This window comes from Equus quagga, chromosome 16, assembly GCF_021613505.1.
Source record: "Equus quagga isolate Etosha38 chromosome 16, UCLA_HA_Equagga_1.0, whole genome shotgun sequence".
NCBI lineage: Eukaryota > Metazoa > Chordata > Mammalia > Perissodactyla > Equidae > Equus > Equus quagga.
In genome coordinates this window covers 29,716,858-29,973,040 of record NC_060282.1, presented here as the reverse complement: position 1 = coordinate 29,973,040, position 256,183 = coordinate 29,716,858, and the positions used below count along the sequence as shown (strand labels likewise).

At 37.0% G+C, this 256,183-nt stretch overlaps 4 protein-coding genes across 9 annotated transcripts in view; 3 read left to right on the top strand and 1 right to left on the bottom strand.

Moving 5' to 3' along the window:
- NUDCD1 (NudC domain containing 1) overlaps positions 1-36,089 on the bottom strand; it is a 76,598-nt gene extending 40,509 nt beyond the window's left edge. The window contains exons 1-6 of the mRNA XM_046642156.1: positions 35,882-36,089; positions 23,986-24,140; positions 13,020-13,205; positions 9,268-9,448; positions 5,602-5,784; positions 1,689-1,893 (exon numbers count right to left, since the gene is read on the bottom strand). Coding sequence (XP_046498112.1) covers positions 1,689-1,893; positions 5,602-5,784; positions 9,268-9,448; positions 13,020-13,205; positions 23,986-24,140; positions 35,882-35,999 — 1,028 coding nt within the window. The 5' untranslated portion in view covers positions 36,000-36,089. The remainder of the gene's footprint in view (positions 1-1,688; positions 1,894-5,601; positions 5,785-9,267; positions 9,449-13,019; positions 13,206-23,985; positions 24,141-35,881) is intronic.
- Positions 36,090-36,312: 223 nt separating this feature from the next.
- On the top strand, positions 36,313-45,779 carry ENY2 (ENY2 transcription and export complex 2 subunit). Of its 2 annotated transcripts, none has more exons than XM_046642529.1 (5): positions 36,313-36,392; positions 37,884-37,960; positions 41,485-41,555; positions 42,921-42,995; positions 45,519-45,779. In XM_046642529.1, exons 2-5 carry the CDS (start codon positions 37,893-37,895, stop codon positions 45,593-45,595), a joined length of 291 nt encoding a protein of 96 aa, XP_046498485.1. In that variant the 5' UTR covers positions 36,313-36,392; positions 37,884-37,892; the 3' UTR covers positions 45,596-45,779. The 2 variants fall into 2 exon arrangements, with proteins under 2 accessions (XP_046498485.1, XP_046498484.1); XM_046642528.1 differs by having other exon boundaries at positions 36,319-36,464.
- Positions 45,780-63,230: 17,451 nt separating this feature from the next.
- PKHD1L1 (PKHD1 like 1) lies at positions 63,231-213,899 on the top strand. Its single transcript, XM_046642192.1, has 79 exons — positions 63,231-63,331; positions 65,278-65,367; positions 74,410-74,554; positions 75,533-75,641; positions 77,999-78,056; positions 79,662-79,755; positions 82,836-82,889; positions 83,422-83,495; positions 84,425-84,467; positions 88,558-88,628; positions 89,635-89,745; positions 91,658-91,747; positions 93,884-94,152; positions 95,463-95,554; positions 98,716-98,875; positions 99,184-99,319; positions 100,105-100,248; positions 101,750-101,907; positions 103,098-103,211; positions 104,710-104,859; positions 105,871-105,995; positions 110,016-110,179; positions 111,394-111,566; positions 115,625-115,772; positions 116,297-116,451; positions 118,339-118,461; positions 119,192-119,297; positions 122,057-122,167; positions 123,247-123,411; positions 124,407-124,528; positions 126,131-126,263; positions 126,653-126,848; positions 128,481-128,623; positions 129,038-129,142; positions 129,824-130,012; positions 131,068-131,238; positions 131,797-132,023; positions 133,003-133,987; positions 136,187-136,435; positions 137,157-137,306; positions 138,984-139,158; positions 140,139-140,295; positions 140,709-140,865; positions 142,062-142,141; positions 142,606-142,735; positions 143,776-143,905; positions 147,640-147,881; positions 149,565-149,701; positions 151,791-152,820; positions 154,776-154,967; positions 161,131-161,282; positions 162,467-162,626; positions 163,182-163,353; positions 166,364-166,452; positions 166,782-166,930; positions 168,455-168,584; positions 170,002-170,120; positions 170,853-170,982; positions 172,431-172,604; positions 176,560-176,663; positions 177,652-177,781; positions 178,787-178,908; positions 180,916-181,006; positions 185,260-185,408; positions 185,490-185,612; positions 186,152-186,263; positions 186,344-186,460; positions 190,144-190,309; positions 193,142-193,374; positions 193,625-193,792; positions 196,285-196,442; positions 198,605-198,740; positions 201,630-201,974; positions 206,373-206,524; positions 206,924-207,070; positions 207,414-207,567; positions 211,110-211,364; positions 212,957-213,117; positions 213,689-213,899. Exons 1-78 carry the CDS (start codon positions 63,259-63,261, stop codon positions 213,028-213,030), a joined length of 12,816 nt encoding a protein of 4,271 aa, XP_046498148.1. The 5' UTR covers positions 63,231-63,258; the 3' UTR covers positions 213,031-213,117; positions 213,689-213,899.
- A 10,037-nt stretch (positions 213,900-223,936) lies between these two features.
- EBAG9 (estrogen receptor binding site associated antigen 9) lies at positions 223,937-248,830 on the top strand. 5 transcript variants are annotated; one of them, XM_046642187.1, is made up of 7 exons: positions 223,937-224,139; positions 234,214-234,311; positions 237,175-237,253; positions 237,612-237,770; positions 239,757-239,864; positions 243,246-243,337; positions 246,791-248,830. In XM_046642187.1, exons 2-7 carry the CDS (start codon positions 234,229-234,231, stop codon positions 246,909-246,911), a joined length of 642 nt encoding a protein of 213 aa, XP_046498143.1. In that variant the 5' UTR covers positions 223,937-224,139; positions 234,214-234,228; the 3' UTR covers positions 246,912-248,830. The 5 variants fall into 5 exon arrangements, with proteins under 5 accessions (XP_046498143.1, XP_046498142.1, XP_046498147.1 ...); XM_046642186.1 differs by lacking the exon at positions 223,937-224,139 and adding an exon at positions 224,193-224,720; XM_046642191.1 differs by lacking the exon at positions 223,937-224,139 and adding an exon at positions 224,767-224,952.
- The last annotated feature ends 7,353 nt before the right edge of the window (positions 248,831-256,183 follow it).

Here is a 256,183-nt window from a genome sequence, read left to right as displayed (position 1 = left end):
GTAGTTCATTGTTTTTTATTGTAGAGCAGTAACCCATTCTATGAACACACACGTGTTTATCCATTCACCTTTCCATGAACATTTGAATTGTTTCTAGTTTTTAGCTTTTATGAATAAAGTTGCTATGAATACACTTTTACAAATTTGGGGAGGGGGCTTTGTTTTATTTATTAACACGTGTTTTCATTTCTCTTGGGTAAATATCTAGAACAGAATTTCTGGGTTACAAAGTAGGTATATGTTTAACGTGATAAACTGCTGAACAGTTTGCCAAAGTGACCGTATCATTTTTCACTCCTACCAGCAATGAACAAGTTGCTGGTGCTCCACATCCCCACCAACATTTGATACTGCCAATCTTTCTAGTTTTAGCCATGTATGGGTGTCGCAACTGTCTTTAATTTACATTTCCCTAATGACTAACGATGATTATTTTTTCATATGCTTACCAGCCATTCATAGATCTTCTATTGTAACGTGTCTACTCAAACCATTTGACGACTTTTAAAATTAGGTTGCCTTTTAATTATGAATTTGTAGTAGGGTTTCCTTATACATTGAGAACGCAAGTCCTTTGTTTGATATAAGTACTGGGAATATTTTTTGCCAGTCTGTGGCTTGCCTCTTTGTTTTCTTAATGATGTCTTTAAAAGAGGACAAATTTTCAATTTTGATGTACAGAATTTTGTTTTGATGAAGTCAAATTTATCAAGTATTTCTTTTATGTTTTTTTGTGTCCTGAACACACAATTCACAAAGGAAATGTAAATAATTTATATAAGAAAAATATTTATTCTCTACAATTTTCAAAGAAATAGTAACGATTCCACTTGTAGGTATTTATCCTCCATATATATTCTTGCACATGTGAAATAATATACATACATATATATATATATATATACACACACACACAAAGTTATCACTATAGCAAAAGATTGGAAACAATCTAAACATCCAACAATAGAGGACCAATTTTTTAAGGGATTGTGTAGTTGATAGAGTAAAATACTGTGAAGTCATAAAGAAGGATAAAAAAAAACATGATGTATTCTTTATGGTAAACTCTCTAAGATTTATTGTTGAAAGTCAACAAAAGCAAGCTGTATAAGTGTGTATAGTATGTGTTGAAAACTTTTTTGTTAAAAAAAAATACGCTGCTTGAATATGCACAAAATACCTCTGAAAGGAAACCAGTAACAGGTTGTGGGGAGTGAAGGGATGGGTGACTGGAGGGTCTGGGTTGGAGGGGGACTTCTCACTGTATACCCTTTTATATATCTTAACATTTAAATAATGGGAATGAATTACCTAGTCGACAAGTTAAAGTTAATAGAAAGTAAATTATTTCTATTAAAAAACTTAAAAAGTACAAATTAAATAACTATTTCATCTATTAATTATTATTATCGGTATTGTTATTATTAATGTATCTGGAGTTGGTAATGAAAACACTACCATATAATGCAAGCAATAACTATACTAGTATCTTTAATCTTAACTACAATTATGCTCTTTGACACAGTAATTCCATTTTTAATCTATCTTAAGAAAAATAATCAGCAATACAGACAGACCTATTATAGTATTCACCTTTGATGTAACCCCTATGGAAAGGATAAAAAGAAAAGAAAAAAGTAAAATAATAAAAAATAAAATTTTAAATATAAATAAAACTATAAAAATACCTATTATTCTCTTTAATTATCCATGTACTGCTTTCTTGATCAACAGATGAATAAAGATTTCCTTCCAGAAACCTCTGACCCTTCAGCACAATGCTGATGTGATGAGGCAAAAACTGTACTTGAATGTCCTCCTTAGTACTGTCTTCTGGAAGCTGTATTGTTACCGTCAAATCCTCTTCAGTCTGCTGCCAGTAATAGAGAGGTTCTATTAGGAAAAGAATGCAACATATAATAAAAAGTTAGAGAAGAGAACACACAAAATTAGAGACTAGAACATACAAAAGGACACATATCTAAAAGAATCTTAGCATATTTTCTAGTGATCTCACAAAAAAGTAATTATAAACAAACACAGAGAGATCTCTTTGGGGATTTTCACTCAAAGAGCTACAGCAATCGCACTCGACCTTTTCCTCTTCCAGGCTTACCTAATACTCCAGGAGAAAAGCACTCATAAAATACTAATGATAGCAATCCTTTATCCCCATTCCTTTTCTCCTTGCCTCCAGGTCCCCTCTCTTCCTCCTCCTCCTTGTTCCCCTTATACACACACACACACACACACACACACACACACACACAGTGGATTCCTAGTTCAAAAGAATACCAAACCACTGTCTGAAACTTTCACCATTGCCTTGACTTGCCCTAACAACATAACTCTCATGATACAGGAGACCACTATCATTTGGTGGGATATACATCCACACAAAAATAAAAGAGATATTTTCCTTACAAGGTATTGATTATTCTACCCACATCTTTATTGCATGAAAGTAATATCACAGGAAATTCAAGAGATCAGCATATTTTATCTAAATTACTAATAAAAGAATCCTCCCTTCACCTCCTCCTGTATCTCCTCGGCCTGTCTCCTAAAAAGCCAGCTATTAAAGAAATACCTTTAGACCCATCATACTATAATCGTGAAAATAAGAAAATAGGGTTTATAATGCAAAAAGAATAAATATTTGCTTAACGACATCCATAACCCTTAATCTATCCACTCACTAAGGAATGTAACAGTGGTTAGGAACTAGTGTGCCAGAGTTAACTAGTCCTGGGGTCTGAATCCTGGCTCAACCATTTACTAATTTTAGTATGTAACTTTATCTCCGAACCTCATTTTCCCAATCTATAAAGTAAGATAACACAGTATTACATACCTCACAGGACTGTTGACATTTAAATAAGTTAATACATATAAAGCATTTATTATCAATCCTGCTCTTAAATATATTATAAACTCTCACTAAATGTGGGTTGTTTTCTTTTATTTTTGTGCCGTTTTCTGTAAGAACTTTGGGGATACTTTGTTTTTAGTGCCATCGAGTCAATTTCGACTCCTAGTCACCCTGTGTACAGCGGAGCGGAACCCTGTCTGGTCTTTTTGCACCATCCTCTCACCTTCTAGCACTATATCAGACAATGCTCCACTGCTATTCATAGGGTTTTCATGGCCAACTTTTTTTTCAGAAGTAGGTGTCTAGGTCCTACTTCCCAGTCTGTCTTAGCCTGGAGGCTCTGCTGAAACCTCCTCACCATGGGTGACCCTGCTGGTATTTGAAATGCTGGTGACATAGATTTCAGCATCACAGCTGCCATGGTATGACAACAGATAGACAGGTGGTGTGGTTCTCTGACTGGGAAACAAACCTGGGCCACGGTGATGAGAGCATGGAATCTTAACCACTAGACTACCAGGGCTGGGGGAAGGGTACTAGATATGCCCAAAGATACAGCATAAATATAGTGCATCTTCTTGAAGGGCTCACTTTTACTTGATGTTAAAAAAATTTACTTTAACAAACATGATATTATAGAAATAAATATAAAATATGGATGAATTTTCAGGATAGAATTGTTACTTTGGGGTAATTTCTAACTTGTATCATATTCCTCTAAGTAGCCTCTCAGATCCTTTTTTTTGCCTTTAGAAGTACTTTTAATACAAACTCACTGAAAAAGTTTGAATTACAGCTTAAAAGATGGATAACTATAAGCTCCTTAAGGCAAGTAATTTATTTTATTCATCTTTCTGTCTACCACAAAAGTGATCAAGGAGGTTTATACATAATAATCACTCAATGGATAACTTCTGCCAGATATGAGAATGGGAGGAGTGTGCAAAAATCACACGTGCTTTTCATATAAATTAAAGGCAATGGGAGTAGACTAAAGGGAAAGCCAGAATTTTTTAATCCTCTCTCCACTAAAAGCTAACAAACACCTAAATAATTTTTTCAATTGTCAGTTTCTCTGAGTGCCTTTCTATGTCTTTAGAGATCATGTTTTAGGTCTTTCAAAGAAAGTACTTCTATTTATCTAATTATGATAATACCAAATGTGCAACAGAAAATATCAGTCTTCTTGAGGTTTACCAAAAAAGAAACCAGTATATATACTCAGAAGAATGTTTAAAAGAAAGCAAGCTATAATTAACTATCCATAATTTTTAAAAATTACATTTTTCCTTTATCATTATGAAAATCCTATGACAAAATAAATATAGAATAAATTTCCCAATAGAAAGTGGGTACAAGAAATTAAGGAAGGGCTGTTTATTAGAAGGAAAACAGAAAAATGAAGAGGATTTAAGGTTTACATTAAAAGGGAAGAACAGACATAATAATGAATTCAGGAGGAATTCAAAATCTTATGATGTCAACAAGAAAAACAATACCTGGTCTTGGTAGTTAGTGATTTAAATGCATGCTGTGTCCCACCTAGGCTGCAATCTGTCTTGGAACTACATGATTCTAGCTACTAGGAGGAACAGTTCCAAAGATTAAGGCGTTCTTTCATTCCTTCACAACTGCTCACCAAAAGAGTTCTAAAAGACAGGTGGTCTAGAGATATGAATAGCTGTTCTGGCTAAGCTCTAGGATAGTTTGACATTATAATTAAGACAGAATAGTAGAATTTATTTGGAAAAGAATCTTAGAGATAATCTAACAAAAAATACATCACGTATGAGGGAACCAAGTTGTTAAAAGGCTAAACAAAAGGTCGCCAAGCACAACTCTTATATATACATATATACATAGAGAGAGATATATATTGATAAACCTGGGAAAATATTTTTCAAGTATTTATTACATCAGTATTTTCAAATACTTTTCAAATAATTCATTGTTTAGGAAGCTATTAATACATAAAAATAGTGAAACATTTTTATTTTATATAATTATGTCATTTAAGTAACGAAAAGATATATTCAAACAGTAGTATGTATAATTGTTAAATATTGTGAAAATCTCTCTTAAGTAAAATACACTATTCTTTGGCTATAAACATCAGAAATATGAGCAGTAATGATTACAGAGGGATGGTCTCTTGAACAACTTTAAAAGAGTATGTATTCTTTGTATATAAATATAAATTTCTTCTGCAAGACCTCGTTACTCTTTTCATTCTAAAACATTATCTTCCTTCACTCATTCGACACTGGGAAAACTAGTCAGTGATTCTGCCTTCAAGGAACTTTCTTTTAGTTTAGTATGAAAGATAAGAACACGTACATTAGTATATACCTATAATGAACAGAATTTAGTTTATTTTAAAAGATTAATATCTTAATAGTAATATGCTAGCTTCTCAAATGCCAACAACAAATAGATATTACTTATTCATTCAATAAGTATTTATTAAACATCTAATCAGGTAAGCTAATATACAGATTTTTTAAAAACATTTCTGATAATTACAAAATTATTTAATTAAACAAGTTCACACTATTTAGGTAATACATTTTACAAAAGACTATTCTAGGAAATATAAAGGAGAATAAAGAAAAATTAAGCCCCTATCTTGCTCTGGTAGAACCCATAACCTAACCGGGAAGAGAAACCAGACATAAAAATGTATGTACATAAACACACACGAGCTATATGAGGATTAAAAATAAAATTACCTTTGATTTTCTCTGACATGTTTTCATCCTTATTTTCTTCAAGATCTTGCCCAGCCTGAACAAATGCAAAGGACTTGTAGGAGACAATCATTAGACCATTCCCATCGGGCTCAATAGCGGCATAATGTGGAGCTGACTTTCCACGGAGAATATCACGCTTAATAATTTCATATTTTTTACTATCTGTAAGAAAATAGAGTATTTTAGAACAAATATCATCAAAACACCACTATATTATAAAAATACTCTGAAAATACTTGTATATTGATTTTAATTAAAGTTAAATATTTTAAATGTACTATTAAAAGGCACAATATCAAGAGTTTTTGTAAGGATAAAAAAATTTACAATCTAATTTTCTGCAAATAAATCCCTAGTATTTTAAAACACTAGGTCTCATGAAATTTGCTCTAGATGGTGCTTTCCGCTGTGGTAGCTACAGGTCACAGTGGCTATTCAATTAAAAGTAAATAAAATTTCAAATTCAATTCCTCAGTCGCACTAGCCACATTTCAAATGCTGAATAGCCATGATGGCTAGCTGCTATTGTACTGAATAGCACACATATAAAACATGTCCACCTTGCAGAAATCTCCACTGGACAGCAGTGTTCCAGACTTTGAAAGTGACTGAGTTACCTGAAATACCAACTTCTGAGGGATCTACCTTTTCCTTGACTATAGCCTGTCTATTTTCCCAGCAGATATATGATAGGCATCTTCTGAAAAGAGCCACAAATCAAGGACAAGGGAAAAGTGTGGTATGGACTATTTTTCTGCCCATTCTAGCTACTCATAAGGGGGTTTTCTTAAAATTAAATATGTTTATGGTAGAAATGATTTTTACACATTCAGAGATCGATCTACAAACTTACTGTAAGCAAACAAATAATGATACTTATATTTAAGATATAAAATTGCTGTCAAGAAACAACCGTATCCTGAAAGTTTCTGGTAAATTAACTGAATTATTCCATCAAAATAGGTTATTTTTTGCTTTAAATAGTACTCAAACATTTCAGTTGAGTACATACCTTTACTCATGCTGTTACTCTATTAAAGTGGATTGTACTTGTAAGCTTCACACTGAGTAGTCAAAATCATAACTCAGTGTCATATAAGTTATAGATAATACAGTTTCTTCTAAAACATGTCATTGTTTTTTCTCTAAATCTTCACCTACATTGACACAATTCATACATATTTAAGAATAGACTTATAATTTCATGAATGAACTAAAAACTCCCATACTTCCTCCACAGGTACATGCAAGGCAAAGAGTCTGACCTGCCTCTAGAGACCGAAACTTAGACACTATACATTTTATAGGGTGGCTTTTCCCAGCATATATGTGACAGAACATAACAGGTGGGTTTTAAGTGAATTTCATGGGTAAATAAATTAGGAAATGCTGGATTAAATTTTCTTTTTTACTCAAAAATTTCAGAAGTTTTAACATGCTTAATATGTAATGGAAATGATATATGCCCACCTTTTCAAACTTACTTGACCACAAAACATAATTTATCAAATGTTCCACTCAACATAGTTTAGAAAAACAGTGCTTTGCTATGTTCATTAAAAAAGAGAAGGAAAAGGGGTTGGCCCAGTGGCACAGTGGTTAAGTTTGTGCACTCTGCTTTGGTGGCCCAGGGTTCACTGGTTCGGATACCAGGCACAGACCTAGCACTGCTCGTCAAGCCATGCTATGGTGGCATCCCACATGAAAAATAGAGGAAGACTGGCACAGATATTAGCTCAGCGACAATCTTCCTCAAGCAAAAAAAGGGAGATTGGCAACAGATGTTAGCTCACAGCCAATCTTCCTCACAAAAAAAACAGAGAGAGAAAAAAGGTAACGATTATATTAGTAATAGAGAGAAAAAAAGAAATGAGACGTTAAGAAGAAAAAATGAAAGATACAATGAACCATAGAGGGAATTAACGTTCCTATCATTACAACTTTAGGAGAGAAAAGGAAAGGTGAGCCTAAATATATCTGTCCAGCAGAGGTAAGGAAACAAAGATGAAGGGAATGGAGGTGATGGAGCTAGAGCAGAGCGTCCCTGTGTTCTGAGGCAATCTGATGAGAGTTACTGTGGACCGAGCTAAATCTGTCACAGAACCAAGTGTCTTGGAGAAGAGAAGAAGGAACGTGCATGATGATTTCTCCTGTAAGTTGTTGCATTATGTACCTTAATAAAAAAATTGAAGTTTCTAGTATTTAAAGCAGGGATTGACAAACTACAGCCTGTGAGGCGAGGCTGTATTTACGAATATTTTTGCATGGCCTGTAAGGTAAGAACAAATTTTATATTTTTAAATGGTTAAAAAAATCAACATAATAATATTTAAATACATGTAAATATCAAATAAAATTCAAATGTCAATGTCCATAACTAATTACTGGAATAAAGCTATACTTATTAATTTGTGTATTGTCTATGGCTGTTTTGCAACACAATGGTATAGATGGGCAGCTGTGACATAGATCATAGGATTACCATCTAGACCTTTACAGAAAATGTTTTCCAACACTTAATCTAAAGTTTTAAGTTGCTGTATTCCTCCAGAAATGAAACCACAACACTGGGAAGAAGAACAAACAAATTACATTAAATACGTCAAAGAACAACTCTAGGAAATATATTCACCTTATTTATAAACTACCTTGATATATATACATATATATACACACACACATACACACAATATATATACACACATGCATATATATACAGGTACATAAACACACACATATACATATATATATGTTCATTTTAAAATAAAGGGGAAGCCCTCTTAGGAAACAAATGCTAATAGGTCTTATCAGATTGTAAACTAGCAGCTGTGGTAAAGAAATCTTTTTGTAGCAGTGTAATTTCAGACTGATAAGTTAAATGAGTACTTCAATAAAAAATGAGAAAAAGAACAGAGGCATCATGGGAACAAGTTCCCTTAGTTCTCAACTACAGAAAAAAACCACTTGCTGAGTCAGTAAGAATTAAGCACTGGGAAAGAGCAAGTCCACACCATTAAGGAATCCTAATTAATAAATGAAAAAGTAATTTTTAATGTCCAAGTTAGAAGTCTGACAGACAGTTTCAAACAAACCAAGTGTCAGGACTTTCCTACACATGGAAGCACTCTGGGTGAGAAAAACTAAGTTTTCCTGAGAGTAGAAACAAATGATAAAGTTCAAGTAGATTTAAAAGAAATCACAGTTATAACTCAAGGAAATAAGGGTATTCACTTCCATCTAGGTATCTATACTTCAATTACACTGTAATTTATAATTAATTTACATTTAGTATTATATATATAAGTTCTCATATGTGTGTGTATATACACACACACACACACACACACGAATATATGGATATATTCTTGTATATATTGAAAACATACAAATTCTTCAAAAATTATGCAATAAAGTCTCCCTTTATACAAAAACCCATAATTGATTATGGAAACATATTATTATTTTTTCTGTAACCCATACCTGAAGAGAAACTATCTATAGATATTCATTTCACTGGGTGGCAGGCAGTAGAATCATAACACAATCCCAAGACAAAGCAAACAGCATTTACGGGAACAGCTTTGCAATTCAAAATCTACTAAACGATGGCAATCACCACAGATTCATAATTTTGTTATATTTTACCTTTATTTTTCTTAATGAGAGTGACCCACTCCAAAGAAACATAGAAACCACTTCCTTTCATATCCAATTCCTCTTTCTCTATTCGAAGAAGCAGGGTAGCTATTGAATGTTCTTCAGCTTTCAGCAATGAGATACTGTGAATTATGATAAAAGGATTCCCAACTTCTTCATTAAACATAATCTACAAAAAAAAAATTACACATACACAAAAATGTATATATTACACGAACACAGATAGCACAAAGGGAATACACAGAATTCTGATAACTCAACAATTAATTTGGATACTATTTATTACAAGGTATACAAAAATGAAAAAAGCCTTTAAATAAAGGTTGCAAGTTCAAATAACATTCCTTGAAGAAAGAACTGGGTTTTTTTTGAGGAAGATTAGTCCTGAGCTAACATCCTCCACCAATCTCCCTCTTTTTGCTGAGGAAGACTGGCCCTGAGCTAACATCTGTGCCCATCTTCCTCTACTTTATATGTAGGACGCCTGCCTCAGCATGGCATGACAAGTGGTGTGTAGGTCCACACCTGGGATCTGAACCGGCGAACCCCAGGCTGCTGAAGCGGAACAGGTGAACTTAACCGCTGAGCCACCAGGCGGGACCCAGAGAGAACTTTTTAAAAAGTATCTATTTAACAGAGAAAAGTGGTCAATATTCGGCTTAAAAACAAAGAAAACAAAAAGGTATCCAAATAGTATCTAAAGGAGAAAGAGAACTAAAATTAATCTCCTAGAAAAGAATCAAGTGAAAACAGTGCTCTACACAGAGGACATGAGCAGGCCAATGTTCATTCCTTCATCTCTTCCTCTGTCTCATATATGATTGATTTCTGCTTTCTTCCTCTCAGTTGCTGGATACCTTGGGTGTGTGCATGTGTGCGTATGTGTGTATGTTTTTCCTATTGTTTTTGTTTGGTTTTTCTGGGAGTTTACAAAGGTGAGAGTCAAAGGAATTGGAGAACACATCACTAAAACTTTCTTATTTCTCAAAAACACAAGAGGCCATTTACATTCAAAAGATATAACTCAACAAACTCTATTTGAAATATAACACTGAAGTTGGGGCTGGCCTGTTGGTGTATTGGTTAAGTTCGCGTACTCCGTTTTGGCGGCCTGCGGTTCGTGGGTTCAGATCTTGGGCATGGACCTGGCACTGCTCATCAAGCCACACTGTGGCAGCATCTCACAGACAAAATAGAGGAAGACTGGCACAGATGCTAGCTCAGTGACAATCTTCCTCAAGCAAAAAGAGGAAGATCGGCAACAGACGTTAGCTCAGGGCCAATCTTCCTCTCACACACACACACAAAACATACACACACACACACACATAACACTGAAGCTGCTTTTTAAAAGCAAATCTAAGCAGCATCCAAAGACACAAAATCTTATCAAATTCTTTTTTATACCACAAACACATAATCTAAAATACTATTATATAACAGTAAATACTGTAGCGACATTTTAAGACTGATTTCTAAACAAGAGTTTTGAACAAAAGGAAAAATAAATGGTTGAAAAACCCCCAACTGAAAAATAAAAGTAAGGTCCTTTGTTTTTTTAAACCTGTATCTGGAATCCCATCACAATCTGCTCCTGCTGGAAAGAACAGTGTGCTTTAACATCATCAACGTCCCTACGTGTTTGAGCACCTCCACCAAAATTATTCAAACAGCAGACCCTTGGAAACCCGTGTGAAGTTTTCCATAAGCAGATTAAAAAAACTTTCAAATATTCAAAACAGGGATGATAAAAAGTCAGATTTTTAGTTGGTTGGTTGAGTTTTGCTTTTGTCTGGGGGATGGGGGAGACAAAAGGGAGGAAGGAAAAATGGTAAGTTTTGCCAGGTTGCAAGTAGCTAGTTTATTGTTTCCTCCTCTTCTCTCTCTCTCATGTGACTCAAAGGGACTGGAATGAGACCAGAGGAGTGGATGTCTGGACTTTTATAAATGGTTAGCCTGAATTTTCCATCTTCTGAACAAGCCCAACAACTCAACTGTGATATTATTGATATATAGCATCCCCATCAAATTAGAAGCAAAACATCTGGAAAGTAGTCAGTTTTCCTGTCTCCTTTTATTTCTCTTCTACATGTCACTCATCACCATTCTTGCTTGGCCCCCTTATGCCCTACCACGCCACCACTACTCCCACCTTTAGATTCCTCTCTATTACATCAATTCCTCTAAAGTCCTAAAATTCTCCTAAGTTGTTTCTCTTAAAGTGACCAGTATTCCACAGTATCCCTCCCGGCTCAGTTAATGCTCAAGTCCCATCTCTTTCCCACTCCCCACCTCCCCAATCCCCAGTCAAAACTATTATTAACTGAAAACATCTCAGGGGGTGCTTATTTCAGTACGGCAGTGTACACTGAAGAGGACATGAAATAGATCTACATTTCTGATTTAAAAAATCTTATTGAAGTCCTAATATGTGCTAAGGGGATATACACAGCAGAAACAAAATAAATTATAAATCCATATGAATTTCCTCCTCGCAGAATATGTGGTAATATTTTTAAGCTGAAGTGAGCTGGATCAGTGTGTCTCTTCCTGCTTAAAACCAACAGAATTCCCACAGCTTGATAATAGATAAATTCTCATTCGTCTCTCTCCTGCCCATCATTCTCTAAACTCCTTCCAGCTGGTTCAGGTAGCTGTGCTATACACCACCTTGCCTCAGTAAAAAAAAAGAATAAAAAGTTATTACTGGAGGCCACAGCAGAAAATGTCACAATGTCCAATGAGTATTTGAAACTGTGACTGCAAAGGCCCCCTGTAGACAGGCTACTGGTCATTTGTTGAGGTTTTTTTTAGTTCTTTGAACACACTACAATTTGGTAGTATTCCATTTAATATAAGTCAGTAAGAAAGGTAAAACCATTTGGTTCTAAGGCCTTCTTGATTTTTCTCAAATAACTAAAGCCTGGTCTGTGTAGGTATCTATTAGTCCAATAAAAATATTTTATAAGATATAAATATATTAAGTTCATAACTCTTTATCTATCCAGAATTAAAGGCCACCTACTTGCTGAGATTTAGACAGTAGCAATATCACAATATACTTATTAGTGTAACTCAGTGTCATCTTTTTCTACTTTCAAAAACTGTAACTCTAGAGAAATTAATTTCCTATTTATTACTACTTAAAATCCTAACCTGCCCCTCAGATTTAAGGGATTACATGGTTTTAAGAAAACTGAAGTAAAAATGGCATCTTAAGAGATTGGCACATTACTATATTTATGTTCGAGGCTATTTTTCTAAGTAGGGAATACTCTGATAAACTCGCTATTTGACCAAGCTAAACACAGCAGACAGCTAGCAGAGCAGTGCAGGAGAAGTGTGCTAGGCCCATAAACATACCAACAAATACAACATGAGTAGAGGAGAAAAGACATCCCAATGTGATTTTCCGGCCAACTCTTCTTCAAGAAGAAGGCAATGTCAATGCTTGGTGTACTGCTTTTCACATATAAAGCACTCAATAAACATTTGCTGAAAAATGAATTCAATTCTTGACAACTACCCTGACCTTAAATCAAAACAGGAATGGTTAACATACCTGTTTTGTAAAACGTATAGATTTTATAGTTTAATTAAAAAGATATCCAAAACATTATATATTCTAAAAACCAAGAGGTCACAAGTAAACTATACCTAAAAAGTGCTATTTCAAAATCATTCAGGTCTAATTTATATATATTTTCCAGACTTTGCATAAGTCTAAAAAAAAAGCTCACCTCCCATTTTTCAGAAGCACTATTTCCACGTTCACCTGTACCAATGAGGTATAATCTTCCAGTTCCATCTGACAAGGTAACCCAGGTAGAAGATGTGAAATGGATAGATGCACAAAGGCGATTGTCGTATGCTGTCAAATCTGTAGGAAGTCGAAACACCTCTCGTGGTTTTCCTAAGGCAGTGTCCTAAAAAGAAGCCAAACATAAATGAAACCCTCCCTCTCACTGATCCATACACACATGTATAAGTATCTGCAGCGTAGTGGTTACTCTCTTCTTCAAAACAAAGTACCTAAATTCCTTCCCTTTGAGTAAGAGCTGTACCACTGACTCACTTCTAACTAATAATATAGGCAGAAGTGACGATATGTGACTTCTCAAACTAGATCATAAAAGAGTTTACATCTTCCATCTTGCTCTCCCTCAGACTGAACATGGCAGCCCCATTGAGGGAGGAACTGAGGGCTCCTGACAATAACCAGCACCCTGCGAGTGAATCATTTCGGGAGTGTATCCTTTGGCCCTAGCCAAGCCTTCAGATCACGGTAGTCCTGGTGACATCTTGACTACAACCTCACAAGAAATCCTGAGACAGAACTCCCAGCTAAGCCGCTCTGATTTCTAATCCACAGAAACTGTGTGAGATAACAAATGTTTATTGTTTCAAGACACTAAATTGTTAGGGTTTTTTTCAGTATGCTTTTTGGTAAGGAAGATTGGCCCTGAGCTAACATTCATTGCCAATCTTTCTCTTTTTTTCTTTTTGTTTTTTCTCCCCAAAGTCTCAGTACACAGTTGTATATCCTAGTTGTATGTCCTTCTAGTTCTTCTATCTGGGACATCAATCTTCTATCTCAGCGTGGCTTGATGAGCAGTGCTAGGTCTGTGCCCAGGATCTGAAGTGGTGAACCCTGGGCCACTGAAGTGGAGCCTGTGAACTTAATCACTACACACTGGCCTGGTCCCTCAAGACACAAAGTTTTGAAGTAAACTGCTAGACAGCAATAGATAACTAATCCAATGAAGTAATTTAGTCTTCATTCGTCTCTTAAGCTCAGACTTAATGATCAGTGTTTCTAACTAATTGGAAATACCACATCATGTTCTAAACACTTACACAGACATCACCCTGTGGTATGAAAAAACTACATTTAGACTATTAAAAACTTAGGTTTTTGTGAGCATATTTTTATTGTATCTATATCCTTATAAAAGCTGTAAGATGGACTGCATCATTAAAATGCTTTACAAGAAAATATACTGAAAGGCCTACAATTCAGGGAATAAACTTCTCATACACCAAAATGTATTCAATCCAGTAATTTGTTGTTGTTGTTGTTGTTGTTAAAGTTAAAAGATTTTCCGACAGGCCAAAAATAATCCTTCATTCAGGTATTTCATTCTCCATTCCTAGAATTGTTTAGATCTATGCATACATTGATAAAATTTAAGTAAACTATATATAATGTCCTTAATAGCCACAGATTTTAGTGACTCAATGTCTCTTTCTAAAGCATCCAATTCACTTTTGTTTGAAAGGGCACTTTTTCTTCTTTTTGTACTCATATTTTACTGATTTACATAATATTGAATTAAATAATGAAAATACAATGACAAGCACAGCTGGCATAAAGTTTTTAGAATGACCAAATCTGAGTTTTAGTGATGCAAAACTCAATTAGCAGAAACAGAATTGTATCAGCATAGTATCATGCAGCCTACTGGCAATAAACATTAAGCTTACTGCATCTTCAGTCAGCATGTTATCAGAGGGAAAAGAGAACGTCAGTTAATCCCGTCAGTCAGTTAAATGGAGGTCAATTAAGAGAAATTTTACTGCAAGCTGACATCTATGTAGGCATTTAGAACATGATGTGGTATTTCCAATCAGTGAGAAACAAATGAAGTAGTTAATAAATAGCACTGGGACACTAGAGATCTTTTGGATTTTCCTCACACTACAAACAAAAATATTCCATATTCTAGATAGATTAATAATCTAAATGTTTTAAAGAAAAAGCAAAATGACTTTGTTAAAAGATTAATAATGTTTTAACAATTTCAGAGTGGAGAAAGCCTTCCTATGCAAAATAAGAACATGTATGAGACAGGGAGAAAAATACTTGCCAAAAATGTAACACAGAACTACTATCTATAACACATAAAGAGCCCTTAAAAACTCAACAAGAAATACATGATTATCCAAAATATTTAAATGGAAAAGAATATGAACAAGAAAACTGTGTTTAAAAAAATAAGCCAGAGGGGTGGCCCTTGGTGTAGTGGTTAAGTACTCCACTTTGCTGGTCTGGGTTCGTGAGTTCGGATCCTAGGCATGGACCTACACCACTCATCAGCCATGCTGCAGTGGCGTCCCACATGAAAAATAGAGGAAGACTAGCACAGATGTTGGCCCAGGGCTAATCTTCCTCAAGCAAAAAAGGAGGAAGACTGAAAACAGATGTTAGCTCAGAGCAAATCTTTCTCAGCAAAAAATAAAATAAGCCAGAAAAAAAAATCTTAGTTTAGAAACGCCTATTCTTGACAAAAGTGCCTTGTTGGTGGGAGTAAAAATAAGTATAGGCTATTTGGAAAGGATTATAAATCAAATTTTATGATGTTTTATATACCCTTTGATACAACTCCAGCTCTAGGAATTTAAAAGAATACTTGCACATATAAAGATCCATGAAATACAAATGCTCATTTTAATAATGAAAATGAAAAATTGTGCCAATAAAAAACTAGGCAACAATCTAGTTGTTTATCAATAGTAAGAAAAAAGCAGCCCCTGACATCCTGGAGCTGGCCTGGTAGCATTAGTGAGGCCTTGGTTTTGCTAGGAGCAGGGCTGGCACTAACAGCTACGTTCTCCTGATGAACAATTTCACAGAATATAAATATCAATAAGGCCACTGTGTGACCTGTATGACCATGATGAAACATGACAAAAAGAGCATCATTCCATAATGATATCTGAACACAGATGAAACATGAACACTGTCAAAGCCACAAGCAGGACCTTAACTCAGGCCAATATGAGTGACTGTAGCTTCTTTACTAATTACAGCTTGAGCCGCGGTCTAATCTTCCCTCCTTGTGGATAAGACTTATTAAGACACCCATCAGAGAATTATCCAGTTTCCAATCCAGAGCAAAGCCCCACTTTCTTAAATACTCCCCCAAATCACCTTATACAAGCTCAATCCTATAAGTCCTTTCTAATATCCTCTTACTGAAACACTCTGTGGTTCCCCATGGTATGCATTCTCCTCTGCTGCAAAATGTAATAAATCCAACTTGTTCAATTATAGATGTGTACCTGGCACCACCGGAGAGAATGGTTAACTGTGGAATTTCCATCCTTTGGAATAACCTAATAACTGTTAAAAATACTGAAGTGGATTTATAATACTGACATAAAAAGATCTCCAAGAAAAATAACCGAAAAAAAGAAAGATGCAGAATATGTACAATATGAATCCATATATATTGAAACAACCAAACGCTGTGATATGAAAGCACAGCGTAAGCTGTAGACATACACATGCTGGTCTGTTCATGGTGTTTACCGACAGAAAAGCAAATAAGACTGGAGTGCGACAGGTGGTAGGGGAGATCGAGGGTAAGGGGAAACTTTCCATTTCTGCTTCAAATACGTTGCTTGACTTTTTTTTTTTTTACATTGAGCAATTTATGTGTGATATACATAACTTAAAAAATATTAATAGGATAAAATAAAATAGAACCTGTTCCTCAAAACTGTTGTTTCATAGCAAAGGTTTCCAGGGGTCTCATCCACTACGAGCCCTTTGCTGAATCTCATCTAGTAAACCATTATTAGGAAGAATGCAGGACTAAACTTGTTAAACCACTATCCTCCACTTCATACATAATTATTAAGGTTGTTTTAAGCCATTTTCTTTTAAATACAAGGTTACACATGACTGAGATTGCTAGAAGTCTAATCAGATGAGTACAATATCCAATAGAATGATTAAGATATTCAAGTATATAAATGTAAAGCCAAAATTAATTAAATAAAATATAAAAGAAACCAGTTAAATGATAGCTTAATAATGCTTTATGATATTGGCATCTATAATGTCCTTGTCCTACCCAATCATTTTCTTCTTCCAGACAAAACACGGTTAACATAACTACAGTTGGCCCTCCCTATCCTAGGATTCAACTCACTGCAGACTAAAAGGCCTACAATGGTTGCATCTGTACTGAACATGTACGTACAAACTTTTTTTCCTTGCCATTATTCCCTAAACAATACAGTATAACAAGTACTTATATAGCATTTACATTGTCTTAAGTATTATAAGTAATCTAGAGATGATCTAAAGTATACAGGAGGATACAAATAGATTATAGCAAACACAACACCATTTTATATAAAGGATTTGAGCATCCACAGATTTTGGTATTCAAGGGGCGTCCTGGAACCAAGCCCCCACGGATATCAAGAAACCACTGTATATTCAAAGCTGTTGAAAATTATTCTGAGGGGGGCTGGCCCCGTGGCCGAGTGGTTAAGTTCACGTGCTCCGCTGCCGGCAGCCCAGTGTTTTGTTGGTTAGAATCCTGGGCGCGGACATGGCACTGCTCATCAAACCATGCTGAGGCAGCGTCCCACATGCCACAACCAGAAGGACCCACAATGAAGAATATACAACTATGTACTGGGGGGCTTTGGGGAGAAAAAGGAAAAAAAATAAAAATCTTTAATAAAAAAAATTATTCTGAGGTAACATTTCAACAGCTAAATTGCAGAAGAATTAAAATTTCATTGACGAATGGAACAGTTACTGAATGACTACAATGTACAAGCATCGTATTAAATAAGTGCTTGGATTTTTGCCATCTCATTTAATTATTACCAAACCCAATCAAGTTGAAATTATTATTCCCACTTTGAGAAGATAAAGGGCCCTGTTAGAAAACACTGAATAATTTGCCTGGAACTCCACTGCTAGAAAATGGCAGGGCTAGGATTCAAATCCTGGTTGACCCCACTCCAAAAGTTGATGGTCTTTCTTGTATTCCACACTTCCCGAAGAAGAAACCATTTCCTTCTAAACAACTGATACCTTATATCTCGTTCCAATTTCTAGAATACCCTCCCTCCCTACAAAAAAAAAAAACCCACTATGAATGCAACTACCATGTTCAGCTTTTCTTCAGGCTAATACATTATATAGTATTTTTCATTAAATTCCTGAGTCAATAAAATGTAATACAAAAATTATAATGTCCACATATTGTATATAATGGTACTGTAAATAAATAATAAATATTAATATATACTGTGTATATTAATGAAAAGCATCTCTAAATAAGAGTTTGGGGGCCTCAGTTATAGTTACAAGGAGACAAGTTTTGAACTAACAAAGCATTGTTCTAACACATATACATTTAGAGAAAGCACTAGTCAAATTTAAAAAAAAATGGCCAAGTAAAATTAAATAAGGATGCCATTTACCAGCATTATTAGACACTGACATTTAAAATTTTGCCCTTTTAAAAGGAAGCAGTCTTTTTCTGGAGAAAACCTTTCATCACTACTAACTGTTAACTTTATTTGAAAGAAAAAAATTCTTTTTTCTAAAGCTTTAAGAAAAGGTGTTTTAAATTAATTGCAATTTGACTGAGTAATGTCTCTATGTAACACAAAGCATTCGACAATGCATTAAGCACACACAGTTCAAAGAACTTAATCCTTCCTATTATTTATTTCTTTAACCAGGTAAATAACTGGTTCCCTCCTAATAAACTCAAGTGTAGAAAATAAGCTGAGATTCAGGTCTAGAGACGAACATACTGGCATACACCTGAGCCGTCACTCCAAGACACAGCCTCACAAATACTTGCTTCAGTTGGAACCTAGTAACTCTCCTCCAGATCTTTAAGTGCAATTTAAAGAGGCATCACGAAATGAAACTCTTCTTTAGTAGCAGAAACAAGCTAGGTTTTCAGGTAAATGGAAAAATAAATTATTTTTTATTTTACAGACAGAATTCCCTAAATATTAAGAAACAGAACATATTACTTTAAAATAAGCCCTAATATCGAATAAAGACAATATAATAAAAAACAAATTTTAGACACTTTTTTCTTTTACTTTCCTAAGGCATGTTCTACTTCCTAAGTATACTTCCTCCTGATTGACAGTTCTCTAAAATTAAGGATCATAAACCCACAAGTTAAACTGACATGGAAGTAGCAGGCCTCTATAAACCTGTGTGTTGAACTACTGCCACCTGCTGGCTCCTGACAAAATCAAAATGTCAAGCAACGTGTGGATTTCCTTTCTTACGCCCACTTTGACCACAATAGTATTTAGCCCAGATTTAACAAGGGTGGTCATTTGTGAACCAGCCACAGGAAAAGAATCTCTCTTGGATTTGTGTATGTGTGCTTTGACTCAAAAACAAAAAAAAGATTCAGACAATAAAATCATATTAAAGCAACTATTTACTGCAAAAAAAAAAAAAAAAAAAGCCAATGTGTAGCCAGTGGCCAACATTCTCCACTTGCTTCCAACACAAAAGTTCAAAGAGCAAGTCGATTTCCTTTATGGCTGATCAGAAAAATAACAATAGGTAAGCATAGTTTTCTTCTGTACCACAGATGCAGAGTTTCTCAAAACTTGGTCACTGCACCACAAGCAAAATGTCATCTGAGGGGCTGCATAAAATGCAGATTCGCAGCCCACGACTAATCCTGACATAATGAATATAGAATCTTTGTGAACCGAAATCTGAAATTAGCTTTGTTTTGATCAATTACTCCAAGTGATTCTGTTGTGCAATACAATTTGAAAACCAAAGACAAAAGTTGAATTAATTAAGCAGAAACAAGCTAAAATCACCCCAAACATGGTTCTTTAAAAATAAAATAATAATAATACCTTTCTAAAGTTTGATTAAGGAAAACAGGGAAAAATAGAGAAGAGAAAAAGAGAGAAACGACAACAATCTTAGCATAAAACATGCAACTTTACAGCAACAAACTTGAAAAATTACGAGGAAATGGATGATTTTTTCCCCTAGTATAATAATATAAAAAAGTATAATACTACAAAGTTACCCAAGAAGAAGAGTTTGGATAAACCAATTACCATAAAATAAACTGGAGAGGTGACTAGAGAACTACCACTGAAAAGGACAACAGGATATGCAATAGGTCCAAAGACGATCTTTATTTAACATATAAAGAATAGATCATTCCAATCTTAAACAATTCTAGTTCAAGAAAACTCTCTGATTCATTTAAGGAAGCCAGCAAAATTTAATCAAAATCTGATAATCACCAAAAACAAAATAAAACCACTATAACTTGTGAAAAAAATACAAATATTCTAAATAAAATGTCAGCAAAAAGAATCCAACAATGTATCAATAAGAATAATATACTCTTACCAAAAAGGGTTTATTCTAGGAACTTAGAGAATTAGGAAATTAAGAATTTAATAACTATATTAATTTAACTTACTACATTGATAAATTAATGAAAAGCACACAATCATTAACAACAGGTGGATGCTAAAAAGGCATGTAATAAAATTCAGTAGGCGTAACAAAAAACATTAAATAGAAACAGCAACTGAAGGAAGCACCTTTAAAATAATAAAAGCTATTTATCAAAAACCAAGAGTAAGGAGCCAGCCCCGAGGCCTGGTGGTTAAGTTCAGTGCACTCCACTTCAGTGGCCTGGGTTCACAGGTTCGGATCCAGGGCATGGACCTACACCACTCATCAGCCATGCTGTGGAGGCATCCCACATATAAAATAGAGGAAGACTGGCACAATGTTAGCTCAGGGCTAATCTTCCTCAAGCAAAAAAAGAGGAAGATTGACAACAGATGCTAGCTCAGGACTAATCTTCCTCAGGCAAAAATCTCCCCAAGAGTAAGTATTTTCTTAAGTAAATTTAAAAGCCATTACAAATAAAATCAAGAGCTAAACTGGGATACCTGCAATTCCCATTATTATCCAACATTGTCTCAGGAGGTTCTATCTAGGAAGAGCAATAAGATAAAAATGAAATGACACAGGAATGTTATTTCCATTTTCATAAGCACTGGAAAAGGAGAAAGAAAATCATTTCCTTTTGCTGATTGTATACTTTGAAAACCTAAGTCAGAGTAGGTAAAAATCACTGAATTATCAATAAGGCTGCTGTTTATACAACAGTCTTTATCAATAAACACCTAGAAAAGAAAATAGAAAAAATTATATTCTGTTGACAACAGAGGCAGAAACTATAAAATACTTAAGAATAAATTTAACAAAATTAGCATAAAATCAAGGGGAAACTATAAAATTACTAAAGAACATAAAAGAAGATCTAAATAAATAGAAGGACATACCATGTTCTGAGGTGAAAAAAGATCATAAAAATGCCAATTCTCCCAAAATCAATATAAATCCCCCACCCTCGCAAGACCTAGAGATTTCTCCATTGAAAGTTTAAACTAGACTGCCTCTGGCCATCAGGCCCAGCTAATCACAGGGGTAAAAGACACTACTGAAAAAAAAACAGGGGAATCAGTGAATGTCCACATATTAAAAGATGAGACCACAAACTCTTTTCTTTTGCTTGGATCCCAGACAGCCAGGATCAGGCCTTATAGCTCTCAGACAAGAAACCAGAGGACTCCTCTCTGGGGATACCTGCCAGCCCATAAGAGGTACGACCTACAAAAACTAACATTTGGGGCAAGCAATCCTCACTCAAACAGTGTCACTTACCACTTAGCAAAAAAAGGTACATGGTAGGTCTTTTCCACAGAGGATCTAATAAACTGTTTTTAGAGTGCATATTATGTCTTTTCAACTAAATAATTCAAGGACTTTATAATCTAATTGCTAAATAGAGAATACTTATGAAGTGCTAAAAGAGTTTAGGGATGAAAATGATAACTAAGAACTAGGAAAGAAGGCAACTTGTAGAAACTTTCCCAGAAGTCATGCATTCTAAATTATGGTTTCCATATTGCTTATCAATGAAATTTTTCTTTAAAAAAAACCCTTCTAATTTTATCAGGAAGCTAAACAAATTTAAACGCACTATATATATATGGAAAGGCATACATTGTTTTGAACATATACAAACATGTACCAAAAGAGGTTATTTCAACATCAAGTTCAAACTGGGGAAAAGAGGGAAAGAAGCGGTTCATATTCTACTGTAAATTAATACACTGAAAGACTTCATTTTGTATGCTGCAGCATTCCTAGTGCATACAACAATCCGTAACATATAGTAGGTACTCAATAAATGTTTTAAATATTGGGTGAATACTACAAATTAGACTATGTGACCGAGTTAGGCTAAGTCAATATTCTTAGAGAACTTACCAGAATTTAGATTTGTCTTCCTAAAAAAAACAAAACATAACAGGATCTAAAAAACATAAAAGCACTTAAATTCAAAAGACATAATAAAATGCAAACTCTGTATATGCAGAGCATGGACATGTATGATCGTGTATGGGCAGTACAGCGCACATGTATGGCATAGGCCATTTGGCTTGTGTGTACACACTATCTAAATATACGTGCATATGGAGTGTATGTGTATATATGTCTTTAATGAGTCCACAGATAGGCAAAGAGAAACTAAACTAAAGAACTGTAACAAGTTATTCTATGGTATCCATAGAAGCTAGAATAAGTCAGAAAAAGAAATCAAAGCCAAATTAGTCTCTGCTCTGATTCCATGTCAAATAAGCTATCTCCATAAAATTATAGCATTTGATTGCCTATGGAAACTTTCCCATTGGAGAAGAAAAATATACTAACCCAGTCCCTATTGCTTATCTATAATATTTCAAACACAACCATTAAGTTTTCATTCCAGATTTCCAATCAATCTTGTGATTTAAGTTGGAATAAGTATTTCAAATTGTGATTACTAATGAGTAAAATGATAAAACCAGGCTTTTGGCCCTCAACTGTGACTCTTATCTGCACCCCGCTCCCAGCCAAGCATAGTACTAAACTATTTCCTAATCCATACTCCTTCTGCATCTTATCCCTCCTTCCACGGTTACATGTTACCAATTTATTTGTGTATGTGGCTACTAAGCATGCAGCAACATTCAATTAATGTTTGTGGAAGAAAAATAAATATTTCTTATTCAGCAAAATAATTTATCTCAACAAACCTGTACCTGAAGAAGAAATAATAAAAGGAAGATCCTATCAAGAATGCAAAGCCAACTCCAAAGAGTAAGAACAAGTTTTAAAGAGCTGTTATCCATTCAACAAACATATTGACCAAGCCAAGCCTTCTGCTAGGTGCTAGGATTATAGACATATAAGAATGTTTTCACACTATTATAGCAAAATTGAGCAGTTTTGACATTAAGACTGTCTGGCCCTCAAACCCTAAAATAGTCATTCTCTGGCCCCATGTAGAAAAAGTTTGCCAACTCCTGGCCTAGAGGGAGGTCACCGTCCATGCAGATCTGAGAACCAGTGGTTTGAATATTGCTGGGGGAGTAAAGGGAGGATGTCAGGGCAAGTTTCCTAGATGAAATGGTGAGCTGGGACTTAAGTGAAGATTGGGAAGCTGCCTGACAATGAAGAGAGAATGTTCTAGATAGAGTTAATCACATGGGAAAGGGCTGGAGACAACAGGATACAGGGCATGTCTCAGGAACTGCAAGAGTCTAGTATAGCTCGGGTGTAGTATACAAAGTGGCGAAAGGCAGGGTTGGAGAGAAGGGCATTATAAACTGCATAGGCCAAGATGAATTTGTATTTTAAGAATATATATCACTCTGTGCTTACACTTGCCAAAAAAATTCAAAAACAAACACACAAAAAAACCACTTCTGGAAGCACATATTAAAGGTATGTGTACCTCAATTCTCTGGACATCAGATTAAAAATGAAAATTAAGGATCAAATTTATTGGAAAATCCTAGTACTATAGATTTATGTCTTACCAGCATCACTGTTAAATTCATAATCCTTCCAAGGTTATCAATGTAGTAGACACTGTCTTGATACCATGAATCACAGTGTAGGTAATTATACATTCCAAAGGCATGCATGTGTTCCAGTGTATACTGATCATCTCGAAGTTTTACTTCTGCCACAGCTGAAATATAAGAAAAATAAACATAAACATCAAGAGTTCTGCCTCCCAGTGTTCCTTTCTGCAGACTGCTTACAAGGCAAAGAAATCACAGAATGCTAATCACAAGGACAGTTCACTATACTATTCATTCAAAAACAATTTCTGGGTACCTACCAGGCACTGTGTGCACAGTATACACAGTGAATAAAACTAACATGCTCCCTGCCCTGAGAGAACTTAGAATATACCAGCCATAGGAGATTGGGCTTTTCATGCCACAATCCTCTTTTCTTTTAGGCACTGCTTCCTTGTAATTATGAATAAAAAGACAGAGAAATTCCAAAATTGAAGGATTTCCTGTCTTCTGGGCAAATATTAAGACTACTTTATCAAGTGGTTTTGTACTTTTTAAAATGCTTTATTTCTATTATCTCATTCCTTTTCACCACATATTAAGAAATAAAGAAAATGTTTTTATTATCTCATTATATAATTAGGGAAATAAACATAAGCACAAATGGTGACTTCTCCAATGTTATACCACATGGTTCCCAAGGGTACAGAACAAAACAATATTCTACCTGGAACAGAAACAAGGTGTCCTACTTAAGGAACAGAGCTTCTCCTATCAGGGCATTTGCAGCTTCTATAATTTTATTTTACTTTTTTCCAGCTTTACTGAGATATAATCAGCAAGTGACACTGTATAAGTTCAAGATGTACAACATGATGATTTGACATATGTACATATTGTGAAATGATTACCACAACAAATTTACTTATCACCTCACATAGTTATAATTTTTTCCCTTGTGATGAGAACTTTTAAGATCTACTCTCTTAACTGCTTCCATAACTTTAAATCTGCCAAATGTGACCTCTGCCTCCCATTCCTCCTCTCCTTCCATGCAGACAGGAACCCTGACAGCTCAGGACTGCCCGTGACCTAGAATTAATTTCTGCTCCAACAGGAAATATATAAGTGGACTATGCCTGGCCGCTACTTTACCTTAATATGAAACTCACCCTACTGTATTCTGATTGCAAGTAATTTCTTCTTTTTCCAGAATGATCACCTGTCCTATTTCTACTACCTGCCTTGAGTCCTGGCTGACTTATATTCATTCATTTAATTATTCAGCAAATATTTTAATAGCCACAAATTATACAAAGATGAGCAAAGAGCACAAAATCTACCTTCTTAGCATTTATGAGCCAGTAGGGAAACAAATATTAGTCAAATAATCACACAAATAAATATATAATTAAAATGTAATAAATGTTACAAAGAAAAATTACTGGTACCATGAGAACAAATAACATGAGGACCCAATCTACTTGGGGAAATTAACGAAAGCTTTCAAAAATTGGAGTCAAGCTACAAAGGATAAGGTAGAATTAACTTAAGAAGAAATATACCTACACACACACACAGAGACAGACACACACACACCCTCTGCCTATTTATTAAAGGCAGAAAGAAAAGTAGACAAAAGTAGGAGGAAAAACTTGTGTTCAAAGAATCAAAAGAAGGCCAGACCGGCTGAAATACAGAGCAATAAGCAGAACTGTTGAAGGGAAGGCTACAGATGAAGGAAGCTAGAGAACTGGGCAGAATTTGGTACATGAAAGGCTTTTCAGACGTAAAATCATTACAACTTTATGATGGCTTTGATAGAGGCTGAGGAAATTGTTATTCTATAACTCGAGGAAGTATTTATTTTATAAGGAACAGTTAGAAATACATATTCCACTGATTAGAGGGAAACAAACATCAATTCTTGGTTTTGTAGCACCACTGTGTGGATGAAACTCGATATTGCAGGAAATGTGCACGGTAACATAATGGCCCAAAGCAGTAACACTAGGCAATGATACAATAAATACATTTTCTTCGTATTTGCGCCAAAGATCTCAGGGCAATCCTGAACAAGCCAGAGGGTTCTTAGCCCTTTGCCTTTACAACACCTCATCTGTGAACATATGAATCTGGGAAACCACTATTAGAAGACCATGATATAGTCTAATTGTTGCAGACGAAATAATTTATGTAAATTATTAGGACACAGAAATGAGCCAAGGATATATTACATACTTACTATTTGTAAAAGTTGTTAGTGCATGGAAAAGACTGCCTATCTGGCCTCAAATGAGAAAGGAAAACTTACCATTGCATTTACCATGTCAATCATCTTGAAAATAAACAGGCAGGCAGAGCACCTGAGAGAAGATGACAGAGCTTAACCACTGACACAGCTCTTTGTAGAGCCTCCTAATAGAGAGGGTGGAGAGCAGGGAGTCTCCAATCTCTCAGATCTTTAAAAGGGTTGAAGAGGAGGAATCTCTTTAACAGAGGGCTAAGAAGCCAGTGTAATAAATATTTTATTATTTAATATTACTTGCACTGGAAATAAAAGAGCTTTGTTGAAAAATCCTTGTTAGTCTTTTAAAAAGAATGTAGGACCTGACAAGAAGAGAATCTCCTCTAATCTTGACCTAAATTCCTTACAAAATATGCATAGAACCTCAAAAATCTACAGTGTTTCATTCACAAACAGTTTATTGAATGTCTACTATGTGCCTGAAACTGAGCTACGCATTTGAGCATAAACTGGTCAATAAAACAGACATCATGCTTACACTAACAGAGCTAGCAATAGTGACAATTACTGCATCTTTTCCTTTCAAAATATACTATTATGCTGAACTACAGGAAACTGCCAATATTCAACTCTTTTGGCACCAAATAAATATGATTCTATCTAATATTTATATAAGCAAAGTACAATAGTTTAAAATAAAGGAGAGAGTAGTAGAGGCAAAGAATATTAACTTACAAAGGTCACCTCTTAGACCACTTATCTTTTAATCATACCCAATGAGTTGTCTTCTTTTCACCTAGTTATTGAGTTTTCTCTCTACATATAAAGATGTAAAAAGTAAGAGTACAGTTTATATAACAAGTTCTGAAGCAAGCTTTATGGAACAGGGCAGGGACAGAATCAGGTGCATTGCTCCCACTAAGCTATTTTATACCATGCTTCTGCACACATTAACACATTCATCTCCTCTCTTCTCCTATTTTCCTCTGTAAGAGGAGGTGTAAATTCATAGTAAACTCTACGCAAACACAATGGTAATATGGCTCTTCTCTTCCTTTATTCCAGTTACAGCCTAAATCTTCACCAGCTTGTGTTCTCCCCGTCCTGAAGAAAGCGCTCAGAGAGACTACATAAAGCAGTAGAGGGGCCGGCCCTGTGGCCGAGTGGTTAAGTTCGCGTGCTCAGCTTTGGCGGCCCAGGGTTTCGCTGGTTCGGATCCTGGGTGCAGACACGGCACTACTCATGAGGCCACGGTGAGGTGGCGTGCCACAACTAGAAGGACCCACATCTAAAATATACAACTATGTACTAGGGGGATTTGGGGAGAAAAAGCAAAAAAAAAAAGATTGGTAACAGTTGTTAGCTCAGGTGCCAATCTTTAAAAAAAAAAAAAAGCAGTAGAAAAAGCATATCTTTAGGGTCAGCTTTGCCACTGACAAGTACTTTGGTTAAGTTCCCTAACCTTTCTACTGCATCTCCTCATCCTTAATAAAGGTTACTACTACTCATCCTATAAAAGTACTGACAAGTTTAAATTAAAAACATATAAAGTATTTGCTGTAAGGCACATAAGAAGAATTTTAAGTGTTGATCTCCCTGTTCCTCTTCTCCCTTCCAGGTGTTTATGATTCCATTCTCTCCTGCCTCTTCTATGCCCTTCCTCCAGGGGTTATCGCCTCTCTACTGGTCCCTTCTCCTCCACTTAAAATATGCTGAAAATTTCCCCACTCACAAAACAAACAAGTGAAAAAGGTTTCTTCTTCTCTGCCCTGCACTCAAAGCAGAGCTCTCTCCTACCCTGTACTTCTCAAACTTCTTTCAAAAGCAGTCTACGCTCCCATTTTCTCATTATCTTCATTAAGCCATCCCAGTTTTGTTTCTAGCTCTACTATTTTATAGAAAGTATTTTTTCATTTAAAAATACATGTTGAATAACTTTGCTTATAGCCAAGATGGAATAGTCACCAGATTTATCTTTCCTTCAGAAATAACCAATATGATAAAATAAAATAAGCCAGACAAAACTACATGAAAGAGTACTCCTCTAGACACTAGAGATCAGGCAACAAAGAAAAGCAACCCTTAAGAAATGAGAGATAAGTGAGGTGAGCCCTACCACTGCCCCAGCGTACTGCCTTGAGTGAGTTTCCAGACCATGGCACAAAGAGGGGAAAGTGAGGTCAAATCTGGCAGGCTCTGTGAGTTGAGGAAACTGAGTTGAAAGTCTTGGGAGACCAAGGGAGCTATAGTTCATTAGCCAGAGTACCAGAAAAGAGAGAGTCACACAGAGAGAGAACTCAGAGGGTCTCTCTCAAATATTCAGCAGAGTACTTACGGCATATGTTTAAGGGAACAAGCCCAGGCCAGGGAAAAAAACATCTGAAAGGATTAGCGGGGCAGTGGCGGGTTCTCACACAAGGCTGGGAGCTGTAACTGTTCCTGCCAGGCAGCACGGTGAAAACTCCTAATTCATGGGATGATGGGTAGAGTATACAGAAAAGTCTTGTCTCAGTAGTGGGGAATAATTAGCCCTTGACTGAGCATTGCTCCAGACCAGCCTAACAAAACATAAAAGCAAGACTCAATGGAATTAACCTGTTCCCAAGTAACTCAACTGCATCCCAGAACAAAGTTCAAGAAGATTTATAAGAATACAGAAGTATCCTGCACCCAACAAGGTAAAAGTCACAATTTCTGGCATCCAATCATAGATTATCAGGCATCCAAAAAGGAAAGAAAACAAAACTCAAAATGAGGAGAACAATATATCAATACATAACTGACACAGAAGTTATAATTAGCAGAACAGAACATTAAAAGTGATTAAAGTACATTATGTTCGAAACGATAGAGACATGAAAGATGTAAAAATGATGTAAATCAAACTTCTAGAGATGAAAACTACAATATCTACAATGAAAAATACACTGTATGGGATTATCGAAAGACAGATGTTGCAAAAGAAAAGATTAGTGAAATTTAAGGCATGAAAAGAGAAACCAGCCAAAACAAAACAGGAAAAAATAGAATGAAAAAATATATGAAAAGAGCACTGATGAGCTGGGATCAACTTCCAGCAATCTAAAATTCAGTAACTAGAGTCCTCGAAGGAGATAAGTGAGAGGAAAAATAACTGGAAGAAATAATGACTGAAAACCTTCTGAACTTGATGAAAACTATAAACTCACAGATTTAGGAAGCTCAACAAACCCCAAGTACAAGAATCACAAGAAAAACCACACCAAGGCACAACATAATCAAACTACTCAAAACCAATGTAAAAGAGAAAAATTTTAAAAGCAGCCAGAGGAAAAAAGACATGTTATATATAAAAGAACAAAGATAGGATAACATCAGATTGGTCATCAGAAGCGATACAAGCAAGACAGTGGGGCAACACCTTTAAAGTACGGCAAGAAAAAAACTGTCAACCTAGAATTCTATACATGGTAAAAATATCTTTTGAAAACCAAGGCAAAATAAAAATGTTTTCAGATACAGTTATGCACCGCTTAATGACAGGAACATATTCTGAGAAATGTGTCAGGCGATTTTGCCATTTGTTGAACATCACGAAGTGTACTTACACAAACCTAGATGGCTATAAACCTACCTAGGTGCTAATCTTATGGGACCAGTGTTGTATGTGTGATGTGTCACTCACCGAAACGTTGTTCTGCGGCACATGACTGTACACAAAAGATGAAAGATTTCATCACCAGAAGACCCACACTCCAAGAAATACTAAAAGTCCTTCAGGTAGAAGGAAAACCATACAGATAAAAATATGGATCTGCACAAAAGAAGGAAGAGTACCAGAAGTGGCAACTGTATATAAGTAAATACTTAAGATTTTTTTCTCATTTAAATCTCTTCAGGAGAGAATTATTTAAATAAAATAATAAAATAAAAATAATAACAATGGGGGGCCAGCCCCATGGCCAAGTGGTTAAGTTCGCGCACTCCACTTCAGCAGCCCAGGGTTTTGCCATTTCAGATTCTGAGCACGGAAGTGGCACCGCTCATCAGGCCATGCCGAGGCTGTGTCCCACATGCCACAACTAGAAGGACCCACAACTAAAAATATACAACTATGGACCAGGGGGCTTTGAGGAGAAAAAGGAAAAATAAAATCTTTAAAAATAATAATAATAACAACGTATTGTGAGACTATACTAATATGTAAAAGTAAAACGCATGACAACAATAGCATAAAGGCCAGGAGTGGAGAAATGGAAGTATACCATTGTAAGGTTCTTAAACTACAGATGAAGGAGTATAACATCATTTGACTGTATCATGTAATAAGTTAAAATTGTATACTATAAACCCTAAAGCAACCACTAAAATAACAAAGAGCTATATAGCTAATAAGCCAACGAATGTGATAAAAATGGACTCATAAAAAATAATCCAAAAGAAGGCAGAAAAGCAAGAAAATGCCATTTTTCCAAAGACTAGATGGGACAAATGGAATACCAATAGCGAGAAGAAAGACCCAAACTAGCAAAATCAACAACCACATTAAATGTAAACAGTCTAATTAACAGATGGAGATTGTCAGACTGAATAGAAAAGCAAGACCCAATTATTTCTGCCAATAAAAAATGCATGTTAGGGGCCAGCCCCACAGCCTAGTGGTTAAGTTTGGCATGCTCCTCTTCGGCAGCCTGGGTTCGGTTCCCGGATGCAGACCTACACCATTTGTCCGCAGCCATGCTGTGGCGGTGACCCATGTATAAAATAGAGGAAGACTGGCACAGATGTTAGCTCAGGGTGAATCTTCCCCAAGCAAAAAGAGGAAGATTGGCAACAGATGTTAGCTCAGGGAAAATCTTCCTCAGGAAAAAAAAAATGCACGTTAAATACTAAGACACAAACAGGTTAAAAGTAAAAGGATAAAAAAATAGATATATACTATGATAACAATCAAAAGAAAGCTAGAGTGACTATTTTAATATCAGTAGATTTCAGAGCAAAGACTATAACCAAGAATAAAGAAGGTTATTCCATAATGATAAAGGGGTCAATTTATCAAAAGGACATAATAATCAATAAATGTTTATGCAATATATCAGAGCTTCAAAATATATAATGCAAAAACTGATAGAACTGAAAGGAGAAATAGAAAATCCACAAGTATAGTCAGAGGTTTCAACATTCCTCTGTCACACAACAAAGAGGAACTCAAAGGAACAATGCTGAGTAAAGGAAGTCGGACCAAAAGAGTACATACTATACAATCCATGTATATAAAACTCCAGAAAATGCAAACTAATCTATAGTGACAAAGAGCAGATCTGCAACTGCCTAGGGATGGAGGAAGCGGGAAGGGGAGGGAACAGAGGACTGCTTACAGAAGGGCACAGGGAATTTTGGGGGATGATAGCTAAGTTTAAAATCTTGATTGTGGTGATGACTTCATGAGTGCATACATAAATCAAAACCTTTCAAACTGTACAATTAAATATGTGCAGTTTACTATCAATTATATTTCAATAAAGCTGTTTAATGTGTGTGATATAAAATCATCTATTATTCACCAGGCCTGCTCTAGGCCTAGAAATAAAGCATTGAAAAAGATGGACACAGGACCCATCAATACAGACTAGTCTTAGCAAACACAGAACTTCTGTCTTAAGACAAAACTGTCTTAGCAAAGAAAACAGACACCAAATGCTACAAGGTGTGACAAAGTCTATGAAGTGATGGTACTATGGGAAAGTACAGTGCAGATTCTAATTTGCACAGATTCTATCATATACATCCTAAGTAGTACAGAAAGGAATCTCTGAGTAACTAACATGTAAACCAAGATGACAGAATGGAGTATAAATTAGCTAGGTGAAATATAGGGGGAAAACATATACAAAGACATTTACTGAATGAAGATTCTAAGGAAAATATATCTATAAGATAAATGCCCAGAAATGGAATTGCTGGGTCAAAAGACCATTACAATTTTATTAAAAAAGGGCTTTTTTGCTTAGTTCTTTGGACTAGAAAAAGACAAAGTGACATTTACTGTTTATGTAGCAGATGGAATTTTAGAACAATTTAATAACATTATCTAAGACAAGAGAATAAAAGTCAGTGCTCCAAGCTCACTGAGATGAGAGACCACATCTTCATCCTCACATCCCAAATGCAGAGCTTCACACACCAGAGGTGCCCACAACGGTTTGTTGAATTAATGTGAATCCCTGGGTTAGTATGAAAGAAATCAAATTGTCAGGAAGAGCCCCTCAATCATACCTCATTATCTCTAGAAATCACTGTTTTTAAAAGAACTAACTTCTTCTTCATCGTCATTCCCAAGTGATTTTCTTTTTTTTTGCTGGGCAAGATTCACCCTGAGCTAACATCTGTTGCCAATCTTCCTCTCTCTCTTTTTTTTTCCTCCTTCTAGTTCTTCTATGTGAGCCACTGCCACAGCATAGCTACTGACAGATGAGTGCTGTGGTTCCGTGCCCAGGAACCAAATCCAGGCCACCAAAGCAGACTGCGCCAAACTTTAACCACTAGGCCATCAGGGCTGGTTCTCCAAATAATGTTTAATGAAAGTCCCTCACATGAACTATTGCAAAAGTCTCCAAACTGGTCTCCACGTCTCCATTCCTCTCATCTTCTAAACTCAATCTCCACAGAGTCTAAGAGTCCCCAAATCTCTAATTTCCCTTCTATACTTAAAACCTTAAATGGCACCTCATCACCTCCAGCTGTGCATCCCAAACACAGACTCTAAGATCAACACTGCTGGAATGAGGGGAGAAAAAGGACAACTTAGTGAGTTTTTCATAAAGTTAATGTATTCAATTTAGAGGACAATTTATTGTGAGATTTTTGCTTCCTGCTTTTTTGGTGTTAATATATCCTTGTGTTTACGAACAAATGCCTGAGTACACGATAGTTTTTAAGAAACATCTCCACTTAGCAAATTAAAAAGTTGGCAAATCTATAACAGCTGAGCTTTATTTTTTTATTGGACTGGCCCACGAAAAAGTCTGGGAAACACTAACTTATAGGATAAAGTCCAAAAGACAAACAGTGCCCTCACCTATCTAAGTCCTCGTTCACTTTCCCAGATTCTTTGCTCTGGCAATGCAGGACTGCAATAGTGTTCTACACACAACCTAATTTTTTCCCTTTGGTCATGCTTTCCCATAAATGGAATGACCTCAACCATTCCTTCTCTTCTTCATTCACTCAATTTATTGAGTACCCACTATGCCAAGCATTAGAGATAGAGCAGCAAGCAAGAAACATCACTGTCTTAATGGAGCTCACAGCCTAGTGGAGGAAACAGATATCAAATAAATAGAGAATTAAAACCTCTGATAAGTACTGCCTAATGGAGAACAGAATGCAGGAGCCCCAAAGTGAAGACAGGAACGCTAGTCAGGAACCTACTATAATTCAGTTAAGAGATAACCATGGTTTGGACAAGGGCAGAGGCATGGAAAAGTCAAAATCTTTGAGTTGACTGGTTTTGCTGACAAATTAAATAGGGGCTAAAAGAGAAGAAATATAAGAAAGATGACTCCAGCAGGAGTAACTATACTGACTTGCACTAACAGGTCCAATTTTTTATGCCTCCCTGGATCTATGCCCTTTGGTTTGAGCTTCCCATACTGACTCTAGGCTTAATTAGGACATGGTTTGGCCAATGGGACAGCAGCAAACTTATTGCAAGCAGTAGATTGAAAAAGCACTTGTGTACTACTTCTTGTCTCTTGGAATAAGCTTGAGCTAGCCTGCTGAAGGATGAGAGACCGAATGCAGGAAAGCCAAGTGGAGACCATCTGAAATAATCTTAAAGCAGCCGATAGCCAGAGAACCTCCAAACACAGAAAGAAGTCCAGTCATGACTAGAATCATCTGGCCAACCTGGAGACTTGTGAGCAATAATAACTGCTTATTGCTTTGAGCCACTGAGTTTTGGGGTGGCTTTTTATTTTTCATTCAAGTTTTTTTTGCAGGGAAAAATTCCCCCTGAGCTAATATGTGTAGCCAATCTTCCTCTTTTCTGTCCCCTCCCCAGAGCTCCAGTATATGATTGTATATCCTAGTTGCAAGGTGTTCCAGTTCTTCTATGTGAGCTGCTGCCACAGCATAGCAAGTGACAGACAGGTGTGGTTTCACCACCGTGAAGCAAACCCAGGCTACAGAAGCAGTGAGCACCCAAGTTTAACCACTAGGCCATCAGGGCTTGCTTTGGGGTGGTTTTTGGTTTTTTTTTTTTGAGGATTATTAGCCCTGAGCTAACTACTGCCAATCCTCCTCTTTTTGCTGAGGAAGACTGGCCCTGAGCTAACATCCACGCCCATCTTCCACTACTTTATATGTGGGACGCCTACCACAGCATGGCTTTTGCCAAGCAGTGCCATGTCCACACCCGGGATCTGAACCCGTGAACCCCAGGCCACTGAGAAGCTGAAGGTGCGAGCTTAACTGCTGTGCCACAGGGCCGGCCCCTGGGGTGGTTTTTTAATGCATTAGCTAACCCGGTGGTACCATTTACTCATACAGGGTGGGAGAGGGTAAGAGAGGGAATGAAAAGAAACATCAAGCTCATTTTCTCTTACCCTGGTCAACTCCTACCTATCCTTTAAAGCTCAAATTAGGTAGCAACTCCTCCAGGAAGCTTTCCCAGTTCCCCCAAGCTGGTTTGGAAAAGATATCGAAGTACTATCATTACGTTTTGTACATATCCCTATCACTGCCTTACTACATTGTTTTACAACTATCTGTTCACACTTTTCTTCCTAAATAGATAATGGCATTTTTATGCCACCGACTGTGTCATATTCATCTTGATATTATCAACATGTAACATAAAATAAGCTCTCAATAGACGTTTCTGAATTTAATAAATGAATTAATAAATATTTGTTTGATACTATAAAACCTATTAACGCTAGATCAGTATTTTTCAAAGTGTGATCCACTGACAACGTGCATCAGAATCAGCAGGAGTGTGTATTAAAAATGTAAATCTCTGGGCTCTTTATCACTAACGAAAGTGTCATTCTTTACGTTGTAAAAGCAAGGATGAATATTCTGGGCAGTTACAGATAAAACAAATAGTAGAAGCGTGGGTACTAAGTCGACCTTTCTTCAAAATTTTCTAGAGCTGTAATCCACAACAAAGTCCTTAGTCTGATAGCACTTAGGTAATCGAAAATGCTCTAAACTACACCGGAGGTTCTAAGACAAGGGTCTCGGCCAGAGGAAACAGGAGCTAGGGGCCCTTCAAAGAGGCGTGGCTTCTCAACGCACAAGTTTACAGAGGATGCTCCAGAAGGAAAGCACGTCCTGAGCTTTCTCCGCAGCAGGGGCCAGGCCGGGGACGCACAGGCGGCTGGAGCCCAAGCAGGACCCGCGTGCCGGACGGACCTCGGAGCCGGGCGGCCGGGCCGAAAGCCACCCAGGGTCCCGCCACGGAAGAGCCGCGCGAAGGCGGCCCCCACGGGGTTCCGGAATGGACATCCTTTCACAGAGACGGCCACCCTAGGTCCACCCCAGCCCGACGGGCTGTGAGGAGGGCCCCGGTCGCCTTGCTTGCCCGAGTCAGAACTGAAGAAAATGAGGGAAGGGTCGGGCCGAGGGCAGCCGAAAGGGGAAAGGAACCGAGTGCGAAGGGGCGCCGCCGCTTCCCACCTGCGTCAAGCTCCAGCTGGTAACAGGGCAGAGGCTCGAGGGAGAGCTTGTAACCCTCGAAACGAGGATCCAACAGAGGTCTCTTGACTCGCAGGGAGCAATTAGCGGCCACGTCCATCGTCTTCCAGGGTCCTAGCGTGAGAATTAATAAAGCTCTTGTTGAAAGGTCCGCGCTTCACTCGTAGTATTGAAGCAAGGAGGCGGCGTGGTTCCCATCCCAGAAAACACTGCGGTGCAGAATGCCGTCTGGGAAATGTAGTGCCCATAAGAAAGTTGATTCTGTTGCACGCTGGGCTATGTAGTTTTCCGGGGACCTTAACGCCCCAGCGACAGCAGGGTCTGGACTCTCTTACCCAGAGGGCTAAGCGGCCAGGAGGCGGCCCGCGCTGGTTAAATTCTCACATTATAGGCAGGGTGGCAAGACCCCGCCCCGGAAATGCGTGTTCTAGCTTTCTGTGTGCTTAGGTGCCCGAGCTACTGAGGGTCTAGGTCCGGGCAGCCGAAGAGTGTGGTAGGTAACGGTCGTCAGCGCAAGGGTCATTTCGTCGCTGGGAAGGGACGGCCCTCGCCCGCGGTGATGGTGGTGAGCTATGCCCGTGGTCCTCAGGGCCGGGACCCGGGCCCAGCCCAGGCTCCTTTCGATGTGCTGTCTTTCGTTAGCTTCCCCGACCCGCGCTCGCGGGCCTGTAGGGCTCTCCGACAGGGCGTGCTACCGGAGTTGGCCTGAAGCCAGTCCTCGCTTTGTTTTCTGGCTCCTCCCCTCCCGCCTCTCCCGCTGTCTCCGCCCTATTCTATTTGCCAAAAGAATGTCTGAACTGGGAGGGATCCCCTAACGCCCTTGTTTTACCAGTGAGAAAACTGAGGCCTTTAAGAATTGACTGGTCCAAGGTCACTATCCCTATTTTAGGGGCCAAGGCGAGATCAAGTTCAATGTTCTAGGAATTGTACTGGCTAGACCTTAGAATTATTTTGAAAATGTTAGCCTCCAACTACAAAACCAAACATTTCCTAGTGTTGTCTCAACCCTTCCTTCTTCTTGTTCCACTCACAAAAAGAAAAAAAAATGTTTTTCAACTCTGAAAACTCGTTGCCAGTCTTGAGTTTTCCTGTAGGGGAGATAGGAGAGGACAAAAGTAGTCTCAAGTTAGTGACAGCTTAGGTGGAGTAACGTTAGGTTATTCCGAGTTTTGCAACCTAACCTTCTTCTCCTTTCTACACTATTTTGGTTTGGGCTATCTGTTTTTACTGAAAATTGAGAATTTTCTAAGTTCGGAATTGTTTTTGAGTTGTTTTCCCCTTATCGCACCAGCAAGCTTTGGTAAAGAGCCTGCACACACACTCTTACAGCTAGTTTGGCAGTTGTAATTCTGGCTACGTGCCAGTGAAAAGTAGTCAAGTAAAGCCTTCAGGCCTTACCTGGAAATTTCATTTTTCACCAACAGCGCTTAATCTTTTATTGATGTTTAGGTTATATGGCTCCCTCAAAATTTTGAAGGCCCTCAAGGTGCAGAAATGATTAACAGACAGTTATAATGTGCTGTTAAAGTGTTTTGGGGCTTCTGGGTTCAAAGTACCTGAGTTCAAATTCTGCCTTCACTGCTTTTTATCTCGGTGCCTCAGTTTCCTCATCTGTAAAATACAAAGTATGTTAGTAATACTTACATAAAAGAATAAGATCTGGGAATTAAATGAGGTGAAAAACCAATGTGTTAGCCCAGTACCAGGCACATATGTGTTTAAGAAATGTTACAATAATTATTGTTACCCAAAGACTCATTAGTAAAGGGTATATGGGGGAAGAAATTGTAAAGTGAGTTCATCAGTATAACTTCTTGGGTACAGTAAATAATATTAAGAGTAGTGACATTGTTAACACAGCGTTGAAATTTATCCCCTTCAGTTGATAGAATGTATGTTAAGTGTGTTGAGAGGCTTGCCTAGAGAATTTAGAAGAAGATGCTTTGTAAGTGTTCTGTATCTGAAAATACATGTTGATGTTCAGGTTAGCAAGATGAACAAAGATGCGCAGATGAGAGCAGCGATTAACCAAAAGTTGATAGAAACTGGAGAAAGAGAACGGTAAGTAATAGATTGTGTTAATTTAACATCTTTAAATTATAGTTACATTATATGTAAGTATCTAAATAGCAAGGAACAAAACTGACGTCAAGGGAAAGAATTCCAGAAGATTGAAGTTATCAAAAGCTTCAATTCCTAATATCTATAAAAGATAGTTAGGTCTGTTCAATATTGTAAGACTTGAAGGACAGTGGGTAATGCAGAAGGATGAACAGGAAATGACTCTCTCAAAGGATATATAGTAGAGAAGAAAAACACCCAAATAACTACAATTAAAGACATGTTACCCAGGTTTTAACGGGGAGACGATGTGATAGAACTAGTTTCGGTTACCGAGCTCTCTTAACCTCAGAGCAGCATGTACTGTTCCTACTCTCTGAAAATTCCTCTTCCTTCCTCTCATCTTTCGCTAATTCTAGCTCATTTTTCAGGTGTTAATGTAAATATCATCTCTTCTAGGTATCATGTTCTCTCATAGCATTTAATCACATTGCATTGTAACCACCTGCTTTGCTAGTTTATATCCTCCAATATAATTGAAGTTCCCTGACAGCGGAAACACCCTTGTATACTGAGCATCCTGGCTAGCATGTAATTGACCAAGTAAATACTTGAAGAATGAACAGGTTTGGACTTACGGAGGAGAAGCTAAGGAATCAAGAAAGGCTTCCAGAACCAGGGTGATAAATTATATGAGAAAATATGTATATATATAAGGAAGAGGAGGGATCTTTCAACTCTACCTGGGCATTAAGGTAATCCATTTACTCAGTACCTCTAGTAAAAGAGGTACTTCAGCTAGGGGAGAAGGATTAGCAGTTCTCCAAGTCAATAAAGGAAGGAGAGAGAAGACAGTCTAGGCAGATGGAACAGAATGTGCAAAATCACAGAGATTTGTTACAACATGATAATGTTCTCAGGAACTGCTGAAATTAAAACTAGGGGGGAAATTGTGAAAGCTGTGTGGCTGCAACAGCAGACTGGAGTGTGGAGCAGGTTTTTCTCACACGGCGGCAGAGCAGAGATTAGCAGTTCCAAATTTACACCCGTCCAGCCCAGACTACCGTCCTCCTAGTAGTTTCACCACAGGGCCTAGCTTGATTACCTTCTTCCTTAGGTAATAGGCCATTTATGATCAGCCTTGCCTATGTCACATTTCCATTGCTCGACCCCTTTCCAAATTTCTTACACTGAGAGTGGTGGAGTGAGTTTTTTTTTCTGTTAGAAAAAGGGCAGGAAAACGGATGGTGGGTTTGCAGAAACATCTGTTGTTGATTTTATCCTTGGGTGGTGGGAGCATTAAAAGATTTTAAGAAAGGGAATAAATAGATGGCATTTGCACTTTAGGAATGTTATGCTGGCAGTGTGGAGGATCGACTTGAAGGGCTAGAGATAAAGGGAAGGAGAATGTGTTAGAAGATTATATTGGGTTAAAAATGAAAAACAGCAAAAATGGAAAGGAGAACTTAATTTTTTTTTAAAAGTGAAAGCAGCAGCCCTCAATATGAGGAATGAGGAAGAAGGCAGCATCTATAGTGGTGCCTTGAGAAACTGAGAGGATAATATTGCCAGTAATGAGTATAGGGGATTATGTGTTGTTTGTGTTTTCATTCACACAGCTTAAAGTTCCTGAATTTCTACCACATGCCATGTCCTGTTAAGGTGCTGAAGATACAGTAAACAAAGTGAAGTCTGTTCTTTCATGGAGCTTACATTCTAATGGGAGGAGACAGACACTAAATCTGTAATATGTCAGATGGTGATGAGTTCTAGAGGAAAAATAAAGCAGAGAATAGTGGGGTGTGTTATTTTGTATAGAGAAAAACAAAAAATGCTTCCATGATAGAAGGATGTGAGGGAAGTGGGGAGACTCCAAGAGCCAAGGTCCTGAGACAAGAGCTTGCCTGGCATTTTGGGAGCACATGGAAGCTAATGAGACTGTGTACATTGAGAGAGGGAGAGAAGAGATGAAGTCAGAGGCAGAGCGGGGTAGTGGGCAGATCTTGAAGGGTCATTCAGGCTGTAGTAAAGACTTGGCATTTTATTCTGAGTAAATTGGGAAGCCACTGGAGGATTCTGAGCAGTAGGGGGAGAGTGAAGCATACGAAAGAAGCAGGAGGACGAGGTAGGAGGCTTTCCTAACAATCCAGTCAAGACACGATGGGGCTTGAACCAGGGTAGTAATGGCAGCGGTGATGAAAAACATTTGGATTGTAGGTATATATTTTAAAACTGGAACCAATAGGATTTGTTCATGGATTGGATGTGTGGTGTTAACAAAGTTGCTGAGTGAAGGATGCTGCCAAGGTTTCTCCCCTGAGGAACCAAAAGAATGGAGTCGCTGTTCTGACAAGGAGAACAGGTTGAGGTGGAAGAGAAGCGAGAGTTGGATTTTGGCCCTGGTAAGATGAAAAGACCTAATTAAATATCAAGATGGAAGTGTCACAGAGTGGATATATAGGAATATGGAAAGAGAAGCAGTGTGCTTTGGGACATGACTGTTTATGCTGAGAAATTAAATGATTTAGGTTGAAGATTGAAAATTTGTAAAGAGTCAGTGTGGCAAAAGGATAAGAAAGTACTGATAAGAAAATACTCTAGGGGCCAGCCCAGTGGCGTAGAGGGTTAAGTTTGCACATTCTGCTTCAGTGGCCCTGGGTTTGCCGGTTCGGATCCCAGGTGCCGACCTACGCACGGCTTGTCAAGCCGTGGTTGTGGCAGGTATCCCATATATAAAGTAGAGGAAGATGAGCACAGATGTTAGCTCAGGGCCAGTCTTCCCCAGCAAAAAGAGGAAGGTTGGTGGCAGATGTTAGCTGAGGGCTGATCTACCTCAAAAAAAAAAAAAAAAACTTGATTGCATCTCTGATGTCATCAGTTGCGATATACAGCTTTTTATTTTTTACCAGTAAGAAACAAGAAAATACTGCCAATTAATTTATAATAGGCATGCCAATTACTGAATTGTTAAAGTGTGGGAAAAAATGGTGCCAGATTCAATGAAATAACATAGTTAATGTATAATTTAGAAGGTTAGTAGGAAAAAGGGAGAAGGAAGTCTATGAGGTTAGAGAGTTAGAGTGGGGGAGTAAGAGAACTAAAGGATAAGAATTTGTAGTCAAAGAATGGAGTTTGGAGATTTCAGAGGTGCAGCTGACCCAAGCTCAACTAATACCCTCGAGAAGTTGTACAAGACCCAGAATATTCCTGTTGGTGGAGGGAAGCAGAACGTGGGTAAGAAGGCCAGAGAGTAGGGAATACTTTCTTGAGAAGTATTGTGCCCCGTCCACTTCATTTAATTTTCCTGATAACGAAAATGAGGCCCAGAGTTTAAATGACTTGCATAAGATCAAAGAACTATTTAGTGATAGACCCAAGATTAGGTCACGGTTAGATTAAAGCTTTGTAACTAGGAGGTGGGGGATATTTAATTGAACAGCTGAACCTTTGCTTCAAACATTCCTGTCTAAGTAAGATATTGTACGTTGTTGTAGTTTAATTTGAAAACACTTCTTTTTCAACAGCCTCAAAGAGTTGCTGCGAGCTAAATTAATTGAATGTGGCTGGAAGGATCAGTTGAAGGCCCACTGTAAAGGTAATCAGTTTCATTTGGAAGATAAGCTAATTCCATTTTTCCCAACTGTGTTGGCTTGGGGTTCATTAGAAAAATTATGGTTAGTATTTTAAGGTATATTGAGTGCTCAGGCGTAACTTAAAAACAAATAGAAAATTGAATCTTTTAGTAACGATTTCCTCCTCTTGGTAATAATATGTAGACCTAATTCCTAAATTTTTAGAAATTTTCTTTGTATTTCTCTTAAAACAAGTGAGGTGAGATTTTCTCTGCCTTCAAAGTATGGAATCCCACCTTTTTCAGTGATCTTCCTCAAAGTGAAACATGAGTTATTCCTAATATGTTTTCATTTAAAACAAATTGAGCACTTTATGATTGGCAGACTTAAAGGAATTGTATCTCCTAACAGTGTTATTTTGAAAAATTCATCTATAAAAGCTCTTAGAGAATTGCAGTTATTTTTAAAAATGTAGAATGGAAGCTTGTTAAATGCTGGGTACTGATTCCACAGATAGATTATACATGTCACTAAGACAAGCCTCCTCACTTTCTGGCTCACCTTTTAGTATGATGGCATTGTGATTATTTTTAATGAATTCCCATTGTGTTTTAATGGTTTCTATAAATAATAATGATAATAGAGACTATTTATAACATTACCCCTAAGAAGGCAAAGTGGCAAATTAGTAAAAGCATAGACTTTGAGGTAATACAGACCTTCACTGATAAAAGACTAGAGCTGGATTTTAACTCATGTTTGGATGGATTAGTTAATCTTTAAGCTTCAGTTGCCTCACCTGTGAAGTGGGAGAAATGCCCACCCATTAGATTATTGTGACTATTAAATGATGTCAATCGTTCAGCACATGATGGGGCTCCAGTGCATGTTAACTGCTTTCCCCTCTTCTCTGTCTTTTGGCCTGGCCTAGAGAAGAGAAAGGAGCAAAAGAGTTGTTCTATATTTTAATTTTGGGCTATGAGATTACAAGTTAGACTCAAATAATAGCTTTTTCCCCCCTCCATACATTTAAGAGCTGGTATGATGATAGTCAAATAAGATCTGTGTGGTTACAAGTTTCAAGCTTTTACAAATGTTAGATTTGAAATCACAGTTCAAATTTATTCTTAGTGTTATAATTATTTGTTAAGTTACAGGTTATTTAGCTGAGAGATGAACAGGATTTTATGTTTTTGATCTGGTGAATACTTAATGTGTAAGGATGAACTAAATCTTCATAGAAAAGAAAAAAAGAAGTGTCCTCTTTTTTTTTTGTTTTAAAGACCAGTCTGCACTCTAAAAACATGATCTTAACCCTTCCTCTATGAAAATCTTTCTTACAGATAATGATTTTAAATGATATGATTTGTTTTTTGCTTTTGCATAAGAGGTAATTAAAGAAAAAGGACTAGAACACGTTACTGTTGATGACTTGGTGGCTGAAATCACACCAAAAGGCAGAGGTAAGGGATACAAATTGTGTGAAAGGAAACGTGGGCTAAAGACATGATTTTTTTTTTCTTGCTAGTTCAGCTTTTCTTTCTTTTTACAAGGAAGAGCACTTTTCCAGAATTGAGTATTTGCATTTCCTCCTGTGGAAAAAGTGATAATTGCCTACCTGCATTTCTAGAATGGTCTTGAGTAACAAATGAGATAAAAAGTATAAAATGTTTTTGCACTCTAAAACAGTAGACAAATGTAAGTTGATATGGTTAAGACAGGTAATTTTTAAGATACGGTATTTTGTGGAGGCAAATATCATCTGAAGCTAGGATTTATAAACTTTATCAGGTACGACATGACTCCACTTAAATTTTTAATAATTCAGAGTGTACTCCAGCCCCTGAGCCATTGCTCTGCTGTCTCTTCTCTTATTAAAAATAAACACAGCTCTGTCTTCTTGAATGTCTAATTAAGAATTTGATAGCTCCATATCTTCATGTTCAAGGTAGTCCCTATTTAAGACCCACACTACAACCACCTTCTTAATTTCTCTCTTTAATGCGTTGTTTACAGAAGGCAAAGGAAGGAGAGGAAATATTATGTTAACACTGGTGATGTGTCATAAATATTAAATCAGGAACTACATCATATTGTTAGATGTAGCTACGTTATTTTCATTTGTTTTGAGAAAGTTTTTTTTGGTAGTTGAAGTGGAAGCAGGTAAATTAGGTGACCTATTAGGTGTTTTCTCACAGAGAAATAGTAAAACGAATTAAGCATGAAAAGTAAGTAAGTTTGAAAATTATTACTAGAGAATACTAATTCCCCAGACTACTACTGCTGGGCAGGAGCTGCAGAATCCCATAGTTCTTTCCATCCATCTCTTTAGGCCTGGCTGCAGCTAAAAAACACGACTTTTTCATCAAGCATGTCTCAGGGAAAGAAAAAAACCAAGAGTATTGATTGTTCCCCCATCAATTTATATTTTAAAATAATTTTCTCTAATTTCTTTTTCTATTTTTCTTCTGCAATTTGCGCTTAATCTGCTAACATTCAGGAACTGGTTATGTTGGGTGGAAGTTGTCTTTGCTTGTCCTCGGACATTTCACTCCCTTATAGCCCCCCTGCTAGAGAATGAGCAAGTAAAGAGAAGTAAAAATAAATATTTTCTTTTATGTTTTCAGTCTTCTTTTTATTGTCAAGGGAAGTATTTTATTTTTTTTAAATAACATACAGTAAAATTGACCTTTTTTAGTGTGTAGTTCTGTGAATTTTATGAGCATGGTATAGATTCATGTAATCACCACCCCCAAAAAACTCCCACACGCTGCCTCTTGACAGTCACACCCTATCCCTCACACCCAGGCAGCTGATCTGTTCTTGATCACCATAATTTTGATTGAAAGTATGTTTATTACACATATGGATCACATTTCCAGTTGACTTGAATTAATAATGTCTTTATTTCTAGGCGGGCTTAAACGAAACAATTTATAAATAGAAGTATCTATCTTATTTGATTTGTGTGCTTATATGTGGAATTCTTTATAGAAATATTGAATGTATCTGAAGTTTTTCATTTCCTCTGGATACAAGCAAATAACATTAGAAGTTTTAGTGAATTCTCCATTATCCTTATTTATTAGTAGCCAGAAGAGGAAAAACAATAGTGTAGATTTGTTTATTGGCATTTAATGTTAATTAAAATTTCAGGAAGTCGGTTTCCTTTTTTTTTCGTTTTTAGTTTAATACTCTAGATAACACAGTCGTATGGTTAAGAATTCAAAAAGTAAAAATATAGCATAACTACTGTTGCAGTGTTTGCATCTTTGCTGAGTCAGTTTATTTATTGAGTGCATTTGTTTCGATAAAATACTGCCAAATTACCTTCTCAAAAATGTGCCAATTTATACTCCCACCAGCTAATGGGAGAGTGCCAGTTCTCCCTCAGTCTTGCCAACATTGTGTTATTGACCTTCTGATGTTAGCCAGTCTGATTGATTAAACATGCTGTCTGAGTGTGGTTTTAATTTTTGTTTCTCCTGGGTTAAGCCCCTCTTATGTTAAAAAACTATGTGGTTCTCCTTTTCTTCACCTCCTTTGCACATTTTTCTGTTAGCCTGCTGATCTTTTTCTTTTCAATTTGAAAAAATTGTGTAGGAGAGAGATTAGCCTGTTTCTCCCCAATTTTATCTTCTGACTTTGTTTATGGTGATTTTGGCCAAGCTTAAGTGGTTGTTTTTAAATCCAATTTATCAATCTCTTACAGCCTGTTTTTAAAAAGGCCTTTTCTACTCCTAGTTTAAAGGGTTTCCCATGTTTTCTCATCAATGTGCAATGTATTTAGGTATTGGGTAGTTCGTTAAAATAATAAACTACAAATATACTTTATTATTTCAGATATCTTTACCTATTTTTTATTGAAGCATGAGGATTATTTATAAAATTTTGTTACTAGTAACCCTGAATAAGATATCAAATCTCACATTGACATATATTAATTGGAATCTTCTTACTCTTATATTTTTGTTTTTATATTTCAGCCCTGGTCCCTGACAGTGTAAAGAAGGAGCTCCTACAAAGAATAAGAACATTCCTTGCTCAGCATGCCAGCCTTTAAGATTGAATTAGATTGTGTTGTTTTGTGGTTTTATTTCTGAAAGTAACACTTGCCATAAATTAGGAATCAATTTCCCAAAATAAAATCCTTTTTTGTATGATGGTATACAGTTTTCAGTAATGATGTATACATTGTATTGATTTTTTCCCTAAATGTGTTATTTTAATAAATATCTCATGAATGAGTTTGAAGTTTCCTTGGATTTTGGAATAAATGGGACTTTTTAAATAATTCACGTTTGTTGAGAGAGAAAGTCAGAATTAATGTAGTTTTACGTGTGCAAATGTCTGTGCTATAACTGAGGAGAAGTAAGCATCCTCTTCTGATTGTCTGGATGTGGTGTTTTCCTCTTTTGAATCAGTATAATATTTTATAATACATGTCGCTCCTTGTACTACAGTTGTCTTATTTCTTATTTGTTATAAACTGAGGGTTAGGACTGGGTCTTACTCATCTTTATGTGCCTTCCTTATTCCTCAAAGAATTTACCATCCTATTGGAAGAGAGAACATTTGCAAACTGGCTCCATACCAAGCTCCTCTCACATATTCTACTCATCTGAACTTTGAAAGCAGAAACTAAATTGCATCCTCACATACTAAGGTCAAGAAAGAACTTAATGGGAAATAATCTCAACCCATAGCTTTACTCTGACATCAAGATTGCCAAATCCAATGGACTCTAGTCTGTTCTTATGTGACCTCCGCTGGAAAATGAGATTGTTGACCATCCTGCCACTTGGAACTTTCTTGCCATTCCTCACACTGTGTCTTCCTACCACTGGAAGTTCCTTCTGTTTCTTGTGAAGTACCTTTTGCTGTATGGGACTTTAAATAACGGTGTTTGTAGGGCTCCCTCCTGGACCCTCTGTCTGACAAATGATAACACTTTCCTGGGCAAATCCCAGGAAACTTGGGCCAGACCATGACTTCAAATACTAACAGGTTTATAAATGGTAAATTAGACCTCCAAACCAGACTTCAACCCAGCCTCCAGACCATGTGCCCAACTGCTATGGATCAGCTTCCTTGGATGTTACATAAACACTTCAAACTGACCATACCTAAAATAGTGATTTTCTTTCTTCTAGTAACTACCCCTACTGTGTTCCTTATCTCTGTGAGTGGTACCTCCCAGCCATACAGATTGCCCAGGGAGCTTGTTAAAATACTGATTCTGAGCGTAAGGGATATGGCACAAGATTTCTGACAAGCTGCCAGTCAATGCTCACACTGCTAATGCAGGACGCCTATTAATCGTAGCAAGGCTGTGAATTGTCCACTCCTTGCCCTCTTAACTGCCTTAGTTCAAGCCAGATTAGTTCAGTAGGCTCCTAATATTTCCTTGCTCTGTTGTTCCAGGCCACCTCCAATATCTCTTCCACACTATTGCCTAAGTGACCTTACTAAAATTCAAGCCTGGTCATTTTATTCCCCTACTCAGAATTTCTCAATGGCTCTTCATAGTTTTCAGAGTAAAATTCAAGCTCAACCATAGCATCTAGGCCCTGCGTGATCTGACATTATTTCTCTAGTTAAAAAGTCCCTAAAAGTATCAAGTTTTTTCATCTCTTAATACCTTTGAAAATCCATCAAGCTAGGAAGCCCTTCTGCTTAATCTCATTCTTTCTTGTCCTAAAATTCAGCTTGCATTTTTAAAACATTCTGACATTCCTCTGTTCGATTTAGATTCCCCACCAGTTTTTCTATAAGGAGCACCTGGGCCTAATTTCTCTTCACTGTGGTTTTTAAACTTTTGCACGTGCCTCCTGGAGGGGAGGAAACATGACTTTTTTTTGGCTTTTATCATACTTATTTGTGGTTAAATAAATGGACAAGGGAATGAACATACGAACGTACAGATGAAACAGTGAATGAATGTTACAGGAGCACAGAAGAAGGTAAACAATACAATTGAGTGTAGTTGAGGAAAGGCTTTGCGTTAATTTTTGGTCCATGTTCCTGACATACAATTTTATTTTTATGTTGAATTTGTATTTTAAGTGTAGTCTGTGGACCGACTAGATTTAATTATGTAAATTTTGAGCCTCACACACACACACACACACACACACAATTTCAAAACCTACCCAAAAGAGTTTTTCGTTTCACTTCATCTCTTCTAAAGTAATGATAGTTACGTTCATCATTCTGCTACCCATCATGAAAAAGGAAACAATCTTAAATAGTACACAGAAAATATTAAAAACAACGGGTAAGTCAAGTTTCATAGTACTGTATATGCAAGCAAACCAAAAATTGCCCATAGATATACTATTTTAATAGCTCAAAAAGTATGAGAAAATGAAAAATTGTGAAAATGTTTTGAAATAGAACGAAAATAGCTGAATTGATAATTCATAGCAATTCAAAACACTAAAGAGCATAGTTTTAAAATGATATTGCCAAGAACTTCCCCACTCTCTCTACAGTTTTTTGACTTCTTAGAAATGTATTGCATCTACAACCATTGATATCTTTTGGATAAACCAGTTTTGTGAACATTTTGACTCATCATTAATTTATGTAAACTAGGAACACCTTTAAAAACCTTGCACCCTTTCATGCTCGACGTTGGAAATTCAATAGGAGATTACTGTTACATGACTGCACTGGGTGAGTAAAATACTAATTAGAATTACTATAAGCTTCTCTTGTATAGGATTAAAGAAGACAACTAAATTATTTATGTAATCATTTTGCTTTGGCATTACAAGTGTATCATTTGGTTGAGCTGTTTCAAGCCAGGGCCTGGGGGTTGCTGGCAATTGGTAATTGGATATGAGACTTTTCATAACTTGATAAAAGGCTCCATTCCAACTCAAGAGAATTGTAACAGCTGCTCAGTAGCTGATGTTGGAAATAATTCAATGTGTGCATATGTGTTTTAACCCTTCTGGTAAATGGCTATCTCATGTTACTAAGTGACTGCATAAAACCCCTCATATTTACCGTTAGAAATCACACAAAAGTCATTGGATGAATCTACCAAGAGAACTAACAGGTTCAATCAGACTATGTGAGTTCTAGTGTCATCTATGATACTGAATTATCAGGTAAGACTGTTCTGCCTCAATTTCTTCATTTGCTTAATGATCTAATAATGCTGACCTGGCAGAAATTAAAATAATGAAAAAACTGTAAATATTATTAATAGGATAATCAGAAAAAGCAAAATGGATAACCAGAAAAAACAACATAAATTTATGTAACTCCTTGGAAAAACTCTAGAAAGATGTATATACTGTGTGCTTTCTAGATTTATATAGATACATGAATTACACTTGTGTGGAAAATAGCTACTTTTATTTTTCAGTAGTTTCTAGATAAAATTAATTACCATGAGGATACCTACAAAAATAAAGATGACCAACATAACTTGAGTGGAGTAGAATAAACATCATTATAATAGCACTTAGGCAGTATTGAAATTATCTGTAGTCCTGTTTTCCCTCATTATACTATGACCTCCTCTATGACACAGACTGTATCCCACTTGCCTTTTGATTCTTAGTGCCTAACAGTAAATTTTGATAAATTCTTTTAAATGAATGAATGAATAAATCAATCAGAGAAAGAAATTTAGCATGTGCCTGTTTATTCCAGACTTCAGATTATATTTGGTTATTCTGTCTTTAGCCACCAGGGGGTACTTGAAGCCCATATTTTGGTCCTCTCTGGAACGCTCTGACTGAAATGTGTTCAACAGGCCCAAATCAAATTCAAGCCAAACAGCTTTTTCAAGATGAAAGTGTTATTGAATTAAAGCCTAAGGTAAGCGACTCAGAATGTGCTTTTGGTATAAATTAAGATGAAGCTACAGTGAGATGTAGATATTATTGTGCTGGGATCATTTTCCAAAGCCAATTCAGTAATTCAGGCAGCAAGTTGATTTAATCAGCATACACCACTACTGAAATAGTTCTATTTCAGCTATTCAATCAAAAAAAGAAGCACAGTAAATTCTTAATAAAAAAAATGGAAGAAAATAATTTCTAGTGTCTATTTCCCTGTCATTATGCTTCTCTGTCATAGAGAGCCCTTTTTTTTCTCCCCAAAGCCCCAGTACATAGTTGTATATCCTAGTTGTAGGTCATTCTAGTTCTTCTATGTGGGATGCCACCACAGTATGACTTGACGAGTGGTGTGTAGGTCTGCGCCCAGGATCCAAACCCGTGAACCCTGGGCTGCCGAAGCAGAGCATGCAAACTTAATGACTTGGCCACAGGGCTGGCCCCAAGAGCCCTTTTAAAAGAGAATAATATTCATGTTTTCCTTTTTCATTCTATGCCACTTTGTTAAAAAAAAAAGTATAAATAGAGCATTAAATAGTGCCAAAACCCTGTGGACATTCAATGAATGTTGGCTTATGATGACAGTGATGAAGAAAGTCAATGAATGAAGGCAAATGCAATCTGCACTCATGATGCAATGTTGCTCATAAAACAGGTTTGAGCACAGGAGCTGGTGCTAGTACGTACTACATCCATAAATGCTTTGGCTTTGTGCCTAGGATCACCAGAATTAAGTGATAATAAATATCTTTCAGTTACTGCATACCTTCTCATTCTAAAATTATTTGTTGAGGGCACACCTTTGAGAACTTATTTTTCCTAGACAGCTACTTATATCAAAGTTGGGCTTTGACAAGATTAAGAGGCACAAAGTAGAGTAATTAAAATAGAGATGTCGGTTAAACCACAGCCTGTCTGGCATGCAGATGATTTAGGCAGTGATGTACATTATGTGATTTGAGAAGCATTCAGTTTGGTATGAGTGCTCTGGGGTTTTTTTCAGTCTACCATTGATGTGCTTAATGCCTTTGTTAATCATTTAAAAGTTCTCCAGGACAGTTGCCTATCAACGACACATCTTCTCTCTGCTAGAGATGCTGGGAGTATAAGTATGAGAATTATGGGTGCTCCTCTTAGAAGGTGCAACATAAAGTCAAAGTTATGGTAAAGAACTTTACAAGTCCTTACATATATGCTGTACTTTTCTCCTAGAAACAATGTTCATAAAACAGTTGGGTGTATGGGATCAATTTCCCATATTTTACCCGATCCAAAAACATTGGGCTTTCAGCAGACCTATTTAGTTAAAAAGCACAGATGCATTTCCTATGTTCCTGATACAACTGTTTCACTTTGTAAAGACTTTGTAGAAACCTCTAGTCAACTAACAACCCCTTTATCATTATTACCTGTCACTCTCCTCATGTTTTCACTTCCCTCCCTACCTGCCTAGATTTGATGGTTTTCCATTAGAACTCCCTTACAATAACCCTTAACTGCTCTTTTTTTCCAATCACACTCAGTCCTCCTTAAACCTGACTACCCTGAGAGCTTACTCTCTGCATGCACCTGATCCCCCGAACTTTGCTGAAGAAAATTACACAACATTTTGATAAGTCCCATTCTAAAACAACAGCTACGACATTCTGAAAAGCAATTGATATGGACTTTTCAAAAACATTAATGTTATGAAAGAATAAAAGAAAAAGAAAAGAAAGGGATAAAAGGAAGGAAACAAAGGTCGGGAACTGTTAAAAGAGAATAAAGAGACATTAGTATTTAAAACAATGTGTCATCTTGATAATATTAAGAACGTTATTAGGACAATTGGAAAATTTTGAACATAGACTGTAAGATCAATGTTAAGTGTCCTGAGTGTTCCATTTGTATTCAAGAAGAATGACCTTGTTCTATGTTGAAGAATTTAGGGGTGAAGTGTCACATTATAACTTACTCTCAAATGGTTCAACAACAAAAATGTATATATATTAAATATGGAGAGAGAGAAAGATAGAAAATGTGACTATAAGGGAAGAGTCTATAGATACTTATTGAAGATAGGCTTGAAATTTTCCAAAATAAAATTTTGAAAAGAAGTAATGATCACAAACCTCGAATGAACACTTTCCACTGCACAAGAACTGTCCGACACTTTCCTAGTGCAGACATTTTCTTACACTCCTCTCCAGCACTAACAACACCGCCACATGCTTTATCCAGGAACAGCTGCAATCAGGCAAGGACCCAGCATCATCCCGTCACCAAACCTGCCAGCCTTCCTGAATCTGGACCCGTATGTCCAGGCTTTCCTCCGCTTGTGCTCTGGGTCCCCGTGCCTCTCTCTTTGTCAGTGATTTTTAGAATTTTAAAATGTATCAAAACATCTGACATAAGAACTCCTCCTACATTTTTGTTAGTTACCAACCTTAGATGCTCCCTAGATGAAATCTGAAACTGGCCCCCAGTAGACAGAGGGCAAGGGGAGATGGAAGAAAGAGGCAGACCACTCCAGATTGGTAGGTGGCAGGTTTAATAAGCAAGGGAACTTATATACAAGACTTGTCTTGGGTGGCTGTGAGATGAATAGATCTCCACACCCACCCACCAGAATCTTAAGAATTTATATAAAGGCCTTTAGTGGGTTAAGTCCCCAGTCAGTCAAGATGTTCTCAAAAACATTTTACTCTCTCAAGACTGCATTCTTGAACACAATTCTCTCTGTGGGAACAGTGGGCAGACGTACATTCCAAGGACAGCAAAGGGGGTGAAGAGCCTCTGATTGCCCAGGTCTAGCTAGTGGGTCAATTGACAGTCATGTCTTTTCAATAACCAACTCCAATAATTTTTCCTCTCTTCCAGTCCAAAAAACCAACTTGAACAGTTTCAGTGCACGTGGCTGAACTAAAGTCTCTCGCACATTATAGGCTGTTAGAGAAAAGAAATTTGTTAAATGGAAAATCCAAGTTTAAAAGTACCCTAGCTTTTCATCTTCAGACTTTCTTGCAGGAAAAATCCTTGCTATTTGCAAGAACTTTTACAAGTACAAACACTGTAGTGGCATGATTAATGAAAGAACTAATTGATAAACTGGTCTTCATTCAAGTTTTAAGTTTCTGCTCTGCAAAAGACATTGTCAAAAGAATGAAAAGACAAGTCACAAACTGTGAGAAAATATTTGCAAAAGATATATATATTAAAGACTATTATATAAAATATACAAAAACTCCTAAAATTCAGTAATAAGAAAACAAACAACCCAATTAAAAAATGTGCCAAAGACCTTAATAGACACCCCACCAAAGAAGGTATATGTATGGCAAATAAGCATATGAAAAGATGCTCCACATCATATCTCATCAGGGAAATGCACATTAAAACAATAGTGAGATACTATTACACATCTATTAAAAAGGGCAAAATCTAGAACACTAAAAACACCAAATGCTGGGGAAGATGTGGGGCAACTGTCATTCATTCCTGGTAGGATGGCAAAATGGTATGGTCACTTTGGTAGACACTTTGTTTTTTGCAAAATTAAACATACTCTTACCATACAATCCAGCAATCACAATTCTTGGTATTTACCCAAAGGAGCTGAAAACTTCTACCCACATAAAAACCTGCACACAGATGTTTATAACAACTTTATTCATAATTGTCAAAACTTAGAAGCAACCAAGGTGTCCTTCAGTAGGTGGACAGATAAATGAACTGTGGTACATCCATATAATAGAATATTACTCAGCACTCAAAAGAAATGATCTATCAAGCCATGATAAGACATGGGAAACTTACATGTATATTACTAAGTGAAAGAAACCAATCTGAAAAGGCTGCATATTGTATGATTCCAGCTATATGATATTCTGGAAAAGGCAAAATACGGGGACAGTAAACAGACCAGTGGTTGCTGGGGGTCGAGGAGAGGGAGGGATGATAGGAGGAGTAGAAAGGATTTTTAGGGCATTGAAAATACTCTGTATGAAACGTTCATGTGTATACATGACATTATAAATTTGTCCAAAATCATAGAATGTACAACACCAAGAATGAACCCAAAACTATGGACTTTGGGTGACAATGTATCAATGTAGGTTCATCAACTGTAACAAATGTACCACTCTGGTGGGGGATGCTGATAATGGGGGAGGCTATGCATAAATGGAGGCAGGGGGTATGTGGGAAATCTCTATGCCTTCTGCTCTATTTTGCAAAGCTAAAATTGCTCTGAAAAATAGTCTATTGAAAAACAACGCTGTAGCCTTTGTGTCCCAATACATTAATTAATGCACTAGCATCTGAGACAGGAAGAGTATACTCATGTGTGGTCTTGTTGTGGATCTAATAATTCCTTTCAGTAGTGATGAGCATAAATGATGTTTCAGGGTATCTTCAACAGTTGTAACATCGTATGAAAATATCTGTGATTTTCATTGGTGACAAATCACAAATACTGATAACAGTACTGTGGCTTGTTGAATATATTAATAATTGAAAGGAATGAAAATTTTCACTTAGAAGAAAGTGAAAACCAAGCTGTAATTTTATCTCATCCAAGTTCATGAACATCCATCCTCAGAGATCTCAGCAATTCTTTGTGGCTTTAAATTTCATCTACATGCTGATGAATAACTCTTACATGTCATTTGTTCTCTTACTTGACATTCACACTTGGTTTGTAAGAATAGTTAGCATTTGTTGAGGGCTTACCATATGCCAGGCACTATTCTAAGCATTTTACATTTATTGTCATTTACTTCTCAAAACAACACTATCAAGTAAGTTCTATGTTATTCTCATTTTACATAAAAAGAAACCTGAGGCATAAAGATGTTAAGTAGCTTGTCTGAGGTTTCCTGGTTACTGAGTGGCAGAGTGAGGAACAAAGCCCAGGAAGTCTGCGTCCAGAACCTGTGCTCTTAGCCTCTGGGCAACCCTTCTCCTAATCAGCATCTCAAACTCAAGTCAGACAAATCAGGGATCTGGATCCTCTGCCCTCATACTGCATCTCCTCCAGCCTTTCCACACCATCGTAAATGATCCACCATCCACCTAGGCATTAATTCCCAAAACCTTGAACATCCTAGGCTTCCTTTACCCTGCAAATCCATTCCAAAATACAATTCCAAAAGTAAACAGCAGTGCTTCTCCAACCATATCCAGGAATCTGCCCATTTCTTAATAATTCCAATATTGCCATTCTAGTTCCTTCTTCATCATCTCTTGTCTAAACCACCACAATGGCATCCTAACTAGTCTTGTTTCCATTCTTGTCCCCAATTTAATTCCTCACCACAAAACAGCTACAGTGTATTTTCTAAAACATGAATCAATCAAGTCACCCACCTCCATTTAAAGCTGGACAACTCCTTACTTTAGTCCCAAAAGCCTACCTGATCTTGACCCTGCCTCTCTCTCCAAACTCATCTCATGCTCCTTTTCCCCTCATTTGCTAATTCCAGTTACACTAGCTTTTTGTTCCTTTCCAGTTTTTTTCTCACTCAATCTTATTTGTCATTTATTTTGAAAAGGCAGCAAAAGAGCAAAGGGATTTAAAAATGTGGCCACACGCACCTGTTATTGATGTGTCATTGTGTTAGTCCACTTGATAAAAAATTTTTCCAGCTTTATTGAGCTATAATTGACCTATAACATTGTGTAAGATTAAGGTGTACAACATGATGATTTGATATATGTATATATTGTGAAGTGATTATCATAATAAGCTTAGTTACATAATTACTATTTTCCTCTAAAATCAAGAACAAGACAAAGACACCCACTTTCACCACTCCTATACAACATAGTACTGGAAGTCTTAGCCAGAGCAATTAGGGAGTAAAAAGAAATAAAAGGCACCCAAATTGGAAAGGAAGAAATAAAATTGTCAGTTTGCAGATGACATGATTGGATATACAGAAAACCCTAAAGACTCCACTAAAAAAAAATGTAGAATTAAGAAGTGAATTCAGTAAAATTGCAAGGTATAAAATTAACATACAAAATCAGTTCCATTTCTATACACTAACAAAACATCTAAAAGGGTAATGAAGAAAAACACCCATTTACAATATCCCCCAAAACAATAAAATACTTAGGAATAAATTTAACCAAGGAAGTGAAAGATCTGTACATTGAAAACTGTAACATTGATGAAAGAAATTGAAGAAGATGCAAATAAATTGAAAGATATCCCATGTACGTGGATCAGGAGAATGAATATTATTAAAATGTTCATACTACCCAAAGCCATCTACAGATTCAATGTAATCCCTATCAAGTTTCCAATGGCGTATTTCACAGAAATAGAAAAAACAATCCTAAAATTCATATGGCAAAACAGAAGACCTGAAAGCAATCTTGAGAAAGAAGAGCAAAGCTGGAAACGTACTTCCTAATTCCAAACAATGCTACAAAGTTATAGTAATCAAAATAGTATGGTACTGTCATAAAAACAGACACATAGACCAATGAAGTAGAATAGAGAGCCCAGAAATAAATCCACGCATCTACAGTCAAATAATATTCAACAAGAGAGACAAGAATATTCAATGAGAGAAAGATAGTCTTTACAATAAACAGTGTTGAGAAAACTGGATATTCACATGCAAAAGAATGAAATTGGACCCCTGCCTTATACCTTTCCTGTTCTTGATCATCCCAAGTTCATCCCCTATTTAAGACAACTACTCTAGTTGTTTCCTCTGTTGAAACAATGTTACTTGAATACGAACCCATGAACGCAAGGACTGTAAGTCTTGTTCATTGATGTATTTCTGTTACCTAGAATTATTGTGTGTGTGTGTGTGTGTGTGTGAGGAAGATTGACCCTGAGCTGACATCTGTGCCAGTCTTCCTCTATTTTATGTGGGATGCTGCTACAGAGTGGCTTGATGAGCGGTGCTAGGTCCGCACCCAGCATCCAGGACTGTGAACCCGGGGCCACTGAAGCAGAATGCACAAACTTAACTACTAAGCCACCAGGCCGGCCCCAACCTGGAACTACTTTGGATAGTAAAGGGTCCTTGGTAAGCAGTTATTGAATGAATGAATACATGCATACATAAATGCTTCTTAGTGAAAAATACAAATTAAAAGTAACATTCTATTTGAGTTTAAGTTTAGTTTAATACACCTAACAGAATGCCGGGCAGATAGTAGGTGCACAATAAATACCTTGTTGATAAACTGAACATGACCATTATATTGTTCTACCTATTTTCAAAGTAATATGAATTGCTAATTATCAGCACCTACCTCACCAGGAAATACTGTGGAGTGTTTCATAAGATAAAGTCAAGATTAAAAGCTTTTTGTCTGCTTCAAAACAGTTATTACCATTTGCTGCAGGCTCACAGTATGTTGATTTGTTCTCAGTTCTGTGCTAGCAAATGTCTTCTCAACTAGGATTATCCTAGCATGTGGATAGTTATTTGGGGAAGAAAGGTTTTAATGGCTTTGTGTGTAAGAAAAATTGAGGATAACATAGCTTCCATATTTAAATTTCTTATGTGGGTTTTGGAAAAATTAAGAATTACCAGGTGATTCAGCCCTCCAAGAACATTGCCACAATGATCCCTCACCTTAACTCATTTTACCCAGTGCTGCACTTTTCAAAATAGTCTGTCTCATTTTTCCAGGGCTTTCAAACAAGTTATACTGTGATAAGGTGATTTATTTCTTTCATTTCATACATATTACAAAATAAGCACACACACCAAACTTTTGAGCAGCCATTTAGAGCTAATTTCTACTATCAGTCTACATAGCTAGATGCCAGTAAGGCCATTCACTGTTACTAATGCTATTTGTTTTGCAGAATTTATTTAAGAAAAGGGTACTCCTGATGTAGAAGACAACAATGATGACTCTGCTTGCTACAAGCATCTAGAGCTTTTACGCAGTTGAATATGCCTTTTTATAAAATATTGCACGGTGGATATAATGTCAGACCTTTTCCAACCTGCCAAGTAACCAAATGTGACAATAAGAGAAATAAAGAGAGGAGAATACAAAACTGCCCCCCTCTCTTTTTCAAAGCATGATTTACCAATAAAATGTTTTCTTAATTAGAATTTTGGGGAGTTGCAAACAACAGTAATTGATTGACAAACTTAAGCCAAAGAAAATTTATAGGAAGGGTATGTGAAACTCACATTATCACCAGGAAACCTGGCAATTCAAAATGTGGAAAACAGGTGGGAACCCAGGCACTTTCTCAGAGTTCAAGGAAGGAACCTTAGGAGCAGTCCTTGTGTGAACAGTCTGGTCAGGGCACCTCCAGGGCAATGGCTCGCTCTCTCTTTGTTCATCTGTTCAGGATTCAAGAGCCAGGGAGAATCTGACTGTGGCTTGCTCTGGGTCAGTCATATCCACTCCCCCCTATCCCCTTACACACACACCTTGGCTCAACAGACTACACCTACTGGGCAAGAGATTATTCCCCAAAGGAGAAATTGGGATGATGTTAAAAAGGGAGAAATGAGCTTACCCTCCCCCAAAATAACGACTGTCTACTTCAAACAACGGAAACAAAAATTCCCAAGGCATTAAAACACAAAACCAAGCCCACATGCTTGCTGGAGAACAAAGCTTTGTTCTATCAGTAGGTTTTAGAGTCTCTTCACCCCTTTCCATTTTTCTAGTTTTCTGACTTTTTAAATTTTTTTTTTATTTTTGGGGGAAGATTAGCCCTGAGCTAACATCTGCCACCAATCCACCTTTCCTTGCTGAGGAAGACTTGCCCTGAGCTAGCATCCGTGCCCATCTTCCTCTATTTCATATGTGGGATGCCTGCCATAGCATGTCTTGACAAGCAGTACATAGGTCTGCAACTAGGATCCGAACCAGCGAACCCTGGCCAGTGGAAGCGGTGCACACGAACTCAACCACTATTCCACCGGGCTGGCCCCTAGTTTTCTGACTTCTTATTTGAGAATGCTGCTAACAGTGTCATCTTAGTGTAGGCAAGTGATTTTAAAGCCTAGTGAGTAAATCCACTAGCTTTCCCAAAGCTGCCTACTCTCACGCCTGCAAATGCACACCTCAAAATAGCTGGAGAAGAAAATGCCACCTGACGTCACTTTAATTCAAGACCATTGGCCTTTTTGGCTGCCAGCAGGGACTTTATTTTTCCCCTGGCCTGTTCAACTCTCCAACTCTTCTATCTTTTTGTGGCAGATAGACTCTAAGAAGGTCCCAATGATCCCTGGAATCCACTCCAATCAGGATTTCACCCCCATCACTTTACTACTACTGCTCTTATCAGAGTCTCCAATGAGCTCCACATGTTAAATCCAAAGGCAATTCTCGGTGCTCATCTCGCCTGACATAGCAGCAACAGTTGATAGTCACTACTTTTTCCTCACTGAAATACTTCTCTACTTGGATTCCTAGACAAACTCTCATCTGATTTTCTGCTACCATTTTGACCACTCTTTCTCAGTTGCTTTTGCTTGTTTCTCCTCATCTTTCCTACTACTAAATATTGGAGTTTCCCAAGGCTGTTTTTAGATCTTTTAATGTTTCCATCTAAATTTTACTCTTTAGATGATCACATTTGGTCCCATTGTCTTTAAAATATATGCTCACGATTCTCAAGTTCTTATCTCCAACCTAGATTTTTCCCTGAATTTCAGGTTCAAAAATCTAACTGCCTATTTTACGTCTCCCCTGGGATGTCAAATAGGCCTCAAACCTGATATGTATGAAAATGAACTCCTGATACACTCTTCCAAGTCCACTGCTTCCACAGTCTTCACCAGCACACTTAATGGCCCCCATACTTCTAGATGCTGAGGCCCCAACTCTTGTAGTCACGTTGGACTCCTCAGTTTTTCTCTTACCTTATACTCCTTGTCGGCAAATCCTGTCAGCTCAGCTTTCAAATATATCCAGAGTCTGACCACTTTGCACTACCAACACTGCTACCTTCCTGGCCCAAGCTACCACTATTCTTGCCTGGATTATTTGCACTAGCCTTCTAATTGAGCCCCTGTATCCGCCCTTGCCAGTACAACAAAACAACAGCTGGGTGTTTCTTTGAAAACAAGTTGGATCATGCCACATTTCGGCTCAATATTCTACAGGGATTCCCATTTCACTTGGAGTCAAATCCATGGTCCTGCATGGTCTGCTCCTCCTCCCATTACTTCTCTGACCTCCTGTCTTCTACCACCCTGCTTGTTCTCTCCACTCTGGCTTCCCTGTTCCTTAGACGCCAGGCACACTCCCTCCTCATGGCATTGATGTTTGTTCTTCCAGTGCCTGGAATGCTCTTCTTCCAGATGTCCACGTGGTTAAGCGACTCACTTCAGACTTTCAGATCTTTACTCAAAATTCCATGACAATGTCCTGATCATCCTATCTAAAATTTCATCACACTCAACACACACATTATATTCTTCCCTGCTTTATTTTTCTTTCTCTAGCACGTCTTACTTCCTAACATACTATATATTTTACTCATTTATCTTGTTTATTGTCTATTCCACTAAGAATGTAAGTTTCATGAGGACAGGGATTTTTAAAAAATTACTGCTATATTCTTAATGCCTAGGATACTGAATATTTGTTGAAGGCAAATTATTGTTTCGTAGGTACCTCACTTTGTTCACTCGCTCTCACGATTAGGTTTAGATTCAAAATCAGGCTCCAGCACGCGGCTCATTTTCCAAGTTAAGTGAGTTCACAAGTGCTGTCCTTATTCCTTGCAGTTCTGTGAGACTTCCTACTAATTCCTTGTCACCTTTTATTGCTTTTAAATTGAGGGATCAACAAGTTTCAAATCTGTCTCTTTTTTCATTGTAAAGGCAGGCAGGACCACCTACATAATTGTGAGATCCCAGGCAAAGTGAAAATGGGGATTCCTTTATTCAAAAAGTGTTAAGGATTTCAAAATGGTGACAGCAGAGCATTAAACCAAGCAGAGGGGCCCACTGAGACTGTGCAGGTCTTATGCCCATGATGGCAGCCCTATCGGCAGGGTTTTGTTAGAACTAGATTTTTTAAAATCTTACAAAATAAACACGGAGTTTAGTGATCGAGGTTCTCCTTTCACATTTCCACATGTCCATGTTCCATGATAAGTTTGTATTGTAAAGGTTTAAAGATTCTAAAGATGAATACAATTTAAATCATTAGTTATGTAAACCACATAGCCACTTTTTCTGGTTCCAAGTTGACTTTTTGCTTATATAAATTTCCATCTAGCTATAATTATTTATTGTCACATTATCCCATCCATTTATCTTAATAATTTTAGATTAAAAATCTCACTGGTGTGATTTTTTCAGGACATTGATTCATCATATAAATAAGTACTATTTAATGAGAGAAATGTTAAAGATGCTTATTCATTCAACGAGAGTTAAATAAAAATCTATATATGCAAATACAATGCCTGGCTCTTTAAGAAATTTGGGCATTGTACTACTGAAAACCAGGCTATTCGCTGAAATATCCACTTTCCTAAAGCTTATTAGCCAAATGATCAATTTGCTTAATGACCAATTTGCTAAATTTGCCAAATTAAATTAATTCAGTTTAACACAAATATTTAGCAGCTTGAACAAGATTGTTTGATTTTGATTACTGATGGTGAAATATATAGAAAACGTATACACATATTTTTAACATTGAATATCACATATTATTTATGGACATGTGTATATGTATATATATTTGTATATACTTACATATATAGTTAACTTATTATAAGGAGGCTAGACATGAAGGAAGTAAAGATATGTGGAAATGACTACAGTACTGTAATCCAGAAGGGACCATGTGATTAGTGTAAGTTAAGTAGAAAAGTGAAATAGGACACAAAGAGTAACTACATTATATATTAAATATTGTATGCCATTTTCTGGTTGATATACTCTCAGCAGTTGATGAAAGAATTTTTAAAAATATTAATAGCTTGGCAAAACAGAAATCAACATGAGAAGCATCCTAATCACTTTATTGATATATCCAAAACTTAGAACAATTTTCTTCTCCGTTATAAACAGTATGGATTCTTTCCACAGGAAAGTTTGTGTGTTTCAATCGTTCCTGATTAGAAATCACAACTTCAGTATGTGATACAGGACAAGACTTGTCATCTACTTCTGATTTATTTCATAATACTTTTCGATGACATTTTCTACTTTTTTCATACTAAAAGCATTTAAAATATTATTGTTAGTATCATTTAGCTTATTCCTCATACTCCATTTTAATTTATAAATTCAAAAGCATCTGCAAAAATCAGAATTTTGAATAAAACTTCATTTAAATTACTTTTTAGTGAAGTCATCTAAAATTTAACTTAGGTTAACTTAACTTTAATTTGAAAGCATCAGAAAGAAATCAAAATTAGCCAACAATTCCATATAAAAATTCCCACATTAAATCTTATTTTGGTTATTAATATCAAAATATATACTTCTATGAATTTCGCAGCTAATAACCTAAAGTGAATATTTTTGTTAATGCCAATAAATTATTCCTGGTAAAGATGCTAATTATTGATACATAACATTAAATCTTTAAATTTAGCAAATTTGACAAATAATTAATTTGCAAATTGGCATTCAGTTGGCTGATTTTCTGCTAATTGGTCTGCTTCCAGGAAGAAGAGGGGAGAGTAAATAGAACCTGCAGGAATACCAATTTTCAGGAGATGGAAGAGAAAACTATGAGATAGAATTGATTGGAGAGACGGGAAGAAACCCAAGACTGTTTGGAGGAATGGAATTTCAAGAAAGATGTCAATAGTGTCAGGTGCTACAGAAAGTTCCAAGAGAAGGAAGGTCAGTGGTACCCTTGCAGGCACTATTCTCAGTAGAGTGTTGACATGGGAAGTCAGTTTGCAAAAAATTATGAGATGAATGTAATTAACCAAATCTAGTAATTTTTTAATATCCCAGTGAGATAAACTCCTGAAGAGCAAGGACCTAATTTTATTTAATTTACTTATTTTAGAGTTGTCTTTTCTATTTTTTCCTCTGTTTCCTCCCAACTAGAGTCGTCAGATTCAGTAAATAAAAATACAGGGTGTTGAGTTAAATGTGAATTTCCGATAAACAATGGATAATTTTTAGTATAAGTGTGTCCTAAGCATTGCAAGCCCTCGCTAGAAGTCTGCTGAATTGGGGGCAGTGGAGGGGCTAAGAGCACTGGCTGTGGAGTCACCCTTCTTGAGTCCTCTGTGTACATTTGTCTACGGCCTCGGGCAAGTTAACCTTCTGCGTCTCAGGGTACTCTTGTAACAATGGGGGTAATAATAATAATTATAGTAACAGTAACAGTCCTTTGGGATTATTGTGAGTTGAAGTCTCTAAAGCACTAGGCGTCGCATTTGGCACATGCCCAGAGATCAATGAGTAGTATGACTGTCCATTAAAGGGCTAGCACGAACTTACACGAATGTAAAAGGGAAATACGTGTGAGGTTTGTGTATTAGGTGGACTTTTAGGCCCACCCGAGGATGATTAATAACCAAAGCAGACAGGCAAATGACAGTATGCAGGCCCAGGATGTTAAAAAAAGAAAGAAAAGTGGAAAAAAAAAAAGGCGAGGTTGACTGAAAACTTGCCCATTGATGTCTCTTGCCCAAAGGAGTAGGACCATAAGACCTAAGGAGACACCGATGGGAGACAGCACCCAAGTTTGAGTGTGGAGACGGATGCTCACAGCCTGGCCCCGGTCCGGCTCGGTGGTCCGGTGGAGGGGTGTGCTCTTCACGCGCACCCCAGAGGCGCCGGCGAGCCGTGGGCGGGGCGGGGCGGGCGCGCGAGCGAGCCGCGGTCCCGGAGCCGAGCCCCACAGCTGGCGGCGGCTGCGAGCGAGCGGCGGGCGTGCGCTCCGCGGAACTGGCGCCGCGATGGGACACCTGTGGCTTTTGGGGACCTGGGGCTTTTGGGGGCTGCTCCTGTGCGCCGCGGACCCCCGCACAGGTAACCCAGTCGGGGCTCTAGGGAAGTACTGGCGAGGTCAGTGTAGACACAACCCTTGCTCCCGGGGTCGCGGGAGAGGCGGGACAGCCTGGCACCAGCCCTGGACCAAGGCTGCGGGTGTGGCTGCGTGGTGCTCATGGGGACCTGGAGACCTGGAAGGCAGGCCTAACAAAGAGACAGGGACAGAGACAGAGACAGACAGACACACAGACACACACATGGAGAGAGGGAGAAATGGGGAGGAGAGAGAGAGAGAGATTGCTCTTAAATCATCGGTGTTGCTGCTTGAATTACGGAATCTCACCCCCGACCTCCACCCCCAGCTGACTCAGTTGACGAAGAGACTGAAATTTGGCAGGGCATGGGGTATGGGGGACGCAACCTGAGTCCTCCTTCTTCTTACTCTTCTTGGGTCCCTTTCACCACTGAAGTGAGGGAAATATCCCTCAATAGGACAGGAATGGGTCTTTGTAGCGAGTGTCAGTCACTTCCAGGGGCAGCTGCCCTGTGCCTTCAAAGTAATACCCAGGAGAGGGCTGGGAAGGGACTGATAAGATAAGAAATTGGAGTTGCCGCAGAGATAAGGGAGGATGAACCTGAGATAGGTGAGCAGCAGCACAGCCTTGGAGACAGGATCCAGCTCCCTCGCTGGAATTTCCTACTCCTGGCTGCGGGCTGCTCAAGTTATAAATGTGCCTGAAGCAGGAACAGCCTTGGAGACAGACCGGAAGTCCAGAAGCCTTGGGTCTGGGGGGTAGTCTTCATGATGTCGGAGAGCTTTTGCCATTATAGCTGAAGTCCATACCAAACTCTTTTCAGGCAGGAGTCAACGATACAATCTAATTTCCTTAACCTTTTCTCATACATCCATTTCAAACAATAATTTCTGTGGCTTTACTTTGTGTCCCCACTTAAATTTTTCCACCTATTCTGAGAATTTGTTACTGTATCTAATAATTAGCAGATCTGTATCGCTTAACTGGAAAATAAGCCCTGCTAGCCACTGTGTGTGTTTGAATTGCTTTGAAGCATTACTTGCAGTTCTCGGTAGAAGCCACTCACTCGCCTGTATGTTTGCATCGGCACCTCCCTCTGTCGTGAACTCTTTATTTTCCCCACAGTTGGTCCAGTCTAGCTAATTCGTACTTACCCACCAACTTGCATCCGGCATACCCCTTCTTTCAAGAAGACAGTGTGACCCAAGCAGTGTGGATGAAATGCCCCTTCTGAGTCTCCCATGGCCCCTGTGCTGTCTTCTGTGACTCTGTACTGTCTGAGCTAAGCTTTGGGAGAGTGGGGACTGTTACACATTTTTATATCCCCAGGAAGCTAATACCATTTGTTGAATAAATTAGTGACCTTTACTTAAGAGCTCACTGTCATCAGGAGGCTAAAAAGATCCCAGTAATTATCTTTCCTGAAGTCTTACTCTGTCACAGAAAACAATTTCTTCTTAAAACACGACTTCTTTTTTGTACCTGGACTGTTCTTTCAATTTACCTAGCTTTGCTTTTCTTCTGTGCTTTTATAATGACCTATTTCTCTACCATGCTGTTTTTCCAGCATGGTCTGCTGCTTTGTGGGCTGCTAACTGTAGTTATGGACCTGCGGTTAGTAGAGCACTACATGAAATTCAGGGTTTAATGAATGTTTTATAATAAGATAGTTAAGAATGATGGAAATGATCATGTATTATTCCTGCTCTTTGTAGCTCCTAAGATAGTGCATTGTGTAAAGCCGATGAGTATTAACTCAGTTAGTGATTGGACTCCCTGTTGAGTTATTGGTTAGTAGCAGAGCCAAAAGGAAAACATGGGTGTACTTACTTTCAGTCCACTAGTCTTCATGATGTTTTTCTTACAATGTTGTAATACGTATTCTAAAATTTGATGCTTGAAATGAAGTACTTGACACTTTTACTTCTACTGTACTTTAATATCTTTCAGATGGCTCTAAAATAATTCCCAAAGTCACAGAAATAATACCTAAATATGGCAGCATAAATGGAGCAACAAGGCTTACTATCAAAGGAGAAGGTATGGTTGCCTTTTTTTTTTTTTTTTTTTTTTTTTTTCAAAGTTTAGGTATTTTTAAAGGTTTTTTACATTTTGAGATTTTTAATTTTTTTTTTAAAAAAAATCCACTAGAGTTGTTTCTCCCTTTGGCCAGAGTAGTAAAACCATCCCCTTTGACAGCTAACAAAATCTCCAAAAGTCTCTATCAATCCGCTCATATGGGTTTGTATTATGATTACTTAACTCTGTGATCTGGATTATAATGACTGAACTGAAAGGAACTTCTTTAACTCAACTCTGCAATTATTTGCTTAGTTCTTCACGGGTCTAATGACATTTAATTTATTTTTATATCAAATAAAACATTTTGGGGGTTTCAAGACCATTAATAAGAGGATATGCTAGAGAAATAGAATGATGATGAAAGAAGAAAGGCAGTGAAACCAAAACTTTGGATCTTTTCTCCTGCCACCCAGAATTTATCATATGTTGCATCAGAGCATAGCTTATATATGACTCTTTCTCCTTGCCTGGTCTTCAGATGAAAACATGATAAGAAATCAGTGAATATATTTAATGAACAACTGTTCCTAGGATTAAATAGAAATATGTGGTTCTTTTAGCCACAAGGCCTTTGCGATCTAAATTATAGCAGTATTCAGATGCTTATGAATTTTTGAAGGATGGGAAAGAAAAATTTAAAAAGAGTATTAACAAAAACTATATAATTTGGTCTTTAAAATAAGAAGAGAAATGAGAAGTTTTTGGAGTCAGAGAATTGACATAGCAAGATATTTCAATTGTGTCGTATATATTGAAATATCTTTCAATATGTCTAAGTAATGTTTCTTTAGAATTCAATCCCTTAATGATATACTTAAGATAGTTTATGCATTTAAGTGGTGAATAATATATTTTGGATTAAAGTGGCATTTTTTTTAGAGTTGAACACCTGTAGACAATGTATTTGTTAAAGACTATTTTAAGAATGTATTTATTCACAGCTTGCTTATATTGTAAATTGCTGTTAGGATAGTGTCCTTGAAAGTGATTGGGTTTTTTTTGTTGTTGCCTTGTTTTTTGTGAGTAAGATTGGCCCTGAGCTAATATCTGTTGCCAGTCTTCCTCTTTTTACCTGAGGAAGATTGTCACTGAGCTAACATCTGTGCCAGTCTTCCTCTATTTTATGTGAGATGCCTCCCACAGCATGGCTCGATGAGCAGTGCTAGGTCCACGCCTGGGATCCTAACCCGTGAATTCGTGGCCACCTAAGTGGAGTGTGCAAACTTACCCACTAAGCTGGCCTGACTATTGGGTTTTTAGTAGAGATTTAAATACCATGAGAGAAATGCCAAGATTACAACAAAACAGAACAATGAAACCACCCAGCTATTTCCTTCCACTTCAAGACCTGATCTTTTTCTGATCTAGGAACTATGGCTTGAGTTTAAGTATGTAGACACAGATCATCCCTAGTTAAAAATAGGAAAAACAAAACAAAACAAAAAAATTGTATTCTTAAGATATTTTTTAAGAGCATCCTTATTAATCTAGCCATAACCTTTGCTCTTTTGTGGACATTCGGAGGCAATTAGGCTCTTACTTATGAAGCACAAGGTGTCGTGGTGAACTTCTAGTTTTCCCGTCAGCCTTCATTTCTGGATGCTTTGGGGAGAGAATTATAGGATGGTTAAATCCTGTCGGAATTGCAGATACCTGCACCCTCATCCTAATTTGTCTTCCCTCTCCTTGCTCTAACCATAGACTGTAGATGACTAAAAATGTGTTAGCATATGTCCCTCTCAGGGGCTGAGTCTAAATACTGTTCTGTATAGGTTTTGGGGGCCCATGATATATACAGAGTGTATATAAAGCAATGATAAATTTTTCTTATTTACCACACCAGCCCTCCAAAGCTACATGAATATGACAGTTGAACAAAGTTTATTGGGAGGAATTACATTCACATATTCCATCTGTCCTGTCTCTGACCCATACTCGGTGTTTAGAATTGCATCAGAGCTAATTTATTAATCATACAAGAACACTTTCTAAATGGAATTGTAAATGTTAGATGATTACCTAAATGTTGGTCCCATATGACTTTTTAAATATTTTATTTTTGTAAAAGTCACGATGAAAAAGTAAAATGTTATAGAAATGTTTGACTTAGAAAGTGACTTCTCTGAAATTCCACCCTCTAGAAAGATCTGCTCTTAGTATTTTGGTGTATCCAAATGACTTTTGGCTGTTTCCATGCATAATATTGACCTTTGCAGGCATAAGTTTGCTATTGCATTATACTATTGCATTACTACTCAAAAGGCTGTGCTTCAGGAGCCCAAGATATAGAATGTCACAATTGTGATGCCCAAGCAAAAGTATTTTGAGCCATGTAGACAAAGAGAACAGATTAGTGGCCACCAGGGGAAAGGGAGGGTGGGTGGTGAGCACAAAGGGTGAAGTGGTGCACCTACAACACGACTGACAGACAATAATGTACAACTGAAATTTTACAAGGTTGTAAATTATCGTAATCTCAATAAAAAGTTAAAAACAAAAAGTGTTTTGAGCAATGGCATGATCGTAGAAGTAACTGTATCTCCGTCTAAGATGACTGATTTGATGAGGAGCATTATCATTTTGATAAGTTCTGGACTGTTTCTAACTTTATCAGTTTTATTTATTACTTTATATTCATACCTTGTATTTCTCAATTGTCTTCCTTGATATTTTATCATGTTTCTCTTTATTTAAAATAATCAGTAAGGTACAAGGAGTAACATTTTACTTTTGGTTCTTTTTCTATATATTTCCCTATTGTAACATATAGCACATATATTTTTGTTAAACTGAAGTGTTGAATTTCACAATTTTTATAATATCATGGAAAGCACGTGGACCTTGGTCCGGTGTGACTGTCTTTCAGTTCTACCCTTGCCACTTCCCTTTATGTGACTGGGGCAAGTTTTTCTCTAAGCCTCAGCTTCCTCATCAGTCAAATGGGATATTAATTCCTACCTGTTGGGGCTGTTGTGAATGTTGAAAAAGATAGAGTATCTAAGGCACCCACATATAGTATCTGGCTCATAAACTCGAGCTATTTGAGGTTTATTATTCATTTGCATTTATGTTATAGGTTTGGTTTCATCCTTTACGTGTTATCTTCTATCACATTGCACCTTTCTTTTCCCTTGTTTTCAGTGTTACAACTTTTAAGTAGGTTTATACACTCTCAACCCTGCCTTTTTTAACGGGAGAAACCAAAACAGCCTGCGTTGTTCATGACAACCGCTGGCTTTACCGACGCTGACATTTTCCATGATAGCAGCACAGGCTGCTATCAGGAGACCCAGGTTTGCGTGCCTGGCAAGTCTTGTCTCCAGTTTTTTCTGCAAAAGAAAAAAATACATCAAAGTGTAGGAATTTCCATCTAAAGCCTCAGCCTTTTCTATTTGCAGGGTACACCCAACACTTCCTGTAATCTTGGTGCTTTGGAGTACTTCCAGAGGTGTCTTCTTTATACCCAATGATTTATTTAGAATTACAGTTTTAAATTAAAATTCTTTTTAAAGGCGATTCCTTTTTAACTCTCTGGAATTAGCTAATATCTTAGAAATATTTTTATGCTCTTTTTAAGCAAAATTTATAATGAGAATATTTACAAATCTTATTGATTTCGTTCATATTTTCCCATAGATTTTACTCCCAGGATAAATATATGAGATATAGATGTTTATATATATGACATTAAAACAATGCCATAATCTAAAACAGTATCATTTTTTGTTGGTATTATGTTTTATAATTGTGTTTGTCTTAGGAATGCTGAGGAACAGATCTGTGTTACCATCTCATTGATGTGACATGTGCCTAATAGGAAAATGAATACGTATATCACATCCTGAGCCACACCACCAGTAAAACTTTCCATTCTCTGGTTTGTTGCCAGCAGTCCTTTGTGTGTTCCAAACTCAATGTGAACTCCAGAGATAAGCAGAAATTGGCAGAAGGAAAGAGCAGGCTTACAAGTGGCTTGCTCTTCTGTGTTTTCGGGTATCTTCTCACAATTCCATTTTAGCAGTAACTGCCTTCCTACATTCAGAACCGCAAATTCAATGCTGGTATTTTTCCCACGTTAAATTGGTGCTTATTTTTGAACTTTGGCCTATGTTGGATGAGTCCTATTTGGTTGAGGTTTAAGCTTAAAAGAAGAAAGTAGTGTTTATTAAAATCCCAACCCTTTCTTGAGATTCTGCTTACTTTTTCTACATATAAAGAATAGGAGAGGAGCTAAAAACATAGGGTCTAGAGGTGGTTACATGGGGTAATAGGCGACAGCTTTGAAATGTGTGTTTTTAAATACTATTTTTCTCTGAATATCACAGGTGTGGCATCTGCAACCTAGGTTCGAATTCCGGCCACCCACTTAATAGTTCTGTGTTATTTTTTAAAAAGAATGTTAATACTCAACCTAAACCTCAGGGTTTTAATAACTAATAATAAGTGCAAATATCAATTGAGCTCTTAACATATGAGCCAGGCTTCATGTTAAGCACTGTATATAAATCCTCATTTAGTCTTCCTAACAATCCAATAAGTAGATTATTATAGTCATTTTTCTGATGAGGAGACTAAGACTGAGAGAGTTTATATCTAAAACTCTAATGCCCCAAGTCACGCAGCAAGGAAATGCTGGAGCTGGGATTCCAACCCGGGATGTCAGGGTCCAAATGCCCTTTCCTTTATACAGCACTGCCACCTAACGTGCAGCTTACCTGAGCTGGAGTTCAGGGGCCTTGGCATTTGATGACCATCTGGCACATTGAAGTCCCACTTCGGTCCTATGCGAAACTACACAATATTCATGGTTTCTAACGCACCTTTGTCAAACACTGAAAATGGTCAATAATTTAAAAAGCAGTCCCACCACAGATATCTGGAAATTCCAATTCAGTCACTTCAACTATTAAAGGCTATTTAATGTGAGTGCATATTGTAGTGGTGATTGTTTTGTTGAAACAGACTTGAAAACTACTGACAATTTTAGGGAAATACCTAATATTTATTTTTTCTAACATCAGTAATATAAATACATGAGATTTAAAGAGTTAAGTTTACATCTCTGGGTTTACCTTTTTTTTTTTTTTTAACCGATTTTAAGTTTATTATTGTACTGTGGGACAATATGATCTGTAGGTAATTAAGTTCTGAAACTTAAATAGCCTATAAATTTACATTAATAAAAGGGATGAAAATCTTTTAGTGTGAAAGAAAAATTTTAATAATTTCAAAAATATTAGTCATCACTTTGGCTGTTTTTTAATGTTAAAACACTTGTGATATTCAGAAAAAATAATACTTTAAAATGCGTGTATTGTTAGAACCCAGAATTTAGGAATTTTAGATTTTGAAGTAGTCTGAGCAAAAAGTATTTACTTACTAATTTAACTTTGTTCCAAAAAATATTATAACTAGATAACTTTATAGATTTCCTCTGCATTCTGGAAGAGTATTAAGTATCTTTCTAAAATTTTTATTAGGAGAATATTTAATTATTGGATTCAATTAATAGAACATTATCCAATTAATCTTATTCGTAGGTTTTATTTCTTGAGTTTCTTTCAAAATTGAATGCTGTTTTGACAATGTAAAATACTTTTATGGGGCATAAAATTCCTTAATCAATGCTTACTTCTAAATCTAGTTTTGAATTTTCATATATTTATAGTAAGAGTAAAGTCATTTTCTGCTGTTTTACATCATGCACTTCTCTGTTTCTATTGGATCATACCCATCAGCATGCAAACGTATTTCTACCTGAAAAAAAGCAAAAGCAAGATCATGAACCTTCCCCTCGCTCAACACTCCCCTCCACCTACCAGCCCATTTCCCTCCTTCCCTTTACAGTAAAACTCCTCAAAAAAGTTACCAATATTTGTTCTCTTCACTTATCGTCCTACATCTTCTCTTGAACCCGTGCTGAGCAGTCATGTATCCATTGCTCATTGAAACAGCATCTTCACTCCTGCCCCCAGTCTATTCTCACCCCTGGCCCCATGTCTATTCTCAGAACAGCAGCTAGTGAATCTTGGAAATTATAAGTCAAATCATACCACTCCTCAGTTTCAAAGCCTCCAATGGTTCCCCATTCATAAAAATAATCTAAAAGGCTCCATTTCTGGTCTCATCTCTCAATTCTCCTCACTCATACTTCACCAACCACACTTGCTGATTCTCAAATCTACAAACATGCTCCCACCACAGGGCCTTGGAACATCCTGTTCTGTGTATCTAAAATGTGCTTCCTGTGGCTGTTCTCATGTCTACTCCCTCTGAAAAGCTTCCATGACCATCTATGTCACATGCCTCCTGTGTCCCACTTCACGTCTCCTTGGCATTGCCTCTGATTTCATAAATGTTGCAAAGTACTCTCTGGGCTCTTAATTTACTTTCCGAGTTGGCCTCTCTGGTAGGCAGAGCTGTGAGTAGTATACGTGGTCAGTAACTTTGTAAGAAGAAAAATGTGGTCCACGGTAAAGATATACATGGGCTCCTGGGCTGTTGCAGATGACTTGACTAGTCAGTCAGGGGCTGACAGAAACAGAATTGGAAGGTCAGAAACAAGAAAGTCTTGGGAAGGGGCAAGTGAGCACACCCATAATAGTGAGCAAAAAGCATGCAGATGTATATGTCTCAAGTTAATTCCCACAAGAAAGTATCCCCCACAGGAGAGACGGAGCAACTGGGTTAATTGGATGACTCATTCGGGAACTTCTCCTTGGCCATCTCAGTGTTTGTGCAATGGGCTCATGAACAGAGGGGCCATGGGTGAAAGGCTGTGCATGGGCCAACACCGTGGACTCCCTTTCACCAAGGCTAAGCTACTACTGTTGCTGAATACCTGACCTGCCAGTCGCAGAGACCAATACTAAACTCTCAAGAGGGACCATCCCTCAAGAAGTCTACCCTGCCATCTAGTGATAAGTTGACTGCATCACTCTCCTCCTCTCATGGAAAGAGCAGAGATTCATTATTGTTGGGACTGACACCTACTCCAGATATGGGTTTTGCCTTCTCTTTCCACAGTCCTCTGCCAGCCCCATCTTCTGAGAGGTTGCGCAGTCTGATTTACTGCCATGAGATTCCACAAAGTAGTGCTTCAGAACAAAGAACACATTTTATACTGAAAAAGTTGTGATAATGGCACATGACCCTGAAACCTGCATCACCCTGAAACATGTGGCTTAATGGAATGAAGAAACAGCCTATGAAAGGCAAGGCTAAGATCCCAGCTTAGAAACAACATCCTGTGGAATGAGATGCTGTCCTCCATCATATGCTATATGTGTTGGGTCAATGGCAGATACATATTGTTGTTTCCCAGTAGAACACATGGAGCTGGAAATGAAGGGTTACTCCCTGTCATTATCACTCCCAGTGATCCAGACATTGAATCTGTGCTTTCTGTCCTTGAAATTTTAGGTTCTGCTGGATTTAGGGTCTGAGTTTCCAAATAGAGATTGCTCCTGCCAGGGATCCCAATGTGGGTTCCACTGAACTGAAACTAACGCTACTACCTGATCAGTTTGAATTCAGCAAACATAATTAGTAGGCTACTAGAGATAATCAATTTTGATCATCATGAAGAGGTAGGGTTGCTTTCACCTAATGCAGAAAGAGAGGAGTATATCTGGAATTCAGGGTATTCTTGGGGACGTACATCTCTTGGCTTCCATGTCCAGTGATAACTGTGAATAGGCAATTACAGCAACTACAACCTAACATGGGCAGGACAACTAAAGGCTCAGACCCTCAGGATGAAGGTTAGTGTCACTCCATTAGCTGAAGTTCTGGCTAAGGGTAAGGGAAATCAACAATGGGTGATAAAGAGGGGACACAGTGAATATTAATTGTAGCCTCAGGACCAGTCATATGAGTGTGGCTTGTCCCTCTAAGTCTCTTATATTAAATCTTTAACAGAGCTCTCAGCTGGCCATTGCCTTGGAGACTTGATAATGGATTGTACTTAAAATTTAGGACAGGAACGTATCTGTTTGGTGCAAGAACTCAACTGTCTCAGCTGCCTCTTACACTCATCCTCACATCCTCTTGTTCTCACCTCCAATTCTAGCCACAGCTGTGGCAAATGGTTCCCTATGTACTTTGATTCAATCTGTGCTTCCAGCTTCTTGTCTTCAGTTTCCACAGAATGTCTTTGTCTACTGTCCCAGGGCTTCTCTGATGCAGGGACTTGGGACACTGAATCCCGTATGGCATATACCTATGTGCAGCCTGCAAGTGCAGGAAAAGTTATTTCCCCCAGGGGGAACCATCAACTAAGGGGACGGGATTTGGTGAATGAATGCTGCTTGCCATTGATTCTCTGATTCTGAGAGGCAATCTATATTTTCCTTCGAAGTTCCCAGAAAGATTGAGCCCCTGTCATCCTCAGTGGTGCACAGCTTTTCGTTCTTCAGGTTTTACCCTCTTGTCCCTAAGGAATCACCACCCCAATGAACTGTTTGTAAGTCCTCACTTCAGATTTTGCTTTGTAGGAACTCAAGGTAAAGACCTCATCCCTTATAAAATAGTGTTTCCCTTGTCTCATCTACTCTTTCTATCTTCTCTGGTCTGCTTTTTTCATAGTAGTTATCCCAACCAGATTTCATGCCATATATATATGTATATGCCATATATATATCTATCTCATGCCATATGTGTGTATATATATATATATATGTATATGTATGATATTTACTTGTCTATTTTCTCTACCCCTCCCCACCCTACTGGAGTATAAGCTATTTGATTCTATTGCATTTAACAGCACCTGACAAATAATAGGTTCTCAAGCATTACTTTCATGAATAAATTAATTAAAGTCTAATTTCTGTGCTTCTGAAGAGGATTACAATCTTAGGAATAAATATGAAATAAGTTAACTGCTTGCTTCTGTACTATTCCTTATTATTTATTGAATGATTCAATATTGAATGACAATTGTTAGATGTCTGAAAATGGAATTCCATTATTAATAATTGAGTGTTTTTGCCTTTCTAGGTTTTGCTCAAGCAAACCAGTTTAACTATGGAGTTGATAATGCTGAGTTGGGAAACAGTGTGCAATTAGTTTCTTCTTTTCGATCAATTTCATGTGACGTAGAAAAAGATTCAAGTCATTCAACTCACATTACATGCTATACTAGGTATGTTTTAAAGTATCTTTAATGTCATTTTCATCATATCAGAATCACAGTTATGCATATTAGTATTATGATCACTTATCACTGGCTATTATAATAATATTTTTCTGATTATCAGATATTTTGATTTCATGATGTTTAGACTACTTTATATATTCAATACTATATATTTATCATATTTTTTTATATAAGACTTTATTATATTCAATTATAATGCTCTTTCTACATATTGGCATGATAGAATATGTTCTATATCCTTTCCCAGGTTATTAGAGTTATTATCATTATTGATCTCTTTCAGAAGATAAATGGCTACTATTAAATTGTAATGATGCTCCTCAAAATATCAAAATTATGCCTTCCTGTCCGGTTTGATTAATTTTGTTCAAAATCTTGACAGTCATTAAGATTAAAGATGATCATTTTGTATAGTGACATTTCAAGTTCTTTACCATCAGCCCAAATTGATGTTTGTTATTAGCAACTTAGGGAAACAATTAATCATTTTACCTTGCAACTTTCAGTACTGGGACAGGTAGCACATATTCCAGAGGATTTCGTTTACATTGGGCTTGTTGGCCGTTTTTCGGCAGCAAAAGCTTACTTAGGGGGAAACTTGATTAACTAAAACTTTTTAAGAAACAAAACATAAAATAAATGTACCAAGGTGATATGTTACCATTTTAAATGATGATTATTACATTTGTTCTTGCATTTCTTTTCCTTTTTAATAAGCACAAGTGCATGTAGGCAGAATAAGCACTTGCCTGAGGTCCATGATGTCAGAATTTGCGGTACAGAGTTCAGGATGGAGATGATCTTTCCTAATATTGAAGGGAATGTAACTGTACATCAATTAGAATTTTAGACACTTTCTTTTCCAAAAACGACATGTAGTCTAGAGCAGTATTTGTCATTAATATTATACATTAAATAAAAACAGTTATTGCATTCCTTCTGTGTTCTTCATTTGCCTTCCAGAGCAATGCCAGAAGATTCCTACACTGTTAGAGTCAGTGTGGATGGGGTTCCTATTACAGAAAATAATACCTGCAAAGGTCACGTCAACAGCTGGGCATGCAGCTTCAATGTATGTGGGATCTCCTCTTTAGCTTACGTATAATTGACCTGGTGCTTACTTTCTTGCAGACCTGGGTTTTATTTTTAAATTATAGATTGTTTTCTATGTCCACATTTCAAATATACTAGCATGTAGCTAAGGATAATCCCACTGTTTTCTATCATCTTCTGTAGTCATAGAATCTCTTTTGTTGTTTCTGATTTATTTCCCCCTTCTTTAAATTAATTTTATTAATGAATTAAACTTTATACTTCCAAATTATTTTCTTGTTCACATTCTTTTTTCTCTTTCTCCATTTCTGTTCTTACTTTGATTCTCCCTTTTCCTGTTTTCATACGACTCACCTTCATTTTATATAGAAACGTCACTATTTTTCCTTTTTCCATTAAACATTTGTCTTCTTTTACCACTTTAAAATGTAAAAGAATGGGTCCGAAGTCATTCTTAGCCTCACATTTCAAAACTTATCTCTTTTCTTGGCAGTATGAAAAATGTGTCCCTTTCCATTTAAGTAGAAATCTGGGCACCTTCTTTTAGGTTGTCCCTGAGAATGGAGAGACACCTGACATGTATTCAGAATCTGTGTTGTGCCACCTTCTTTTGCATGTATTGTTTTTGTATCCATGCATCCTTCACTCCATCACCAACCTCTCTCCTCCAAAAAAACTTCAATTATTCCTTAAAAATGCTGCCTATGTTTCTGTACTTTTCTAATTTTTGTGGTGCCTTTGTATTTCTAGAGAAGGACTCTTCTTGATCCATTTCTAGCTCATTTGTTTTCTCCTACATTATTTGTTTTTAGGTGTAGATTTGGATCTGCATGTATCTCAATTACTGAGGCATCTTTATATGCCCACCAGCTCTGCTATTTACCTGTCCCATGTTAATTTTGTTTTTCATTTGTAGTATTTTTCCCTTTTTCAGTAATTGTTTCTCATTTTGCCTTTTGAAAAGAAGTTCACATATGTTTACTTGGATAATAATAGTCAATAAATAATGTAGTATTGACTATGTTCCAGGTAGCGTTCTAAATATTTTTACTTATTAACTCTTGACTCTCACAAAATTCTGTAACTGTATACTAATATTATTATCTCTATTTTATGGATGATAAAACTGAGGCGCTTATAAATTGCATTACTAGTCTAAAGTCATGCAGCTTGGGGGTGGTAGATCTCAGATTAGAATCTGGCCAGCCCGACTCCAGAATCTGGGCTCTTAACCATGATTCCCTCTGCTTCATATGTGTACTTGAGTATCTCTGACAGGTCTGTATTAGTTCCCTATTTGCTGCCATAAAAGATTACCACAAATTTAGTGGCTTACAACAGCATGAGTTTATTACCTGACAGCTCTGTAGGTTAAAAGTCTGATGTGGGTTTCAATGGGCTGAAATCAAGGTGTTGGGAGGTCTGCGTTCCTTCAGGAGGCTCTAGGGGAATCTGTTTTCTTGCGTTTTCCAGCTTCTAAAGGTTGTCCTTACTCTGGCTCATGGTCCCTTCCTTTGTTTCCAAAGCCAGCAATGGTGGTTGAACCTTTATTACATTGCATCGTTCTGACTTTACTTCCGTTGTCGTTGTCACATCTTCTCTGCCTATTCTTCTGTCTCCCTCTTGCATTTATAAGGACAGCGATGATCACATCGGGCCCACCCAGATAATCCAGGATAATCTCTCTATTTTAAGGTCAATTCATTAGCAAACTTGATTCCATTGGCAACCATCTGCCACATAACCTAACATATTCACAGGTTCCAGAGATCAGGTGCATGGACGCCTTTGCGGAGGGCCATTAGTCTGCCTACCACAAACTATTAGCATTTCCATCGCACTGGTGGCCTCCCTGGAATTCTACTCTCTTCCAGGTCCCATTTGGTGTCACAATTCTTAAGAATTATACCTGCATTGCTCTAGAAGATTATCATTAGTTTAGTTACTAAAGCTTACTCTGATGGACTTTTTCTAAGTTTTGCTTCTATATTTTTGAAATATGCTTCGTTATTTTTTCTTCATAAGATTAACCCAAAGTGGGCTTTCTTTAATTTTATCCCACCAAATTCCTAAAAGTCTTTACCCGAGAGCCTTATTACTGTGGTTTGACTTACACTGATAACAGAAGAAAGATTGAATTTTAAAATTCTAGGCTAGAAACGTTTTGAAGTCAAAGAGGATATTTAGGGGATAAGGAAAAGATCTTGAATAATCAGAATAATATACTCAACTTTATTTCTTATATGTAAAAAGGAATATTCTGACAATCATATTATGGATGTTGTTTAAATATAAATAATGTAAGAAGCAGAGATATTCCATAAACCTAGGAACAAAATAAAGATAAGACTGCTTATCGACAGTGTTATTTTACAGGCAAAAAGTTTCAGAACCCCTACAATAAGGAGCATCACACCTTTATCTGGAACTCCAGGTCTGTTTCATGACAGTTGAAATATCTTTTTGGTTTGTGGTAATTAATTAGTTTGCTTTCTAGTGTGTAAAATTACTATAATGCCTGAAAATTTGTAAATAACATTTCTCTGATTGTACAATAATTCCCAATATTTTTTTAAAAATAATTTTTAATGGCTGCATCTGAAGCTACTATAATATACTTAACTTTCCACCTATTGGATGTTTAGCTGGCTTCCAGTGTTCATTATAATAACCAAAATTATACGAGTTTATAATCCCAAAAAGAATATGTGAGAATGCCCTTTTCTGTAACCTTGAAAATTGTGGGTACTAATTTTTTTCAAGTATTTACATGAAAAATATAGTACTTTTTTCTAATTTTTCTAGTTCTTTGATTTATATAATTGAATTTATTTTATATTTATTAACTATTACTGACCAGTTGGCTCACTCTGCTTGCCGTGATCTGAGCCAATTAATCGCTATGAAGTAGACATCGAGGAAAAGAGCATTTATTCGATTAGTTGGCATAATCAGAAGATGGCAGACTAATGTCTCAAAAAAACATCTTAGAGAGTTACAGAAACTTGAGGTAGTTATATAGGGAAAATGGGCCGTGGGAGAGGGCCCAGGAATGTTGGTCTCCAGGCGTGACAGGTTCCAGGCTTCACATTGTTCCATTCTTCTGTCAGCTCTGATGGATACCTTGCAAGTGTGTTTCCTGTCTGAGGTCAGCCCATTCCTGCAGAGACACTCATAGAACAAAGTTTTAATTTATCAGGCTATAGGGCAGCACCTACATAAGCAGAGGCCATAGATCAGGAGAGCATGTGAATTATTTTAGAGTACATGCACAGCAGCAAGTAGTCACACAGAGGAGGGGCTGGGGTCATTTATAGTTCCAAAATGGCATTACTTATGTCTCTGAGTACTTATGTTTCTAATGTTAATTACATAACCATTTGTATTTCTTCTTGTATAAATTCCCTAATATAAGAATTCCTTATATTTACAGATATTAACCATTTATATGTTATATATGTGGGAAATATTTTTTTGAATTTATCATTTGCTTTCAAAATTTATTAATGGTTTTTCTGTCATTTAGACACTTTTAATTTTTATTATCAAATCTATGTGTCTTAACCTTTGTTATTTCTTCCTTCATTATTATGCTGTGGAAGACCCCACCATCCTGATGATAAAATATTATATAAATTTTCACTTATTTTTCAAGAGTTTTTATGGTTTTATTTTTTATATTTGATTTTTAATTCACCTAGGATTTATTTTGTTTTTGGTGTAAAGTAGTGATCTTATTTATTTTTTTCAAATTAATCACACATGATCCAAGCAATATTTATTGAATAATTCATCCTGTCTTTCATGAAAAGCCTTTTTAATCTATAAATACTTACAGATATCTCTTTACTATTATAAATATTCATTCATATTTTATTGCATTTGCTACAACTTTCAGAACAATGCTAAACAATAGTAATGAATATGAGATATAAGTGCCCGGATGCTGGTTTTATTGGGAAAACCTCTAATGTTTTGGTATTAAGCCTATGGGTATATGGGTGGATAGTCTTGCACAGAACTTTTTCTTTGTTTTTAGGTACATTAATAACAATCCAAGGCAGAATCTTCACCGATGTCTATGGAAGTAATACTGCACTAAGCTCAAATGGGAAAAATGTTAGGATTTTGAGGTAAATTTTTGATGTAGAAACATATTCTTTTAACTCCTAGATGGGATATGACATTCTGAAAATAATGGCTCCAATGATATTAAAAACCACTACAATGTGATGGGATTAACTAGTGTTTTTCCAGCCACATTTCAGGTAGAAAAGTAGACTGTTGGATGATTCGTTGACATAGAAGCAATGGCCAATATGCCTTTCTTTTTTGCTTTGACGTAATTCCTTCTTTTTCTGTGATGGATTTTATTGATGGAAGGCACATGAGGGCAAGTCCATTAGTAACTGAGTTAAAGTCACAGAATTCTGTTACTGGAGAACTTTGTTACTTAATTTAACTGCCTCATTTTGCACACATTAAAAAAACAAAAAGCTCTGAAACCTGGAGATCCAAAGCTTAGTCAAGGTCAGGAGGAGAACCCACATCTCCTAACAGGCACTTTGGCACCTTTTCTACTACACCGTGGTGTACAGAGACTGCCAAAACTAAAAATGGTCGATAACTTATGAACGGCCTATAGTTTGAATCCTGGTTCCTCCATTTACCGGCTGTGGACCAAATGGTAACACTGGTCAGTTACCTAACATCAAAAAGTAATTGTCCAGGGGCTGGCCCCGTGGCCGAGTGGTTAAGTCCGTGCGCTCCGCTGCAGGCAGCCCAGTGTTTCGTTGGTTCGAATCCTGGGCGTGGACATGGCACTGCTCATCAGACCACACTGAGGCAGCGTCCCACATGCCACAACTAGAAGAACCCACAACGAAGAATACACAACTATGTACCAGGGGGCTTTGGGGAGAGAAAGGAAAAAAATAAAAATCTTTAAAAAAAAAAAAAAGTGTCCACATTTTGGACTGGAAACTGTCATTGTCACTAGAGTTCTCTTCCTATAGCATAGGTGGGGTTCTCTCAGTCCTGCCTTAAAGACAGAAAGCCCTGTTCATTTCCTAGAGAAGGACGTACAGAATCAGTATCATGGCTCTGAAGATGATTCATGCTTACTGAATACATAGATAAAACAGATAAATGGGTAAATTAAAAAACAACTCAGACAGCACACACACTTACATGTGCATATATAATCTTGTAAAACATGCAACTTGAAAGTTTTACTAAATGAAATAAAGTTGATTTATCTGGCATTCTATGAGGTAGAACTCTGAATTAAATCACACTGGCATGAGTCTATAATATTCTGGAAATGTTCATGCTGATTCGTTATATATGAGAAAAGCACTACTAAATAGGGAAACAAATATTTAACATTTTATACAGACAGCTTAACATAAAGATTTGTCTGCTAATGTATAGTTGAGTGTTATGAGTGGTTTATATCCCACTTCTTAGATGGAGTTTTCTAAGTCATTCTTTCCCATAATGATGCCGGGAAATAGAAAGTTTAACTTTCAAAAAGAGATTCCTTTTTTTTCTCCCTGTAGCTGAAATTACTTATGTGTAATACAAGGGAATGGATGGAAATTATTTCATGAAATCACAGAATTGCAGTCAGAAGGGACCTCAGAGGTCAGACTACCGAGCCCTTACACTCTGGAGAGCCTGAGATCCAATAAATAAATACAGAAACAAATTCACTCACCTATTAATGGGAGGAAGGAAGCCCTTAGAGCTGCACTTATTTCTACCACGTTAATTGTGCCACCAGGGCCCCCAAGGCATTTCATTGTACCTGAGTTCCATTAGCAGGGAGCAACGGCCAAGTGCTGGGCAGGAAGTCAGGGGACCCGAGTGCTCCAGCTGCTTCTGCTTCCAACATGTCTTGTTAATTTGGCCAAATCTCCAAATTCAGACCAGGTACAAACTATGGAGGATATGCAAATGATCAAAAGACCTAGTGCCTACTAAAGAGCTCTTGTTCTTTAAGATCAGATGAGAACACTTTTTAAATGTCTGTATTTAAGGCCAATAGGGTAGTATAACCATATACAGGCAAACTCACAGCACTGTGGGAGTTACCGGCTCTGGTTAAGAGCATACGCTGGAGCCCAGCTGTCTGGGTTTGAATTCCTGCTCTACCCCTTACTGACCGCAGGTCTGGGGAAGCTACTTAACCTCTCTGCCTCAATCTGTTCATCTGTAAAGTGGAAGGATAATAGTTACTAACCCACAGGATGCTTGTAAGGATTAAATATAGTAAGTGCCCATACGTGTTAGCTACTAAATTTATTATTTAGGTGCAGTGAGGTGGGAGAATGAGATTAGGAGAGTATGAATCCATAAATCTCTATAATGGGTACACTCATTCCGTTTACTTTCTTTACAAACCTGATGTAATGATCAAATGAGAAGATTCGTGTCTAAAAGTATATTACATTCACAAAGTTTTCTGAAAACAGTAGTCTTTATTTTTTATGGTTCTGGTTGGTATTGGGTCTTATTTGAGTCTGGGATTTGCTATCACAGAAGCTGGGTGGTTTATTCCGGTGTTGAAAAGAATACAAGACCAGTCAGTCACTTGCCAGCCTCCAACAACATCAGGTTCTGTCAGCCTTAAAGCAAAAGGTCGCCCCGATCAGCTGGAGAAATGCACAGGCGGATGTTCTCTCTGCAGCCTAACCCTGCCCCTTCTCAGCTTCTTAGTCCCATTTCGATGGCACTGATGCTGTTAGATGTTCTTTTCATCCTGATTACTCTGTGGGACCTTTGCTGTGGACTGTGTTTAATTCCTATAGCATGAAACTAACTACAAAATTATGTTTTGTATTTTAATTAATTGAATTTCAGATGGAAGACTCCCCATTATCTGTTTCTATGATTTCTATTCCCATAGTTCTTATTACTTTCTAGCACATCAAATATGGTATGATTATCAAGTGTATTATCAGACTCCCCCAGTTAGAATGTCAGACCCACAAGGGCAGGGATCTTTGTTTTGTTTACTGATGTGTTCCAAAACCTAGAGCAAGGACTGCAACATAATAAGCATTCAATTGATGTTTGTTGAATGAATGAGTGATGGATAATAAGTGGTTGAGAGAAAAAATATGCAGTGGCAGTGAGCTTGGTGGGAGGAGAGCATTTAGAAACGATTTGTTGAACATAAGTTGATCTTTCTAATAAATTATTTACACAGAGTTTATGTTGGAGGAATGCCCTGTGAGCTTCTTATACCACAATCTGATAATTTGTAAGTAATTCACGTAATTGTCTTTAGAGAAATAAATAGTACATATAAACATGGTAAGTTTAAATAGTAATTTCTAGTTATACTGCATAGCTTAATGCTTTATAATACAGTATAAATGGTAACATTTTATATAGTAAATTAGCAAGAACTTATTTAGCTAGATATTACCTGATATCCCCCATTGTCTCCAGTAAAGTGTGATATGAACTGTTATTTAGATTATCATGAGAAAGATGTTTTGAGAAATATCTAAAACAATTGTTTCACTTGGTGGTATTTTCAGCTCTTTAAAAGGAATATCAATGGAGATAGCCAAGTTAATTACAAAATATTTAACTGTTAAATGAAGTTTTATTCAAATATCTTCAACCAAGGCTTGGAAATATTTTCATTTCACAAAACTCTTTGGTGTAGCAACAGTTTCTATCCTGATATATATTCTCAAACTCATAAGATGTTTTTAAGGGAAACCCCATATTTTAAAACCTTAGTGTCAATTGCAACTTTGATGTTAACATATATATTTCGTTAGGTATGGTCTAAAACTAGATCATCCGAACAGCGACATGGGTTCCATGGTTTGTAAGACGACTGGAACTTACATCGGTAAATGTCGATCCTCATGCTTCCCAATTCTCGGAAACGCCTGCCTCTGTTTCCTTGTTTTCTGTTCCCCTAGAGCTCACCTGCACCGCCATCCCTTTTTAAAAATCAGCGTTTCTCCTTTACCTTGGCTTCTTTTCAGTTTCATGTAAGCGTGTATGAATTACCTTCTTCCTAAGATTTACATTTAAGGTAAGCTTCAAATGTCTTTTTTTCTTCTTCTGTCATCCAGAAGATTCCATCAGTCGTTTAGCTGTTTTCCCTGGAGCGTTAATTTTACTGTGCTTTTCCCCCTTGCTCTATGTACTCCAGGCACATAAATCTTTGTTCTTGAATGAGCTTTGCTCCCGTCTGTCTCAAAGCCTTTGCAAGCTTCCCATACTGAGAATTTCAGAAAATATGTCATGTCTTCAAAAAAGCCTTCCCTGACTCCCTGCCTTACATTCTCCAGGTTCGCTGTCCTTCTCTTTGGTAGCTTTATCACAAGTCATAGTTCTCTCTTTGTGTCCTTGGTCTTGACTGACTGTAGCCTCCACTACACGATATGCTCTGTTAGGAGAAGAGCACACTGTGCTCACCCTGGTTCTGTCAACTCCAAGCAGAGTGTCTGACCCAACTATCTGTTGAATGTGTGAAAGAAATTTGAGGGCAATATGGTTCATACATGTTCTTTTATTATTTTTCGTTCGTTCTTATATTTTGTCAGATTTTTCTAGTAATAACTTGAGACATCTTACTATGTATATTTTTAAATAGTAGTATGGTACTTCTTTAGGATAGTTCAGTTGTCATTTCTTTGAGGATTAATAGATGGTTGTATAATCACAATTTTAATTTTAAATTTCTTTGCTTTTAAATCAGCTTTATAATGTATAGTTATTGTTCTCCTGTGATTGAGGATTTAATTGGTTGTGTATTTTAATTAATTCTAGGTCATCATAATGTCAGCTTCATCTTGGATAGTGATTACGGAAGGTAGGTCATTTTGTAATTGATTCAACTGTGTAAATAAAAAAAAGGCGTGTATTTACTTTGTCTAATAGATCCAGAGATTAAAAAATTAACCACTTTTGTCCCCCAAATTAACATTAAGGTGTCCGTAACTCCCTTTCACTCATAATTTGTGCCTCAGACCTGGCCTTTAAACTGTTAGGAAATCTAGCATTACCTAAAACAAAAAGTAAAATCTTTGATTGTGCTATTGAAAAGTGTTATTCTATGTCTTGCAGCTCTTCTGATTTAATTGTAATTCTTTTGATAATTTAATTAATTCAGTTTTGATTTGAACTAATGTAAGAATAAATAAAACCCTATGGTTAGTTTTACCTGATAAAAGTATTCTTTTAAAATATCAAGACATGTAGAGTTATGAAAGATGGTAGTTACAGCTTTCAATTGTCCATCTTAACACCAATGTTAATAACTTGTATTTATGATTTTTAATAAAACTAAAAGTCATTTTCAGATATCCTACATCTTCATTTTGGTAAGAAAGACCATCATACTTTTAGAAAAATACAAAATATGCAAATCTCAACACATGTTGCAAACTTCATATTATAGATAATATTTATAGCAAACATTTAGTGGCAGGCGCAGTGCTAAACTCTTTACGTATATTATCTAGTTTATACTCCCAAAGAACCCACGAATTGAGTGTTATCATCCACTCCATGTTGCACACTGGGAAAAATGAGACTTAGGAATGTTAAATGATTTACTCAAGAACATTCAGCCAGTAGGAAGCAGTGCTAGTGTGTGAACCCATGCAGTCTCACTCTAGGGTCTGAGCATTTCATTCCAGTGCTCTGCCATGACTGATGGAGGGTTTCAGACACAGAACCACATCTCATCACTACTCAACATGCTGACCGAGGATTCTCTAATGGTGGGATCACCCTACTCTTGAGTTCATTTGCATACGTATGGGGGCATTTGTTGGCTGTCACAGTAACAGGGGTGTGCTAATGTGTTTTTGTAGACAGGACCATGATGTGCCAAACATAAATGAAGTTCCGCCCAAAATGTCATAGCCTCTCCCATTGAGAAAATGAGCCAGTTGACAGAAATCTAAATAGGTCACATTATTAAGCCATCCAATACTAATACGGCTGTAGTAGAGCAACAGTAGGCTAGGTCTGTTGATTACTACTTTTTGTCTCTGAAGAGAGACTCATTGATCAGAAGTCTGAGAAGAATGGCAATAATACAATCCAAGTAGATGTTATTCCTGGTCAATATTGACAGACTACAAGAGAAGGATGAGATTTGGTCGCTGCATGCGTGGATCTCCTATTGAGTTTGTGAGACCAAATCTGTTATTGTTGTATTTAGAGATCAGCTAGTCTAGACACCTAGAGACAATAGGTTTGTAACAAAGCGATGCCTGGGCTGGACATTTTATTATAGACCAATATAGACTGGACCCAAACCATGAAGAATATTATAATTCAAGGGCAAACCAGAGTGGATGATATGTAAATAGTGCTAAAATTCACATTTGTAGGGGCCGGCCCGGTGGTGCAGCGGTTAAGTGTGCACCTTCCCCTTCAGTGGCCCAGGGGTTCGCTGGTTCGGATCCCGGGTGCGGACATGGCACCACTTGGCACGCCATGCTGTGGCAGGCGTCCCACATATAAAGTAGAAGAAGATGGGCATGGATGTTAGCTCAGGGCCAGTCTTCCTCAGCAAAAAGAGGAGGATTGGCAGCAGTTAGATCAGGGCTAATCTTCCTCAAAAAAAAAAAAAATTCACCTTTGTGATTTACTTGGGGCAAATAACTTAGAGTCCCATGAATTAATGGTTATTCTCTGCAAGGACATGACCTGCGTAAGTATAACTTGATAAGACAGGGAAATATGATTTTATTGAAACTATTAGAAAGTCATGTTAGAGGCAACAATTATTGAGTTTTAAATGATTTCCTGAACTTTACGTGGTTCTTTTATGCTTTCAAAGTCATTCTACCTAAGATGAGAAAAATGAATTCTTAGTTCTCAGTCAATATGAAAGGTATTAATTGCCAAATCTGTCCTATATCTCTCAGAGAAATGATTATCCAAAAATAGACAGTTTGAATGATCAAGCTTGAATGTGATTGATAAGTATTCATAAATCAATATGCTGCATTAACATGCCCCAAAACTTTCAATTTTAAAAAGCTGGCAAATTTGCATATAATGTAGGCAAAAATACTGCATAAAATTGTTGATCCTGTGATCTTGACTTGTAATTCCTTTTTTTAAAGACAATGGCTGTCCTTTTATATTAATGTCTCAGAATTGATGAAATTGTGTTTCTATATAAAACATTTTTAGACATTTAAGATAACTGTTAAAAATATGACATTTACTACTTCAAATCCTAGTTTTAAGTTTACATGGCATTTTTAAAATGTCAAATCATTTTATAAACTATAAAATCCATATTTTACAAATTTCAGGAGCATTCCTGAATATCAAATGAACCAATTAAAGACCATTGTGCTACCCATTCTGTATTTCTTTTAATAGCCAACCTTCTCTCCTCTCTTACCTCAAGTTCAAACAACAGCTGTTCCAAACTGATAAGGTTCAGATGAAGCTGCCTTAATTGAGAAATGCCTAGTCATTATCAGTGAATTAGTGAAAATCACCTCAGTGTCATACCAAACAAATTACATTCAAATTTTATATCAGGAGGCAATTTTTCCACCAACTTAAGAAGCAGAGTTAATTTTTCAGATGCAAGATCTGATCACAGACAGTATTGTTGGAACTGACATTGTTTCAGATCTATGAGATATCAACTGAAAAGCTTATAACATAAAAAATATAAAATCCGATATAAATTTCTTAAATCACTAAAATAAATAAATAAAATATTTTCAGGGACTTTTTATTCTTCAAGTGCACATTCTAATGCCTGGGCTAGATTTAAAGGGAGTTAACTGTTGGTCTCAACCACAAGGTTTGCATTTTCCTTTTAGATTCTAGTTCAGTGCGTTCTAATTGGGATGAATGGGTTTGAGTCTTCACATTTGAAATTCTTAACTTTTCTAATTCTGACTTTCATTGAGCTAATTAAGAGGACAGCATTTAATTTCTAGGATCAGATTCTTTCCCTTCCCCACCCTCCAGGCTATGGAAGTGCAAATGTGTATCTATCAAAAAATATAAGTAGGCTCTGTGTTCATTAGGGATGCCTTGACTTTGGCGGATTGTCAACTTGCTCTCCTCCATGTGCGCACTCACACACATTCGCAGCAGGAGAGGAGAACTGTGTGGTACACAGCTTAGGACTCAGGGCTCTTTTCTCGAACTGCCTGGGTTCAAATTCTATTTCTGCCACTTATTCTGTGATCTTGAGTAAGATAAGTAAATTCTCTGAGTTTTACCTACCTCGTGGGGTTGATGTAAGGATTGCATGGCACAATTACTTAAAAGGTTTAAAAAAATCTTCAAAACTTAAAAGTCTTAGCATGATATGTTCAGTAATGTTAGTTATTATGACACTAAATAGGTTATAAGAGAAGAGGGAGAGGGATGGTCACTGGAAGAGCCTAGCCTTTATGAAAGATAATCCTCTTGGTTTTTTGTGGAAATATAAATTCTTACTTTATTGAGTTATAGTTTGCATATAATAAAATGCACATATTTTGTGTGTGCAGTTCAGTAAGTCCTGACAAATGTATATTTGTATACCTCTATATTTGCGTACCCAATAACTAAATCAAGATCTAGAATTTTTTTTTTAGTGGGGAAGATTGGCCCTGAGCTAACATCTGTGCCAGTCTTCTTCTATTTTGGATATGGGATGCCGCTACAGCATGTCTTGATGAACAGTAGGTCCACAACCAGGATCTGAACCTGTGAACCCCAGGCCACCAAAGTGGAGTGTGCAAACTTCACCACTATGCCACTAGGCTGTCCCCAAGATCTGGAACATTTTTATCTTCCCAATGAGTTCTGTCCAGCTCCTTTGCAAATTATGACATGATTTATATTACTAAAGTAAAAAAATAAATAACATTTTCCTAAAATAAAGTTCATGTTTAAAGGAAAAATTTTACGTTTTTTTAAAACAGGAGTTTCCCACAAAAAACGGCATATTTTGTTTCTTCTCTGAACAAAATTTCAATGTTTCAAACATATGCAGGTATGTGACTTTCTCTCAGTCTGTATGTGTGTGTGAGAGACAGAGAGAGTAAAAGAGAGAGATGTGTATGCTTCATTTCATCATATCAAAGACAATAATGATTTAAGGTACACTGTATTGTTTTATGTACTTCTGGGAAGGAAAACCGCCTAAGATGGGGAGTCTAACAGGAAGCACTGTCCTTAAACTAGGGCCCTGAGGACTACACTCCTAGTGTCAGGTTGACTGGGAAATAATCTCATCACACTTACAGAGGCAGAAGGGAAACTTACACATCTCAACTTTGGCTGTTGGTTGAGGGAGGAAAAAAAAAATCTCTACTGTCAATTTAAACCACAAGCCAGTGCTGTCTCAGATTTACACTGTCACTGTGGCCCAAAAGAATCCTCAAGCAAATTATAATTTATTTTAATTTACGGAGATCTCAGGTTGGTTGTACCTTTAGGAGAATGTCAGAAACAACTGAAATCCTGCTGGAAGAAGTGTGCTTTATTCCAGTTAGGAGTGATGGAATGGCACATTCCCATTTTAGGGATGTTCAATGTGAAAAAAAAATTTGTGTGTTGGAATCAATCAAATATGATAAATCCTGACTTTTTCTTGAAATTTATCCAATGTGAAACTTCTATGTAAAAGCATATAGAGCTTTGATAGAACTAATGAGAATAAAATTTAATAAGATTCTACCATATGTCATACACTGAGCTCTTTTTGCCAATATACCTTTATATATAAAGCCAAAAAAATTCCAGTCACAGTTAATGTATTACATATGAGAAAAATATAAATATAAGACGTGGGCTCATAACTATAAGAAGGATTCATTCTTCAAGAGCATCAGAGGCAAAATAGTGAAACACCTAATTGATTCATTTGGTAATCTAAAACCAACACTGTGCTAGGTGCTATGGCTAAGTAATTTGGAAAATTTTTTAAAAAATCAAGCATTTGGGTTTATGTGTAGTATTCACATTTTATTTCATGTGCTTCCCCTCCCCCTCCGCAGAGGTCACTACAATTTCACCTTCACGAGGAAGCATTCAAGGTGGCACCACACTAACGATAAGTGGACAGTTCTTCGATCAGACAGATTTCCCAGTCAGAGTTCTAGTTGGAGGTATTTTTCATGATTTTTAATATATTAATTTATAAGAACAAATCTTACCTTTTCTCTGATAATTCGTAAGAAGAATAATAGTCTTTTCTCAATTAATGTCATAAATTTAAAGCTTGGTATTTTCACGTAGGCATTTGGTTTGGGGGCTTGATGCTTCTCTCAATTTTCTGATGAGGGCCACTCCTTGCAGCCTTCCATGACTAGGACTTGGGCTCTGGTACCAAAGGCATTGTGTGGTCGCTGTGGCTGCCATCCTTCAATTCCTCACCATACTTAGAGACATGCGTTCCCTCTATTTAACAAACTCTTAAATGCCCTTTGGAACTGTTGCTACTTCTCAAAGGATTGGCTAATTATGGAGTAATTTAAAGTAGTATTTGTTGGAGATACTCTCCTCATCTCTTCTCAGATACTGTGTCTTGTCTGGATATCCGTAATTACTGATGATATTCGCCTTGGAAAGACCATTAATTAACGTTTTGTTTTCAAATGTCCTTGGGGCTTGGTTCTCTGGTTTTCATCACGTTTTTGTGTCTCGTCTAGATCTGTTCAGAGTTAGGGAGGTATGTAGCTCAAAAGGGATATTGGGGTGAATATAATAATGGGGATCTTCCCACTCAGTCATAGTGACCTAACTTACCCCAATGGGCAGGAAACAGGATGTCTGCCCATGCAAATGGCACATGCATTTTCTGATACAGCCCTCTGCTCAGGTCTTTTCTACTTTTAGTGAATCTGCTCATAAATCAGACAAAATGTGATTTAAGAAGAGAAATTAATATAAAGCATCCTCATCTGACTCTTATACAATATGTTTCCTATGCCTATGAATCCTTGCTGGTCACCTGCATAAATATGAAAACCAGACCATAAGATTTTTAAATTTCATATATGTTATCTGATGTTTTAAATATTTAAACCAGGAGCATAAAGTATTTTTACTTTATATACTGTGTTTTATGATCTGATATTATGATACAGTTGATATACAAATATACCATGTTAATATTTTATGATATTCCATTGCCATTAATGTGACAACCAGATTCAAAATTTTGAATCCTCAATTTCTTGAAAATAATGATTTGTTTATGTATCTTTCCTTTGCTCCAAACAAAATGGGCTAAATTGGTTCAATATACCGTTCAGATTACTGTTTTATAGTTCACTTTTCTTGCATCCACAAAGTATTCAAGATAATGAAAGGTAGTGTTGAAGTATAAATTTTCCAGGCCACCAAACACAACTTGGCAAAGATACCTTCCTTCATTTGCTACTCTTTGCCTCACTTTTTGTGGGCTGTGATTCCCAAATAGTAAATGACTTTACCTGAGGCATTGTGAGAGACTCATGGAGGTCTAAAACATAGACGCTTCCTTCAAGTCTAATGTGCTTATGTACAAGTCTGATCATTCTCATTTAGACTCTTGTCTGTTTTGGTTTCAGTCTGCCTGTGAAAATACCATTTACAGATTATTATCCCTTTTTCATTTGAAGAACTAGACTAAACCACCTTTTTTTTTTATTACTAAGAGGACTGGGATCGTCTGCTTTTGCAAATTCTGAACATAATGGATTTATTCAGCAACTTGTCTACAAGGAACATAATATAAGCCTTCACTTTAGACCCAGAAGTGAAATGTTTTAGTTGACATAGTTTTATTCTGTTTCTAGAAGTTGTGAAATTTTCTGATTCAGACTTGTGGTATTTTGCCAGGAAAAGGTTGCCTTGTGGAAGTATGACACTTAATGAGTGGTAAGCTCTAATGGAGAATGTGTAAAGGAAATGAAACCTCCCACTCCAACTCTGCCTCTTGCTTGTGCAATTTTGTTTTCATTGAAAGTATTTCAAGTGATGTGATTTGCATTCTGAAGCTCAGTAGTAATAGTCCTGCATCTTGCTTCTTTATAGGTCAAGCCTGTAATGTTTTGAATGTCACAGAAAATAGCATACATTGCAAGACACCTCCTAAACCTGATATTCTCAGAACTGTATATCCAGGTAAGTAGTCAGGCCATTTCTACATTTATATAAGAAGAATATTATTGACATATATCATTAGCGTTTTAGTCCATTTGGGCCGCTATAACAGAATCCCATAACTGGGTAGCTTATAAACAACAAAGAAGGTGGGAAGTCTAAGATCGTGGTACCAGCAGATTGGTTGTCTGGTGAGGACCTGCTTCCTCATGGATGGCACCTTCTCAGGGCTAGAGAGCTCTGTGGGATCTCTTTTATAAGGGCCACTAATCTCGTGTTTAAAGGCTTCATTCTCGGGGCTGGCCCCGTGGCCGAGTGGTTAAGTTCGCGCGCTCTGCTGTAGGCGGCCCAGTGTTTCGTTGGTTCGAATCCTGGGCGCGGACGTGGCACTGCTCGTCAGACCACACTGAGGCAGCGTCCCACATGCCACAACTAGAAGAACCCACAACGAAGAATACACAACTATGTACCGGGGGGCTTTGGGGAGAAAAAAGGAAAAAATAAAATCTTAAAAAAAAAAAAATAAAAAAAAATAAAGGCTTCATTCTCGTGAGCTAATCACCTTCCAAAAGCCCCACCTCCTAATAACATCACATTGGGCATTAGGTTTCAATCTATGAGTTTTGGGGGACACAAAATTTCAGCCCATAACAGTTATAACAAAAAATATTATTTGAACCTTTTAGAACTTGCAGTGAGAATTATAATAAATGTCTTCCCAGTTTTTTTCTTTCTACTTTCTGGATTAGGAAATACTTGTACTAAAATAGTTGCATCAAGTCTTCACAAGTGGAGGTAAACCCAGCCTAAATTCCTCAGGCACCCGACTGGAAACAGCGCGTCTCTATTGATCGAGTACAATGCTGCCTTCATTTCAAAGTAAAGGATGATCGCTAACTGTTATTACAGGCTACATGGACATTTAAAAGATGTATTTTCCTGGTTAAAAAATAAATGGCAGAAGTTCAATCTTTACTTGCATAGAATGATTTAGGAGTGATAACAGGGGATGAGAGAAATGGAACTCAGAATGCTTTTCAGACTCTCACCTGTGGCCCAGTGCAAGTGTAGCTGATGGCACTGATATTGCTACTGATGCCACTGAAGTGCTGTGCATGTGTTTGAGTGGGGTGTGTATCTCATATCTTGTGCACACAATGAAATCGGTTTATGATTGTATCATTGGTTGATATTTGAAGCCAAATAAATTCTGCTTATCAGCCTCTTAAATTTCCTCATTTTGAATGATATTAGAAAAAAATGACCAGTTTAAGAAGAGAATTTTGATATTTGTAGTTGATAACTTTAAAGAAAATTGTATATATCAGAGAACAGTGCTGCTGCAAAATGTTCAAGTGCTCAAGCTTTTCTCCAACCAAACCCAGCTGAAGAGAAGGAGCCATTATTTTCTAGATCCAGACACTCCAGACAAGCTTAAGGCTGCTGGAGGAAGGTGTGAGCCTGATTGTTGTATTTAAGGAAGAAAAAAAAGCTGAGATGGTTCCCTTATTATAAGGAAAAAACCTACTCACAGGATTTACACTGTTAAGTGTAGGTATACCTGAATGAGAATATTCTCTCTCCAGTTCTGTCCAATAAGGGGATGAAATCCTGGAGCAGAAGTAATGTGAAAAACAAATATTGACAGAAATCTTAAGGCCAATAGTGTCTGTTCGTTGATTAGTTGTAAGCCATTAATTGAATAACTTTTGTTAGAATAATCAGAGCAAAAGTTTTGTAATCAAATGGTGTGAATCTTGAAGTTTTGAGTCTCAACTCTATAAAGCAACATCAGTTATATCATAGGTAATTATTATTATCTAAAGTAAAACACTAAGTTACGGGTGTTTTACATATATGTATGAACTCTAATCCCCATAGCAACCATGCGTATAGTAATACTATTCCCATTTGACACATGTAGAACCTGAAGTTCAGATATGTGACATAATAATAAACAAATTGTAGACTGTCTCAATAGCACTCTATCCTCTGGATACAGGTACATGTAGGAGTATGTATAATAGTTTTATTTACACACATGCTCTAAAAATGTGAACAGAAATAGAATATCTATAACCACCAGCCAAGTAGAAGGCCTTTGAGACACTGCATCAAAATTCTGCTGAAAGGAATCTTTTATTTTGTTTTGTTCAGGTGGGAGAGGCCTGAAGCTTGAGGTATGGAACAATAGCCGGCCAGTACGTCTTGAAGAGATTCTTGAATACAATGAAAAAACTCCAGGGTACATGGGTGCCAGCTGGGTAGATTCAGCATCCTATATTTGGCCCATGGAGCAAGACTCATTCGTTGCGCGCTTCAGTGGATTTTTGGTGGCTCCAGATTCTGATGTTTATAGATTCTACATCAGAGGTGATGACCGTTACGCTATTTATTTCAGCCAGACTGGAATTCCAGAAGATAAGGTAGGGAAGCCACAGAATACTATTTGATATTATAGAAACAATATGATAACCTTCATATGTGTCTCATTTATTCTAAACCAAAACTAATGAATATGTTAAAGAATTTATGAGATACATTTTCATGCGGTTAGGGTCTTGGCTATTTCAACACATGTGATATGAACTATAAAGTTGTCATAGAAAACTTATGGCCTAAAAGAAAATGCTTTCTCATATCTAAATTTTCTCTAGCAGGGAGAAAATACATATGTTTCCTTTCAGATTGAAGACTATTTTTATTATGAGAGAATTATAACCACACGTAGGAAATTTGGAAAAGAGTGAAAATAGTTCACTACCCTACTAGATCTATTTCACTATTACTTAGTCATGAAATTAAAGTCTGTATCTCCTTATGTCTTGATTTTGTTTTCCATGTAAATGGGATCATACATCCAATTTCATAGTCATTTTTTGTCACATATTGGTATTTCCACATCTTATTAAATAATTTATCTAACACCATTTTCTAATGACTAAATAGTATGTTATTGCATGTGTTTGCTAAACTTAGATAACTTTCTCCATACTGATAAGTTTTAATTTACTTCTGATTTTTTATGACTATAATATTCTGTTGAACATTTTTGTTCATTAAATTATTTTGTATTTTGTATTATTTCTTTAGGACAATTTCATAAATGTGAAACTAATAGATCAAATCAAAAGAACTTTTTATGACCTAATATAAATGGCCAGGTTGCCTCCCAGCTGGATGAAAAGGTTTAAACTGCTGCCTATAATAGATGAATTCCTAGCTTTTCAGCACGTTTCCTCCAAAGATGGTTTAGTCATTCCAAAGGGGTGCCCCAAGTCTTCCCATCCTAGTATGCAGACTCATTTAGTTATGTTTGGCATCTTTTTAATGATTTCATTTTGATTAAATCCCTCAAAGTTATCTGCAGAGCAAAAGAATATTTTGTTTAACAATAATACCCTTCCTTTTGGTGTGTATCTGTCTTCCGTCGCAGCTCTAACTGTGGAAAAGCTGTGGTCTGTGGGTATTCATTGTATAGTGGTGCTGACGTTAGTGAAGGGTGGAAGCAATGAAGCGAGCTTTGAGAATTTTTAAAAATTCTAGTTCATCATGGATAACAGATCTTAGAAGAAAAATATGAAGTAATTTTGCATTTTTCTATTCATAAACATTCTAAGACTGACAGAAATAGTAAATGATAAGTAAATAAATGCTGAAAAGGTTTATTAATAAGTTCTCCTCTCTCTTTCTCTCTCTCTTCTCTCTCTCTCTCTGTCTTTCTTTTTGGGATAAGGTGAGGATTGCATATCATTCTTCCAACGCCAATAATTATTTTACCAGTCCAACACAAAGATCAGATGATGTTCATCTTCAGAAAGGAAAAGAGTAAGGTTTTTTCTTTTCTTTAAATTGTTATGTGATGTTTAAAAACTATAAGTTTATATCTAAAATATTTTTAATTTGTTTTATTGGTGGATGTGCTATTAGTTTATTGGCTTAATTTATAATTGGTCATTCTCTATAATTTTATTAAATTTTGTTTCTACAGTTTCAAGAATACTGGCATTCAGCTAACAAGGGCAATTTGAAATCTAAATTAACCCTGTTGAAGAAATTATAATTTTGTGAAATTTACTTAATCCTGTTTTTAGTTTCTACTAGGACCTTTGGTTAATCCAGCCATCTAATTTCTCTGCTTCTACCTGAGCTCTTGAATATTACTAGAGAACAATCACAGAACCACATGGATTGGTGCCACAGTTAATATGTATTTAATATTCACTGATTTATTCCAGTCCCTTGGCCAGGTACTGGAAATTTAAAATAAATGATATTAAAATACACTCTCTGCCCTTAAGGAGTACATCATTTAGTGCTTAAAGGTCAATTCTAGGGAGAAAATGAGGGTGTCATTCAAATAGCAATAATCTCATTTAAAAAGCCATTCAGGATTACTAGAAAACAGGGAGATAAAAGACATGATATATTTAAAATAGCTAAGTTACATGGAGAGCGTCAAAAATTCATTGAGATTAGCTTCCATTTATTGTTTATATCTGCTAGGTTTTGCTGCATAAGGAACTCCCCCCTGGGCCGGCCCCGTTGCTGAGTGGTTAAATTATTGCGTTCCGCTTCGGCAGCCCAGGGTTCGGATCTTGGGCACGGACATGGCACCACTCGTTAGGCCATGTTGAGGCGGCATCCCACATGCCACAACTAGAAGGACCCACACCTAAAATATACAACTAATTACTGGGGGGATTTGGGGAGGAAAAAACAGGGAAAATAAAAAGAAGGTTGGCAACAGTTGTTTGCTCAGGTGCCAATCTTTAAAAAAAAATAAACTCCCCCAAATTTAGTAGCTTAAAGCAACCCAATTTTGTGATTGGCTGGGCAGTTCTTTTGGTCCTGACTACTTTTGTTGGGCCTTGATGGTCTAGGATGGCCTCACTCACATATCTGGAGCCTCAGCTGGCATGGTTGGAACTTAGATATCTGGGGCATCCCACTTCACATGGTCTCTCATCTTCCAGGAGGCTCAGCCAGGCTCGTCACGTTGGTGAATGGGTTCCCAGCAGAAAATAGGGCAATTCCCAATGCACTTCTACTTTTTAAGACTGCTTGTGTCACATTTGCCAATATTCTGTTGGCCAAAGCAAAAGGCCAAACCTAGATTTAGGGGGGAAAGAAATAGACTTCACTTCTTGATGGGAGGAGGTTTTTTTTAATATTCTACCACACCAGCCTTCCAGATATTAATGAGATTATGCTTATAGGCAGCACCATGAAGATTTGGTGGAGGTGGACAGAGAGGGTTGGGATCAACGGTACCTGAGAGCAATCACACGTAGTGTTCTCACTGAGGTCTTAGTAATAACGATATGGGGACGGCATTCCATTCTTTTCCTCCTGCTCCTTCTACTGTTACATCTTTGTATAGTTAAACATTTTCTTTTTTAACCAAGATCACTGGACCAATTCAGGGTAAATGGAGTACCTAATTAATCCCTGCTGCTATTGTGTCAGTACATCTTCAGGTTTTCCCTTGGCCTTGGAAAATGAGTTCGATTTACCTACTTGGCAGAAGCACAGGGCTTGCATGAAAGTGACTGGTAATACATCAGCTGCCTGATATCTGTACTCTTGAAAAACTAGCTTGGAATTCACACACTGCACTTACAATAATGGCTGTGAATTCTGAAACTGAGGCCACTGTAGCTGGTTTATTGCATAGTGGTCCCTGGGGCCTTTCCAAAGGTAGCTGATATTGCCAGTTCATTCTACTCAGGTGATATAGCCCCATGTGCATGCTTCTTGGGTCACCCCCTTCTACTTTGAATCCTACCTCAGTTACTAACTTTTAAATAATCTTTCAATTTTTAAAACTCCCTTAGTTTCTGTTATTCATAGGAACAAAGAGAATAATAATATATATTTTATAGGATTTTGTGAAAATTAAATATAAGCGTCTGTAAAGTGCTCAGCTTAATGTCTAGCACATAGAAAGTGCCTCAGAAATATTTTTAAGCTGCCAGTAAGGATATAGAATTTAATGGTTCTTCTTTGAGTCCTACTCCTTAATTAGCTTTGGCCACTTCCATTTGGCAGAGCTGGCAAACAGGTTCTCGGGGCGACCAAGAGTGTGATGTAATCTTCAAATATCAGTTCTATGAGGGAGATGACTCAAAGCCCCATCTTCCTAGATAGATGAGAGGCAGTAAATGTCTCTCATTCAGTCTTCCACGAGCTGTAGATACTTACTCTCCATATACAAAAGATGTGACGCAATTTAGAGGAACTCCCAGCTGGCCTCTCTGAAGATGGCAGCAATGGTGATATTGATGGATTTAGGTAGGAAAGCAGTAGCTTTGCACTCAACTGTAACAACTGGTCAGTAACACCTTATCCTGGATAGGCTGTTGGATGATAGACAGGGGGCCTCAGGAATCAAGAATTCCAAATATAAGATGTGAATCCCATTCAGCTTGTTGGAGGGCCATAGTCAATCTAATCAGTAAAAATTTCCTGAGGCAATATTTTATTTCCTAAATTAGAAGGGGAGCCAATATTTAAGGAACATGAGAGGAAAAGTTTTCATCCCTGACACATATAACCACTCAGATACAAAATACATAATATGTCTTAAGTTTGCCTGTCAGTTTCTCACACCTTAAAGTATTTAACCTCTGCATGTCCTCTGTTTTATGCCAGGGAGTTTGTATTATAATCTACAATGTAATTTTATTTTAAACTCCTTGAGGATAGGGGTTAGTATCTTTTTCAATAAATATTTATTGACAAAACTGAATGAGTTAGTCATGAATGGGAACAACTCGCTATCTCTAATGTAGATGTCTTACATAATTCATTATTTTAGCAAACCACTGTGAAACTTAATATTTTAATATTTAAAATCAGGAATCCCACAATATAAATCATTTAACAGCCATATATTTTATATAGTGTTGAAATTTGATTCATTGAAAAAATTCAGGACAAGTGTTCTAGAGAAAATAGTTGTATTCATTAATTCCTCTATTTTCCAGATATTACGTTGAAATCTTGCTGCAGGAGTATAGACTAAGTGCTTTTGTTGATGTTGGATTGTACCAGTATAGAAATGTTTATACTGAACAGCAGACAGAGGATGCAATAAATGAAGAACAGCTTCTCCAATCCCGGTCAACAGTGGTCCAGGAAGTACAGGTTTGCTGTGATTATAGATCCACCTGATAGAAAGTGAATGTTCAAAGATAGGAGCCCTGTTTGGCTCTTAATTTTACTGGATGAGATGCTGTTTTGGGGAAAAGCAGTCATGGAAAATTATTGAATTGTGAATTGGAGTATCTGTATTATAAACTAACGAGGCTATTATTTGAGAAGACAAACTTCAAAATATTTTATCATTTGCAGTAAAATTGGTCAATAAAAAGACATTGAATAGCTGAATTATAATACTTTTAAAATGTATTTTCTACATAGTAGAGATATGTTGTTTTTTATTTGGAAAATAGGTTATAACATTGGAAAACTGGGAAACAAGTAATGCAATTAATGAAGTGCAGAAGCTCACGGTAACCAGCCCATGTGTGGAAGCTAATTCATGTTCACTTTACCAATATAGATTAATCTATAACATGGAAAAAACTGGTGAGTGGTAAAAGATAAGGGAGATTTTATTTCTCTTCACGTATAGATGAAATTATAAAAAATTGTTTGCTCTAGTCAAATTCTACTGTCTGGTATAGTTTTAATAGTACGCTAGAAAAGGAAGCAAAAAAATATAAAGAAAACCCTTCAGACTGGGATAGAAAACGGCATCAATAAGAACAACTTTCTGATATATACTATCATTTTCTTCTGTAAGGATCATGATAACTTTATATCTAAATGCACATAAGGATTTTATATATCTGTGATTCACAAGCGTAAGTTAAGCTAATAGGAATTAAATTCATCATTACAGAGAAGTAGATATTTCTTTCAATTTCTCAAATGGAGCCATAAACCTATGAGACATGAATTTATCTGTTAATAACCATTGTATTTCTATACTTTATAATAAATTCTGAAAAAAATAATTTTTGCTATTTCTGTTAACTGTTTCAATAAGCAAATATTGATGAGTGCTTTGTGTTTGCCAAATGCAACGCATATTACTATGGGACTATTAAAGCAATAAAATATGCACCCTTTTCTCAAAAGATCACAGTCCACTTAAGCAGTCAGTATTATTGAACTTGAATCAACTTTGGAACACAGTTTCATTAAGTGATAACTTATGTGGTACAGACTATAGTTGCTTTAAAAAATTCAAGTATAAGACATCAGTGCTGGCTGCGGTAGTGCAGAAAGATTTCAACACTGCTTCTTCTTCTTTTTTTTTATTAAAGCCCCTAATCATATGACTTTAATTTTTTTAATTCATCCAAAAGTCTTGCTACCTGCTGATGCTTCAGACTTCATACTGCAATCAGCCTTAAATGACCTCTGGTCTATAAAACCGGACACAGTTCAAGTAATAAGAACACAAAACCCCCAAAGCTATGTTTACCTGGTAACCTTTGTGTCAACTAGAGGTAAGCACGTATTTCGTTTTGCTCTTCTGTACAGTTTTCCTAGGAAACAAATTTGTATACTGTCCAACCCCCCGAGAAAGGTAAAAGCTCCACAAAATGACAGGAGAAGAATTGCATTCATAGCCTTGATCAAGTTTAGGAGAAATAGAAATTAAGTGGTTAATTTTTTTCTATTGTAATTTAAATTTTGGCTGTATTTCAAGGAATGTACAACTCCAGTGCATGAGAAATATACTATATCTATTACAAATGCACTATGACTGTCACAGCCTACTTTATACTTAGCAAAATTAGTGAAGATATTAATTCTGGAAATGGAATTTAAGTGAATCAGTATTGCTGAAGAGACTCTAGTCTGGCCAGATCTTGCGTGATGAAAGGATTCTGTGGTCAAATCCACCGTGGGAAACGCTACGTACCACATACTCCCTGAAGATTGATGGAGCTCATTAGAATATTAAAATTTCTGAGGAGTCCTGCAGTGAGAAAAGAGCAAAACAAAACAAAAGCTGTTCACCTGTGTTTAATGCGACATTTTCCAGAACTATTTGACTTCTCTGCCCTTTTCAAGTAATAGCTATTAACTCCCTATTAATGTTTTACATTTTCAAGTCTTAAAGTCAAGTTTAGCCACCAGTTTGGGTATTTGAGATATCTAGCTCATGAACTAGAATCATTATTTTCTAGTTCTTTTATAAGTAAAATGTTGCTTCGTTGTTTATGTCTCATTTTATGAGATTGTTAATCTGATTGTTGAGTGGAGGGTGAAGAACTTTGTTTAATATGAATCAAAATTCTAGAAATTTCCAAAAGATTAGATTGTCGAAATGCTATAAAAATGAAGATATGGTTATTCTTGTTCTCCCAGGAATACTTTTACAGATGAGAGAAATTTTAAGGCTTCACCAGAGACCTTAAGAAATATGGTACCAAAATCATAACTGGGCACATTCTCAGACTTTACCCAACAGAGGTCAATGGAATTCTACTGGTAAAGCAACCTCCCAAAGAAAGAGACAATCTGAGGACAAGGGCTATTTCTCTCAAAATGAGATTATATAAACAGACCTAAAATCCTGGGGCTATTTCCTGAAATTCAGCTTTGTACTCTGTTCATATCTAAAGAAAATTGCAATATCCCAGCCTACCCCTTTAGAGTAAGATAATGGTAGTGGAACAAAACGAAAAGAATTTTTGGAATATCCTGCTGCCCATTGATCTTTACCTCACGGTCCCAATACCTTCTGTTTATCTTATTAATAATTCCTTTTAAGCCATGGAAACAGAACCTTAAACAAAGAGCACTTTATCTACTATTTTGTTGTTTCTGCTATGGAGAAATCTGCTCAAATTCAAGGGTCTGCATCTTCTCCATTCATTCTTTTTCTGGGATATTACAACTCCAAATAAAGCCAATTCTCATAAATTTGAATGTCTATTATGGATATATTGACATATTATTAGTTTACTTCTTTAAATTCTGATTAGTACTTTATTGCAGGAGACTTTGATCTGCTCGGTTATGAAGTATTTGAAGGGAACAATGTCACACTGGATATTACAGAACAAACCAAAGGAAAACCCAGTTTGGACACATTCACACTGAAATGGGAAGGGATCAATTCTAAACCTCTTACCCTTTGGTCATCAGAAGCTGAAGTAAGCTCTATGTTAATTTTTTAAACAGAAAGCCATTTAAGTGTCACCTTTCTATTAAGAAAACCACTTAGGGGCTGGCTCCGTGGCTGAGTGGTTAAGTTTGCGCGCTCCACTGCAGCCGTCCAGGGTTCGGATCCTGGGCGCGGACATGGCACTGCTCGTCAGGCCACGTTGAGGCGGCGTCCCACATCCCACAACTAGAAGGACCTGCAACTAAGTTATACAGCTGTGTACAGGGGGGGTTTGGGGAGATAAAGCAGAAAAAAAAAAAAAAGATTGGCAATAGTTGTTAGCCCAGGTGCCAATCTTTAAAAAAAAAATTTAAAAAAAGAAAACCACTTAGGAAGTAGTAATACACTCTTCTACTTGGCATGGTGGGTTGGAACCAACCCATAGTGAGCAGAGAAGGGAGGAAACATCACAAAGACAGGGAAGGAAAGGGGAGTTCTTAGGTCTGTGCCAACAGGATCCAGTTTATCTCTATATGGGGTAGCTATTCACAAAGAAAGAATGTTTGCTTGAATAACTGAATTTTGACAACTCTGTACAGTGAGTTTAAGTTCATATTTGTTTGATGATTAATGATCATACACTGTCTGAAGTCCTTAATTCTAAACACCAGTTATGTCTGTGTTTTGCCAGAGAAGTAGATGTGGAAATTATAGGAGCCCTCGTGAGTGCGCACTGATTCCTGTTTTATCCAGGATTATTCATTATTTTTAAAATAATCATAAATGCATGCTTACAGTGTCTGTATCTCTTCTTCTGAAAAACAGAGTGCATTGGAATGTATAGTTTTTTCTAGTTAATCCTGAGTTAATTGGGAAAACTTCATTTGGAATCTGTTTAATTATGTGTTAGTTCATTTAGGTTTGCCTCATTGCCATCTTTAAAAGACTACTAAACCAATCTGTCTACCTTATGTAATAACTAAGTAAGCTAAGATTAGCCACTTGGATGTAACTACTGTCATTCTAAAATAAAACTCTTGAAAAAGTTATTGGACACTAAACTTATCACATATTAACTTAAAATTATTTAGAAAATGACCTCGTAGTTATGGCTAAAATATGGGAAATTATCTTATGCAAATGTTCTATTATAACTAATTGGTAGAATTAGTAGTAAAATTACTAATGTCCAAACTGTTCATGAAAAAGAAGTTACTAAAGTTCGTATTGTTAATTTAGTTTCAGGCAGCTGTGGAAGAAATGGTTACCGCTAAATGTCCACCACAAATTGCAAATTTTGAAGAAGGGTTTGTTGTGAAATACTTCAGAGATTATGAAACTGATTTTAACCTGGTATGGAATGTTTAATGAACTGTGAAAATGACCAAATAAGAAATCATGTAAATGTTTGGAATTTTGTATCTTTTTTGAACTAGCATTAATGCCTTTATCGTTCAAAGTCAAATTGCAAAAATAATTTTGTTGTGTATTACTGGTAAGGTCTGTTCTAGCATCTCCTTGCATTATAAAATGATTCATTTGTGAAAGCAGTATTTCTACTACATATGAATTTTGCCGATCAGTAGAAAGTGGGCAAGAGGAAGAAATGTAAGATCTATAGGTTTTTTCTTTGTTTATTTTCTTCACTTGGATGCAGAGTACATTCTTTTTCCTCACTGGCTTCAGAGAATACAATTTGTAGTAAGGCGTTATGCAGTAAATTGCTTCCCTTGCTTTTTTAGATCATCATCTGGTAAATTATACAATGCCTAGTCATTGTTTCTTTTTTGGTGAGATATAAAGATTTTTCTTTGATGTACAGTAAAGAAAATTAAAAATACAGTTACCTACCTAAATCTCACTTGAAGATTTGAGAAAGTCAGATATTCACCATTTCCAATTAAATACCGTAAGAGTAAAATATATGTATAGATTAGTTATTCATTTCAGATCAATACCCTAGGAATAAATATGAATCCTTAAAAATATATATCACACGATGCTTTATACGAGCAGATTTATTAGTGAAAAAAAGGGTGAAATCTTTCCATTTAATGGGCTACCTTTTCAACTTAATTTAATAAATATACATGTATTCCACTTCTACTCTCCTGAAGGTGGTACTAGCAGCGGAATTGCACGAGTAATTTACGTCATACTCCTTTCCTACTGCATCTCCCATCGTCATCACGACACACATTCTGTGCACTACCGTACCTTGACTATTTGCATTTCCCAGCACCACTCTGTCATGTCTCTGCTGCTACGCACATATTTTACCCTCTCTGAAGCCTGTTGGCCCCTTTTTCCTTTCAAATAACTCCTGTTCATCTTTACAGACCTCTCACTTGTCACTTCCTCTGAGTCATCTTGATGCTTTTATGTGAGTTAGAGGTCTCTTCAGCCTTGGTATTATAATCTTTGGTTCCTTTGTCCCAAACTGGCGGGCTCCTGTGTATAGGAATAGTGTTCTTCACCATTTGAACCCTAAAGATTAAACAAAAAACAAACAAATGAACAAGCAAATAAAAACCTGGCACACAGTGGGCACAATAAATATTTGTGGAAGGAATGAATAAATATCCTTAAGGAGTTGATAAAATAAGGAGAAAGATAGGACCTGGGAAATAGTCAAATACAATGACTAGGGAGTATATATGATTATGGATCCAAATGAGCGGTACAGGATGAGAGCTTTAGAATTTCCCAGAAGAGAGAGAACATTTCAAGTTAAAGTAGTCTGGGAAGCAGTGGGATCTGAGTAGGAACTTGAATGACCAGGGTGGAGATTTTGGGGAATAAAGCAGGACAATAAATCATGTTTTCACTTGAAATATGATTGTTTCTGTAGAAACATATTAATAGAGGGCAGAAGACAGCTGAAACTGATGCTTACTGTGGTCGTTATTCCCTGAAAAACCCAGCTGTTCTTTTTGACTCAGCAGATGTTAAACCAAACAGACTACCATATGGAGACATTTTATTATTTCCTTATAATCAGGTAAGCTTAACAAAATGATATGCTAATTAAATCTGTGAAATACCTTGGTAATAAAATTTCATGAAATTTTAAGATAGGGAAAAGTGCTTGTCATATGAAATCATGTCACATTGGACAGGCACTGCAGTTCACATTCTGAGTGTTTGCGATTTCCTCTTCTGCTGATTCTCAAAAAAAGAAACTAAAAAAGTATGTAGTACCATGTACCTGTATTCTGCTTTATCTCGTAATTTCAGAAAAAATTATTTGCACACAAGTTTAAATACTAAAACAAATGTGTGTAATCTCCTCAAAATTCCTTCGTTATTTAAGAAGAAACAAAAATGGATAGCTTCATAGAGTGATCCTGAGTATGAATCAGGGAATAGTGAAGGAGAATCCTGAGCGGAGGAGATGGCAGGTTTAGGATAGGTATTTAAGACTAGCACTCATAGATTTACTCTGTCTTTTGTTTTGAAATTTTCAAATTGTGACCTATATTCTAAAGTTCTAAATTCTAAATATATTCGGCATGCTTAAGGTGTTGTGGAACATTAAGCTGATACTTAATTACTATTTTACGGTGACATTCATCATCTCTAAATGCTCAGCTGTGTTCACATCCCAATTAATCCACCTGAATATTTATCTCTCTTCTCCCTCTCTGTGTAATGGACTTTTAAATTCACTCTAAAGTTTAGTTAGAGCCTGACTTAAATCTAACATGGCTCCATGACTATACGGAGTGAATTATTTCCATTTTTTAAGGAAACCATATCTAAGAAAACAATAAACAATTAATCATTAATTATAAGGTCACTTCAAGCCCGCTTCCTCTTCTGGAAAATCTTTCCCAATTCTTCTGCTCCTAATTGACTGAAATTAATCATTCCTTTCTCTGTGTTCCAATACATTTTGTCTGGAAAATGCTGAATAGTTATTTATTGGATTGGACTGAATTAATTTGAATTGCTACAAACAATTTAATGGTAAGATATTGTTACTGATCTTTTTTTCATATTTTCTGTGTAGTTATGTTTAGCATACAAAGGATTCCTGGCAAATTATATTGGTCTAAAATTCCAATACCAAGACAAAAGCAAGATTACTAGAAGCACTGAGAGACAATTTACATATAACTTTGCTTACGGAAACAAGTAAGTCACACTATGAATTTGAAAACTTAACTTGTACTATAGTATATAAGCTATGAACATAAAACAAACCCATTTCTTATTTGTTTTGGGGAAATATGTGCACCAATGGATCTAAGTGCCATTTTCCTGCCCTCTACATAAGTTTCCTAACAGAAATAGTTGTGCCAAAAATAAATCTGTAGGTTATGAAAATAAAAATTGGTCGAGTGTCACCATCACCCATGACCATTTAAAAGACAAAACAATGGTAAAGTTTAGAATTTAAAACATGTGGTATTAAATCTAATAATGTTCCTAGTTACTGAAAGAAGGTAGAAAGACTGCCTTATCACAATATTATCATTAGAAATTAATCACTAAAAAAAAGTGCTTGCTACGTGTGAAGGGAGAAAATAAACTATTTCAGTGAATATGCCAAAATTACAGGAGAAAAGATATTTTTAAGTGCTTGGTTTGCCAAAAGTTAGACACCTAGAAATGAAAGTAGAGAAATATAAGGGGAGAAATTAAATAAGCCTAGAGAAAGCTTTTTAGTAATTGTCAAGCCCTCAAGCACAATTTGGTTTTGCATAACTATATTTTGGTTTTTAGTAATTATTGTATCTTCTGAAATTTGTCAATCCTGACTTTGCACTTCCATATATAATACATGTAAAATTTCACACACAATAGAAGTAATAACGAAGACACATACACGCACAACTTTTGTATATTAAAAACTATTCCCCAGGGGCCAGCCCTGTGGCACAGCAGTTAAGTCTGCATGTTCTGCTTCAGTAGCACTGGGTTCGCAGGTTCAGATCCCGGGTGTGAACATGGCACGGATTGGCAAGCCAGGTTGTGGCAGGTGTCCCACATATAAAGTAGAGGAAGATGGGCACAGATGTTAGCTCAGGGCCAGTCTTCCTCAGCAAAAAAGAGGAGGAGTGGCAGCAGATTTTAGCTCAGGGTTAATCTTCCTCAAAAACAAACAAACATAAAAAAGTATTCCTCATAACATTTAAAGTTATGCTTATTGAAGTGTATTTTATATAAAGTCATAATTCACTCTAAGTGCATAGCTCAGTGAGATTGACAAATGTATACAGTCATGTAAGCATCACCCCAAGAAAGATATTGAACATTTCCTCTCCACAATTTTAGGTTTTTCTTTCACATAAAGTTTATGTCATAAAAACAATCATGGTATAATTTCTATATTTTCAAAAGATTTCTAAGATGTTTCTTTTGTGGGTTTTTTTTCTGTCATAGCTACATAAAAATCTTCTCTGTATTGTATAGATCTGTATAATTTGCATCATACTTTTATAGATATCACTTAAATTGCCATCACTTTGTAATATGTAGAAAGCACTATTCTATTCCCATCATAGGGATGGGATTCTGATAACTCCTCCTTTTAACTACTTAAATGAGAGGGGAGAGAAAATAACCCAAAGTTAGAAATAGAACCAAATGCTAACCGTCAAAAAAACAAAATAAAGACAGGAAATAAAAACACAAGCGATGATAACGGACATTAGAATAATTAGATGGGAAGAAAGAGCAGTCTTGATGGAGGAATTTGTTCCCAGATGAAGATTCTGGATGAAGAAGCTGCTTCCCAGCTCTGCAATTTCATGCTTCCTGTTTTGTACATCATCCCAATACCGTTTTCAAAATGCAGGGACCAGCTTGCATTCCATACCTTTAAAAAGGTATATACTCCAAAATTCATAGAAATATATTGTACTGGAAGGGGAAATTTACTTGTTTAAGGTTTTAACAAAAACTTTTTAGATGGATCACCCATGGGTTGGGGAAAAAGGGTAAAGTGCGTCGACAACCAAGCCAAGGGCCAGGAGGTGCTCCAGGGGTGCTAGGTCCCTGGGATCCATGAGGAGGAAACAAGATGCGCTCATTGGGGCACAGGAACAGTGACAGGTGATCCTTCCCATTATGAAGCAGAAGTTGTTCTTTTTTTTTTTTTTTTTACAGATTTTATTTTTCCTTTTTCTCCCCAAAGCCCCCTGGTACATAGTTATATATTCTTAGTTGTGGGTCCTTCTAGTTTTGGTATGTGGGACACTGCCTCAGCGTGGCTTGATGAGCGGTGCCATGTCCGCCCCCAAGATTCGAACCGGCGAAAGCCTGGGGTGCTGAAGTGGAGCTCGTGAACTTAACCACTGGCCACAGGGCTGGCCCCCAAGAAGTCCTTCTTGAAGGGACATTTTAACGTGTATTTTGCTATAAGTATTCTCTGCATGCCCGAATTGAACAGTGGAATCACAATTTTAGTTTCAGTGACCACCACCTGCATGTGTTTTACTCCTCCACTGCAACAGGATTTTGGAAAACTTTACAGATCCCAGTTTTTCCATGTTAGTCAAACCATCACTTACCATGTCACTGAATAGGTCTTTCCTTTTAGCCTGCAATTTATCTGCTGTGCGATAATTTGAATATGCAATATATTTGATGGTACTGATAGGATTCCTTTCCCCTAAATGCTACAAGACCTTTAAAAAGAAAATCATGATTTAACAAAGAGTAGGGTTCTTGAGGCCAGCCCCATGGCATAGTAGTTAAGTCCAGAGTGCTCTGCTTCAGTGTCCCAGGTTCACAGGTTTGGATCCTGGGCATGGACCTATACCACTTGTCAAGCCACACTGTGGCGGCACCCCACATACAAAATAGAGGAAGATTGGCACAGATGTTAGCTCAGGGCAAATCTCCCTCACCAAAAAATAAGTAAATAAAGAGTAGGGTTCTCTGGTTAAAACTACTACCCATCAAGGCAAAGTAAACTCTCCTGCTCCTAATGGGTTTTTCTAGATTTGCTGATCAAGTAGACGTGTTAACATTAGTTTATTTTCAGTACAGTGTTAGTCAAAAATGCCATTTTTTCCTAAGAATTTTTCTATAACCTTCCCCAAACAGTGATGTTTGTAGTTGTAAATAAAGTTTTCAAAATCCAAAAAGTAAAGTCTGATTTTCTTTTAGAAAGTGGAATTATCTAACTACAAAGGCACAGCGTGCTGTTCACTTAAGTTCTGATATCATCTGTCATGTCCTTTTCTCTCATAAAGGGTCCTGTTCAGTATACCAAATTTTCTAAGTAGTAGTTTTTAAAACTCCAGAATCATATCATTAGTGGTAGGATTCTACTTAGAGCCCGAAGCAAATTTAAATTTAAAGAGCACTTTAACTTAATGTCATGTTGCATATAATTTTCTGAAACTGATAGGTCACTCTAAGCTCTGATGCACCGGGGGTGGATCCCATGATGAGTCTGCAAACCATGAAGGAAATGAGAACAGTAGGTACCCAAACAAGCTAGTCAGATAATAACTACAGTGGTAGCTGATGTAAAGATTATTGGTAAACTGTATTTAGTTATTTGAATGACAGTATTTATCTATTTATTGCAAACTTCTGTAGCTGAATTGCTTAATTGTAATTTATGGGATTGCAATGCAGTTATTCTCTAATGGAAAATCTGAATCTAAGTTATATATTTAGAAGGTACTGTGCTACTATTTGTATCTGTAAATAACTTAGCACCTTTTGTGTCAGAATCATGGACAGCGCCACTCCAGTGAGCTCTTTTGGAAGTAATATTAAGTTCCAGTTTTGCTTCTTAGTAATTGGACTGAATTTATTGTTCTGTACCTGACATTTTTTACTAAAATAGTTCACTTCATTCTTGTATCTTGTTTTGCTTGTGTGCTCTACACCAGCGTGCATGCTCCTTAGTTTCCTTACCTGTTGCTATAGAATGATGTTTTACCTTCCTATGGCTACTGCCAAGGCTACAAATAAAAGAAAACCTGTATTGATACACAACATTAAATCTTTTACTATCCATGTCAGTTTCTGCCTACTGTCCCTTGTTATGGCTGCTTTTCTGTGCTAGCAAGTATGCTTTATGGTCTTCTTGTGGAAAAAAAATTCTTTAAGATTTTAATGCTTTTTATGGTGTATTTGTTTACATTAACATTATGACTGATCTATACACCTAATTAATCAACCATATTTCAGCTGGACCTACACTTGCATCGACCTTCTGGACCTCATACAAACCAAATACACTGGGACAAGTTTTTCTCTTCAGAGGATTAGTTTACAGAAAGCATCAGAATCACAGTCCTTCTATGTGGATATTGTATACATTGGACAGACAGCTACAATCTCAACATGGGATGGTATGTTGTATCATTTCATGTCCACTTAAACCTTCTAAATCTATCTTGTGTTAAAATCTTACCATAGAAATTATTTCTATTCTGTAGTTTAGATAGAAACATTAATCTTTAAATATTTATGTCATTCTTTTATCTCAATAATATTGTTATTTAAATCATGTTATTTTTAATGAATATTAATGAATATTCTAATGAATAGGGCAAGGTGATTATTCTAAGAATAGTGCATCCTCAATGTAAACTTTATCAGTATAGCAAGATTAAGCTTTTATCATCCTGGATTCTGTTCACAGATATATAAACCATGGCAAACATTTTCATTGTCCTTTGTTGGGGTTTTGAGAACTCAACTACCAAGATAGAGATATATTCCTAAAAAGTATCTATTGTCACTGACATCTGTTTAGCAAGATTGAGTTGAATCTTTCAATGGATTTAATAGCAATAACTAACAATGCTATAAATGAAGAGTTTATTTCTGGTAGTCTTAGCATTGTTTTTCTATTCGTGTTAGTAGACATGCATATGAGCTTTGATAATAAAATACTTAAAATTAAACTGTGACCTTTAAAAAATCAACCTAATTCCAAACAGTCACCTTAAAAAGTATTCACATTTTTCAGGGGAGTTTTGGAATCCTTTCCTTGGAACTGTTTTCAAGTGCAAGGTCATGAGTCAGCTGGTAAAAAATTAAATGTTGCTACTTTAGAGTCACTCCTTTTGAATCCACTATCACCAGACCTACGTTGTGATTAATGGGGCACATGTATAAGACAGCTGATTTGTGGTGGGATAAATGTTGTAGTTTGTTAAACAACATTCATTACCACCTACTGTGTGCCAGGCACTGTGTTAGGTACTTAACAAAAAGCAGTGAACAACACAATCCTGGTCCTGCCCTCATGGAGCCCACAACCTAGTGAGCACCACATTCAGGGACCCTAGAGCAGACAGAGCTAATTCACAGAAGGCTACCTGGAACTCAGGGCTTGGGACTTTTAAATATTTTCTTTGATGACGCTCATATGTCAAAAGACTTTAAAGCTTTCTATGTTAGAAATGAAAGTTTACTAAGTGCCACAAACTACTTGCCGTAAGGTCTTCTATCTAAAATTAAACAGCTCATTCCATGACATGTGGATATGATTTGATGAGTTTCTTTGTAGCAGCAGAAACTATACGATTTTATTTCCCATTTACTTTATGTTCTTTAGAAATGCCAAAGAGAAGACTTCCAGCTTTAGCAAATAAAGGAATATTTTTAAAGCACTTTCAGGTGAATCAGACCAAAATGAATGGATCAAGTATGACTAACCAATATTCTGTCACCATGACTTCATATAACTGCAGTTACAACATACCCATGATGGCTGTGAGCTTTGGGGAGGTAAGCCTTGAATTTTACATGTTACTATTTTTAACTTAGGGAGCATTAGCTTCTATCTAGAAAACTTTCTTTTAAATTTTTACAAACAGCTGACATGCAGATTAAATATCTTTTGATGGGACAAGACAGTATTTTAAGGACAAATGAAGATTTAGAGACATTGAACTTGAGCCTGAAAATTCACTTTAAGCATTAAAACAAAATCTTCAAGATAAATATCTGTGAGGAAAAACAGAGAAATCAGATTTAAATAGAATTTTCTATGTTGACTTAAAAAGAACAGTTGTAGGCTCTTCCAATAAAGATCCTTTAACAGAGATTATTGAAAGAAAATTTGAGATTCTTCATTATGTTTTTAAGTTGTTTCTGTCATAAACACCATTTTTTTTGCTTGTATCAGAATTGTTACAGGGAGGAAAGAGATAGTTTTCCATAATTCTAAAAGGATCTGAACAATTTTTTGACTGCTTATTTATAAGATCAGTATTAAATATTACAAATATGCTGAATGTTTTAAAATTTAATATCCAACAAAAATAATAATTTTCTACAACAAACCAAAAACAAGTATATTAATCTAAAGACTAAGGCTTAAATAATAAATAAATATTGTAGCTGCAGTCTCAGAAAGAACATTTTCTAGCTAAATGATTTTATGATTAAAAATACTGAAAAACTATAAGTATTCCACAGAAATTGCCTTTACCCTATTTTGGCCTGATGTTTTAATCTTAATATATTCAAGATGAATGTCTTATAAATACTGTTCAGTCTTTTCCTCTTAGCTCTTTAACAAAATGTAATAACTAAGTCAGGGCTTTGTGTTGTCAAAGCGTCTGTGTGAATAGCCGCCCATTTTTCAAGATTCCTCATTAAAACTGGTAATTGTATCATCGAACGTTAGTTATTTACCCCTGGTTAAATTGGAGAATATGGAACATATACTTTTGTGACCATTTTAGAAAAAATTCAGATGAAAGATACATGCAGTAATGTGCACGTATGTTAAATGTGCAGATCAATGAATTGTTTTAAAAACTGTAACTTTGAGATAATTGTAGATCCATATGCAGTTGTAAGAAATAATACAGAAATATCCCTTTACCCTTCACCCATTTTTCCCCAATAGCTTAACAGAACAAGCTGGAATTGACATTGAATGTACCAGTTCTACATCCTTTTGTTTTATTTGTGTGTATGTGTGAATATGTGCACTTCTATACAGTTTTATCACATGCATAGATTCATCTGAACACTACAGAACAGTTCCATCACAAGGATCCCTCGTGCCACCCTTTTATATTGCAGCTGCCTCCCTCTCGTGGTCCCTTATATCTGGCAATCACTAGTCCATTTCTACATCTTCAACAACATTATGTAAATGGAATCAGACCTTATATGATTGTACCAGTATGTAGCCTTTTGAGATTGGCTTTTTTCACTGAGCATGATTCCCTTGAGTTGTGTATATCAATAGTTTGTTCATTTTGATTGCTGAGTAGTATTAAATGGTATGGATGCACCAGTTTATTTAACCACCTACTCATTGAAGGACGTTTGAGCTGTTTCCAGCTTTTGGCTAGTATGAATAAAGCTGCTATGAACATTTTCCTGTGACAAATTTCCATTTTCTCAGGTTAACTGCCCAACAGTGCAATTATGGGGTCATATGGTAAGCACATGTATAGTTCTGTAAGAAACTACTATATTCTTTTCCAAAGTGGCTGTGCCATTTTACGTTCCCACCAGCAATGTATGAGCAATTCGTTTTCTGCACAAATTTGCCAGCATCGGCATTACCACTATTTTTTATTTTAGCCATTCTGATAGTATATGCACTGATAGCTCATTTTGGTGTTAATTTGTTTTCCCTAGTGGTTAAAGATGTTGAACACTCATATATCCTCTTCTATGAAATGTGTCTTTGTGTCTTTTGCCCATTTTCTAATTGCGTTTTCTTATTGTTGAGTTTTTAAAGTTCTTTATATATTCTAGATATAAGTCCTATGTCAGATATTTTCTCTCAGTCTGTACCTTGCTTTTTCATCTTATTCATAAGGTCTTTCACAGAGCAAAAGTTTTTCATTTTGATGAGATCCAATTTATCAATTTTTTTCCTTTAATGAATGGTGCTTTTGTTTTTAGGTCTAAGAACTCTTCACTTAACTCTAAGTCCTGAATATTTTTCTATGTTTTTTCTGAAGGTTTTATAGCTGTACATTTTACATTTAAGAGCATGATCCATTTTGAGTTGATTTTTTTCTATAAGATGTGAAGTTTTAGGTTGAAGTTCATTTGTTTGCTTATGGCTCTAATTGCTCCAGCATCATTTATTCAGAAGGTATCCTTCCTCCACTAAATTGCTTTTGCACCTTTGTCAAAAATCAGTTGGCATATTTGTGTAGATATATTTCCGGATGCTTTACTCTGTTCCTTTACTCTGCGTGTCAATCCTTCCACCAATATCAATACCAATCTCTTGATTACTGTAACTAGATAGTAAGCCTTAACATTGGGTAGAGTGATTCCTCTTACTTTATTATTCTTGTGAAAAGTTGTTTTAGCCATTCCAGGTCCTGTGTATTTTCATATAAATTTTGGAATAAGCTTGTTTATGTCTACACAAATCTTGCTGATATTTTGATAAGAATTGCATTAAATCTATAGATTGTTTTGGAGAGAATTGAGACACCTTTATCATGTTGAGTCTTCCAATCCATGAATACGGTATGTCTCTCCATTTATTTAGGTCTTCTTTGCTTTCTTTTATCAGCATATTTAGGTCTTCTTTGATTACTTTCATCAGCATTTTGCAATTTTCAGGTGAGATCCAGTACATGTTTTGTTAGATTTATATGTAAGTATTATATGTAAGTATTTTCTTTGAAGCAATTGTAAATAATCTTGAGTAAATTTTGGTTTCCACATGCTTGTTATTTGTATATAGAAATATGATTCGTTTTTGTATGTTGATTTTATGTCTTGTAACTTTACTGAACTCTGGGAAGTTTTACAAAGTAAATGCACTCATGTAATCACTACTCAGATCAAGATAAAGAAAATCATTAGCTCCCTAGAGGCTTCCTTGTGCCTTCTCCTTATCATTAGATTACTTACTCCTCACCCCTAGATAACCACTTTTTTGACTTCTACCAGCATTAATCAGTTTTGCTTGTTTTCAGTCTTCAAATCAATGAATAATACAGTATGTACTCTTTTGCATCTAGCTTTTTTTATTCGATATTGTGAGATTCATGTGTTGCATGTAGCTGTAGTTCATTCTTTTTCTTTGCAGTACAGTGTTCCACGGTGTGAATATACCATAATTTATCTTTTGCATTATTTCCATTTTAGGGCTATTATGAGAAAAGTTGCTATGAACATTCTTGCATATGTCTTTTAACACTTATGTTTACTCATTTCTGTGGGCAATGGGACTTATAATTTTAAATTCCACAAGATTAAGTAACAACCGTGAGGGATCAGAAGCTGGAGAATATTATTTTCACTATTAGAGTTACAATCTATGAATTTTTATAGCACGTGTTGCTTTTGTCAACTGATTGGCACTCAACATTAGACAGATATTTCCTGAGTCTGGATCAATCATTGTACTGATCATTTACTTCCTTATATTGCTAGTTAAATTTTAAAGTCCCCATGTTATTTATCCAAAGAGGTTTTGAGTTTTTTGATAGCCAAGACGACATCTCATGTTTCTTGGCCTCCCCGCAGTGATTAGCACTGTACCTTGAACAGAATGCTTGCTCAATAAATATTTGCTCCTTGAGCGGTGGAGAGTACACTCTGAATTAATGAGGTATTACTGTGGTTCTAGCTGATTGCTGCACAGATGACTGAGTTGACTTTGGCCTCATTATTGCGTCTATATAGGTATGGCCTGTGTTGATTTATGTGACTCTTCTTAGGGTTCTGAAGAATCTTGAATACCTAAGGCTCATTTATGTCATGTCACACGCTTGTACCATGGTGAAATGAAAATCATGTTAGCCATTGTTATGTTTAATCATTTTATCAATATTTGTTTTGGAAATTAGATAATCACAAATGAGACAGAGAATCAGTCTGTTTACAGAGGAAATAATTGGCCAGGGGAGTCAAAGATTCGTATTCAAAGAATTCAAGCAGCATCTCCACCTCTAAGTGGCAGCTTTGACATTCAAGCTTATGGACATATTCTCAAAGGTACATGGAAAAGGTTCAGAACATTGGTATATAATCAATTGGACAGTGCTGATCTAGACAAACAAAATAAACATTTTGGTGTATTTCCTTCAAATATGATTTCTCTACATAATTTATGTAGTTGAGGTTATGGCAGTTATGTTAAGCCAAATTATCCAGAACAAATGACATTTTAACGTTTTCTTCACTTGCCATGCCATGTATACCAGGTTACATTCCCAAAGTTTGTTTCTCTTTTCTATCTGTGCCTTACAGGTAATCTATAAAGTTAATTTACATTTTAAAAAAAAGAATTTGAGCCAATTTATAGTCTGAGCTATATTACTCTTGTAATTTTTGTTTCCAAGAAATATATAAATTCTCAGCATACTTAAGATGCAGATTTCATTCTTGCTATATTTGAGGAGGACAGTTGGTTTACAAGTGATAGTATATAATACATATTTCATGTATTCCAAGGATGAAATTGATTTGTGAATTGTTGACTTCTGCTGTCCCTCTTTGCCATCCTTCTGTGAGTGCAGGTCTCCCCGCTGCTGTGTCAGCTGCAGATTTACAGTTTGCTCTGCAGAGTCTGGAAGAAGTGGGACAAATCTCAGTTACACGAGAGGGAACCTGTGCTGGATACTCATGGAGCATCAAGTGGAGAAGCACATGTGGAAAGCAGAATCTTCTACAGGTTCCCTTATTTGGCTTGGTTTCCATTTTCTTCTATGTGTTGCGTGCACTCTGCCTCATTCCAAAAAGAATTGGAGACTGTGTATATATTTTAAAAATGCAAACTGTAGACTATAAACATCTTAAAAAAGGAAATTGAGGAGAAGAAGATTGTTCTACAGTATGTTGACCAAATGTTCTCTTTCATGGAGAATAGCTGTTGGTACTTTAATCCCTATCCGCTATAGAAAAAGTCCAGGAATGTGTATATTAGAACAGGGGCAGGAGGAGCATAGGCAGAACCAGTCTCAGAACTAAATCTGAGCATATGTTAAGGGGGGGGCCAAGCATAATCAGCCTCACTGTCTAACATTCTGCCACTGTATTCTAGGGCTGTATTCTGGGGCCCTGGATGCTTTTCTGGTTTTAAAGACGATCTTTTCAAGTTCATAAGGGAGTCAAACCAACTTAAGCTCTCATCTAATTACCTTTTCTTAATTAGAGCGTGGAAGGGAGCAGGAGAGAGGAGTCAGGCCCAGAGTATGTGAAGGAGAGGAGTCTAGAAGAGACTGGGGGCTCAGATCGTCAAACATTAAAAAGAAGATGCTTTCTAGTGATGATCAGAGTGTGAGGAAACAGTCTCTCTCATGGGCTGTCAGAAAGTAAATTAATATAACCTTTTTTGAGGGTAATTTAGTGTCTAAATATAGAAACCTATGAGTCAGCAATCTCAACTATATAACTCTATACTACTGAAATAATACAAACATGAAATTATATAGGCACAAAGGTAGTCACTGCAGCATTACTTGTAATAGTAAAAACCTAGAAACCTTAATCCCCATCGGTAGAAGAACGGTTGTTAAAATGACACAACTGTAGCGTGAATATCATGCAGCCACGTGTAGATCCACATATATTCACCTGGAAAGATGTCCATGACATATAGTGGAAAAAATACAGACTCTGCTTATTGGGAACCATTTTGGGAAAAAAAGAGGAGGGGGAGGGGAGAGAGGAGGCCAAAAAAATGGACATAAAGATAGAATAAGATATACTGTATATAGGCTGTATGGATGTGCAAAATAGTTACAGTCATAAAGATGTGGGAGCTATTTTAAGAAAACACGTGGCCTGGAATCAGAATTAGAAAATTCCTCACCAGAGACAGCTCTGGTGACTGGTCTTCCTCTTGACATTTCTGCTGGTGTCTGTGCATCTACTGCCTTCTCTCTTTTCTGACCAGTCTCCTCTGCTTATTCATCATTTCTGCTCCTCATCACTTTGGCTCACACAAGGCCCAGCATGGAGACTCCTATCTCTTTGCCAACCGCTGTATACATTAGAAGGGTACCATATTGGCAGAGGGATTTGGAATGACCAAGTTGTGCATATTGATTTGATTTAGTTTCATTTTTTCCATTGGCAGAAAATATAATTCCACGAGCGGATGAAAAACCAGGGTAGTCAGAGCTGAAAAATGCTAAAGGAGAAAAGTTGGCTTTCAGGTGGAAAGAGGACTCAATTTTTCAATTATTCAACAGTCATTTATCAAAGAGGTCATATTCAGAAAAAGCATAGAACATTTTGAGAAAATCAAACTTAGTAAATTCATTTTCCTTAAGACATATTTTATTCTAAAAATTCAAGTTAACTTTAGGCATTTAATTCAAGTTGTAATTGATGGAATATACGATAATGCAATGATTTTAGCATTTTTTTTCTTGGGTAGATTATGGTCATTTTTGAAGAGGTTCCTTTTGCAAAAAATGTGACTAAAATGGTTTTGAATTTTTCTTTCATCCTTGGGCTTTTATTCACTTTCAACTATGCTTAACCTTAAAAATAAAAACTAGTGTGATCATATTTATCATAGCTTTTCTAGTAAAATAATTTTGCGTGAAAATAGGTTAATGATTCCAACATTATTGGAGAAAAGGCTAACATGACAGTAATGAGGATAAAGGAAGGTGGTTTATTCAGACGACGCATAATTGGAGACCTGCTTCGTACACCCAACCAACAGCCGCAGGTATTTTTGAAACTTTCCTCGTGATGTTTAATATAATTTTAAATGTATAACTAGTTTGTAATACATTAAAGGCCCATAAAACAGGAGGGATGACATCTTTATTTTTATGTAAATATCTGTGTTAACAGTTGATAAACTCAGTAATATTATTTTATGACTTTTGGGAAAGTTATCTCCCTTATGAGAAAAGAATAGACTTTTAAGTTCTGCTACTGCTTGTTAGAATTTGAAAATATATTCTTTCATTTATTTTTTATGGTAACTCTGCGAAGTAATATTAATGTTAATGCTTTAATGATAAGGGAATTAAAGTGTAAGTTTAGGTGACTTTCCCAAGAATAACCTTTATTTTCCATCATAGCACTAATCATCACAATGGCATAATAGGCACTTACTTTTTCTTTAAATTTTATAGTCTTATGCAACTCCATGTCCCATGCCCACAAGAATACAAACTGAGTGCCAGTAGGGGTGTCATCTGTTTGCTTAATGTTGTATTCCTATATTCTACCATTTATAACTGTGCCTGATACATAATGGGTACGTTTGCCAAATGAATGAATGAGTGAATGAATGAATGAAATGTCAAAGCAAAAGAAGTATAAATAGAATAAACTAATTTTTGTAAACCAACAAGCAACCAAACAAAATTCCATCCCCTGTTCTAAATCCTATGCATATTCTCCTCAGCCACGTCCCCCCTGCTCTCTCTCTCTCTCTTTCTTTGCAGGTTCAAGTCTATGTCAATGGAATTCCAGCTAAATGTTCAGGGGACTGTGGCTTCACATGGGATCTCATGACTACTCCCCTAGTCTCGGCCACAAGCCCTTCTCAAGGTAACCTTTTGCTTTTCAACTTGGAGTATGAGGTGGAAGACAACTAGCAAAAATGTAAACTCTGATCATGATTTTTTTAATATATATGCTAGTTTCACCAACAGCGTCATGCAGACAGTTCTACATAGTGGGAAAAAATCAGATCAGAAAGCTATGGAAGGAGCATGAGTTATTATTTTGGAAAAAATAATTGCTGTTGAAGTCGAACTCACTAGTCTTCTACTTCTCCAGTTTCACCAAGTTAGAATGAGTCTCTAAAATTTCACTCCGATAATTGAGGCATTTTTGCTCAACTCCGCTAGCTAGGGTATTAAAAGGAACCTTTAATCACATGAGACCACGTCTTCTAGGGGATTTAGTACCAAAGGCTATTAAGACAGCTGTGGCCTAGTAAAAGGAAATAATTAAGTCCTAGATTTGAGAAAAAGTGATAAAAAAAATTATTGTTAAGGACTCAGTCTACAGGGGACACATTATGCCATATCTTCATAGCATGTTGTTGCTTTAAAACATGTGATTACTCTTCATGTCTGAACTCCCAAGGACTGAAATAAACAGTAAGACTAAGGAGTGTAAGGAGGGGCTTATTTCAGTCAGAAAGATAAGGTCAGATATTATAATCACATATTTAGTCTTGGTGGTTAGTATGAAAATTCACCTGCTATTGATATATCAGCAAAAAGAAAAAAAGAAATTTTGAAAATAGTGCATATTTTTTGAAAGAATATACTCCTCAGACTTTTTTTACGGTAATGATATCAACTTTGGGATAATTCATGTTACATGGGGTCAAAGCTCTTAAGAATTAAGGACTTAACGAACATTAATTTAATTACAGTCCTTTGGTCTCCTTATTTTTGCATCCATCCTTGTGTTTTGTAATGAATTTTCACTTTTATATGACTTTCTGAAAAACTTATTTTTTACTCAAAATAATTAGCAACCTGAATTGCCTTTTGCCACAATTTGATAAATTTACAAATAATGAAAAGCTAAGTATAAATAATGTTGTTAAAAACCCCCATATTCCCTTCACTGAAAATTAACAGCAGTTAACATTTTGTTATATTTATTTCCAATCATCAATTTAATAAAGTAAATATTATAAGAACAGCTCAAGTCCTCTTTAAGCACCATTCCTGATCTTAGTCCCTAAAAACCTCCCCAGAGGCAATCACAATAATTAATTTTTTTTTTTTTTGAGGAAGATTAGCCCTGAGCTAACTGCTGCCAATCCTCCTCTTTTGCTGAGGAAGACTGGCCCTGAGCTAACATCTGTGCCCATCTTCCTCTACTTTGTATGTGGGACGCCTACTACAGCATGGCGTGCTCAGTGGTGCCATGTCCGCACCCGGAATCCGAACCTGCAAACCCCGGGCTGACGAATCGGAACGTGCGCACTTAACCACTGTGCCACTGGGCCGGCCCACAATAATTAATTTTATGTGTATTCTTTCATGCCATTTTTAATACCTTTCGTATATAACACACGCATATGGTAATTTTGCCACTTTTTTTGTAAGTTTACAAGGGAATGAGATATTACAATGTAAATATCATTTGCAACTTTTGTCATTCAGCATTCATTTTGAGAAATATTTATATGGTTTTATGCATATCTAACTCATCACTTTAAAATACTTCATGAATACATCAATTTATTGTTCCTCTATTGATGGACATTTAGATTGTTTACAATTTTTTGTTTTCACACGTGACTGTGTACTGGGCTTTGTTGTACAAATCTCCTGTTGTATACATGCCAGAGCTCCTTTAGGGTGTGTTCCCAGATGTGGGATTGCTGGATAATAATTGAGTATGTGTGTCTTCAGTTTATTAGATGACCAAATTGCTCTCCAAAGTGGCTGTACTTAGAGCAGCATAAGAGCACTGTATTCCCACATCCTTGCCGATACTTGATGTATCAGCTTCCTAATTTTGGTCAACTGATGGGTGAAAGAAGTTATTCTTGTTTTAATTTGTCTGTTCCCTGATTAGTAATGCATGTGAGCATCTTCTAGTATGTTTCTGGGACATTTAACTTATTTCTTCTGCAAATTGCTTAACACCCTTTATCTATTTATGGGATTGTCTTTTTTGTCTTTAGACTTGTAGCTGTGTATTATTTATTATGTTTACCCATCCTTTGCACATGTCTTCTCCCAGTGTATCACTTGTGTTTTGTTTTAGTATCTTGTTAAGGGAAACATTTAAAACATTATTTTATTCTAATAAATATTTTTTATTTATTCTAATTTGTGTGCCTTTTCCTTTGTGGTTAACCATGGCTTTTTGTATCTTATTTAAGAAATCCATCTCTACATTAAAGTTATTAAGATATTTGATTGTTTTCTTCTAAAATTTTAGAGGTTTGTTTTTCATTCTTAGCTATTTAAATCTATGTGGAATCTCTGTTGCGTGTGATGTTATATAAGTAGGGCGACCATATCATTTATGGATCAAATCTAAACATTTTAAGAGTAAATGGAAAAACATTAAGTATTCTGTACTTTCAGTCAGGTAACTCTTTCCTTTAATCTCCTTCAACACAGATTTAAAATATGAAGTAATGTAGAGTAATTCGAAGGAAAAAAATGCCATCACTAAATAAATGTGTCTTTTTTCCCCTACTTGCTTGTAGGCTCATTGTTTATATCCTTCATAAGATAAGCCTATTTTTCTCTGAGAAATATCTGATTTTGTAACAAGAGCTTCTATGTTTTTCTCATTTTAATATTGTTATTTAAACATATTTTCAGGGTCCTATGAAGAGAGCACTGTTCTAACCATATCGGGCTCTGGATTTTCTCCCAGTTCAGCTGTGTCAGTCTCAGTTGGACCAGTAGGTTGCTCTCTTCTTTCTGTGGATGGTAGGTCCTTTAAAAAATTGTTGTTCTCTAAGAGAAAGTGGAATAAAAGAGAAGTATTATAATAATGAGTACCTTTGGGGTCATGAAATTGGCAAACTCCTCTGGATAAATACCTTATCTTTTAAATCTTTGGTTATGACCACAGACTAATTTTTTCACTGTTGTGAAAGTGTTGTGTAGTGTCTTTATCCCATAACAGTTTCCCTTATAAAATGATTACATGAAAGTTTCCTTCTTTGATGTGTCTCTGTGACAGAAATATATAAACTGCCACTCTGGTATTCCATGGTCCCCTCTGCCTATGCTTTAATACAGTGCCACATTAGTCATGCAACAAAAGGACATGGCCATCTTCCCTAACTTTTGGTCCAACAGAACCTCTATCCATTAACATAAAATTTCAAAATCATTCACATTTTCTACTCTTGAAAAAGTGAGACCCGTAATTACTTATTTCCTTAAAAATTATCTTTCATAATCGTAGGTGTTTTCCTTAATTTTAACGGATTGGAATTACATAAGCAAATCCATCTTCCATATCATTTAAGTTGTTTTTAATTTAGATCTTCCATGCATTCTTGAGATTTAAGTCAATATTGAACCTGTATTATAAATGCACATACACTGTTCTAAATGCAGTGAAGAATATGTTTTTGTTTAGGTTTTGATTACCTGTCTTGATGAAATCAAATATTTTACTCAGTTTAGCTCATAAACGATATCTTGGACCAAAATTTTTAGAATTATTCATATAATTGATTTTACAGATAAAAAGTTTTTAATTATTATCACAGTAGCTTTTTTTTTTTTTTTTTTTTTTGCCACAGTAGCTATCAGGAGCAAATTGTTTAGTTTGCTTTCATTATTGGTTTACTTAACTCTTTTTTAGGCATATCTGATACATAACATCAGACAGTTTGTAAAGATTTTTCTCCCATTAATATATGAGTAGTTTTCCTTAGGTAAATTGCTTGGAGTATAAAATGAAGGCCAAGGTTTATATTTGCAAATATAAAATTTCAGTAATTTTATCTCACAAAAACATTTGCTTTATCATTCTCTTCTCTCCTTATCATAAGAAAATGAGATCAAGTGCCAGATTCTGCCTGGAAGTGCTGGACGGTTCCAAGTAGCCGTGTCCATAGCTGATGTTGGACTAGCACAGAATGTAGAGGGCGAAGTATTCCACTTCATTTATCAGAGTCAGATCTCACACATCTGGCCTGCTTCTGGAAGCCTGGCAGGTAATAGTTAATTGTTCTAAACAAAGAAAATGGTAAACATTCCCATCATTTCATTGTACTGTTTCTAGAACAAGATGAAGGGAGAGGAACACAAACTTCCTTCATATCAAACAAAGGAGACTCCCCTTTTAGAAGGCGCAGTGATTAAATGGCTGACTAATTCTTTTGTTTCTTATGAAGCACAAGTCAGGGAGACTGCTTACCCTTACATCTTAGGTTAATGAATTAATATCATCAATTTTTACATGTTTCTATAACAAGCTCATCAATTATGTCAAGAAAAGATTTATTAGTTATTATTCTGCTTACCAGCTGCTCCATTTGTAACCACAGTCTCAATGGAGCTACTTGACCCAGAAAAGTTCTGGGTACAAATCGGGGAAAGGAAGGCTGACGCAGAAGACGGAAAGAAAATAACTTATTTTCCCTGTTCTGCTTCATTTCCTTTGTGGTTTTTGTTTGTTTGTTTTACCATGCTTAGTTTTGGATTTTGTGCTTTGGCCTTGAACTTTTTGGTGTGTTTTGTGTTTTTATTTTAAGTTCTCATTTTGGGGAGAATTTTTCTTAGTTTTGCTTTTAGTTAGAAGTATTAAAATTTAGGCTTTCGTAAGAGTCCTAATTCACTCTCATTTTCCACCCATGGAATGGCTGAGCAAATAGAAACAGCATAAATTCTCTTTATGATGAAGACGGCACTATGGAAGATAGCAGTTTCTGCTAGTAATGCCCCAAAGCAAATGTTGGTTGCAAATCTATGTTATTTCATTAAATCACTTAGCCCAGCTCCTTTATGGCTCCAGACTTCAGAGCTCAGGCTCAGGCATGTGGTAGTGATTGGGTACCTCTCAAGTCTGGTCCTGCATCTGTTTGCCAACCCATCTCTTGGATGACTAGACAATTCTTAAATGATGAGTTACATTATTGCCAAAGTTTTTTTGTTATGTTTGATCTGTTGTTGTTGGGTTTGTTTGTTTGTTTCTTTTTCCTGTATGAAGGAGGTACTCTTCTGACTCTATCTGGATTTGGCTTTAATGAAAATTCTAAAGTATTAGTTGGAGATGAAACCTGCATTGTGATTGAAGGGGATTTGAATAAGATAACCTGCAGAACACCAAAAGTAAGACATCTGATTTCAGTCATTTTTTGAAAAATCTGAAATCGTATGAATTAAAGAACATCTCAGTAGAGGGTTAAACATATCACATATTTACCTAGAAATTGCAACATTTCAGTTACACTCTTTGTTATGTCTTCAACATCTTTCTTCTAAGATCCAAATACAAAAGGTTATCTCTGCATTCTAGATACATAACATCATTAAGGAAGACAGACACATAAATCAGTATTAAACAGTGTGTTCCTTTGAAATAATAAAAGTAGATACAAAGTAAAGATAAAATACAATGAGGAGTCAGAAAATTTCACAGAAAAGTTGATATCCTATTAGAGCTTGAAGGAGAATGGGAGCTGACCAGGTAAATCTAGGGATGAAAAACATTCAGTACTAATAAATAGTCTCAAAAATTCAGGGAAGCAAATCTAGACATTTTTAGCTTTTAAGAAGGAATATATATTTTAAATGTGTTAAAGTTTCAGTTTGTTGACAAAAAAAACAAAAACAATGTGAAGTTCCCCATGGAATATTGCGTCTTAGGACCAATCATTGTTCTTTATTTTTAAAAAATAGTGTTTAAGTTTAAACCAAGACTTTAGTTTGCTTATTATGTACAAGAGGATGATGAATCCAGTCACTAATTTTAAAAAACTGCAACCTAAGTGTGGGTATTGTGTAAGTGCAATCTGTAGGAAAAGTGAATTTGAATGTGTGTTGGACTGAATGATAGAATGAGGTGAGAGTCTCGGGGATACGGTCAATTGAAACTTACTTTGTTTAAATTATGTCATTCAGTGAAACACTGGGTGTGCATTAAGTATATACTAGATACTGGAAAAACTGATTTTCCTAATTGGGAATTGTATAGATGCTATACCAGCGAAGTACTAAATATTTTTCTTAGGAGTCCAGGTGTTAGTCTTGGATTCTGGAACTAGGTCAGCAAAAGATAAATAATGTGATTTGTCAGTGAAGAGGAATAAAAAGTATATTTGAGTCTATTTTTTTTTAATATTTTTTTTTAAGATTTTATTTTTTCCTTTTTCTCCCCAAAGCCCCCCGGTACATAGTTGTATATTCTTTGTTGTGGGTCCTTCTAGTTGTGGCATGTGGGACGCTGCCTCAGCGTGGCTTGATGAGCAGTGCCATGTCCACGCCCAGGATTCGAACCAACGAAACACTGGGCCGCCTGCAGCGGAGCGCGCAAACTTAACTACTTGGCCATGGGGCCAGCCCCATATTTGAGTCTATTTTAAGAGAAAAACGTCAAAATGTTTAGTATCTTATACTTTATCAATTAGAGGTAATTGTCTAGAGCATCTCAACTATATTGCAGAGCCCTCAGGAATCTAATAATATAGATGCATTTAAATTGATCATAAAGACCGACAAAACCACTATATTCTATACCTTTATCTAAAGAATTCAAACATGTAACTGATATTTGACACCACAACTTTCTAAATATCTGAAAAGTGACTCTCATTCCTGATTTTGAAACAAAGAAACTTCAGAAGTTTATTTTGACTAATTGTTTTTAGCCATTGAACTTCTGTATCTCAACATTTAATATTTTCTAATTGTTTTATTTTCCCCCTTTTTCAGAGAATTGAGGGTACAGTTGATATTTCAGTTATTACCAATGGATTCCACGCCACGGCAAAGGATGCTTATAGTTATAATTGTTTACAGACTCCAGTTATCACTGATTTTAGTCCAAAACTACGGACAGTACTAGGTAAGAAATTCTTCATATATAGAAACCACACCTAGAAAGATTTTTGAAGCGTAGTTTCTCCTGCAGTTCTGTTAAAGTGAAACCAGTCACGAGTTAACCATTGATTGGTCTGTTTATTATTTCACTTTGAACATGTGCAGTAGGATAAAAATATTAAGTCTTTAGAAAAGTACTTTGCCACCTTTTTTCCCTGTGAAACAAACATGAATTTTATCTCCACATGGCAGTTACCAGCTCTTTCACTGATTTTTCTATTGCCTCTAAAAGTCTCAGGATTTCCTAAATCCAGTGAAAGATAAGAGATGAGTTAGTTTACTTAATATGAAAATTTCACACTGGATAATAAGTTGAACCTTTTTGTAAAACGTTTTTTTCTTTTAAAATAATAGGAGAAGTTAATTTAACAATTAAGGGTTATAACTTTGGAAATGAACTCACACAAAATGTAGAGGTGTCTGTTGGAGGAAAACCCTGCCAGGTTCTTCACTGGAACTTCACAGATATTAGATGCCTTTTGCCTGAGTTGTCTCCTGGAAAACATAATATCTACGTAGAAGTCAGAAACTGGGGTTTTGCATCAACAAGGTATGGCAATGAACATAAACTTCACGGAGTTGTGGAACACATGAGGCTAATAGTATTGGGATAGGAAAAGAAATAGTCATTAGCCTTATAATATTCCATTGCTTTCTTTGCCTTTCTACATCTTCTTTTGCAAAAGGCTCTGAGGATGTGTCATAAAGTGCAATATGTTGCTCAGTTCTGAGACCAATACCATTCAGATTAGGTTGTAAGATTTTCTGTGGAACTAGGTTTATGTATATGTCACGTGATTATCATTCATGCCTGGAAATACTTATCAAGCAGTTACTAGGAGGCAGGTACTTGCTCGGTGCTGAACTTATAGTGGAGAATGAGAGAAACACGTCCCCCGCTGTTAATGATGCTCACAATTTTGTTGGGGAGGCAGATTTCAAACAGTAGATTACAATAATAACTTAATTATAAATATGAATAAGAGGTACCAGGTGCTGTAAGAGCATATAATAGAGACAGCTGACTTTTCCTGAGGCACAGGGAAGAGTTCCCTGAAAAGTGATACTTTAAGGCAAGAAATGGGTAGGAGCTGGCTGTCAGAAGGAGAGAATGGAGAGAATCCTTCTCCAACTCTAAGTTTCTTTTACGTAAGTGTTTAGTATTTTCTTCTCCGAAGCTATTTGTTAACTGGTAAAATTTTAGTTCTGACATAAGGAAGTTACTGGTTTAGAATACTTAGAGAAAGAGGAAACTGCAATTTAGGGATAAAAAAAGCAAGAAAGCTGATGTCAGAGTGGAAGGAGAGATGAAGCAAAATCTTGTGGGAGGTGAAAGGAAGATGAACACCAGCAAACATAAACCTTAGACTACACCCCCTCTTAGATTCACAGGGGAGAGCTCTCATGGGTTCTAGAAGAGCTGTTGGCTGGTCCTTTAGCATTACAATATAATGGGCAGAATTGACACCATACAAAACTGGGTATTTGGGTGACAGTTTAAGAAATACCAATTCAATTATGCTGAGGAAGTTAAATAAAAATTAACACAAAGACTCAATTTGAGTTCATGGGAGCTGGAATATGGGAGTCGACTCTGTGTGTCAGGTCAGAAAAGCATTGTACATTTCGATGGCTTTCTAGCAGACACATCGTCTGTAACAAAGCAAAATAAATTAAAAACCCTCTCACTGAAATAGTGGGAAGAGAGATCACGACAAGCTTCCAACAAAGATAGAACAATAAATTCAAATAAATTACGCAAAACTTTTGTTACTTATATAAAATATATGGAATTTTATTGCTAATCTTTTTTATAGATAGTGCTGTTTTATGCTTTACTTTAATGATTATATAAAACATTTTAAAGGATTTCACGTATTATTTGTGACCTAAGTTCTCACACCATATTTTTCCCATAATATTTTAAGATATTCCATCTCAAATTCTTCTGCCATAAGATCTTCAGAAATCTAATATTCACAGTTAGGAAAAAACTATTATCAATATACCATCCAACCAAATTGAGGTCATGATAATTATCAGGTTATCTAGTTTGAAAAAGTAATGTCTACTTACATACTCAATTACTTCCTCTTCTTAGATGAATCATATTCTAATAAGAGTTTAGCAACACAACCCCATGGAAAGCTCATTGAAACACCTATTAATTTTTCTTTTGCAGAGACAAGTTAAATGCTTCTATACAGTATATTTTGGAAGTGACCAACATGTTTCCACAGAGAGGCTCCTTATACGGTGGAACTGAAATCACTGTAGTGGGTTTGGGGTTTAGCACGATACCAAATGAGAACACGGTGCTCTTGGGTAAGAGTCTCACCCTCACAAGAGGGCTGTCATCATTTTTCTCACGTTAAAGGATGTGCTATACATGCTGAGTTATTACACAAATACTCTCAGTCATGGAAGCTTTTTCTATTAGCGTATGAAAGGTTAAGTGTATTTGATTAAGGTGGCAAAGAGAAACTGAATAACTGCTTTTGATTTCGATAAATAATTATTATGCATTTAATGTGTGTAGAACACTTTATAAAGGGGAGGTCTCTGTTCGAAAAGTAATCAGTACTCAAGCATGATTAGTATGAGAAAAAGTACCAAAAATCTTACTATGTAATGTGGAGCTTTTGTAGAGCCTTGACTGTTGATTAATTACACTTCATCTTTGTATTTCACAAAACATATTTGAGAACACGTTTTTTTCCCCATCTTTATTCTTTCTAGGGTCCTTCCCTTGCAATGTGACATCATCATCAGAAAATGTCATAAAATGTATTCTTCATTCAACAGGAAATGTATTCAGGATTACCAACAATGGAGAAGATTCAGGTATCTGCCAGCATCTATATATTGTAAATAATGGAAGCACTTTACCTTGGAATTAGTTTGAGTTTTAGTTATGTTGTACTTAAAAGTATTCAGAGAATACATATTGTTATTTCTTTCTATAATTTGTCAATAGTATCCCCTTGACATAGGGGGCTACATACAGAGTGAATCATGGTGGACTTGAGTTTAAAAGGCTAGACTTTAAAATTTTCGAGTTCAGGAATTGCCATTTGGTTTTATTGCAGTACAAAATTTCCTGAATTACTGTAGTTTTGTATAGATTTCTAAATGAGTATTCAAATTGAAATTATATAGATTTTTGGTGTCTCTATGCCTGAGAAAAATTGTTTAAAGAATTGATTATAGCTTTAAAAAAATATTCCATGTGATATTTCTGAACAACTTGTTTATTGGCTTTCTGATTCTTTCCAAATTGTCTCTTGATCATCAGTTTTGGAGTTGTGTGGTTTGTTTTTTTCCCTTAGCTTCTCCTTATCTTACTTTTCATTATCTCTATTTTGTTATGTGTTTAAATTATGCACATAAAAGTTTTACAATGTTATTTAAAAGACTTTTTCACTAGTGGCTATATAAAAATGCAGTATTTTCAAAGATAATTGTTAAGAATTTTTACTCCCTTGCCTTTTTTCTTTTAACGTATGACTCAATTCTTGCTCCCAGTACATGGATTAGGTTATGCCTGGTCACCATCAGTCTTAAATGTTTCTGTGGGAGACACAGTGACATGGCGTTGGCAAGCACAGCCGTTTCTTAGGGGAATAGGATATAGAGTTTTCTCTGTCTCCAGTCCTGGAAGTGTAATTTATGATGGCAAAGGATTTACAAATGGAAGAGAAAAATCTACATCAGGTTTGTTTCTACTTTGTTGAGTTTTGCATCATGCTTCTTTTTCCTGGCTAAAATAAAAGTCATGTTGTTTAGATTTAAAATACTTTTACATAAATAATACATACCAATACACAAAATAATTTAGCTGGCATTTTATTGCTGTTATAAAAATATTGCAAACATAAAATATCATAAATGAATGTAAACAAGGTATTTTATACATCTGAGATGAGTTCTGATATCAGAAACATCTTTATTCATTTTGGAATAATCAACCAATTGAAAAAAATCTATTGAAACAAGAAGATACAAAGAATATTGAAATATGTATTTTAATCATACTACTCTGGCAGCAAGTAATGAACTTGCTTTAAAATCAATATTTCTCTTGGGGCCAGCCCAGTGGCATAGAGGTTAAGTTCACGCACTCTTCGTCGGTGGCCTGGGGTTCATAGGTTTGCATCCGGGATGTGGACCCGGAGGTGGACCTGGACGCAGACCTAGCACTGCCGGTCAAGCCATGCTGTGGCAGCATCCCACGTAAAATAAAGGAAGATTGGCACAGGTGTCAGCTCAGCAACAACCTTCCTCAAGCAAAAAGAGGAAGATTGGCAACAGATGTTAGCTCAGGGCCAATCTTCCTCAAACACACACACAAAAAATCAGTATTTCTCCAGGACAACTCAGTGGAAAGTGTGCCTTTTAGACTGCCTGTTTGGTTCTATTCATGTAGCAGTTTGAGCTTTTTACTCATGACCACAAACCAAGTATTGTTTATTTTTTTACTGCATGTTGAGTTTTTCTTTAAAATGTGGTAAGTTATAGCAGACTTGACATGGTTCTCTAGAAAAATTAATGCTGGATCTTGTCTTCCCAGAATGTAATTTCTTTATACGCGATAGCTCTTTTATAGCCAATGCGTCATTTCCTTATGACTTCCTGTCTCACAATATCACACACACATTAAAAATAAGAAACCTGTCATCTCTGTGTGTACCTGAGTGATCATTTCAAATTTCTTTTCAAAGATGCATTAATTGCTTGTATTTATTATGTACGATCTTATTTTATGGCAGGTTCATTTTCTTACCAATTTACCTCACCTGGAATCCATTATTATAGCAGCGGGTATGTTGATGAAGCTCAATCCATTTTTCTCCAAGGAGTCATTAACGTTTTACCAGCTGAAACCAGGCACATTCCCCTGCACCTGTTTGTGGGTAGCACCGAAGCCACATATGCTCAGGGTAAGAGAGTTAAAGATGGAAACACTGTTTTCAGGTGACCCAGGGTTTATGTGAACTTCCTAAAATAAAAGGCAGATGCCTGGGTCTAACGCTGGTTCTGTCTCCTACTAGCCACATTCCCTTGAGTCTGTCTGAACTGCTCTGAGGCTGCAATTTATTCCGTAAAAAAGGATCTTGTTAATATTGTTAATATTGTCCTGCCAGTCTCCCAGAGTCCTTGTGTGCCTCAAATGATATGTAATCTGAAAAATTTCTGACAATGTGTACATGCCCCGGAATATATTAAAATGTGAGATGATGTTATTATTTTATTTTCCCCATGCAATCTTGCGTTAGACAAATTGACAAATAAATTAATTTTATATTCACTCTTCTCTCTTTACTGTACCATCTTTGTTCAGGTCTTTCTTTTAAATTTGTACTGCTTGAGCCCATTTTGTTGTTAGAATTTTACTGGAATATAAACCACCATCATCAAAATAAAGAGTAATGCCGTCTGAAAACAGTTCCTGTTTTAGAATATTATCCAGGACTTACAGGCAGTTCTTTTGTCTAAAGGAGGACCTGAGAATTTGCACTTGGCAAGCTCTGCGGCGGGGTGCCTAGCAACAGAACCCCTGTGTGGCCTGAACAATACTGGGGTTAAAAATGGAGAAAGATTGCTCTTTGAGCTTTCAAGTTGTTTTTCACCATTTATAACCAACATTAGTCCATCTGCTGGAACAGTAAATGAATTAATAACGATTACTGGACGGGGCTTCAGTAGTCTTGCATGTGCTAATAAGGTAAGAAAAGATCTCCTTTTTATTTCCGTATTCTCAATAAAAGGAGGGTGTTTCATCCATAACCTCATAATTTAATTTCTAACGATTTTATTGATATATAATTCACATACCATGCAATTCACCCATGCACAATTCAGTAGCTTTTAGTACATTCACAGAGTTGTGCATCCATCATCAAGTCAATTTCAGACTATGTTCATTACCCCAAAAAAGAGCCCACAACCCTTAGACATCACCGCCAAGCCCCCCATCCCTCCCAGCCCTGGACAACCACTAATCAGCTTTTTTTTCCTCTGTGGATTTGCATATTCTGGGCATTTGTTATAAGTAGAATTATACAATATGTGGTCATTTGTGACCGGCTTTATTGGCTAAGCATAATATTTTCAAGGTTCATCCATCTTGTACCATATATAAGCACTTCATTTCTTTTATGGCTGAATAATATTCCATTGTATGGTATACACATTTTATCCACTCATAAGTTGATGGATATTTGAGTTGTTTTCACTTTTTTGGCTGTTATGAATATGTAGCTATAAACATTCGTGTACAATCATAATTTAATTTTAAGGTAATCCATGAGATGCCATAATTAGCCCCCAAAATTAATTTTATGAATTAAAAAATTTGCACATGATTAATTTTTTTCTTTTTCGAGGAAGATTAGCCCTGAGCTAACATCTGCCAATCCTCCTCTTTTTGCTGAGGAAGACTGGCCCTGAGCTAACATCATGCCCATCTTCCTCTACTTGATGCGTGGGATGCCTACCACAGCATGACATTTACCAAGCGGTACCATCTCCACACCCGGGATCTGAACCAGCAAACCCCAGGCCGCGGAAGCGGAATGTGCCCACTTAACCACTGCGCCACTGGGCCACCCCCTTAATTTTTTTAATTTAGTTGTGCTAATACAAAATTTAAGTTCATAGTAGAATAAGGTATTGACTTGTTTTCATATTCATTTTGCTTTCAGGTTACAATCGGTAGCTACCCCTGTGTTGTAGAAGAAAGTAGTAACAATTCCATTTTGTGTCATATTGACCCTCAAAACTCAATGGATGTTGGCATCAGGGAAATTGTCACATTAACTGTCTACAACCTGGGCACTGCTATCAACACACTGTCCGATGAACTTGATAGACGATTTGTACTTTTGCCAAACATCAACATGGTGTTGCCAAATGCAGGATCAACCACAGGAATGACCAAAGTGACCATAAAAGGCTCCGGGTTTGCAGTTCCTTCTGCAGGTGTGGAAGTCCTTATGGGTCATTTTCCATGTAAGGTTCTATCAGTAAGTTATACAGCCATTGAATGTGAAACATCACCTGCTCCCCAGCAGCTCATGACGGTAGATCTTCTAATACATGGAGTGCCTGCCAAGTGTCAGGGGAACTGCAGCTTTTCTTATTCAGAAAGCATCACTCCCTTTATAACGAGAATCGTCCCAAACTCTATCAAAGAATCTGTAGAAGTTCTTATTGAAGGAGAAGGTTTTGGCACTATCTTGGAGGACATTGCTGTTTTCATTGGAAGCCAACAGTTCAAAGCAATAGATGTTAATGACAATAACATCACTGTTCTTGTGACTCCTCTCCCAGCTGGACTTCATTCTCTTAGTGTTGTGGTGGCAACTAAAGGCTTGGCTCTGGGAAACCTTACTGTCAGCAGTCCCGCAGTAGCATCTGTCACCCCAACTTCTGGAAGCATTGGTGGTGGAACACCTTTGGTGATCACAGGAAATGGCTTCTATCCAGGCAATACCACAGTCACTGTTGGGGATGACCCTTGTCAAATTATTTCTATCAACTCCGCTGAAGTTTACTGCCGCACCCCAGCAGGGACAGCTGGGAGGGTCAATGTGAAGATCTTTGTTAATGCAGTCGCTTACCCACCTCTGTCATTTACATATGCCTTGGAGGATACTCCGCTTCTCAGAGGGATTGTCCCAAGTACAGGTACTGCAATACCTGCCTTTTCGTTGACTTGATATTACACTATCAGTAATATTTATTAGCACAGAATTGGAGTAATATTTATAAATGATTATTAAGATGTGTTTTTAGACAATCCCACATAACCCAATTATACATGAGTTCGAGTTCTGTGTAGTCTCTCCTTTTTGATATTTTGCACGTTCTTGAGATAAAATATTTAGTGAAATTCCAACTTCTATTTCAGAACAAAATTCATTAACTTGATGTAGTTTCAAAATAAGGAATAAACAGATGAATATCTATGGACTAAAACTGATGATTAATTTATGTCATTCATGTTGATGTGGCACAAGAAACACCTGTTAAAATTCACAAGTAGTTGGTGTTACTAACATTGAGAATTCTTCACAATATGTTATTTCCATGAAACTACAATTGATTATTAACTTATTAACACAACAGAATTCTTTTTAAGGAAGTAATTGGCCCATTCAGATGGAGAAAATATTATAAGATTTACATATTTTGCATGACTTATTTTTCTAAGATAAGAATAGATTGAGATGTCTTCTTGATCCTTTGTCATTATGCTATGCTGCTTCTGGTCATCTTCAAGCTGCTGGAACGCTCATCTGTGTAATGAATTCTGGAGAGGCAGCTGTAGTGTAATGGTTGAGAACATGGCCTTGATGCCTGCCTTCAAATCTTGGTTCTTCTACTTTTCAGTGATGAAACTTTGGAACAAGTTTTTTAAATATCAGTTTCCTTATACATGCAAGTACCTACCTCATAAGGTTAAAGAAGTTCATTCATATAATGGAACTTAGAATGGCACCTTTAATAAAGAACTCATTAAATGCTAGCTTTTAAAAGAAGCCTTTTAAAAAAGTCATTACCAGGAAATGTGTCAGGTTTGGGTAAGATGTACTCTCTGCCTTCAACAAGTTTGTTGCTGAAATTTTCTTTGATGCATCAAGTTTGCTTATTTAGAAATGTTTTAAAAAGCAAACATTAATAATAGCAATGACATACTTTTATCCATATATTTGCAATCATTACAAATGGTGAACTAGATATTGGCATATGTTCCTTATTCCCATGAACCATTTCTGTTCCATCTCTCTCTTTGAATGTCTCTTTCAAAACAACGTGTTTAAAGATATAAGACTTATAAACAACCGAGCACTGAGCTATTTTATTCACTGAAGAAACAGGGCAATAGATCACACTTAGAACAACACTTCCATCTCAAAGGTGAAAATGCCAGACAAAATTAAAAATTTAAGACCAAAGAAACATTTTTTTAGCTTTTTATCTTAAAACCATTCCTGACATGAAAGATCTCGTTAATATCTGTGGTCTTTAAAAAGGCAATGTGTATTTCAGTGATCTTTACTATTATATGGTTATGGTCAATTATATGGTTATTTTTACTATTACTACTTGAATTAAAGTGAACCTACTACTTGCTGACTCTGCATTTGTAACCAGTTATGTTGATTTATTTCTATTCACTTAATATTTAGGTATGTAGTTATTCATTTGGATGACCTATGAAAAATTCCATGTTTAATGCCCTCAATGCATTTTTTCAAAAGGAGGAAGAAAGGGAACAGAAGGATTGAAATACTTTGTTCTATGTACATTTATTCATGGCATTAACATCAACATTCACCTATAAGTCTTTAAATCAGTTCCTTATTTCTGTATTTACTACGTTACACCTAATTATTTATATATCATAATTTGTTTACCAAGTCATATATTTTGAAAATATTTGAATTAAGAAAAATAGTCCATCCTCAAAAGAGTTGCTAATATCAAGAAAGTACCAAAAATAAAAAATAGTGAGCACCATCCCTAAAATATACTTCAGCTCACCACACCCTACTCAGATATTCATACTTAACTCTAGATCTCTCTTCTCTTCTCCTGTCTTCTCTACTAGGCTGAATTAGTAGCCTACAACACAGTAGAATGGACAGAAGGGCTGGAAAATAATGAACGTTAAGATAAACAACTTATAGTTAATATTACTAGAGACTGCAATGTATATTATAGCCAAAATGTATATGACACGACATGTATTGTCAATATTTATATTAGTTTTAAAATACTGGATATTATTTTGTTTATGGAAATAAATAGGTACAGTATATCTTTAAATGCACGTGTAAGTACTGGAATTTAGATATATTTATATTTTTTGCTTTTTTTAAGGTCCACCAGGAACTGAAATTCAGATCACTGGATCTAATTTTGGTGTTGATATTTTGGAAGTTTCAGTGATGATAAATGACATTCAGTGTAACGTGACCATGGTCAATGACAGTGTATTGCAGTGCATCGTGGGAGAGCATGCTGGTGGCACTTTTCCTGTGATGATGCATCATAAGACAAAAGGCTCTGCTGTGTCCACAGCTGTATTTGAGTACCCCCTTACTATTCAGAATATTCATCCAAGCCAAGGTAATCAGGAATGTGCCAGAACCTACAAATATTTTCTATTTTTCAATAAACACCTGTCTGATTTAGAAAAAAACTATGTCCTTCAAACACTGCTAAAATGTGTAGTTCCTATAATACATTAAAAATATTTTTGTTTATGCATCAAATAAATAAGCATGTAAGGGTATCAGTAAATCATTTTTAAATATTACTTTAATGCCTGTATTTCTCTTAGTGCTATATAATTTATTTAAAATTTAGCCTGACTTAAAATGAGCAGGTTAGATGTGGAAATTTTTTAAAACATCATGTTTAGACATCACTGACTTGTTATTATGTCTACATAAATAAGTATTGTTTTCTATTTGAAAATTATTTTAGTGGTTAAAAACCTTAAGTATAACCAAGGTACTCTTCATTAAAATAGTAATTTTACATTTATGTTTTGACTACTCTGAAATTCTTTGTGACATCTCTTTAAATAAAATTTTAGTTCCTAGAAGTAGTTTGAATAAATGACCAGAGGCAACATTTACTCAATGAAGGTTTTAAAACACTACAATTAAATGAGATTCTGTTGCATTTATATAATAGGATGTAATATATATAATTTCAGTTCTAAGAATCTTTTCATTTAATGTGACTTATTTCCATTTCAGATTTTAAAATAAAGTTAAATATATACACAGAGGACGTTTTCTTTTAATTAGCTTTGTTTTTACCTTTTATATTTCTTCCCTAGGGAGCTTCGGTGGTGGTCAAACCATGACTGTGACAGGCACGGGGTTTAATCCACAAAATTCAATTATATTAGTGTGTGGCTCAGAATGTGCAGTCGACAGACTTAAATCTGATAGCACAACATTATTATGTAAAATTCCACCTAATAATGGTAAGTTGTCAGAAAAAAGAATGGCAATCTTTGAGAAATGGTTAGTTTTATAAAGATCAGAGTCTGAATTTCTTCTTTCAAGTTTTCGTGTTCTTTGGGGTAACTGAATCACCTTTATGACTGCCCTGATTTTAAGCTGTTTCTTCAGAACTTTGTTTCCTAGGTTTATCTGTCTTTCAAGATTCACAGCATTTGGGTTAGATTGAACTGTTTATAAGAAATTGCAGTTTTCAGTTTATCATGAAAACTGAAGGCTCTTACTTTATTGAGCATGCAAAATGGAGAACATAATTTTAGTTCCTATTGGAATATTAGATTTCCCTTAAAAATAGAATAGTGTAGGGGCCAGCCCCGTGGTCGAGTGGTTAAGTTCCCATGCTCCACTTCAGTGGCGCAGGGTTTCGCCAGTTTGGATCCTGGGGACAGACATGGCACTGCTCATCAGGCCATGCTGCGGCCGCATCCCACCTAGCACAACCAGAGGGACCTACAACCAAGAATATACAACTGTGTACTCAGGGGGGCTTTGAGGAGAAGAAGAAAAAAACATAGGGTAGTGTAAAGGTTGTAAGTGTGAACTGTAATAGCACATTGCCCAGATTCAAACCCAAGCTGTGTCTTTGGGCAAGTTATTCAATCGCTCTGTGCCTCAGTTTCCCCATTTGTAAAGTGAGAATAATCACATTAGGCTACTTTATGAGATTACTGTGAGATTTAATAAGTTAATGTATGTAAAGTGGATGGAATAATATCTGAAACATGCTTTGTGATTTGCTATTATTACTCTTACTTATTTTTATGTACTGATTAAGAGCTGGGCTCTGAGGAGCCCCAGAATCTCACTTTTGCCACTTACTAACTGTGTCCCCTTGGCTAAGTAACAGTTCCTCTCTGCTTCAGTTTCTGCATCCATTAAATGGAGATATTATTAACTCTAATTCAGTGGGTTATTGTGAAGCTTAAATATCTGGTATTTTAAGGCCACAACAAATTTTAATTATCTAAAAAGTTTAAAAAGAACTGAAGGGAATATTCTAGATGTATAAAGGATATAGTTTATGTGCAAACTTTTTTAAATATTAATGAAATCTGATGAAGAATTTTAAAGAATCTTAAAGACTTCTTAAAGAATACGGAAGGAAATGTAACATTTTTATGACTGGGCTCATTTATCATTTCAACATCAGCGTTTGTATCTTGATTTTTTTTAAAAATGCAACAATGCTGCCGAGATTTGTCATGGTCTTTAGGCTGTCTGGCTTAGCGCTCGCTCCACTTCTTCTTTTACATTCTTGCGTTGGGTTTCTGTTGTTGTTCTGTCTTTTTCCTTGCTTTCAGCTGTCACTCCTGCTGTTGTCAGCGTGCCTGCCATTGGCAGTTCTTCCTTCCTTCCTGGTCTGATTTGCAGTGTCGGATCCTCTAGGACTGGAAAACTAAACAGGGAGGTGTGTAAAATTGTCTGAGGGAGGGTCTACGGATTTTTTCCTGTTGATAATGGGCATGAACTTTGCGATGTTTTTGGCTATTGCTAGAGATTTTTATTACCTCACATATAGTCTGTGTATACTGGAAGGTGATTTCAGGAAAAGGAAGATGTTGTTGAAAATGTTTGGGAATTTTGGACATATTTAATGGCTTGATGGCCGAACTGTACTCAGTTTGATCCTTTTCTCATAGCCAGGGGACCTGAGCAAGTCTGTGAAGTCAGTGTGGTCAATGGGCAGGATTTGTCACAGTCCGTGACTCCTTTTATGTATACCAATGACATGACTCCACTCATCACCGAAATCTCTCCCAAGAGAGGCAGCACAGCAGGGGGCACCAGACTTACAGTCGTGGGATCAAGCTTCAGGTACTGTCTTTACATACGCATCCATCAGTGTGTACTTCCAGACTCAAGCCATTACGCCTGCTCTCTCATATGCCAGCATGGTGCTTAGATACAGTCATGTAATGTGTACCCACCTGCTCAAAAGTCACACTTGAGTCACATAATAGTACTAATAGCTAATATTTATTGAGTACTTACTCTGTGTCAGTCACTTTCCTACCCCATAGAAACTTCCTGCCTTACCTTATTCGATATTTTTATCCCATTTTATGGTTAGGACACTGAGATTAGAGAGGTTAAATAACTTGCCCCAAATCCTAGTAAGTAATCTCACAAGTATAAATACCTTCTTGTTATGCTTCCTCAACATCTCCTCTCCAACTATGATCTGCTTCATTGGGTCAATGAAACGTGTCTTCATGCATCAGGTCCATTTCATTGTAACTGGCCAGATTCCTTTTTCCAAAACATATTCATTATTTGGCTCAAATTTATGGACTACACTCTCATCATTCTTCAGGTGGATAAGCCTGACTTCACAACTGCAGATCATTTAAATCATAGAAGGCAATTTTAATTCCTCAAGTACTTACAACTCCCTTGGACTTGCATTTTTACATGGAGATTAAGTTCTAGCGTCTGTGAATATGGTAAAAATGGCACATAGACAAAATGATCCCTGAAAGTCTCTTCTAAGGTGCCTGTTTGGAAAACAACATCGAATTTCTCAATAAATTGAACCAAAGCAGTTTTTCTCCAATACTGAGACAGCTGCTAGTTTGTACAATTTATTTCCTGGCCTCTTAACCTCTTTGTTTACATTTTTCCCAACAAATATTTTGAAGTCTTACTACTGAAACAAAGTGTCAATCTGTGCTTTGCTGTATTGTAGGGTGAGATCACTGTTTTTGCAATAATGCATATCAGTAACAGGGTTTGACAGGGTGATCTAGAAATTTGAGAGACACATCAATGTTTTGTTCCCCCTTTTTTCTTTACAGTGAAAATATGCAGGATGTTCTCATCACCATAGCTGGAACCAAATGTGATGTCGAATATTCCAACAAGACATGTATCATCTGCATGACAAATGCCCACACTCCTTCAGGGTGGGCTCCAGTGCAGGTCAACATCAGAAGCATTGGCATGGCCAAACCGGTACTAGTGCTGTTGGGTGTAGTAATCTCCACAACAGAAAAACTAGCATTAGGGGAGGTGAAGTAATCAGTAATGGACTTTTTACTTTGTTAATATCTCCAAAAAATAACTGAGATGTGACTATAATAATTTTAAAGTAGCTTATGTTTTTGACTTCATGATTTTTATTTTTATGATTTCAGATCAGTTTTATGATTTCAGATTTTTAATTATTCTTGATTGTAGAGTAGTTGGTAATGGGTTTTTCATTTTATTATTATACTGAAATAAACCAACAGGCAGCTATAACGTATTTAAAGTAGGTTATACTTTATTCTTAATGAAACTGTTTACTGTTTTAGATTTCTTTTTTGAGAAATGAATGAAGAATTCTGATAAAACCTCTAAATTTAGTTTCTCATATTCTATTACAGGATAATGCTGACTTCCTGTATGTCGATGCTTGGTCCTCCAACTTCTCGTGGGGAGGAGACTCTCCCCCAGAGGAAGGGTCACTAGTTGTTATTACGAAAGGACAGACAATTTTGTTGGATCAAAATACTCCTATTCTGAAAATGTTGCTTATTCAGGGTAAATTTCAGAAAATCTGCTAATTAAATCATGCCTATGGAATATTTCTTTGAGGGTAATTTAATTAAACTTCATGGTTATGAACATCCATAGTGGTATCATGTTTCTAATGCAGAGTGTAGTACTGAGTTCTTTAAGTTAAACATTACAATCCATTTGTGGTATGAAATTATTTAGTGTGTTGCAACCAGAATCTTTTAATGAAATAGAATAGAAAATATATCAGAGTGTATTGCTTTTGTATGGGGAAGCATCTTTTAAAGTCAAATGTTCTGCGTGCCTATGCACTTGCAAGGGATCACAACAGTAAAAGGTGTTTCTCACTTAGAAAAACACTGGTATAGGGAGTTCTAGGAGTTATAAAATCAGAGATTTGTTAAATTCTGCACTAAATGACCCCCCTGACTCCCCTTGGATGCCCAGTCGTGATTCTGACCTTTGCCTGTGGACCTGCTTTCAGTTGTTACCTGGAGTGCTCTGTGCTTCTTGACATGCTGTTTTTACTATGGAAAACTAAATAACCAGAGCTGTTACCAGTGCATGTAAAAGCAACAATCATTGGCAAGAGTAAAGTGCTTTGGGCTTCAGTGTATAAATTGACCATAATGGTTCTAGCTGCTCAAGGACCTTTGCATTTTGTTTTCGTTTTAACTTCTGGGATAATGGCAGTGTTTCAGTTATTTGCAGTTAGTATGCATTGAACCTTTGGACAAGTAAAGTTTTACTGTCCATAGATTTACATCAGTCTTGGGAAAGTGTCTCAGCACATTCTTTAATCACGCTAATCAGGCTATAGCTGTTGCTAGTGCAAATTAATGGTTTAAAGTTCAGAGCTAATGTTGGCATTATAATGATTTCTACAAAAAGTACCTTTCTTTAATTTTAATCACTTTGTTCTTAATTTGTATTTTGAGGCCCTGTGTTTGTAGAACTATAATTCATGTAGGTGCACTATTTAATAGCGTTTAAAATAACAAAAGGCTGAGGGAAAATAATCTGCCTAAGGATCTGATTTTTATCAACTCTTGGGTCTTGTCTGAAGTTTTTACACTTTATATGGACAAAGAGCTGAAGTGAGGTGACGTGCATAGTGATAGCAGACAGCAATAAGGAATTAAATTTTAATGTATAATCTAATAAATAGCTTCTAGTAATATCTTTCCTTGTGATACATTTCAAAATTGTATGGTTCATAGGTGGAACTCTAATATTTGATGACACTGACATTGAACTCCAGGCAGAAAATATTCTAATTACCGACGGAGGCATTCTTCAGGTACACAGAGAACCTGATGTATCTTCACTGCTAACCTCTCTCCATGTCATTCTAAAATACTGCGTGTAAAGTGAAAGCTAATTATGCCAAACTCTCACAAGTTAATCTTTGTGTAGGTCTCCGTTATTGGTAGGTCTCCTTTTTCTGGGGAAAAGTTCCCTGGAATATTCTTGCACTTTCAATGGGAAGATAATAGCGTATTATCACGAGTAGAATTTAAAATAGAGCAGATAAAAAATTAGTTCTGAGATGTGACTGAAGTTAATTAGCATACTTTCCAAAGGTCTGGCATAGTATATTTGGCTGAATAGAATATTTGAGGTTTATCTTTTGGAAGAAAGATACTGACAACTGAATAATACATTCCCAAAAGAGAGGGGAGAAAAGGAAAGAACTTTTGAGTGATGAGACTTGTAGATATTGAGTTTTAACTTTCTGAATGATGCTGGTGAAATCCCTTGCAGATTGGGACGGAAGCATCCCCATTTCAACACAAGGCAGTCATCACCTTGCACGGTCACCTGCGATCTCCGGAGCTCCCAGTATACGGCGCTAAAACACTGGCCGTGCGAGAGGGAATCCTGGATCTTCATGGTACGGAAGCCCAAAGGCTCAAATAGGTCGAGGAGAGACTAGCCGGAAAGCCAGAGGTTATCCTCTTCTTAACTGTCTAAACGAAAATTTGCCAAGCTTCTCCAGTCTTTGCATATTCCCTCCTGAATCCTGTGTATCCTTCTCTCCCTTTATCCAGGCCAAGTCAGCTCACACATACTATCAAGACTTACAACCAAGGTCACTCTTGGGATCTTCTCTACGCACTTCCTCTTACCCCTGGTCCATGTGCCCTCATAACACCTTTTACTTGATATAGTACTTACCGCAGTTCATACTGATTGTCTACTTCATTCATTAATCTATATAAAAAGGCATTAAGTCTGAAAGCAGAGGATTGCAACTCATATTTGTATTGTAAAATGGCCTCCTAAAATATGACTATAAGGTTATAGTTGTACTCTTCTATAACTATATTCTGGAAAATTATCAGCAAATAAAAGTGATTTTGATGATGTTTGAGGTATCAGGATAACTTATTTAAAGGAAGTATGATGTGAGTCCTTTTTATATTGAAGTCTTCTATATTGCAATAATTGGTCTTTTTTATAAATTTAGAATGTATACACATGATACCCTGTTATGATCACAACTGTCCTGCCTTGTGCTATGTCTGCTAATGTGATTTTCAAAAATGTACAAATTTCATTTGTCTCTAGATTATCAGTTTAAGGAATTCCTCTCAGCAATGACAAAGATAATAGGCTTCTGCCCATTTTATCAATAGTATCACGCCACATTTATGTTGTGTTCCTGTAAAGAAAAATTGTCAGAAATGGAATATATTGTTGCAGAAGGAAGTTTTCTCAATTTACAGACCCATACATGTTATTACAAACCTGATTGTTACTTTTATAAAGCAAGCATTCTGCATATTTCTTTTTTGAGAAATGTATGTAATGGTAAGGTAAAATGAACCCTCCTCAAATTGATTCAATTCAGGAAAAGATTAAAATACATAAAGCTCTCAATAAGTGAGAAAACGTGTGTGAAGAAATCCTCGCTTTGTACGTTGGCTCCAGGTTTGCCTATTCCTGTGATCTGGACTCGTTTGGCTCAAACGGCAAAGGCAGGAGAAAGGACTTTGATTTTACGAGAAGCGGTAACGTGGAAACCAGGAGATACGATTGTAATTGCGAGCACAGGACACAGGTATGATGTCTTCTGGGCCTGATAATTTTGATTAGAACAGAGATTTTTTAACTCTGTAAAAGAGGGATGATTCGGAAAGTCGACAAATATTTGATTCATATTTGAAACCTCTAATAAAAAAAAAAACATGAATAGCCAAATATGTATTTGCCAAATGTTAACAATGGGTTGATCACCAGTGTTGTTTTCATTGATTGAATTTACAGTACAAAGAAGTATAATTTGAACCTATAAAATAAGTATATACTAATATTTTGTTTTTCGTTGTTATGTTCTTATGTCAATTTCCTTTGGAAAAAGCATTCTGCTATTAAGTTATTTGAAAACCTCTGAAAGAGCTTTGGCTAAATATGTTAATGAATGCAAAAATGGAAATAAGTTTCTTTGTCTGGGGTCACCAGGGAATGTAGCTGAAAGCAGCTAGTGAACTCTCTTTTTATCTTGCAGTCTTGGCAGTGGTTCCCATGGAGCAAAATTGTTAGTAATGATTGAATAAAAAGGAAGAAACCATTATAGAATGAGGGATGATTAACGTGACCTTTTACGCATCTGACATTTTACAGTTGAAACTGCTCATGACCCTTAATTTCTGTTTAGTTATGTGTTTTAGCAAATAAGAAATATAAGGACAAAGCAAATATAGCTACACAAAGAATATCAGTGGGGAGAGGGAAAAAGAGGAACTTTATTTTTGCTTTATTGTTCAAATTATGTGTAATAGCAAAATTGGATATGGTAATGCTTATCAGGGAATAAATAGTAATTTATGACAAGAAATAGATAAATTGTGTTAAAGTTGTGACTCAATTTAAAATTAAAATTCAAGATGGCATTTTGAGTTTGCCATTTTCCAAGTTAAAAATAAACATGCAGATGTTAGGAAGAATTTAAATATATACTTAGCTTTATAAGTGCCCATTTTTTTTCTGCCTTTGGAAGAAATTTTAATTACATAATGGCAAAATTAAAAGGCAGAGAAATGACAGGGCTTACTAATAGAATAGAAAGTCCTCATTTATTACTTTGTGTATGAAATAAAAGAGTAGGTTTAGAATTTAGCTTAGGGATATTTAGTTTTAAGAAACAAGAATTAAGGAGTTCCCTGGGCCTGCCCTGGTGGCCTAGTGGTTAAGTTTGGCACACTCTTCTTCAACTGCCCAGGTTCAGTTCCTGGGCACAGACCTACACCAATTGTCTGTCAGTGGCCATGCTGTGGTGGCAGCTCACATAGAAAGAAAAAGAGGAAGATTGGCAGCGGATTTTAGCTCAGGGTGAATCTTCCTCTGAAAAAAAAAAGAATTAAGGAGTTCCCCACCAAACCTAACTCATTGTTCACTATTTCATTTGTAAATCCTATTTGAGAGTTTGTAAAGCAAGTGGTCAAGAATATTACTTCAAAAGTCATTCAGTCTGGGTCCAACTCCCAGCAATGCCACCTTCTAGGCCTGTGGCCATATTGTTTCACCTCTCTGTGCTTCAGTAAAATTGGATGCTGTTATTATCTATCTCAGAATTACTGCAAGAATTGAATGAGTTAATGTGTATAAAACACAGCTAAACTTGGCTCAAAGTAAGTGCTATATAAGCGTTAGATATATTACAAAGGGAATAAAATACATTTAGGTGTGCCTAACATATAAAACTACTTTTTAGAACCTTCTTTTCTAAAGAAATCTCTGTATCGTCTGAATCCAAGAGAATTCAGGAGAAACCAGCCTAACCCTTTTCCGTACCACTTATAGGATCTTGTACTGTTGACGCACGCTTATCTTGAGCATCCTTAATCTCCCCTTCCTCTCCCCCCTCCCCCCACAATTCCTTCCCTGGGTCTTTTGGAATTATGCGTTTCTTCATCCACCCACCATCTTGAAAAACAACTTTGGTCTCCTATCTTTTCTAGCTGCTTTCTTTTTATCTCCTTTTTTAAAGAGAAAATTATTAAACTGCTTAAACGTTATGCCCATTTCTTCCATCTCATCCTTACTATCCATTTTTTTTCCTTAAACCCTTACAGTCTACTTTTGATAGTCACAAAAACTTCCCCAGTGACCTTCTGGCTATCAGCATCCTTCACTTCCTGCACATCACCAAGTTCTTTGGGTTCTGCCCTTGGAATGCCTCTTCCATCAGCTTTCCCTGCTCTCAGTTTAATTTAGACCCTCAGTCCCTCACACCTGGCATATTACATCATCTTCCTATTTGGGCTTCATTTCCCTACTTTCCTCCCCTCAAGAATTCATTCTGCATTAATTTGTTTAATCAATCAAAAACTGTTATTGAGTAGTGACAGGAACTGTACTAGGTGCTCCACATACAAAATGACTCAACGGGTGCCTTACCTAGAGGAGCAGACAGGTAGGGGAAAGGACAGAGAAGTAGAGAGGATAGTAGGAGTAGATGTGATGGGCCCACAGTGTGGTGACTATGAGCACTAATGAAGGCATTAGGCAGAGTGTATTGGGAATCCAGAAGAAGGGTTGGGAAGGTTGAGAAAAGTGACTTTTTATCTATTTCACATGTGACATTGTCATTTGAACTGGTATTTAAGGAGGAAAAATATTTGCCAAGGGAGAGAAGAGTCAAAATGGAAATGTCAGGAAGACACAGAAGTGACTCCCCTAAGCTTGTCTCTGTTAACAGCACCAGTCACTCTTCAGTAGATAATACACAGTCAGGCATTCTCACACAGCTCCTTAAAGTCAGGGGTACTTTCTACTTGGTATCCTCAGTGCTTAGTTCTGTGCCTAGAAAATAGGCTAGACACTCAATGATTGTTTGTTGAGTGACTCAATACATGAATGTGTATATTATAGAATTGACAAGTCCTCTTGCTGTAGCAGGAATTTGGAGTGTACTGAAGGACTGGTAGAAATGAGACCTCCTAAACGTCACCTCAATCATTTCTTTTCCCTCCTCAGGGACCTCCAACACCTTCCCTTTGTGAAAGTTTCTCAATGTCAGTGCTATTGACATTTTGGACCTGAAAATTCTTTGTTGTGTGGGGCCAGCCTGTGTATTATAGGATGTCTAGAAACATCCTTGGCCACATCCCACTAGATGCCAGTAGCACACCCCTCCCCCAAGTTGTGACAACCAAAAATGTGTCCAGGCGTTGCCAAATGTCCCCTAGGGGGATAAAATCATCCTCAGTTGAGAACTACTGAGTGTGATCCTCCAAGTTATAAACAAATAGTTCGTTTGAATACTTTATAGAAATTAGTACAGGTCTGTGAACAAGTGTAGAACTTGGAAAATATTTATTTGATTGACATGCCTTTGTAACATTTATTCAGTTACTCTAAGAGAGAGTAAAGCACCATCTTCAAATTCATATTCAAAATATTATATGATATTTAAAAATTTTCTAGGGCCAGCATGGTGGCATAGTGGTTAAGTTCTCATGTTTTGCTTCGGCAGCCCAGGGTTCGCAAGTTCAGATCCCGGGTGCAGACCTACACACTGCTTATCAAGCCATGCTGTGGTGGTGTCCCACATACAAAAAAATAGAGGAAGATTGCCATGGGTGTTAGCTCAGTGACAATCTTACTCGAGCAAAAAGAGAAAGATTGGCAACAGATGTTAGCTCAGGGATAATCTTCTTCACCAAAAAAAAAAAAAAAAAAAGATTTTATATATTACAGATGAAGTGTTCAAAATAGCATAAAACAAATGGACCAAAACAATATTCTGTCAATTTATATTAATGTTGAAAGTTTTTGTTAAAATTTTTACAGACACAGTCAACGAGAGAATGAAAAAAGGACCATTGCATCTGTATCTGCTGCTGGCATAAACATAACCCTAACTGAGCCACTGAATTACACACACCTAGGAATCACTGTCACACTCCCTGATGGGACGCTGTTTGAAGCAAGGGCAGAAGTTGGAATTCTTACCAGAAATATTTTAATAAGAGGATCTGCTAATGTGGAGTGGAATGACAAAATTCCGGCCTGTCCTGATGGATTCGACACAGGTAATTTTAGCACCTATGGTCTGTCAACTTAAAATGTTTCCAGACATTGTGAAAATGTTCCCTGGGCACAATTACCCCCAGTTGAGAACTGATGGACTAGGTTTTGCTCCAGTAATAAATAAGCTCCAAATCACAGTGATTTAAAATTAGAAAGACTTATTTCTCATTCATGCTACATGTGTCCAATATAGGTCAACAGGAGGCCTCTGCTCATTGTAATTATTCCAGGATCTAGGCTGAGGAGGAACCATCTCAGTATGGGCCTCCACAATCTCTGAGACAGGAGATGAGATAGCTGGAGGGTCGAGCAACAGCCATTAATTACTTTGGTCCTGAAGTGACACGGGTCTCTTCTACTCAGATGTCATCAGTCAGAACTGATTCCATGGCTGTGTTTAACTTACCACAGTTCATATATATATATATAGTTAATATATCTATGTCTCTATCTTATGTATACAGTTAAGAAGCACAATGTATTTTATGACTCTCTTTTAAATATTTTTGTGTAATCACTCATACCATTACAATCCTATACATGGTTGAATACTAACAAATACAGCTTAGATGTAGCCTTTTCTTCAATGGGAAATATAAGACAAAGCTCATTGTACTCAATGTTAAATGACCTACGTTCTGATCCCAGTTCTTCTGCATCATCTCACAATGTCCGTGAAACCTAATTTCATCCTGTTTAAAATAAGAAGACTTTTTCTGCCCACTTACTATAGCTGTAAGAATTAAGTGACATAATGCATATTCTAGTGTTATACAAGTAGAAGATTTCATTACTTATGTTAATCCCAAATCTTGGGGTAAAGCTTCAGAGATAATAAGACAAAATACCTTTATCAGTATTTTAGGAGAGGAAGACAGTTCCTCTACCCTTTGGGTTCTTTTGGCTGGTCTAAGAATTAAATTGACATGAGAGAGAATAACAGGAGAGAATCAAACAAAGTTTAATAACATGTGTACATAGGAGAAACTCAGGAAAACTGAGTAACTCACCAGAATGGCTGAAGCCACCACCTTAAAACCCGTGTTGAGCTAAAGACAAAAGAAGATGTTGAGAGTAGTGGTTTGGGACTTCAAAGGGGAGGAAAACAATTTACAAGGAGATGGAAAAGCAAATGTTTGCTAAACAAGTATTTGCTGGGCCATCTATAGACAATGTGACCCACAAGACAGAACTTTGGTAAAAATGGACTTGCTGGTGCCTTTCTGACTATCCCCTCTATTTCAGATTATACTGTAGTTATCTTATGGTATTAGCTCCCTCCTGGGACAGGCCTTCTATCTTAAATTCTTTTAATTGTTAGGAGGAAGGTCAAAGTTTCTTTCAGAGTCTTTGTTTTTAAAAATAATCAAGGCAAAGAGACACATTTTAGGAAGGCCAATTCTGATCCCCCACAGTAGTCATTCAACCATTCAAACACTTATTTAGTATCTTTGAAAAATGCTATAGTAAGTACTATGGGGAATGTGAGGATGAACAAGAGAAGGTACTTACTTTTCTTACTATGTATAGGAGATGATGTGAAGGCAATGTTTTCAGTATGTTTCAGTATGAGATTAAAATTATATGTGAGTAAAAAATATAGTTAGGCATGGGGAAAAATCTTTATATAATTAGAGGATTTTGACATGATTTTTCTTTGTGATGTCTTAAAAATATATTTAAAGGTGAATTTGCTACACAGACATGTCTCCAAGGAAAGTTTGGAGAAGAAATAGGAAGTGACCAGTTTGGAGGCTGCATTATGTTTCATGCTCCTATACCTGGTGTTAACATGGTCACTGGCAGAATAGAATATGTGGAGGTAAGAGGCATTATTGTTAAATCACAGTGGTTTGCCGAAGGTTATTCATACAATGAACTAGCATTGGGCTCCTGCTGTTTGCCAGATGCTACTTATAATCTGGTAGAGAAGACAGATGAGTAAATAGACATAATATGTACATAAGACATAAATACACCCAATTATGCACCCATTTAATCATACCAAAATTTTGTTTCCCTTTTTTTCTCACACCCCACATCAAATCCTTCAGCAGGTTATATCCACTCTGCTCACAAAATGCTGTATTCTGAATCCACTCTCTTGGCACCTCCTCTACCCAACCTCTCACCAAGCCACCATCACCTGGACTCTATGAGTTTCTCCTAGCTGACCTCCTGCTTCTACCCTTTCTCCAATGGAATCTCCACAGCACAGCCAACGTAAAAAGTTTAAAGTATAAATCAGATCTTATTGCACCTTGTTCAATGGCTTCATGTTATACCTAAAACAAAAAGTTCAAGTCCTTTGCACAAGACCCACACAATGTCCCCCATCTGGCCCCTGACTTCATCTCCTATGGCTCTACCCCTGGCCCATGCTATGCTAGCCACATGGGCCTCTTTGGGTCCATTGACCATGTTGAGCACACTCCTGTCTCAGTTTCTTTGCACTGGCTCTTCATTCTCCTTGAAGTGAGTGCTTCTTCGCCAAATACTAGCAGGGTTCACGCTATCATTTCAGTCAAATCTCTTCTCAAATGTTCTCTCTTCAGAGAGGCCTTTTCTCACCATCTTTATTTGAAATTACTGCTCAAACCCATGTTTTCATTGATTTACTCATAACTCCTGAAATTGTACCTATTTTTAGTCTCTCCCTCTAGAACATAAACTCAGTTCAGAGATTTTGACTTTCTGGTTTTCTGCTGATTTCTCTGGGGCTGAAACAGTGCTTGGCATATAGCAGATTCTCAGTTGATTATTAATTGAACAAATATATACATAAATGAATGAATATGCAAAGTATCCCCAAGAGATTAGGAGCCTTTCTGTATCTTACTCATATTCAGGCTATATAATTAGAGTTTAGCATATTGTTTATCAAGTATTCAGTAAAAAAGATGAAGGAAGGAAAGAAGGGAGGGAGGCAGAGGGAGGGAAGGATAGTAAAATCCATAAATCCATTAAACTGGGAACGCTTAGACTGAAAACAAACCATTGAGGATGATAGAGTCACCACTTGTAGTTTGTGAAACTCCCTTGTTCCTAGGATATGTTACACATATGTGACATCTGAGATATGGACTAAGTGACGTTGCCAGGGTCATTCTGTATATTAAATATTAGTAGTGGTTTATTTTTTACTTTTAGATGAAGAATAAAAATAAATAGATGCCCTCACATTTTATTTCCCAACCTTATGGGATCATACACACACACACACACACACACACACACACACACACACACACACACCCCTCTTGTGCATGCTGGCATCCTCTACATTAGATCATTAGATCATAGACCTACTGAAAGAACATACAGCAGAGTGGTTAATAAGAGCACCAACTCTAGAATCTGACCAGCTTGGGTTTGAATGGATCTCTGGGACCATGAACAAGATACTCAGCCTGTGTAAATTTTGATTTCTGCATCTTTAAAATGAAGTGAATGCTAAGTGGCTGCTTCATAGCATTGTGGTAAAGGCTGTGATCATGCATATAAGACACTTAGCACAATATCTGGCACATGGTAAACATTTAAGAGGTGTTCCTTATGATTATATAAGAATCAAAGTGAAGGAGGAAAAGAAGTCTTTGAGAGGTTTATTTTGCTAAACACAAAAGGTTAGTAATAGACCAAAGCGAAAAGCAGAAGAGTCAAAGATGGCTTTGTTAATTAATTCATTCTTTTATGCACTAATTTATTTGGTAACAAGTGTGGGCTGTTATATATTGAATAAAACAAGATGGGTTGGGGTCAAATAACATTTTCAAATGATAAATATGAATAATATTGGAGATATAAGAGTTAATATAAAATTGGAGATATTGTGAAATAAGAAAATATGAGCCAGGCAAACTGTGAATCTATGTGTATCACTAAATAGCTGTGATTTCTGGGCTTGACAGATATTCCATGCTGGCCAGGCTTTCCGGTTGGGGCGATATCCAATACATTGGCATCTGCTTGGAGATTTACAGTTTAAATCTTATGTGAGAGGCTGTGCAATTCACCAGGCCTATAACAGAGCTGTTACTATCCATAACACACATCACCTTCTGGTTGAGAGGAATATTATATATGATATCAAGGGAGGAGCATTTTTTATAGAAGATGGTATTGAACATGGCAATATCCTGCAGTATAACTTGGCAGTATTTGTACAGCAAAGTACTAGTCTTCTGAATGATGATGTGACCCCAGCTGCCTTTTGGGTAACCAACCCAAACAACACCATACGACACAATGCAGCTGCTGGTGGCACTCACTTTGGCTTTTGGTATCGAATGAACAACCACCCTGATGGGCCATCCTATGACCGAAACATTTGCCAAAAAAGAGTTCCTCTTGGAGAATTCTTTAACAACACTGTGCATTCTCAAGGTTGGTTTGGAATGTGGATATTTGAAGAATATTTCCCCATGCAAACAGGATCTTGTACTTCTACAGTGCCAATACCTGCAAGATTTAATTCACTTACTACTTGGAACTGTCAAAAAGGCGCAGAATGGGTCAATGGAGGTGCCCTTCAGTTCCATAACTTTGTAATGGTAAATAATTATGAGGCTGGAATCGAGACCAAGAGGATCCTGGCTCCTTTTGTTGGAGGATGGGGTGAAACCAATGGAGCGGTTATTAAAAATGCTAAAATAGTTGGTCATCTTGATGAATTGGGGATGGGGTCTGCATTTTGCACAACAAAAGGCCTGGTTCTCCCATTTAGTGAAGGCTTGACTGTATCTTCCATACACTTTATGAACTTTGACCGTCCCAACTGTGTAGCTTTGGGAGTGACGTCCATCACTGGAGTTTGTAATGACAGATGTGGAGGTTGGAGTGCAAAATTTGTTGACATCCAGTATTTTCACACACCGAACAAGGCTGGCTTTCGATGGGAACATGAAGTGGTACTGATTGATGTTGATGGTTCACTTACAGGTAATGCTATGTCTTAATTTCTGAAAAATACATTGGAAATATGTTTGTGTTAACACAGAGATTGGAATTGTCTAAGCAGACTCACGTGAATCACAGGTCTTACCCAGTAGCAAATGTAACTAATGATTTAAAGATATAGGTCAACACTAGACACAGATGAGACATTCTTTTCTGGAAGAGCCCCAAACTGTCAGAAGCAGCCTGCAAATATGTCCTTTTTCTCCTGCATTTGCACTTTGATTTTGAATTAGCAGCAGATTTTGAGCAATATTTATTGGTCACAAAAGGCAGCTGTCTCAGTTTTAGAACTTCCCTATTTTATACTCAGTTAATTATACCGATAAGACACTGTTTATATTACTACCCAAATTCTCCAGCTAGTCATGCCCCATAAATGTATAAATTTCAGGTTTATTTGCATAAGCAATGTCGACAGACTGGATATAGCCTGCTAAAGTACTTTAAAGGGAAGTAATAAGTTATAGGCTTGCTGTTAACCTTTTTCTTTTCAAAATCACGCCATTTGCAATAATATGGATGGACCTAGAGAGTATTGAAATAAGTCAGACAAAGAAAAATACCTTTTGATTTCACTCATATATGGAAGATAAACATATAGATAAGGAGAACAGATTAGTGGTTACCAGAGGGGAAGAGGGTGGGGGAAGGGCGAAAGGGGTGAAGGGGCACAATGTATGGCAACAGATAAAAACTGGACTGTTGGTGGTGAACATGACACAGTCTATACAGAAACTGAAATATAATAATGTACACGTGAAATTTACACAATGTTATAAGCCAATGTGACCTCAATAAAATAATTTTAAAAAAAGGGGGCTGGCCCCATGGCTGAGTGGCTAAAGTTCCGTGTACTCCACTTTGGTGGCCCAGGTTCGCAGGTTAGGATCCCAGTTGCAGACCTACTCCACGCATCAGCCATGCTGTGGAGGCATCCCACATACAAAGTGGAAGAAGATTGACCTGGATGTTAGCTCAGGGCTAATCTTCCTCAAGCAAAAAAGAAAGAGGAGGATTGGCAACAGATGTTAGCTGAGGGTGAATCTTCCTCTCTCACACACACACACACGCAAATAATAATAAAAGAAAAAATAAACTTTAAGATTGGAATTAGTTCAAAGAATATATTAACTCTATCATAAAACTTAACCTACTTTGTAAGTTAAATTTTTTTTACCATTTCAAATTCAGAGTATGTCACGTTTTCTGTAAATATTCATAGTTTCTAGAATTTAATGGCTTTACAAATTTTTAATGATAAAGACTTGTCTAAATAAGATAGCAAGGGTGTATGTATGTGTGAGAGAGAGATTCTGCATAATGCTCTATAAGAGGGAGACAATTTACAATTGAACTTACAGATATTAACAGTTTACTTTTGAAAGTTCTTGAAAGATGGAAGAACCAATATTCCATCTTGAAAGATGGAATCTCAATATTTAAACAGAGTTCTCAACCATAGTTGTTGACGTCTGTCTCCTGTTCTAATTGTGGCTCTAAAAGGGAAACATTTGGATGGTTCTAATATGCAAAGCTGTGTGTAACCTTTATTAGTTTACTGAATTTAGCTTAGATTTTTAATGTGAGCTGGCAGTCCATCAATTGTGAGTATAGGCTCCATGGTCGGACTGCCTAGATTTGAATCCTTCCGTGTCTCCTTGACCACATTACTTGTTCCACTTCCCATCCTCTACTTTGGCTCTCATAGGGGCTTCAGATCCCGTGTTTCAGCTACATTCACAATAAGCTCCGTGATGGGAGAGTCCACTGCAAAGCCTCTGTGTGAGGTCCTCTTGCCCCATGCCAAAAATAAATTACCCAGACTTTTAGATTTTATTGGTGGTGCTATGGGTCACAGTACCTATAGCTTGTAGACAGTTTGGTTTTTTAGTTTTCTAACATGAAATAGGAAACATGCTGTTGTGTTCATGTCCTAGGTCACAAGGGACACACGGTCATTCCACACAGCCTGCTGCTGGACCCTTCTCACTGCAATCAAGAAGCCGAGTGGAGTGTTGGGTTCCCCGGGGTCATCTGTGACGCCTCAGTCAGCTTCCACCGTTTAGCATTCAACAAGCCTTCCCCAGTGTCTCTGCTCGAAAAGGATGTGGTTCTCTCAGACTCTTTTGGTAAGTGAAATATAATAGTTTGTGCCACTAATTTAAATATGTTTTCCTCAGTTTTCATCATCATCTTCTTGAGTTGTCTCTCACTGTTTACAACATTGGAAAAAGCATGATATTTATATCAGTCAGAAGATAGGCAGGAAACAAATAACACACCCAAAGTGGGCATGTGAGGAGTATTGAATAAATGCATGGACCAGCATGATATTCCGCTGATTAAGGAACCTCCAGCCAATGTTATGACAGAGAGCAGGAAGGTTGACATAGCCCTTGGAGCGAGACAGTAAAAATATACCACTGTTCCTGCCACTGAAGGCAAATGCTTTTGATTATCTTCGCTGATTGAAATGGGTTGGGGGGAGCGTTTGCTAGTCACTAGCTGCACACTAGGCACCAGAGACTGTTGATGTACTGATTTGTTTCAGTAAAGACACTGTACCTGCAACACCAGATGTGCTTGACATCATTACCTGACTAGATTGCATTAATTTACTATCATTATTCATGATCCATCTGGCATTTGCACCAGCCAAACAAGCAAATTAAATGGGAATGTGGTAGGAATCCTGATCCTCGCATCCCTCAGATCTTTCATTGTAGCTCTAATATCTGTATTTTCTCCCTCCAGGGTTTGGAATTGCATTTAGTGTATTATCTTGTAAAGGAGCAGGGAGGCATGGTGCCCAGAGTGTTCGCTCAGTCCTTCCTACCAGATTTTCCCTCGCTTCATTTAGGGAACCAGTGTGGAATTCTTCCAGTTACTAAGTATATCTATTCCCATGATACCTGACGTAGTCTATTCTGACTGGCTCAGAGCTATTTATCTATCTCTTTATCATTACATCCATCCAGTCATCATCTGTCTAGGAGTTATTAGCTAAAATATTGACCTACAATTAATCTACTCTCACATGCACTGTTCTGATGGACTGCAGATTTTGGAAAATAGAAAAATATTGATGAATCAAAGATTTGCTACACAGGTTATTATCAAATATAGTTTTCTACATTTTCTGCATAATTCTAAACAATGTAGCTTCTTGATGACACTATGTAAAACTGTCATCACTAAAGTCTAATCTAAACCTATAATAAGGAACCATGAGTATAGAAATAGACTTTATCAACAGAATCCAAGTGCACTTATTTCTCCTGGTATAGTATCAACATTAAGCATTTTCTCCAGTATATTGCAAATACTTTCATAACGTTACTTGAAAATGCTATCAGCATTTCCAAATTCACATTTAATGATATTGACAAGGTAGAAATTTGCAATTCAAAACTAAAATCATGTATCTTAATATAAGCCAAATGAATTTTGAAAATCCGTAGCATGATTATACCGGTCACACTGTAGCTGCTAAAATTACCTGTGTCAAATCCATCAGGACGTGCTGGAATTTTGTTATTCCACTCCATGTTATCAGATCCTCTAATTAAAATATTTATCGTAAGAATTTCAACTTCTGTTCTTCAAACAGAGTTCTATATCTGTTCCTGCTACACATTCTGGAACTGGAGAAAGAACCATAGGATGCGCCATGGGCCCCAGTGGCCTATCTGTGAGGCTGAGCAAAGACCTGATCTACCACCTGCCCTTCGTTAGCTCCCACTCTGGCTGGTAGACCATGTTAGCATGGTGGCATTTAGGGTGTTTGAAGACTAGTATCAGTTCAGAGCCAGGATCTAAGAACTCTTGGAAGGTCTGGATAGTTTCCCCTCCCTAGTATGCGGTAGCCTGATAAATGGCCACAGATTCCTCCCACTCGGTGGAGGGGTTCCCAGCCTGCAAATTGGCTTCGATCCAGGAAATAAGTAAGAAGCAGTGAATTTCCGCCTGGGTAACTTGAGTTCAATTTCTGTCCTCCAAGACATATATAATTTTTCTTCCTATGTGTGCCAAACATGACCTTCGTATGCTACCTACCGGTTTTATTTTTAGGAACCCTGAGATTAACTAGCTATCACCAGAGATTCCTACAGATTAGAATGCTTTATTCCTCTGGCCAATAGTTATTGTGTTAATTAAACCTACCCTTATATCTGATGGTTAAGTACCATTTCCTACCTCTTTTGGATCCCATTATTCCTCCTGAGATCAGGGAACTCAATTGCATTGCAGCATCCTCCACCAGCTTCTCTGGCATCCAGAAAACAGCCACCATTGAGCTCTTTAAAGGGCTGGTAGGAGAAATGTGTTGTTACCATCACGAGGCCTGAAGAGGTGAAGGGAAGGAACAGTTATGTGAACTCAGAGACAGAGAGAGCTGTGTGAAGCAGGTTGCTGACAGAAGGTGGACCCTTTGGTTGAGAGATCCCGGAGCCCACTGAGAACCCCATACCTCCCCACAGGGAGTCAGGGAAGTAAGGACCTCTCCTTCACCTTCTTCCTTCCCTCTCTTCTCCTTCCTGTACTTCCCACTGTCCAAACCTAAGGAGAATGGTGAACAGTGGATTTGCAGGGCAAACAATAAGTACATAGCACCACTTCTGTCATTTATTATGATGATATAAGTTACTAGATTTAAAACATTCTTACTAAGGTTTTATCCTCCTACGAATTGAAAGGGTCATATACCTACAATATGAGTAATAGTTATACCTCTGTCTCAGTAACTTAGTGACATGAACCCAGAAGCCATTCCTTTTTTTCCAATAATTAGATGTCCACAATGGAGCAACATCACTTAAACTTTTAGAGACTAGAGTACAATAAGCAATATTTTAGGCAGAGTATCCGTGAATGTTTTCTTCCAGTTAAAAACTGTCAGGCTAAGGGGCTGGCCTGGTGGCACAGTGGTTAAGTTTGCACGCTGCACTTTCATGGTGCCACATTTGCAGGTTCAGATCTGGGGCACAGACCTCCACACTGCTTGTCAAGCCATGCTGTGGTGGTGTCCCACATACAAAATAGAGGAAGATTTGCACAGATGTTAGCTCAGGGTTGATCTTCCTCGCCAAAAGAAAATAAAGAAAGAAAAACAACCAAAAAACTGACAGGCTAAAATGAAAGGAACCAAAACATCAAAAGCAGAGGAAATTTCAGTCATGTATCACTTAACGATGGGGATATGTTCTTAGAAATGCGTCATTGGGTGATTTTGTCATTGTGCAAAGATCAGAGCATACTTACACAAACCAAGATGGCATACAAACCTAGATGGTGTATATAGCCTATACACCTAGGCTATATAGTACTAATCTCATGAGATCACTGTCATATATGCGGTCTGTCACTGACAGAAATGTCATTATGCATCGCAGGACTGTATTTTATTTGGTGAGATAATATTTTAGTGTATTCATTAATGTGTCGTAAAATAGATACTTACGATAAAATTTTTAATCATTTCACCAAATACTTTATAGCACAGCTATGAGTAGACTGAACATAAATATTTTATAAAGCATGGTTTAAGATAGTTTTACAGAGAACTCAGAGATGTGTAGCCTTCCTAAGTAAATTATTTTAAACATACAACTTGACAAAGTATATCTACCTTTAGTTACTAATCTTGAAGCAGTAATATTTGAACATTTCAAGTCTCTAGGTTGGTTTTTTGGTGTTGGTGGTGGTGCTGATTTTAGGGAGGAGTTTTGTTTGTGTGTTTGCTTTTTGATTCAAGAAGTCTAATATTTCTGAATTTATGAGATTGTAGCTTTCTTGGGAAGTCTCTGTGCCCTTTGGCCTACTCCCTTCAAGAATTAAGATTTTTATTTAATTACTAAGCTGTGAACACCTTGAAGGCAAGATCTATAAACTTATCTTTGTGTCACCCACAAAGCTCAACACAGGATGTTGCAAATAGCAGAAAGTCAGTGAGTATTGAATTACAGTGAAATTGGTTGCAGTACTAGGACCAAATTGGAGAATTGAGAAAACATCATGCCAGGCCCTTTCCTTTTTAATGTGACATAAAAAATAAATCAACTTTCGATAGGCAAATTTGGCTATTTTTATTCTCTCTCCATTGAAGTCAAATACAAGGATTTACTACTGAAAATTAAAATCAGAAAAAGAGGTCTTTTGTTTTGATTTGTATGTGTGCTAAATGAATCACAAGTTCAACAAGTATACTAGATCAGTGGGAAATAAGACTTGGTATAACTTTATATATATCTTTTAGATTTTTTTTTCCTTGTTTTTTTTTCTCCCCAATGCCCCCCTGTACATAGTTGTGTATTTTTAGTTGTGGGTCCCTCTAGTTGTGGCATATGGGACACCACCTCAGCATGGCTTGATGAGCAGTGCCATGTCCGCGCCCAGGATCCGAACCAGCAAAACCCTGGGCCCCTGAAGGGGAGCGCTTGGCCATGGGGCTGGCCCCTACATATATCTTTATATATCTTTATCAAAGCATCTCACACATGACAGTGAATCTTTACATAAATATATGTATAAAGTTAGACCAGATGGCAAATTAATTTGAGCTACTTACTCTTAATGATACTATTTTTTAAAATACCAACTTCAAAGAGTCTACACTTCAGTCTAAGATGCTTAAAATCAATATGCTAAAAATAATTGCAGCCAAAAAAAATATTCAGAAAAACACAGGTAACTATGAAAATGAAAGTTAGTTTTACTTATGAAACTGAATTATCAAGAAATGTCAGATTGAAGTATAATTCCACGCATTAGCAAACTTCAGTGGGGTTTGATTCTGGCAAACATAAGAGGAAGTTCCAGAGGTTTGGGGTGATTTAATTAGCTTTTATATAAGTCAGCTATTGCTTCACCACAGACTATCCCCAACTCAATAGCTTAAACCTACAATCCTTGTTTTCACTCATGTGTCTGAGGGCTGGGTTGGTTGGTAGCTGGGCTGAGCTTGGCTCAGCCCCCATTGCTTCAAGGAGAGGATCCAGTGGGCTTTCTTCTTCCCCAAGGGTTGAATTCAGGTTGCTCCACGCATGCTCATCGCGGGGCTCAGGCTGCAGGGAGAGCAGCTGCCTGGGAAGCCTCTTCTCATTGCTGTGGCAGAGGCTCAAGACAGCAAGCCTCACCCAGCGAGTACTTTTCAAGCCTTTGTGAGTGTCAGTTCTGCTAGTATCCCACAGGCCAAGGAGGTCACCCAATGTCAACAGGGCGGGGAAGTCTACTCTCCCTTCAAGGAGGAGAGAGGAGTGGATATTTGCTGAATAATCCAAATTATCAGAGTTCTTCTCATACATTGCAGGTCTTTTGGAACAATAAAGTTTTAGTGCCTCTTCTCATGGCCCTTTCAAAACTAATACTAATTCATAAGCCTATTAATTAATGAATTTGTTCTCCCTTGATATTGGAATTTATTTTTTTTCCTTATCTCCCAAAGAAAAAGGATGACAGTTAATTTTATAATCTTGCTTCTAGCTACTTCCTCCTAAATTTTTAAGGAAAGAGTTGTAAATTTAATATAAACTTCAATCAGAGATGAAAAGAGAGAGGTAAGGGAGAGAAAAAAACAGAATATGGGCAAAAATCACAGATCTTTTCTTTATATTGTAAGAGATCTTTTCAAATCTTCTACTGAAGTTGTCAGGCACTGTCTTATGACCAGAGCTTTACTAGATAATATAGTTTTTCCCACAACAGGTAGTTCAAGTTCCAAGTTTGTCACTCACAAAATTTAGGGTATCAGGGCCAGTGTTAGTGGTAGGACTAGTTGTAAACTAGTTTCTTCGGGGCTCTGAATCAAAACTTTCCATTAGCACTTGCTATGCAGATTATAACTCAACAAATATAGGAGAATTTAATAAAGAATCAGAACATATGTTGGCATACATTGCAAATCAAGGATTCTGAAGAATTAAGTTCTTAAAAGAATAGAAATGGAATTATATTTCAGATCAATGATATTTAAAGCATTGTATTAACATATTTAAGCACTTTTGTTGTAGTAGTCGTAATAGTCATCGTTTCAATTTTATCTTTCCCTAAGGAATAAAGGCTCTATCTCAATTCAAGACCCCAAGGGAGAAAGCATTTTAAGTTTCATTTAAGTGTAATATTAAACAGTGGGACCTTCAGTTCAACGAAGACAGAGCATAAGTAGTGAAATGCTGTACTGACCTCTTTAGAGACCTGTAGACTAGACTAATGTTTTACATTTGCACTTGTTCATAAAAGGAGAAATCTTCTAGAGATAGAGATTACAATTATTTGTTTTATGTTCTCCTACAGGCACAAGCGTTGTTCCCTTTCAGAAGAAGCGACTGACTCATATGTCTGGATGGATGGCTCTGATTCCAAATGCAAAGCACATTAACTGGTACTTTAAAGATGTAGATCAAATAACCAACATATCATATACATCAACATTCTATGGATTTAAGGTAAACAAAGAGCTATAAAAATCCATCTTCTAATAATTATGATTGCATATCACTCAAACGCAGCCTGCACTCTCATCCTTACACCAGTTGTTAGGCCCAGGATGCCCTTGCCTCACATATTGACCTGTTCCAGCCCGACACACCCTTCACGACCCACCCCTAAATCTAAAAAGCAAACTAAAAAAAGAAAGCTTGTTTAAGAGTCAAAGTAAGCAATCTTTCTGCCATATTCCTGTAGTACTAAGCTTGTGCCCTGTTATTATTACCGTGATGATAACTGACATTCATTGTGTGCTTATGATGTTTCAGGTACCAGTTAAGGGCTTTATTATATGTATTATGAAATATGTCAAACAAAGAAAGTAACAGCCCAAGTCCTGTATGTCCACCACCTCACTTTCTCTGAATCTAGCATTCTATGAATATTTACCTTTGATTTTTTTGAAAGAAGTGAACATTTTAGTTGAAGTGGAAGACCCCTGTATAGCCGGCTCACCCTAATATCATTCCCTCTTCTCCACCTCTAATGGTAACCAGTATCCTGAATTGGGCGTTTTCATCCCCTTTCATGTTCTTCCTCTTATGGTGTATATGAGCAGCCAAAAAACAATACCTAGCATTGTTTTAAATGTTTTCAAACACTAGAGAAATAAAATATTCTCTAAAAACATACATGTATTTATGTATGTATATATATAGAGAGAGAGAGACAGAGAGACAGAGAGAGAGTCTTTCATTACCTTGGTAGAGTTGGCATTATTTCCATAGACATGTGAAATGTCAAAAAACAAAATATAAATGCAAGATGAGAAACAAACTAAAACTTGTCTTAGGGGCCATCTCTGTGGCCGAGTGGTTAAGTTCGCGTGCTCCACTGCGGAGGCCCAGGGTTCGGATCCTGGGTGCGGATATGGCACTGCTCATCAGGCCACATTGAGGCGGCGTCCCACATCCCACAACTACAAGGACCTGCAGCTAAGATATACAACTGTGTACAGGGGGTGTTTGGGGAGATAAAGTAGAAAAAAAAAAAAGATTGGCAACAGTTCTTAGCCCAGGTGCCAATCTTAAGGAAAAGAAAAAAACTTGTCTTAATATATGGATTATATGTCATCAAAATTAATGTGTATTATACAGGGTATTAACATATAAAACAAGTTACATATTTTTGCAAACTTTTTTAGGAAGAAGACTATGTAATCATATCTCATAACTTCACTCAAAATCCTGATATGTTTAATATTATTGATATGAGGAATGGCTCCTCCAATCCACTGGATTGGAATACTAGCAAGAATGGAGACTGGCACCTGGAAGCAAACACTAGTACTCTGTATTACTTAGGTATGTATTCATTAGGCAGAAGTGATTATGTTATCTATGCTTTGTCTAAAAGAGGAGAAAAAAATACTTAATGGGCAAATTTGTTATACAGTACCCCATATATAGCAGGATTCAAGAAATGTTTGTTGAATGAAAGGACTGGAGACTAACTTTATGCTGGAAAAGGTCTTGAGCTGAATTAAGAATTTACATTTTACCTTTGGAGATAATACCAACACTCTTACACGTGACCCCAACATTTTACAAAATTAGGGGAAATGAGTACAATGGAAGCTGTCATGTATTTTGTTTCCATTTTTATTATTTATTTTTTTAAACAAAAATATTTAAGAATAAATTTTAATTGAGTTCTAAAGTATTCATTTTTGCCAAGATATTTTGACTATGTGCTTCTCAATAAGATGTGCATTTTGTCAGGATTTCTCCATATTTATTCCATACATTTGAATTATAGCAAGTTACTCTCTAAAGATATTTTCAAATTGCTGTGATTTTGTTTATATTCAAATACTTTGACCATCATGTTAATTTAAGCTGCTTTTAATTCATTTTCAGTGTCAGGAAGAAATGACTTTCATCAGAGCCAGCCCATTTCTGGGACTCTGGATCCTGATGTGAAAGATGTTATTATTAATTTCCAAGCTTACTGCTGCGTGCTCCAGGATTGCTTTCCTGTACATCCCTCATCAAGAAAACCAATTCCCAGGAAGCGACCAGCCACATATAAGTATATAAGGCCTTTTGTTTGTTAATACTCTTCAATAGCTCTTGAAATAATTCTTTTCATATGTCACTCCTGGATGAGGAAATAATGCACAGTGCCCTCCTCCTGCACAGGGCCTTGTAGGTTACAAAGCACTTCCACACTCACTGTTTCACCTGAACCTTACAACCACCCTGTTGAGAAAATGGAAAAAGCTCACGAAAATTGCATCTGAAAGTTACTGGTTAATCTCAGCCTTGCAGAATGTTAGATCTGGATTAGATCAACTCCTTAATTATACAGTTAAGAAAGCTGAAGCCCAGTGACCTTAAGTGAATTACCTAATATCACAGAACTTTCCAATGACATCCAGAATAGCGCCAGAACCTAAGTGTCCTTGTTAATCCGATGCTTTCTTAGCAGGTTGTGTCTGTTTCTCTAGAATAACTATCTTGGTCAAACCTCAAAATATGACTTAATTTCATTTCAAATATTTGAGCTCTTAATATATGTTAATTCTTCCAGTTAAAAATAATTTTTCTATCTTTGAAACTTATATAGCCTTTTACCTTTTTTTCTTAAGTAAAATATCACTTTCTACCTTGAATTATAATAATTACCGTATACGAGGATACTAGTCTTTAAGACCCTTAAAGGCGTTAGCCTGATTTGATGTATATTTGTGTCCCTTATAGACAAATAATAATCATAAAAATAATAATGGTGGTGATAAAAGCTAACATTTAGTGGGCACTTAAGAGCCCACTACTCTACATCAAATACAAATCAGTGTTATTTGTTAAGTGAATTACGTTTCAAAATATGCATATACTGTAGTGGCTATTGTACATAATAATAATAATTTAATTTGTTTATATATTAATTCAACCATGACAGAATATTTACTGAGCACCTGCTATGTGCCAGGCACTGTGCTGAACACTGGGGAGTCGATCGTGGACAACATAGATGTGGTCCCTCAAAACACCCACATTCTATCCAAAGAGACAGACCCAACACAAGCAAACAAACAAATGAAAAAGTAAAGAGAAAATAATTGTGAGTTGTAATTACAGGTTTTAAAAAGGAATGGATATGGTATTGGGACAGAGAACAACGTGGCAGGGATCTCCTTTGGGAAAAGTGGTTAGGAACAGCCTCTCAAAGGAGGAGACATTACAGCTGAGACCCAAAGGACAAGGAAGAGCTGGCCGGGTGAAGGGTGAGAGAGGAGTGTTCAAGTCCAAGGGAGCAACCTGAGCAGAGGTGCTGATGTGGGAAGGAGTGTCACATATCTATGAACTGAGAGAAAATCAACATGGCTAAACCACAGTGTGCGTGGGAGAGTGCCCTGGAGATGTTGTTGGAAACAGGTGGACACCAGACCATTCAGGTCATGCAGGCAGTTAGTATTAAGGAATATGGGAAGCCTTTAAATGCTGTCCAGCTGAGAGGTGACATACCACAAATTACATTTTGAAAAGACCACTTTTGCTACTCTGTGAGTATTACAGGACAGTGGAGAAGCAGGGAAGCATAAAAAGACTCCGGAGAGCTTTATAAGAGATATGGACCATCAAGGTTATTGGCCAAAAAGCCCTTATAGAGGCTAAGGAAGATAAAATTATTAAGTAATTAATATTTATTAAGACTCATGTAATAGATTTAGATTGGTTTAGACTAAGATGTGATAGAAGTATACGCTGATATGCTACGTGTCTATGTCACAGTATAGGTTTTTTTGCCCCCGCAGTTTGAGTTCTGCTTACTGGAATAGCTATCGTTGGTTTATTAATTCGTATTATGCAGATAGCTATCAGTGAAAACAAACAGAATCTTGATCCAGAACTGGTACCTCAGGGTTAGAATGTAAAGCTCTAGCTGCACAACACACAAATGCTCAGTTTAGGAGGGTTTGGGCTTTATTGATCATAACAACAGGCAACAAGAAGAAGAATGTATAACATATGCATAGTGATAGTGACAGTGCTGGTGGGTATAAAAATGAAAGGCTATTAATCTTGAGAAAAGCTAGATAAAAATCAATGATTGAATCTGTACGATGCTAGTCAGCTTATTTAGTTAGATAGATTCAACCCTAAAAAAACTCCATTGAAATTACTTCATAAAAATAATGTATTACTATGAGTCTAAATAATCTAACTGCTATCCTCTCTTTTGAACCCATTAGACAAATTTTTTAGAACAGGATTTTTGATCAACAGATTTCTCAGTAATACACATGTGTAATAAAAATATACATTTTAATGAAACAAGCTGTACGTGGCCCTTTTATAGAATTCCAGAATTAGTATAATAGAATTTCTGAGTTTTTTAGGTCAGGAGAGCAACTTCTGTGAACATTTTCTAGTGGGAAAACACTGTTAACTTTATAATATTCTTTACAATAATTTGCATTAAAAGGTAGTTTCTAGAAGGTATAGTGATGAAAAGTAAAGACTGTCTTTCCTCCAGGGCACTTTCTGTATTTATTTCGATTTAACGTAACCTTCACTCTGGTTACAGACCTGCCATTCCTGCCCCCAGCACAGGGGCTTAACCTCATTGACTAATTCTTGCCAATTCAGAGAGCATTCTTCCATCCCTCCCTTCACAGACTTGAGCTGTGTCCTCCTGTCCCTTTCCCCATGAAACAGCACCATGTATGTAAGTGTATAAATGGACAAAGGATACTTTTCCCTTTTCTGCCATGGGAAATCCTATAAGGAAATTAAATAATTGACATTTTAGACAAAATTAGAGTATCACATTGAGGATTTAGTGGGAGAAAAAGTGATTCAGATTGTGGATAGAAAGGAAGTTTTCTTCAATGGAGAATAAAACTACATATGTAGTTGTGTGTGTTGAGTATTTTATGAACTGAACACATTAGCTTGTCTACTTAGTGAAATTATAAACTATCTAATTTGCATTCTATCATCCCCCTAATATCTAGTATTGTGCTACGTCCTAAGGAGATAGTCATTAAATGTATAAAAAGAAAACAACGGAACTTTTTCTCTTCTCTTTTCAGCTTATGGTCAAATGATTCTTTTTGGCAATCATCTCGAGAAAATAATTATACCGTACCTCATCCAGGAGCAAATGTGGTTATTCCTGAAGGTAAATACATCAACATAAAGAAATAAAATGCTTGTGTTATGCAACATTAGGATAGATGCCCCAGTAGTTAGCATTCCACCTTTATCCAGCACGCCTTGGGGAAACAGCAATTGGAGAAGGATTCTATTATTGTGTGCCGGATACAAGACCCAGCCCTCTGAGTTTTATGTGGATTTAAACCTGTAGATCATCTGGACAAGATGAGAATCCATCATTGTGTGGAAAAATGGTTGCAAATTTCAAAACCAGGATTCACTGAGTTGCCAATGTTTTATGTATAGGCTAGTGTCTATGAATTATATTTCTTATATTAAAGTATTGTTTTATAGGGACATGGATTGTAGCAGACACAGATATTCCACCAATGGAAAGGCTCGTTATTTGGGGGGTTCTAGAACTGGAAGATAAGCTTAATGTGGAAGCTGCAGAGTCTTCTCACAGGAAAGTTGTTTTGAATGCTACCTACATATTCCTGCAGGTAGGAGTGAGGGTCTTTTCATTTATTCCCTTATTAACCAAATTCTAAATGTGGGAGATGTACTGAACAAATTATAAGAAAGCATATACCATTGAGGTGAATAAAAAATACAACTGACTCTAGCCCATGAAATGTGAGCCTCATGTAAGTCCACTATACTTCTGCTTTCCTTCAGATTGTGGACTAAACATTCCTTAGGGAGAGTTAGCATGCTACTGTTGAGTGTGAGGTTTGCCCATTGTCAATCCTACGTAGAATATTTGTATTATTATTAAGTAAAGTTAAACTCAAAACTTCCTCCAACAGAGAATCCCCAAGAGTTCTAGAAAAAATTAAAAGAATTTAAGCTTTATTGTTTTTTTTAAGCAGTGTTTCTTAAAATGAAGGGACTTACATGGAATTATGAAAACAGGATCGGACTAATAAAAATATTTCAAGTGTTTGGAACAATCACCTCATTTTCTCATAAACCTTAGATGTTCTTGAATATGTAACAGTTTAATCAGTTTAATTGCTCTGTCAGTCTTCTATTATTGTTCATTAAAAAGAATGGCCTAACCAAAAAGTTATTAAGCACCATTAAAAAAATAAAAATGGGGGCCCGCCTGGTGGCGCAGCGGTTAAGTACACACATTCTGCTTCTCAGCGGCCCGGGGTTTGCCGGTTCAGATCCCGGGTGCAGACATGGCACCGCTTGGTAAAAGCCATGCTGTGGTGGGCGTCACACGTGTAAAGTAGAGGAAGATGGGCACAGATGTTAGCTCAGGGCCAGTCTTCCTCAGCAAAAAGAGGAGGATTGGCTAATCTTCCTCAAAAAAAAGTTAAAAAATAAAAATGTTTTGTAGCTTTTCTTCGATAAAACGGATCTTTTAATGCTTTAGAGATATGTGATACTTCGGTTAGATGCATGAGGTTTGAGTTAAATTAAAGCTACGATCTCATCTTTACCTCACTGTTTGTTAGTTGGGTAAGTTATTTGACCTCTTTTGGCATCAGTCTTCTTATAAAATGAGAATAATACTACTAATTTGTGGCTTTAGTATAAAAGTTAAAGATATAATATACATAAAGTTAAAGATATAATATACATAAAGCCTTACACATTATGCCTGACATAGAATCAGCAAGCATCTAGAAATAGCTATTATTATTAATAATAATGGTTCATAGTTGGCATTGCTGGGATGTAAGTGTGAAGAGTACCTGTTATCTATGTCATATTGTCCTAAAAAAGTGTGATCTGTCCAAATAGCAGTAGTTTAGGTCTAAGCAGGTCTCAGTTTTAGGTCCAGTTCTTGCAGTAAGTAACAATGAGTTTGACCTGGGAAAAATCATATAAACTGCCTATCCCAAAGTGAGTGGGTTAAATTAAGGTCACATCCAGTTACAATACCATTCTTTGAATAACAAAATTCATTCATTTTTATTGGAGGAGGCTGCCAATATCTTCCTAATTCTTTTTTTATGGAGGAAATTTTTTTCTGCTCAGTTTTTAAGTGTTAACAATTTTCTCCTTCACTGCAGGGAGGTCGATTAATTGGTGGCTGGGAAGATAACCCTTTTAAAGGAGAATTACAGATTGTTCTTAGAGGAAATCATTCTACACCAGAGTGGGCTCTTCCAGAAGGACCAAATCAAGGATCAAAGGTCTTAGGTATGCGTTCCCAGATACCAAAAGTGTCATATCAGTTTTGAGAATCTATTTTAAAACATATAGCACTGAGGTCCTTGTTATCAGTTCCTGATGTTATGGTATAAGAAGTTTTTACAGACATTTATTTATAATAAAGGGTTATAAAAGTAGCAGAGATTTTTAAAATTAAATCATATCACATTAAAATAGATATAGATGTGTACATTTTAAATCAAAATATAATTCTTTGCAAAACTAACATTAACAGATCTCTCCATATGTATATTACTTCTCCAATCCGGTTTTCTTTATAATCTCTCCTTTATATAAACAATAATACTTTTCATATTTTAGTGCTTTTCTCCTAAAAGGTAACTTTTCTGCCCGTTATTCCATTTATAGGGTTAATAATCTGTGGATTAGTTGACTCTGCTGTCTGTTGTCCTATCGCAACGGTTGATAGGATAACACACAAACTTTAACCTCCCAGTTGCATTTGTATGGCTTGTGCATATTCCTATTTGAGCCCGGAAAGCAAAGGAAGTGAGCAGGTTTAATTTGGTCACAATTAATAACTGCGTTTATTAATACTACTGCATATTTACTAAAAAGACACATACTAGCGTGTGCTATAATTGCTACACTATACAATTTCTAAAACAGTGGCAGTCAGTAAATAAGGGGATAAAAAATGGCTTGAGATTGAATTAGTCAACTCTCCACTGGTGAATGTCCAGGGGCAGACAAATTCAATTTTAAAAAGAAATTTTGCTTTTATTTGTTTATTTTTTTACTTCAAAGGTAACATTTCAAATACAGAGCAATATCAAGAAAAAATATGAAGAAAAATTAGACATCTTTTGGATTCTAACCACTCTTGTGGAAACTAGCATTAGTTAACAATTTTTGTGTGTCTTCCCATGTTTTTTATCTATGTCTATATTCCTGTTACATATATTGATTTGTGGTGGTAATGTTGTGCCTTTTACAAAAACTTAGTCAAACTAAATATTTTATTAGGCAATTTTCTTTTCTCAGTTAACATATTATAGATATCTTTCTAGATCAATATTTATAGATAACACTTCCTTGCTATAGCATATTGCTCTACTGTATTCGTGTGTTATAATTTATTCCATCATTCTCCTATTGATGTACATTTGGAATAATTCTAGTTTTCTAATATTTCCAAATGTTATTATAGTGAGCATCCTCATTCATGTTTCCTTGTGTACTGCCTTTAATTTCTATGGACACATTCCTAGAAGTGGGTCAAATGGTCAAAGCCTTCTTATATAGCCCTGAGCAGACACCCCACTTCATTCCATTCATTCTAAAATGTCCAATCGCTTCTTAAAATATATCAGTGAACTGTTTTATACCAACACTTAACTCAGTACTGTGTGGTAAATAAATAGGAGTGTGTTTTCTCCTTCAGGGGTGTTTGGTGAGCTGGATCTCCATGGAATTCCACGGTCAATATATAAAACTAAGCTCTCAGAGACCGCACAGGCAGGTTCCAAAGTCCTGTCTCTGATGGATGCTGTGGATTGGCAGGTAGAGGAAATAATGTGTGATGGAAAGTGAATACACACAGTGGGTCATTTGGAAAAGGTTTCTTCTTTATTCTCCTGGGCATTTATTTTCTTATATGATTAACCAGATAAGAAGTGTATATTTTGCAATTAGCTTGCACTCAAAAAGCTGACCAGATAGCAGGCATTTAAAAATTGTGGTCTCAAAGGTCCTTCAGAATATATAAAGAACTTTATGAACATGTTAGTTATGAAAGGAAAATATAAAAGTTTTTGGGTAAAAAATAATTTTTATGTATGTCTTTCCCACTTTTCAGGAGTATCAAACGACAGTTAAATGTGTAAAAAAATCTGGGGAAATTTTTAAAGTTTATTTAAGCATTTTTATTTATTTATTTCTTTAAGTATTATGTATTTAAGTATTTTTAAGAATATTATCCTGACCAGTTTTTAATAAACATATGAATATATTTGCTTTAGTCTATTTAATTTTTAAAAAGTATATCACCTGGGATTTTATTTAATGACTGAATTAAATTTAAGGAAATGCTGAGATAATTCAAAATTTAGAATTCTTAATATCAAACACAAGCATATTTATTTTTAGAGACCTAAATGTATAGTTTGTTCTTTCTGATAATACCATGATTGCTAATCAGATAAAATTAAATTAGAATTATTTAATAGTTACTATTAAGAAATAGAAACCTATTTTAAAAACTGTTCTTGAATTTGGCACTTGAATTTTTCTAAGGAGGGGGAAGAGATTGTGGTAACAACCACAAGCTATGATTTCCACCAGACCGAAACTAGAAGTATCATTAAAATCCTGCATGATCAGAAAATTCTCATTCTCAATGATACCCTTTCCTACACTCACTTCGGTAAGTGGCTGTTCTTTAACCAAATAAATACGTAATTAAAATGTCCTGAAGTATTCAGATTTTTAGTCTCTTCTTTGTAATTACAATTATTTGATAAAAAAAATAGTCTCACAAATATTTTTGAGGAGCATTTCACTCAGATAGGTGCTCCTATTTATGTGTTAGCTACCAATAGTCCCTGCTGTAGCATTCATTCATTCAGCAAATATTCAGCAAAGACCACTATATCGTATTCAGTGGGGTAAGCCTGGCACTTTGTGTTTTAAGCAAGCTTCTAGGTGATTCTCAGGCACACTGAATTTTGAGAACCCTTGATTCAAGAGCATGTCTGTCCTGATTTGTTTCATTAGCACATTTCTCGGCTGTAAGTATTTAGACAAGCTACAGCCAAATGGTGAAACTGTAATTCTCAAGGCAAGAAGGAGTTAATCAGAATCATCTAAGATGATCTTTCAATTTATAAGATTGAGGCCTTCCCAGCACGCCAGCCTTCCCCCATTTGACGTGCTAGGGAGCATCTGAATCCCAGGAAGTGGGAGCACACAGGAGTGTGATGTTAGAAAAGCTTCGGATGCTCCTGAGAACTCCAGCTGTAAGGCAGGGTGATAGATGAGTAGACGCTTGACTCACATACAAAAGAAACTTACAAGAATTTCTTAAAGCAATATTTTGACAGAAGCACATGTGTCTATCATTCTCTATCACTTATTTTTCTTTAAATCAAAAGGAAAAGATTTCATGGAAGAACTTTTTAACTGTAAAACAAATGGTTTTTGAAGCTTGACATTACAGGTTCTTTCATTTAAACTATCAAACATTTCTCTGTTTGAAATACCCTTCCTTGTCTAGAAGTTTTGGATAAGGTTTCTAGAAACTTAGAATATAATTTATGGTTTACAAATCATGAAGATGTAAATTTACAGACTGTGTTTGGTATGCTACTACGTATTTATAAAGAATTGTGGTGGATGCAAAATATGTCACAGGAGAAGCGGAACAAACCAAGGTTTAGATGTCAGGAGAGATAAGATCTACGTGTCGCTGATTCTCCACATGGCCTTGAGCAAATTCTTTTACTTCTCTACCTCATTTCCTCACCTATTAATATTACAGTAAGCTTCTCAACTTGCCTTATAACAGTGTTTTCAGGTATAATTTGAAGTGGTTGCAAACTGCCTCTGAAGCAATAACTTCATAATTGCTGATTATACAAATCTTTTTGGTGTAAATAAAAGAAATACTTTTGATTATATTTTATTTTATAAATAAAAAGGTATCATAATTTCAGTCTGTCATCTATATACATTTAAGCATGCAACTCTAATCAATTCATGCATTTGTGTTGACTTTGGTATATTAGAAAGTTATGTGGCCTGTCAACTGCAAAGAAACTAATGAAGACAGGTATTTCCCAGCATTGGTAGTAATCTAGCTGTCTTTCTTTGCAGCTGAAAGATACCATGTTCCTGGAACCACTCAGAGCTACACATTAGCAGCCGATGTTGGGATACTGAGTAGGAACATCAAAATACTTGGCGAAGATTATCCAGGTTGGTTTAGGGAATCATTTGGTGCACGTGTCCTGGTCAGCTCATTCACCGAAAACATGATGACATTTAAAGGTTGGTACGAATTCAATTTATTTTCCTAAATGAAATATAACATGATGTCTTCAGTATTTAGTCAGTTCTTAAATAATTCTCACTTCTTTATAGGGTCACACGTGTTAAAAAACAAAATTCAACTGAGTAAATTTTTATGATCGTTCTGGCTTTATTCAATGATTCATGAATTGGTAGCATCCAATCTAGCAGGAGCTCCTTTCTATACAAAATGAAAGACTTTTCTACAAAATGCTGTGCAAAGTGAAAAAGTCTTATAGGCAGAGGGGAGCAGGATCGAGGAAGTTATAGTAGACAAAAAAGCAGATTGGTTATTGCAAAGTTACTTTCCTTTAGGGGATAGCAGAGGTCTATCGGGCAGCTTACCCAACTAGTGTGGATCGGGCAATCTAGATTGACTGGTTTAAGATTCCATTTCTGGGAAAGCCAAAACTGTAATTAAGTTAAGTCTTGGTTTAGTGATGTGGGCTTAGCATAAGTGACTCCATTTTGGGTCTTGTTTTTAGCACATGGAAAAATAAAGCCTTAAGAGGGATTATGTAACCCAGGAGAGATCCTCAAAACCAAATCCCTAACATTATTCTACTTATTTTACCTTCATAGACAATAAGAATTATCAAATTAACAATGACCTTAGGTAACAGCTAGCCCAGCCTCTCATCCAAACAGAATTCATTTTGTAACAAGCACAATAGATCTGTTATTTTTGTTGGAAGGAAAACTTCAAACATATACCAGAAAATGATATAGAGAAAATGGCATAATAAATCCCAATGTACTCATCACCAGTTACCATAATTATCAACTTTGGTCAATCTTTTTTCGTCTATCCGCCCACCCACTCTCTTCAAGCCCTGGGATTATTTTGAAGAAGCCATATATATATTAAGGTATACAATGTGTTGATTTGATACATTTATATATTGTAATATGATTAACACCATAGCATTAGGTAACACTTCTATCATGTCACATAATTATTATTTCTTTTTTGTGGTGAGAACAATTACAATCTAGTCTCTTAGAAACTTTGAAGTTTTTAATACAGTATTGTTGACTGTAATCACTATGCTGTGCATTAGGTCTCCAGGACTTATTTATCTACCACTTGCAAGTTTGTACCCTTTAAACAACCTCTTCCCAATTCCCCACCCCCAGCTCCTGGTAACTGCCATTCTACCTTCTGTTTTTACAAATTTGGCCTTTTTAGATTCCCCATATAAGTGATATCATATAGTATTTGTCTTCCTCTGTCTGACTTATCCCACTTAGCATAATGCCCTCAAGGTCCATTCATGTTGTCACAAATGGCAAGATTTCCTTCTTTCTCAGGGCTGAATAATATTCCATTGTTTATACATACTACATCTTCTTTATCCATTCATCCATTGATGAACATTTAGGTTGTTTCCATATCTTGGCTACTGTAAATAAAGCAACCACATATTATTTCATCTAGAAATAGTTTATTATGTAGCTCTGAGTTCTTTTAAAAATCTATAAGTATCAGACCCAAAATTGTTAGTAATGATTCCTTATCATCAAATGATTGTTCAAATTTCCCCCGTTTTTTCTATAAGTATCAGACCTAAAAATGTTAGTAATAATTCCTTATCATCAAATGATTGTTCAAATTCCCCCAGTTTTTTCTTTTTCTTTATTTCTCTCTCTCCTTTTCTTTTTTTCTCTTGTACTTTCTTTGTTAAAATAAGTATTGAAGTAAGATCTATGTTGCAATTGCTTATGAATCTTAAGTCTCTTTGATTCATGTGTCTTTCCTTGCAGTTTACTTATAAAAGAAGCCAGGTCATCTGTCCTAGTGTTCCCAACAGTCTAGAATTTGGTGATTGCGTCCCTAGAATTTAACTTGTTCCTGCCTCCTTTGTATTTTCTATGCATAGGTAGCTTAGAACTAGAAAAATGATTAGACTCAATTTTTAGGCAAGAATTCTTCATAGTTGGTGGTGTATTTGTCCATTAGTAGGCACTTAATGTATGATTATTTCTCCTTTTGTGATGTTAGCAGATATTAATAATCATTGCCTGGATCTGTTAAATCACTGAGGTTTAAAATGGTGATATTTTCATTCTGCCATTCACTCCTCGTTTACAATCTAGAATACATCCATAAAGAGAAGCTTTCCCAAACAACTGTTTGACAACCCTGAAGGACAGTTTTTATAGGAAATGTAAGAAAAATGATTAATTCTTTCCTCTTATTAACCAGTTTTCAAAATAATGAGTTGCTTCCTAAGCATCCTTCAAAGGTGACAAGAAGTTTTTGTTTTATTAGTATCATTATGAGCTCCGTGGATTTAAACATATTTGATATGTTCTAATCCATTGTGATTGTTAATCTTATTCATACTCAAAATGAAATGCCCCATTGTTGACCTTTAAAACCTCTTCACGTTGATGCCTAAGTTCTTGTGGTCCTTTTGACTTAGCTTTTATAAGCCTCTTCACTTTCTGATATGGCAAACACATATTGTAATTTTTTTTTTTCTGAGACTGGGAATACTAAGTGTTCCTCCATGTAACTGTGGTTCTTTGTATTGGAAGGTGGTATTTGGATCCCCAAATCTCAGTACCAGGAGTGGATCATCTGTTCTTGACTTGAACTGTTTCAGCAGGTCCTCACTTGTTCGCAATGCTGCTATTCCACTTTACAACAGCTCTAACTAGAAAATCTTTATTTGGGCCATCAGCTATCCAACTATAACTTCTACCTGTTGGTCGTAATCTGCCAACAGACGCTTAACTGGCGGTGATGATGGTAATGATGATCATGACGTAAGATCCCAGGCACTGTGCTAAGCATTTAACACATATTATTTCACTTAACCCTCATAGTGCTGTGGCATAGGTATTCTCCCCCTTTTAAAGATAAAGAAACAGATGATTAGAGGGATGAAATTGCTGTGACCTTGGATACTAATCCATGTCTGTTTCACTTCAAATCCCATGATAGACCTTATTCCCATGACAAACTTTCCTTGCTCCTGTAAATTATTTTGTGATGTAAGTAAACACATCTATGGCTTTTGTAGGTCCAGGTGGTCTGTAACAACCATTTCTTTGTCTCTCTCTTATTATCCTTGTGTTGTCTACCATACATCCAATTGCTGGCCCATGGATTTTGAGACAGGCTTTTCTCTTCTAGTACAAAGTAACTCTTCTCCAATGCACTTTATTAGATATCAGTTTTTGAAACAAGGAATATCCTCTATTGTTTTTCCCCAGCCGTGAATCTCTGTGCCTCAGTTTCCTTGTCTAGAAGATAGAAATAATAAAAATTCCTAACTCGTAGAGTGTTATATGAGAATTAAACCACACATTGCCTGTTAAGCAATGTGTACAGCGCTTGGCGCAGAGTAATCCCTCGTGGATTGTTGTTGCTGTTACTACTCATCTATGAAATTGCCTCTTGTCTCCTCAATGATACTTATGACAAACTGATCAACAGCTACTTGGCAATGCATATTCTGGAAGAGATTATGTAAAAGTTCTTTAAAGCATCAAAATTGAAATGTCAAGTAAATTATATCTTGTGCCTTATGTCACGCATTCTTGACAGGGAAAATATCACCACCTGGGGGGTGAAAATTGATTCTTAGGGGACAAAAAAACCTTAGATAAACAACGGTTTGTGGCCTTCCAAAGGGCCACCATACATTAACAGATGTATAGTATATCTGTGGTATTAAAATTTCATGAGGAGGGGAGGCAATCAGGGAAAAAAACGTCTAAAAAGGCTCTTGGGGAAAGCAGTGAAGAAAAGTTCAGAAATACGGCTGTATTTGGATTAAAGGAGCAAAGAAAAACTAATGAGATTTCTATGAAAAATCTGAAAACAAATTTGTAATGCAGAAAATTACAACAACTTTGGTAGCTTTTCACAAATTTTTTATTCTGTCTCAAGAAAAAAAATTTAATCCTTCCTCTCCCCACCTAGGAAATGCTAGACTAAGTAATGTGGAATTTTATCACAGTGGCCAAGAAGGCTTCAGGGATAGCACAGACCCAAGATACGCAGTAACATTTCTCAGCCTAGGACAGGTTTGTACTTTATTTTTAACTTTTGCATATATTCAAAATAAAATATTTGGATTTTAATTTTGTTTTCATTTAACTCATATCTTAGAATTGCTAAGGCCACCATCTAATATAATAAGATTTTCTTAGGTACTTTTCCCGTTAACTTTTTTAGACTCATATCAGCATTTGATCCATTTCATGCAATTTATGCTTAGTAAAAATCCATAAAAAGAGGAGCACAGAAGGCGAAAGAAATGAAAATCTATAATAGTATTTCACACCTATATTTTACATTGCAATGACCAAAAATATTTCCAAATAGTTTTTATTAATGTGAGTATTGCTTAAACTTCTCAAATGAAACATGTCTGTATATCCACGCCTCCATCCATCCATCCATGACATCCATCCATGTCAAAAAGAGGAAAATAAATATTCTGAGAGGGCTAGTGATTTAAGAAAAAATGAGAGAGTTCATATTTCCTATAGAAATAAAAAATAATCTTGTAGGTTTAAAATTGAAATCCCTAACTTGCTCATAGACTGGTTCCTATAGACATTTGAATTGTGACCAGCTGCTGAGAGCATCAACCTTTGTAATTACAAAAACAAATCCCTGTTCATCATATAGTAAAATATTCTGAAAAAGAATTGTTAGTACATTAGCATTTTATAAGGATAGAGATAGTAAAATATTCTGAAAAAGAATTGTTAGTACATTAGCATTTTATAATGATAGAGATATAAATGCACGGGAAAGTACTTGAGAATGTTTTGTGTGTATTTTAAGTAAGCAAACTTTTTTGCTTGATTTAATCATAAACTCAAGATACATGGAAATTTCCCAGCGTTAAAAGACCTACTGGGAAATCATCTCCTTTAATGGAATGTAAATTGAGTATCTTATTTATCAAGGTTTGTTTCCTGAAAATCGCCTACTTTAATTTTTTTCTGTAGATGTATTTTAATTTTATTTTTTAAGTGTTCACTGAATCTCGATGTTTTATAGATTCAAGAACACAGCTCATCTTATATTCGAGGCTGTGCTTTTCACAATGGCTTTTCCCCAGCAATCGGTGTGTTTGGGACAGATGGATTGGACATAGATGATAACATCATCCACTTTACAGTGGGGGAAGGTAATATAATAATATTTCATCTAAATTGTAGGTCTTTCTGAGGCAATTTTGTCTGCAAACTCTAGGGCCACGCTGTCCCATTAATCTTTTTGCAATAGAAAAGGTTTATATCTGTGCTAATATGGTAATTGCTAAACCACGTGTGGTCATTAAGCACTTGAAATGTGACTAGTGTGACTGAAGAGCTGGGTTGTTAATTTTAATTGTACTTAATTTAAGTGGTCACATGTGGCTATGGCTACCATATTGGACAGAACAGCTCTAGAAGAATTATTTACCAAACCAAGATCTCCTGTGGGTTACCTAATCATGAATAGTTTAAATTATTGTGACTTAAAATACTCTTTACGTGTCAATCAAAAAGATGATTCACAAATAAAGATTATTATTTTATAAAAATTCTGTTCAATTTTAGGGGATTATCTTTTTTTTTGGTGGGGGGGAGTGGGTTTTGAGGAAGATTAGCCCTGAGCTAACATCTGCTGCCAATCCTCCTCTTTTTGCCGAGGAAGACTGGCCCTTAGCTAACATCTGTGCCCATCTTCCTCTACTTTATATATGGGACGCCTACCACAGCATGGCTTGCCAAGCGGTGCCATGTCCGCACCTGGGATCTGAACCGGCGAACCCCAGGCAGCAGAAGCGGAACATGCCAACTTAACCACTGCACCACCAGGCTGGCCCTGGAGATTATCCTTTTTTGAATATCAGTATAAAGCATAATACAAACTTATTTAATGTGTATAAATGTATGCGTGTGTTTGTTAAAATCTGAAGTGGTGCCTGTGGACCCACATATTTAACAAGCACCCCAGAAGATTCTAATACAGGTAGTCTATTAAGGAGGCAGAATTTCACTATTGAAGCCTCGCTCTAAAATATAAGGGGTTCATTTGTCAGGCTCAAACAGGAAAATTAATTTCATGGAAAAAAATGAAAGACATTCCCCTGTAGTATTCATTACAAATTTATATGTATTTGGTGGGATTTTCCTTTTTTGTACAGGCATAAGAATATGGGGGGATGCCAACAGAGTCCGAGGAAATTTGGTTGCACTTTCGGTTTGGCCAGGAACCTATCAGAACAGAAAAGATCTAAGTTCAACTCTCTGGCACGCAGCAATTGAGGTAGTGTGAACAAATTTATAATTATAATCATTCAAAGTTATAATTTATAATTTCCTTATTGAAGATTATACTTTCTGTAGAAATTGTAAATCTCAAAATGTTATTGAAAACCATTTCTTCCTTAGGTAAATATTGATGAACTAATAGAATGAGCTAATTAAAGGAGCGAATGAATTTTCTTGAAAGATGTTGTGAGCGCCAATAGCTATTGGATTTTTCTTTGTGTTGGTGTCCATTGGTTTAAATAGTTCTCTTATTTTCTTGCTTCTCCAACATTATCACTTTCAAGTTCTAGTATAGGGTCTCTCTGCTGCTAAGGGACTGAGTGCTTTCCACATATTACTACTTAACTCTGGAGTAAGTTTACTTCCTTATATGGAAAATTAGAATGATAGACTACAGAATTTCTAAAATCTCTCATCTAAAATTCTTATGATTCTATATGCAAAGCTTTTTACAATTATCTGATATTAGCAATTTCTTGTTTCCCGGGAAGTTTCTTCACTTACTAAAGGTCTTTATTTAGGTGAAGAGTAGATTACAGGGAAGAAAATAGAAAATGCAGAAAAAGGATTTGGAGGAAACACAGCTTCCTCTTGTTTTTATTTTATTTACCTATGCCATAGGAACAGAAGGGAATTAAAAATAGCTCTCTTTGAAAGATAAGGATTGAGTTCTGTTTTTGTGCAACTGTTGATAATCACTTTAAAGTAAAATCTGAAAGCCTGGGACTTAGTTACATTTATGAGGTAATAATGTTCTCTTTTCATCTATTTATAGATGTTAGAATGTAATCAAGTGTCCATTTCAAATCTTTAAAGTTATCTATATCTTTTGAAAGAAAAAGACCTTATTTTACTTTAATGAATTTCATTTAACTTGATTTTTATCATAATCTTTAAAAATAAAAGTGTTAATATGCTTTAAATAATTGAGATTTTGACTGTTTTGCTGACACCATAGGCAAGAACTAAATCTTCTGTGCTCTATACTTTTCCTTTTCTACCACTTTGACTTGGATCATAAAATAAAATTGTTTAGTAATTACCTAACACTCATGGTAACCCAGATTTTTTATTTTATTTAAACTAGTGAATGCTGCTGTTAAATCTTATGGTCCACTGTAATTGCCATAGTTGTCTTTTTTTAATATACATATGTTTATTTATTTATAAATTTTCACAAATTATCCGCATGTACCAGTTACGTGATTTGATTATACACACTATAGCACACACAAGTAGAAAGATTAAAAGTTGCCAGAGAAATAAAAACAGAAATTCTACTGTTTCCTTCCCATACTCTCAAGGATCTTTTGTGCATTCCCTGCAGTGTGCTTACTCCGTTTTGGAAACCAGGGCTTTAGAAAACAATTTGTGCCTATATAATCAAGCACTAAGTTTCAGGTTACAGACAAAAAGAACTTTTGAGTAGAGAGAAATACGAACAAACCTGGACTACTAGACCTGGTAAATGAATTGAATAAAATTCAGAAAACAAAATATATTCAATAAATAGATCAAAGAATAGGAAACTTTTGCTTTGGCTACATGCTATAAGCTGTTAAGAGGGAGACACAGTGAACACAGAACAAGAATGAACATACAGAGGGGAAAGAAACACAAGAGTTGTCTTTTTCTAATAAATCAAATTGATAACAGAATATCCCCCAAAAGAGTCATAAAATCATTGTAACCTTACTATAATGCTGGAATTTGGTCTATGGTCTGTAAATATTGAACCACATCCAGTGAATTTTGCGATTGAAATAAAAAAAAATTTTGTTTAATGCAGTTTTCTAATGAAGTCTAAGGTATGGTATGAGGCGATGATTTTACACCAAGAACCTAAGGTAATTGCAATACTCCATTTGTTTTATAAATTTGAATGGGCGAATAATGAATTAAATTTTTCCTCCTGAGTTTTCCTGTGTATGTTGCATACTTGCTCTCACTGTATAATTGTTTAAGAGTATGACCCAAAGCATTTTCTTTATCATTGTACTAGGTAAATAGAGGGACCAATACAGTCTTACAAAATAACGTCGTGGCTGGATTTGGAAGGGCAGGATTCCGCATTCATGGTGAACCATGCTCAAGTAAGTTTTTGGCATAGAGTCCCTAAAACTAGGAAATCACTTTTCCAAATTTATTAAATAAATAGTTATAGTTTATAAGTTGAATATATAATATCTCCTCCTCCTGGAAATTGAAAGAGCTCAACAAGCTAAATTATTTCAAATAATATTGGATTTACAGAAAAAAGTAAACCCAATTTTCTTCTCACCCTTCATCCACGTCACCCCTCTCAGGCAACCCCATAACGCCAGGCTCTCCCCTGGTCCTAGGATTCTGCAGCCCTGAGTCCTCTCCCGAGACCTCTTCCCCATCCTCGTCCTCCTGGGGCTGGGCCTTCTGCTCCCCAGGCATCCCCTTCAAGTCATCACCTCAGGAGGGTCCCTGAGCCCCAGGCTGAGGGAGGTGACCAGCCCTGTCCTTGTGATACTCCTGTGTCCTGTATCCCATTGGCTCTCCCTGCCAGAGTCTGTTTGCATTCCTGATCCCACTGGAATGAGCACTTCCTGGACAAGGAGTATCTTGATTCTATCCTTGTGACTGTCGAGGGGGATGAGGAGGAAAGAGAAAATCAAAGAGAGATACCCAGAGAGACAGAGTGAACCAGGGGGTGTAACGGAGAACAAGAAAGGGTAAAGGAGAAGATGGGGGACAGTTGGGTCCAATGGAACTGGAAAGACACAATAGGAGTGAAAGAAAGTAACTTGGGCAAGAAGCAGTGGGATAAATGAAAATAGACAGAAAGGGGATCAGCAGAGAGATGGCAGACAGAATAGGACAAGGGCTTTTGACCAATAGTATCAAGGGAATAAAAGAAGACTAGATCCCCCTGCCCAATAAACAGGCTTTTAAGGGTAACTGTTTCCCATGTTTATGATCCAAAAACTCTAACAGCAACTTCAGTTTTTGATTTGGCTGGTATTGGAACAGTGAGTACCTCACTCCACTACCACTTTCACAAAAGCAGCGCTTCAAAGCATAGAGATAGATGCCTATAAGGACACACCACTGTTTATGCTTCCACTTTAAAGGAATAAATGCTCATTGTTCATGTGTTAAACCTGCAAGCCTGAAAAAATCAAAGAACGTAAACAGTTCTAAGATACGTTTCTCTCTATCAGATGAGTAAAATTAAGAATTAACTGGGGCTGGTGGCGCAGTGATTAAGTTCGCACGTTCCTCTTTGGTGGCCCGGGATTTGCCGGTTCGGATCCCGGGTGCGGACATGGCACCACTTGTCAAGCCATGCTGTGGTAGGTGTCCCACATATAAAGTAGAGGAAGATGGGCACGGATGTTAGCTCAGGGCCAGTCTTCCTCAGCAAAAAGAGGCGGATTGGCAGCAGATGTTAGCTCAGGGCTCATCTTCCTCAAGAAAAACAAAAAAGATTTAACTAAACAACTGATCTCTTGGTAAGGCTGTGGAGAAACAAGAACATTTACATGTTGCTGGTTAAAAGACAAAATGATACAACCCCTACAGAGGGGAATATGGCGATACCTACCAAAATTATAGGGCATTTCCCTTTGGCTCAGCATTCCCACATCTGGTAAGCTAACTAACATTTGCCCCTAGAACAGTTGGAAGAGGATTTGTGAAGAAGGTTATTCATCACGGCATTGTCTGTACTAGCAGAAAACTGAAAGCTACCTTATGTCCAATAACGGTGGGCTAGTTATATAGCTGAACCTTGGCACACTAGGCCCCTCTAAAAATGAAGGAAGAGGATACATATCTACATATTGATACAGAGAAATCTCCAGGATATTCTAGAGTGATATATGGAGGTTTCAGAACAGTATATATAATACTGTGTTGTGTCTAATATATTTTGTGGAAGAAAGGGAAGAAAATAAGAATATGTATGGTATTTGTGTTTACATAAAGAAACGCTGAAAGTGTAAAAACAAAAAGTCATAGAAGGTGAGTGGGAACAGGGTGACTGGTGACTTATTATTGTATAACTTTTTATAACTTCCTGACTTTTCAACTAGGTAAATGAATTATTGGATAAAAAATGAATTGTCGGATCAAAAAAGTAAAAAATAATAGAGCTGCAGGCTTTGCCTCTTGAGAAACTTAGTTAAGGGAAATGGAATTTTCTCTGAAAGATTTATATCCCTCTACAGTTCACATTTTTATCTCTGTAGCTATTTCTAAGATTCTTTGAATCAGCATTTTTTCTGTAAATTGAAAAATTGTTGGACCTAAGCTAATTTTATTCTGGTGCAAAATGTGCTTTGAAGAACTAAAACAACTTTGTCAACAGATTTAACTGAATCCTTGATATAGTCTCTTATTAGCTATTTTACTTCCCAACAGCTTAAAGTGGCTTTTCTTTGACTTAAGATTTTAAATATGTAATTTCTCTACAACCTTTTTTTTTTTTTTTGATGAGAAAGATTGGCCCTGAGCTAACATCTGTTGCCAAGCCTCCTTTTGCTTGAGGAAGACTGTCCCTGAGCTAATATCTGTACCAATCTCCCTCTATTTTGTATGTGGGATGCTGCCACAGTATGGCTTAGATGAGCTGTGTGTAGGTCAGCACCTGGGATCTGAACCTTCAATGCCCTGGCCACTGAATCGGAGCATGCGAACTTAACCACAACACCACCAGGCTGGCCCCTCTATAACTTTTTTGAAGTATTGTTGTGGTTTTTTTGAAAATCCACATATGATCTGTGAATATGAATATTTACCAATATGTATAATACCATGTAATGCATTTTTCACTGACTATTTTGATATTCCTAAGTAATTGAGAGTGTTTATAAGGTGGTTTTGGATTTAGAGCAACTGAAATATGAGCCGTCATAGAGGAATTGAGGGTTTAACTTCCTGGAATGGGACATCAACTTGTTCAGTCCATCTCCCAGACAAGTGAGAGGCTGGGATAGTGAAGGGAACTATGACCCATGCTGGGTCTAGGGGTGGAGCCATACTTGTCCATGGGGCTGCATTGTATGGAACCAAGAGAGACAATGCAAACACCTTCTTATGGAGGAAACAAAATAGAAACCAGGCAGACCATAAGTCAAAAGTCAATCCCAAAGGAAAATCAATAGAAAATAGGAGGAAGTCAGACACAGGGGGACTTGGACAAGTGAGCTGGTACTAAGCACAACTTAGGAGGTGGTGCTGCTCATTATGGGCAATCCTCCAATTTATGCATAGTTGGGAGGGAGTTATTAAGGTTACTACTCTGATATGGACATAAGTAAAACTTTCGTAAAAATCTGCTTCTCTTATCTTGTATGTTAGTAATGAGTATAGCTTCCATTTATTGAGGCACTTTATGTGAATCATTTCATTTCATTTTGAAACGATCCTGAAGTAGGCATTAAAACTTTTTATATATGAGGAAACTGAGGTTCTAAAAAGTTAAACAACTTTCCCAAGATCATGCATACATTAATTCAACAAATATTTAATGAGCACCTTCTAGACTCCAGGAGTATGGTGGTGAATGAGCTAGACACAGTGTCTTCTCTCAGGAAGCTTACATTCTAATAGGAGAGAGGAGGTGGATAATTCACAAATAAGCAACAATAAAATATCAAGTGAGAGCCAGCCCTGGTGGTCTAGTGGTTGAGAGTCGGTGCTCCCACCGCCGTGGCCCAAGTTCAGTTCCCAGTCATGGAACCACACCACCCATCTGTTAGTTGTCATGTTGTGGCAGCAGCTCACATAGAGAACTAAAAGCTAACGACTAGGATACACAACCGTGCACTGAAGCTTTAAAAAAAAAAACAAGTGATAAAAATTTTAAGTGCTGTGTAAAGTGACTGAGGTGCTACTTTGAATCAGGTAGTCAGAGAAAGCCTCGTAAGGAAGTGACACAACTTGAAAATGGGATGACCAGAAGGAACAAGCAACAAAAAGGTGTGTAGGAGAAGCGTTTTGCTGATAGCAAGTGGTATCATTGTGTTTCAAATCTAGCTTTGTTTGAATCTAACTTCATGCTCTTTCTAATGAAATTCATGTTTAGTTTAATCAGATGTAATAAATTAAGGGTACTAACACTAAACCAAACTTTTGCAAATGAGTATACAATTATTCTGAGTAACACTGAAAGGATAACTAAGATAAGAGTAAATACTAACTAGAATAAACCATAAATGGCTGAACCATAAAAATATTTGATCATCATGTTAAAATTTGCAACAGAATTATGTATTTCATTTTTAAAGGAATTTTAACTTTAACCAATACTGCTTATAAAACTGTATGACATGACTTGTAATGTTAATTCTCTGGTGCTGTGTTTCCTTCCAAGGTCAGTCTAATCCCATGGAAAAGTGGTTTGACAATGAAGCCCATGGAGGTTTATATGGCATCTATATGAACCAAGACGGCCTTCCTGGATGTTCTCTTATACAGGGATTTACCATTTGGACATGCTGGGATTACGGAATTTATTTTCAGGTAAATTGATTCAAGATGGTGATTGGCTATTTTCCTTTATGAGTGCATTTTGTACTGTGTAACCTACAAGCTGTATTACAGACCACAGAGAGTGTGCAAATCTATAATGTGACCCTGGTTGACAATGGAATGGCCATTTCTTCGATGATTTACATGCCAGCTGCTGTATCTCACAAAATTTCCAGTAAAACAGTACAAATCAAGGTAAGGAATGAATACAGCCACACGAAGGAGAAAGAGAGACTCTGAGAAGGGTAAAATTATTGAAGGACCAGTACGAATGATCTCCTTGACTTCTACCCTCAGCTAGTCCAAGCCTCCTGCCTCTGCTCTCATTGCCTTCTACCAGGAAGCTCTCCGTCCTTCCCTCTGCTCCCCGCTTCCCTCACCTCTTCTAGGTTATCACCTGCTAATCTTGCCACAGTTACTTTCACTTACATGCCGTCTGTGCAGTCTTTCCTGGACCAGCTTAGGTAGTATTGACACTCCCTCCTCTTCTTGTTCCTACTGTTCCCTGGACATATTCTTATCATAGAAGCAGAACATGTCATTATATAAAATTATTTACATGCCTGTCTTCCCCCTCCACTTTGATATCATTCCACTCCGGGCAAAATCACTCTTTTTCATCTTGGTTTAATGAATGATGCACTTCTCAAATTTATGCATTGTGTTTTGCTACAGTGGAATTCAGTAAAGGAAAAGCTATTATTAAAGCTTTACCATTTGAATCTTTTTAATAGAGCTCATTAATTGTTGGAAGTAGCCCTGAATTTAATTGCTCTGATGTCCTAACTAATGATGATCCCAATATTGAACTTTCTGCTGCCCACCGGAGTTCTAGACCGCTATCAGGTGAAAATTTTAGATCTCTAATTTTGGTGTGCATATGAGTGCATATTCAAATTTCATTAACTTTCTTCTTTTAATAAAAGGTGGGAGAAGTGGGATTTGCTGGCCTACTTTTGCTTCAGCACATAACATGGCACCCCGGAAACCCCACGCAGGGATCATGAGTTACAACGCCATCAGTGGCCTTTTGGACATCTCAGGCAAGTTTAAACATAGTCTTTGACAAATCTACTCAATTATGTTCCGTCAAGAATACATAGAGTATAACTAATCATGTTTCATTGTTAGTAAAAAATAATGATTTAAATGAATTTGTATTTGAATCTGCTCAATATGACAAGCAAAGAAATCGGACATCAGAGTCGATTTGAAGAATGGTTCCCTGGCAAAATGTATATATACTAAAGAATTGACATTTAATTTTCTTTTTAAAACAACAGAAAAACCACTGGTATGGTGATTTAATGTTAATTAGTTTCTATAAGTTGTAAAAGCCCTTTCATATAAGTAGAGTTGTATATTATCCTTTTTTACAACTGAAGAAATTTGAAACTCATGTAATTTAAGAGCTCATATAATCTTGCCAAAATCCCACAGCTACTGGCAGAGTTAGGATTAGAATCACGATCTTCTGGCTTGAAGTCTGCTGCTCTTTCACTGAACCAGGCTGCCGCCTTAAAAATGTGTAACAATTATATGTAAATTAATGTAGTGAATATATCAATTATTTTCATTTTTCCCATTAAATACACTGTGCCATTCTTTGCTTCAGTTTTCCAAGTCTCCCTGCCATGATCATTTTAACCAGTGTCTCCTAGAAGATAGCGGTTTAATGAATTAGATATCTAAGCTTTCACATATTAATTCTCATCAGAACTTTAAGTGCCAGAAATGCACTGAGTAACTTGTAATGAGCATACTCTTGCCAAAAATTATTTAACATAATATGTAAGTTTTAGTTGAACATATGTTATTCAATAAATTAAAAATATGCTCTGGAATATTATAAATATCATATAGGAATAAAAATATCTTTATAAAATGGAACCTTATAAATAAAACTTCTTGAATGAACACAAATAACTGTTCTTCTTTTATAAGACAGTCGTAAAAGGTAAATATAAGAATAACGGTTGTCTTTGGCTGTCCCCTGGAAGCAGAACATTAGAAGAGGATTTTTCTGTGTTTTCTTGAAGAAATGCTCTCAGGAGAAAGGGATGGAAGTAGAACAGGACAAGGGAAGCTGCTAAGCAAGGATGTGTGGTATAAGCTGGAGAATAGCTTCACTTGATCCCACCGGGAGCTCTGGGATGTTAATTGCCACCGAGTTGATCTCACATTTTAGGTGGGGGGTAGCCATTTCTACCCCCATGTTAGTCAGTTATTGGCTACATCTGCCCCTGTGGGAAGGGCCTCAATTTCCTGGGCAATGTCATTCCTGTTTCACCAAGGCTAATTCTCTGGAAAAGAGGGCCCCTCTGAGCTGTTAGCAGTCAATACTCACAGAGATGGGAGATGGGTGCACTAGCTTTATCCACTTCGATCCATCCTTGGCCCACTCAGATCTACTTGCTTCTTTTCTTAAGTTAGTTACATTAAGTTTATTCCACTAAGACATGATTTCTCCAGGATTCTGGATGGTCACAATTTCCGAGAAAAGTTATCAAAAGAAGATGAGTGGTCACATTGCCATAGCTGGTCCCAAGACCGTGAATGATATTCATCATCTCCCTCCTCCATCACTGTTTCTAAGTTTCCCTCCTCCTTACTAACACTTCTGCTAGTCAAGATGGCTTGCCTCACCCACGCTCCTCATCTCTGTTGTAATGAAGCCCAGGTTACTGTTCCCTGGTTAGGCCATGATTGCTGTACTTGCTCAGTTAAAGTCCACACAGGACCTGAGCCCCAGTGGGTCATACAAGTGCAGACATAGTCCTCCCTGCCTCTGTTATGTGGTAGCACCCCTTCCTCTGCATAGTGATCAGGCTCAATTACCCCTGACAAATGGTATATGCTGACAAGGAGCCCAAAGGACCATGAGTGACCATAGCTTTACATTTGCTGGATTTCTTACTATATTCTCTGGTAGAAACACTCCTACTTTGAGAACCATGACCTCCAGACTCATAGAACCTAAAATTAGATGATTGGAAACACAAGTTTTCAAAGTGGATTTCTAGGGGTGTTGTTGAACAAGGTTATTCTTCCTTCCATCCTGCATCAATACCCATATTTTCTATATTTTGGGAATTCAGCACCATTTAATAGCTGTTGGTTTTAGATGAATAATATATTCTTGCAGGTTGTCATCTCCAAAGCTGGCACCTCGGCTGTGCCTTCAAGAGACTATTCCACCAGTCTGTTAGGCTGACAGTTTCCAGATGCTGCAGTATAGGGCTGTGATGTGCACACTGCTGAACCTCGTTTGCTAAAAGTGTGTTCTTTGGTTCAGGGTGATGGCATGCAGGATCCTGTTAGATCACTCTGTGAGCCCTAGGGTGGTGGTGCCAACCGAGTCCCTGTAAGTAGAAAAGGGAAAACTATACCAGGAATGGGAATTAATCCCAATCAGGATAAATTGTTACCCTTTCCAGAGTAGAAGAAATCCGACGTAATCAATTTTAATTCAATTTACTATTTGGTTTCCTGAGGAATGGTAGTGTACCAGAAATTCAGCTTTGGTCTCTGTGTCCGGCCAGCAAGTCAGATCAGACGTTGTGCAGTGAAGCAGCTTCATGAACTTTGGAAGTCGCTCCCCTTAGTTTTCCCCCCTTGAGGCAAGAGGGCCTTCTGTATCCGTTACCAGTGAGACATGGCTACTCCTTTGTGGTGGTGTTGAGGAGGGCATAATCTCTCGAGAGAGGGAGTTGTCAAGTGGTCAAGGGCATTTCTCCAGAGAAGGCAACTGTGAGTGGTTAGCAGCCAACACTTACAAGAGCTAGAGATGGGTACACTGGACCGGTAAAGGAGAGTGCACAGGGTACAAACAGCATCTGCTCTGTGGTATTTTATTAATTCTCATCTACAGGTTCATATTCATGCATATACAGTATCTTCTTGGGAGAAAATGTAATCAAGCAGGGTAGTACATAGCACATACTGATTTTAAGAATTTTTGGAGTCACCTTTTGCTTTTTTCTATTTTGAGTTATTGAATTTTAAGCACAAAGGTGATTAAGTTTTCAAATCCAGTCAATTCTATCATTTGGCCACACGATATGTGCAATGAAGCCAAGAGAATAATAGTGTTTCAGTTAGCCTTTGTTGCCTCACAAACTATCCCCAAAATTTAGAGGCTTGAAACAACCATTCATTAGCTCATGATTCTGTGGATTGGCAATTTGGGCTTATTCAGCTGGTTGGTTCTTCTGCTGGTCTCACCTGGGAGTATTCCTTGGGCTGTCGTCACTTTACAGGATGGCTAGGGGCTGGTTAGTCTAGGACAGTGTCATTTCCATATCTGGCTATTGGTGCTAGCCATTGGCTGGGGTCATGGGGAGGATTGAGCCACTTGTCTCCTAGGCTAATTCACATGCTGAAAGTCATGGAATTTCCCAAGAACACTGGGAGGGAGTGAGCCCTAATACGCAAGCACCTTTCAGATCTGTTTATACCACAATTACTCTTGTCCCATTGTCCAAAGCAAATCAGAAAGAAAATATGCCAAGCCCAGAGAAGATATGAGAGAGGCCTACTCACTGGTGTTAATATAGGGAGGCAACAATCTACCGCAAATAGTGGTGGACTTACCTGCCACATAAGGTAAAAGCTCCATGTTCAAGGCAGTGTTAAATGATATGTTTGGTGAAATGTGTATGAAATGAAACTGATTTTACCACTTTCTCTATAGAAAATAATTGTTTTTCTATCATTTATGTTTTAGATTCAACATTTGTTGGATTTAAAAATGTTTGTTCAGGTGAAACTAATGTGGTATTCATTACTAACCCTTTAAATGAGGATTTACAGCATCCAATCCATGTGAAGAACATACAGCTGGTTGATACTATGGAACAATCAAAAATATTTATACATAGGCCTGATGTAAGGTAAAATATATGAAAACTCAGTCTTTTCTTTCTTGTCATTGTAGTTTTCCATTATTTTCTTCCCCTGCCATAGATCTGATTTCCATATTAAAGTAACTGTTCATTTCGTTAAAATTTTAATCAACATTATGAAAATTAAGACTAATATATTTGTGTTTTCAGTTAAGTTGAAGAAGCTAGGCCTTAATATGTATGTTTTTTTATACTTTTTTTCGTGCATCATAAATAATACCATCATTAATCATAAAAGATAGAGACTGGGTCAGCAGTGTGTTGTACATTAATATCTCTCAATCTATAGTCATTCAGAGTAAGAGACATCTTTATCATTTCTCCCCTTTTGCTCACCTCTTTTGTTTCCTGTTGCTTCTCAAATATCTTATCATGTGCACCCCAACATGTAGCTGGAAATTAATTGTCAGTCATTATAATCACTGGGACTGAGAATATGTAGAAACTTAGAACAGTGATTTTGTCAATCACAAAAGTCGGCTGGTGTCAGAATATTTCCAGAAGCTGAGCCACTTCGATTCTAAGTCTTAAAAGAATATAGCCAATAACTGCTGCTCCTCCTAAGAGGTGCAGACCAGGAATTTAGATGTAAGACAACACTGGAGGAAGGAAATTTTCTATTAGAGATCTTTGACAATTTTCACTATGGGGAGAAGACAAGGAATAATCCTGATTAATTAGATAGACGTCTCTTTAGAAAAAATGCAATGTTTCATAAATAGTTTGATTTCATCTGATTTTGTTTTGCTGACAGCCCTGCACCTCCTCCTTTGACTGTTAAACTGCAAACTTCTTTGGCTCAGTAGAGCCTTTCCCCGCTAGAAAGTTACTAGCTCCTGTTTAGTTATCATTGACTCTTTCAGCTTTGATATGTAATTTTAATATCTAGGTCATGAAGAAAATATTACACTTTAAGATATAGTGTCTTTGAGTTCTGTGCTTGTATGGGATACTGTTGGCACTCTCCCAGATCCCTTTTACTAGGCAGTTCACCAGTCCCCAGATTTTTTAAATGTTGGCCAATAATAACCTATTTTCCAGAAAATTGCTCTTAGCCAAACAGGAATAGCTGTGGGAGGTTGAGGCTCTCCTTACATCACTTCCTTGCAGTCCATGGAAAATAACTAATTTATACAGGAATACAAAACGCTGGCTTCCTTGTCTCTAGATGGGAACAACTCTGGGCAATTCATGATCCTGTGGTACCAGACTGAAGCCAGTCTACAGGCCATAGTCATCTCCCTGTTCTTTCCCTTGCCCTAAATGGCCCTCTCCTTCCTTTTTGAGAAGATTCCCTCAGTAACTCACTTGGACAAAAATCCACAGCTCAGGCTCTGTTTCTTTGGAACCTGAAATAAGACAAAGCCCTGAGCCATAATATAAGAGTACCAGTAGGCACTCACAGACTTGCTCACAGAAGCACTCTGCACATATTTGAACACAAAGAACACAGGCACTACAAAATATGTATTCAAATCATCTCCAAAACTAATATGGTATAGAAGGGATAACTTATAGCTTCATGTGTCCCTTATAGCAACAGGGAGAGAGATGGTGAATACTATCCAACAGATCTGAGCTTTCCACTATTGTTTGCTGCTGTAACTCTGGAATAAATTATATTTTCCTATAGTGTATATCATGATACAGTAGAAGTATGCTGTATACCATACATACTATACAATGTGTAGTACATTGCAAATTATTATATGCAGCTATTTTATTCTTATATGTAGCTATTTTATTATTATAACCAGTTAAAAATCAACACTCTAGGTGGCTCAGGATGAAGGTAGAACACCTTCTTTGGCTGAACAGCATGATGAATTTATAGTATTTTATCTCTTACAATTTGAATATCTACAGAATGGTTACTAAAATATGCAGCCTAAAAGTCATAATCCAAGTATATCTGTTTGTCTATACACAGGCAAGTCTATAAGAATATGTATTATTCTACAATTGATGAAGAGTGTAAAAGTTGGAGATAAGAAGATGAAGGGGACTGAAGTTTTATTAAGCATTTAGATTATTTTATAGTAAGCATGCAATATTTTTATAGTTTTTACAGACCCGTAGAAAAAGAGAAGGAAAGGGGGCCAGCCCTGTGGCTGAGTGGTTAAGGTCACGCGCTCTGCTTCAGTGGCCCAGGGTTCACCAGTTGGGATCCTGGGCTAGGACCTACACACCACTTATCAAACCATGCTGTGGCAACATCCCACATAGAAGAATTAGAATGACTTACACTAGGATATACTACTATGTACTGGGGCTTTGGGGAGAGGAAAAAAAAAAAGAGGAAGATGGGCAACAGATGTTAGCTCAAGGCTAATCTTCCTCACCAAAAAGCATACCTTAAAAAATAATAATAAAATAAAAATAAAAGAGTGGATGCAGTTTTTTTTAAAGAGAGAGAAGGAAGGGAGTAAATATAAAGACTTCCCTGCCAACACAGGGATTTTTTCTGTCCTGCACAACAGAGTAAGTGTTCACCTGCTCTACAGGGCAATGTTGGTATATTGTGAGGAATGCACAAATGCGAGCTCTGTCATTCAACACAATATGAAATAACAAAATGAAATTCTAGTTTAAATCCCACAGGTATAACTTGTCCTTTTGAAATGTTAATGAATTCGTAATAACAGACCAAATCAACACAATGTAAAACAGACCTCATTACAATGCTAATTACATATGCTACTTGGTCCTACTTTGAATCCTTTCAGAAATGATATGATTCAGTCAATCAATTCTTTTCGGATAGAAACAGGAGAGGGATATTAAATCTAAGTGTTCATATATTTCGCCTTTTCTCCACAGTAAGGTGAATCCATCTGATTGTGTAGACATGGTTTGTGATGCCAAAAGGAAATCTTTTCTTAGAGATATGGATGGTTCCTTTCTGGGGAATTCTGGTTCGGTGATACCTCAAGCAGAATATGAATGGAATGGAAATAGCCAGTTTGGAATTGGAGACTATAGAATTCCTAAGGTGATGCTCACATTCCCAAATGGAAGTAGAATTCCTGTCACTGAGAAAGCACCTTATAAAGGTTCGTTGGATCTTATTCTGTTTGTCCTCAAGTTCATGAAACTTCTATTTTTTATTGTTTTTATTTTTATTTAAAAAAATTGTTTTAATGATTGCTGCACTCAATCTTTTATTTTTAATGATTGATGTGCTCAATCAGTAGCTTATGTTTTCTATTTATTAATCTTACATAACAAGAAAAAGGTAGTATGTGGATGCTTTTGCAAAGAGATTCTTTTTCATTGCTAAGATGTGTATACTTTTGTTTCTAGGAATTATTAGAGATTCAACCTGTAAATACATTCCAGAATGGCAGAGCTATCGGTGCTTTGGGATGGAATATGCAATGATGGTTATTGAAAGCCTGGATTCTGACACGGAAACTCGAAGACTCTCACCCGTGGCTATAATGAGCAATGGTTATGTTGATCTCATTAATGGTAGGTGTTCAATGTAAACAAACTAGAGTTACTCAAAGCATTTGCTCTTCATTACTTGAATGGAGATAGCTTGTCAGTTATTTGTCACATAAAACTAGCAAACATCAGGACTTCTTTGCCTTCTGTTTGTAAGAAAGATCTATGTGCAGCAGAGAGACTTGACTCCTCGGCAGTCCCCCATATGAGAAAGCCAGGACAGTTATTCAAAATAGACCATTAGAAGGAGAGGAGGAGGAAAGTATTCCTTCAGTGATCTTTGTATCTATAGTAATGAGGTGGCATAAATATTTTTAAGAAAAAAAATGAGTGATCCATAAAGACAATTTGTCTTACAGAAATTAAAAAACTGATCATGTGATATTTGGAATACTTGAGAACGAGTATTCTCAGCCTACTTGTTTTTCATTTTCATTAATTCTTGGAAGACAATCTTGAAACAACGTTTTGTTTTGTTTTTCATTCCTGATTCCTTGGACTGTCAAGAATATCTCGCCCAGCTCCAGAGTCCTAGGTTCCTTCCATTCTGGTCATTGGTAGCTCTAGTACAAACGGAAGGCAGTGGTCTCCATGAGGGTTCAGATCGGCTTAGAAGTCCAGGACTTTTTGAATAAATAAGATGAACTTGTAAAGTCTACTGAAAACAGAGGGCAGGAACTCATTGTATATCCCTGAAATGGCACTGAGGACTTGAGGATTAGTCCCCGAGGAGACTTAAAAGTCTTTCACGTGCTGAAGGGGCACGTGACCTGGAGCAGAAAGATTTCTGTTGCCCTGGCAGTGTCATAACGCACACTGACATATTCTAAGATTCAACAAAATGGCCAATATGCCACAAAAACATTCATTTTCAAAAACGTGTTAGAAGAAAATGAGCTAAATCGGGGTGTCCCAAAATTGCATGATTTTAAGTCTCTTTCCACTTCTCTTGCCTCACTATGCCATCTGCCTGGTTTCTAAGACCTGCAATCCACCCAATTTCAAATGCTGCCTTTCAGATCTTACAAAGCAGAGAGAATGTGGGAAGAATTTTAGACCAATCAATGAATAATGGAGATGTTTTTAAACTGCTCTGTTTTATATGGTGGAGAAAAATTTCATTCTGTTTATTTTTACATTTTCCTTTTCTGAAAGGCAATACAAGTTTCCCATTTACAATAGTGACGTGACATTTATCTTTAAAATAAATTTGAATTTTAAAAAGTCATTGTCAATATAAATAAAAGTCTTAAGTAAATGATAACAGCAGGGCAAAAATTAGGAAGGTGTTAGAAGAATTACTGAGGCTTGGGGTGCACTACACTAGGTGGGAAAAAAATTCCCAAGGTGAAAGTTATTGGATACCACTAAAGTTTCCCTTTACACTTTAATATTCAATTCTATTTATTTTTAAAATACGGCTTTCGTCACTCTAAATTTTTCATTTTATACATAGAAATTTCTATTTGTTTTCAAACCCCACAAAGAAAATGTATTTAAAAGCAGGACTTATATTTTGGATGCTAAGGGAAAGGTTATGCTCTACTTGAGCTTCAGAAGTTTATATTGATTTGAAGTTCATTTATAAATATTGATAATAATTCCAAGTAAGCCAGGAAATTGAGCAAAGCTAATGAATAAATACATCAAGAAAATTCATCATTCCATGTCTCACTCAATGTTGTATATGTGTAGTCCCAGCCACTTTAAAACTGAACAGAAATAGAGAAGTTTGCTACAGAAATCACGTTACACCTGTTCTGGAAGTGTCTGGATTCAAGTAGAAAAGCATCCACCATCTTTTGGCTTTGTAGAGGCTTTAATGGAATGTTATTTCCCAGATTGCTTCAGTTCATTAATGATGATGACCTTCCAATAGAACATATAATCACAGTCTTTAACAAAAATTTATTAAAATAAAAAAGGAAGGAAGATTAAAGACAATAAAACACAAATTTAAGAGTTTATTGAATTTACAAAGTGAGTAAGTGAAAGAAAGAATGAATGAATCAATAATTCAGGCATACAAGTGTCCATGTTTTCCAAGTTCAGGCTCTCCTTTTAACAAATTAACTCTGTTACAGCATATTTCTCAGCAAAGAATCTGAGAAAGTTGGTTCCCCACCCAAACTCACATTTGATAGGTAGGAGAGAGAATCAAGCATTTTCTTCCTCACCATGTGACCTGGGCTTAAATATGATTATTAAAGTACAGAAACATGTAAATCTACTATTTCTTTCAATGACCTTCCAGTACAAATCCTCAGCACACTAATTTACGCTTCTTACCTGAGCAGTGTAAAAGCAAAGGGACTACGGAGGAGTTGCTTCCCTGACTTCCTTTTTAAGCCAAGGTTTGAGAAATACCTTAGATCACTGGTTGATGGGTGGGTGGACAATGGCTATAAATGCTGGACTTGACCCCTGCAATTTACTTTTAATACAGTTACTCTTCAGATTTTGCACTAATGACATTCATAATACGGAACATGAGCTTTCATTTTGTGTGGCTGTAGGCCCCCAGGATCATGGCTGGTGTTCCGGATACACATGCCAGAGAAGACTGTCCCTATTTCATAGCATCGTGGCTCTGAACAACTCTTATGAAGTTTACTTCACTGGCACCAGTCCTCAGAATCTTCGACTGATGTTGCTTAATGTTGACCATAACAAGGTAAGGCAAGATAGAAATAATTTCTTAAGAGTTCTCGGTGTTGATTATTTACGTATATTTCTATCTGCTAAGGACTTGATCTCCTCCCCTGTTCTCTCAAACATCGTGAGCCTCACAGCTCAATTTCAAGGACCAGCAGGGTATTACTGAAAATACTATTAGTCCGGAAGGTTTCATCAGCCTGAGAGCACAGATGAGTACCAAACCCCTCTCCCTCATATGCACTCGATTGTGCTGCTCTGTGTCTGAGGTGTGACAGCGAGGCCTATGATTTGTTTGATCAGCAAGCAAACCTGAACTCTCACATAAAATAGTGACATCTAAAACTGGCCACTTGGAATTATATATTCATTCTTCCATGCTGCTGTTATATTCATGTCAGAAATACACCTTTGGAATTTACTTCAGAAATCAAGCAAGTTATCTAAAATATCTTCAATAATGTCAAATCCTTGTACAAACTGAATTCAGCTGGGATGATTAAATTTATATGTACTTTGTCAGTGGGAAAAGAGTATGAGGTTAAGCAGTAGTCTTGTAATATAGATTTTTCTTTTCTAAGAGTGTGAGACTTGAAAGTCCCAGAGGGTTAGGAACGTGCAGAAAGGATGCTGATAAGATGGAGCAGAGAGAGGAGTAATGAAAGGAGACCCTGCCCATTCTCAGGTGATAACAGTTCCATCTTTTCAGTTGCCCAAGGTAAAACCTTGGAACCATTCTTGATTCCTCTCTTTCTCTCACATTCCTCATCTAATCCAGCAGCAAATCCTGTTAAAATCTCCCTTCAAAATATCCAGAATCTGACCACTTCCCACCACCTCCAGTGCTACCATCCAGTTTGAGCCAACATTCTCTCTCTCTGGATTAAGGCAATCGCCTCCCAACTCCTCCTCCTGCCCTACCTTCACACCCTCTACTGTCTATTCTCGCCTCAGTAGCAACAGAGACACCCTCAAAATATGTCATATCAGATCACTCCTTTGTCCCAGACTCTGCGATAATTTCCCTATTGGTCTTTGTACAGAGCCAGAGTCCTCACAATGGCCTACAAAGCCCCGTGAGAATCTCCCCCATCCCTTAGCTCTCTGACCTATTCTACTCCTCCAGCCACACTGGGCTCCGTGCTGTTCCTCAGCACACTACACATGCTGCCACGTGGGCTTATGTCTCACATGTTGAGTCTGCCTGGAACATACTACCCCAGGTGGCTGCCTCATCTCCTCAACTCCCATTCTCTCGATTGGCCTCCCCTTCTCGCTTGGCTCTCCCACTTATTCGTACCCTGATCTACCTTTTCTTTTTTCCATAGCACTTAACACCTTCTAACATGCTTCATCCTTTACTTTTCATTATTTCTATTATTCATTGCCTCTCTCCTCACTCCAGAATGTAAGCTCAAATAGGGCAGGGACTGTTGAGAGCTTCTAGAATAGTGTCTGGCTCAGATAGGCACTGGATTTTTTAATGAAAGAGAGTATTTTTAATTTTAAAATTAAGAATGATAACTACAAAGTCATGTGACTGATAATATTCTGAGCCTCTGTAGACAATCTCAAAAGAGGATTCCAAAACTATGTATAGCTTATTAGACCCTTCTTAACTCCTCCTTGCCCTTTGTGCAATAGCCAGTCTTCTTACTGTGATTATATCTGATAGCATGAAATGGGGAGAATATAAACATGAAAAGTGAGCAAAATGGAATCAGAGAGGATAGTTATTTTGACTGATTTTTATCAGTCTTACTACCAAATTTTTCTCAGAGATAAGCATTTTTTTCAACATTAAGTTGTGTGATTGCATTATGAGCATTGCTGAATTCCCCATTTCCCCCTACCCTGGAGTTGAAGGTCTGTATTTCAGATAACTTTGTTATCTTTTGAAGGAACACTTTCTTTGATTTACAGATACTGTTCTAATAATTTCTTTCTTACATTACACTTTTCTGCTGAGAATCATCGATTAAGAGAAGTTGTGACATCTATATGAATGGTTGAATGTGAGTCTATGTAAAAATTTTAGCTCAACATTTATCTTAAATCCATATAACTTAGTTTTAATATTTTACAGAAGGTATATATAGTTGAAGACATTTTTTAAGTGCTAAATTCTAAATATTCTGTTTCACTATTCTCTTAACACACAGAAATGTTTATTTTTAACAGGCTGTTCTGGTAGGAATTTTTTTCCCCACACTTCAGCGTTTGGATGTCTATGTGAACAACACATTGGTCTGCCCCAAAAATACAGTGTGGAATTCCCAACAGAAACACTGTGAACTTAACAGACATCTGCATACAGGTATTTCCTCAGAAAAATACAGTACACACAGTCTATGTACTTAATTAGGTATAAAATTCTTTGTAATGTTTCATTATTATGTTTAGTTCCGTAGCCATTGACAAATGCAAGAGAAAATAGGTTGTTAGCCATAATCCACCAAAGACTAAGATGTGTTCATCTGTAACATGTGCGTCCTGAAAGATCACTCCTGGTGGAAGTCTCACCCACCCGCACACATGCAGACACAAGGTTTTGTGTATGATGGATGTTCGTTCGCCCCCCGAGAACGTGTACAGTCTGCACATTTAGTTCAGTTATTCCTATGGAATACAGGGGAGATTTTGCTTAGAAATTTTCTCCTATCTCTGCTTTACTTCTGTTTCAAAGAGGTCAAGCCTAAATTCATTGGCAATCACCAGAAGTATTGCCAAGAAAGCTAGTATAACATCAGCTGAACACCATGAAGTAAATATGATAAAGTAAACTCTGGATTTAAAGGAAATATATGGAAGAGACTAAACTTAGCCACTTACTAATATTTGAAAAACCAGGATTTATCACCACTCATTGAAGTCTTTTGGTTAAACCGGGTAGTGATAAGGTCAATACATTCCATTCCACATGTGCTACTTACTATCATTTTTAGATGTGCCTCATAATCTTAGGTAATAATTGCATAAATGTGTACTGTAGGTCATAATATAAGCTAGACATGAGAGTATGAATGGATAACCCATTTTCATTACCATCTATGGAGGAAGTCCTATTTCTGTTAATAATATGTCTAGCTAATGTTTCCAGAGACATTACTATGCGTCAAGCACTGTTCTAAGTGCTTTGTATATTATAAATCATTGTTACCATAGCCTAATAATAATGCTATGAGGTAGGCACAGATGCATAAAGTGAGACATGAGACACAAGGAGGGGAAGTAATTTGCCAAGGTCTCTGTCTTAGCTCAGGCTTCCATAACAAAATGCCATAAACTGGTGGCTTACAAACAGAAATTTATTTTCTCACAGTTCTGGAGGCTGTGGGTACAAGATCAGGGTGCCACATGATTTGGGAGAACACAGTTCAGTCCCTGGCAATATCAAAGCTGGTAAGGGCAGAGCAAGGACTAGAGCACACGGTCTAGCTCTAGGACCCAGGCACTTAACCGTCATGATATGTTGCCTCCTTATCGCTAAGAAAGTCAGTGTTACCTCTTTTTATATACAAATTGTTGCACATATTTACGGCTTAATTTTCATAGAATTTAACTCTTTTTTAAAACAGCATTTTTTTACTAAGTACTCTATCATTCAAGACAGGAAAATACAAACTCTCTCAACAGCCAGAATTTAATACAGGGAAGTGGTTACAGAGGTGTCGAAGGGCTGAAAAACAGTATCACCATTGCCCTCTTATAGATTTTTTCTCTTTTTTTTTTTTTTTCTTTTGAGAAAAATTAGCCCTGAGCTAACATCTGCTGCCAATCCACCTCTTTTTGCTGAGGAAGACTGACCCTGAGCTAACATCCGTGCCCATCTTCCTCTACTTTATATGTGGGATGCCTACCACAGCATGGCTTGCCAAGTGGCGCCATGTCCACACCCGGGATCCGAACCAGCGAACCCCGGGCCGCCAAAGCGGAACGTGCCAACTTAACCACTGCACCACCAGGCCAGCCCCAGATTCTTTTTTTTCTGATATAGCATTGCTTTTAAATGAACACTTTGCTTTGGCACTTGGAATGCAAAATAATATCCCTGTATTATGAATCTATACATACTGTTTTCAATTACTCAAACTGTTTTATTATTATTTATGTCTCTGCTTCCTTCCATTACTGTGAAGACATGGAAAGTTACCTAAGATAAATGGTGTGTGCACCTCTAAAAGTAGCTTGAGAGCAGCTTCCATTTATAACTCAAAAGCACTTTCTTCAGATTCACAGAATGTTTAAACCAAATTGCATCTAGAACTTATACTAGTAGATATTAAAGAAATATATAGTAATAATGAAATGGCTTCTTAATGCCATTGCCATGAATGTCTATTATATTCATAAGAAATACCTCTTTCTAAAATTTTACTTTCTTGTTCTTAGTAAGCCTTACTCTGAAATGTGGGGAGAAACTGCACGTCTCATTCCAGTGCTGTTATACAATTCAGCCTTTGTCTGGGCTCAATGTGTATTAGTGGATTTATTACCGCTTAGACATTGTTGATACTCTGCCATAAAATCGTGCATATATATTCATTCATTTTATATATAATGACCTCAATCACCTTTACAAAATTCAGTTCCCTAGTAGAATTTGTTTTGCATTAACCAAAGATTTTTCAGGCTGAAATGTAAACCTTTTTCATTGATATAAGATCCTTCTGGGATGTTTTAATATATGCTTCATTTGTATTACATACTTTCGTCCTTGGTAAAAACAGAAGCACAGAATTGTAAATACTCCTCAGCATTTGTATACAGCGCTGCATAAAGTAGATGGCTATTAAAGTTAAATTTATGTTTTTAAATTACCAAATGCCTTTGGTCAAGGCTTTGAAATTCTCAGCATGTAAATAACCTTACAAGTACAATATGGCTCCTGGGTTCATAATTAGATTTTGTCATTTATACTATGCCTATAGCTAATTGTTTTTTAAAATAAATTTAATGTATAAATTTATTGTTTGGTATTAATGGTATTATTAATTATTAATGGTGTTATTTAAAGATTGACTTTAATTTTGCATGTCAGTTCTATAAATGTTTTTGTTTTTAATATGCATTCTTTCCTATGAAAGAATAATAATGTTGAACTTTTCCAGAATTTCCTAAATTTAAACAAATATTAAATACTACATGGTAATTGTGATAATATAAATATGTTTAACTGCACTGTTTTGGCTTTTTTCCTTCATAGAGCACTTCCTTCCTAAGCTGAATTCCACTGTCCTTGGTGAAAACTACTTTGATAGAACCTACCAGATGCTGTACCTTTTGGTTAAAGGAACTATACCTGTTGAAATCCACACCACTGCAGTCATATTTGTTTCTTTCCAATTACCTGCTGTAACAGAAGATGACTTTTATAGCTCTCCTAATCTGGTTAGAAATCTCGCCTTGTTCCTAAAGATACCAAGTGACAAAATCCGTGTCAGCAAAATCATACGAGGGGAGCGTCTGCGGAGGAAGAGATCCATGGCACTCACAGTTGAGTTGGAGATTGGAGATCCTCCCCTTCAGTTCATAAGCAATGACACCACAGGTATGAAAAGTAGATATTTGAAATAGCAGAACATAATTACTGAATCCACATCCACAAATTACCCTATCAGGGCCTGGTAACCTGGCCTCAGGAATTCCCACCAACCCCACATCCTAAACCCTGTAAGGGCCTAGAAACCCTTTTCCTGCTTCTGTAATCCCAAACTATTTTGGAATTTTGAAGGAACTGCAGCCTCTTTTTTGTGATTGAAGCAATTAATAAATTCAACAAAAGGATTTGACCTAATATAAAAAACCTGAGAGGTGACCTAAGGAAGTGATGTTATAGCTGAAAGATTAATCATGAAAAGAGTTGGTCAATGAAAAGAGGAGGGTAAGGATGTTCAAGGCTGAGGAAATAGTTGGTGAGAATTTGGTGCATGGGAAGAACTGGAAAAGGTCCAACAGGTCCACAGTGGAAGGAACCAGGAAGGGCAGGCTGCTGGACATGAGGGTGAGAGGCACACAAGTGCTAGATCGGAGGAAACCAAAAGAAGCTCTCCTCTTTGTAAGCTAACAGAAGGACTGTGGATTTTCCTAAGGAAAAGAATAGACCCTTGCAGATTCTGAGCAGCGGAGTGGTGGGTTAGATTTTGGTAGTCAAGTCACCAGTTTACCCTAACAATTGCAAATATGCAAGAATGTGCTCTATCTTTAATTCCTGCGGCTGACCTAATCAGCGTCCTCAGCAATCACCCCTTTCTCTGTCCTTCATTCCCCAGACTCCCATTTCCTAGGTATCAGAGATAAAAATAAACTCAGCTGTCCCATCAGAGGTATCTTTGCTGCTTTAAATTATTTCCTTAGAGTGACTCAGTTTGGGCATTTGGGTAAATGTTCAGCTTTTCAGATTTTCTTCCTCTCTGTCAGCCCAAGTTGGTAGCTGAATACCAAGGGGGCTTTTCTGACCTCAGACCCTTATGTTGCCCTCTTGTCTTCATAGTCTCTGCTACAGGGTGGGTGATCTCTGCTCTGCACAGCCGCTCTTGAGGTGTAACTGAACTTTCCTGGCCTCCTGGCATGAAAACCATCCCCAGCTGCTAAGTCCCAACCATGCCATCATCTCCAGCAGTGAAGCACAGGTCTTACCCAGGCAAACTCCTCCCCAAGAAGATGAGACCTGAGTCTCTGTCAGAGGAAGATTACCATCCAGCTAATGAAGCTTAAGCTTCAAGGCCCTTCACTTTGTGGGGACCTGGAAATGGCCACCCCAAGATATGTCTCTTTGGCATGAGGATTATTTGAGGCTGATTGCTTTTGATAAACAGGGACAGGGAAGGAGGCTCTGAGGAGTGGAACTTGCTTGCCCTTTGTTAGGAGATATTTACATTTGTAAGGTAAATCTCTATCTTTAAAGGTGCCTCCCTCTCTGTACCAGGAAGAAAGGAGATGACCTTCTCTCTAGAAACTCTTAATCAATGGGGAAGGCAAGGACTTAAGTCTGCATTTTGTTTACTGTACTTGTGTGGTAATCTCCCATGATCGACTCCCCCTCCCAACCTTGGCATTTCTTTAAGGATTAAGCATCTTTCCTTAGGCTAGGAACTGATTGCTGAGCTCACCTGTGACCACCCAGCTCAAGACAATAGACTTGCCTCCTGCTGTGTCCATCAAGCACTGTGCCGACAGGGCAATCTTGTGACTATTGTGGGAGGGACATTTCAATCATATGTAAAACACCCTGTTTCAGGGTATATAACCACTCTGTGCACCCCACTTCTTCGGTGCCCTTTCTTTCTTCCGGAAGAAAGACCCCGGGCCATGGTTCCTCATAAAGCTTTGTTTAATTTTCTCTTGCTATTCTGTCTCTTGTGCATTTAATTCATTCTCTGGCCAGACGAACCCACTTTGGATAGAGGAAATGTCTTCTTCCCCTACAACTTGTACAAGTCCTGGGAGGGGCTTTAACTTTCAAGGCTGTGGGAGAAGGGTCCATTTAGTAATGTGGTCACATTCACTGTTATTATAAAAGTTGCAAAAATAAGACTTTTTCACATTCCTTTTCTTAAAGAAAGTCTCCAAACTGTTTAAATTTCAGACTCAGAGAATGCAAATCTGCCCTATCTCTGTCCAGCATATTTTTCATTAAACTCCCAGGCTCTCGTGTAAACCTGGTACTGGGTGAAGTTCTCATCTTCTGCCACTAGGGGTCATCACTCATTTCCCCAGGAGGTTTGCTTCTCAGTGTTGACCCTATGCACCCGCCACAATTCCTAGCTGGAATCCACCAGTTAGGCAGCCAAAAGGTTCTTCCCTTGTGGGTATAAGCCTTTGGAAAGTCTTGCGTGAGTGGTGGGAGGTGCCGATCAACTCTTTTTGTTGAAGGAAACAAGAAGCACAGGCTTGTGTTGTTACCAGATCTTCCACGGTGTTCTCTGCCCAGTCATAGGTTACTTTCCTTCCTCAGCCCTGTATTTCCTTATACTTAACAAGGTTAGGGCTTTGGACTCAATGTAGTCTATTAATTTAGTCTAGGAGTTGTAGTGGGTCCATGATACATATACAGATTGCTCACCGACTCTTAGAAATCCCTGGTAAGCCCTTACATGTAGCAGAGTCCAGTATTTACTACACCAGCCACCCAGATGTCCAAAGAAACTGGGGTTTATTTCCTATATGTGATCAAAATTTCCTCACACACAACCTCTTCCACCCTCCTATCCCCTTTAAGCAGTTTTATCTTGTTAGTGAAATTTATCCAGATAGGTATAATACAGTCTAAGAACATGGAGATAGGGGCAGGGGGAGGGACAGGCTAATGGCGTGCTTCCCAGACACAGACTGGGATTGGGTTTCAAACCTCAAAGAAAGCCCTGCAACTTTGGCATGGTGCAATTTCACAGCAAAATATGGGGAAGTGGCAAGAAAGATGTGCATGTAGTAATACTTCTGGCTCCCCACAGCCTTCATTCACACTACTTGTGTCAGGATATCCAGAAGTTCCCAGATGTTCTAGAAAGGGGTTACTTAAGTACTGGGGGACCTGTGGATAAGCAGAGTCCAGTCAGGAATAAGAGCTCTTTAAGTTAAGGTCTTTGGTTTCTAGGTGGCAGGCAGCCCAAATGGATGCCTTCACATGTCAGTCAGAGAGAACCTGTTAACAATGCAGACAGGTCAGACGTGCCACTCTGCCAAAAACCAGTGAGAACAAGTTGTAATAGTAATGTATGGATATGAAGCACCTTTGTATTCCTACAACTAGGTCACGTGAGCCCTCATACCTGGGAAGCCATCTTGGAGAAGGGCCGGTAGAGGAAGTAGGGAGAGAAGGAGGAATCTGAAAGACTGAGCATTTATCCAAGAGAGTCTGAGTCTACCAAAAGAAACCTTTAAACTGACAGGGACTGAAATTCCTTAAGCCTGTGATTTTCAACATGTTTGTGAGACCCACTGCCCTAGGATATTGCCTTCTTCCTGGTTTAGCCGTAATGGAAGAAACGCAATGACTGGAGTCCTCAAGGCAGGACTCTGCATATAGAAGGTGCCGGGTACCTAGGAACAAGGGGTTGGCTAGGCCTACACTCTACCAAAATGATATCCTGATTACAGTTCTTTAAAAGATCACTCTGCCTACAGTGTATAGAATGGAGTAGAAAGGGGAGAGAATGGATACAAGAAAGCCAGTTTAAAAGCTGTTTTAGTACCTCTGCTGACGACGGCTTTGACTAGGATTTTGACAGTGGGGACAGAGAGATATAGAAATTGGTACTTGATTATATGCTGTGGGGGAGAGGTAAAGTAGAAGAATCAAGCAAAGGTACCAGACTTCTGACAAAGAGATGAATAGAGGTACCACTTAATAAGGTAAGGAGCATTATGGGAGCAATAGCTTTAAGAGGACCTTCAAGCTAGAAAAAGAGAATAGAAACTACCCATAGTGTTAAAAATAACCTTGAAAATCGTCAATGTCCAGAACAAGTAATAATCTGTGAGTAATTTGATGTTGACTTCAGCAACTTATTAACATAGCATTGTATAGATTTGGTGATGCTAATTTTCCTTCTAGTCCAAAATTAACACTCTATTTTTTAAAAACGGTATGTGGTGATAGACTTGCATGATAGTGCTTCACTTCTAAACAAAGAATGGCATGGGGAAGTATTAAATTAAGAGTTATGTATTTTTCCACACTATGCTTTCATTCATTTTTCTTGTATCTATTTTATCTACCTTTGTTTTTCTGTTCATTCTAGCTTAAAAGTATATTCTACTGCATTCTTAATTTTCCTAACCTCATTAATATGACTTTGTCATGTTTAGCTCATGTGCTTTTAGAAAACTGTAGAATTCTGTTATGTGGTTGGAGCAGTGCAGACAAAAACTAAAGTGAAAAGCTCTCGAGTGTTCTCACAATTCTGGATTCTTATAATTCACGTGTTATGATACTGTTTTTCCATAGGTCAGATGCAATTATCTGAACTCCAAGAAATTGCCGATTCTCTTGGACAAGCTGTAATTTCAGGAAAAACCAGTAGTATCCTTGGATTTAATATCTCTTCCATGTCTATTACGGATCCTATCCCCAGCCCAAGTGATCCTGGCTGGATTAAGGTAAGAAAAGGCAAGTCAAAAAATACATCTTTACTATTTAAAAATTTCTTGCTTATTTCTTATTTTAACCCTCTTTTATTTCAATATAATGATTTAGAGAGCATGTCTTTCTAATGTATTGTTGACTTTTTTATGGTATCACTAAAAGGATAAAGTAGTTGAAAAAGGAGCATATCTTCTAAAAAATTATTCAGTGGTATAAAATGTGCTTTGCTTTGAATATTTATAACAATGCTTCATGAATTTCATGTAGAGGAAATATTGTAATAATATGAACTTCACATATTGAACATACTTTTGAATAAACAATGAATATTACACTTCGTCTGGCTAAGATGACTTTGCTACTGAATGTAGTTTATTATGTGAAAACCACTTCACACTCATGTCCCGTCACAGGTGACTGCCCAACCAGTTGAGAGGTTTGCTTTTCCTGTTCACCACGTGGCTTTCGTGTCCTCGCTCTGGGTGATCACTCAGCCGGTGGCAGCACAGCTAGGACAGCCATTTTCTCAGCAGCCTTCAGTAAAGGCAGTAGATTCTGATGTAAGTTATAACTCAAAGCTTTATTTAAGTGAAGGAATTAAGCCATAAATTTGGGAGGATGAGCCAACGTCACTAGTCCTGGTACGCTGGCAACCTGAGGATTGCACTGCCCCTTAGAAGTTGGACTAATACCCAGGGATATCATCTTTTACTGTTTTAAAAATGTTCCTTTTCAATGGACTTGCTTCACTGCCCATATTTTGTGAACTCTTTGTGTAAGAAAAGGAGCTTCTGCAGATTTTAAGTTTGTACTGAGGCATTTTTAAAAAATTAAGTTTCACATATTTAAAAAGAAAAGCATGGAAATAGGACAATTATAATTCTCTACAGTTTTTTTCTTTAGGGTAATTGTGTATCAGTTGGGATTACTTCACTGACTTTGAAGGCCATACTAAAGGACTCCAATAATAACCAAATCAGTGGTCTTGGTGGAAATACAACAATTCCATTTAGCAGCTGTTGGGCCAACTACACAGACCTTAGTCTTCTTAGAATAGGTAAGTGTACCACTTGGGATGCTCACATGTATATGGCATAACTCCAATTGGTAAATTGGGACAATTAACAAAGCATTCTATAATACTCTGGTCAATAAATTACAGAAATCAGAACACTATACTCTGCCTTGTTCCAGAAAACATTTAGTTTAGCTTACAAAAATATACTTAGTATGCAAAACAAAATAGAAAACAAAATAAGCAATTAAGGAAGTTAAAACAGGTCATTTGAGGATATACATAAAAATTCTATCATGATTCATATTTTTTATCCATTTGTGTATTTTTCTAAATTTTCACTAAATATGTATTACATTTATACAAAGAAAAATTAATATATAAATTTTCAACTTAAAGAAAAGAAAGGATAAGATAAGCTCATATAATTTTAATGCCCCATGCAGGAGTTCAGAGTTGGGCTGGAAAGTGGGTTCTAGTCTTTCTGAAAGTCAATGCAAAGGAGGAAACATACGCGTTATCATGTTTTCACAGTGCCCATCAGATAAACAACCAGTTGCTGTGGAGAATTAGAACTTGCTCTGAGATCAAAACAAATGTCTCTTATGAGTTCTCATAAAGAATATTCAATGAATCTGTACTAAGTGACATCTTCAACATTATTACAGAAAATATAGTCATAACTTCCACAGTGATATTTCTTACATTCTCTCCATATAGGTTGATGGCATAACTCCAATTGGTAAAAGGCTTTCTACTGAGGCCAAAATGATGTGTCCAAAGAACAGAGCACCAATCTCTATTGGTGACGGATTGTAGAGTATCTGAAAGAAAGAAATGGATAAACTTCCTATACTTGAGATAGGCTTCTATTAATCTGTTTACCTCCAGTTGGACCCATTTAAGGCCTTTATAGGCCTTAACTTCTGAAAAGTTATATAGTGGCCCTCCCCACTTCTTACCACTGTTCTCTCAAACACACACATATACACACTAAAGGTCAGAATAAAAGTAAAAATAAAGAGAAAATAAGTAAAAGAAATTACAATAGTCTGATTTTTCATATTAACTAAATATCAAAAACTAAAATCATTCCAAAAGAATTCTTTTCCATATTTTTTGTTTCCTCTTGCTTTGATGATGCCCTCCATAGATAAGTTTGGTCTGCCTACTGGGCAGCAATATTTCAACCTAGTGTTTCATGAGAATCAAATGGCAATGAGTTCAACATTGTGCTCTTGGATAAGTACCTAGAGTGTCCTACAAGCTTGTTGGTCAAGGGCAGAGCCAAATTCTTTAGCCGTCAGCAGAAATGATAGTAGGACTGGGACCCTTTTATGGGAAGTGAGGCACCTGACAAGAACTCTACCTGAAGAGAAGGTTGCCTACCTCGCCATGAAAGTGGACCCAAGAGGTGCCCAGTGGCAAACACCCAACCTGGCGATCAAGGTCTTCAAACTACCATTTACAAATAGCAATGTTCCAAAGTAACCAGGATCACGGGAGTGCTGAAGCAATAATATAGGTTTTGGCATTTTATTGTGATAACAAAATAGCACTGTCCTTTTATATAGCAAATTTTCTTTCAGAGTTCAAATCTTCCCTTTGAGTGTCTATCTGATCTGCTATGAAGAGGAGCCATTGCCTCTAACTTCTTGCTTGCTTGCTTGCTTACTGTCTTGCTTTCTTTTTTCATCAAGGGTGGGGTCTCAGTTCCCTGGTTATACATAGTAAGGAAGGCCAAGTACAGTCGTCTCTTCATTATCTTTAGCCAGTTTGTAGATTAACCACTGTAAAACTGTAATAACAAAGCACTTGGGAGAAAATTAACACAGCATCTGTCTTACAACTCTTTCTAGTAGGTACCCCCACAATTACTGCAATGTGGGAAATCCCCTTGCAGATTAGACTGTAGCCTAACAGCATGGCAGCATGTCCCCTTCTACTTGTAGCTCATAAAGAGCAAAGCAGGGGCCAGATGGGTAGAGGCGGTCCGGGTGGTGGTTTGTAACGCAGAAAATGAGGATGTGAGAATTAGGTGAGAAAAGAGTGGAAGAGGAACAAAGTAAACAGCTGAGACTCCATCTTTGAGCAACCTGGACAAAAATAGTATTTCTAGTGGATAATAATATTTGGGACATGTTTATCTAACAATGTATGAGATATTTAGTGCTTGTTTCAGTTTCTATTGCTACATAACAATCCAGCCCCAAATGGAATGGCTTAAAACAACAACCATTTCATTTGCTCACAGTAGTGTGGGTTGGGAATTTGGGCAAGGGTGGCTCATCTCTGCTCCATGAGGTCTGAGCCTTCGGCTGGAATGGCTTGGTTGGAGTCAGACCCCTAAGGCTGTGATTCTAGAGTTTGGCTGGTTTCTTCAGATCTCCTCCATAGAGTGGCCTCTCCTCGAGGGTAGCTTGGATTTCCTCATAACACTACAGGAGAAAAAAAACAAAAAACAGCCTAAATTCTTTATACATCAAAATCATTAGGAAAAAATATACCTGCCACAAAAATTTAATTTTTTCAAACTGAGAAATGGAAAGACTTAAATACACCATTGTCATGAATTGTAACAGTGGTAGAAAGTCTATAGAACAATGCCCATCCATCTTGAAAGTTGTGGAACGCATCACTATTGTTTGTGAAAGCACAATGTGGTCAAGATCTAATTATATTCTCTCCCTGAAAAAGAAAGGAAGAATGAAAACAGGAATTATCTTTTAAAAATGATAATAGAAAAAAAAACAGAGAAAGGAAAATTTACAAGGTTGTACAAGTATTGCAAACTCTGCTCTGTGTGGTAACCGCTATTAATGATAGCAGTAGTCCCAGAAGAAATTACATCAAGAAAAATATTTTGGTTATCTCATATTCAAAACAGTGGGAGAATTACCATGTGGATTAAAAAATGTTTGGATGAGCTTTTTATGTTTCACTCTCTAAACTTATCTGACAAGTCATTCTTCAAGTTTGTCTACCTGGGCTAAGAAGAAAGGAAGGGTCACACTCATGTAACACAAAAATAGCATATGACTAAAATCAAATGTGGAGAACAGTTCAAAATTGTTGATTCTAAGAGGAGGGCATATGGGTGTTTGTTGTAGTATTCTTCCAACTCTTCTGTATGTTTGAAATTTTTTAAAATAAAAAGTTCAGTATCCATCCCCCGCCCCCACGCCCAACTAAGGCTGAGACTTCTTCACTCCTCAGTCAAATATACAGGGATCAAGTGGAGATTCAGCACCTTCTTTTCCATTCCCTGTTGTCTCTCATTTCAAACAGCCTCTCTCCAGTCCCGGGTCCTAGGAAGGCATTTCTGAGAAGCAGGTACTGATGCTACAGAAAGAAAATCTACCCAGAGTTCCCCTGTTCATAGTTGATGGGAATATTGAACTCTTCTAACTCTGAGACACTCTCTACACTTGTACCTATTTAAACTGATTCATTTGACTCAATTTCTAAAAATACTCCAGTTAGGAATTACACAACATTTTTAAGTCAATGAAACCCAACTGGAAGTGTATGAAAACAAACAAATAATAAAAGGAAGTCAAACACTATGATGATTTTTTTTCTAGGAAAAAATTATAAGATTGAATTTATACTGAATAATGTTGTTCGAGTGGAATCCATGACCTTCAGCCTTCCAGCGCAGTCTGTCTCCAGCGGTAGCAGTGGCAGTGGCAGCAGCAGCAGTGGCAGTGGCAGCAGCAAAGCATCAACTGTGGGCACAGCTGCCCAAATAATGACCACAATAATCAGCTGTCTGATGGGAAGAGTGTTGCTCTTAGAAATATTTATGGCTGCCATTTTGATTTTGAATGTAAATCTAGGTAAGCACGATTCATTTTTTCTATAATATATGTCTCCACACACTGAGGTACCAGTAAATGTTTACCAAATAAAGACACTGCACAACACTTGTGCATGACACCACTAGGGGCACAAAGACACAGTATCAATCATTGAGAAAGTAATATCTTCTATGGTAGAAGCAAGACAACCCTACTGGAGATGTTATTCACATTACGTGGTGGCATATAAGAACGTGGGGAATGAGATATGCAGGTAATTTTCAGGACTCTATTTCAGTTACAAGAGGCATAAGCTCAGCTCAAATTGTTTTAGGCAGTAAGGTGAATTCATTAATTGAGAAGTCCAGAAGTAGTCTGATTTCTGCCACAACTAGACCCAAGGCCTCAAGTGACATCATCCAAAACCAGTGTCTCTCCATCTCTTGGCTCCATTCTCCTCGAAAGTAAATTCACTCTCAGGCAGACTCTCCACCAACACCCCCAACCCCATGGCAAAGGTACCACCAGCATCTTCATGTTTACATTCTACCGGCCAAGAAGCTAACGCAAAAAGAGCAAACCACTTTCCCAGCACTTCCAACAAAAGTCCCAAAGCTATGTCATTGACTTGGCTTGGGTCACATGCCCATTCCTGAAGCAATCACTATGGGATGCTGTGTTTTGATTATCCTGGCCCAGGTCCCATGGAGTGAGGTGCTGAGAATGGAGGAGGTGTGGTTTCACAAAAGGAAATCAAAGTACTGGTACCAAAAGTGGCAGGCAAACAAAGAAAGTGGATATCAGGGAGATTAATAGGAAGGACAGGTCCTCATGGGCTAGAATGATTACAGACAACTGTTGATGTCACCATATCAGCAGCACTTTACAGAAGGGATTATAATAAGTGAAGCTGTGGATGGAAGTGGAGGGAAAGGTGTTCCAGAACAGGGACTTGATAGGAGCAAAGAGAAAAGTGGGAGTGACAAAAGACATCTTCAACTAGACATGTTCAGCACAGAACTCCTCATCATCCCCTTCCAAATGTGCTTCTCCTCCTGCTACCCTATCTCAGTTAATGCCAGGCTGATACTTCTTAGACTTCTCCCTTTCCTTCAGGCTCCGCGCCCCTTCCGGTGCCCCGGGGCATCTATGTCTAACCATAATGCCTCCTATCTGTCCCTCCTTTAAAGACTCGCTGCTCCACTTAACTGTTTTACTTCTCACTTGACCTATCACAGTAACCTCCTGACTTCCCTCTTTCCAAACTCTACGTTTACTTCTCCTCTCTCTTGTTCTCCATTTGCATTTTATTTATACCATTGTTATAGCCCTTTCTGTAGTGAGCTTGAATTATAATATTCAAATCTGTCTTCCTCACTAAATTGTAAGCACTTAGAAGATAAGACCCTTAAAAAAAGGATTTAGGAAGAATTTGAGATAAAGTAATAGTTTAGAAATACACTGAAGTATTTCAAGTAGTAGGGCCAAGACTAGATTTTAAATTTAAATATAAATAAGGTCAGGATCTAGGGACACAGGAAGGCTGGTTCTGGGAGTAGCAGAAGAAACTAGAGGCTGGGGCTTTAGGAACAGCGGTCAAACAGGAAGGAATAATCCTTTCTCCCCCCCAGGGCGGAAATTAATTAGGAGCCAGCTGTCAAAGGGGAAGCTTGGTTTGAAGAAATCCAGCCCTGGCCTCTTATAGCTGACTGGGTGGCTTATCAACAACAGAAATTGATTTCTCACAATTCCAAAGGCTGAAAGGATGAGATCAGGGTGGCAGCATGGTCAGGTGAGGGCCCACTCCCAGTCACACACTTCTTGCTGTATCCTAACGTGGCAGAAGGGGCTAGGGAGCTCTGTGGGGTCTCTTTTGTATGGGACTGATCCCATTCATGAGAGCTCCACCCTCACAACCTAAGCACCTCTCAAAGGCACCATCTCCTAATATCATCACATTTGGCATTAGGTTTTCAACTTATGAATTTGGGGGGCACATATTCAGACTATAGCAACCATTAGTGAGATGATTTGCTGGTTTTTTATAACTCTGCATTCTGAATGAACAATATTCTACTTTCGAGAGAGTCATGAAGTTCCCCTAAATAGAATGACAAAACTTGAATCTAAAAAACACAATGTATAAGCAACACTATTCTCTCTCCACAATTCCACAAAAAGAGTGCATTATTGATTCTAACATTAAATTGGTAAACTTTGAAATATTAATTTTTACATACAACTTTTGCCCTATTAACCATACTATGAGATATTAGAAAAGTTAAAATTAATAAAACATATTTTAAATCACACTATACGTTACCACTACTTTAAAAAAAATTCATATTGTTTTCACTTTTCAGGAAGCAACTGAGTGCTGTTCCGAAGAACAGGCTGAAAACGAGAATACAAGAACTGCTTATTTATGAGCTATTTTGTTGCACAACAAGAAAAAGCCTATAGCATTTTCAAGAAAATATGCTAAAAATATTTTTATAATATATAAAATGTACTAATTAGCTTTAATCACAGAAATCAAATTTCTTCAAAATATAAATTTCTTTTGATTCCTTATCTGTGTATGGTCTTATTTCATTTAAAAAAAATTTTAGAAATCTTTGATTTGGAAGCAGATATGCCACCTCCAAGTTGCTATTCCTACAAATCATAGACTCCTTTAAATAGTTAAAAGAGCTTGTCTAGTTTTGACTTAACCTCTTTAGATCAGATTGGAAGCATTCTGAATTTTTGTATGTACTGAGAGATCTTATTACTGAACACAAACACAGGTTCATTTACCCATCGCCTAGGAGGGCCAGACTTGTGGCAAAGAAAGAGGTTTACTATTATTGAAAGCCAGCCAGATGAGGACCTGGGAGCTAGAACTTAGATCCACTTCCTCAAAGGGAAAAAGGTACAGGTTTTAATCTTATAAAAGGTGGTGGATTTCTGAGCCTGCCAAACACTGGCCAGTATTCTAAGAAGATTTTTCTTGGTGTCCCTGGAACAAGCTTTTGGAACAAGACCAAACTCCTTCGCTGCTTACCCCTCCCTCCCACTCATAACCACCACTACTAAGAGTGTAACCTCCCTCAGCCCCAGGCTACATCAGAAGAGATACTATTTTCCAGAAGATAAAATTATACAAAAAGCCACAGATTAATGTAGTTAAATTAACCAAAAGCTCTCATACTATACTCAGAAAATTCTAAAGGAAATGCTTAATTTAGAGGAAGAACTCCCAAGAAAGGCTTTGTAGCCATGTCCAGAGCAAGTGGAGTTGGTACTCACAAAAGTCACCTTCCAGCAAGTACACTCAGGAAGCATTTGGAACAGCTGAGAGAATTCAGTGACGCCCAGAGCTTTTCTTCTGTCTATCATTTCCTAGTGCATTCACCCCCGGTCATTGTTAATCTCAATTAACAGGAAAAATTACAAACATTTACCAGGTAGTAAATCCAAATATTTTTGTATATATTTGGTATTTCATTCAGCTGAACAAACATCCATCTAGCATTTACTAGATCTCAGGCATTCTAGTGAGAAGACTACAAGGAATAACATGCTATCTCTACCTTCCAAGAGTTACCAGGGAGTTGGGGAAATAGCAATGGAAAAAAGGAATTTCGATACAATATGGTATGTGAGAGAGATGTATGGTCCTTGAGGGGCATAAATGAGGGCCACTTGGCTTGAGGGAGGGGGCATCCTGTGAGGATGGAGATGCATGAGGGACAGCTTCCAGAAGAGAGGAGTGTTGAGGAATAAAGCAGGAGATAAGCCAATGAAGAGTGTTCCAGCAGAAGGCGTGATGGCAAGAACGAGGGCTGAAACACCACTAGATAGTGAGTTCCTTGAAGGCAGGGGCTCTCTCTTACTCAGCAGTTTTTCCTGCCATCTAACAAAATGTCTGGCACTAGTAGAAACAGATTCATTGTTTTGGCATATGAATGAAGAATAGAACGTGAGGAATCAACAAGCAGTCTGATGTTACTGGAGCACCAAATATGACATGAGGAAAGGCAAGAGCCAAGGCTGGAAGGGGAAGGTAGCAGTCTTCAGAGCCACATTGTCAGAGGGGCTTGAATTAATTCTGTAGGTCCCAGAGATACAGTTTTAACCAGATATTAAAATAGAGGCTTTGGACAGGACAAATTATAAAGGGAGATACCAAATAAAGATGTAAAACATTTTTAAAGTAGGTAGCCTAAAAGAGTAGCAGATGAAAGGAGGATTTCTGACAAGCAGTTCTTTGGAGATGGCTATGCTGGGAGGCCCCCTTACAAAGGGGAAGGAGTGCAGGTACTGGCTCCCAATGCCACTGAGTCAAGAGAAGATTTCCATTAAGCCCCATGGGAAGCTTAATAAGGGTTCCCTGAGGTTCGGGGCCCACAATGGATTGGTGTCGGAGTCATAGCTGACGAATCTAATCAGAGAGCAGGTGGCTGACGCAGCCTGTGGCAGCCAAGTCTAGGGCTGCAGTTTAGGAAGTAGCAGCATGCCCCCGAGTTTGTTGGACAAAGAATGCACAAGTGTGTCCCTTGAACCTGATGTAGGCTGTGTGCGTGAGAAGGAGTGACAGAGACACAGAGAGACAGAGACAAAGAAACAGGGGTAGAGGAAAGAAGACAGTTTGCTAGCGTAGGGAAGTCTGAGGTCTTGTCCAGGAGGGCTGTCTGAAAGATAAAGACGCTGTGAGGGGACCACTCACTGAATGCCTAAGGGCTCCAGATAAAGCTCAAGCAAACCACTGGAATAGAACTAGTCTCATTTTTAAGAGAAGTGTAGGTAAGAGGTCCCTGACGATAAGGTCTTGAAAGAATACGTGGAAGTCCCTTCACAAGGAACATCTTTCAAGTCCAGAGAGCACTGATCCTTGAGCAGACCACACCACCAGTTAACTGAGGACTTTCACACTTCCCTCACTTCCACCTGGAGAGGTGAGAAACCTCTATTATTAAAATGTGGAGGAGGAAAAAGACCCAACACAACCCATGCCATACTAAGACTTAAAAATCAGGTTTTCAGAGCCAACCCGGTGGCATAGTGGTTAAGTTTGCACGCTCCACTTTCGCGGCCTGGGATTCACAGGTTCAGATCCCGGGAGTGGACCTACACACTGCTCATCAAGCCACGCTGTGGCAGCATACCACATAAAATAGAGGAAGATTGGCACAAATGCTAGCTCAGCGACAACCTTCCTCAAGCAAAAAGAGGAAGATTAGCAATAGATGTTAGCTCAGGGCCCATTTTCCTCACACACACACACACACACACACACACACACACACAGACGCACACATCAGGTTTTCTAATGCAAATCCAGTTTACTTTCCATTTACTGATGCTTCCTCTCTGTCAGAAAACTAAATTCCAAGAACTGCAATTCTAGCATCTACGGAACAAATTCGGGTTCTGGAAGAGAGTCGAAAATATTCTTCACATCAGACCACTAGAAAAGTCACAAAATTGGCCACCATCTGTAGTGTTTCCTTACCTCAAGTTTTAACTCAGTCCACTGGAAATTTTTTTCACAAAATTTTCCACAGATTTTTAATAAAGTTTTCTAATATATGTCATTTGAGAGTAAAAGGAATTTCTTAAAATTTGCTTTATAGCTACAGACTTTGTTAAAAAGTTCCTGATTTAACTTGTTTTGATTTCTGGCTGTGTGTTATTTAAAAAATTTCTAGAGTTATTATAGTACGTAACCATAACTGTTTATGCCAGATAAATTACAGTTTTAACTACTACTTTTTTAAATGCTGAATTCTCTAAATTGTTAGGATCTATGAGCTATAATATGGCTTCACATAGTATTCATTCATAAGCTGACCACTTTGTAAAGAAATAATGTTTCTCTGAACAATGCTGTCTTAGAAATTCATGTTACATTTTTAAAACTACTTTTAACGTAAGAAGTAGCCAGTTAGCTGTTGAATAAGTCATGAAAATACTTTGGTGTGTTAGTACTGTTCCATGCAGGATCTAAAAAATTCATAAAGTGAATATAATGTTCCCATTTTGGTCAATGTAAGAAACAGAATAAGGAGGTAATATCTTCCTGTATTTCTGTTAATAAGTAAAATGTTTATATCTTGTACTACTGTCTCTACTCTTTTCTAAGCTCCATCACCTTCTGATCATTGCAATGACTTCATGGTCTATCTGCTCTTACCTCTTCTCCACTTTATCCCAAAGAGTGCTATCTAAAATACTACTACTACTAATAACAATAATAATAATAATAAAATAAAGATTTCCCACATGCCTACTAAGTGCCAGATTCTATGCTGAGTGTCGTATGTGGACTTTTTCCTTACAAGAATGCTATGACGTAATTACCCTTTTTCCAGGTGAGGAAACTTGAAACCTAAAAAGGTTAAACAAAATGCCCCAGTTCACAGAACTTCAAATGGTAAAGCTGGGCTTCTAACCCCGAGCCCAAGCTGCAACATTTACTTGCCCCCCACTTTTCCTCAAGCATGGAAAGTGTTTCATTGTGAAGAGAGTTTTTCATAAAACATTTACGTCCAAATTCCTGTTCAAATTCTAGGTTTATACTTTACCACCTCTATGCCCTCAGGCAAGTTCTTAGTCTCTTATTCCCAGTTTCTTCGCCTATGAAATGTGCAAAATATCCACTCTGCAGTGTGGTATTTAGAGACCGATGATAGCATACATATATAAACAGCACCCAACACAGTGCCTAACAGGTGGCAGGCTCTCAGTGCATGGGAGCCACTCCTGTTACTTTTATTACCAAAATGTTGCCCATATCATGTCAATCCTGGCCCAATAAAACATCAGACTTCCCACTACACCAGAACAGTGCCTAGCATGTAATAAGCACTATGTGAGTGGTAATTAGAGTCTTTGGCTGGGCACAGGGCCACCTAGAACAAAGACTATTTCCCAGTTTCCCTTGCAGTAAGGAGTGCCCAACTTCTGGACAGTAAATTATAAAAACAGAAATAATCTTGTGGCATATTCTGGGAACTTGAAAGATGGTTATTATGTATCCTTTTGCCCTTTCTTGAGCCTTTCTTTTTTTTCTGTTGCACGGAGCAAGCAAGATGCCTCCTTGGACCATGAGGACAAAAGCCAGCTGTGGCAGGGAGGGGACAGAGAGCTCCGTTGAGAGGAGCTGGGTCCTTGACACTGTGGTGCATATCCCAGCCCTTGCTCTTTCAGGGTTCCACTGTTACTTGGCCGGAATCATAATCCCAACTGATAGACATCCTGGTGTCATAAGATGCCTCAGGTGGCAAAACTGGAAAGGAATAAGAGAACAGGGAATGAATTCTTCTTATACGGGAGGTGGGCAGGGACAATGCCAGGGCAAGAAAAGAGTTTAAAACACCACACACATCTTTGAAACTATTACCTGTGTCTTTCGAAACAGAAATGCTTAAACCCTGAACTGAATCCATGACATATTTGGTTTGGGAAACCTATCTGAAACAGCTGGAGGGTCACACCTTTCTTTCATACTCATCAGTGGGCATTTTCAGCTTCCTCAAGCTGGCATCAGCTGGCAAGAAGTGTCCAATCTCCAATGAAAAAAAAGATCCATCTCCCCAGAGAGTAGCTACAGACACAATGTGTAAGATCAAAAAGAAAGGGGCCTGCAGGAGGGGTTACAGTACGTACTGGAATACTTGTGGGCAGTCTGACCAGCTACAAACCACTTGCCACCTTACTTGTAGGCCCTAATACACTATTCCAGTTATTGCCATCACATCATTCTAGAATTAGAAACTTCCTTATGAAATAACTGTTCTTCCTGGAATCCTGTTTACCTATGACGAGCTGATTTCATTAGAGAAGTTCGTTTAGGTTAAGAGCCATGTGTTCTTTCGACTTCTCTAACGTGCTTAGCACACATTGTGCCCACGGTAAGTGTTGAATAAACTGATTAAACAAATGAATAGGCAGCATGAGGAAACTTCTCCTCTCCCAGATTTTTGAGATGAAGAAATCTTTCCAAAATACTACAGAAATCGACTTTATCCTTACTTACTGCCCTAACATTTCAAATAACCGTGTTTAGAATTCACACCCAGTTAAACACTACTAATTATGGTTGCTATGGTTATGGTCTCAGTGCCCACAAGCAGAAAAAATAATTCCTTTTGGGCAAGATATTTATGAGTGTGTCTGGCTATGTGGCAAGAGTATTTTCCTTTGATTTTTCTTTAGAGTAATTTATGTATTTAGGCCAATGACCTTTTATACCTATAAGCTCTTCCTAGGAAGAGAGAAAATAAAAATATTAAGATTTTTTATATGGAAAATTTCTAGTATGATTATACCACGGATTTAATTCTCACTTGTAAAGGACTTAATTTCAAATAAAAACTACAACAAGAAATATGTATCCCATGGTGAGGAGGTGAATAATTTTCACTGTATGAAATGTACAGTATATACAGACAAATGCCTTTAACAAGAATTGATGATATGTCTGGTATTTTAAAGACATATTTGGTATTTTAAAGTCAGAGGTGGTCAGAGGGGGATTCAAGAGCAGTAGTTCCAAATGAAGAGATTAAAAAGCAACAATCGAGACAAGTATCTTCCCAAGCGAATTTGAATTGATGGACAGTGGCAAGTCTCTCTCTATTTTGAACAGGACAGTTACCATGAAGGAGTCTGTGCTTTAAAAATATTTACATTAATAAGGGGCCAGCCCCATGGCCGAGTGGTTAAGTTCACGTGCTCCGCTTCGGCGGCCTGGGGTTTCGCTGGTTTGGATCCTAGGTGTGGACATGGCACCACTTGTCGGGCCACGCTGGGGAGGCGTCCCACATGCCACAAATAGAAGGACCCACAACTAAAATATAGAACTATGTACTGGTGGGATTTGGGGAGAGAAAGCAGAAAAGAAAAACGAAGATTGGCTACAGTTGTTAGCTCAGGTGCCAATCTTTAAAAAACAAAAAATTTATATTAATCATACAGCAAAGAACCGAGCTGATTTAGAGGAAGGAAAAAATCAAATACAAAAGATTAGTTAGGAGATCATTATGATAATCCTGGGGTCCTAAAATAGTGGACACTGAGAAGAAAAAATGGACAAAACTTGGCAACAGATACTGTTATGAGAAAAATATGCCATGACTAGAGAGAAAAAGCACCGAGAGGGAAGGGTAGGGTTGCAGGTACTTTCCTTTTAACTGCGGCTCTTTCACTCTATGTCTTTAAAGCGAAGGGGGCCAAGGAGGAGGGGGATGTACTCAGAGCAGAGCTTCAAAGCTTAGCGATCCCACCTCTTTTCCCTTTTTCAATGTGTTACTAACAAACATGTCTATTTCTGGTTGCTGATGACAGAAAATTCACCTCTGTTTTCCAAAACACTATTCCCTGTTGTGAGCTAAAAGAAGATTCTAGAAGATGATAAACCTGTACACCTGAAAGCTTTCATTGACTTTTTTGCTTTGTTTCCAAAACATTTCCATATATATTATGCCACTTTGCAAAATAAATCCATAAGGCAGGAACTATTAACCTAATTTTGCAGATGAGAAAAGGAAGGCTCAGTCTTGTTCAAGGTCAAAGTCACAATGTCCATCACACTGTAGCTGAATCCATTAGGCTTTCATTGTTGGTTCGATGTTGTTTTATTTTACTTTTAAGTTTTCAATTCAAATACAAGATAGATTATGTTATAAACCGTTATTTTAATTGGTTGTATGAATCTCTACACATTTAGCCTTAGAAATAATAAATGGCCTTAGATTGCCAGACCAGCTCAGATCAAGTGCACTTAACTCTTCACACAGCTGAACTATGTTATAGCTCTAATAACAATGTGGACATTAGCCAAAATGTATTACATTGCTGAACCTCACCACTGGAACACAGAAGTGAAGAGTTCACACCATCTTTTTATTTGAATCCATTTCTAGTAAAAGACATGGATTATTTTTCTCCATTCCTATCCAGGACTCTCCTAAAGGGACTTGGTTAACTCTAAATTGTTCTTAAACCTTAGGTCTTCCTGTATTTACTAATAAAAATTACTACCAATTGAAGATATGCTATAGTAATAATTACAATGGAAAATATTTATTTGAATGCTTCACGGAAAGTTAATTATTTTTAATAGACAAGAAATAAAAAAACTGCTTCAGACTTTTTGCTTTCTCTTAAGCAGTGATCCTAACTATTAAATGGTGATTATGGATATTAAAAATAAATTATAATTTTCCAGAATATTAAAATATTATTTTGAAAGCAAGCAAAATTCTCTAGACTAGAAAGGTCAATAAAACAATCCATTAAAATTATCATCAGATAATCCTTTGTTTTCAAATGTATGTGTTCAAAACTCACCCTGTGAGCTGCAAGGCTTTGTTTTGCTTGATCATGAAATGAATGTGACTTTATAATCTGTATTCAACTGTGAACAGCTGCTCATTAATAAAAAGCCATTAAAGTCCAAGTCAGAACAGCAGGTCTAAAATTGTGCTTGAGGGAAAAACCATCCCTTTAGTGAAAAGTCAGGGAATTGGGTTGGGGGAGATATGGAATCACTGGGCTGTGTTTGCACCGTCTAACCTACCTCCTGGGCAGGGATGGGAGGTCAGTTGACAAGACTACTTAGACCCAGCTGCAGAACTGAGAACAACAAAGTCTATAAATAGGCTTTGAACTAGGAGAGTAAGTGGTGGATTGGAAGCTGATAAAAGTGAGTAAATCAAGCTGGTGACTAGGGATTGGTCAGAGTCAAATCAGGAGGCCGAAAGTGTGCAAAACGGTTTAGACACAGAGCAGGTAGAATTAACTGTACCCATGGAGCAGAGGTAATCCAGAAAGAAATCTGCCATATATTCAGTGCTCTCCTTTATGTTCCTCCCACCTGACATTTGGTGGTCCCCAACCCATCCCACTGAAGCCTTGGAGAGAGGACAGGACTTGGGCAGAGGCACACACCTAAGAGGTGGTCCCCAAGCAAGATTCCAAATTATTGGCACCTATGATCCCCAATTATGAGCTTACTACTCAACAACTAGAGTAAAGAAGATTTTAAAATATGTCTATAGATATTTGTAAGTAAACTTTGTTTCCAATCCTTAACGAGTTTCTTGTTTGTTTTGTTATTGTGTTGGAAAACAAGTTATTTACTAGTTCTAGAAAAATATATATTTTTTGTTTTGTTTCATTTGGAAATAGCAAATTTAATAAAGAAAACTGAAGAATAATAAAAAAATCATATATAATAAATAATTTGAAAAAAAGATATGTCTCTAAGGAAAAACATTTTGAAAACATGTTTATGTCAACATGTAGGCTATTTCAGATTATTGGGTTTTTGAAATCCAAACAAATTTTGGAAATTATGAATTATTGGAATTTACACAGTTGAAGAGATTAAGTTTAGAGCAGGTGTTTACGGGACTGCAGAGGGTTTAGTAGGCTTAGGGAGGTGTAGTAACTGGGAATGATAATGAAATAGTGTAGTAAGAGCAGTAGCTGCGGTAACAGCTATTATCTATGAACATTTGCTATGTGCCAGGCTCTGCCCTAAAGAGCTTTGCAACCATTAGTCATTCTATGAAGTAGGCACGATTATGGCCATTTTACTGACGAGGAAATTGAGGTTCAAAGATGAAATAACTTACTCAAGTTACACAGAATCATTCCGGAGCAAATCATAAACATTCTTTCTTCCCCTCTTGGGGATAAACAAGTTAAATTATTAATAGAAATGTGGTACAGATTGGGGGGGGTACTAGAAAGTCAAGCGGGTAGGTGGGTGCTGGTCAGGTGACAGACTAAAGGCATCTATAGTCAAAAAAGAGGTAGAGAAAGAAAAAGGCTGGTTGGGGAACAACGTGCATGAAGTGCTTTCCACCTTTGAACATATACATTTCTATCTTCCCTCGTCAACCCCTTTGCAACAGTGGAGCAGATAGTTTCCTGCGGACCCCAGCCTTTTAATAGCATACAGGATTAAAAGAAGAAAAAAAGAATCAGGCTTCAAAGAGAGAACCATAGAAAGAACGAACACCTTAGTTTGGGAGAATGCCTAGCCTGCGCTGCAAGCGAGGAAAGGGCAAGGTAAAATGACACTTTTTAACTTCTGGTTAAAGGAAATTTGATAAAAAAAAAATTAGGTGGAGAACACTAAGTCCTGAATTAAACTCAACGTTTCGCATCCCGAAGGTGGCAGAATGATGTGAGATTTGGCCTACGCACATCCAAATCATCCTGGGACAGCCGGAGTTCCCTCATTTTTTGCAATCGAAACACTGCTTTGCCTTGCTCCCACACGGTACGGGGATTCTGTGGGTAGAACGAGAAGGGGCATGATTGGACCGGAGGTACTCTGTGCAGAAAGGAGGGCAACACGGAACGAGCCCGGGCGCTCTGCGATGGAACAGCCTGAAACGGTGCAGCCAAAAACGATCACAAAAATCCCCCAGCTGGGAGCCTCGGCCATAGCCGCGCCTGTCGCCGTCGCCCCGCCCCCCGGACCGGCAGCCTCTCTACTATTGGGCCAGACAGGACCTGGGGCGGGTGCGGAAGTGAGGGCCTGGAGACAGCCGAGAACCTCCTTCAAGGAGGGCGAAGAGGGAGGGGCTGGGGGAGGGTTTCCCGAGGAGGGGGCGGCCATGGCAGCTGCGCGACGGCGACGGCGGCTGCGACGGAGCGCGCGCCCGGCTTTGAATGAGCGGGGCTGGGACTGAACGGGCGGAGCGCGAGCTCGAGGAAGCGACCGGCAGCGCGCGTGCGCGCGCCTTGTGTGCGCGCGCGGCTCGCGGCAGCTCGGAGCCTCCGCCGGGCGGGCGGGGAGGGGGAGGGGCAGGTGAGTGTGTGCGGCTCGCGCGCGCCCGCGAGGGGCTTCTTTCCCCGACCTCCACCCCTGCCCTGATCCCAACCTGGGCCTTGGGGGTGTCATCTGCCTTTCCCTGGTCAGCTCTGCTCTTCGCCCCGCACTTCCCGCCCTCCCACCTTCCCTTTCGCCCCTCCACCGGGTTTCCTCCCACGGCCGACTGCCCCTCTGGGGTACTGTTTCCGGGTCAGGGTGACCCCTGGGGTGAAGGAGCTGCGACGGGGAGCGGCCCTGGCTGGTAGCCCTCGCCATGCCGCGCTCACGCGTGGGGCACCGGCCTGTGGGGCGCCGGCCCGGACACCCCCGAGTCCCCCAGTCGGCCCTCCGTGGGGAAATTTGCCCGTCCTTCCTGCCCTTCCTCTCCAGGCCTCGCTCCTTCCCAGGCTTATTTTTCCAAATCGCCCGTCCCAGCCCGCCCGGCCCGCGCTTCAGCCGGTTAGAGCGTGGCCCCCGCCGCCGTGCGCAGGGCGTTGCGTTGTGTAACCCGACGACGCTCGGGTCGTTTGTCTCATCTGTACAGTGGGTATGATTTTGTTTTCATCAGCTAATTTCAGGTGGGTAATCTGAAGTTTAAGCATTTTAGTTATGAAACTTTCTGCTTTGGGGTCGTCCCGGAGACCTTCCTCCCCCTTTGTAAGCGTCAGCGGTGTCACATTTTGGAGGGCCTGACTTTGAGTTGCCAGAGGTTGTGCAGGGTTCGACTTCACCACCCGCCATCACCATCCGCTTCTGGTTCTACTTCTAGTTCCCCTTCTCTGACCGCTGCCGAACTTTGGTTTCTCAAATGTGAGTGAGTTCAGGTAAATTTTATTTTTGGAGCCTTGTGATATTCCTTAACATACTTCAGAGAGTGACAGACTTAATTTGAGGATATTCTGTACTGTGCTAGACCATATGGTCTTTTTAAATTTTGGTATTAAAAACATTCAAAACTACAGTTTCAGAAATCCAGCAGTTGATGACTTGTTTAGTGTGTACCAGCGTAGTTTTGCCTTGCCTTGTTTAACAAGTTGGCATGTAGTGACTCTACTGAAAGGTCTCGCCAGCAGTTTACATGGAATTACAAGGAGGAAAGATAGGTTTACTCTTTCCGTTTCTAATGCAGCCTTCTTTTTTAAAATTGTAGGTGAATCTTTTTCACGTGACATAGCCGAGCTGTCATTCCTGTTGATTTCCTAGAGGTGTCATTTCGCCAAAAGCCCTGAGGATAGGTTCCTTCGTGGTTCTGTATCTTATTCTGCTATATTTCAAGTTTGTGTATTTTCCTATTTTAAAGGAAATTTTAATTTTAAAATTAGCTTATAGTAGCATTTCTCAGTTCTAGAAAGTAGTTTAAAGCAACCGAAGTGCAGGCTCACTTAAGATGTATACTTAGCAAATTCGTGATCTAAAGGGCGTTTAAAAAATCAAGCTGAGGCAGAGTATAAAATTTAAAAGAAGGTTTCTCAAATGGGATATGGTGTGGGGAGAGCCTGGGCTTTGGGGTCAGTCTGTTTAAACCCCAGGTGAGTGGGTCTGAGCTTCTTTGTCAGCCTCATCTGTTAAATGGGAATAATAAAACTTAACCTCTTTTGTTTGTCCTTAGGATTCCACTGAGACGATAGGACATACATTGTCTAGAATTGTGTCTTGAACATATTGCTCAGGGAATGTTAATTTTCCTTCATTCAACAAATTTTTGAGTACCTGCTGTGTGCTTGGCATTGGCTAAGACCTAGAAATACCAAACTGAGCAAGACTGTTAGGGGCCCTGCCTCCTTAGTCCCCCCGCATTGTTGCTAGCTCGTCACAATTGGGCAGTGAACACCGGTTTCTCTTTACTGGGTCGGTAGTGTTTCCCATCACTCATAGTATCTGTTGCGTAGTAGGTGCTAAATACATATATTCATTGAATTGGATTGGCACATTAATTAAATACAGGTTCCAAAGAATATTTCTGCCTGCAGATGAATGTAGTTGATAAAATCGAAAGTGTTGGTTGATAGTTAACCCGATTGCGTTTTCTACATTTCAGTACAACTGGTTGGGAAATTTATCTTGGAAATTATAACATCATCACTGAATTGCTAAGAGTGTTTATTGTTAGTGAGGTTCTCTTGAATTTTGAATTAAATAGACCTTGAATTAAATGGAGTCTAAGTCATTGGGTGTGGAAGCATGGAAACATGTGCGTACTCTCTCTGCTTCAATTCTATGAAATGAGAACAACAATATCTATCTCATAAGACGGTTTTATGGATTATGTGAGATAATATTTAGATAGTACTTAGCACGTAGTCGATGGTCAATGAATGTTAGTTCCTTTCTTTTGTTAGTCACAAAAGCGAATTTTCCACAGAATGAGGATACTCTTAACTGCCAAGGAGAGAATTCTATTCCCTTGTCAATAATAGTCCCACTTTCCCTTTTTCTGTTGGAACTAAACTTTAATTTTATTTTCAGTTACCATTGAAGTCATTCAAGTTGATGAATGCTTATTGAACAATGACACAACAGTATTTGTAGCCAGATGATGATCCTCCTTACCACGCCTCTATATGAAATTTATTCTCCACTCTTCATTCGTGTGTTTCCTGAGACCCACTCCTCTCTCCAGGCCTTAAATATTACATATCTTCTCCCTTCAGAACATCCTGATAGAGTATCTCCTCGCTTCTGTTCCCTTTTCCCTCAAGTGCCACATGCTCTACAGTCTCTTTTCTAGCCATCTTTTTTGGCTTATAAGGTTTCTGAAAACTTAGGCTAAATTTTCATTTAGGGAAGTTTACTTTTTTTTGGTTGAGAGTTTTATTTTTGACCACTTAGCTTAAAATGAGGCTTTTATTCATCATTTAAATTATTTAGATCATTCTCATAATGAAGCAATCAGACCTTTCTTTCAGCTCTTATTTTGGAGGTACTAGATCGGTAAGATCCTCTGGAGAAGGATTGTGCAGGACAGATTAGGTACATAGAAAGAACGGTAGTGCAAGATGGAAAATATGAGTACAGTAAGAGAAAAATACTGGAGTTAGGAATACTTTACAGTAGTCCAACAAGCTAGGGAGAATGTAGTGGAAATGGGGAAGAATATGGGCAGTATTAGGAAATGGAATGAAGTCTTTTTGGCAGTTTGAATGTAAGGGGATAAGAGAAGAGAGGAGTCAAAATTGTTGCATTTTTTGAACCCTAGTAAACCACTGATTGGGGATGTTTTTGACAGAAGTATTCAAGTTACTTGAACAGCAAAATTCTTAATTTTATCTTGGTTCATTTTCTCTTAAAGTCACTCTTCTTTCCATCCTCTCAGTTAGTGGGCCAGCTCCAGGCAGAGGCATTCAGGAAATCGTTACGCTCATATGGAGATACCGCCTCCAGTTGTGTGAAGATGCGTGAGCATTGCTGAGGAAGCCTTTTGGAACTCTGTTACTGTGGAGTCTACTTGCCCTTTATTCCTTTCTAACTGTAGAAACAGGAAGGGCTAGCTCTGTGCTTTGCCCTTCTTTAGAACGGACGGGCAGTAGTGGCTCTACAGAGCAGTTAGGATCAGGTACCGTAAGAGTTAACTATTTTTTCCTTGCTTTCTGGTTTTGTTTTGTTTTTATTTTTATTTGACTTTTATTTTGAACTTTTATATTAAAGTGTAACATACAAACAGTATATACAGTAAAGTAAGCTGGTGTTGCTACCACTCAGATTGGTATATAGATCTTAGTTCCCTCATGCTTCTGTACCGTCCCCCATCGGAGGTGCCCACTGCTTTTTACTATACAGTTTTTAAGTTAATGTAATATTTTACTAGTTGAGAAAATTATTACATACTGTTTTCAAGACTTTAGGAGGTTATTCTCATATCTGGAAATTACAGACAAAACAGAGTGCTGTCTGGTTTAATCCATGTGAAATACATTTTAAAATAGCATGCTGTTAGTACAGGGATGGTGTATTTTTCCAGGAAGGTTTAATCTTTATGTTATATTTATAAATTTTAGTGCTTATCTTTATACACATATAAGATAATTTTTAAAAAGTCAGCATTTCAATTTCGAATAGAAGGAACACACAGCTGTCCCTTTAATTTGGTTCCATAATAGTTATTGCTTAAGTTAGGTTTCTCTACTTTTAAGTAAATATGTTTAGAACTGACGTCCAAATATACTGTTTGTGCTTTTTTATTTTGGAAAAAAGTGTGTATCAGATCATGTTTTCTCTTTTTGTTTTATGGAATCACTCTACTCCAAATATTGGTGTTAACCAACTGTGTTGATTGCTTCCACCACTGGGAGGCCATGATGAGTTTTAGTTGTAACTTTGTTATTAGCTTGTTGGCTGGCCTTGAGCAGAAGAGTTAACTTCAGTGTATCTTAGTTTGTTGGTTGAGAAAATTAAATTGGATGATATACTGATATATTCAAATGACTCCAACCTACGAGTCATATGATTCTAAATGCTTACTCAGTAATTTTCCTCCTCTGACAAATAAATGGCAAGGAAAAGGTAAAACCTGAAATTCCATTGTTCGAAACATCGTTCCTGTGTGTGTGCGTGTGTATATGCCTGTACTTTCTTGTGACTTGACTGAACGTGTGATCTGCTCTGCCTCTCTACAGTGGAAGAATGACCATCTCTCATGGATTAACAAATTTTATTTTCCTTTGCCCTCTTTTATATTTATTTTGAGATTCTGAATGGGGAAGTTCGTGGTTACTTGCTATTTATTTATTATTGATTAATTAATTTATAAATATTGGCACCTGAGCTAACATCTGTTGCCATTCTTCCTTTTTTTTTTCCTCTCCCCAAAGCCCCCCAGTACATAGTTGTATATTCTAGTTGTAGGTTCTTCTGGTCGTGGCATGTGAGATGCTGCCTCAGGGTGGCCTGATGAGCGGTGCCATGTCTGCGCCCAGGATCTAAACCAGCAAAACCCCGGGCCGCCGAAGCGGAGTGCATGAACTTAACCACTCCACCACGGGGCTGGCCCCTGGTTACTTAATATATTTAATTTTAACTTGTGCCAAAACTCATTTTAAGAAATTTTTTAATTAGTGATTGTTAGGATAATATGTGCAGTACATATTATGGTATAGGTGACTAAAATGTATGAAGAAACATTTGTAAATAATGACCATGTTTAAAAGGCTAGCAAAATAATACCTGTGTCACCATTTTTGAGAATTTTTTTATCTTGTGGTTGCCATGGCTTTAAGTAGTTTCCAATTCATTAGCATTTCTTTTATATAGAAGCATATCTTCTGATTTAATCATAGAGGGGCAGTATGAGTGTGATCTTTCAGGACTCGAACGCTAGAACCAAACTCCCTGGGTTCGAATCCCAGTTCTGTAACTTACCAGCTATGTGTCTTTGGGTTTCCCTATCTGAAATAGGGATAAAATAGTATTTGCCTCAAGTGTTTCATAGGGTTGTTGTGAGCATTAAATGAGTTATTACATGTAAAGCACTAAGAAGAATGCTGGGTATATACTAAGAGTTAGCTGTTGTAGCATATTGAAATGCTGTTAAGAAATCAGAGTTCTGTTCCTAGAGAAATTCTGTAATATGTTTCTTGTCACTAATTGACCTAGTTTCCTAATGGAAGTTGGCTCTGCAGAAAGAGTTACAAGTAATCAATACAAGATGATAGTATTAATGACTTCTTTTAAGATTCTAACCAGAATCTGAAAACTTTCCTAAGTGAGATAATATTGTTAAAAAAAGTCTTATTAGCATAGATTGTTTTCAATAGATTTTTGAGCTAGAATTGACATACAATAAACTGTACATATTTAAGATGTACAATTTGATCTATTTTGATGAATTTATACACACCTGTGAAGCCATTAGCACAATCAAAATAGTAAGTATATCCATTACTTGTAAAAGTTTACTCATGTACTCATGCCGCTTTGTAGTCCATCCTTCCCATCCTTCCTTGCCCCCATCTCAAAGCACCACTGATCTACTTTCTGTCACTATAGATTTGTTTGTATTTTCTAGAGTTTTTTTAAATAGATGGGATCATATAGTCTATTCTTTTTGTCTGGCTTCTTTCATTCAGTGTAATTATTTTGAGGTATGTCAATGTTATTGCTTGGAGTAGTAGTTCATTCCTTTTTATTGCTGAGTGGGACTCTATTGTATGTATACACCACAATTTGTATGTGTATATTTGGGTAGTTTCCAGTTTGGAGCTATTGAAAATAAAGGTACTATTTAAGTACAGCAAGTTTTTTTAGGGTTATATGCTTTCATTTATCTTGGGTAAATTCCTAGGAGTAGAATGGCTGGGTCATATGGTACATTTTGTTTAACTTTGTCAGAAACTACCAACTATTTTCCAAAATTGGTGTACCGTTTTGCACTCCCACTACCATTGTAGGAGAATTATGGTTGCCCCATATCCTCCCCAGTACTTGGTGTGGGGATTATATTTAATTTGAGCCATTCTAATTGTGTACTAATGGTTTTTACTGTGGTTTTAATTTACATTTCTCTGATGATTAATGATGTTGACCATCATTTCATTTACTTATTTACCATTGTATATCTTCTTTGGTAAAGTGTCTATTCACAGCTTTTGCCCATTTTTTAATTGGGTTATTTGGTTTCTCACTGAGTATTGAAAGGTTCTTATATATTCTAGATAAAAGTCCTTTATTAGGTATATGCTTTGCAGAGATTTTTCCAATCTATGGCTTGTCTTTCCATTCTCTTAAGAGTGTTTCTGAATTGTAGAAGAGTTTACTTTTGATGAAGCCCAATTTATCAGTTTTTCTTATTGATTGCACTTTTAGTGTCATATGCGAAAGTCTTTGCTGGACCCAGCTCACAAAGATTTTTGTCCCTTTTTTTTCCCTAGAAGTTTTGTAATTTTAGGTTTTATATTTAGATCTGTGATCCATTTTGAGTACTTTTCATAAATGGTGTGAGATATAGATTAAAGAATTTCATTTGTTTGTTTTTGCATATAGATACCCAGTTTTTCCAGTGCTGTTTGCCAAGAACACCATCCTTTCTCCTCTTAACTGCCTTCACATCTTCCTCAAATTTCAGTTGTCCATATATATGTGGGTCTGTTCTGTACCTTCCATTCTGTTCCATTGATCTATTTGTCAATCTTGACTCCAATACTATGCCATTTTGCTTAGTGTAGCTTTGTAACAAGTCTTGAAGTCAGGTAGTGTTAACCTTTCTACTTTGTTCTTTTTCAGTGTTATTTTGGCTACTATAGGTCCTTGCATTTCCGTATGAATTTTAGAATTAGCTTGTCAAGTTTTAGAGAAAAAAGCCTGCTGAGATTTTGATTGCGATTACATTGAATGTATAGTTCAATTTAGGGAGACAATATTGTAACAACATTGAGTCTTTGAGCTCTGAAAGATCTTTTTAAGTTAATTCAGGTCTTTTAAATTTCTCTCAGTAGGGTTTTAAAGTTTTCAATATAGAGGTCTTTCAAGATTTGCCCCTAAGTATTTCATATTTTTTGTGCTCTTATAAATGTGTTTAAAATTTCAATTTGTGATTGTTTATTGCTAACATATAAAATTACAGGTGATAGTAGATTCTGTTGAATTTTCTACATACACAAACACAGTTTTACTTCTTGTTTTTCAATCTGGATGCCTTTTATCTCCTTTTCTTGCTTAATTGCACTGGCCAGAACCTCCACTACAATGCTGAATAGAAGTGGTGAAAGCACATGTGCTTGTGTTGTTCATAATCTTACATAGGAAGTGTTCAATTTTTCACCATTAAGTCTCGTGTTAATATAAGTTTTTCAGAGATGTCCTTGATTAGGTTGAGAAAGTTCCCTTCTGTTCCTGGTTGGTTGTGAGTTTTTATCCAGAATGGATGTTGAGTTTTGTCAATGCTTTTTCTGTTTCTACTGAGATGAGTATAGAGTTTTTCTTTTTCAGTTTGTTACTGTGGTGAATTAGATTTGATTTTCAAGCATTAAACCAACCCTACATTCCTGGGCTAAGCCCCACTTGGTCTGATCTATTATCCTTTTATATTTTGTGGATTTCAATTTACTAATATTTTGTTAATGAGCTTTGTGTCTATGTTCATAGTACACTGGTCTCTAGTTTTCTGGTAATGTCTTTGGTCTAGATTAGTATCAGTGTAATGCTGCCCGCAAAGAATGAGTTGGGAGGGGCTCACCCTGTGCTGTAGTGGTTAAGTTCGGTGCACTCCTCTTCGGTGGCCTGGTTTCACAGGTTCAGCTTCTGGATGCAGACCTACTCCACTCATCAAGCGGCAACTCACATATAAAATAGAGGAAGATTAGCACAGATGTTGGCTCAGGGCTAATCTTCCTTAAGCAATAAAAGAGGAAGATTGACAGATGTTAGCTCAGGATAATATTGCTCAGCAAAAAAAGAAAGAATGATTTGGGAAATATTCCCTCCTCTTCAGTTCTCGGGCAATTTATACAGAATTGGTATTACTTCTTCCTTAAGTGTTTGGTAGAATTCGCCAGTGAAAGCCATCTTGGCCTACAAATTCAATTTATTTAATAGAGATAGAGATTTTCAGGGTATCTGTTTCTTTGATAACTTGTTTCTTTCAAGGAATTTGTCCATTTTATCTCATTTGTCAGATATAGGCATTAAAGTTGCTTGTAATATTTCCTCACTATCTTTTTAATATCTGTAGACTCTAGTGATGTGACCTCTCTCGTTTATGATATCAGCATAATTCTGTTATTAGGGACATATATGTTTTAGATTGTTATGTGCTTGTGATTAACTGACCCTTTTATCATTATGAAATGACCACTTTTATACCTGCTAATAGTATTTTTCTGAAGTCTGCTCTCTGACATTGAAATCGTTACTTCAACTTTCTTTTGGTTAGTGTTAGTATGATGTATTTCCCCCATCCTTTTACTTTTTTTTTTTTAAAGATTGGCACCTGAGCTAACATCTGTTTCCAATCTTCTTTTGTTTTTTTCTTCTTTTTCTCCTCCCCAAAGCCCCCCAGTACATAGTTGTATATTCTAGTTGTAGGTCCTTCTGGTGATGCTATGTGGGACGCCGCCTCAGCATGGCCTGATGAGTGATGCCATGTCTGTGCCCAGTATCCAAACCAGTGAATCCCTGGGCCGCCAAAGTGGAGCACACGAACTTAACCACTTGGCCATGGGCCGGCCCCATCCTTTTACTTGTGTTTCTATATTTGAAGTACATTTAGGCAGCATGTAGTGAGGTCTTCCTTTTTTATCCAATCCAACAACTTCTGCCTTTTAATTGGGATGTTAGACAATTTTCATTTAATGAGATTATTGATATGGTTAGGTTTAAGTCTATTATCGCTTTTTGTTTTTGCCTTCTCCCATCTTTATTTGTTCCCCATTATCTTCTTTCCTGCTGCCTTTCCTATTGAATAGTTTTTATCTCCTTTCTTCGCTTATTAGCTATAACTGGACCCTGCCCCTCAGAGGATGTTAATTAATTTACTAGGGATAAGCCCAGGTATCATTATTTCTTTAAAGAATCCCCAGATATGTGAACCACTGGACTAGATGATCTCTGTGGTTACTTCCAACTTATTAGCTATGTGATTTTGGGCAAGTTATTTGACTTCTCAATTCAATGTCCTCATCGGTAAAATGGGTATAATACAATGTATCTGTCGTAAAGTTAAAAATGTTTAAAAATATTTTGAATAGTACTATTGAATGTAAATTCATATAGTTCAGACTTCAAAAGGTACAAAAAACTGAATAAATGCTGTTTTATACCTTTTTGATTTTTTAGTAGAAAATCATAAATAAATTGTATATAGATAATTTAAATAGAATTACTTTTAAAAACCACTCAGAGTATTTCAAAAAGTTTTTTTCTCTCAATTGTTGAAAACTCTTCAAAAACTTAGTTTCTTGAATTGTCAATATGATTTATACTTTAATTTTATAGTGTACTGTGTTATATTGTGGTTTCTAAAGAAAAGTAAAAAATATGTCTGACTTACAGCTCATAGTAGGAATTTTCGCCTTGATTTCAGAAAGGGAGCATAGCTTCTGAAATCAGTTTAATGCATTTATTTTTGTGCTTTTTCCACAGGTTTTGATTCCCACCATGGCTATCACACAGTTTCGGTTATTTAAAGTTTGTACCTGCCTAGCAACAGTATTCTCATTCCTAAAGAGATTAATATGCAGGTAAACAAATTTTACGGTCAAGTTGACCTGTTTATCTTCTTGCTGGTTTCAGAGACCTTCAGAACTAGAAAAGGGCAGGATAGACTGTGTTATAAGCTAACTATCTTTTTTGCAGTATTCATTCGTTAATCTCTAGTATTTTTAAATATTTTTTTCTCTACTTCAGATCTAGAAAGTAGAGGTTTAATTCTTTTCATTCTTTCAGATTCTTACATCTTGCACTGAAATGACATTCTTACTACTACAGAATCTCAGAAATAAGCAGACCAACTTTCATTCTTAGAATCATCAGACGGTTTTTATGTACATAATTGTTTCATTATCAGAATGTTTTAAAATGGTTAAGTGGAATTAGGCATAGATGTTTCTTTATATACTGCAATATGAATGCTATTTTTACATTTAAAAAACTTTAACAGAGAAACCCCAAACAAAATAGTTTTTTTTGGTCTCGTAAATGATATCCCAGACTGCGCAGGTAGTCCAGGGCAGGTGACTCATTCTGCTTCAGTCAGTCATCCAGAGACTCAGATTCTTTCTATTTTGTCACAGTACCATACCCTAGAGCGGTAGTTCCTAAACTGTGTCCTAAAGCACTTCAGGGCTTCCCATTAAATCACAGCAGTGCTATAGGATATTTAAACTTTTTCAGCAAAACACAGTGAGTGTGACAGTCAACATCTGTTAATGGCTGCACACACTTCTGGCACAAGGTAGTTCACATTTGCAACATTAGATCCTGCAGCATTACTTTTGATGATGTTCTTGAATGTTTGAGAGAAGTTTTGTTTACTTGGATTTTTGGTGACCTATCTTTGCAAAGCTAGGATTTTAGGTTGTAATTAAAAGCTAGTACTGAACTAAAATTAACATGAAACAGAAAATGAGGGTGGTGGTATCCAGTCTGATTCCAAGGCTTAACAAACCATGCAGTGTCCAACAGGCACACACATTCCACTAGTAAGTACTTGTGGTTATTTAAGAATGAGATCGAAATATTTTTATTTAAATTTATATGTGTTATTTTCCAATGGCTACTAAGCAGTTAGGGCATACATGAGTATTAAATTGTTTCTGCCTAATCAATGGAACTGTCATTTCTTTTGGCCTAGAAGTATTGTGAAAAGCGTACTGACACACTGAGAGTAGGGTAGGGTACAAAGGAAGTAGAGGGCAGTCAGCTCTCTATTTTGGTGGACATGATTTAGAAGTTGCACACAAGTCTGTTCACAGCCTGCTGTCCAGAGCTTAGCCACTTAGCATATGGCCACTTAGCGGCAAGGGAGACTAGGAAGTATATTCTCTTGCTAAATGGCCATTTTATAGCTGCTGAAACTCTGAGGATTAAGTAGCATTGAATTTCTTGTTAGAAGTAAAGTGACCTGGAAATTTTTTACAAAAAGGTCCCGGGTATGGCAATGGGAATGAGTGGATGAAATAGAGTGGAAATGATCACTGGAGGATGGGAGGTCAAGAAAGAATTGAAAAGTTTAGGGGATTGTTGAAATCACCTAGGAAGAGGACAGGATTTGGGAAGTAGGAAAAAAGGTGAACTAAATGCTCAAATCATCAAAGCGTGAGGAGGAATAGCTAGAAATTCATTAGTTAAAGCAGGATAAGAATGGATGTTAATTGCTAGAAGGCTGGAGGTTAAAAGAAGTAGTTTTGTTAACAGTGGTGATAAATTATAGATGTTTTTCTCTTTGCATCTGTATTTTCTAAAACTTCTGTTGAATATAGATTATTTTTAATATAGGAAATTACATTTGATTTAAAAAATATTAAGGACAATTCTCTTGTCACATAAATTTTTTTTGTCAATGTAAATATATTTAGGATTGATTCTATGTTCAGTTTTAAAGGAAACTGACCCTTGGTTAGAATAAGCTTTTCTGAAGTGTTAGAAGGAACCTAGATCATATGTGCTAAAATGCCAAGTTTACATCATAAATTTAGTCCTAGACTATACTACTTTTTTATTGATACTTTCAACAAATAAAGTATGATTTCTAATCTTGTAATAAAAATAGCTGACTTTACCAGTTAGCTCTAAGTAGATGCTTTATAAATTATTTGAAGTGAAGCAAGTGACTAAATCATTTAAAATAGCTACCATTTTTTTAACGCATTATGATAAAGCAGGCACTGTCTAGTATCTAGCTGTGTTAAATATGTCGCTTAAGTAAATCCTCCCAACAGCTCTGTAAAAGTAGGTTTCAGTACCTGCATTTTACAGATGAGGATATTGAGGCTGAAAAGTTAGGTAATTCTAACTAGACTCATAATTAGTAGAAGTAACATTGAAAACCATAGTCTACATAGATTCCCATAGCACATGCTCTTAAAAACTGAGTTATAATACCTATCTTGTTTAATGCAGTGCTTTTCCTACTAATCCTAAAACTTTATGAGTTACAGTTCAACCCAGTGATTTTCAGACTTTTTCAGTTTAGTAGGTTATCTTACCAAGAAACCAAATATGTAAAATAAACAAAAGCTAAGGCACCCTGGTTAAAACAGAACAGCTGTCTCTGAGCTTTGCCTGCAGAACTCACAGTACTCTAAGGATCGTGGTTTGAAGCCACTTTGCGTTTTTGGTTTTGGCTTTATATTCCTCCTAAATTTGTCTATAATTCTGAGCCCTAAACCAAAAAGCAATTATGTTGTCCTGTGCAAGATTTTAAAAACATGTAAAAGATATCTGATACATGCCTTTTCATATCTTAATGAGCAACTTTTAATTATTAAAATAAATAATTCTAAAATTGAAAAATTCTCCTACGCCTTAAGTTACTGTCTATTGTGCTTTTACCCATGCTTGTTTTGGTACTTCTTGAAATAAATTATTTCATTTTTGTTTTAGGTCTGGCAGAGGACGGAAGTTAAGTGGAGACCAAATAACTTTGCCAACTACAGTTGATTATTCATCAGTTCCTAAACAGGTAATTTTTTTAAAAGGTTTAATAAGTGTTCCTGAGCCATATTTTTCAAACTGGATTGCAGACCATTAGTAGGTCATGAAATTAATTTCATAGTGTTGGTCAGGATTTTTGTTGTTGTTATATTTTCTTATTCTAAAATTTTTATTTGGTTCTTCATTTTCTTTTCTATTCCTTTGCCAAGATTTTCTGGTTTTTTTTCCATTGGTTTTAAGAGTGTTTGTTATTGCTTACTGGAGCATTTTTATTTTTCCCGTTGACCAAAAATGTTTGAAAAACAATGTTTTTAAAGCCCATTTTTCTAATAAGTGATGAATGAGATGTTAATTTGTGGCTGACAGTATTGATCAATTAAATTTAGACAGATGTTGAAGAGTGGACTTCCTGGGATGAAGATGCACCCACAAGTGTAAAGATTGAAGGAGGGAATGGGAATGTGGCAACACAACAAAATGCTTTGGAACAACTGGAACCTGACTATTTTAAGGACATGACACCGACTATAAGGAAAACTCAGAAAGTATGTTGAAAGATTTGTGGTTTAGAGATTAAACTATTAAACTGCTTTTCAGATTCCTATAGTTAAAATTAGACAGTATAATTAGTAATTGTTAGAAAGCCTATTCAAATTATCCATTTGTTGTGTCTTCTATCATGTAAAAGAGGTTTATGTATTCAAGTGACCTAGACATAGACCCTAGTAAGCTGTCCCCCCAAGTCTTTTAAAATTGTGTCTAAGCATTTATTGAAATCCTACTGTATATCAGACTCTAGACTCCAGTCTCTGCTATGGAGACTAAGGTGAATAAGATATAATTCTAACCTTAAAAGAGTTCACAGTTTAGTGCTGTCTACAAACTGAGAAGTAGTTTCCATGTTGGTAACCATTATAAAACCGATGCAAAGCTCTGAGAACTGGAAGTAATTGTTGTGGGTTTGTGTTAGTCATTCCTTCTTTATTTAATCCCTTTTGAGTAGAATGTGGAATATTACCTAAAGTTGCAGGGAATTATTGGAAAAAGAACAATAGCTGAGTATTTTCCTTTCTTTTTATCAAAATAGTACATGTACATTTTAAAAAATGTTTAAATCAAAGAATATAGAAGGGGCTCGCCCCATGGCCGAGTGGTTAAGTTCATGCATTCTGCTTCAGCAGCCCAGGGTTCACTGGTTCGGATCCTGGACATGGACCTACACACCACTCATCAAGCCATGCTATGGCAGCATCCCACATAGAAGAAATAGAATGACCTACAACTAGGATATACAATTATGCACTGGGGCTTCGGGGAGGGAAAAAAAAGACGAATATTGGCAACAGATGTTAGCTCAGGGCCAATCTTCCTCACCAAAACAAAGAAGATATTAAAACAAAGAAAGAATATAGAAGAATTTATGGCAAGCAACAGACTTCTGCCCCATCACCCTTGATAGCCAGTTCTACTTTCCAGAAGCAGCTACTCATAAGTTTTTCTGTTTAGGCTTCTTCTAGTGTTTTTTCTTTTTACCATAGCTATATATAATATGCTTACATTGTTATTCTTGATTTACCAATCACAGACATTGTCCGCTGACTTCATACTATGGTGAATGAGGATTTACTTCATTCCATGCTGACCCCTCTTCTCCCTCTTTCAGATATTATGATGTTATTATTCCAGTCTACCTCACCAGTCACTCTGCTATTCCAAAAGAACACAAAGTTCCATTTCTTGTTCAATCAAGCATAGAAAATATTTCTTATAAATATACTTTATGAAATGAGGACATTATTTATTCCACACTTCTCTGCTAGAGATCCTCTGTCTCCATCTATCTCTCAGGTGGTTTCAGCTATACATTTTTACATTCTCAAGGTTGATAAGATTTACATTCTGTAATCACACTTGTTTTTGTTGAGTTGTCCAAATGTCTCAATGCTGAAAAGCATTAAGTTGTGTATTGTTCAAGGAGTTTAAGTGGGTTTCTTAGTAGATGAATACCTTGTATTTTGGAAGTATATCGCTGCTCTCAGTAGGAACCCAATATGTTACAATAGAACCTTAATAGATTAATTAGAATGAAATACTTTTAGGCTACAAAGCTAACACTCCTGGCTTGAAAGAGTTAATGCGTTCATAGATATCCACATGCTTAGAGAGCTGGTTGTGCTTTTGGCAGGATTTGATACATGTACTTATTGAATGCAGTGACTAAAAGTTCCTAATTATGTTTGGAGGGGCTAGGCGAAGTAGGGAAGAAGGAGGAAAATGAGAATTTATTTACTTACTTTTTAAGTGAAATACAAGTTTTCTTAGTATGTAACTGGTTTGTGTAATAATTGCTTTGGAATTTTGATAGTATTTACAGACTATTTTTTTTAGTTTTTACCTTGTAAATTTTAAAAGAAGAAGGGTAGAAGATATTTTAAGTAATTAAAAAATGCTTTGGTCAGTTAATTATTTTGTCTTTTTCATATAGTGATGGGTAAAATATTTCTCTAATTCTATTTCAATTAATCTTTCAGATCATTATTAAGAAGAGAGAACCATTAAATTTTGGCATCCCGGATGGTAGCACAGGTTTCTCTAGTAGATTAGCAGCTACACAAGATATGCCTTTTATTCATCAATCTGTAAGTATGTTAATGGTATTTAAGCAGGGGTCTGTTTTTGTTTCTGTTTTCTTTAAAGAAGAAAAAAACCAAAATGAATTGGGCATAGTTTTTTTATTTCTGGGACGGTGAAACAGGTTTAGCCGTTTGAAATAGGTTAATCTGGAGTTTCACCAATCCTATACTTTCATGAGATTGTAAATTACTCATACTGAGATACTAAGATACTCATACCAAGATGAAAGATACTAAGATCAGAGTTCCATTGTACATTTACAAGATAGAGACAAATGTTATTTAAAGATATGATTTTTAAAGAGAGTATCACTAAAATTTAACCTAATAGCAGGTTATTTTTAAGTGAGTTAGGAATTGTTTCCCTAGTAGAGTATGTCTGCATTTAAAGTGTGATTCGACTTAAAATGAGTTTGGCTTAAATGCAAACTTTCAAGAACAAAAATAGTGAGGCAAGTATATAGCTGTAGTTCTCAACCTTGAAAGCACATCAGAATTAGCTTTGAATTTTTTTCAAAACACCAATGTCTAAACCCTTTTTCAGACCTAAACCTAAACATGCTTAGTTTGATTAATTATTGCTTAGTAATTGACTCATTGATTATATTAGTTATCTATTGTTGTATAACAGCCCCACACTTAGTGGCTTAAAACAGCGATAAATATTTTTTATATCATTTAGTTTCTGTGGATCAGGAATCCAGAGGTAACTAAACTGGGTGGTTCTGGCTCAGGGTTTCTAGTGAGTTTCCAGACACAAGTCATTAGCTGGGGCTGGAGGCATCTGAAGGCTCAGCTGAGATTGGAGGATTCGTTTCAAAGGTGGCTCACTTACATGCCTGGAAATTAATGCTGGTTGGTTGCACGGAGCCTCAGTTCCTTGCTATGGAGCTCTTGATAGGGCTGCTTGAGTTTCCTTATGACTCAAGGAAGCTGACTTTCCCAGAACAAGTGATCCCTGACAGAGAGAGAGAGAGAGAGTGCAGAGGTGAAGCCAGAATGCCTGTTTATGGCTTAGTCTTACAAGTGACTCATTGTCACCTCCATGTTATTTTGTTCATTGGAAGCTAGTCACTAAATCCAGCCCATATACAAGGATAGAGGAATTAAGCTCCACCTCTTGAAGGAAGAAGTGTCAAAGAATTTGCAGACATAGTTTTTAGACCACCACATCTATCTGTCTATCTGCAATTTGTCTATACTGCACAGGCACTTCTGAGGCCCCTCTCCCCAGGGAACCCATGTTTACATATGTTTTTAATTTATTGATCAACAAATATTCCTACTAATGCCAGGTGCTTTTTAGGTGCTACTAATATAGTGGAAAGTAGCAAAACAGGTAGGGTCCTTGCCTAAGAAGGATGCATTCTAGTGGGGGAGGTACAATATTAAATGATCACACATGTAAATATTACAAATTTTGATGTCTTGTTCATGATGCTATGAGAGCATAAATAGCACTGTAGATATTTCTCTAAAATAGCATAGCGTCATAATGTTTAATTTTTTACTTTGTATTTCTAAATTTTAAACTTTATTCATATATTTTTGATTCATATTGGTAAAGTAGTTCAAACCTACCCAGTGAGTTAGTAAATGTTTGCCACCTAACTAATTGTAAATATATAACCACTTACAGAGTTGGGAAGGGGTAAATAGGGTAGATGGAGAATGTCTCCAATGCTGTTTCCACATATTTTTCTCCCAGGCAGACAAAATAAAGGGGCATTGCCTGGGAGAGAACGGTAACCTACTGCACTTTGTTCTCGACACCAAAAATCCACCCACTCCACAAATGAGGTTCTTCTTTTAAACTGCACGTTCTTTTTTTTCCAGGAATTTGTCCTTTGTACTGTTGTGATAGCTCTTTTTATACTAAGTATGTTAAGTTTTTCTGTCACCTTTACAATTTTTCAGTTTTGTTGATTTTAGTAATTTGGTTTGGCTGTTTTTGATGGGCAGATGTATTTAGTTTTTATGTAGCAAATCTATTAGTCTCATCCTTTACTAGTTATTCTTTTTTGTTTAGAAGGCCATCTCTGCTAAAGAATCAGTATCTCTTTTTTTTTATGATCTTAGTAGTTTGGCTTTTTTTGTATCTAAATGTTTCATACATTAAAAGTGAAATGCCTCAGTGGAAAAATGGATAAGTTTACAAATAAGAAATAGACATAACTTGATAATGTAGAAAAGTTTGATTTTATTAGTTTTCAAAGAAATTCAAAGTAAAATAACAAGACACCATTTTTAAATCTTAATGAATTAGCAAAGATAGAAAAGAAGTCTATTAGCAGTATCGGCAAAGATACAAGGAAACACGACTTCCACCTACTGCTCTCCTCAGGATAAATTGGTACACCTTTTCAAAAGGGTCATATATTTTGTTTCAGTGGCTTTAAAAATCTTTCTTTTCTTTGATTTAGCTATTGTACTTTTAGAAATTTATATTAAGCAAGTAACCAGAAATACTTAGAAATTTTTTTAACAGAGGATGGTATAATTAATATTTATGGTTAGGGAGGAGAAAACTCAACACATATTATTTCATTTTTACTTGTAAGTGCTCAAAAGAAAATATAATAAGCCTATTCACAGATTGGTGACAATTATTTTATGCAGATAATCACCTCTATCCCTAACTCAGCATTCCAGAATGAGCATTTTCACTGGTTTGTGGAAGGAAGAAGTGAACTTTTAGAGGTCTGGCCTGGGGAGTAGTGGAAGGTAGTGGCAGCCTGATAGTATCAGGTAAGTAGGACAGGCAAAAGGAAGCACAACGTAGAAGTACTCTGATAAAGAGTAAATTTTGCCTGATTTGTCATTTTTGCCTGAGACCCAGATAGTAAATGCCATTAAAAAAATCTATAAATTCTGTATACTTAAGTGAAGATGGCTGTGCTAGTTTGAAAACTTGGGTGCTTCCAGGTCATCTCCTCAGTAGGCCAGTCAAGCATCTCTAATGCAGTCTGGGACCAGTCTGTCTCTTCTCTTTCCCCCTCTCCCTCCCCACCCCGTTCCTCTTACTGAAAAGAAAAAGAAACAGAAAGAAGAAATGTTCTATTCTTGTTCATTGCAAACTAAAATAGGCAAAAAAAAAAAAGAAAAGTTAATATAAAAGGAGTATCCTTTAAAACATAAAATAGGAAGAAAGCTGCACTTGCCCAGGACTGGCTGAATACTCAAAGTCATGTGTCATGGGAAACCCCTCAGTTCCAGGCAAACCAGGGGCCAAATCATTTGGGCCTAGTATAGGATGTGGGAAGGAAGTGGAGAAGATATAGGGGAGTGGCATAGTCTGAGTTATGTCTTAAAAGGTACTCTTCGTGACTGCTAAGTGGAGAAAGATAGCTCTTTATTATTGTGATATTGTTTTGTTTTTTGTCGTAGCCTGAATTAGGTGACTTAGACACCTGGCAGGAAAATACCAATGCATGGGAAGAGGAAGAAGATGCGGCTTGGCAAGCAGAAGAAGTTCTGAGGTATTTGAGTAATATTTACATTGCAACTTGAGTAGAAGTAGATTTGTTCATGTTGCGTTTAAGGTCAAGAAAGCTTATCCTGCCAAATGTCGTATTTTTCTTTATTCTCTCTCACTTGAACCTTAGATAATATGAGATACTTTTTTGTATTTCAGACTACATGTGCTATTTTATATGATTAAAACCTCACAGAAACCCAGAATTTAAAGCATTATAGAAAGAAAAGAGTAATAACTTTATTAATGGCAAATGAGTTTTTTTATATATATACACCATATTACAGGATAATACTTCATGCCCTGTAAAACGTACTTATCTCTTGAAATGTCCTGCTGTGAAATGTGAGCCACCACTATATAATCCTCTAGGTCAGAAATTATACCTTTATTTTTGTTTCCTCATGGTCTAACATAGTGCCTACCACCAGACATTTGAATGAAAATAACTTATATAGCAGTCTGCATTTGTGTATATATCTCCATTGATATACTGAAAGCCCTGTGAGGTAAATGATATGTCAGGTACTACCCATTTTACAGAAAAGAAAGTATTATTCTCGAGGTTTTCAAGTTCATTTTTGTTGGTTGGTAAATTTTTCTTTCTTTGTTTTTGTGAGCAATAAGTTTAATTCTTGCTATTGCTGCATTAGGTCAAAGAGTAAACAGAAACTTTAAGAGTTTGTGACTGTCGTCACTGATGAAAACCAGATATTTAACTGTATCTAAATTACTTTTGCATTTTTAAAGATGACATAGTAAAATATAGCGATATAAGAGTTTTTTTTGTTTTAAAAGATTGTTTTTATAAAGATAGAAAATGAATTACTCTTTGTCTGACTATCTTAACGAAATGTTTTCATTTTTGTATTTTCCTTTCCTGTCTTTATCAATAAATTACAATTACTTTGAACAGCCAGCAGAGGGTGCAGTTAAATAACTGAGAGTTATGGCTAACTTTTTTTGTTTTTGAAAGTCTTGTCCTTTTGTTTTCAGCATTTTTTTTAACAGATAAGGGTCACGTTTTATTTATTTATTTTTTTAAAGATTTTATTTTTCCTTTTTCTCCCAAAGCCCCCCGGTACATAGTTGTGTATTTTTTTTTTAGTGGTGGGTCCTTCTACTTGTGGCATGTGGGATGCCACCTCAGCATGGCTTGATGAGTGGTGCCGTGTCTGTGCCCAGGATTTGAACTGGCGAAACCCCTGGGCTGCTGGAGCGGAGCGCACAAACTTAACCACTCGGCCATGGGGCTAGCCCCTCACATTTTAAAAGTCAGTAAAGTTGGGAGAGTTTTAAATATTTTGTTTCTATTTAATCATTATTCACCATAAAGAAAATATTTTTAAATTATAAATGGCAACATTTATGTTGCATGGATCGTAAAAAAAGATGTTATCTAATTTTTTTACTCTATTTTTTGGATAAATTATAGATATAGAAGTCTGAGTATTTTAGAACATTTTAGGGATTCTAGTGATGGTTAGTGTCATTGACCACAACGATAAAGGAAAAGACTGTTCGTTTCGAATCCAGTTATCTTAATGACAGCACTGTTGAGTTTGTCAGTTCACAAGTATCTTCACATTCACCATGCAAAAACCTTCTCTTTTCCACTTTATCCTCTTGCACCCTGAATAAAACAAGACAAAGGAGCCCCCCAACTTAGTGTTTTATATTACATAACAGCTTGGGAGAGGGAGCTGATTAGTAATAGACATGCTTCATGCTGCAAGCTGTCGAAGTAGAGTCGAAGAGACATGCAGGCTTCCATGCATTGCTGCTGCCCCTAGAGCAACACTGAGAATTTTCAAAGTGTATCCGCGCCGCATATCCTCTGACTCAGGCTGTTTCCCAGTGCCACTTTAAACACTACCAGTACCATGAATCAGTATCATTACGGAAGAAGATTCGGGTACTTCAGTAAATCCATGCATGTATCTGGACAGGGAAGATATATTTTGTCTGCAGTAATCTCTAAGTTGCCTCCTATGCCAAGAACATTAATTGTTGATGTTTATATTTCAACTAGTAACCAGGTCAAAACTTGATTATCTTATTTGTTTGTAACCTAACCAGCCCTGTATGATTCTTTTCCTATCTCATTTTTTGCCGTTTGTGTTTTGGCTTTTTTAGTGCACCTTATCAGTTTTGCTTGAAAGTGAGCAGAGGTAGTGAAAAGTAGATTGTTTTGAAACTATTCTTTTGAAACTTTAGTTAATTGATGGTGAAGGTCAAAATGTTGCCTAAAATAAATCTTTCTACTTTCTTGAATTTTGGTCATCCGTAACTCTGCTTACTCCCATTTATAAGCACGGTTGAGAATTGTATGTTCGTTTCACTCACCAGAGTCAGCTTTGAGTTGTCCCTTATACAGGTAATCCACACTGGATTTTTCTGTATATAGCCTGGTGCTGCCTATCCCATGCCCAGTTGTGACCTACAGCTTCCGTCCTTGACCTTGTATGCTTCTTGATTTATTTTCTCATACCCTCAACCTTCAGATCCAGAGCCAACTTGTGTCCCCTCTCCTTTCTCCTATTTCGTCATCCCGCTGCTACTCCCCACACAAATGAGTCAATCAGGATAAGAGAAGTGTAGTGATTTTTGGTCAGTGGCGTTGTCAGGAGGGGCTAGGGAGGGGGTAAGTATTCCGTAATGTGTAATTAGTAAATATCTACCATTCTGCCCCTTCTTTAGTAGAGCTGGTGAAACGTTAATCCTTATATAGATTTCTAGCTTTCAGTTGGAAGGTGTGTCTTAAGTTTCCATTTGTTTTTTGCCTTGTGTTCTGCACATGTTGTTTTTTTTTAAAGATGTTATCTTTTTCCTTTTTCTCCCCAAAGCCCCCCCGTACATGGTTGTATATTCTTCGTTGTGGGTTCTTCTAGTTGTGGCATGTGGGACGCTGCCTCAGCGTGGTTTGATGAGCAGTGCCATGTCCGCGCCCAGGATTTGAACGAACGAAACACTGGGCCGCCTGCAGCACAGCGTGAGAACTTAACCACTCGGCCACGGGGCCAGCCGCTGCACATATGTGTTTTTGACATCCTTTAACTGACTGTTTTTAAATATTGTAATAACTGGAGATTTAATCCTCAGTATCAGGTTGTCTGAATGGTATCAAAAAGAAGGTACGATCCAATGGAAGTAGTGTTTTAGTGAAAATAATCTGAAGAAGGGGGCCAGGAGATGTAGGTTCTTATCCTTGTACTTAATCTTAGGAATTTGGCCAAGTCACTTAGCCTTTGTGCCTCATTTTATTTATTTGTAAAATAGAGATAATACTTCTATTTTGCAAGCCATCTTCTAAGAATTAAAAGAAATACTGTTTTTGAAAATCTTTGAAATTTTCAAAGCAATGAGACGAATGAAGACTTATAAACTTTGAATTTATTTGCCATTTTACCTGGTTGGTATGTTCTAAAAGTAAAAATATGAATCTGTTTCTTTTCAGGCAGCAGAAGATAGCAGACAGAGAAAAGAGAGCAGCAGAACAGCAAAGGAAGAAAATGGAAAAGGAAGCACAGCGGCTAATGAAGAAGGAACAAAACAAAATTGGTGTGAAACTTTCATAACAAATGTTCTTCAAATGTCATAGTGCCACGAGAAGAAATACGAGCTCCACAACCCAAGCAACATTTGTATGGACTTAAGAGTATTTTCAGAATACAGACACACTGCTTGATTTTACTGCATTCATCACACCATCCAGGACGCCACAGTTCTCTTGAACTCTTAGTGATTGAGACTCAAAAGAACAAAAAAGATTTATGAGATATTTTCTTCAACATGCTCCAAGTTTAAGACAGTTGTTTGCTGTAGGGCAATGATTACAAATGGAACATACCAGTACCTCTTCAAGCTAGTGTTTCTAGCTAAATAAATGGGTGTAAATAATTTTCTGGTGGGACAGAACTCTGCTGTCTATAATGCTCTCCTTCAGTGTGCAGAAAGATGAAATAAATAATGTTAAGTGTTATTTTGTTTCTGTGATTATCTGACCTATATCAGACAAACTGCAGGGCTTTAACTCCTTCATTTTTATCGTCAGAAGCTGGTGTTGGCATACGTTTCCTCTAATTTGAACTGGTTTTGTTTATGTTTGATACAGTATTAAGGAATTTGATGATTTTTGTTTTCAAGAAAATGACATTAAATGCAATACTTTTATTTATCATAAGGATTTTGTACGTCATTGTTTTCTTTTAGTTGATATTGTAATGTTATACATTACATTTGTAATTTATATTGCATGTATACACATATTGAAAATCAGCTAAAATGACAAATTTGTTTTACATTATTATAACTTGTGAGTTTTAAAAACTGGTATTAGTAGTTTTCCCTTTGTAGATTTGAAGATGTCACAGTGTCTTTAAGTAGCTTAGTTCCTCCCTCCTAAAAGCCATTAATTTACAAATGCAGAAAGCCTTCAGTTCTAATATTTCAAAGCTTTTAGATGATTTCTGTATCAATTTTATATATCTGACATAATGCAGGTTACCTGTGTTGTTGGCTAAGATAGCATTATTGATTCATTAAATTATGAACCAAGATAGGAAGAATAATATTTTTATTTTTGGATGTTGACTGGCTCCAAAATAGTTTTAAGGAAATAGATGCATACTGTGTTCATAGAGAAGAATGTAGATTTGATAGTTTAAAATTCCATGAATTTTTTCTCCACAGTTAAAATATTTCCAGCCTGATTTTCTATGGCTTTAGAATTTTTAAGGATTTTTACTTTCTTAAAAGTTGTTGCCCAAAATTAACATTTTGTGGGTTTTTAAAATGTCATAGATATTCTACAGGCCGAATATTGCTAATGTATTTGAAGTACGTGATATTTCGTAGTAAAATCGCAAACTATTCAGTGAGAGCTAAGTCCTTAGCCTAAGCTTCCAGAGTAAGTGTGATTATAGAATCAGTCGAAATTTAACTTTGGCAAAAAGCTTCTTGTTACAGCCCCAAGCCACATTTCAGTTATCATGTTTATTAGAGAGTCTCTGTCAATAAACTCCCAATTCGGTAGAATTAGACTCAAATTTTTAATGATAAATGTATTCTCTTCCCTTACTTGTATTTATTTTTAGTTATTATGGGAATGCTACATGATTCTCTAAATTGGGGATTCATAAAGGATAACCTCTCCTTTAGTACAATAAATTTTACTGCTTTTCCCCAGTAATTGGCAAGTATTGAAGTCTGTTTTGATCATGATTTTCATGTGTGTGAGATTGCTTTTTCTTTGGCCTTTTCATTTTTGTTTGTTTAGAAATAAAGACTGGTTAGAAACTATAGTTTGTATGATGAATTAGGAAGAAAGATTTTTCTTATGAGAAGAATAGATAATTCTGCAATTTTTCACCTCTGTTGGTATGTAAACTAAATTTCTATGTTAAATTGGGTATATTATGGTCCCAAAAGAAGTCATGGAATTCAATACATATGATAAACATTTCTTGGGAGCAAACCGGCTCCTGTAGCTTATAAATTTATGGTTTCTGTTTTTGTTAATTTTAATAAAGAATTATCAGTTAGACACTTATTAGTAAAAGTAAAAAAAAAAATTGGGGCAGGCCTAGATAAAATTAGTGAAATGCTGCCCATTTACTGAATTGTGCATTTCATGTATTGCGATGACAAGTAACCAAAGACACGAAACTTATTTTGTGTTTTTTATATGTACATTTTATGGTTTCTAGCTATTTCTTCTTATTAAGCTTTAGCTAGAGCTGTCCTGTAATTGACTGTTGGCTCTTTTTTAGTAGCATATTTCATTGAGTTGACATTTTAGAACGGACAATTTAAAATTTAGCGTCTGAACCTCCTCAGTTTTGACATTCGCCTTTGGCCAGGACAGTGATTATTTCTGGAGGAAGATTGGTGGTTGGGAAGAAGATGGTAGCTATAGAAACTGGCATCTGATGGAGCTTCCGAAACCACTCCACACGCTAGCACCATTGTGTAAATCTAACCATGGCTGATGTTGTAAAAAGCCTAAATTTGGCCAGTGATGTGTTTACTAAAGGAATGGTCTGGGTCAGATATAGCTAACATACATTTTATTCAATCCTGCATAGTTCAGCTTTGGGATAACCTACTGCAATGATTTTCACACTCTTTAGCCCCTTGTTCAAAGGAAGTCTTCATTAAGATGTATAAGCAAATGCAACAGTTGCCAGAGAGTGGTTCTGGCTGAAGCCAAGTTGGGGCTGTTGGGGTGTGCTAGGGCCTGCAGACTGTTCCAGGCAAGGAGCTTCACCCCGCTCTTTCAGGTGGCTTGGAGGGCTGAAGAGGGTGGGTCCGTGAAGCGCATATTTTAGTAGCTAATAATAAACTTGGTTTTCCCATTTACATAGGTTTTTGAACATTTGAGTTGCTCTCTAATTTCGAAGAGAACTTTTTTCTTTGTGTAATTTACTTCACTTGTCTTTAACATAAGGCTATTCCAGGGTTATAGCAACAGCTAGTGACTCCTGTATTCAACTGTTTTTTTACTTTGCTTACTACCTTTTATCTTTAGTGCCCCTTATCCGTGGCTGTTGGGCATGCCCAGTAAACAGAGTCAGTTCTGAGAGTAGTAAGATGGTTTTTCACCAGAAGCCTCAATCTTTGAGGGCTGGAAAGAGACACTATTCTAGGAAGGCCCTCTCATGCACACCCCTGCTCCCCTCACACGACAGATTTCTACCCTTGCATAGCTGCTGCCGACACTACTGATCCACGAGCAGGAGCTTTGCAGGAACTTTGCAGAGAAGCTTTCCCTGAAAGTCTGTGGCCAACCTGAGATAGTCTCTGCCTTCCCTTTCACGGAACTTCCATGGCTATTTATGTAGGTGCTTTGCCTGTATATTTATCTGATCACACTAATTTTGAGAGCTGCTCAGAGTTCCCAGAGATGGTGCACTATTAAACGGGTTGCCTGAGTTTACAAATGTTTTCAGTGGAGATGGTGGTTTCAAGGATTAACTCAGACTGGGTGTAAATGTTCAGTACAGTGCTGGGCACATATTTAAGCCTCAACAAATGGTCTTCCAAGGCCCTGTCCACTTCCTTATGAGATCGATCCTGTGCACGCATTTCCCGCATCTCACCGTGCACTGATATGGGTAGCCCCTTCCCTGCAGAGAATGGCAGAATTTGACTGATTTTGCAATAATAGTTTTTACATACCTTTAAGTTGAACTGCGAGTTTTATAAGAAAGAGAGCATTTAGTATATGCTCAGCACTGTCTGAGAGTCTTTAATTTTATCAATGACTCCTCGCAATCCAGTGATGTAGACATTGTCCCCATTTCACAGATAAGAAAACTAAAGTTTAGAAAGGCAGTTGTGTACTTGATTAATGGAAAGGGAAATAGAAAGCTTTGAGAGCAGTTTCTATTAGTGGTTAATCAGCATTCTATGTGGACTATGATTTCTTTTTTTTTTTCTAAGTAGGGATCTTTTTTCTTAAGGTATTCTTTTTGGTGAGGAATATTGGCCCTAAGCTAACGTCTGTTGCCAATCTTCCTTTTTTTTTTTTCTCTCCCCAAAGCTCCAGTACATAGTTGTATATCCTAGTTGTGTGTCCTTCTAGTTCTTCTATGTGTGACGCCACCTCAGCATGGCTTGATGAGTGCTGTGTAGGTCCGCACCCAGGCAAACCCTGGGCCGCCGAAGTGGAGCACGCACACTTAACCACTACACCACCAGGCTGGCCCTGGACTGATTTCTATGGCCTCTCTTCACTGGAAACTATGACCTGCCAAAAAGTTACCCTTTAGAATTTTCTCTCTAGTTCTTAATGAAGAGGATGCTACAAATTATAGTAGATAACACCTGTTTGTGTTTTCTAAGAACTTATTTAATAAATATGAAGGAAATTAGCTTGGCTTTTATTTTCATATAAAAACTAGTTGAATGTCAATGCTACATAACTATGTATTCCCAGTTTACTTGGGTCAGATATAATCAAGGCAAAATGAAATGTGGTTTATATTCACACATTTGCAAAAATAGGCCAATTAGCTCCCTTCATTGGGTCATGATTCTAATGAGGCCAAGGTCACAGCTTTCATGCATGTGCAGACCAGTTCCGAACCCAGAGATTGTCTTACTACAAAGTGTGGCCCTGACCTTGTCCAGTTATTTTCTTAACATGTGTCTTTAGGATCTGGTTGAGAGCATGAATGGCACAGAAAAACATCACCTCTATGCATAGGAAATTCAAAAGACATACAAGTCGGTATGTGGAGGAAATTGTGGTTTCTTATTCTTATGTTAATTTTGGTTCATTATAAGGTATTAACTTCTGCCCATAATCAGTTTCATTTATTAAAATATTCAACCTTTAATTTATACAGCAAAGCAGTTTCCAAACCTGTTGACTCTTCCTGAGTAAAATCAGTGCTCACCTATTTGATAGAGAAAAATGACCTTATCATAAGAAAGATGATCTTATCATAAGATGGCCTCTGAAATCAATTTTTAAAAAAATTTGGACTCAGTATTTTATTGTAGTGGTAAGTGAAGTAAGATGTGCATAAGGATATAGATATATTTGACTTGCTTCATTTAAGTTTCAAGTGCACAAAAATACAAGTGCTTTTTACTCCTTTTTGAATCTTTGCAGTGGTCTGAACCTCCTCATTGCCTGTCTGTCTTGATTAGGAGGAAACATTATGGAGGAAGGTAGGACATGGGTGATCATTTTAACAAGCGTTTTCCATGTACCACTTTCAGTGACAGATGTGAAAATTATTAAGGCTGCTTTTGTTTTTCGTTTCCTCTATACAACCAACAAGCCAGAAATAATGTGCTGGTTCAGAAGAATTAAAGGTCAGTTTAAAATGCCGACACCTATTGTTTGCTGTAGCAAGTGAGGCTGGCAAACCATTTCAAACACTGTGAGCTATTTGATCACAAGGAAGTGGAGGGAGGTTCTTACTGCACCATCAAATTAGAGAAATAATCTAGTTGTTAGCAGTTTTTCATATTATAGTCCATTACAGCTCTAGTCTAGCAAAAATTTAATTTTTCAAAGTTATTCAAATAGCTTTGATGAGAAATGACACTTTCAGGGAACAAGACTGAAAATATTCCTGAAGGTGGGTCAGATAAGATCGCCATGGGAAGGAACTCCAGGGCCACGAGAAACAGGCAGCTCTGATGCCTGCCTTTTGTAGCATTCACTGGGGGAGCCCGGACTGTGGGGTTTACGTCATCATTTACATCATGGTAGTCCCAGATGCTTCCATAGCCTCTGTGCTTGAAGTGAGAGATCCTCTTCATAGTTAAACCAACAAAGCACTAGCAAAGTTTTGTGAGAAAAGGTTGGAAAACAACTCCACTAAACATTCATTTGTTTAGGACTGTGAAGGACTGAGTCCTCCAGCATTACCCAGAGTACCACTCCAATGAACGGAGAGTTACCACACAGGAGACCTTACATGAACTGGCCGTTCTCAAAGAACTGGGTACATAGTGAAGTGTTTTTCAAGCTGTGCTCAGAGGTGATACTGGGACCACTGCAGAGAATGAGAGGAGGCAAACGACAGGACTCTGGGCCTGGTGCCCTTGTTCCAAAACCTTCACTTTTTTGTGATTTGTGTGTTGAGTTTTTTATGTTGAAAACGTTTTTTTAAAAGAGAGACACTTTTACAGAACTTAAATGCTATTGAAATATTCTAATCTTTTAACACAAACTCTTCTTAGTAGCATTGAAACCTTTTTTAATTTTAAGATTCTTTGAAATCATTGTTATAACCATTGGTTACCACAGTCATGGTGGTTGTGGGAGAATCAGCAGTCACGGAAGAGCGTGTCTTAGGGTGGTTTGAAAGTTACCTGATATAAACCTGTTTTATATTATTTGGACTTTCTAATTGTTTTTGTTCGGGACAGTTGGGAGTTTGTTGATATTCTTTCAAGATTTTATTGCTAGAAATTGTTATTTTTAATTTAATTTTAAACTGTTATTTTCAATGTGCTTCATTATACACATTTTGCCAGATAAGACTGGGAGTTTTGTAGAAGAGCTCACTGAGCCAAAATGGAAGTCGGAAACTACCCCAAACCTTTGAAAATGAAAAGTCCTCTAGAGAAAAACATATCAGACCCAACCACTACTTAGGCAGGGCCCATGTTCAATGCAAATCACAGACTTCCTTTTTCTCCTGCCACAAATGTCAGAAACGCTTGGCATCTGAGTGCATTGCATTTTTTTTTCTTCTTTCTGAACAGCTCAAGTTGGAAAGGTCAGCATATCCCTTTGGGAAAAATCTCGTCTTATAAATTGGAATGTTTGCACATGTAACTGTAGGAAATGTTTAACATTTGCTTTGATGGGACAGCAATTTGTTCAATAGAGTGGAATTGTTCTTCTTTTTCCATTTTCCTGCCTGTTTGTACATCACTCAAATTACTGAAAGCAATTTTCAGCGCTTCTTTCTACGGGATCGGATCATCCTGTCCACAAAACTAGCCAACGCCTCGGGCTTCCGAAAGGCAAGCTATGTTCCGTCTTTTATTTACTCCAAGGGACTCATTTGCGAGAGACTTTGATCTGAATAAAAGCAGTAATTTTCCACAGAGTCTATGTACTGAAACCCTGGAGGAGGATGGGGCAGGGTGTGGAGGAGGATGGGGCAGGGTGTGGAGGAGGAGGAGGCAGAAGAAAAACAGAATAACTGCTCCAGGATCTCCTGTGTTACCTTCGTGCAAATTCGTTCCAGTGTTCCAGTGTGGATGGTATATGCATTGTCCAATGTTTCGAATGTGTTACTTTCTTTGAATCTTGGTTTATGTAAAGAAGGATACAGGTCATTAAGACAACAAACCAATTTGCTATTTGTGATCAGCTGCCTCCAATTTGATAATGAACATAAATATTTGTGGTTCGTGGAGGATTCTTCACCAGAGCCCATCTTGCCATCCATCTTGATGAAGAACAGTGCTGAGTTTGTGTGGTTATGTTTGTTTCTGTAGCAACAAGGGGATACCAAAAACAGGCTTACATTTTTTTCTTAAAGTAAAATGCTTTAATTTAGCAACTACTAAAAATAAACACAAGGAGGGATTGTAAGGAAGATAACAGTATCTAGGTATTGGTCTGGGCTGGACTACAGGAAGGGACCTGAGTCAGCCTGGCTCATTATTTTGGGTCACTTCCAATTATTCACCTCCAGAAATAGATTCTCTTCCATTTCAGCCAAATCCCTCTCCTGTGTGCTGTTTGAGTGCCCATGTGTGTGCCTGAGGTACGTGTATATTCCAACAGAAGAAATGGCTTATCAGAGACAAGCCACTTCTCTCCACATGTACATCCTCGTGCCCTGTATCCTATCCCTTCTCATCTTCTCGAGGGTTTCCCTCCTTCCATTAATCCTTTATCTCCTAGGTTGTCAGTTTCTTTCTCTTCACTGGCTCAATCACAAAAGCATACAAACGTGCTCTATCTCTTCTCAATATTGAAAAATAAATCCTTGTAACTCCTATCTCCTTATAACTACCACTCACATTCCCATGCCCTTTCACAGCAAAAGTTAAAAAAAAAATTAGTTGCACACATTGATTTTTACTCTCTTCCATTCACTTTCCAACCCACTCCAATCTGGCTTCAATGCTCATTTCTCCCAGGAAAACGATCTTGACTAAGACTTTGCTGTCAAAGCCAGTGGACATGTTATCTATTCTCATGTTACTCAAGAACTTGGCAGAATTTCAACACAGTTGGCCACTGCACTCTTGAATAACTCTCCTGTCTTGGTTTTCATACTACTACATTCACCTAGTTTTCCTCCTACCTTTGGGCTGCCTCTTCGAAGGCTGTTTTGTTGGTACTCATCGTTTGTCTCTATCTAAATGTAGAAGTACCCTAAGGACTCAGTCTTTGGCCTTCTTTTCTTCTTGACACTCTTCCTGGATGATTTCATCGATCCCACGGTTTTAAACACTATGTAAATACTGAAGAACTCCAATTTTAAAACTCTAGCCTTGACAAATCCCGTGATTTTCACATTCAGATATGCAATTACCCACTTGACAATTTCACAGATACTTAATAGACATCTCAAACTTATTTTCCCGAACTTCTCTTGAACTCTTTCCATTCTCAAGTAAATGGCACCACCATTGATCCAAGTGTTCAAGTCAAAAACGTGAGAGTCATCCTTAATTTCCCTCTTTTCCTTAAACCCTACCTCACTCCCTCCCCACATCCAATCTATCAGCAAACCACGCCAGTTCCATCTTCAAGTTATATTTTTAATTATTCAGCTTAATCTCTATATCCAGTTCCACCTCCCAATTGTCATAATCACTCATCTGGACTATTACAATGGTCCCTGCTTCCATTCCTGCCTGCCTTCAATGCATTCTGTACACAGCAGCAGAATTAAAAAAAAAAAAAAATTTAAAATACCAGATTATATCACTGCCCTGTTTAAAGCTTGTTAATATCTCTCAGCTCACTGGGAATAAATTCGAACCCACCCTAACATGGTTTACAAACATGATTTACATGGCCCCATATGAACTAGGTTCCTGTGCACTTCTCCAGCCTCCCTCCACCCCTGCCCTGATCTGCTCTTGCCATCCAGGCCTCCCTGATGCTCCAGTAACATGTTAAACCCTTTTCTGCCTCAGGGCCTTTGCATTTGTTCTTATTGAAACATTTTATCCCCCATATCTTCACGATTGGCTCTTTTCCACCTATTAGCACTAATATTTTTTCTTCAGAGATAGGTTCCTTACATTTATCCCTGTCACTCTTGGTCAAAACAGCTTGTTTATTTCCTTGGAAGCACTGATCACGATCTAAAATGATCTTGTTCATTTCCAGGCGTGTCCTTTGTCTTTCACA

Bases quoted from the DNA above. Each gene is read 5' to 3' on its own strand.
- ENY2 (XM_046642528.1), top strand. The intron at 41,556-42,920 runs GTAATCAGTTTC...CTTTTGCATAAG, and splicing joins GTTGAAGGCCCACTGTAAAG to AGGTAATTAAAGAAAAAGGA. The intron at 42,996-45,518 runs GTAAGGGATACA...TTTATATTTCAG, and splicing joins AATCACACCAAAAGGCAGAG to CCCTGGTCCCTGACAGTGTA.
- PKHD1L1 (XM_046642192.1), top strand. From the start codon at position 63,259: ATGGGACACCTGTGGCTTTTGGGGACCTGGGGCTTTTGGGGGCTGCTC. The intron at 78,057-79,661 runs GTCTGTTTCATG...CTTTGTTTTTAG, and splicing joins ACCTTTATCTGGAACTCCAG to GTACATTAATAACAATCCAA. The intron at 119,298-122,056 runs GTAACCTTTTGC...ACATATTTTCAG, and splicing joins GGCCACAAGCCCTTCTCAAG to GGTCCTATGAAGAGAGCACT.
- EBAG9 (XM_046642187.1), top strand. From the start codon at position 234,229: ATGGCTATCACACAGTTTCGGTTATTTAAAGTTTGTACCTGCCTAGCA. The intron at 237,254-237,611 runs GTAATTTTTTTA...AATTAAATTTAG, and splicing joins ATTCATCAGTTCCTAAACAG to ACAGATGTTGAAGAGTGGAC. The intron at 239,865-243,245 runs GTAAGTATGTTA...TTTTTGTCGTAG, and splicing joins TGCCTTTTATTCATCAATCT to CCTGAATTAGGTGACTTAGA.